The sequence below is a fragment of the Notechis scutatus genome, chromosome 3 (assembly GCF_049901735.1).
Source record: "Notechis scutatus isolate UNSWTSFEM ecotype Mainland chromosome 3, rNotScu1.2, whole genome shotgun sequence".
In the NCBI taxonomy this organism is placed as follows: Eukaryota; Metazoa; Chordata; class Lepidosauria; order Squamata; family Elapidae; genus Notechis; species Notechis scutatus.
The window spans coordinates 28840632-29099448 of NC_142011.1; the positions used below are offsets into that span (position 1 = coordinate 28840632).

At 38.5% G+C, this 258817-nt stretch overlaps 3 protein-coding genes and 1 long non-coding RNA gene across 10 annotated transcripts; 1 reads left to right on the forward strand and 3 right to left on the reverse strand.

Moving 5' to 3' along the window:
- Positions 1-36867: 36867 nt before the first annotated feature.
- DHX35 (DEAH-box helicase 35) lies at positions 36868-70472 on the reverse strand. 6 transcript variants are annotated; one of them, XM_026665063.2, is made up of 23 exons: positions 70376-70472; positions 64902-65035; positions 64281-64373; positions 62274-62351; positions 59324-59428; positions 58303-58364; positions 57065-57134; positions 56087-56146; positions 54290-54402; positions 53894-54121; positions 52862-52958; positions 50301-50459; positions 49258-49468; positions 48195-48319; positions 46463-46517; positions 45523-45618; positions 45165-45259; positions 44734-44811; positions 43856-43985; positions 43370-43451; positions 42692-42763; positions 40035-40173; positions 36868-38892 (listed from the first exon to the last, which is right to left on the reverse strand). In XM_026665063.2, exons 1-23 carry the CDS (start codon positions 70470-70472, stop codon positions 38848-38850), a joined length of 2424 nt encoding a protein of 807 aa, XP_026520848.2. In that variant the 3' UTR covers positions 36868-38847. The 6 variants fall into 6 exon arrangements, with proteins under 6 accessions (XP_026520848.2, XP_087815496.1, XP_026520849.2 ...); XM_087959370.1 differs by having other exon boundaries at positions 43862-43985; positions 70376-70464; XM_026665064.2 differs by having other exon boundaries at positions 40062-40173; positions 70376-70464.
- A 4466-nt stretch (positions 70473-74938) lies between these two features.
- On the reverse strand, positions 74939-112620 carry SACK1D (scaffolding CK1 anchoring protein D). The gene is made up of 4 exons (XM_026665067.2): positions 112064-112620; positions 81077-81244; positions 78369-78493; positions 74939-76496 (listed from the first exon to the last, which is right to left on the reverse strand). The coding sequence occupies exons 1-4, from the start codon at positions 112532-112534 to the stop codon at positions 75497-75499; spliced, it is 1764 nt and encodes a 587-aa protein (XP_026520852.1). The 5' UTR covers positions 112535-112620; the 3' UTR covers positions 74939-75496.
- A 92-nt stretch (positions 112621-112712) lies between these two features.
- LOC148131128 (uncharacterized) lies at positions 112713-154032 on the forward strand. Of its 2 annotated transcripts, none has more exons than XR_015748464.1 (4): positions 112713-112867; positions 125095-125160; positions 133357-133436; positions 152461-154032. It is a non-coding gene; the product is annotated as an uncharacterized LOC148131128 (long non-coding RNA). The 2 variants fall into 2 exon arrangements; XR_015748463.1 differs by lacking the exon at positions 152461-154032 and adding an exon at positions 137354-137550 and having other exon boundaries at positions 112734-112867.
- On the reverse strand, positions 125744-230550 carry PPP1R16B (protein phosphatase 1 regulatory subunit 16B). The gene is made up of 12 exons (XM_026665068.2): positions 230347-230550; positions 226462-226531; positions 188335-188731; positions 148730-148800; positions 145886-146031; positions 137523-137626; positions 134864-134988; positions 132635-132760; positions 131881-131956; positions 130871-131000; positions 128975-129143; positions 125744-128376 (listed from the first exon to the last, which is right to left on the reverse strand). The coding sequence occupies exons 3-12, from the start codon at positions 188579-188581 to the stop codon at positions 127855-127857; spliced, it is 1716 nt and encodes a 571-aa protein (XP_026520853.1). The 5' UTR covers positions 188582-188731; positions 226462-226531; positions 230347-230550; the 3' UTR covers positions 125744-127854.
- Positions 230551-258817: the final 28267 nt, after the last annotated feature.

Sequence of the window (258817 nt, forward strand, 5' to 3'; positions counted from 1 at the left end):
AAGGCTACTTGTGCTGACTGCTGGCTGCCTGCAATTTGGCAGTTCAAATTTCAATAGGCTCAAGGTTGACTCAGCCTTCCATTCTTCCGAGGTGGGTTAAATGAGGACCCAAATTGTTGGGGGCAATATGCTGACTCTGTAAACCGCTTATAAAGGGTTGTAAAGCACTGTAAAATGGTATATACGGTAAGTCTAAGTGCTATTGCTAGGTGCTATTATATTCATGGACCTATTATCCAAATGCCACAATTCTTATTATCAAAGCTGAATTTTGCCAAACTAATAAAATGCATGTAATTATCTAGCTGGCAATAGCACTTAAGACTTATATACCACTTCATAATGCTTTACAGCCTTCTCTAAGCAGTTTACAGAGTCAGCATATTGCCCCCCACAATCTGGCTACTCATTTTACTGACCTTAAAGGATGGAAGGCTGAGTCAACCATAAGCCAGACAGGATCGAACTCCTGGCAGTGAGCTGAATTAGCCTGCAGTACTGGATTCTAACCACTGCGTCACCATGACTCTTGTTTTAACTTATATTCTACGTGTTTGATTTGAATATAAAATCTGTTCACAGCAGTGCTTATAAAGATTTAGAAGGGAAGAATGAACTTATAACAGAAATCTAGAACAGGGGTCACCAACCTTTTGGACCTCAGGGAATACCAAACTCATACTTTTAAATCCCGAGGATCACTAATATGAATTTTTTAAAAAGGATAATATATTTAAATATAAAAATTTTAATTTTTTTATATTAAATATAAATTTAATATTAAAATTGTGTGTGTGTGTGTGTATGTGTGTGAAGGAGGGCTAGGCTGCTTCCATCCCTCCTCCCACTTGCACCTTCCAAAGAGACAGAAGAGCAAGGGGGAGGGGTCTGAGCTGAGGGGCCTCAGGGCAACTGCCGCTGGGAGAAGCGGAGGCAGAAAGGGGGCTTTGCACTCCTTGGGGGGAAGTGCCCCTTGGCCGCCCCTCCAGGGGCTTCTCAGCAGAAGGACTGCCACCCTCAGAGATTAATTGGGGGGAGGGGATGAGGAGAAAATGGGGGCTCCAGGATGGGGATGCCAGGGCTCTTCCAGCTTCACCTGGAGGCAGGCAAAAAAAGGGGGGGAGGTTGACACCTTCACTCCCCCAAGAGGAGAGTTGCTTTCCTCCATCAGCCCTCCATTCACCGCTTCTGCTGGAGGGAAGCTTGGCGCTGTTTCCTCCCCGCCCGATGGCTGCACCCTCAGCAGGAGAGAAACCCACACTGGAGCCCAGCAGTGGCCGATCTGCTCCTCCCAAGTGCCGCTTCCCTGGCACCTGCCTCGCAGAGTCCAGGGGTGGATGAAAGAGGTTTCCCCTCCAGTCAAGCTGTCAAGCGCTCCTTGAAAGAGACAAGACAAGAACCCAGAGTCACTCTTGTCTCTCGAGAGCCCAGCCGCTTCAGTTTCCCACACCGCTTCAGCTACAGAGACAACAGTTTGCAGGGGGCCAATTTAGCATATTCAGAGCTAGAGTTGACTCTGGCTGCTTTTCTCTGCTGCACTATAGATGTGGCAGGACACAAGGGGCTGCTTTGGCTGCCACAAATGTACCGTGGCAAAGAGAGATGCAAATGTGAGTACTGCTTCTTCCAGCCACTGCCGCTTCATCCTGCTTGCATCACACTCCCCCCCCCTCACAACAGCACCATTAACTCATTCCAGCCACCATGGGCCGGTCCCATATTTCAGAGCTGTAGTCATCCCGATTGAGGAACTGCTCCGGGATGACCAAAGGGCCATTTCTGTGACTACTACAGCTCTGGTATATGGGACCAACTTTCCCACCAACATTAGCAAGCCACCCCAGGGTGGATTTCCCTCCCCTGCCATTGGTCTTACCTTCCACTTCCAGCTCACGTGACTCTCTACTCAGTCTTCAAGGTAAGGTTTGTGCTTGGCCAAAGGTTGGGGGTCAGTGGGTGGGTGGGCCATGTGGGCGGAGCAGCCTTGTTTTCCCACCCAGCCTGAATTAATTGCTTTCGGGGGCCATTCCTCTGCCATTTCTCTGCGGACCACCAAAATTTTGCCACGGATCACCAGTGGGCCATGGCCCACCGATTGGCAAACACTGATCTAGAAAATTGTCTGGTTAAGGCACAGATATTGCCTTATCTGTGGACCGTGTGTGTGTGTGTGTGTGTGTGTGTGTGTGTGTATGGGTGTGTGTGTTAACAGTCCAGAGAAGGAGTGACTGGCCAAGGTCATCCAGCTGATATCATTCTAAGGAAGGACTGGAATTCATTTCTAGTCTGATGCTTTAACTGCTATACTAAACTGGCTCTGATTATACCAAATTAAATTAGAGTAAAGCAGTTTTATAAAATGAATTTCAATATAAAAGTGGAACTTTTTTTAAAAAAAAAAAAAAAACCTCCAGTCCTACTTCCTATGAATGCTTGAAGCATTTATGAGGGGTGGGGGAGAGAGAGAGAGAATGAGAATGAATGAATCTAGTTCTGCAACTTATTTTTCCAGAGAGGAATAGTCAGGGAAGAAACAGGAGATTGGAACGGGAGATCTGTACATTCATTCTGGAGTCAGCAGTACTGAGGGCAGCTACCAAGTAAGAGAACTGCATTGAATGAAGATTGCTTGATATTTTTATTTGTGTCTTGGTCAAACTCTTATTAGGCTACCAATTTCCTTTAATAAAACCAGATAAGGTCTAGAACCATATTTAAAAATTATTATTAGATATAGGGAAAGTCCTGCTTCCTCGGGTATTAGCTCTGATTTCATATATATCTTTTTATAGCCTCAAGTAAGCTTGAATATCTCTTCGAGTTCTTGCTACTCTTGAAAAGTAGCATATTTGCATCAGCCTGCCCACTGCTGTTCCTTTTCTGGCTCCTCCTTCTTTCTCCTTCTCTCTCATAAATTAAATCCCCGTTATAGAAAGAGGATAGAGAAATGAGGCTGGAACCCATCTAATAACATGTGGATTTCATGAGCTACCATGCAGCTCTATAGACTTAATCTCTGAGCCCTGGTGGTAACAATAACAGCTAACTGGTTCCTGCCACAACTCTTACCAATTTCAATTTTAAAAAGGATATCTACAGCAAATCATTACCATGGCTTGAATGGCTGGCCCAGGCAGATCAGTAATGCTATTATATCTTTATCAAAAAATATTTTTAACATGCACTACTTTGACTCGAGTATTAATTAACTAAATATACAGAAGGGGAAATTGTACATATTCAAATGACATGCAGACAAGTCCTTGGATTTGGGAGGTTTTTTTAAAAAATATTATTCACTGACATTTCTTTCTGCTGTATGGCATGATTATTAACATCACCAAACATTTCAGACTTCATCATCTTATACTAAAATGCAATGTAATGCACATTATAAACATTGCAATATTCTTGTAACAGCTATTTCATTTACCCAATTGTGGTAAATTATTGCAGCTTTATTCATTATAATTTATATGCTGACAATTCATAATTAGTCTAGGTAGCTTATACCTGACAGATCTTAAAGCAACCAGTAGATGTACAACAAGGACAGCATTAAATTATCATTCTCCCTCCTCCCAACTGCTGCCAGTTTTGTGGCACTCCCTCCTTCAAAGGCACTTTGGGAAATCAGTCTTAAATATCCTCCAAAATGACAACAGGGAATGCAATCATCCTTGGAACAGGGGGCAGGCTATTCCAGAACAAAAACGTTGCAATTTTGAAGGCCTGCTTTGCTCATGATCCCTACTGTTGAGTGGGGAATCCATACCATGATCTCTCAGCCAGCATACCTTTTGAACATCATCCAGTAGCTTCAGTTGGTTCAGAATGCAGTGGCCTTCACAATTTTGTGCAATCTTAGACTTGCACATGTATGATCTCTTTTATGGGAGCTGCACTGATTGTCAATCTGTTTCTGAGTACAATTCGAGGTGCTGGTTATCACCTTTAAAGCCCCATATGGCTTGGGGACAGGCTGTTTGAAGGATCACCTCTCCCGCATTACATCCACTCAGCCCACCAGAATAGGAAGACAGAGAATGTTGCAGGTCCCATGAAATGGATGTATATTAGGAATATACATCTGGTAGAACCACGAAAAAGCCTTCTCCATGTTGGCCTCTTCTCTATTGAACTTTATTACCTTGGCTCTAATTTTGGCTCTACTTTGTTGCTTTTATGAAAAGCCCTAAAGAGGTCCTGGTTTTCTTTTTCTTTTTTTTAAGTTTTATTGTTTTTAAGACAAATATAAACAAACACAACATAAAAACATCAAACCATCTTCCATATATGTGTATACAGAGTGTCAGTTGGTTTACAAATTGTTTTGTGCTTCCACTTCGTAGTCTTCAATTACAATTACATTGTATATGTTCTCATATTGTCAATCAAATATTCCTAAATACATTAATATCATTGTTAATCAATCATTTGACTATACTATTATTCATTCATGTTTTACAAGACAATCCATATTTTACTTAATTTGTTTCATGACAGTTCATATTATCATCTCAAATCTATCCTATAATCATTTTGTAGATATAATAAAAAGAATACATCTTTATATATTTATCATGTTCTAAAAAATCTACATATTTCATTACCATGTTTTATTGTCTAACCATTGATAGAATAGATCCCAAATTTTATAAAATTATTTATCTTCTTGTTCTCTGATTTCAAATGTCAATCTACTCATTTCAGCACATTCCAGTATTTTCTTAATAACTTCCTCCTATGTTGGTATTTTCTCATTTTTCCAGTTTTTAGCAAATACAATCCTAGCCACTGTTAATACATTTACAATCAAATATTTCAATTCTTTACTATATATTTCAGGTAAAATTCCCAATAAAATATCTCTGGTTTCAAGTCTATATGCTTTTTTGTCATTTTTTCCAACCATGTGTGGATTTTAGTCCAATACTTTTTGGCATCCGCACACGTCCACCACATATAATATGAGCCAGGTACCTGATGATATTTCCAACATTTTTCAGATTTGTTCTTGAACATTCTTGCTATTCTTGTTGGGGAGAAATGCCACCTGTAAAACATCTTATACAAATTTTCTTTATATGCTGTTGACATTGTCATTTTATAATTTTGAGACCACAATTTTTGCCATTTCTCTAGATCAATCCCATATCCAAAATTCTTCCCCCAAGCAATCATTGTTTCTTTGACTTGTTCTTCTTCTAGTTTAATTTCTAATAAATACCCATACAATGTTTTAATCACCTTTTCATCAGTACCTGTCAAAATATTATCTAAATCAGTCAATTTATCATAGAAACCTTCTGTTTTAGAATCTTTATCATACCTTGAATGTATTTGTGCATATGAAAACCAATTCATCTTTATACCTTGTTCCTCTAGTTTTTGCATAGTTTTAAGTTCACACTTTTCATTCAATATTTCACCATATCTAACTGTTTGTTCCTTTTTGTATATTATAGGATAAGAAAATGCTTCAATAGTCGATAGCCAGACTGGAATTTTCAGATAACATTGCCTTTAGACTTCTCCCAGTTTAACCACAGAGACTCCCGTATATAATGTCTTCTAAAATACCCCTGTGTTTTAGTTCCTCTATACCATAAAAAAGCATGCCACCCCAACAACAAATCATGTCCTTCTAATGTCAACAATCTAGCATTTCTTAATGTTATCCATTCCTTAACCCACATCAAATTTGTAGCTTGGTAGTACAACTCCCAATTAGGCAAACCAAATCCTCCTCTTATTCTAGCATCTTGCAAAATTTTTAATTTTATTCTCGCTTTCTTACCTTGCCATATATATTTCAACACAATTTTATTTAAATCTTCAAAATAATATTTTCCAAGCCTAATTGGAATTGTTTGGAACAAATATAAAATTCTGGGTAATATATTCATCTTGATTGTTGATATTCTCCCTATTAATGACAGTTGTAAATTTTCCCATTTTGCCAAATCTAGTGCTATCTGCTGCTTAAGTTTAATATAGTTATTGTCTTTTAGTGTACTACATCTTGCTGTCAAATGTATCCCCAAGTACTTCATCTTATTTGTGACCTGGATTTTCAATACATCCGCCAGTTCTTCCTTTTGTCTTGATAACATATTCTTTGTCAAAATCTTTGTTTTGTCTTTGTTTATTTTCAAACCAGCCACCTTCCCATATACCCCTATCTTATCTGTCAATTTTAATGCTGTTTCTAGTGGGTCTTCTAAAATGAAAACCAGATCATCTGCGAATGCTTGCAATTTAAATTCTTCCTTTTTAATTTTCATCCCTTTTATGTCCTTTTCTTCTCTAATATTTCTGTTTAGCACTTCCAAAGTTAACACAAACAGCAAAGGTAACAGTGGGCACCCTTGTCTTGTTCCTTTTCTTCAATAGAGTCCGTTAATTCTCCCTCTATCGTTACCTTTGCCGTTTGCTTATGATATATAGCTTCTATTGCTTGGATGAATTTTTTACCAAAACCCATCTGTTCCAGCTATAATAACATAAATTGCCAATTCACATTGTCAAATGCCTTCTGTGCATCTAAGAATATCAAAGCCATTTGTTTTTCAGGGTGTGCCTCGTAGTATTCCAAAGTGTCCAAGATTACTCTCGTATTGTCTTTAATTTGTCTTTTTGGCAGAAATCCATTTTGATCAGGATGAATAAAATTATTTAGCCATTTTTTGGACTTCCGGTGGTGAGGTCAAGCAGAGCGGAGCAGGAGAGCGAACTCTGCAAACCTGTATCCAAATTTTCATGCTTGGAAGCTCTCAGAGGCATCATGAAGCTTGGAGAGACACACGAGTTAGAAGGGGAAACCTAGGAGCAGAATGGAGGAAAGCAACCTCCCACTGCAACAAGAGGAAGCCCTTTGAATCCAGCGCAAAAGAAACCTGGCATCTTATTGACAGTGATATATGTGTCGAACTAGAAACAAGAAAATTTTTATACCAAACTATACAGAAAATTAATAGAACAGGAATATGAGAACATATGCCTGCTAGGTGATTTTAATGCAATAGCAAATTTAGGAAAATACTACAATAATGAAAATCTAGGGGGGGAAAGGAAAAGGAAAACATTACCAAAAGTATTTTTTCAAATGGCGGAAGAATTAGGATTAAAAGATATATATGGAGAGAAAGAAATCCAGACAAAAAACAGTATACTTACTATTCAGCACCACACACATCATGGTCAGGATTGGATATGTTATGGACAAATGCAGAAATGGAATGTAATATAAAAGAAATAGAAATTGAATCTAACACATGGAAATTGAATCTAACACACATAATCCCATTAAAATAATTTGGAAAGGATTGAAAAAAAACAGAAGATGGATGCTAAACAAGGAGATCCTAAAAGAAAAAGAATGTGTCAAGATGATGGAAAAAGAATTGGAGTACTTTCTGAAGGAAAACAAAAAACAACAAACATCAATTCCAAACCTATGGGACATGACTAAATCATATATTAGGGGCCTAGCAATTTCATATAATACACGTAGATACAAGGGAAAAAAAGGAGAACAATCTAAAGTACTAGATACTCTCAAGGAATTAGAAAAAACACTAGAAAAAACACCACATAATAAGACAGCAAATAGGGAGAGGATAATGATTAGACATAAATCGAACATGTTAGCACAAGATGAATGGTTATAGGACATAAAAAAGATAAAACAAAATTACTTTGAACATGCGAATAAGTCGGGAAGGTGGCTAACTTATAGACTTAAGAAAGAAAAAGAAAAAGGAGCAATCCAACAATTGAAGGACGCTGATGGTACACTACAACATCAAACTGAAAAGAAAAAGCATATTGTTAAAAGTTTTTTTGAGGAACTATATAGTAGGGAAGACATACCAGAGGGAAATATCCAACATTACTTAGAAGGAAAAGGGCTACCTGTGATCCCGTAAGAGGATAAAGAAGAGATAAACAGGGAAATAACATTAAGAGAACTACAAGAGGCAATCCTGAAATGGAAAAACAATAAGACACCAGGACCAGATGGTCTCCCTGAGGAACTGTATAAAACGCTCCAAAGAAAATTATTGTAGAAATGCAATTATTAGAACTCTATAATGTGGTACTGATGACAGCAAAATTACCTAAGTCATGGGGGAAGACATATATAACATTGATCCCAAAAGAAGATTCGGACCCATCAATTAATTCAAAATTACAGGCCCATATCCCTTTTAAATGTTGATTATAAAATATTTATGTCCATAATGGCAGAAAGATTGAAAAAAACCCTTAATCAGATCATTCATAGCGACCAAAACGGATTCTTACTGAATAGACAAATTAAAAATAATACTAGAATGGTATTGAATATAATAGAATATTATGAAGCAAACCCAGGAAAACAATTGGCAATGGTCTTCCTCGATGCACAAAAGGCATTTTACAATGTTAATACAACAATTAAAAAGCATGCAATTTGGCAATAAATTTATTAAATTGATTTAGACAATTTATACGACACAGACGGCCAGTGTAATAATGAATGGTGACAGAACGGAAACATTTAAGATCAACAAGGGAGTAAGGCAGGGATGCCCACTGTCACTCCTTCTCTTTATTCTTACCTTAAAAAACTTATTGGAAAACATTAGGAAAAATGTAGAAATCAAAGGGGCTTTAATTAAAAAGGAGCATTATAAGTTACAGGCATTTGCCGATGATATAGTATTTTTTCTGGAAGATCCAGAGGATACGGGAATAAAATTAATAAAGGAAATAGAGGAATTTGGCAAGGTCACAGGCCTTAAGATTAATAAAAACAAAACAAAATTATTGACTAAAAATTTAAAAGATAAGCAAAAAAAGAATTAGAAGGAAAATTGGGAATGCAAAGTGTGAAAAAGGTAAAATATTTAGGCATTTGGTTAACAGCAAGATGCTCTTCAATTAAAAAAGATAACCATGACAAATTAATAATACAAATAAAAAAAAAATTGGAAACGTGGGGGAAATTACAGCTATCACTACTGGGGAAAATTGCAACAATTAAAATGTCTACCCTACCAAAAATACTATATCTTTTTCAAACTGTACCAATAAGATTGGATAAAACCTTTTTTAGAGAATTAGATCGAATAATAAGTAAATTTGTTTGGGATGGGAAAAAAGCTAGGATAAAAAATGAAATTGTTACAGGACAAAAAGAGAAAGGGGTGGCTTTGGACTCCCTGACTGGGAAATGTAGTATCAGGCTGTGGCTATGGTATGGATTAAAGATTGGATCAACCTGGAAAATAGAAGAGTATTGTCAATAGAGGGTCACGACTTGCAGAGAGGGTGGCATAGTTTCCTATGGGATGGGAAATGTAAAGAGCATGCATATTTTCAGAGACACATGATTAGAGATTCATTAATTCGGACATGGAACAAGATTAAAAAGAATCATTATACTAAAATACTGAACTGGTTGTCAACTATGGAAGCATAAATATACCCAAACGCAATGGATCTGGGAAAAAAGAGGAGTTACAAAGACCTATTAGACCCACAAGGAAGATTAAAAACGAGACAAGAATTACAGCAAAAAAATATAAAGATAGATTGGTGGCCATACGTGCAAATCCAGGTGAGATATCGGAAGGACAAAGAACAATTTGGTTTCTGCAAGGAAAAGCATCAATTAGATAAAATTCTACAAGAAATGGAAAAGAAAATGATTTCAAGAATATATAACTTTCTACTAGATTTTAAAATGGAAGAGGAGGTAGTCAAAGAGACGATGGTGATATGGGTGAAAAATGTTGGCCATAATATAGACCTGGAAAATTGGGAGAGAATGTGGGGATCAAATTACAAACTAATTACATCCACAGCATACAAGGAAAATCAATACAAAATGTTCTACAGATGGCACCTTCCTCCCGCTAGATTGGCAAAAATGTTTAATTCAGACCCAAATTGTTGGAAATGTGGAAAAGAAAAAGGCACTTATTTTCATACCCAGTGGACATGCCAGGAAGTGAAAAAATATTGGAATACAATTACAATGGATAGAAGAATCAGAAAATTTAATTTAATCCAGAATCAGAAAATTTAATTTAATCTGGAATCTTTTTTATTAGGTATAATAACACAAAAATGCAATAAAACAGATAGATATATTATGTTACATATATTAACAGCTGCAAGGATTTCGTACTCACAACTCTGGAAGGAAAAAAGGGTTCCACCAGCAGGCATGGCTATTAAAAATATAATAGATTGTATAGAGATGGACAGGTTAACGATGAAAATAAAAGAAGATTCAATTTATTATAGGGCCTGGGATGCCTGGTCGATAGTTCTTGATTTGTAATGGGTCGGCCTCCTCTTTTGGGACAAGTGTATAAGCTTCTGACCATGATTTGGGTATCTTCTTCTTTAACATAACTTCATTCATAACTTCTAGCAATGGAAGATTCAACAATTCTTGTAGTGTTTTGTAAAATTCCGCTGGAAGATCATCTGTGCCTGGTGCCTTTCCATTGTTTTGCTTCTTAAGTGCTTCAGTTAACTCCATCATCATTATATTGCTTTCTAAGATCATTTCAATCTCTTTAGGTATCTGGGGTAGGTTAGCATTCTGTAAGTACTGTTTAACTCTTTCATCATCAATATTCTCTTGTGTGTATAGTTTCCCATAATAGTCTCATATAATTTCCTTCTTTTCTTTACTTCCATAGCAAACTTGGCCTTGATCAACTATTAATTGCAATATTTTCCTTGATTCTTTAAAGAAAAAAGGCAGTTCTTTCTCCATCCTCTGTATGAAGTCTTTTTCTTTTAGTATAGTATTATTTAACATCCATCTAGTTCTTCTTCTTTGTCCTTTCCATTTAATTGTCATTGGATTATGATCTGCCCAAGTACTTGTTTCAATATTCATTTCTTGGATATTAGCTAACAATTCTGTTGACATCCATATCATATCTATTCTGGACCATGATAAATGTCTGTTTGAATAGAAGGTGTATTGTTTAGTCTTACCATTTCTTTCTTTCCGTGCATCTTTTAAATTTATTTCATCTGTCACTTTAAAAAAGGATTTAGGGAGGGTCTTTCTGTTTTGCTTTGTTGTTTTCTGTGTTGTATAGTTCAATTTATTGTCTACAATTCCATTAAAGTCTCCCATCATAACGATATTAGCATAGTCCAGTTCAATTATTTTCATATGTAATTTTCTATAAAATTCTTCTTGATTGTCATTCGGGGTATAGATTGCGATTAGGAGTGTTTATTGTCCATATTATTGTCCATTATTTCCACCATTAATAATCTTCCATCATCATCCGTATGGATCAATTTCACTGGAATAATATCTTTAATGAATAAAACCACTCCTCATTTCTTGCATTGTGTCAAAGAAGTAAATATTTTCCCTAACTTTAGCTGTATCAACAGTTGTTCATGTTGCTTTTTAATATGTACTTCTTGTAGGCAGATTATATCAAATTTTAATTTCTCTAATTTATGGAAAGTTTTCCTTCTTTTAACAGCTGAGTTAAGTCCATTTATGTTAATTGTAATCAGTTTTTTCTCTTCCATGGTTGTACTTTATAGGTAGGTTTGGCAGCTCTCGTAGATCTTGGTTCACACTGTTCCTTAACTTCCACCTTTCTGCCTACTGCACCTTCTTCTTTTTCGGTCGCTATTTGGCAGTCCTCTTGGAATTCAATTAGTGACATTTCTTTTTCTGTCTCCTCCTCTTTCCCTCCAAAGTATTTAGTATAAAATAATTCATCTTTCTCAATTGAGTCAATTCTGTGTCTCTGTTCTTGCCATGTGAACATTAAACCTTCTGGAATCACCCATCTATAATTCACCTCTTTTTTGAGTAGAATTTTAGTCAGGAATCAGTATTCTCTTCTCATCTCTCTCACTCTTCTGGGTACTTGTTTCAGGACCACAATCTCCTTATCTTTATATTTCAATGTTTTCTCTCTTGCCACCTGCAATATTTGCGTTTTAATGGCTTTCTTTGTAAATCTGATGTGAACTTCTCTTGGTAAGCTATTTCTCATTGCATATCTTGTGAAGACTCGAAAAACCTCGTCTATTCCATCCATCATCTTCTCTTTGGTTATTTCCAGAGCTTCAGCCAAGATTTCTATCATTATCTCAGCTAAGTTTTGTCCCTTTTCTTCCTCTATGTTTTGGAATCTGAGATAAAATTCTGATCTATCCATCTCCCATCTCAGCATCCCACTTTTATCTTGTTCAACCACTGTTAATCTGCCATCAATATCTCCAATCTTCTTATCTTTTTGTTTATCTTCTTCAATTTTTTGGAATCTCTCATCATACTTCATCATCATTTGTTGGATATTCTCCACCTTTTCATCAGTTTTTCTATTCTCTTTTTCAATATTCTCTGTTCTTGCTTGTATGCTTTGAATTCCTTGCATTATCATCTGCAGTGTCACCTTTTCCTGTTCTTTTTCTTGTTGTAACATTGTCTGTATTGAGCGTTGTCCTCCAGATGGTGAAGAGGAAGAAGTAGAAATTGAAGAACCATCTGCTGTTAATTTCCTGCTCATTTCAGACGATTCAAAATCTTCAGGTTCTTCTAGACCTTAATCCACTTGTGAAATAACCAATTATAATTCCAAGTAAAAATAGTGGTTTTCTTAATGGGCCTGGGACCATGAGTGGACCTGGAGCAAATCAAGTTGTTGATTTGATTGTGTTGTTGCTACCATGGTGGTGGTGGTATTTTGTGGATTTTTAAAGTTGTAAGCCACCTAGAACCACCCGTATGTGAGTTGGGTGGACCTTCATTCGATATAGGAATAAAGTCTGTCAATGATAGATGGGCCCAAAGGGAACAAGGATACAAGTTATAAAAGGCTCTAAAAGTAATAATGCCACCTTGAGTTGGACCCAGAAGCCAACTAGCAACCACCAATGGAGTTTCCATGATATCTGTATTACTCTATTACAGCTGCCCTCAATTATTAATCAGTTCTCATTACAACAGTTAGGCTAATCGTTTCATAATATGAATTATATATTCTGGGGTTCTTAAGACACTCTGAGTTTGGTTGTTTATTTCATTACCCAATATGCAGCTAAGCAGGGATCAATACCAGACAAAAATGCAATTGAAAGTAATACTTAAATCAAGAAGGAAACCATATCCCCACCAAAACAGGCAGGGTAAATTACATACATACATACATACATACATACATACATACATACATACATACATATTCTGTGTGTGTGTATGTGTGTGTACATGTGTCTAAAATCTCACTCTCATTCACACTGAAGTGCTACATGCATATACTCTTTTCTATTAGAGTATATATTTCATGTAGTAATAATTATATTCAGCAATATGTATTATTCCCTGTGAACATAGGCTTTCTAAGAAAAAACATTGATTTTAAAAAAAACTTTTCAGAGTGTATTGGAGTCTATGGTCCTTCATTTAATTGTCTTTAATTGTCTATGTAGTTAATCTCTATTTAATTGTCCAGTATAGTAAAACCTTAATTTAACATACCAATTGAAGGAAGGGCCAAATGTTTGTTAAATCCAATTGACATCATTTACATAAAATCCACATCATTTACACAAAATATGTGATTTATAGACAATTACAAGAGACAATAAAAAACCTAAAAAGGAAACAAAAAGACTAGGGCACATTGCCTCCAGCAGCCCACATTCAAATATGTGGACTTGATGTATCCTTTTCTTGGCTATACACACAATTATCCATTAAGATTGCTAGTCCTGTATATTTTAAGTATTAAAAGTCTTAATCAATGTCTGGCTCATATTGCTTTTCACCAATAATTAAGCTCAGTAGAAAGAAAGAATAATCATTATTAATAATGATTTCATTCCTACATCATTCTCTAAATATTTTTATGGATTACATTTTTGCAGCTGTCTTTTAATATATCCCTTTGCATACAATTTGTTAATTAAGCATTCCCTCACAGAAAAATGCATGCAGCTTTAAGGATAATTGTGTTCTTCCAGTCCACATAAGTTGCTTGGAAAATATGCAGTAAGGTCATTTCACCTAAAGAGGAGGATAAAAGTTATCTCCTATCCCTAACTCTGGATTGCCCTAAAGTAAGGCTTTACAATTGGAAATTTTAGCTTTGAGATAACAAAAATGTATTTATTTTTAAGGGGCTAAAAGGCTTTTCCATGTTTTGTAGGTAAGAAAGGAGCTCCTGTTATTTCAGAAACAGTTGTTGATTTTCTCCAAGAAATCTAACATTTCTGTTTTGGTCATCTTGGGTAAACATTCCAGCTTTATCAAAATAAATAAATAAATTATAATCTGAAGAGTATTGTTCCTTCCTAAGCACACCAAAAGAAGAACAAACATTAGATTGCCTTAGAATATTTATACTGTGGAAAATTACATCCCAGAAATCTAAATTATCTCTCTCCTCCTTTTCCTCTCCCACCTGCTGTGGCCCATTTCCTATTATATTTTTTCCCTAACAAACCAATAGATTCTTGAGATCATGGGAAGCCATAAAGAATTGGAATCAAATTAAGTCTACATTCTAACTGTATTAGATGCTGTCAAGCATAGTTTACTCACTTTTCACAGTTCCACCTAGAGGCTAAACAGTTTTGTCCCTTTCTCTCTACTAATCAAAACTGATTACTCCAATAATAGACCCCTGATGCTGAACACTTTATGAAGGTAAATTATGCCAAATTGAACAGGAAAGGGGAATGGAGAACTCTTCCAGCAATAAATAGGTTTAAAGATGCATGTATCGATCTTGTTCCTGTTCTTTATCTCTTTCAGTGCTTTGCCATAGTCATGGGCTCAATCAATATTTGCAGTGCTGTAATGCAATCTTTCATAATAGCATTGTAATTGCTTGTTAGCACATTTTGTCCTACAATGAGCTTGTACTGGGACTTTACAATGAAGTCCTTTGTCCTTATCATTCCTCTACCCCCATCTATGGAAACCAGAGGCAAGGCAGGAGACATCAAATTCAAGGCAACCAGTAGCCTTCTTCATATGTAGCCTTCTTGATCACCAGCTAGTTCAACCAGTAACCTGGCACATTGATTTTGTTGTAAAAAGAAAAATAAATTTAGTGTGCCAAACATGGGCAATATCCTGCCTACACACTTTTATCTTTCTTGGTGACTTCAATCTACCTCACATTAACTGGACCCTAAATGAATGTAAAACTGAACCCATACATGCAACCTTCTACAATGCTGCAACAAACCTGGGACTGGAACAACGAGTAACCAACAATTTTAGACTAAACAATTGCCTCAATCTCATCTTCTGCAATAGTTTAAATTCAATTTACAGAATACAAATTAAAGAACCCTTTTCCAACAGTGACCACAGCATGATTGACTTTTGTCTCAACATACGTCTACACAAAAATCAAAACAATGATGTGATCCCCAATTATAACTTCAAAAAAGGCAACTATGATCTTATAGACAATGATCTCTCATCCCTTGATTGGAAATCTCTATTCACTGGATGCAATACTGTTGAAGACCATTAGACATATGAAGACATATTTTTACTTGAAGTCAAAAGAGTCATCAAACTATATGTACCAACAACAACTCCCAAAACAAAACAAAACAAAAAACAGATTACCCATAACAATAAGGAAGCTTCAATCCAAAAAGAGATCACTTTGGTGGAAAAACAAATCTGGTCACGTTGCCAACTTCAAAAGCCGATACAAAAATTTATGCCACCAGATAAAGACTGAATGCACCAATTATCACATTAAACAAGAGGAAAACCTTCTATGCACCAATTCCACCCGCGCTTTCTACAATTTTGTAAACAACAAACAAAAAGACTCAAGGTCCATCCCACCCCTGAAAGGACCTAATGGTAAAGACTGCGGTAAAGACTATTAAAGCCAACCTCTTTAACACATTCTTTGACTCAGTATTTGTAAACAGCAATGGATCATGCCCAGTATTTCCTAGTCGAACCACAGACAACTACAATGATCTAATACATGTCGATTTTACAGTAGACAATGTTGAAAAAGCACTACACAATCTAAAACCATCTCTACCTATTGAACCGGACAAAATATGTGCCTACTTCTTTAAAAAGCTATCCACTGCCATAGCTGAACCTCTAAGCATAATCTTCAAAAAATCTTTCAGGACCAGCTCCTTGCCAAAATTATGGTCACAAGCCACAGTCATCCCCATCTTCAAAAAGGGAGACCCCGACTAGTTAAAAATTACAGACCAATCTCTTTATGCTGTGTCACGTGTAAAGTCATGGAATCAATTATTAACCAATCCATTATCCTCCACTTAGAGACAAACAACCTACTCTCTAATAAACAATTTGGTTTCAGAAAAAAACTATCCTGCAATCTGCAACTCTTACACTTCAAAAACATATGGACTACACAACTCGATCAGGGCAAAGCAATAGACACAATCTACATAGCCTTTGATTCAGTGGTACATGACAAACTACTCCTAAAATTTAAATCTTATGGTATCTCTGGACACCTGCATAACTGGATAGAAGCATTCCTGTCAAACAGACAACAAATGGTGAAAATTGGGAGCGTCCTATCAAATTCTGTACCTGTCAACAGTGGTGTCCCCCAAGGCAGTGTTCTCTTCATACTCTACATAAATGACCTCTGTGATCATATTAAGAGCAACTGTGTTCTCTTTGCTGACGATGTAAAGCTATTCAATACCACAGACAATACTGCTACTCTTCAAAAAGACCTTGACTATGTATCAGAATGGTCAAACAAATGGCATCTTCAAATCTCAACAAATAAATGCTCTGTCTTACATATTGGCAAAAAAAACCAGAAAATAAAATACAAGCTGAATAGTCAAGACCTTGTTGATGATCCAATCTCTGTAAAGGACCTTGGAATACTCATCTCTAATGATCTAAGTGCTAGAGCCTACTGTAACTACATAGCCAAAAAGGCATTAAGTGTTAACCTAATCCTACGTAGCTTTTTCTCTGGTAATATCACACTACTAACCAGAGCATACAAAACATTTGCTAGACCAATACTCGAATATAGCTCATCAGTCTGGGACCCACATTATGTCTCTGATATTAGCACAGTTGAGAAAGTCCAGAAATATTTCACAAGAAGAGTTCTCCACTCCTCTACTCATTGCAAAATACCTTATGCCACCAGACTTGAAATTCTAGACCTAAAAATCCTTGAATTACGCTGTCTTCAGTCTGATCTAAGTATGGTATATAAAATCATACACTGCAACGGCTTACCTGTCAATGAATACTTCAGCTTCAACCATAACAATACAAGAGCAAACAATAGATACAAACTCAAGGTTAATCGCACCAGACTTGATTGCAGGAAATACAACTTCAGCAAGAGAGTGGTCAATGTCTAGAATACTCTACCTAACTCTGTGGTTTCTTCCCCAAACCCCAAAAACTTTAACCTTAGACTTTCTACTATTGACCTCACCCCTTTCCTAAGAGGTCTGTAGGGGGCATGTATAAGCGCACCAACATGCCTACCATCCTTGTCCTATTGTTTCTTTTATTTTTCTTATATGTATCCATGTATTCATAACTATGTTTTTACTTATACCTATTATCTTGTAAGCAATTGACAAACCAAATAAAATAAAAAAATAAAAATAAATAAAAAATAAAGAAGTTTCTCTGCATAGAAACTGGATGATATAAAGCAAGTTTTCTAATGATAAAAGAAAAAAATATGCTAAACTATATTGTGACTGAGAAATAAGAATCCAGAAGGAAGAGCAGTAAATAGCTCAATTCTCTGTGACCTAACACTCATCAAGGGATTTTAATTTGGACTATATTATTTCAAATTAACATATTGAGGATGAGATGACTAAATATTCCTATTTTGAAACATATTTCCACATAGGAATTAGCCTGGGAGAATAGATAAAATTATATTCTTGATATCTAAGTATAGGTGTGCATAATGATTTCTGACATGAATGAATGTTAAATAATCCTAGTACCATCCTTCAGTCAAGTGATAAAACCCAGGTATGGCTTTTCTGGCTTTTCTATCCACAAGGAGAGCTGTGTCTTTACTCTCTAGGCTACAAACATGTGGATCTATTTATCCATCCATCTTTAATTTACACAGACCTGTCACATGTGAATTACTCACTTCTGAAATTCTACATTCAACATTTTAATCTGAACTGACATTTTTCTTCTAAACAAGATAATTGTTAAGATAAATTTTTGTTAAATGTGACCTTGCAAAATCTAAGCACTTTCCAAATATACTTTTCTGCCAGTTAATTAGCAGAATTCCACAAACAGTAGAACTGCTACTACAGTGCATTAAAACATCAACCTATGAAAGTTTCCTTTTTTTACATCTTGAGATCCAAGAACAAAAAAATTGCACAGTCTTATTCACTGCTATTTTATGTAAGCTTACAATTTATGGTAAAGGTTTTCCATTTGGAACACATTCCTATTCAATATAAATTAATATAATTAAATATTTATTGTACTGAACTTATTTCACCAAGAACAAACTGGTGAAAAAGGATAAATAAACGAAGAAGCCTAATTTTTATTTTGGATTCTCTTACCCTGGCATTTGGATAGGGTTACCAGATATCTGACCAGGGAAAGCAGGACACAAACAATTTGAAATAAAGACCAAGGGGCAGTAAAGAAAACCAGCTGGATTCAGGTCCAGTCCCTGTAACAATCGGCTGCTAAACTGCTAAATCACACTGTCCTTTTGCATGAGCTGTATTCAGCAAATTGGACTCCATATGAACAGGCATATCAGTAGCAGCAAAATGTTTCATCATACATAAAGTACAAACTGACTGTAACATTCAGTGTCCAACACTAGTTTCTAATATTTGGTAGGTTCTGGTTTCTATATGGTGTGATTATAATACTAAAGAACAGAACACCTTAGGAGTAGCCATTCATTTTTTCACATACCCAGTGAATTACTCACTGAATTATTGTGCTATAAAGACAGACATGGTGTTCCAGAATCAATAAGATGCAAAAACATGCTACAATCTATTTCCCTAGGCACATAAGAACAATGTAAGTATAAACTATCTACAGACCATCCATCATTTATGTAATGCAGGATGATATTATCCAGAAAAACTCATACTCTACATCCTGATTTGGAAGCTCGACCAAAGTCAACTCTGAGCAAACTAGAAAATTCTTGCCTATTTTGCTGCCATTCCTTTTCTTAGGGTCAGGGCCCTTACACAATTCACATTGTTGAAATTAAGGCTGCTTGATGCAGCCAGTTCATCTACATTCCTTTCATTCCAAATTTACATTTACTAGAACAGCCTTTAAAACAACCCTGCCCAATCAGCAGCCCAGGAAAAATAACAGAAGTTTGTTATTTACATACATTAACTACATTACTGTATATATTTTATATGTGGACCAAAACAATTCCTCTTCACTCAATGTAGCCCAGGCAAGCCAAAAGGTTGGACAACCATGATTTAAAGTTTGCAGATAGACTAGCAGATAGACTGAAGTGGAATCAATGGCTAGAGTGATTTGAGAAAGCTAATACACATGCAAGCATAAATGAGCAGCTTCCTCTGGTCATTCTAAATGTTGCTAACTTCCACAGAATGAGTCATTCATCTGAACCACTTCAGTTTTGTGCCATTGTATCACCATTGAAATGTGTAATGATGTAGGTGTGATTCAGTTTTATTGCAAAGTATGTTCATCCTGTTTTCTATACTGATTCTTTTTATGTTTCTTATATGTATCCATTCCATGTATTCATAACTAAGTTTATACTTATACCTATTATCTTGTAAACAATTGACAAATCAAATAAATAAATAAATAAAATATTCACAAATGGGAAAAACATAAAGGTTCAATAGACTAGTCCATTCAGAAAATTAAGCAGCATATTAATAAATATATAAAATGTCTGCACACCAGGGAGCTCCAGATAAGTTGCTCAACATCCATCCAATTGTTGGGATTCGTGAGTTTATCCTTGATAGGCAAAGAGCTGCCAATGATGGATCTCCAATGACATACTATAGCCTGTGTCTTTGGCATAGCCAATGGTTTATACTACAGTATGAAGGCAGCTCTACAGCTGGCCAAATATATGTAACTAAGCATTCAAATCTATTAACTGCTATGGTACAATTAGCAACTACGCTTTTGAATAATCATTTGTGTGATTCTCTCTCTCTCTCTCTCTCTCTCTCTCTCTCTCTGTGTGTGTGTGTGTGTATGTGTATGTGAGAATGAATGAATGAATGAATGATGAATGGATGAAGGAAGGAAGGAAGGAAGGAAGGAAGGAAGGAAGGAAGGAAGGAAGGAAGGAAGGAAGGAAGGAAGGAAGGAAGGAAGGAAGGAAGGATGAATGAATGAATGTAGATAGAAGGGGACAAACCGTTTGGTTTATATGAGAAGGGGGGATGCAGATGTGTGAGACATAAAGAAAACATTTCAAAAAGATGCTCTCTAACTTTTATCTGGTCGGAATCTACCCTTAGTTTTCAAGATTCTTTTTTTAACCTGATCATCCTTAAAGATACCTTCCTGAAATCTATACTCTTGTTCCTTACTTTGCCAGCTACATAATTTCTCTTGTCATTTCTCCATTTGTTTATGTCTCCATCTCCTTCTCCACCTGTGTGTGTGTGTGTGTGTGTGTGTGTGTGGCATAGGCATAAATATTTAGCAATCTAAAAAAATGGGCTGAACTCCAATTAAATGTACATCACAATAAACTGAATCTTTAAGAATCTCTCTAAACTAGTTATGTAATAACCCAGAATTCTAAGATATCCCAAGTTTGCAAGTCAATTCAACATTCTTAATATTAGAAATGAATTATAATATAAAAGCATTATACTCATTGTTGGAACTAAGGTTAACTTCTTTTCCAATTAGTTGACACAGACAGGAAGAAATATTTCAGTGAAGCATTAAAGTAATTCTTAATGTCCCCATTTTTATTTATTTTGTTGGAGGGGAGAATTACTCGTAGGATGTCTCAGATTCATTCCTTGATGAATTTGGCATGAGGGGTAGATTCACTGCAGAACATTTATTCTGCTACTTAACAAAGATTTGAAGTGCTGAGAAACTTAATGGGATTTTTATGTCATTCTTCTAACACAGGCTTTTACGCTATGCCCTAGCCTTCTTTTGAAACTTTTGCCAGATGACACAAAGGGTTGTTGAATTAATCACACAATTTTCTGAATCCTGGCTTGTGCATTGAAGGAGAAGAAATCAACGGATGATTGCTAGCCTGTGTCCTTCACATCTAAGACCCATTGGAAAGAACAAGAGCTGCCCAGGAGCATGGCTTGTATTTCACATGAAAAATTAGCCCCTTAACCTTAAACGTGTTAAGTGCAGGCATGCATCTTACATTGCATGTGCATGTAAATATAGGAAAGTCTCTCTTTGCTTCCCTCTGCTTATAGCTGAAGCTCAACAAGATAAATGTCCCCCTCTCAAAGACAAGATACCGATTCTACAAATCACCACTCTCTTCCCTCTGCACCTTCCCTTCCCTCTAACCCTCCTCTATTACTCATCCCCTGGAAGAAAATGCAAAGAGTAATAATAATTAGACAAGTACAAATAGCCAGACAGCGATATGGATGGCATGTCCCACTAAATAAAGGGCCGTTACCATACCAACAGGCAGGCAGAGTGCTGATCTAACAGTGTTTGTTGGCGCTGAGGCAGTGGCACATCATCCGTTATCCAACAACTTGGGCCTGATACACGAAACATTGTTCCATTCCACATGCCCCTTCAGCATAAGGCAAGGGAAACTACAGTTGGAGAGAAAAGGACTGCCAGGATATATAAATAAATACTGCTGATAGCAGATTTGCTTAGAACCATTTAGGCCAGTCAGGCCTGGAAACCTGGCATGCTTAGAATAAGCTGCTTCATGTTAATATGGAAGAACAAAATACCAATATTAAAAAGCAACCAAGTAAAAAAAGATAGCTGATAAACAAAATGATATTTCATTGCCTGATTTGTTTTAAATTGCTTTAAAAAAAAAGGTTTCTGTAAGGTATAAAATACAGAACCAATCTTTTTTTTAAAGAATTCTGCAAATCCATTAAATTCAAAATACAAGCTAACATGTGAATACAACATATCATCGCATCTCAACTTTGTACATTTTCTTTTTTCTTTTCCTTGTTTAACTCACAAAACAGTGTCATAAATAGAAGACATAAAAGGGGTTGAACCTGGGAACAATTATGCAGTATCTGAATTAACTAGGGACTTTTGCTAAACTTATGCAATCAAAATAATTTTTTTCTTTAAAAAAATCTACTCAACTCATGCCCAGGGAGAAAATTTGGGACCTATGCTAAAATATTGATGATTGTGAGCATGCATTATTAGCTTGATTATTATTAACAATTAACTTTTATTGTCGCTGATTATATGAATCTATGATTTGTGTGATTTTCTGATGAAGCTAGACATCTAGAAGGACAAAATAGGCAGGTGAGACTAATATTGCAATCAAACATTTGCTTGCTGTCCAACATATTTCTCATTGCATTCCCCCCTCCCCACCCCAAATAATATTTTCTCCTCTGTTGGTGTCTGATGCCGCACCTGCATCGGTGGTGGGATTCAAAAAATGTTACTACCGGTTCTGTGGGCATGGCTCGGTGGGCGGTGGCAGGGGAAGGATACTGTAAAATCTCCAGTCAGAGGTGGTATTTGCTGGTTTTCCAAACTACTCAAAATTTCCACTACCGGTTCTCCAGAACTGTCAGAACATGCTGAATGCCACCTCTGACTTGCATGGTGTTAATGTCTTGTGTTGGTAGAATTTAGCAACATTCATTTGAGTGGAAAATGATGTGCAGGGAATTCTTGCTATGCAGCGCAACCCTATCTGATTCAAGTCTTGGAAGCAGATAGGATTGCACAATAATAGAAGATTAAGCCTTGGTTTGCAGCTTGTATTTCCACATTTCCTGTCCACTGAGTCAGGGCATCTTAACTGTGATAAAGAAAAAAAATAGGTCTCAAATAAATGGTACCCTTAATAAATAATGACTATGTAAAAGGCCAATTGTAATGCAACCCAGAAAAAGGTGACCAATAAGATGAAGTTGCTTTCAGTTAATGTGCCTAAAAAACAGGTTCTGAAAATTAGACTGGTGTATATTACTTCTGCCTTTCTGGACATAATTGTTAAATGAATCACTGCGGTTGTTAAGTTAGTAACATCATTGCTAAGCAGTGGTGGTATTCAGCCAGTTCACACTGGTAGCAAGAATTTGGCATGGGTTGCCGAACCGGTAGTAAGTTCTGGCTGGCCACGCCCCCCACCCGGTCGCCCTCCTGCCCGATGCTTGCTCACCCCCATGCACACCTGACATTCACCTAAGGCATTTCTTTCTTTTTTTTCCCTCCTGACAATCAGCTGTAGATACATTAGCTGTGCCGGGATTCCCCTTGCTGAGGCCCAGGAAGGCAAAAAATGGAGGGAGGAACTCAGCCCTTCCCTCCATTTTTTGCCTTCCAGAGCCCCAGAGGAGCCTTAGGGGAGCAAAAATGCTCCCCAGAGGCTCTTCTGAGGCTAGGAAGCTCCCAAATTGTAGCTTGGAGGGATGTATGCCCCTCCTGTGCTCTGTTCCTTTTCTTCCAGAGCCCAGAGGAGCCTTAAGGGAGCAAAAATGTCCCCCCCCCCAAGGCTTCTCTGAGGCTAGGAAGCTCCCAAAAATGGGTGGGGGCTGTAAAAAAAAGCCACACCCACCCTGTCACATGGCCAGGCCCACCAAGCTACACCCACAGAACCAGTAGTAAAAGTTTTTGAATCCCACCACTGTGAAGCAACTACAATTTCTGAAGGCAAGCTGTTCCACTGGTTAATTGTTGTCACTGTTAAGAAGTTTCTCTTTAACTCCTGGTTGCTTCTTCCCATCCAGTGTTTCTTGTCTTGCCTTCTGGTACTTTGGAAAATACGTTGACGCCCTCTTCTTTGTGGCAGTCCTTCAAATATTGGAACACTGTTTTCCTAGATTCACTGATGGTTTATTAGGATTCACAATCTGAATAAGATTATGCATATTTTTGTAAAGTTACCACTACTGCGTCCCTGACTTATTTTCCTACACCTTTTCTGAGAGTAAAATCTTCAGGTAATTTCACTACCAGCTGTATGTCTGGATTAGCTCCAAGTAAGCATCAATGAGTAGTTCCTGCCTGTGCCAACAATACAAGAATGAAAAGAAGCAGTGACATGTCAGTTAAAGTTGAAGGTTGATTCCAGTTGAAGTTGATTTCAGTTGAAGGAATCAAGTTGGGATAGTTACAACTCTACCATCATATTTTGAAATAAAGGCCTTAGATTTCAGGTCACTTAAATGACAGTTGCTCCAAGAAGAAGGAAAAACATTGTCTGTCATGCTCAAATAAATCTTCTGTCCACTTGATCTGTCAAGTGGAGGTGGGAGGATAAAGGAACATGACTGTTCCTGTGTAGTAGACAAGCTCACCTAATTGCTAATAAAAGATAGTAAAGTTAAAGGGCATTTTAACTCTATATAAATAACTAACAAGAAACTCAGAATAAGGTTCTCAGAAATATAGATTATGTACCCTCTAAGACACAGATCTCCTTATAAATGCAATGTTGAACGTCATACAGCAGCATACTTAGCATTTTGGCTTTAAAGGTTTAACTGTTGCAGGCATATAACTGTTATCCTTATAAACTGAATATCTAATAATTTCATTAGAAGCTGTTTGGATTCATAAAGAGGTTTGAAGAGTGAAGCTTCTAAGAAGATAATAACTGGAAATAAATGTCAAGGTGTTTGAAAGAAGTTTGATAATTATTGATCTTCTAGGTTAGCATACCATTTTGTGAAAAAGGACTATCCTAGTTTTTGTGTGGCGTGGTTGATTTCTAGCATTTCAAATTGGCAGTAGGATTTTGTTACATATTAATGTACATATGAACTTAAATGCAATTATTGTAAGATCTAAATATGATATGGGTCTTTGCTTCACCTAGCATTGTGCCTAAATTCCATTTTTCAGGACAAGCTCATTCTCTAGGGGGTTGCTTATTCAAAGTTTACTCAGGAATAGGGGAAGACTTCTCTGGACTTTCTTCAGGCCACTTTCTCTAGAACCCAACTTGTAGCAGCATTTTACTATGCCAATATTTTAATAACTAGAGAAAAACAAAGCTGTCTTTAAAGTAGCTGCTAATTTCAGTTGATGTCCTCACTGAATTTTCAAAGAAAATATCATCCTTGGTTTTCCATCTTGACATTGTAATGTGAAACTATCCAGAGATGGGTTATTGTCAGGTAAACAATTAATATTGTGCCATCAGAAAAGGACTTCAATGCAGAATGAGCTCCACTAAATTGATAGGAATATCTCTAAATGCAGAGGGATGGCTTATCCCACTTCAAAAAAAAAAAGTAATATTTCCATAAGAACACCTTCCTCAACCATTGTCCAGCCATTATTTATGTAATTACAGCATTCCGCAGCTATGAAAACACTTTTACACAGGCAATACCTTACTTGTTGCAATGGCTTCCATTTCTCCAAAATGCGAGCCAACTTTGAAAGTTAGGAAACAACACACCATGGCTAGTTCAGCTCCATGTTAGAGGTACTCTTCTATGGGCAATCTACAGCTAGTCCTCAACTTACAATAGTTGATTTAGCGACTGTTCAAAGTTACAACAGAATGAAAAAAAGTGACTTATGATCATATTTCACACTTACGACCATTGCAGTGTCCACAGGATCACATGATCAAAATTCATACACTTGGCAACTGACTCACATATATGATGATTACAGTGTCCCAGGGTCATACGCTCACCTTTTGCGACCTTCTGACCAGCAAAACCAACAGAAGCCGAATTCACTTAGCAACAGTGGTGGGATTCAAATATTGTTGCCACTGGTTCGATGGGTGTGGTTTGGTGGGCACGTTTTGCATGCATGCACATACTTTGCATGCATGCGCATGCCAAATGCGCACTTTACGCAAGCGCAGAGGCATTTGCGCAGGCGCAGAGGCATTCTACCTCGCTTCCTGCAAGCCTGCACAATCTCCCGATCGCTTCAGCAGCTGCCGCGTGGCACTATTCTGTGCCGCGCAAAGCAGCTGCACTTCATATTCAGCGGATAAAGGTGAGTATGGGAGCCCGGGTGGATGGATGGGCCCAACAGCAGAGCCATTAACGCAGCGGAGAGAACCGGTTTGGTCTCTGCTGCTCATCGCTCCTACTGGCTCTCCAGAACCGGGCAAAACCGGTCGAATACCACCACTGCTTAGCAATGATGTTACTAACTTAACAACCGCAGTGATTCATTTAACAATTATGGCCAGAAAGGCAAGAAGTAGGACTTAACAAATTTTAGCAACAGAAAGGTTGAGCTCAATTGTGGTCATATGTCGAGGACTACTTGTACTAGGAAGTGGGCTCCTTCTTACGTTGTTTGCCTGTTTTCTATTTTGATACCCAGAGATTTCTATGCCTGCACAAAGTCCTTTCACAGCTTTGCATTTAACAAGACAAAAGAGACAGGATGGAACTCCCTCCCCGGACTTCGCTACCCCTCCTTTTTTTTTTTTTCCAAAGACCTTCACAAACTAGCTCAATCTCCTCTCACAGACTTCTTGCTGATACGTCTCACTTTATTGGTGAGTTTGGCCTTGGGTGTCTCAGCTGTTTGATCAATATTGCAGAGGGTCAGTGATATTTTCTCCCTTTTAGTGGCTTGCTGTCTTTAACTTTGTCACCTGATGAACAGCACTTCCCCTCCAACGCTTATCTTGTATCGATTTTCTCAGCTCTCCTTCTGCATTTCCAGCTGTCCCGCCATTTCCTTTCCTGTCACCAGATGCCCATTTGATATGAACTTATCTCCTTCTACACAAACTCCTTGCTTTACGGTGACTTTTCCCCTCCCACCACCACCACCACAAACAACCAATTGTCAAAAAAAAAAACAATTTCCTCTTTTGGGAAGGAGGCTGACTCCTTGATATTCTTCACCATTTATTATTAGGATTTTTGCTTTTCTCCTTGTTCTCATCATTATCGCTGCAATTTCAAAAGTGATAGAATGCTGTAAATTGAAGCATTTCTTCTGGAGTTTCATTAACCCATCCTTGGATAAGTCTCTTGCAGGGAACTGAGAGCCTGTATTCCACAGAAGGTAAAATATATGCTAAGGTATACCTGAAATCCTGCTTTAATGACAGTTTCTCTAAGCTTTTACAAAAGGAGAAGCAAAAGTACAATCCTACAACAATAATCATCACTAAGAGATTTTTAATTTCTTGTTTATAAATAAATCAGCCATCAGGGCAGTTGCACATAACAAAAGTGCCAGCAGAAAAGATTTTCAAAGGCCTGTAATCACTTGAGAGAGCCAGCTTGTGTAATGATTAAGGCACCAGGTTAAATATGTGGCGTTCTAGGCTTACTTTAGGTATAAAGCCAGCTGGGTGATCTAAGGCCAGACAAAAATCACTTCCAAAAACACCTTGCCACAGGGACTTGTCCAGGCAATTTTCAAGAGTCAACAGTGACTCAGAGACACACATTTATTAATCCCTTCATCAGATGTATAAACTGCAGTTGACAAAAAGTTCTGCCTTTTAATAAAATTTGTTAATCAGAAAAGGTGCTACCAGACTCCAGAATTTTTGTCAACATAAGGTTAAAATGGCTCTTCTTTTGTAATAACTGCTCCAAGTTCACACCATGAGCTTTTATTCAAAGGGGCAGACTTTTAATGTTGTTTTAAAATAATTAAAAACACATTACACCGATCAATTCAACAGCCAAAAATGTATGTTTTGCTGACCAGGATAAATTTTAAAAAATTATACATGAACCTAAAATAAGTATGTAAAAATGAAATTATGTTTTATTTGAGCAATTTATATAGCTGACAGCTCAGAAATGGGCAACACACAATTAAAATAATAAACAATAACATAATATAAAACAAAATCCACCAAAAGCAACCAAGTGATCAAAACAATTGTCCAGGATGGGTTGAAAAATCATCCTGACCTGGTGCCTGAGAAACAAACAGGCCTTCATGGCTTTATGAAAGGCAGACATGTTGAGACCCTCTGAATCTACCAAGAAGTATGATTATAATTTGATTTCCCCTGACAAAGGTTTCCATAATTTGTTTTATATTTTTATTATAACAGTAAAAGCTAATAAAACTAAGCTTAAAGAAAAGAAAATAGAAAGGAGTTAAAAGTGTAAGAGGAAAGAAAAAAAAAGCAGGGCTGTAATAAAAAGATATACATACAAAACTGATTTCGAACCTTCTTCACAAGCATAAACAAATTTAATGGCTCTTCACCCCCTCTAAAGTTACAAACTTTTATCTTTTCAACCCATATTCTATCTCTTATCTATAAACAAATCTATAAAACTTCAAAAGAAAACCACAAAAAAACATAAACACTAGGAGAACGTCCAGAAAGGCTTGCCAGAAATAACAACATATGAACCAAGTTTATATTTCTGTGTTTTACTTCTAAGAACCGTATTCTTTAGTTCATTAAAATATTGCTATTATTGTTAAATTTATATGCCACTCATCTCAATGTCAGGTGATTGCTCTAGTATATGATTTCTCTACCTTTCTTCTTTGTCCCTTGGCAATGAATTCTTCAAGGCTGTAACAAGCCTCTTTTGTAAATACTTGGGTCACTCTCATGATTTACGATTAGTATTTCCCTTTTAAATTTTAAAACTCAGCCGGTTTATTTTATAGATTTAAGTGAAGCGTCCTATTCTAAGCCATTCTCTTGGTCTGTCATCTGTTAAGTTCAGTTTCAATACCATGTCTATCTTTTCAGATAAAATTTGTTCTACATTTGTCATTTCTTCAATAACCTCTTTTGCATGTAGTCTATTCATAAAAACAGACATCATTACTGACATTGCTGATATTTTCTAATTGCATTCCATATTTTCCTTCAATATTTTATTCTTATAATATTTTTCATCATTTTATAAGCTTATATAGCTTTCCTCTACCTAAAATCTTCAATCTCTACTATTACACTACCACCCAGTTTTTGAAATCACTACATTGGTTATATTTGCTATGCCTTGTAAAAAAAAAAAAAAATCTATTTTCCACAATAAGCTGTTTCTTCTTAATTATTAATAATTAAGAACAAAATAATTTCTTTATTAATTATAAAGAAATTCCAAGATCTTATTGTAACAGTTTTAATATTCCAATTTTATCTGGATCATTAATCTATTTATAACTTTCTAAAATCAAAATGTTACTTAGCTTTTTGCTATTTTATTTCAGATTCTTTAAATTCTTAAGCTCATCATTAAAGTTTCCTTTCATTCAGGATTAAAGGCAGTTGGCATTTTCAAACTTGTTGTTCCAAAGGAAACCAATAGTTTAGATACAGTTAATGAGCAATTTTGAAAGTGATTAGAAAGTGAGTCTGTTCAGTTTTTTGTTGTTCCTTTTCTTTGCTTCAGTCATCAACTCCAATTCGTCATACGTTCTCCAGAAATCAAGAAACGCCATAATTTGTGAGTATGGCTAATGAAAGCGATGATTTATTTTATTTTTATTTATTTATTTGTCAAGCAAGTATTAGATAACAGGTATAAGTATAAACATGGTTATGAATACATGAAATGGATACGCTTATGCACGCCCCCTACGTAGATAATGGATAGATATGGAATACATAGATAATGGATAGATGATGGAAGTTATAGTTTAAAACATCTGGACAACATCTTTTCACCAATTCCTATTATAGGTTAAGATGCATCAGACAATAAGAATGTAGAATCTGCTGTGGGCTTATCTTCTTTCAACCAAGATCTTCATTATGAAATGAACAGCATTGTATTGAATCACCCAAGCTAGTATTTCTCAAGTCTGGCTAGGGAATTCTGGGAGTTGAAGTCCATTCTTCAAGCTGTAGTACTGTACACTGGCCAGCAGTACATTTAGCTTTTTTTTTTTTTCAATTGTAGGAACAATATTTAACCTTTCCTCTATTGCAGATTAGCCAGGTCATTGTCACAAGAATACTCTTCCTTCTTCTGTGATATTCTAGATATCACAACAGGAACTGTGGCTCAATAAAACTGAGTATTTCCCTCTCTCGTTGTATATTCATTTGTTTACATTGTTATCATTTTTATGCTTATTATAGTGGGCTGCCCCAACCAAAATTATGCAAATGTCAAAATTAAACTAACCATCTACTATGTGCTAGAGTGACATTCCTTCGTAGGAATGTTGTAATATCTAACTGAGGTGTGTGGAACAGAATATGCCTATTATTTTGGAGCTGCTTGCCAAATTGACTGAGTAAAGTAATTTAATTATTAAACATCTTATAGGTCTCTGGAGATATCCAAGAGAGCTATTTTTGATTAGATTTTTTTAAATGTGCATTCACGATAGAAAATTTACTATTCATGGATAGCATAAGTAATAAATTGGGCTGTACTCAACTGATAATATTTATATGTATTCAGTATAAATGTGCTTACTGCTATACATTTTATTTTTAACCAGAGGAAATTGGACTTTCTTGTTTTTCTTTGGAAGACGTTTTGCTTTTCACCCAAGAAGCTTCTTCAGCTTTGACAGGATGGTGGGGAGTGGAAGGATTTATATTTTTTGCAGAAATCCTATCATTTCCCACTGTCCTATCAGAGCTAAAGAAGCTTCTTGGATGAGAAGCGAAACGTCTTCCAAAGAAAAAAGTTGGCTCCTGAAAAAGCACCTTTGGGACAACCGTGACCTGGATGACTGAGAATCTCTACAGAACTTTACTTTTAAATATTAAAAATAGTGGTATATTTCAGGCAGTACAATATATTGAGCATCCCACACCCTCCCGTCCTGCTTTTATTTGGGTTTCTATTTTTCCTCCCAAACAGACCTAGAGCTGTGCTGTTAAAAACTATGATTTAACATATGTCTTTTATTCATCTAACAAGTTTATTCCTTTGTCAGGTACTGCCTTATATCAAAGGATTTTACTGAGGTGGGCACACAGGGAATTTATTGCTATAACAGGTTTATTCTCACAGCCTTTAATCATTTATGCAGACATCCGTTTTGCAACTTCTGGTACTCAAATAGGCAAAAGGTGGAAGATCGTGAGGCCGCACTGCCCCCTTGTGGTCCAAAGCAGCACCTGACAGCCAGAACATTAATCATAGCAGCAGGAGTGTAAAATTCAATTTTACCTCTCCATTCATTCTGAGATGAGTTGAAGGCCGGCCTTGTACATATAAACCGCACTTTACTTTATCAGAGTGCGGGTAACAAATGGTGTGTCTTCTTCAGGGAGTTTAACCATCAAAAAACAGTGCACCATTTAATTCCCTTCGCGCCTAGGGTCAGAGCAGGAGCTCTTGGCATCAGCAAATGCTTCAGTCCTCAGCTGTGCAGTAAACTATGTTTTAGAGATTGTTCCTCAATATGAAATGATCAGCCCATTTATCTGCTAAAGGAGCCCATCTCTTTGTTCAGCCTCCCAATATTTTTTTCCGCCAACCCGATCTGGACAATAAACCAGACCCGTCTTAAGATATTCTCTGTTCAATTTGTTATTTGAGTCGCTCCAAGCCCAGCGATCTCTGTTAGCATCCAGATTTCCAATTTTCTTTTTTCGGCCAGTTTGCTAGGTTCTTGCAAGACCGAGATTCTTGCTATGCCCACCCACCCCCCACCCCTTGCTTCCAACCAGGAAGATTAACTGCAAGAACAAGACCTTCAACCCTGATGAACTGAAAACAAATTGGCAATGTTCTCAACTAATGTTCAGGTGAAATTTCTTAAGACAATTTTCAACTCCAAGCAAAAGAGGTGAGAGAAAAGCAGTGGCAGAACTTCCAAAGCCTTTATATTACATATGGGGACAGCTGTAGGTCATTTTACTCTTTCTTTGTAATTTATGTATTAGAACTCTTCCTAAAAGGAGAAGTCTCTAACTGCCTTTTAAAAAAATGTCTGTCTCAAAAATGACTTTGAAATAAAGCCCCCATCATTCTAAAGAGGTTTCTGGAGAGACATAGAAAATAAGAAATCTCCTATGGCTTCTTGAACTGACAACATGCCATTTTTATTAAGTGCTGTGAAGAACACTTGTTAAAATTCTCCCAACTGCCATGCAGAAAAAAAATATGAAGGTTTACAGCAGATTTTTGTGCTCAAGTTCTCTCTCTCTCTCTCTCTCTCTCTCTCTCTCTCTCTCTCCCCTCTTTCTCCCCACCCACCCAATCTTATATCAAAGACTAAAAACCTGGCACCAAAGTTAAACTTCCACTTATTCAATCCTCTCACCTACCTCACCCTGTCCCATCACTTGGGGGAAAAGATAACTCTTAAGTGGCATTTGACTAGGAGGGTAGAGGCCTACCAAACTTCAAGGGGAAGGGTGCTCCATAAGGCAAAGGCTGCGACTGAAAGGGTACTGCTGCTACACTTCCTAAATTCCACAAAGTGGCAATATTTCAGGGAAGATACTAGGAGCATACGCATCCCATCTGATCTGATAGGACAGGTAGATGTCCTTAGGGAGAGGCAGGTCTTCAGCTATCCTGCCCCTGTGCCATATTTTTAAACTCACAGCCAAGTTATTAGTTTGCTGTGTTTCAAAACGTACAATGGATCATATCAACAGCTGGTTAAAAAAGAGAGTTCCTAATTTGATATTGGCATAAATAATTGAAACAAAGGAGGTTAGCAATATGTCACTTTGATCTGCTGATCAATGAGGTTGTAATAGACTGGGCTGTACATTGATTCAGTTTCAAATCTTGAAAACACTAAGTCCCATCAACCTGCATGTCCTTTTATTATTTATTTAGTATATTCACATACCGCTTCCCTTTGCCTTGCCATGCCAAGCAGTTTACAGTCAGTAATTTTAACAATGCTTCATGAATAAGCTGTACATTAAAATACAGTATAAATTTAATTTCAATTTTAAAAGTGAAATAAAACAAACAAACAAAACTACATACCAAATGCTTTTATAGGATACCTGGGTGAAAAGGAGAACATTAACAATTACCTAAAAGATGTAATTGTAAAAAAAAATAGCAGGAGGATGAGCATTCCAAGGATCTCCAGGTAACTAGTGCTGATATAGGATGAAGCTCAAAATGTGAAGGTTTGGATCAATAGGTAAAATATTAAATAGCTTGAATCCACACAGAGGGGGGGGGGGAGGAACTATATAAATCAAGCAGACTATATATGGAAATTCAGCATTCACAATAATAAATCAAGATAGCATCATAAGAATGGTGCACATAAAAAGAGTTCTGCCAATTATAGCCATAAACAGCAATGCTACATCTTCCTGGACCATTGATTTCTGGCACTCTACCCTTACTCATGAATGAGAAAGGATCCATGGATAATACATTTAAATGTAAGCAGATAGTCTGCAATGTGTAAATAGGAATAGAAATCAAGGAAGGCAGAGTCTCCTCTGAAGAGGCTAATCGGAACAAAATACACTGCTCAAAAAAATAAAGAGAACACAAAAATAAGACATCCTAGATCTGAATGAATGAAATATTCTTATTAAAGAGGTAGCAGTCCTGGTGCTGGGTTGTTGTCCTCCTACGGCCTCCTCCATGTCTCCTGATGTACTGGCATGTCTCTTGGTAGCGCCTCCATGCTCTGGGATACTACACTGACAGACACAGCAAACCTTCTTGCCACAGCTCGCATTGATGTGCCATCCTGGATGAGCTGCACTACCTGAGCCACTTGTGTGGGTTGTAGACTCCGTCTCATGCTACCACTAGAGTGAAAGCACCACCAGCATTCAAAAGTGACCAAACCATCAGCCAGAAAGCATAGGTAGTGAGAAGTGGTCTGTAAGCACCACCTGCAGAACCACTCCTTTATTGGGGATGTCTAACTGCCTAAGCTTTCCACCTGTTGTCTACTCGATTTCCACAACAGCATGTGAAATTGATTGTCAATCAGTGTTGCTACCTAAGTGGACAGTTTGATTTCACAGAAATGTGATTGACTTGGAGTTACATTGTGTTGTTTAAGTGTTCTCTTTATTTTTTGAGCAGTGTTTTTTCCTATTGCTTTTTAAAGCACTTGATAGAGGAAGTTGACACATAAATCAATGCAGATATGTATAATTACTGGCTACTTCTCAACTCACAAAATGTCTACGAAAACATTGTGCAAGAATTGCAGGTAGATCTGTGAGCAACTCAATCTGCCTGCCTGCTTTGCCTGGTTTTGGGTAAAAGTTGCTCTTTTTTAATAAAAAAATCAATATTTACATAAATATTTATAATATTTACATACAAGCCATGCCCAGCCAGTCACATGACCAAGCCACACCCACAAATTAGGCCACACCCACAGAACCAGTTGTTAAGACATTTGAATCCCACCCGTTTGTGCTACTTTATTTTCCCAAGAATCAAGGTCAGCTCTTCAGTTCTTGTGACTTCAGATTTAATTCTGAGATCATAATCCATATCAGCACGACAAGCAGACTACAGATTAGGACCAATTCAAGAGTTGTGAGACGTATTTTATCCTTTTCCTAAAGATAATACAGCAGTAATTGACAGATTAATTAAAGTGTTGAACTGGCACTGGGGAGACCCAGGAAACCCACTTGATGAGTTTAGGAGAGTCACTCTTTGTAATCCAATTTACTTTGTTCCTCAGATTTTTGGAGAAGAGTGGGAATGCTATGCACATTAGCCTAAGCCCCTGAATGAAAGGTGGGATATCTAAATTACCTAAAAAAGACAGTTAAATCTGCTTCAGAAGGATTAACTAGCCCTCACTCCACCACCCCACCACAGAATATCTAGATCTGTTGATGTGAAAAAGTAGCACTTCAGAATATTTAAGATTATTATTTTTAGACATGATTCCCAGAACCTTGTCCTGACAAGCAAAATATATTTAGGTGAGATTGTGGTCTCTTGACAACAGATCACAGTACTCAAGGTTTCTAAAGATTATAATTCTTTTAAAAAGAAAAATAATAAATCCCACTGCTGATGCTGTTTTGATATCACTGGAATTGTGCAAAATATGCAAAATAATTCACTTGTTTTGATGGACATAATTTAGAATACCCTCTTATCTCAATCAAATTTACACCAAGTAAACTACAGATTTTATCATGCCCTTTACCTGCTTCTCTAGTCGGCTACCAAATTGCACTTTTTATTCTTTCCAAAGCAACAGAAGGTAAAAAAAGAAATTATGTGAAGTACACTGAGGAAACTCTCCATCAGCAAGATACTTTTCTCAAAAACAAAATGGAATGGGACCAATTTTGGTGTAGCAAAAGAAAGGCTTGAGATTTGAAAACCAGAAGGATTGAAGTAAATGGCCTGGATCAGGCTAAGGGCTACAGAGAATAACACACCAGGAAGAATTTCTCAAGTGCACCTCTATGGGAGTGGCAATTTGAATAAGCATCTCAAAATGCTTCCAGCTGCTCCATTCTCATAATGTGACTAAAGTGCAGCATCTGCAACCAGCCCTGTGCTTTCTAGTACACACCTGCAGAGACAGATACATGCACACCCAATGCAAAGCAATATAAACTGAAAGTAGAAGCAGAAATACATTTGCAGTCAGGAAATGTGTTACCTAGTTGCGCAGGAAAAATAAGATGCCTCCCATGATCATTTCTGGTAAATAGGTTGGAAAGAATTCCAGAAGCCTTGCCCTGCACACTTCCTATTGTGTCACTTGGTTGGTCATTTTCCCCTAAGAAAAATGGTTTTGTTTCATTTTTATTTGAAACATAATAAAAGGCGAATGTGTGGAATCGTCAGTGTGTGTGTGTGTGTGTGTGTGTGTGTGTGTGTGTGTGTGTAACACTGTACAACAGAAAAAAAGGCAAAGAGGCTGTGCGTGTCTGTGCAGCCCTTCATGCAGCACTGGAGGGTGGGAGTAGAAACGTTGAGTTTATCTGCAACTCCTTAAAGCAATGCCAATTCTCTAGACCACAAATACACGCACAAACATGGTAAAGAATCTCATTTTTCTTGATAGAGAATTGGGTTTAAGGAGCAGACTATGCAAGTCTACATCAGCATTCATCTGATATCATGGTAACCAACATCAAATTCATTATTTTATATTTAGCTCTCCATAAACTAACATCAGAATATAGATGTAATACTTATAAATGACTATGTACCATTAAGTCATTATCAATTCTTAGTGACCATAGACCAAGGGTCTTCAAACTTGGCAAGTTTAAGACTTGTGAACTTCAACTCACAGAATTACTGAGCTAACATGACTGGATGAAGAATTCTGAGAGTTGAAGTCCACAAGTCTCAAAGCTGTCAAATTTGAAGACCTCTGACATAGATTTTCTCTATGATGATCTGAGTCTCATCTCATCTTTCAGGTCTTCTGATACTTAGTCCACCGAATTTCCCTCCCCAAAAGTCTTGCTAAGCTGCCTCATTATGGCGGGGAATTTCTGGGATGGATAAACAAGGAATATTCAGAATGTGTGCAAAGTAGGATCACTCAAGATCTAAAGGTTATCCCAGATGCCTAGCTAAAGCATGGAGGTACCTGTATGGAGCAGCAGCGATATAGGAAAATGATGGAGACACACATTTATTTTAGTGACAATAGCAAAGGTATCCCATTTATTCTGCATGGGGGAAGGCAATGATAAGCCACTCCTGCATTGTTATCAAGAAATCCACATACATAGAAAATACAAAATGACAATTCATTACCTTCCATAAATAGACACAACATTTCCAGAGTTATGGAAGATAGCTTTATTTTGTTTTTCTAAACTGCTGCAAGAAGACAAAGCAACATGGAAATTTACACACTTTATGTATCCAGGACTTTGCAAACTCTTTAAAGGAAAAGCTTTTTAGAGTCTCATTTGGAGCAACAGCACTATTCTGGACATTACATAGTACACAAAAAATAAAAGATAAGCCTATGGAACTCACAAACAGGGGAGAAGGAGAGAAACCATAGATTGGAATTAAATTTTGTTAAGTTGCACTTACAGCACAAAGACATTGTATGGATCACACATTGATGGATCAAGCTTCTCTGCAGATTTGTGAAAAGCAGAATGGAAAGAGGAGTTTGAAAAAGTGACTCAGGATGCACATCCGTATTCTGTGTAAAAATGTCACAATTTACATGTATTTTAAAAGAAGAATAAAAAAGAAGACAGCAAGTCATACAATCAACTTATGTTCTAGAAAGAAAGACAAATCCATATTTCCAAAATACATATATCTAAAATAAATATTTCAAAATAAATATCAACATGCCAAGGCAAAGAAGGAAGTTACAAAAGTAAAACAGTCAATGCACACCTTATGCAGTGTACTCTATACAAATCATCCTTCCTCTCTGAGGAAAACAATCTAGCACGACTGCAACGTTCAGAATGTTTTATTTTTTAAAATGTGTGTCAAAAGTTTTTTTTTAAGATTCATGGAAGTAAATTTTATCATTTATTATATTTCGCTATAAACAATATTGTCAAATGGATTTCAAGTTAATTGTAAAATGGGGCCCATACTCTATTTCATTGAGGGAATTTAATATCAAGGAATTTATTCTAATTTGCTGTTTCACTAATATCTTTCCTTTTCCCAAGCTACAGTCATTTCACCAAAACTTCTTATTTACTGTATAAGGAGTGTGCAGCAGAAACTGATGTAGGTAGAGTACTAGCAATTTTATAGCACCCTGTGTCCCATTCCAAGGAATCTTTATATTCAACTGAGCCTCATTAGGGAAAAAGAGAGTATTTCTGGATGTGATCCTCTGGCTCTATCTTAAAGTTGGATTCTTTATCCTCATTGCTATAATCACCACAATCTGAATTTTAGCAGTTTGGCATTGGATATAACCACACGCCAAGAACCACAGATCTCTGTTAACTAATAACATTAAAAATTTGAGAATGTGCAGGTCCTGGCTCCGAGTTCCTTATTTCTTAATTTTGAAATGAAAGGAAACAACAAACAAGATGCCTGCATTAAAGTCCTTTCTCAAGGAGCTTAATTTAGCAAAGTCTTGACATTACGGTTGTAAAATAAGCTAATTTGAAAATCATGACCATTATAAGAGAGAAAATGCAAGAAAGAAGAAATGTATAAACTGGTAAAAGATTAGAAATCTATTGCTTTACAGAAAAAAAGGCAGGGGAAAAAAAATCACAGCAGTTGGGCACAATCACAGTTTCAAGGTTTTCATTTCCACCCATTAAGGTACGTCAAAAGGCTTTGCTTGTGTTCCCAAATCTGCCTACAATTAGCAGGTAGTTCCAGGATGATCAAGTTTCTCACAGTGGTCTGAAGGATCCTGAGCATCTCTCTGAGGGCACTGTATCTGCCTCCTCTCCTTTCTGCTTCAAGGGTACAATGTAGTTATCCATGTACTGCAAATTTCCTTGAAATTGTATCCTCTCTTTTTTTGCACTGATAATTTTTCAACTTTATTTAAAATGAGCATAATGCCCTGATGAACAGAAGTGGTCATCACAACTAGACTGCTGGATAAGATGTCCACAATACAAGCTCTATTTAAGTGTTACAATGTATTGGTCATGCATACATCCCTACAGAATCCTGGCAAGCAGGTATTTCAACATAAATAGTTGATATGAGGTCAGGTTGCTAATCAACTAATTGTTGGAAGACAGTTGTACATTTTCAAAATTGGCGACAATTTCAGCATCACACATGGTGAACTTCAACAGCCAGAGTGAGTCAGTGGTCATCTACTTTAGCTCTTTTGGCTTTCAGGGAAAGATGCTGTAATGAAAAAAAAAAAGACAGTATTTTTTAAAATTTATACTCTCATAAATGCTCTAATGAACCAACTCTTCTTCAAAGAGTTAATCAAAACTAACAGCTTGAATGTTGCTTTTACTGCTCTTCTGAAAGTCCATTTTGCCATCTGGCCAAAAGCATTAAAAAATAAAACCATTTGCCAATTAGAAACACAGGTAGAACTTGACTTATGACCCACAATTGAGCCCAAAATTTCTGTTGCTAAGCAAGACGGTTGTTAAGTAACCTTTATCCCATTTTATGAACTTCTTGCCACAATTGTTAAATGAATCCCTGAAACTGTTAAATTAGTAACATGATTGCTAAGTGCATCTGACTTCCTCATTGACTTTGTCAGAAAGTCACAAACGGTGACCACATGACTCTGGGACACTGCAGCTGTCATAAATATGAGTTAGCTGCCAAGCATCTGAATTTTGGCTATCGACATGTTGCAACGATCGTAAGTCTGAAAAACGGTCATAAGACACTTTTTTTCAGTGCCATTGTAACTTTGAATGGTCATGCGTGCCTAGTAAATAAAATGAGGAAAACACATCTTGCGAAGTTGCAGACTTTGGTAATTCTTTCATCAATAGAATTTATATCATAATGAAGTATTCCACTGTTAATCAGATGGAGTAATATAATCATTCCAAGCAAAGTTGCATAACATACTCATTGCTCTCTTGATGTGACAGGTGGTGGTGAAGAATAATTCACAGGACTAACTGCAATTGTTTTCTTTTTCCTTCTTTCTACTTATCTCCTAAAGAAAATATATGTTTCGCTCATTGAGACTAAGCTGACATAATCTCTCCTTTACATTTAAAAATCTAAGTGATCAACCTATTCATAGAACACCATTTTGTTAACAACGGTCCCTCTCTCTCCCAACGATTTGCTAGTTCCTACTGCTTCCTGAAATAAGACTTCATTGTAATTAATGGGATTTCAAGAATAATGTGGGTTTTCATTTTGTGTTGACTTTTTAGAAACCCAGCCACTCCTTATTTAACACCTATCTCATTTAGCAACCAATTTAAACCTTGAAGTATATTATAATTTTGTATTGTGAAATACAAAACACAAGAAAATAAGAGCTGCCAATACAGCAGTGGTACCGTTTGGAGTCCATGCCGAGCCCGTACCGTTCCTTGCTGATAGAAATGAGGGGCCAGTTCCAATAACCAAGAAGATTTAATAGCTGTAACATCTCGCATGTAGTATTTCGAAGTCTGTATAACTTCATTGTATACTACCCTAAAGATAAAAGATAAAATAAAAATAAACTATATAGTGCATGAGACTTGACATCTGAGCTAAGTAGTAAGTTAGTTATCTTCCAATATTTTACTTATTTATTTATTTGAACTGTCAATTGCTTACAAGATAATAGTTATAAGTATAAATATAGTTATGAATACATGAAATGGATACATATAAGAAAAATAAAAAGAAACAATAGGACAGGGATGGTAGGCACGTTGCTGTGCTTATGCACACCCCCTACAGACCTCTTAGGAATGGGGTGAGGTCAATAGTAGACAGTCTAAGGTTAAAGTTTTTGGGGTTTGGGGAAGAAACCACAGAGTCAGGTAGAGTATTCCAGACATTGACCACTCTGTTGCTGAACTCGTATTTCCTGCAGTCAAGTTTGGTGCGGTTTACCTTGAGTTTGTATCTATTGTTTGCTCTTGTATTGTTATGGTTGAAGCTGAAGTAGTCATTGAAAGGTAGGACACTGCAATGTATGATTTTATATACTATACTTAGATCGGACTGAAGGCGGCGTAGTTCTAGGTTTTCTAGATCTAGAATTTCGAGTCTGGTGGCATAAGATATTCTGCAACGAGTAGAGGAGTGGAGAACTCTTCTTGTGAAATATTTCTGGACTTTCTCAATTGTGTTAATATCAGATATGTAATGTGGGTTCCAGACTGATGAGCTGTATTCGAGTATTGGTCTAGCAAATGTTTTGCATGCTCTAGTTAGTAGTGTGATATTACCAGAGAAAAAGCTATGCAGGATTAGGTTAACCCTTAGTTTTACCCTTAGTATAACTTCTTGGCATGACATGGCGTAAGATTCACAGCCATACTTTGGCCAGATTAGAAGCTTAACTGCAGACAAGCATAAAGCCACATGAACAACAAACAGGTGAATTATCATTTCAATGCCAAGGTTTATGGACTTTTATACATATTCAAAGGTTTAAATTCAAGGCTTTTTTTCTCCCACTCATTCATGCCTCGAAGTCTGGTGGTTGCATTACCCCAAATTTAGGAAAGAGAATAGCAAGTTTGGAAATATTATAAACACACAGTATAAACACATTCTTCCTTGCTCAGACAAAATACAGGCAGTCCTCAACTTACAACCACAACTGAGCCCAGGGACACTGCAACGCTCATTAATATGAGCCAGTTGCCAAGCATCTGAATGTAAATCATATGAACCTGGGGATAGTGCAAAGGTCCTAAGTGTGAAAAATGGTCATAAGCCCCTTTTTTCAGTGCCCTTGTAACTTCGAACAGTCACTAAACGAGCTGTTGTAAGTTGAGGACAACCTATATTAGCCAACTTCTTTCATGAATCAAAGGAAAGCTAGAAAGAGGATCAAGAAAAGTCCATCCTAGCAAATTCTTCAGTAACCTTATCCTTTTTCCCCCTTTCAATAAATCTGGTTAAAGAAAATTCTGAGAGTTCTGCTTTTTGAAAATCTGCTAAGTCTAAAAGATATGTTTATCTTTATATCATATCTAGCCTGGGGACCATTGGCTTCCATCTCATGAGCCCATACCATACATGGCTCATTATAAAGAGCATCTATTAAGAAAACATACAGTATAAATGCTTTCCTATTTCAATAAGAAATTGCATCAGGTAGATAAGCCTCAATATGAACATCTATATGCTATAAATTAATGTGCACAATCCCACTTGAGACTGAAGGGATTTAGAGTATTTGAACTGTTTTGGAAGTCAGCTGTACACTTCAGCATACCTAGAAAGAGTTCAAAGAAAATACATTTCACACAGAAATCTCTCCAAAGAACTATATGATCTAATTATGAACTTGCATGGGAATTAGCAACACTCATTTATACTTGTTAGGATTGATCCAAATTGTTTCTCTCCATCCAGACCTTCAGACATAAAGCTAGGACTTTGATGGCGACATCAAGTTGGTCCTGGATCAAGATATATAACTGGGCATAATTGGCATACTGGTAATATCTGACCCCAATCTCAGCAAATGATTTCATGTAAATGTTAAGCAGAAGAGGAGAAAGCATTGAATTCTGCAAGACCCCACAACTGAGACTCTGTGATCTTTGTCCAGCTATCAGTACTGACTAGAATCAGCCATAGAGAAAGGAGAATCACTGTAAAACAGTAACTGCCACTCCAAACCCTCAAAATCAGACCAAATTCTGTAAGTCAAAAATACTAAAAACTGTTGAGAGATCAAGAATCATTATAGACACACCAAATAATCAGCAAATATGATTAAATATAATGTATGTCTTCCATGAAGGCAAATGTTTAACATCTTCTAGCAGTCAATGCAAACAATTCCAAAATCAGTCACTATGAAGTCTGTAGTCAAAAATCAATGAGCAGTATTGGATAGCATTCACTCAAAATGAAATCATTCCATTTTGCACCTTGTAAACTAATTTACCTTCTAAATTACAATCTTTCAAATCTAATATTGGCTCTCCAAAAATTACAATATCAAAAACCATAGAAATTTAAAAAAAAAAACTTAGCTTACCAACGAGGAGGTTTCTCTGCATATAGCACTGAAGTGGGATGTATGTAGAGTTCATGATCATCACGAATAGTCCTTGAAATAACATTATTTTAGAAATACAATATTTACCAAAGCTACATGTCAATATTTATGTACAGTACAAGCCACTATCAATTTCCTCAAATACTGGCATGATCAGCAATGTTACTAAATCAGCAACATTTCAGCTATCCCAGCCTTCTATTGAGTATTTTGAAATCTCCTGTTCATTTTTCAAATGAAGCAGATTTTTTTCACGAAAAACATCTCTCCTCAACCTAATTGGATTTAGTTCAAGTGAATTCATTATCAGGATGACCAGCTTGCCCAAAGGGAGCAAGCATACTAGAGACCAATTGTTCCAACTGATGGCTATCAAAAAGAATTTTATGAACTCAAATAGTAATAATTTTATATATCATATATGTATTATGATATTGTATCGAGTATAATCCTGAACAAACTTCTTCAGTTCAATCATGGCTAGCCTATGTTAGCTAAATGAAAATAGTAGTATTTCTATTGGTTTTGGAAGAATTTGCTAGAAAGAATACTTTGTGCTTATATTTTTTATGTAACTGGTTACTTTTAATCACTGCACTCTGCGTTTTATATTAACTGTTTGCTGCCAACCAGATGCTGGGTAAAAATAAAATTTACCTGAAACACCCAGTAGAATGAAATCTGGCTGCATTAGCAAAAAATCCAGAAACAATACATCTTAGAACAGGATCCGGATCACCTATAAGAAAGAAATGGATTTGTCATTTTACAGTGAGCATGTATCAGAGATAGGTATCTTGGTATCGTCCAGATATTCTGACCTTCAAATCATAGCAACCAAGCATGGGGCTTACCGGAGCTGCCCCCAAAAACATAAATGGAGAGGCAAAGTTATCTTTTTCAATAGATATTAGATCTGTTCATCAGGTTAAAATGAAAAAAATAATAGCCAATAATTGCACATTAGTGATAGAAAAAAGTTCTTCTCAAAAATACACAAAAATAAGTGTGTTATAAGACACAATGCCAAAAATAAAGAAACGAGTACTATTACATACTAAAACAAAACAGAAAAATTCCATTCTGCAGATTAAACATGAAAAGTACACAGGAAACACTTTGGTAAATTAAGACAGTTCATACCTTCACTTGATTTTTTTGGCACTTTGAATTTGACAAGAAGTTTTTTCAGCTGCTCCCTTACAATTGTGGCTCTAACGAGACCTTTATAATTCAGAAAGTGTTCCTGACACCACTGAGAACTTTTGTTGTGCTACAAATAAAAAGGAAAAGATGAATTACACCAACAAAATTTCTACCACAAAGTGTTAGCACTTCATATGCAGTTTTCTGGTTTCCTAAATGTCATGAGAATGAAAATATACACAAACTTCCCCACTCTATATTACAGGGCAACACTAATCTCAAAACCTTATCTTTTTCAAAAATAAAAGCAGTGCAATTTGCAAAATACATTCTACTATTTTGCCAGTTCAAATAATAAAAGGTTTTAAGCTCACTTGGTATCCTTTTTTTAAATCTCACAACTGAAACTTAATGTTTAATTTATTTGCATCCTAAATCTTAATTTCTACTGAGAAAGCTATTGCACATTGCAGAATTCTGGCAATAAAGACATGAACACTAACATGCACACATACTTGAAAGATAAGTAAATATGCTCCAAGTTACACAACGTAAGTAATTATAAAGATTACGAATCTCAGCTTTAATTTTAAATATTACATGTACTTATCTCTTGCTGTAAGAGAGATAATTGTTAAAGAAGTATGTCTACAAAATACACCACAGGCTGTTAAATTTCTAAAATCACAATACTTTTGGATTTTCAGTTATCTTTGCTGAAATTCTTGCCTTCATTACAACTAAAATTGACTTTATTAGCTTTAGAAAAACCCATCCAATGTTAATTATTGCAGATGATATTTTGGCATATATTGACTCCAGTTGAAATCATGGCTAGAAAAACCCAAAGGTCCTTTTGTACTTTAGCTGCTTACTTTTATAAAAGCTTCATAGACATTAAGCATCGTGAGGTGGTCACCCTCCTCAACAGCAAATTTTCTGTGTTCTCTAATCTGAAAAGGAGAAATCTTTTATATAGCAAACAGAAGCAGGAATAATTTTCTGCTAATTTTCAAGAAAAGTATCATCTAAGTAGAGTAAATCTGCACGTGAACAAAGTTTCAACTAACCCATGAACACAACAGTCTTGTCAGCGTTACACTTCAAATGGTATTTCAATAGGTATTGAGTACTTGGAAGCAAAACCATATCAAAAACTACACAAGTCACACGTAATGTTTTTAATTAAATAGTTTATAAGGAGGCACAAAATATGAATGAAAGCAAGGTACCCAAGTGAACAAGTCAATGCAAGCAGCCTAGGAGTGTTTCAAAGTTAGGTCAGTGGGTATAAGGCAGCACTTACAGCTTGAACTTTTTGGTTTGGAGGAACCGTGAAGATATTTTGGATTTGCATCATGGATGCAATGCTCAGAATCTCTTGAGAGCAGCCAAAATTTCCTGCAAAATGATTTAAGGAAAAGAAAATTCATTGTCACGGAACAGTATTTCTTTTGTTACACCTTTCCAATTAAAACAGCTATCACAGAATTATATCTCCTATACTGCTTTCTCTGTACTCCTACCTCACTTTCATAACCAGTCTATCATGCATCTACATCTAACATACAGAAAAATATTTACCTTAATGATAAATGCACATTAAACGTTTCAATTACAAAGTAAGAGGAATTAACACTCCAAATTATAATAGAACGTATCACCTGATTCTAGGAGCATCTTTGCAAACATAGGATTTAAAGGGAACTCTGCTATTCTAATCCCCAGAGGTTCAGTGAGACGACAATATTTATCCAGTCCTGCAAGAGAAAAACAATCAATGATACAGAATATAAATACTGGCAATTCAGGATGCCTTAAATGTAAAATGTTAAGAATATAGAAAGACATGATTGGCTGTATTGTTTTCCAGAGCTAAATCATATTCCTGGGATCTTTGCATTATGTAAGTTGCTATATCTTCAGCCTAGCATTCATATAACAAAAAATGTAATCAATGATGAATGTTGAAATCTACATATCTTTTTTTCAGAAAAATACAGTATCTCCTATTGTTTTTACAGTCTGCAATCTTAAAAACATTTCTTAACAACAGCCTAGTTGTATAAAATGTATTGCATTTTTATTATAATTTTGATGTTGCCTTTGACTTTGTATGTCTTGTTTCACCAAGACATATTTTACTTCAATTCAATTCCAGGCAAGGGTTCTGTTTTTAGCCATCTTTTATTTTAGTGCTCTGACCCTATTGATTAACAATTAAAATATCTAAAAATGAGATTAATTGACCAACAATGTATTACTCTTATAAATGATAGGTAGCACTCATTTGCAAAGGATATCCGCAATGCAGATTACATTAACTAAAAGACATAAATATTCATTCTCAACATTTGGTCTGGGGAAAAAAACCTTTTTTATAGATCTTATAAAAATTTGGCATGCATTTGACACAGAACAAGCAAATCTTCAGAGTGCTTTGCCTCAAAGGCAAAAACATTTTCGTTCTTATAACCCTGGTACATTAAAAGCAAGACAGTTCTATTTTGGTTAATTGATAAATAGTACCTAGGTGTAAAGGCAATAACATGCACATCTTTCAGCCCCTCTAGAGTTAAAAAATAAACAAATACACCATCTTACCTCCTAAGGCATACAACAGCTCCAGAGCTTGCACCATTGATTGAGCTGGTGGAGGCTAGAGAAAAAGTAATTTGCTGTTTGTTACAGAAGGATATTTTCAACTTAGAAAACCACCTTTCTATGAATTCAAGAAAGAATCGGTAGCCTCCTATTGTAATCTACTTGGCTTCCAAAAGATTGGCACAGATTAAAGAAGAGTCCACTTTGCAACTTATAAGACATTGTTTGGGGGGGAAGAGACATGTCTTGGATCTGTGCTGGGAGACTATTTTAAAGACATAGGACAGCCACTGTGAAGGCCTTCTTCCAACTTCCTATTAAATAATAATATTTAGTCACTTATATAACCTACTAAGACATGGAAATATCTTCAGGAAGAGTTGGTCCCAAAAATAAACTGGCCCTGTGCGCTGTAGGGCTTTAAAAGTGATTCAGAACCTTGAATTGCACCTTGGGAGCCAGTGCGGCTGACATGGCATTAATGTAAGTCGGGTGAACTGTGGTGTACCCAAAACTGTGTGTGCCACTGCATTCTGGATCAGTTGCAGTTTCTGGGTGATCTTCAATGGCAGTCCCCTGTAGAGAGCATTGCAGCAATCCAAACAGGAAGTGATTAAGGCATGAGTGATTATGAGCAAGGCTTCCCAGTCCAGGAATGGCCCATTAGTGTATAAGATAAATTTATGCAAAGCCCCTCCTGACCATGGCTGCCACCATTGCTTCCAATAGGAGTCATGCATTCAGGAAGGTATCTACACTGGATGACTTTATGAAACAAGTGAGACTATCACCAATCATTGATGTCATTTGTTCACTCAAACCTCTTTAATATCTAGAGAACCCAGCTGAAGCTCTGATAGCATTCAGATAAGCAAAAATTTATAAAATCTGAAAAGAAATATTTTTTCATAGAATTCAAAATATGTGTATACTTATTTTCACATAATTTTGAATCCTATTTAATGCAACCAACCATGCAGTTTCTGTTTGTAGAGCACTGCACCAAACATATACCGGTCTACAAACATCAGGCTTCTGTATTGTGTTCGTCTGTGAGTCAGACTTTCACAGCCGTTTCTGTTTTAAATTTGGAGCTAGCCTACTGCTGTGCCAGAATGGTTTTTTCTTCATCCTGATTGGTTGGGAGTCTTGGTCTGTGCTTATTGGTCTTAGAGTTTGCTGTGTTCTGCTTGATTGGTGTTTCTAATATTTTCTGTCTGTTTTGTGGCTTTTTTTATCTTGATTGGCTGGCAACATTGTGTTTCCTGTGTTGGTGGCTTTTAGTGTAGCATGGCTCCGAGTAAATGGACGGCTATCATTTATTAGGAAGCTAGATTTCATCTGGGTGCCTGGTTGGGGTTTGTTTGAGCTGGAGGTATCAGGGGGGATCTGTTTGTGCCCAGGTGTATGCCTGGCTTGTGCAGCTTTTGGGATCTTCCCTATTTTGATTCATACAATAAAACATTGCAAAGTGGCTGATCCAAAGGCCCTCAGTGAACTACACAATCAAACAGGGGTTTGACTGTGGGTCTTTATGGCCCAAGTCTAACATCCCCATCACTTCGCATCATTCATTTTCATATTGTGCTATGGTTAGGTTTTACCATAACCCTTCCCATACTGAAGAATGGTGGGAAATAAGATACTATAAAAGGATAGGAGATCTGAAGAGTTCTTTTTTCTCATGATAGTATAATAAATACGAAAGATTAAACAAGGTTCTCTTACTTACTGAGAGGAAGGGAAACCTAAGCACATTGTCAATTCCTAATGCCTTAAGCTGCAATATAACTGGTGCCAGGTTACTGCGTTGCATTTCAGGAATGGTGGACTGTGGCAACTTCTCAAAGTCTTCCTCTATGGAGAAAGCAAAGTTCTCCGTGGTTAAGTTTCAAACATGAATCCTTCCCCCATTATAAGATTCCACAACTTAATTAATAATGCATATTAAATTTAAGTGTTCCAACTGAAAACAAGGCTGTGCAAATCTTTCAAAAGTGGTGCTTTAGAATGCACAGAAACACATTCAAAGCAGCTATTTTGAATTGTTAAAGCAGCTACATATTTTTCCCTACTTGTGCACTATCTCCACATACTAAATGCAGGTAAAATCTTCATCCGCAATATAATTTTACAGAGCCAGAAGAATATACCAAGGAACATTTGGGGGGGGTGTGGGGAGGCGCTGGTCTTCAAGTCAATGTTAATTTCTGGTGTCTGTCAGGAGAAATCCCTACAGTTTCTTGGCAAGAAGTGGTTTGCCACTGCCTCCGTCCTAGGGCTGAGAGTGAATGGTCCAAGGTCACACAACTGATTTTGTGCTTAAGACAGAATTAGTTTCTCCCAGTTTCTTGCCTGATGCCTTAACTACTATACCAAATTGGCTCTCAAGGAAGATTTATCTGGCTATAAAGAAATGTTTCCCTGAAGCATTCTGTAGTACAAACTCTTGTGCAGCATTATGAAGATATGAAGACCTTCAGAAAAAGGAAATTACAGGACAATCTGCTTGCATAAAGTATTGAGGAACATAATAGGGAAGAGAGATTAAAAATGAACCATGAAATTCTATTTTGAGGTGGGAAGGTGGATTATCAACAAAATTACCTCTTATGTATTTTCTTACAGTATTGTGAAATATTTTTAACCATTTGCATAAAGAACAATTTATTAAGTTTTTTTTAATTACAAAATACAAAGTTGAAGTTGAATTTATTATTATAATTCTAAGTTACAGAACTCAGTTATGAAACTATTGGCAATAAACTAAAACTCCACTAATAAGCACTCTCTACCTGTGTAAAGTCTGTAACATTTTCCCGAGCGATTCCGTCCAGCCCGACCAGCTCTCTGATTAGCCGAGGCCTTTGAGATTGGAACAACCACAAGACATTCAATGGCTGTTTTGGGATTATATGCACGAAGCTTCACAAAGCCACAGTCAACGACAAATGAAATGCCATTGATTGTGATAGAGGTTTCTGCAATGTTAGTAGCCACTATCACCTGAAAGGACCAAGGTAAAAATTAGTCCCTACTTCATAAACAACTAGGTAAGCTTGAGAATATAACAATTGTGACTTGCTTGAAGGGCTGCTTTAAAACATCACAAAACATATAAACAAAACTAGAACTGTAAGAAATGCTTAGTATTCAATCTTGACTAATGACTATGTAACAGCAATAGCCATTTTAAAACACTGCAAATTTTTCAGTAAAGCATTATTTTGTACATGCGAAACAAACTGCAGATTAGGAACAGATTTCTAAAGACAAAATTACAGCCCAGTCAGTAGATAAAATTTTCAGAATAAATAGCCTAACACACTGCTGCTTTCCTTCTTAAAAATATTAAGAACAACTGTTCTTTCATCTGACATTGAAAAGAAAAATTCATAATTAAATAGGTTAAGGTGGGGGACAAGAAAAAAGGACTGATGCAAAAGAAAGGGTCCCATTCTTAACAATATACCACTAGAGTCAACTCTGTCTGGTTTAAATTCGGCATTTCTAACAGCCAAAATATGGTCTGGAATATCCCAGAAGAGGATATGTTTTTGAACATGATATAAAATATAATAATCTCTACATTTTCAAGTGTAATATAAAGCATCTCTATGCATATCCTATCCTAACAAATTAAGTATGAGAAGATGGGTACTACTCACATACAAACACACAGCAACCTTACCCAGCTTGGCACCTTGCAATGTACCAATACTGTAATGTTCTATAATTTCTGCCTAGAATGTTTATGCTGGAAATATTGGGAGTTGCATCCTCAATTCAGACACGAGGCTTGGCAATTATATTTAAGAACAATAAGTATATACTTTACCTTTCTCACATTATGAGACATCCTTTCAAAAACTTTCATTTGCTCAGTAGCAGGCAATCCAGCATACATAGGAAGGACACGCAGGTGTTTCTTCATGCCTGTGCGAGCGATGATTCGAGCTTGTTCTATCAACATAGAAACAACTGTTTCTACTTCTTCCTAGAAAAGTAGTTGAGTGATTGACAAATTAAATTATATTTACTGTACTTTCAAGAGCATATCATGAGCCTGAACTATTTTTAAAAGGAGACATCTATTCTAGCTTCTCATAATTTTTTTTCCCTCTTCATAGTCTTAAAAGGGCCAGTTAATTGTGCTAATAGGACACCAAACATCGAAGTGATTTTCTTCCAATGTGCCACAATACTTTACAGCCCAATACAGAGAGCAGAATGGGAACTTTCATACTATAGCCTTGTATAACCATCAATTATCTGGCTGCTTTTAGAGGACTTCATAAAAAACAGAAAACAGAAAAGGAAGTATAAATTATTGTTTTTCTTTTCATTTTTAGTTTAAATATAATTTCCCTGCAAATTCCATAAGTTGAATGGAAAGTATATATTTGTGGCCTTTGAAATTAGGTACACCTTCTTTTTCAGACTGTTTGCCACCTTTATAATAGATTTGCACAAATGTTTCGGTAGATGGCTGGGGAGTGTCAAGACAAACATTTCAATTACTTGAGTATTATGTCTTCTTTTTTATTCTCATTTGTCAAAAACATAGTTCACAGAGGAAGAATATGCCTTATTTCTTATTTTTCATTTCATTCCAAATTATGATTTCTGATCTTTTGCAAAAAAAAAACAAAAAAAAAAACAATCCTCAGATTTATTTGATACATCATATATACTTCAGGACATTTTAATACTGCTATTCTGTTTCTCAGTGATCAAATATATGCATATCACTAACATGTGAAAACAGCTGGTAGGTCTTATTCCACCTATTAAAAGAGTGAGCAACTTCACAAATAGAAGTTTGTGAAGAGTGCTACCCTTTTGCAACAACAGAAATGGCCTTTTCAAATACTCTGAAATAAGCTGGCATGCAATGTTTACATACCTAATAGTTTAGGAAAGTATTTTCTTCTGAACTAAGAATGTGAGGATTATGTGTTGTCATAACAATGCAAAGGAATATATAAATGCAAAGGAATATATTTCCTCATATAATAGAAACTGCTAGAAGTACAGTTCACCCAATTGATTGTTACAGTATCTTAATGTGTGAAGCAGGCCTACAGTAGTCATAATTATACTTCTAATTATTAAACACATTTTGGCTATCAAGCACATTCCAATTGCTCTCTTCAGACCCAATTCACGTTGTATCATATCCTACAAATTTTTCAGACAGAAAAATATGTGGTAATATTAGCCACATACTTCTGCACCTCAGATCCTGACCTCTATATATGCTGTTGCCTTGATCCATTAAAGCTAGAAGTGAAGAACTTGCCTAAGTTTCAAAAAGCAATAAACACCATGAATAAAGATTAGAAGTATAAATTGATTTTATTTTATTTATTCAATTTCCATATCCTCCCATCTTGGACAAGTGATTCTAGGTAGAAAACAATCATAAAATGTTCATGCACAAACCATTCTGTGCTGCTTTCTGGTATTGAACTGGCACATATGTTTCTTGTGCTTTGTTCCACACACAGATTTAAATAGGGTTGCTTTTGTTCCAGGCGAGATGCTTCCGGAAGAGTTTGGGAAAATGCCAAGGGATTGGCAAATGAGAGTACATGGAAAGAGAAAGACTGTAGAGGGCAGACTAGTGCATGATACTGAGAAGGGAAAACAAACAAACAACACCCATCAACCTTGCTCAACTCAATCTGTTCCATCTAAACCAGTGTCCCTCAATTTCATCAACTTTAAGAAGCCTGGACTTCAACTGGCTGGGGAATTCTAGAACTTGAAATGCATACCTCTTAAAAGTTGCTGAGGTTGAGATACACTTATCTAAAGCAGAACAGCTAAAAATTCTGCTGACCAATGGCCATTTCAAAACAGTTTGGCAAAATCTCTGAAAACGCCTTGGCTTGTTCCAGGTTTAGAAGAAAACATGTTTCCTGTATCATGCACATCTCTTTATTATCTTATACCTACTGGAAACAAAAAAGTTCTGGAGAACTGAAACTTAATTTGCTGCACCATAGGCAGGGAAGAAATATTCATAGACTACTCGCTCTTGTTTATTATTATTCAAAAATAGGCAAATACATTCTATTAAAAGAAAATGCCTAAATATTTACATTTGTTATTTGCACTGCCTCAAGTGCGTGTGCCTCATGTGCATACACATACATACACTTCCTTGTCTCATATCCTCCTGATACAGTATACCTCAACCACAGATTACATTTCAAGCCAATAGAGTCCAATACTATAATTCAGTAGCCTCCTCTCAGAAACTAGATTCTGAAAGTCTAGTATAACCAATGTTTTAAGTTAGATGTGAACAGCAATCTTGCATGAAATAAAGTCAACATATTATCTTACATCAAACCAGTAATTTCAAGAAGACAAAATTTATTTTGCATCTACCTGTCCAGTTAAAAATGCCAGTATATCTCCATCACCTTCTGAATTATGAATTTTCATGACCGTTTCCACTGTTGACTTCACATAATCTGGAACAGGACTGTTAGGGGAAAGGGGAAAAACATAATAAATTTCCCAATAAAGGGTAATACAATTTCTATTTATCACCAGGAACAAAGGAAATACAAATAGATTTGATCCTTTTAACAGGATCAAAAAATTAACTCTAACTACTATTTTCAGTTTTCTTCATAAAACATTTGATACTTCTAAACATTCTATAATTCAATGTATATACATTGGGAATGTATATACACTAGTGGGAAAATAGTTCAACAAACAATAAGTATCCCTCAGCATATTATTAAAAATCTAATCTTTAAACAATGCAAAATCAATATACACTCAAATGTAGCATTTCTGAATTATATCAAATTTTGAAATCTGGTTCTAACTGTCTTCAGTAACTATTTGTCCACAAGCAACTTTTAAATTTTCAACAAGGAAGCGGGAGTTAAAATTGTTATCACACTACAAGGTATCTTACTCAAGCATATCTCTTTATCATAGAATTGGAATGGGCAGGCCCACACAAGGAAATATTTAAAAATATTTTAAGTAGAAGGTGGTGGAAAATCTAGATTCCAGTGCCTAATATGTGTCATTCCACATAGCATTCAAAGTAAAAAAGAACTGACTAAATTATAGTATATTCGTATATGCATATCACTGTACAAAACTAATAAAATAAGCACTAACCAACAGCTCATACAGAAATAATACATTTGCTTCAAAAAGGCTACAGAACATGTTTTATCTATTATGGATTAATATGGCTACTCTTCCAGAATGTTTTATCACAATTAACTTGAACACTTCTCACTTTAGTCAGTTGTAAAAGTAGCGATGTTACAAGAACACAAAGGGACAAGCAAAAGATTATCCACCTATGAACATCCACATTTCTTGCTTAGCACAAGTGCAAAAGCATCTGGATGCATAGGTAAAAGAACAAGCCCACTTCTGCCACCGGACCTTTCCATCTCCTTCTGTGGAGGAGGAGGGAGGGCATGAAGTTGCTGCCAAGCTTGCCCATAGCCCTTCTGTGGAGGGGGAAGGGGAGAATTAAGATTCCAGGGGAGGAAAAGCATGAAGATTCCACCGAGCCCCCGTAGCACTTGTCTGAAGTCTGCTCCAGCTGGCCGGTGCAGAAGGGGACGGGGGAAGGTTCCTGAAGCCCTCCTCCACTCAAGTCTGCGCCTGCTGCTCACAAAATAGGAGAGAGATACAATCAATTGGAAAACAGGATTTAGGTTTATATCCTAAATGTGTTGGTTAAAAAGCCCAAGAATACCTAAAGATCCATTTAATCTTCCTTTCTCAACCAGACTTCTCTTCTAACCACCAGTTAAGCATTAAACAGGAACAGACCTCTGAATGTAGAAGACATCCACTGGAAACGTCCGTCCTTCCACAGTGAGGATCATGCTGGTATCTTTGCTTGGATCACTGCTCTCATTTTGGTTAAAGAAATCCCTAAATTTCTAAAGTAAGGACAGTAAAATCATCACCAACAACACCAGCTAAAGGAAGCAACACTTATTAAATGCTGGGAATCCAAGGAGAAATATTTAAGTTTAAAATAAAAACACGGATTTTTTTTCTGCAGACCAAATCCTTACTTCTAGCAGCATATTTTCAAAATAACATCAAATAGTTACTAACGCATATATATAACTACCATATTTGATCTATCTATATAGCTATGTCTGTCTGTCTCTTTCTCTCTAAGATATGTATGAATATATATGATCTTGTAATCTTAGTAACATTTTTAATTTTGACCATGATTTAATAAGACCAATAAATTATCCATTTTAAAAAAAAGAAGAACATATATCCAACATTTTTGGTAAATTTTAAAATAACAATTTGCTCATAAAAATGTAAAGTTAACAGTAACGATCATAATGAGCTGGAAGCAAATGTATACGTATATATAAATATATGAGATTTCATTTGCATACTTGACACACATTAAATATGCAGTTAAGCTACTTTCTACGTTCTATGTGGACACATAATGTATTATAAAACACAAGCATATAAAATACTAACCATATGAAATACAACTCAAATTTTTCAAATTAGCAGTGTGGCCTGTATTTCTTTTCTAGATTTACTTAGTCGAATAATTAATGTTCTGAAGACATTTACTGTGATTAATAACAGAATTTTATTTACTACTTACATTACTAATGGATAATTATTTTCCATCAATTATCACTGGCAAACAAAAATTGCAGCCTTTTAATTTTTAATGAGTAGGAAAACTAGACAGAACTGAAAGAACATACAAGGAGCCATTTATTCAATAACTCACTCACACACAAAGAATCTAATCTATATTAAAGGAAACTAAGATGCCATTTTGCAGGTTTTCTAACGGCTCCTGAAAAGGAATGTCTGTATGTAGTTTAGGCAAGCAGAGATAACATAACCAAAACTTTTAAGCTTTATACAAGATAACTATTGTCAGTTAAATAGTTCTGAGGTTAATCATGGCTTTCAGGACTCAGCTAGGAGAAAAATAAAGTCATCCAAACTTTTTTTTTTAACTGAGAAACACAAATCTTCATATGATATTCTTCACACACACACCTTATTTTCATTACCTGGACTGGCATGAGTACATTTCCAAGACAAGGACCACCGGGAAATGGATCTTCTTAAGGCAAGCACTTTTTATCAACCATATTTACAGAGCTATGGTGTTGTTTTTTTAATACTAACTATGGAAAGAAGAGTTGGGAGGGCTGGAGGAAGATCTCCAACCCTCTTTTTATTACCAGGAAAGCAGGGAAGTGGGGAGGCAGAGAGGAAGAATTCAGACAGTGATTTGAGATGGGAGTCACCCAAGATAAATGAATTGCCCCCAAATCAAGATAGTGTGTCTTCTTAAATGACTTTATCAACTGTGAACTAACATCCAAATTCAGAACATATTTTTCAAGGGCATGAAAAGGTCCATTTATCTTCCTAGGGCTTAAAACAGTCTCTATTACAAATCTCCTGTAAAATAATCATGTGAACAAAATCACTGCTTTTAAACAATCCACCATTTACTCTGGTGGGATTTACATTCACAGAATAGTTCCCAGAAGACTATGCCTTTGTACCCAAATATATCCTTGTCTTTCTAACATACTCTTCCAGAGCGTCACCTACCTCAGCATCCAGTGTAGCAGATGATATAATCAAGCGAAGATCTCCTCGTTTTTTCTGAACCTATAGGGAAAAATATTAAAGACTGTTCAGTTACGATCAAATACCATAAAAATCTAAAATTAACATTGATAAGAAGTACTGGTATATTTTAGAATTACATGTAAATATTACATGTCTTAATGCAAGGTAATTACAAAATCAACTTTTGTTCTCATTTTCTCATAGAATGATCCATTCACCTAAACTTGACATTAGTTTTTAATGCCATAGATCAGGAGTGTCAAACTCAAGGCCAGTGGGCTGGATCCGGCCTGCGGGGTGCTTAGATCTGACCCTCGGGTTAGGGAAACTTGGAAACAGCGAAGAACTGGCCTGCAGTGCCAGCGAAAACAGAGCTCCATTTTCACTGGCAGAGTCCTCGGGCCACTACAGGCACTCCCAATATGAGTGATGTCGAGCTGGCCACACCCACCCCACCCCCCTGAGGTCAAACACAACCCTGATGCAGCCCTCAATGAAATTGAGTTTGACACCCCTGCTATAGATTCTCCTCTTCTGAATGATCAGTTAGGTATCTTAATTTAACCCTAGAAGTATTCAATTTTTATAATAACCCTCATCCTTGATATATCTTGTATAATTACTAAGCAACATTGCACAGTGAAACAGGATACACTATACTATTTTCTCCATAGCACTCATATTCATGATGCTGCAAAATCACAACAATATTGTTTCCAAATTCAGAACTATATTCCACAGAATCTCCATTGGCCATACTGTGAACAGTAGTTCAGCAACTTCTATCAGGGCCATACATTCCCATTCTTGATGTAGATTGAATTTAAGTGCCTTAAAATCATTGAAATTAAGATATAAGCAAGATCGTAGGCCTACAGCAACAAAATAAGTATTTGCTTTGTTCCCAACTCAATGGTTGCAAAAGGAGGTATGAAAAATAATAGTCAGAATTCTAACCTTTTTTAATAAGCCAATGGCAATATCTGTATATAAAGTTCTTTCATGAGCTTCATCCAACATGATGACACTAAATAAAAGCCAAAATATATTTTTTAAAAAGATCCCAATCATGAAATGTTCATCACAACATTAAACATGCTTAGTTGCACCAAGCCAACAAATATAATTCATGATTTAATAGCCACAGTTAATATATTATGGAAATATTAATTATACACTTGTGACTCCCAAGCTTTAAAACTTCAACAGAATTACAACAAAGCATAATAAATTATACATCAATTCTCAGAAATACAACTCAAAATAATTAATAGAAAGTCAAGAATAACTTTTTATCTAAACCATGTCCTTTGTAGAAAATATAGACAAGAATTACATAACTATAGATGGGCTGAAAAAATTTTCTTGGGCTACATCTAGCTTTATTAGACTTAGATTTTGAATAACTTTATTGTCATTTTAAGTGTACACTAATTGGCATACATTAAAATGAAATTTCATTATATATAGCTCTCAAAAGGTCACCATCTCCAATGTACGCTACATAAATACATACATACATACTTACACAATTATTACACACATATATTACATGATCCAGAGAAACAACACAATCTAGTCTGGATATATGTACATGGTGAGAAAAATTAATCTTGTGAGTTTACCGGAAGGATGGCATAGGAACAAAACTTTGTACTATTCCACTGGCAAAATCTGGTCAATTAACCAAATAGATTCTTATTTCCCATCTGAGCGACTTAATTATATGACCCTTCAAAGCATATTTGGAGCACTCAGAAGAAGAGAAAAATAGAAGTGCTTACCCTGGGAGTTAACATTTACTTATATAACAGAAATGTTAATACAAACGAATAAATAGGTGGTATGTATTATAGCAAAGCTCAGAAAGACAAACAAAACAGGAATGAAAAGAACAATCTGCTTATGTAATGATGGTATTTTAACACCTCCTACGAATTGTGTCTATGTTTGTGTTTATGTGTGTAGATAGATAGATGGTAGGTAAGTATGTGTAGACAGACAGTCAGCCATTATCATTATTGTATTTGATTTATTGAAATAATAAACAAAACTCAGAATACAAGATTAGTCCCCAAATATTTATAGTACATTCAACAAAAATAAGAAAATAAAAAAGTAACAAAGAGAGGTAGAAATAAACACAGACAAAATGAAGTATTACCATTAATAGCTTAACAATAATTAGTGTTTACCTGTATCTGGTTAGTAATGGGTCGGCCATCATTTCCCTGACCAGCATTCCATCTGTCAGAAACTGTAACAAAGAAACAAAAACCCATCTATGTTTGTTCTGAAACAAGATTCATGGCCCCAAATTGCAGCAGTTGATAAGTAATTTCATCTACTTCCATGGGTTCAGAGATTAGTACAGCTCTTTTATATAAAGTAGCAGTATGTCTGCAGAAGACAAGGAATGCCTGGAAGAAACTGAAGGTTTGGAGAAGGACAAACAACATTAAAAAAAAGCAATAGTTGAGAATGCTAAATGGAACAAAATATTGTCTTCGCTGCAGTGGGAAAGAAGGACGATTGTTGAATTTTAAAAAGGTAGTATTTACAGCATGTAATCACTTATTTATTTAAATGAATGGCCATCCATCTCAAATGAACAAATCTGACATTTATTTCTATCATTTAAATGTGCTTTGGAATACTGGAACCACCCTGGACTCACTTAAGTATGTATGAAAGTGGCCCCACAGGCACTCAATTTACAACCAGAATTGGAACCAGACCTGATTTTATGACCATTTTTATGGCAGATCACCATGGTTGTTAAATGAATCACATGGTCATTAAGCAAATAATACAGTTAAGTGAATTCGGCATCCACGGTGGGTTTTTTTAAATCAGAAATTCAGGGAAACTCACATGACTGCAGGGCTCTGCAACCATCCTAAATTCAAGCCAGTTATCAAGAGTCTCAATTGCTATCATGTAACCGTGGGGATGGTGAAGTTATCATAAGTAAAGGTTATAAGACACTTTTTCCGACATGGTTGTAACTTAGAATCATTGTTAAATAAATGGTCTTAAGTCAAGGACTAACTGATTTGACTCTGAAAAACATTAGAACCTATTCAAAGCAGCTAACCAGCATTGTTCCCCAGTGTTCTCATCCCCAGAATGTACTGTTTCACTTGATCTTGACTGACCGGAAATATTCATAAATACTTTGAGGATAAATTACTTTAATTACCTCAAATAGATTACCTTAATTCTTGTAGCTTGTGGGTCAGTACAATCATCAAATCGAATGCAATATCCAACTTCATGGCCTAGTAAGGCACCCCTCTCCTCAGCTACCCGCTCTGCAATCTAGGAGAAAGAATAACATGACTATTACAAATAATAAACACATTTGATTTGTGAATATGTACTGTTTGCTGATCTTGCACAACTAGGAAAAAATAATGAAATAAAATTTGGTTAAATTGAGCTAATTCTGTTGGATCATTATGTAGTAGTTAGTTATAACCAATCTTTATATAGCAAGGCCCAGTTTCATTAATAAATACTGGCAATGCAATTATTCTGCTTCTACGAGGACGAAGAAAATAAAATAAAAGCTACTGTTCTTAAAAATTGCACCAGAACAAGGACTCCAACACAAGAAAGCTGGAAGTTCTCCAAAACTTTCTTTTCACCAGAAAACTGGCAGACTCTTGGCGATTTCCCCTTCATCATCAGAAATGCATTATTTGGTGGCAGCTGTAAAACACTCTCACTACTAAAGAGGTGTACTTTGTGCCAAAAAGATTGTGTAACAGAAGCACCAGACATATTTTTGGATCCAAATGAAGACTATAAAAAGGAAACTTCAATTTAAGAAATGACATTGTCTGCTCCATGTTTCTGTATGAAAAGGCACCAGAGAGAGGAATTATTTGATGGCATTCATTAGCTTTTTAAAGAGATGACATTATGGGAAAGAAATAAAACATCTGCAATGATTTGACACTCAATGAATTAAAAATTTTGACCCATTATTTTAAAGCTTTCTTATGCCTGTTTCTCCTGTCACAGTTTTGTGTCTTCAGGACTATTTTACAATATTCCATCAGTGAACAATTAGTTATAAATCTAAATAAACAAAAGCATAATCTTATCAATTAATATTTGCTGCACCAAAGATAGAAATGTCCAAGTGCATTTCACACTTGTTCTTCAAAATGGGCCACGTGATAAATTTCAGCAACCTTGAAATGAACCATGGCTAAACCCACGCATAAACACAAAGCTGAAATGACACATTTTAATCATATTTATATAATGCTATACTTTAATAAATATAGAAAATCTTTCAAATACAATGCCTATAATTCAAGACAAATATAGCAAACCTTTTACAAAGTTCCAAAATTGTTAAGTAATTTGTGTAGTACATTTCATGCTCTTCAAGTAAATGTGGCTATGCGATCAAAGCAACTATTTAGCACTATTTACTAATTTTCCTAATTTTATAGATTAAACTGGTCTTTATCACTCTGGGGAGTCAACAGAGTAAATGGGTCAAATCTTAGGAGCATCTAATCTTGCATGCATTTGGCATTCTCACAGGGTGGTGACTATTTTTAAATTTTATTTATTTATTTTTTTAGAAATTCATACATGAACTAATTTGCAAATCATGCAGCAGAACCTAGGGGATGAAATTGTAGCTCCAGGCATAGTCTGATCATTCTGCTATTGAGACAGTACACTGAATCCAACCCTTTTCTAAAGGTGAAAATGAAGGAGTAGCATAGAAAACCTTTCCTATAAGTGTTTGTAGTTGTAATCATCCTCTTCTATTATAAGCAGCAGGAGAAAATATAACTAATGGCTGCTTTAAACTTCCTCCCTGGTCAGAAACCAGGAGGACATAGAATGTTTCATCCATAAGACCAACTGATATGCCTCAGATTTAATCACTTATATATCCCCAACACCAAACTTTATTGATATGGAAAGAACTCAGCTTAGGAAGTAGAAAGGGAGTTCCAATGTCAGTCTCCCTCTAAATTTAGAATCAAAATGGATTAATCTTATTAGAAAGAAAGAACCCTCTTGGAGACATAGCCAATGGCAGTGTCCAAAGAAATATAAAACTAAGCAAAATCAATTTATCTTGTATACTATTTAATTCCATTAAATGACAACCCATTACTGAAACCAAGATAACTTTCAAATCAATTTAATAGATTTAATAAAATATCCAATATCTCATTAAACATGTATAAGCACTTTAGCATTCCCAAAATAGCTCTTTGGAACCAAGTTATCCACTACAAGATCCTTTTGTGCCCTTTGTCAAAAAGTTTTAACCCATGCAATGAATTATAATGAAATATACCGATATACCGTCAAAGACATTCCAGATTTTTACCGGTCTGCTGTATAGGTAGAATTATACAAAACAAATAGTTTTAGATAGACCATATCTGATCCCAAAGTGTACTTTTCAGATGTTTGGGTCTGTATATGGAATGAAGCAAAACTGTTTTGTTTCACATGTAAACAGAGAAGTGATTATTCTGGACAGAAATGGTTTGGGCAAGTACAGGAACAGTAGGAAAAAGCAAATGAAAATTTTGTTTATGATGGCATGAATAGATATCAGGATCAGTCACTGAGAGAAGGCAGGGGAAGAAGGAAAGGGAAGAAGGTGCTGAGAAATGGGAAGCAGATCACTATACAGGAAAAGCAGAAGAGATTGTAAGAGAGAACAATGGGCACCAGGTTGGCTCTACCTGTCTTCCTTGAGTAAAATTATTATTTGCAGAGCTGCAACATAATCAAGTCTACTTTCCTCCACATATGAAGGCATGATGTTTTTTTCCAGGACAAGGAAATTGTTACCAAAACCTATGTTCAATTATGAAAAGCATCAGTGTGTTGTGACTATAGACAGGTCCTAACCGCAAATTACTGCCCTCACATCAAATAAAAAAGAAAAGAAAATATACATTCTAAGATACTATTGCAAAAAATTTCAATGAAAACCTGTAGAAAGTATTTATCTATACCTTTATCAGTGTCTCATAGATGTTAACAAATGTCAGGAATGCTTAATGTATTTGCAAATACTTTATGACAAACTTTACAACTTGATTAAAATATCTGACGTTCTGTAAAAATAATATATAGAGAAATCTCAGAACTTGGAATCCAGGCCACTCACTGAAATACAAGCAACTCTCCGAGGTTGTGTTACTCCCACTATCCGGCCTTCAGCAGTCCAACCAGCTTCTGTTAGATACTATCATGGGAAAAATATTTATTAGAATCGATGAATAAATTCTATATTAATCATGGTTTTTAATTATTTTTCATTTCTATCAATTTCTATTTTCTTGCCAGTCATGTGTCTCACTGGGGAAAAAATGTAGATCTAATGTAGAGATAATCTTTGAGTTGCGACAGCTATTGGGAATGGCATAATTAAGCAATGCAGTCATAAAATGTGATGTCATGTGATCACATTACTTAGTGATGACTCTCCTGGCAGTCCTGGCTGCCACTGTAATTTCAAGATCCGTGGGTCATTAAGCATGAAATGGTGGCGGTCCAGGTAAGGAGAGCAAAGGTGCCATGTCCTGGAAAGTTGAAGGTTCTTCTGGAATTTTATGAAAGATGTTACTGGTGGTTACAGATAGAAAGGGAACTAGTAGCAAATCATCATATGGTCCCATTTTCCAGAAAGTTTTGAATAAAGACAGTGCTTTAGTGGCAAGAACAAATTCTAGACATAAATTAGTTATTGTAAGATATAACAGCAAAGAATTAGTGCTAATGTGAACATTGTAAAATACTTTCATTAGATCAATAATTATCCAGAAAAAGTATGAATTAACCATGGAGTTAATGCAATTATTTGCAAATGTTAATTTGAAACTGAAGAATATTTTTGAATATGCTCCTCTGCTACAAATAGCTGGCTTCAATTCAAATAAAAAAGGTAGTTCCATGTTCTAGTTAATCCAGCTGGACCATTTGGCAAATTAGATATGATTATTTAGAATCATTAATTCCAGCAGGCCTACCAATTCAATGACTTCTGATCAGCGTTCATGAATTACAAACTAGCCATGGTTATGAAGGCTATGACATACAAGCAGAAAAAGAAAATTATAAATGATACAAATATGCTTATTATTAAAGGACATTACAAGTAGTCCTTGAATTACGACAGACACTGGGGACAGAATTTCCATCACGAAGCAATGTGATCACAAAACACATTTTCACATGACCATATTGCTTAGTGATGGCAATTTGGTTCGCTAACCAAATCCAACCTGTTGCTAGACAAGGACCCAACACAATACAAGCTTGGTCTCTCCCAGCCTCAAGCCTTGGTAAGATAAAGGATTGTCTCCTCTTCAACTCCCCCCACCAATCCATCCCAGGATCTCTGCCACTTTTAACCACCTTGTACTCCACCATCTAGGACAGAGGTAGGGAAACTTGGCTCCTTTAACACTTATGGACTTCAACTCCCAGAATTCCTGAATGAGCCATAAAAGGTTCCCCATCCCTGGCCTACTGGTTTTTCAGTTGTGGGGGAAATCAATTTTTGACTTGAAGGGGACTGTTTAATATACAAATGTATATGTCCTACAACTGAAAAACCAGTAGGCCAGGGATGGGGAACCTTTTATGGCTCACTCAAAAATTCTGGGAGTTGAAGTCCATAAGTGATAAAAGAGCAAAGTTTCCCTACCCCTGATCTAGGCCAACCTTGCTGTCCCTTGTTCACTGGCCCTGTCATCCTTGCCACCCTGTGCTTGCTGGTCCTATAATGGCAAGGGGGCTTTGCTGGCCCTTGATGACCTCTGCAATCTTATCCCAGCCAAAGCAGATGAAGCATGCTGCATATGCCTTGTCCAAATTGTATGCCCGCTTCTTGTGAAGCGTGGCAGAGCCAGGGCAGAAAGGCCAGCAGGAGCAGCAAGGCCAGTAAGCACCGAATGGTAGGGGCAGCAAGCACAGGGCAAAAAGGCTAAGCCAGCTAGCACAAAGTCACAAAGCTGGCAGGAACAGCCAGCGGGCACAAGCCAACAGTGCTAGAAGAGCATAGGGCAGACAAAAGGACAGAGAGAGTGATACATCCATCCATGGAAAACATTTGAAAATCAGGTCAAGTATTCCATTAACAAACAAATAAATGCAGACTATTAATACTTACTTGGGGAATCTGAGTGCTTTTCCCACATCCTGTTTCTCCAACAATCACTAATGTCTGATAGTTTTCTACCAGATAAAGGATATGATTTCTAAGCTGGAAGAGAAATAAATATTCAGGCATGGATTAAAGTACCTCATAAAAGAAATTTCAATAAAGGGGTAAGGATGCAATCCATTCTATGACAGCACTATGGGAATATTTAGGTAGAATGCTTTATCTCATATATTCTTAAACAAACCATAAAACAGATTTATTTGTACTATAAATTATTTTAAAAGATTATACTAACAATAAAATATATAAAATAATATCACACAATGACACAAGGAGACACATAATCTTTACCAAGCAATCTGCAATCTAGCACAAAATTCTTATAGCCATGCAATTCAACTCATGTTTACATCAACAGTGAAAGTGGCAGGCTTGTATTACTGTCACAATGTTCCCATACATTGATAGGAAAAATTATTCTGTCACAGCATAATGTGACTTACATAGAAGTTAAAAATACATTTATTTTCTATTTTGCAAGATCAGTTTGAAATATGAAAAGCTAGAGCATACCTAAATGGCAATGCTTGCAATTCTGCAGTTCAAAGTAATAAAAGTAATTCATACCTTAAAAACAGGCAGCTTTTGCCTCTGTTGCTCAATAGAAAGGGAAATAAAGGGATTATAGATGACCGAAACACTTGAACTTTCAGCAGCATTCTGTCTTTCCTCTGAGAGGCTGACACCAGGTCCTTCTGTACCTACATACCCAAGCAAACAAACTATTATTAATCTGATGTCAATTCTTACAAAAACATAAAGGTCAAAAAATGTTTTTGTTCACAAACTTACTTGTAATTCGACATACTACATTTAAGAGAGAATTAGTCTTCACAAATCCAGAGCTTTTCAGTTTTGTATTTTAAAAGACTTAAAAAAAAACACAACTTGCTGGCATACCAGTCATGTCCATATCTGATGAGGAGAGACTGTTATTCAGTTATGTATATTTCAATTGTCTCAAAGTTGAATTTTCTAATGCACTGTGTATAGTGCAGGTTTTTTTAAAAAATAATGCTTCAGAGATTAAAACAAGAGCTACCATTACTGGTAGCAGACTGAAATATATGCTTTTCTATGATACTACCGTAGATACCATGATTATGAGGAATTAAAATGCTGGATTTAAAAAATCTAAACAGTTTGGGCTGCTGACAAAGTCCCGATTGTGCTTTTGGGTATCCTCTGCTGTCAGCAGGATTAGACATAGTGCCTCCATACTTGCCCTAATGACCTCTTGCTGACTTTCAATATTGTTGACCAGTTGAATCAGCTCAGAGAGTTGGAGTTTACATGGCATGTTTTTGCACTGGTTCACTTCCTTCATTCAAGGTCATTTCAAGTTGGTCGTGTTTGGAAAGGAGAAATCTCACCAATGGCCCCTACAACGTGGGGTGTCACAGTGCTTGGTGCTTTCTCTTCTCCTTTCCAGAATCTACATGAGGCCACTGTTGAACTCATCCATTGCACGAAGTGAGGTATCACCACTGACCATACTCAATTATATATTTCCCTCCCTGCTAAATGCCTCATCCGAGTTCCTGAAGGTTGTGAGAGTCTGGATGGGGAACAACAGACTTCAGCTGAACCCTGGCAAAACTAAACAGTTTTCATTCTGGGGACCCACTGATTCCAGGATCTTTCATGTTGGATGAGGTTGCACTACCAGAAACTTCAGATGGTACAGAACGTTCTTGCACTGGCACTTACATATGCTTCTAGGGCAGCACGTTACACTTCTGTTTCACAGGCTGGCTTGGTTGCTAGTTTGCTTCTGGGTTCAGTTTTGGTGCTGGTTTTAACCTTTAAAGCTATTCGTGGTATAGGACTGGTTATCTGAGAAGCTGTCTCTGCCCAATTATATTACTCGCCCTATTGCAGAAAAGGCATGTTACGGGTACCATCAGCTAGGGATCTATGTTTGATTAGTCCCAGGAGATGGGCCTCTGCTGTGGCATCCTCCTTACGGAACATTCTTTCCCCTAAAATTAGAATGGCCCTTTTTGACTTTTTGTTAAGGTGCTTCAATACCTGGTTATGTTTCCAAGTCTGGGGCTCCCAGGAAACTGGAGATCTGTTCTGATGGCTCCATTGCTGAGGGAACCATTTTTATCCTCCTTTCACCCAGTGTTAGTTTTATTTTTATGCTATTTATTACTGCAACTTTTTATATTTTTATCAGTTTTTTAAAATGATTTATTGCAATGCTCCTGCTTTGGGAGAAATGGGCAGCTATATAAATTTGATTGATAGATTGATTGAGACAGACAGACAGGTGTCCTGCTGTTTTACCTAGCCCTTCATAGTCAAGCAACCAACAGGATTGGTAGCTAGAGCTTTCAAATAATTTCACACCAACACAGTTAAGTGAGTTTTGCCCCATTTTACAACCTGTCTTGACACAGTTAAGTAAATCAAGTGCAGTTGTTAAGTCAGTAACATGATTGTTAAGTCAATCTGGCTTCCCCATTGATTTTGCTTGTCAGAAAGTCGCACAAGGTGATCATATGAGCCTGAGACACTACAACCATCATAAATATGAGCCGGTTGCCAAAAGTTTGAATTTTGAACACATGATCATGGGGATGGTGCAAAATGGTTGTGTCTGTTTTTTTCAATACCATTATAAATTTTAATGGTCACTAAATGAATGGTTGTAAGTCAAGGATCACATGTATATGTAAGCTGCAGTGGGCTCTTCATTTTGCAGGAGGAAAAAAATCATTCCAACTTGATTACATAATTAATTGCTGTTCTTATGTTTCATCAAATCAACACTGACTCCTGCTGACTCAGGAACAAGTCCATGCACTTTCCTTGGCAATAGTGGTTTGCCTTTGTCTTTTTCCTACAGATGAGAGAGAGTAACTAGTCCAAACTCATCTAGCTGGTTTTGGTGTTTAAGGCAAGCCTAGAACTCCTGGTCTCCCAGTTGCTAGCCTGGTGGCTGTACCTCAAATTGGCTCATGTACCATAAACAGCATATTACTATTTTAAGATATTATCAGCAATATCAAGCAGCATGCATATGCACATCTTCACATGTTGCAATTCAAAAAGTTGCTGTAAATTTACGTTTGCCAAAATTTACCATTAGCTACAATTTATACCACACAAATGCTTTTTTAATTATATAATATGAATGTATTGCTATCAATTCAGTGTAATAGCTTGCCCAGAAACCATATTATTGCTGTCTGAACACATCTCAAAAGTAAGATTTGGAAAAAGTTTCTTTAACATGTCATGGATATTTTCAAAATTATGCAGCACAGAAATTAACTTAATTCATAGATTGCACTATGCGAAAAATGTTAGTTGGTTTTGCTCTATATGTTATATAAACCATATAGCAGTGGTGGCTAACCTTTTTCGGCTCCTGTGCCAAAAATTGTGCACGCGCTCACATGCTAGCATCCAGAAGGAATTGCACGTGCGTCCCCAATTCCCCCTGCACATGCGCGCACAATCCTTCCCTGCTGCCCTTACCTGCACTGCGCCTCCCAGCTGATTGTCGGCCTCTTTGAGGCCTTTTTCAGACTCCCAGAGGCTTGAGGACAGCTTCTGCAGCCTTTCCAGGCTGAAAAATAAGCCCATTTCATCACTTCCTGTAATACCGGAAGAGACAAAATGGGCCTATTTTTCAGCCTGCAAAGGCTGCAGAAGCTGCCCTCAAGCCTCTGGGAGGCCGAAAAAGGCCTCAAACAGGCCGAAAATCAGTTGGAAGGTACGCACATGTGCAGTGAGGTAAGTTTGCTTGCGGCTCACGTGCCAGCACAAATGGCTTTGCGTGGCAAACCTGTGGCACGCGTGCCATAGGTTTGCCATCATGGCCCTATAGTATAGGGTTTACATAATATATAGAGCAAAATCAACTAATTTTTTCTTCAACAATCTTCACTTTATTTTTTGTACTTCAAAAATTTGTACTCTATTTCTAAATTTTGATATTTTTTGTATATGATTTACTATTTACATATGAAGAACAAAGTGCATATAACTATTATGGTCATACTAAATATCAGCACCCATCAAAACTGACCACTAATTGTATATAACAGTCATTTGATAAGTAGTTGTTTAAAAATTGTATATTAAACTTCCTTGCAAGTAAATATTCATAGAATTATTCAAACACATATTTAGCATCAAAAATCATATTACAAATTGGCAGCCATCAGCCGGTTTTTCTTCTTCTACCCTTCAATAACTTAAAAGGATGCAGGATAAAATGGGTTAATAGAAATGTGAGGAAATATTAGGTTGTATGTAGAACAATGTATGCTTATACAGAATTATCAAATTGTTATAGATTTTTCCTAGAACAAAATGTATCAAACTTTGTAATCTATTCAAAATCATTGTAAAAAAGGCTAGAAATACTACTCTTAAAATCTGGATATACAGTAACCACCGAAGAACCACCGTCTCTATGTTCTTTCTAGAAATCAAGAGAGATCAGTTCAAGGGCAAATTATTTTTTCACTGAAATATAAAATATTCATTAATAATCTCAGAAAGAAGTGGTCATTATATTGATAAAATAATGAAAAATACTTAAAAAATAAAAATTTTGACATGCTCATGCTCTACAATCTTCCTTAGAACCCAAAGGTGTGAATGATTACAGCATTAAGAAATGTGTTCGTTGAACGATGGCATTAATAGTTCAACAAAGGTATATTTATACAGAATATTAAAAACTATATCATCAGTTTTTGTGGCATTAAGATGCAGACAAATTCCACATACTCTTTTGTAATTGCAAATAAGATACCAGAAACAATCTGTATTCATATACAGATAATTATACAAGGGAAACTATAGCTGCAAACACTGTGCCTCAGCTGTTAAGGAGGTTAACTCCATGTCTAAAAGTGAGCAGTATTTGAATTTAAATATTAATAGCTCTATAAAATTAAGTTTCTGCATTGGAAAACTGTCTTCCAATTATCCTTCATGCCAGAAAAACCACAAAATGCAAATAGATAAAAGCTACCATGTAAATTGCTTAGGACTGCAGAAGATCCTGTTATCACAGCACTTGACTGCCATTGCATTTACATATAATGAGCTAGCAAGAACAACATCTAATTCTGAGAATTTTTACCTTACTACTTTTTAGTGAAGTTGAAGCTTTTCCTCAATTTCACAATGCCCCTTTAAAATTTAAGATCATATATTTTCAGTTCATATGACAGTTATCTTAAAATCATTTCAAGTTATTACTGCTTTGTACAGAATAAAAGTAGATTTATTTTGCCATTGTGCTAGTTAGCATTCATTGCCTATTAAAATAGGTAAATTCCTTTTTAAAAAAAAATCACGGAAGAGACTAATGCACCCCCCTCAATATATTTTAAATGTAAATATCTTGTGGTTTGCCTCTAAAGAGGTTCACTGGAACAAAAGAAGGTGGTTGTATTTATAGGTGTATTAATTTTGAATACTCTATAACTAGTATTAGACTGGTCATATATTCAGTGATAAACCCCATGACCTAAAAGAGTCTTCACTTAGCGAATGTATGAGTGGAATCTTATGGATTTTTTTTTGTATATCAAGTAGCTTAATCTCGATGCATTTATTTAACGCCACCTAAACGAGGTAAATATGTCCATTACATACCATTTCATAGCATTGGGGGAGTGAGGGGAAGCAGGAGGACCGCCAATAAAGGGAAGCACAATTTTCTCAATTCCAAATTCACAAGCCTCTAAGTCAAATGAACGTCATGTTCAAAGGTTAAATATGAGGATGATTTGAACAGGTGCAGAATAACTTTTCTTTTAGACTTGTTAATTTGTGACCGACTACCTATTTTTATTTTTATTTTACTTATTTAATGAGTCACAAGAATCGCACGTCCGTCCTCCAAAATAGAGCATCGTTGCATTCCCTATCGCCTACCATGCGCGTCCTTTCGCAAACTTGAAATACGTTTCCACCAAAACTAGAGCAAAACAAACCTCACCCTTCCACTCCTTATTCCCTCCCGTGGCATTTATATTCCCGTCCCTTCCAAGAAATTCAAGGCTTACCCGGTTTCCAAAACTTCAACGGACCCACGGGCGCCGCCATCTTCGGGTGAAAGGTCAAAAAGACAAGAACGAAGCCTCTCGCCATTGCAAGGATCATGTGATCGAGAGGCGTTTGGCGATTGGCTGGTGGTTACCATGGCTTCTTTCCCTCGCATTTGCGAAGCGGCTGTCTCTCCTCCAAACTACCACCCAACAGCAGAGCTTCAGCGGGGGGTGGAGGTGTCTTTCGAGGGTTGCGTTAGATTTCAGGCTCTCTGTAGTTTTGCGTTCCCGAGAGGCCAGCCTTTAGGATATTTTAAAGGCTTCGGCAGAACCGCAGAAGCGGTTTGCTATGAACTCCTTTGACAATAGCGTTTTTCAACCTTGGTAACTTTTAAGATGTGTGGATTTCAATTCCCAGAATTCCACATGCTCCTATTTCGAATTAAATCTGAAAGTAATTCTCTCACCAACCTCGCAGGTCCAGTATAACCCTACCTTTTCAAAAATAGCTGGATTTCAAAGTTTTGGAACATAATGTGACATTAACATTCTTAACATTAAAAAAAAATCACCATAGATCTTCTTAAATACATTAAAATATTACAGTCCATTGGGTAAGAGTAACATAGCTGGTAACAGCATCCCCCATTGCAAAATTTTGTTTCAGATCCCATTTATATTCTGTATTTAGATGCATTATACACTGCCTTGCTCAATTTGGCATATTCCAGATCAGCTGGGCCAGAGGATCATGCTTACTGGGAATTCTAGGAATTTCAGTCCCATTACATCTCAAATCTCATTGAGGACATCTGCACTTTGACAACTACACATATACCCATCATTATTCGATGATAAGTAATCCTTCATGAATTATGTTGATAGCATAGAGATGATTATTTCAAGTGGTATTTTTCTGCTGAAGACATAAGGGGTTAATTTGTTTATTGACTGGATTTCTGTCCCTTTCCATTCAGGTATTCAAGGCACCATATGTAGCAATTCCTATTTTTTGCACAAGAACCCTGCGATAGGCTGGATTCAGACAGTGAGTATCTCAAATTCAGCCAGTAAATTTCTGCAATTGAAAGTATTCTTCTGTGATTGAAAATATTTTGAGGAGCACAGTAATTTACAACCCTCAATTACTGAAATTAGAGGAAACACTATCCATTAGGAAAATTTCTTGCCTTAATAAATCTATGGTCACTCTTTTACCATCAATTCATGAATTTTTCATTAGCTTTTCCAACTAATCTGGTTCCTGATGTATAGGAAAAAATTTCCAGTACTGGAATATTTCAGATGCTAAGTAAATAATCCAAAGTGATGGAGAAGGAAATAATAGTTATTAAAATATATCTCGTACTGGTATTAACTAAGAAGATATTTTTCAGATTGAAGTATCTTTATCTTTAATCACTCCCATGGTATTTTATCCTTATTTTGTTTTATCTTTTGTAAACCATTTTGATAGTTTCGAATAAACAGCATATTAAATATATTACATAAATATAAATTTGTAATATAGGTGGAAACAATAAAGGCCTAATGAGAGATGCATTCTTTTCTCCCTATCCAGGTGTAGAGATTCATCATTTTCAGTTTTATATAAATGTACTTTGATCAGGGGAATCATATTTTGATCGAATGTTTTGATCTAATATAAACATATTAGATAAAGGTAGTAAGCAAACCATTTAAAATAATGTATATTTGATTCTATAAGTCTAGTGATAATGCATCAGCGTGCTGGGCAAAAGGCAGACTGTGATGCTACCAATAGTTTTGAAGCTGTTGCTGGGGATGCCTTGGTTATTCAAGGTTGCCATTTTCCATACCTGAATCCCCTAAAGATGTCATCACTTTCACAGAAACCAGAATAGCCTTAAATAATCCCACATGGAGTGGGAGTGGGGAACTCACATAAATGATTTTATGGGAGTCAGTTTTGCTAGAAGATCATCAGTGATCCTGCACCTTTCCTTGGAAATGTAGAAATTTACTAACTTCTTGTCTATATGTAGCATCTAATTTTTGATGATCATTATCATGTGCCTATATAAATTCATCTTTAGATGTTGCTTTCTAGAAACTTGAAGTACAGCTCTTTCATAAAAAGAAATAGATAATAGGTCCTACTCAATTTCAGCACATTATAAATGTATCCATAAATATCAATTCCAATCCAAGTAGAGGATTATTTTAATATGGGATTCCTGGTTTAATTGGTCTGAAAAATTAACTTTTTTCAAGCATTTCTAAGTTAAATTACAATTATAAATACCTCTGAATATTCAAAATTGTAGTTAAAGCTGTCTAATGTGAAGAAAAATGAGTTTTTGTCATCTACATGGATCAGTTAATAAGAGAAAAGCCTTGTCATACTCCAAAACAGCATTCTTTAAAAATCATAGTCAAAACAATCATTCTTACAAATGAGTGCAAGGCAGAGGTATTAAAAAAATAAGACGAAAAAGAAACCTGTGTTACAGCACATTAATAGTCAAAAAAGAACCCAAAGGTGCTCTTTCAAGAGGCAACTGGACTTTCTGGATTTCTTTGAAGACATTTGAAAAGCGGAAGAAGCTTTTTAAATGGAAGCGAAGTCTTCAAAGAAAAACCAGAAAGTCCAGTTGCCTCTTGAAAAAGCACCTTTGGGACAACCACAACCTGGATGACTGAGAATCTCATAGACAATCAAATAACTGAATCTGTTCTCACTGAATATGAAAAAATGTCAGAAGTGGCAAGGAAGCAAAACAAAGCAGGTGGACAAGTATGAGTGAAACAAGAGTATCCAGGAAGAGAAAATAACAGTGAATGACCTTGTGGGAGTATTCTACTCTGTAGTGTTCTGTGGATCCATCCTGATTGTTGACCTTTTCCTCTTTCCAGATCAGTTCCCAGATTTTTAAAAAATGAAATGGAAGAATGGGAACATGAAGGTAGGACTTAGTTAAATCTATGGAGGTAAGAAAATCCCCCTCCCCAATTCCCTCCAGAATAGACCTGAAATTGCGGTTTGGTCAGAATCAAAGCCCTCGTCAGAATAATTTCTATCCATCAGCTGTCAGATGGGTTGGAATGAGTACTCTCAGCAGGAGCATAAGCGGACCCTGAATGAATGGAGAGATCATCCTCATAATAAAACCTTTGTCTCCTGCTATGCTTTGAGGAGGAAAATGAAGCCTCAGAAGGTGATTGGCTGGATTTTTTAAAGATAGCTGATACACCCTGCTTTACTACCTCAGCTAACATTGCCTGCATGTTAAATTGGAATTCAGGCTCTCGTTCCACTGCAGGATGAAGTGGGGGTAAAGGTAGCCTCAGGGGCCACTCTGGTTCTATAGGTAGCTGCAGGCAACTGCCCTGTTGCTGGGCAGACAGAAAAGAAACTTCTAATTTCACAGCCTTCAATGGAATCTTGCATTAGATCCTGCTCTTCAGCTCCCCCAGTGGCCACTTCTGGTAAAACTCTCCTGTCAGATTGAAGAGACTTGGCTCCTCTTTGTAATGGTCTCTCCTCATTTTGGCGGGAATCTGTCATGGAGCTAGCTGTTAGGCGCTATTTGTGAGCTCCTTTGGGCCGCTTCTTGTCCCTTAGCCCACAATCTGTCCACTGCTTTATCCCTGCGACACTTGTCCTGCTCAGCTGCCTTGGAGCTCTTTTGAGCCCCTGCAGCTCTATCCCTTGGCTTGGGGCTTGCAAAGCAGGCTGAAATATTTGGGGCTGCAGGGCTGAGCGTGACGGCCTGCGAGCCATCTCCTCCACTGTCCTGTTCACACAGCTAGAGTGTTGGGTGGAATCCACCATCTTAACGGTCTCCGGTGCTCAAGTTTGCTCAGGAATCATTACCCTGTGGCTCTAAGGACGTGGAGAAAACTCCCCTAGACCAGTTACCCTGAAGAAGATCCTGCCGTTAATCATGATCTTTATCTACAGCTGGTCTTCGGCCCTGCTTAAAGCGCTGCCGCTGTAATTGCAGGCTTCTGAGGTGGCCATTTGAAGCCACCAAAAGCCCTTCCAAGCCAAACACGGGGAACGGTGTGGATGTTTAATCTAACACACCTCCGTGAAATACCTCACAATTGGTGCAGATCAGCCCACAGCCAATCCGTTGTTGGATGGTCTGGGCCGAAGCCCTGACCAATCTTTCGTTCCATTTTGACAGCTGCCTAAGTAGTAGGCCGGTCCGGCTGCCCAGGAAATAGCATACAGGATTGTTTTTTGAGTAATTTAGGCCTAATTTTCTATAGATTTGAGATTTTGTAGGAGCAAAAAAAATACACATCGTCCAGCTAACTGACCGATCAATTTCTGGGGCACCCTTAGCAACCGAGGAGTGTCCTCAAAGATCTGACAGACTCAGTCCAATCAGCAAGCAGCGACTGATAACCCAATCCTGGATGCTATCTCCACCCACAATGGAGAACTGAATATACAATTTTGTAATTCAATAAATTAATGAACAAAGGGCTACCAAAAGTTTTCAGATTGAAATTGTGAACCTCATCAGAGATACAATCACAAGAGACTAGATTTGGATTCTAAAATGTCTTAACACACTTTTGGAAAAGTTCATTTTTAAAAAATATTTTATTTTCAAAATGTACATCCAACCTATTTTGCTAAAATCCATGGTTGAAAATAAATGCTTTTTATTAAATTCATCAACACTATATGTCTAACTATAGTGTAAGATTAGCAAGAGACATGTGGAAAATTTGCCATACTTTTATTAATGGCAAGGGCATATTTAGCTATTATGAGGCTGGAGTACTGGCTTGATTGGATCATACTCTTGGGTAAAAAATAATGAAATTTTTAAAAAACTGCATTGACAAAAACAGTCAATCCCCCTTCTTCCTAAATATTCATAAGGTACCACAAAATAAACAGGCTGAAGTACAAGACCTGGCTACCTCCAACAGCTGTATCTTAAACAAATCTATAGAATAAAATAAAGAGTGCCTTCTTTTGTATTCTTAAAGTTGATCCACCTATTGGCTCTGCTGCACGCAAGGGTTTTTTTTTCTCCATGCCTCAATCAAATCTTGTAATATTACAGAAATGGGCAGTTTAAGAAGAGAAGGATCTCCTTGCTGACAACTATGTATATAACAGTTCCTTCCTTCTCAGAAGCAGTCACTTGAATTATACAGTGCAAAGTCTCTAAGATTTATTAGGCTTGTGCTAATCTGTTGTCTAGGTTTTAAGTTACACCTCATTGGATGGCAACCTCTGTAATTTTCAGCCGCATTTCCCCTCCTAGAGAGCATGGAAACCATATGGTTAAGCTTGGATCGAATAACAGAGTAGTGAAATTCCCTCTCCTTGTTTAGTTTGCGGAAATAATCTCCCCGATGATTGACAGAATAGTCAATAGACCTAAGGGATGTTAGTGAACCAGAACTTGCCCGAGAACATTGAGAGGACAATGAAGAAAGTGATCGTGCACTAGAAGAAGTTGAGGTGGACTTTCTAGAAATAGGAGACCCTTCTTTAGAGGAGATTTTTTGATCAGGAATCCTCTGATCAGGTATTTTCTGAGCCAGGGGTACTTCCACATTATCTCTTTTGTCAGTCTGTGTCATAGAAGTTTTAAATACAACTGTTGTCTGAGTGCCCACCATTCTAGATCGAGTAGTGGTCTGGGTGGTGGCTGAAACCACAGAAGTAGTAGTTTGTGTGGCACAGTTTAAGAATGTTGTTGCTCGCTTCTCGTCTAAAGTTTCAGTCTGAGTGGACTGGCTGTTTGTCTCTTTAGGTTTTGTTAGCATTTCAGAACCACTATGCCATTCCTCTTCACCACTAAGATGTGGCCGTTTAGCACTCATCCGCCCCCCTTGGAGCTCTTTCACCTGTTCTATTTCTCTTTCAAGTTTTTTGGGGGAGCTTGAAAGCCTAGCAAACTCAGCTCTCAGAAGATTACCCACAGTGAAATCTTTGCAAGGTGTTAGTTTATTGACGAGATCTTCATGGCAAACACTAGTTCTGCAGCTTTGAGGCAGCTTTGAATTAAGAGGCTTAGATTGTGCATACAGGATTCGGAACTCCAAATCAAAATGTTCCACTATTTGGCCTGAGAGTAGCAATAAATTACTGCTGTTCAGCTTCCCATCAGTCCAAGTGAAGCTAGAAAGATGGAAAGAGAAAATATTATACAATACATTTATAGTATGAATTAAATTAATTCCCTTCCCTTTAAAGTAGACAATTATCCCCATTTTTATCAGATAGATTGAGGCTGAGATACTAATTCATCGAGGACATATAGGAATCCTGGGTCTGAAACAAATTTATTGAGGGAAAGCATTCTACTTATTCCAAACAATACTGTAACATTTAATTGTTCGCAAAGTAATTTTTAGTTATTCATCCAATTTTCACCAATTATATATAATTGGTTAAAAAAATAAGGACTGGCTACATTTAAGAGTATAAGATAAAATTTATATCTTGTACTTTCCTCTCAATATACTTGGGAGTTCTCCAGGGAAGAATAATAAGTTAACTATGTAACGGTGAAACCAAGAATTTTAATCATTGCTGCTTAATAAGTTAAATGACTATTAGCTAATTGTCAGATGGCTATTAGGACAAGCCTACACTAGAAGAAGAATAACAATTTAAGTATGCATTTTAAAGTGCTTAATGATATATTTTGAGCAAGAGATTATAATCTAGGGAAAAATGGGCACAAAGATGTGTTACATATTTATGCCTGCAATAGATTAAGCTGTGAGAATATCACTTGCTCAAAGTCATTTCAGGGGTAAATTTGAATCTCTGCCTTCCCAGTCTTAACTAAATAAATGAACAACCAAACTACACCTATAGTTATAGGACTTGAAGTGTTTATAAACAAGATTCTTTACAAATGAATAGGAAGTTATTTTGGGTTTTTGTAATAAATGCCCTATGAATTTTATTTGAATATATTAAGAAAGTTAAGTCAGCACTGCACTAATAGTGTAGAACTCCAATGCGACTAGAATCCTCTATGGCTGCAAGTATAATAATAAAGAATGAATTCTAGCCCACAGGCTATGTATAAATACAAGCTTATGGCAGTCCAGGCAGACCTTATTAGACCTACTCCAAGTTAATGGCATTATTAACTTGATGAAATCCAGTCTTTCAATAACAACATTTATAAAGGAAAGGAAGCTTGGGTGAAAGTGCATTTTTCTCTTTCTCAAGATCATTTCTTACCAAAAGCATTCCAGTTTAAATATATGTATGCTTGTCTCCAATCTCTCCACATTTCACATTTTAAAAGCAATCTTAGATTCTTAAAAGCTAACGCTTGTTGGACCATCTATAGTAGTATTTTTTTAAAATCTGGTCCTAAAGGTCCCTGGGTATTCTGCAAAACCCTCACAGTGGTCCACAAACTCAAAATTTGTCAGCTTTTGTTGAAAAAAAATATATTAAAGTCCTTTCAAACATGAGAAATGGCAGCAAATACATCAATTTTAATTATTAATATAATAAGGATTGATAAATAAAATCCATTCAAACAAAAGCCTTTTGGGGTTCTTCATATTTTTTAAAAATGGGAAAGCATCCTGACAGAGAGAAACATTTAATACTGGCTTACAGAGAAAAATTAACCCACTGTATTTTATTTGTAATTCAGGTAAATAGAAGATACAACTAGCTGAAATTTGATGGCAACCCAGTTTAAATAAGAAAACTAAAACCCCAAAAGAAATCATACTTCCATTTAAATGTAAAAATGTATATAAAACAAGAATGTTTTGGAAGAAACACAGCCTTGCTTTTCACACAAAATTCCATGTGGAACCGTTAACCATCCATTCTTGGATCTACTAAGAAAGAACTTAGCTTTCCCTGCATGGATACTTTTGTGCAATATTAAATACTGGAGGATTATGGAAAATTATGTCAAATCAACTGGGTTACTCAGGTGAAGAAAGCTTGTCCACTTATTGAGGCCAAGAGACCAAGCTAGTTTTGCCATAATTTAGAACAGATACTTACCTGTAGGAGCCTGTAGTCACTCTTACACCATCAACAAGCATGAACTTCTCATGGACACTCCCAATTATCTTAGCTCCTGATCTTGCATAATATGTGTTTCCAGTAATAGTTCGGACTCTCATTAACTGTTTTCAAAATGACAAAATTTTAGACAAAATTACCAAGGCAATGTGTTTAGCCACCTACATATAAAAAGGGCATAATGGAAATGCAGAAATATAATATACAGTAGTGAAATATGTTTGGGTCATTGTCAAGTCAACATGTTTATCTACTGAGTGCTAATGGGTTCCATGCATTTCTTTGTTCCAAAATTAAAACTGTTCAAAATTAATCTTAATGGTTGTTTTTCTTCTATGTGATTTAAGATTTCTTTCTGCATCAGTTAAAAGGATGGAACTGTGCCTCATCCATTCAATTCCTTTGATATGGCAAAGGGATAAAATGAGCTTGACAGTGCAGAAACAAAGATTTATGACTATACAGCACAATGCTATTCTTATCTTCAACTGCAGATTTTTCCATTAGAGCTTCTGTACACTATCAAACCAGCAAATCAGTATTCTTATTAGTAACAGGCACAGAAACATAGCATTAAAAAATGTCAAGAAAATCTGCTGCAAGGGATAACTACTGGAAAAAATGATAAGAATGGCAGAAATTGAATCAAATCCTTTATTTATTGTTCTAGCTCAACAAAATACAAATACAAAATTAAGAATACAGGAAAAGAAAAACCTAAGTCTGAAACATTTATTGACAAGATAATATCAACTAGCTTCTGCAACCCTTAGCTGTTCCTAAAAATGTGGCAAACCAAATTAAGTCTTCCAGAAGACTAGAATTTTTTTGATCAAAGAGAATTTCTGAAAACCAGGTTTATGAATGCCAGATGCTATAGGCAGTAAATGAGAAATATAACAATATATGAATTACTGATTCAACATCTGAATCTGAGCAATCCCAGACACAATTGCTATATGGGAGACTAATATATTTTGCTATAGTTGTAATAAAAAGTGCTCCAACTGAAATCAATTTTTTTAAAAAAACATATATTACTACAGATATTCTTTGAGTTATGACCATAATGGTACCTGCCCATCACAACCTAATTTTAGACTATTTTTGACACAGTTGTTAAATGAATGCTGTGGTTGTTAAGTTTACTAAGGAGCACAATTTTGCCAAAAACTGTAAGCAAATGCTGGTTTTTAGCAAAATAGTCATAAAACATGGCGATTTAACTGTGGGACACTGCAAATGGCCGTAAATGTAGCTTGGTTGCTGATTACCCAAAGTGCAGTCGTTTGACTGCAAGAGGGCCCAACTGTTGAAAAACCTTAAATTTGCATAAGGACCTCCCTGGAAGGTCCATCAGAACTTCAAACAGTCGCGAATGGCAGGTCGTAAGATGATAACTGTATATGAAATATGCAGATCGTTACAGAAGTAGCCAGGAACTGACTATGGAGAGTCTACAATTGTGCCATAATGGAATGGATAATTTGATTCCTGACATTTTGTAAATCTAAATCCCAAATCCTCAATTTAGTTTTGATTAAAACTTTATCTAGGCTGGGTAAAGATACTGCCATAATATGCTGGATCAGGATAATTTGCCTCCTTAGTGATGAAGAAAACCTATCCAGGACAGTAAAGTGATTTAACCAAAATTTAAGTTGTCAATTTCTCAGGCAGGCCCCAAGAGAAATGCAGTCAAACCCCAGATGAAAAAGTACATTTCATATTGAGAGAGGGAGGTAAAGTATGCCACTCAGAAACAAACTTAGCAGATTCTAAAGTTGGAGCATCTTTATAAACACAAGGTTGTGCAGAACATAACATTTATAAAGTATAAAGCAGAACATTTACTTTATACAATTATATTGCTATAGGAGCATACTGACTTAGCACATTAAAGAAACTTTAATGTGTTAGAAACTTTTTCTGCTCCAATACGAAATTCACTCAATTGGTTTTTCCAGTGAGTGTAGGGTTAGACATGGATGTAGGTACTTGAAGCCTTAACCTGATCAGTTGATCTTTTGTTCATATTCCATTTAATGGGGACTTAAAGTGCATCCTACAGAAAACTAGAACCTTGGTTTTTTTTAATAATGGATCTCAAAGAATTAGCTAAACTAAACTAAAGTAGCTTGGCACCTGTGAAAGACCACTTAGGTTACAGATAAAATGGCTACATTGTCTCTATACAGAACTGAAATGGGACAATGAGGCTAGCAGAAATTATTTACCAGTAAAAAAAAAATTATGCTGGGTTAAGTGGATAAATATACATATATTAAATGTAAATAGAGGAAAAAAAGATAGCAGATAGAGAACCTTAATCCTCTTTAAGATATCAGACGGATATATACTAAACTAATTGTACAAATCTCTGAGATTATATTACTTGTTTATTTTCTACAGTCGTGGATGCATAATTGACACCCTCTATAGTAGAGATTATAAGATAGCTTGTAAAGCTATTTTATCAGTGTAGATAAAATTCTATCTTCTAGAGAAAGTAATTTTGAAAGACAGAATATTCACTATCTCATCCTGGTTTTTAGTATCATTTATGAAACCAAATCAGTTATTAATGACATTACTAAAGATAGTTTATTACTTTCTCCTCTTTTTCAAATCATGTTCAAATAATCTTATCTATGTATATGTAAAGATAAAAATGTCGCATAACATACATTTTCCTGTTCAGGGGAGAATTCCAAGTTTTTGCACATTTCCAAGAAATGGCACAGAAAATTCTGATCCAGAAGTATATACACAGGAACCAGCCTTTTCTTACAAGCTTCCTGAAGGTCACTGAAGATGTCCATATCTGTGAAGGTGTCCATAACCACAGCAATAACCTTGAAGATAAAATCAAATGAATTCCAACATTACAAACATTTTATCAGAGGCTTTAGCACAAAATGGGCGTTGGTATAATTACCTGACAACGCCCTTTCTATCTACGCTGCAAGAGAGTCCAGGATGGGTATGACTCTTCCCTCTGATGTCATAGAGCTGAGTCTGCCACTATATAAAAACCCCTAGCTGGCTCCCCAGCTTTTAGGCGAAGATGCGTGACAAATGTAAGGTGCCTCTGGAAGATAAATTACAACAATTAATTTACCCCCTCCCCCACCAGGACCAGACGCCTAAAGGTGGGGCTGGACTCCCTTGCAGCGTAGATAGAAAGGGCATTCTCAGGTAATTATACCAACGCCCATTCTCATCCACGCTGCGACGAGAGTCCAGGATGGGACATACCAAAGCCTGCATGTCCACAGGAGGGTCACTGTCTGGTGCATTCACTCCGACTGTGAGAAAACCTTCTGTAGTATCCTTCGTCCAAACGACGCCTCAGCGAAAGCAAAGGAATCCAGGCAATAGTGCCATATGAACAGTGAAGGAGACGCACAGCGGTTTCCAACCAGTGGGCCATGGCCCACTGGTGGGTCACGACAAAATTTTGGTGGGTTGCAGAGAAAATTCACCCCCAGAGCACCCCCCCAAAGCAATTAATCCAGGCTGCACAGAAACACAAGGCTGCACCGCCCACATGGCCCGCGGAAACCCTCCCCACCCACTCACTCCTTACCCAGCAAACTTGCCTGCTAAATTGCTATTTTTCCTTTTTCCAACCATCATCTGTTCTGCTGTGCCAGGAGACTTAAATTAGCTAGGAAGCAGGAAATGGTTGAATTTCTTGCTTTCTACCTAGTCTTTAGATCTTCACCTCTGCTTTTAAGCATAGCCGAACCTCCCTTAGGACTGAAGGGTCTATTATTCAGTGCAGACTCACGGCAAGCAAATTTGAGAGACTGACCTAGCCAATGGCAGATAGATAGATCACTGAATGATTCTGTGAGCAACTCAATCTGCCTGCCTGCTTTGCCTGATTTTGGGTAAAAGTTGCTCTTTTTTTAATAAAAAAATCAATATTTACATACATGGTGTATTGTGAATTAATTTTGTGAGTTTGTTTGCTAGAAAATTTTATGAGTTTGCAAGCAAATTTTATGTGACAGACTGAGCTAGACAATGGCAGAAATTGATTTCTGAATGAATCTGTGATTCTACAAGCAACTCAATCTGCCTGCCTGCTTTGCCTGATTTTGGCTAAAAGTTGCTCTTTTTTATTAAAAAAATTCTATATTTATATATGAAAATGCCCAGCCAGTCATATGACGACCAAGCTACACCCACAAATTAGGCCACGCCCACAGAACCAGTTAGTGGTCCCTGGTATTTAAAATTATGAGTTTGGTGGTCCCTGAGGTCCAAAAGGTTGGCAAACCGTTTTAAAATATACCTGTTGTGGTTCGCCGGCAGCAGGTGTGGATGGCTGAGTCTCGGAGAGCGAGGACTCAGGTGAGGGGCCTAGTATGATGCAGGAATGGGGCCAGGACCATCAGGGAGTGGAATGCTTCCTTCGAAGATTGTGGAGGCTGGCAGCAGTGATGAAGAGGTTCCCGAGGAGCCTGTGCCCAGTGCGCGTGCACACAGGGCTGCTCAAAGGAAAGAGGAGCTGCAGCAGCACGGGTAACTTGGGAGTAAGGCTGCAAGGTAATGGCCCCTCCCTCAAGAGATAAAAGCCAGATGAGAAACCGGAGTTCTTTGCAAGAAGCAAATAAGTTTTTGCACTCAAGCCTTGTGGACGTTCGGAATATCTTGGTTGGTGTTTGGAGACTCTTTGTGTTTGAAATCTTTCTTAGTAACTTTATCTAGTATTCTTGCACTACCTTGGCAAGGCTCATTCTTATCAGAGATAATTAATTTGAAAGAGCCTTTTAACTGTGAAGGAACGGAATTCATAAAGAATCATTAAAAGGTTTTTCTGTTACCTCTGTTTCGTGTTTGTTTTCTTGGAACAAGGTTTGGGTCAGAACAATACCCATCTTCTATATTATACCATCTTTTATTGAATAAATATGATGCAGGAATATGTAATGTGGTTTTTGCTTATTTATTAAAGACTCTGCCTCGGTGTCAAATGCCACAACTGAACAGCTTCACATTCTTTGTCACTGATTCTTATTTTACAAGATTGAGGAGTTAGGAAAAGCTCATCAAGCTTCCTACTAGCAAACCTGTAATTGCAACCTGGGAGGAATCATGGTTTTCGTTCTTTGAGCATAACTAATCCTATGCAGCCTGCTAATTAGCTGATTAAGAAACTACCTGGATAGCTAGCATTGAGGGTGGGGAAACCACTGGTTTCTTATCTTCAATAAAGATTTATTCTTACAGTCTAGAGCAGCCTTTCCCAATCTGCATAAGCAGAAGTATATAAAGTTGTATAGCAATGGCCATACTGACAATTGAATTCTGAGATAAAAATCTTAGATAATGAAGACCAATCCAGAAAATATGCAATGATTGTAATATCTTTTTTTTCATGTCTGTTGAAAATATTACATGTTCCTGCAATTAATCTTACATGTTGGACTTGTATAATTACTTTCATCATGGCCACTAGAAGCTACTGTAACAAAGTCGGCTATCTTTCAACATTTTCTCCACTCCTTTCCTTCAAGGCAGAAATTGAGCCAAGTACCAGCTTGCTGCTGGTGTTGTTGGGAATGTCAGTGCTGTACTTAAGATTTAAAATTGTTAAAAACAAATCTACAAGCTACATATGACTTCTCCTTTTTAGAGCACTAAACATAAATGGGTCAAATACTGGAATAACAAATTATTAGAACTTGGCACTATAGGAATGTCAAGTATTCCTGGATGCTGGAAGTAAACACTAATTGCCTGATATTTTTACAATCTTACATGAGAAAAAAAGAGTTGTCACAAGAAGAATGCTTTTCAAGTCTCTGGATTATCAAATAACTTTTGTATATTAATAATTATGACACATTTATAAACACCATTCCAAAACATCACTATGACTTTATCAGTGATATAGAAGAGTGGTGGCATTCAAAAACTTTTACCAACAGTTTGGTGGGTGTGGCTTGGTGGGCGCGCTTTGCATGCATGCGCACATCAAACATGCACTTTGCACAGACGCAGAGGCAATTGCACAGGTGCAGAGGCATTCCAACTCACCTCCTGCAATCCTGCACTCTCCTGGTCACTTCAGCAGCTGCCACGTGGCACCTTCTGTGCCACGCAAAGCAGTTGCGCTTCAAATTCAAAGGATAAAGGTGAGTATGGGAGCCCGGGTGGATGGGTGGGCCTAACAGCAGAGTAGTGGAGAGAACCGGTTCGGTCTCCGCTGCTCATCGCTGCTATTGGCTCAGCAGAACCGGGCCGAATCGGTAGCATACCACCACTTATATAGACCACCACTGATATAGAAGAATAAGCTATTTACTAAATTCTCATTCTTATGCAGAGATTTGTGTGTTCTTCAAGAAAAGTGATATCTGGCTCTCGCACTTTATGTCTTTCTTCCCCAGGATTTTTTGTTTTTGTTTAACCAGATGTTTGGCAAACAGAAATTTTAAAAGTAATCTTCTAACATGACAAAACAATCCAGATTACCTGTCTAAACATCTCATCATGTAAATCAAGTGGCTGTTTCTTGGTGTTACCTGTACAGCAGCTCAAGGGTTTTTCCTTTCCTTCCTTCACATTCCTTTTTTGTAAAATGGGCGTTGGTAAATTCTCCCTCGAGCCGCTCGGAGCATCCAGAGACTGGGATGTGCTTCTGAGTCCTCTTCTTGCAGGCTGAGCTTTAGATGAGGAAACGCTCCGCCCCCTCACGTGGTATCGCGCAGCGTCTCCCCAGTCTTTTGCTCAGCCTCGAAGAGTCAGGCTGTGTTTTCAGAGAGCTCCTTGGCTGATCATACTTTTCTTGCCTATTTCTTGCCTATTCCAACTTCGTCTTCATAAGGTTTGCCTTTCCTTCCTCCTCCTGCGCAAAGGGTCTGGACTTAAGGGAAAAATTCCCCGTCCTTGGGGGCAAAGCTGCGGGCTCGCAGCGCGATAGTGCGACCCCCCCACCCTTATCAGATCGCTCGCTGCCTCCGCGTTGCCTTGTGGCACGCGTTTTCTTTACAGCTGGATTCCCCCCCACCTTAAACACCGATCGGGAGGGTCATCGCCCCTAGGGCCCTAGGCGCTGAGCTGACCAGCAAAGCCCTCCCTTCCGTCCCGAAGGCGTCCCGACGGTTCAGCTTGCGGCCGCCATTTTGGCTCCGCATCGTGGTCGGGCGCCATTTTGAAATTCTTAGCTGCGGTGAATTGGAGCCCCAGGCCTTGGGTCAAAGCTTAGCTGCCCATTTCTTCCACCTGGCTCGCTCTTTTATTACTTGTTGGCCTCCCGCAGCCCGCTTTTTCGGGCGAAGTTGCAGCCCCCTCCGGTTTTATTTTTCTTGTCTGGAGGCCTGCTGCCAGAGGCTCTTTCTTACCATAGGCCTCAGGTGTTTATTTGACTGATTGGTCTGTACTGAGATATACGAAGTTCTCACTGTTACGGATACTTAAAAAAAAAAAAAAAAAAGAAATCTATATATATATATATATATACTTAATACAAATACAAAAGGAATATATTAAAAAATAATAATAATAATAATAATAATAATAATAATAATAATAATAATAATAATAATAATAATAATAATAATAATTTTTTTGTTTTGTACAATAATATTTTTTCGTAAATATATACGGATAACCTGTATATACATTTGGTACAAAAGCATAATAAAGATAAAAAAGCTATCAAAAGGAAAAGGAAGAATTACAAATTAGAGTATCTATTTTTCTGTACATACTATATTTCTTAGATACCTTACTGTTATCTCTGTACACAAAAAATTCCAAAAGGGGGAGAGGGCCAGCTTCACCTTCACCCGGCCTCATCCAGGCCTGATCTGGGCGAGCCAACCGCCTTTGCTAGTATTTGTATCTAACATGGCAGACGACAATCCTTCTAAACGTCCTTCTTTGAAGGCTAAGGCAAAGTCCCACTACTTGCGCAGGCAGGACAAGGAACCTAAGGGCTCTAGACAGGACAAAGAACCTTCCAAGGCCGCCAACGTGACGCCTTAAGGCGCCACAAAGCGTTGGAAAAAGAGTTTGACCGGCGTTCAAGGGAGTCCCGCTCGGAGCCGTCAATACCTCCTCCTCCAAACCCTTCTACCTCTGCTCAATCTCTCCCCTCAGACCCCTCTTCCCTACCTAGGCGCAGTTCGCTTCAGGGTCTTCCGACCCCGGACCTCCGACCAGACGGACCCCCGAAGCCACCTTTACACCCACAGCCGCGGGTCTGCGCCACGATGAACCCTCTACCTCCGAGGTTCCTCCTCACATCAGGGCTTGGATGGAATCAGCCATCCGCCAGGGCATAGCAGAGGGACTACAACACATGACCAGATCAGGCTTCTCTCCGCGAGCCTCCGAGCACGACTCGATATCAATCAGATCCCTTCCACAACCGGTCCCCCCAGTTGATCAGGTACTCTCTCAGAGGGACAGCCCTCCTCCGATTGGGGCCCAGGTGGAGGAGGAAGGGGACTTTGGGGACTTCAGGGAAGAGGAAGAGGATTCCCGGATGGGATCCTCCCGCTACAGTGAACCCCTCTTAGAGGCTGACATCATGGAGGGGGGAGATGTCGGAGGACGAGGACCCTTCCCCCGACCAACCCTCCTTTGGGGGGGCTGTTCAAACCGCATATGTTCAAGTCCCTCCTCCTTAAGGCCAAGAATGTCTCTGGCCTTCTTCCCCAGTCCACTGCAGAAACCCCCCCTATCCCAGAGGGCCCGGAAGACTCCATTTTCACCCAACCAGTGGTGGAAGCTGAGGTCATCCCATCCCCTCCCATCTTCGTAGATCTGGTAGCGAAGCAACTTACCTCCTCAGGGACCCCTCCCACTCCCTCTAGCCAAGACAAGAGATTCTTTAATCTCGATTCGGCTCTGTCTAACCTTCTGAATATTCCGGAGGTCGATGACCCCATTGTGGGTCTAGCCTCCTCCTCTACCCCTAGTGAGGCCCTAGAGGCCTTGAAACCTGAGGACAGGCGGGCGGAGCAGGCGCTACGCAGGGCTCACCTATCTGACGCCTGGGCCATTAAATCAGCTACGGCCGCCTCTTTTTCACGAGGTCCTCTATCCGCTGGCTACGCCAGCTCAAGGACCACATCCCTGCTTCCAATCTCAGAGCTCACCAGGATATAGCGGTTAGTGGCTGCAGCCGAGTTCTCGGCTGACGCCACTTACCAGTCGGTAAAATTTTCTTCCAGGGCCATCTCGTCGCACGTCACGGCTAGACGCATGCTATGGCTCAAACACTGGCAGGCGGACGTAAAGAATAAGGTCAAGCTGGCCACCGCTCCCATTACGGGAGATAAACTGTTTGGCCCAGCTTTGGAACCACTGCTGGTCGAGGGCCGCAGTAAGAGAAAGTATCTGCCCTCCCTTTTTCGAAGATCGGAGGCCAGGGGCTCTCAGCCCTTTCGGAGGAGCTTTCCACGCCCCTTCTACCAACCCCCCTTCCCGCCCAGATACCCCAGACCCCCTTCCTTCCGATCCCAGGACCGCACGGACCCGGGCGACAGACCCAGACGCGGTGGCGGCTACAAGAGACCCTTTCGGGGATCGGGAGGAAGGCCCTACCGCAGAAGGTAGAGCCCCTTCCTCCCCCCCCATTGGCGGCCGCCTCAGCCACTTCGCCGCCCAATGGGACCTATCCACATCCGATGCATGGGTTAGGGACACAATCAGGTTTGGCCTCGCCCTGGAGTTCAGGTCCGCTCCCCCTGATTGTTTCTTCCCATCCCCCTCCTCAAGGGATCCCTCCAAACGTGCACTAATGGATGCTGCCATCCATCATCTTCTTGACATCCAGGCCATTCAACCTGTCCCTCCGGATCAGAGAGGAAAGGGGTTTTACTCCCATCTCTTTGTGGTGCCCAAACACTCTGGGGGTTGGAGAGCCATCCTGGACTTGAAACGGCTCAACCGTTACCTTATCCAGCGTAGATTCAAAATGCACACTTTGCAATCAATTCTTTTAGGCACCAGGCGGGAGACTGGTTATCTTCCATAGATCTTTCGGAGGCATACCTCCATATTCCAATCAGGCCTTCCCATTACAAATTCCTCAGGTTCTGTCACAATAGCCTTCATTATCAATACGTGGCCCTTCCCTTTGGACTGGCCTCGCCCCCGGACCTTCACCAAGGTCCTGGCGGCCCTGGCGGCTCATCTCAGGAGCGTTCCCGTCCGCCTCCACTGCTACTTGGACGATATCCTTATTCTATCCCCGTCCAAATCCCAGGCAGTCAGGGATACCAGGGTCACCCTCCCTCCTTACAGGCACACGGGTTTCTAGTCAATTGGCAAAAGAGCCAACTTACCCCTTCCACCCGAATCAACCACTTGGGTGCCATAATTGATTCGGTTTCTCAAAGAGTTTTCCTCTCCCAGGAGAGGTTCCTTAGCATTCAAGCCCTGGTCAAACAGATCAGGCGTTCAAGGAGGGTGGCCTTACTGGACCTCTCTAAATTGTTGGGCAAAATGGTGTCATGCATCTCTATTATTCCCTGGGCCCGTCTTCACAGCAGATCCCTCCAGTGGTTCCTGCTCCCGCCCAACGATCCGGAAGAAGCAACTCGAAGGCCAGAGTCAGGGTCCCTCCAAGGGTCCTCACGTCTCTTCTATGGTGGACCAATCCCGCCATCAACAGAGGCCACCTCTTCGCGGAACCTCAACGACTCACCGTCACTACGGACGCAAGCCTGTCCGGTTGGGGCGCTCATCTCGACTCGCTCTCGGCACAGGGCAGATGGTCGCCGTCCGAGCAGAGGTGCAGCATCAATTGGCTAGAGCTTCACGCTGTCCATCTGGCCCCGCGCAGTTTTCCTCAGATCCGCAAACATCACGCCCTCGTTCTCACGGACAACGCCACGGCCAAGGCCCATATCAACAGGCAAGGCGGCACCCAGTCCATCCAGCTAATGAGGGAAGCCGAGCGCCTTTGCCGCTGGGCAGAATCCAACCTCCTATCACTAAAAGCCGAACACATCTCCGGAGTAGACAATACTCAGGCGGACTGGCTGAGCAGGGCCACGGTGGACCAGGCAGAATGGCGTCTCCATCCATCCCTATTCGAGGAAGCGTCCAGAATATTCGGCCTTCCGGTGGTGGATCTCTTCGCCTCCCCATCCAACACTCAGCTTCCACGGTTCTTCTCCCGGTATCCATCTCACCGGTCGGAGAATCACAACGCTCTGCGCTGCCCATGGCCCCCAGGGCTCCTATATGCCTTCCCTCCGCTCCCGTTAGTTCCCAGAGTAATACAGAAACTTCTTCAGGAGAGGGCAGACCTTCTCCTGGTGGCTCCCTATTGGCCCAGGCGACCGTGGTTTGCGGATCTCCGCAATTTATCGGTAGCGCCCCCATGGAGGATCCCCCCGGACAGGGTCTCCCTCTCTCAGGGGCCCCTTCTGCATCCGGAGCCTCAATGGCTCCAGTTAGCCGTCTGGAGGTTGAGCGGATCCGTCTGACTGGTGAGAATCTCTCGAGTCAAGTCATCGACACTATTTTGGCCGCCAGGCGACCTTCCACTACACGAATTTATGATGCCACTTGGAAGGGGTTCTGCAAGTGGTGTAGCGGGTCTCAGGTTGATCCCCTCTCTCCCTCTGTGGCTCAGATCCTAGATTTTCTTCAGGAAGGCCTTCGTAAGGGGCTCGCTCCTAACACCCTGAGACGACAAGTTTCTGCCCTCTCAACCGTGGTCTCCTGTGATAACTACGGTTCCCTTTCTCATCACCCCCGAATTAGATCTTTCCTTAGGGGTGCCACCAACCTGTGCCCTCCCACTGTTCACAGGTTCCCCACATGGGACCTCAACAAGGTCCTCGTTTCTCTCACACGTTCCCGTTCGAACCTTTGAGGGATTCTTCCCTTCAGTTTCTCACCTTTAAGGTAGTTTTTCTAGTAGCTATTACTTCTGCTCGTCGAGTTTCGGAAATAGCAGCTTTGTCAGTTAGGAGCGATCTATGTGTGTTTCACGCTGATCGGGTGGTCCTTCGTCCTGACCCCACATTCCTACCCAAAGTTAACTCTCCCTTCCATAGGTCACAGGAACTGGTTCTACCAAATTTTTGCCCTAGGCCCTCCAGGGGCAGGGAGGTCCTCTGGCACACCCTAGATGTTAGAAGGGCCTTGCGTATATATATTAAGCGCACTCAATCCATGCGAAGGTCGGAATCCCTCTTCCTATCCTTTCAACCCAGGTCTCTGGGGCTTAAGGTTTCTCCTTCCACCATCAGTCGCTGGATCAGGGCTACCATTGCAAGGTGTTACCTTTCCCATTCTCTGCCCGCTCCGGGTGGAATAACCGCCCATTCCACCAGAAGTGCAGCCACCTCGGCGGCCTGGGCCACACAAGCCCCCATCGCTGACATTTGTCGGGCAGCCACCTGGTCCTCTCCGACCCCGTTTATCAGACATTATAAAATAGATACGTACGCCTCAGCGGAGGCTTCTTTTGGCCGACGGGTCTTACAGAGGGTCATCAGTGATCCGGAGGGGCCTTGGGCCAGACGGAGTCCCACCCGTAGGACAGCCCAGCTTTGGTATGTCCCAGTCTCTGGATGCTCCGAGCGGCTCGAGGGAGAATGGGCGTTGGTTCTTACCTGATACGCCCCTTCTCGGCGAGCCGCGAGGAGCATCCAGCCCCACCCTAATTTCTCCGTCTGGTGGGGACTCTTGCTTCAGCCAAGGAGCCAATAGTAGGTTAGAAAGAATTAATAACCTCTCTTCTCGTTATCGCAAAAAACTGGGGAGACGCTGCGCGATACCACGTGAGGGGGCGGAGCGTTTCCTCATCTAAAGCTCAGCCTGCAAGAAGAGGACTCAGAAGCACATCCCAGTCTCTGGATGCTCCTCGCGGCTCGCCGAGAAGGGGCGTATCAGGTAAGAACCAACGCCCATTTACCTGAGAATGCCCTTTCTACCTATGCTGCTAGAGAGCCCAGGATGGGTTAGACTCCTCCTGATGACATCATCAAGCTGAGTCTGTCTTGTATAAAAGTAGCAGCCTGTGGGAGTGACCCCAGCTTTGGCAAAGGTATTTGACAGACTTTAGTGAGTGTTTCTGAAAGCCAAAACAGAATCTTGAACAATAACATATCTTACCATAGTCCAGACGAAACAAGGGAGAGGCTGGGCTCTCTAGCAGCATAGATAGAAAGGGCGTTCTCAAGTAAATTTAACAATGCCCATTCTCCTCCATGCTGCTGCGAGAGCCCAGGATGGGACATACCAAAGCCTGCATGTCCTAAGGAGGGTCCTCGTCCGAAGTTGGCACCCTCACTGAAGCACCCGTCTGCCGAAAGCCACACTCATTGAGGCATAGGAGTCCAGGTGGTAGTGTCTGATGAATGGAGATGGGGATGTCCATGTAGCCGCTCTGCAAATCTCTTCTAGGGGTGCCTGGGTGGCCCAGGCAACTGAAGTCACAGCACTTCTAGTGGAGTGTGCTGTCAGGCCCTGGGGCACCAGCAGAGCTCTGGCTTTGTAGGCCTGTGCAATACATGCCCTGATCTACCTATTTAAGGTGGGAGGTGAAGCCTTGTTTCCCCAGTGGGAAGGAAAAAAAGACACAAACATGGCCTCTGTCTTTCTAAACGTTGAAGTGCGTTTGATGTAAATTCTAAGGGCCCTTCTAACATCTAGGGTGTTCCACTTGCGCTCTAGGATGTGGTGCGGAAGGGGACAGAAATCAGGTACCACTATGTCCTGGGATCTGTGGAACACGGCATTAATCTTAAGTATAAAGGTAGGGTCTAGATGGAGAACAACTCTTGTTGTGAAAGGTGCAGAGGTCCTACTGTATTGAGAGAGCAGCCAACTCCGACACCCTTCTAGCTGATGTGATAGCTATTAAGAAAACCACCTTCAGGGTTAAGAATTGAAGGGACACCTTTCTGAGGGGTTCAAAGGGAGGTTTTATTAGAGCCTGGAGAACCTTGTGAAGGTCCCAGGATGGAAACCTGTGAACCACAGGAGGGCAGAGATTGGAAGCCCCTTTTAGAAATCTCCATACTGAAGAGTGGTGGGACAAGGAAGGAAATGAGTCCCAGGAGAGGACTGAGGAAAGAGCCGCTACCTGACAGTGTAAGGTGTTAGGTGCAAGACCCTTCTCTAGGCCATCTTGAAGGAAACGGAGGACCTCTGCTACCTCAGCTAATGTTGGAGTGAGACCTTCTCTTTGACACCAATGACAAAAAACCCTCCAGGTGGCATCATAGAAGCGCGTCGTAGATGGTTTACGAGACCATCTGTATAGTAATAAGGATGACCCTTTCTGGGAGATTAGCCTCTCTTAACAGTTGCCGCTCAATCGCCACACAGTCAGTTTGAACCACTGGGGATCCAGGTGGAGCAGGGTTCCCTGATGCAGGGAGATCTTGTGGTCTGGGATCCTCCAGGGAGTGGCTACAGAAGGTTCACCAGATCTGCAAACCAGGGTCTCCTGGGCCAATGGGGGGCCAGGAGAATCAGCTCTGCCCATTCCTCCGACATCTTCCAAATGATCGCCAGAATGATGGGAACAGGGGGAAGGGCTTAGAGGAGACCAGTGGGCCATCTGCTCTGAAGTGCATTGGTCCCCTCTGCTCCCTGACAAGGAAACCTGGTGAAGAACCTGTTTACTTGAGCGTTTTGGGGAGAGGCGAAAAGGTCTACCTCCAGGGTCCCAAACCTGAGGGAGAGATCCCTGAATATGGACTGGGGAAGGGACCATTCTGCATGGTCGACTAAGCTCCTGCTCAGCCAATCAGCTTGGGAGTTGTTGACTCCCGAGATGTGGTCTGCTGTGATAGACAGCAGGTGCCTCTTTGCCCACCGCCCCAACCGTTCGGCTTCCTTCATAAGGGCCCTGGATCTTGTACCCCCTTGCCTGATGACATGCGCCTTTGCAGCCATATTGTCCGTCAACACTAGCACATGGAATCCTGCTATCATGTCCCTGAAATGTTTCAGTGCTAGATATATGGTTCTGAGTTCTAGCCAGTTTATAGGGCTGGTCCTGTCCATCCAGGACCAAATCCCTTGAGCTATGTGCTCGTCCATGTGGGCCACCCAACCCAGGAGACTTGCATCGGTGGTGATGAGCCGTCTGTCCAGTTCCTTGAACAGGAGTTCCTTTCAAAGGGCTGGGGAGAGCCACCACTTGACGGGTCTGCGGAGTGAGCTGGACCCTGGCAGACGTGTGGCTGGTTCCTGTTTGTTGAAAGGGGAGCAGGAACCATTGTAGAGCTCGGGAGTGTAGCCGTGCCCACAGAACAATGCTGATGCATGAGATCATTTTCCCTAATAGTTTGGACAAGAGCGACAGGGAGACAGTATGTTGACGTTGAACCTGTCGAATGATCTCGGTAAGGCTCTTCCCTCAATCAGGAGACAGAAAAACTTGGCACAGAGTTGTGTCGATGACCGCTCCCAGGAAGAGCAATCTGGTTGTGGGGAAGAGATGGCTCTTCCTGGAGTTGATAGAAAAGCCGTGGTACTGAAGGCAATGGAGTGTGGTTTGTAGATCTCGATGAGCGGAGTGGGTAGAGGATTGACAGTATCAAAATGTCATCCAAGTAGCATTGGCTCCTCACTGGAACAGACCGGAGCAAAGCGACCAATGCCGCAAGTATCTTTGTGAAGACTCTTGGAGCAGACAAGAGCTCGAAGGGAAGGGCTCGATACTGGTAGTGGGAATTCTGGTAACAGAAATGGAGAAACTGGCAATGATGAGGTCAGATGGGAATGTGGCGGTAAGCCTCTGTGAGATCAATGGAAGAGAGGAGATCACCCTCCCAAATAGAATAGAATGCAGAGTCTGCATTTTAAAGTGCCTGTATGGGATAAACTCATTCAGAAATTTTAGTTCGAGAATGGCTTGCCACCCCCCGAGGCCTTAGGGACCACGAAAAGGCGATAACAAAAGCCACGTCCCTGTTGGAGTTCAGGGACTGGTTGAATGGCTCTTATGTTGACCAGGTGCTGAATGGCCGATTCCATAAGGGCCCTTCGTGAACTGTCCCAGGAAACAGGGCAGAACACAAAATTTTCTGGGGGTGACGATAGAAATTCTAGTTGTATAAGTTTTTGTTCTGGTCCCATTAATATTTTATCTAGTTGGTTCTTTCCTTTGTCAAATTCAAAATCTTTTGAGTCTTTTTATATTTATTTTGAATTTGCAAATATGGCCACCAATCGATTATAATTCCATTTCGTTTCAGTTCTTGGTTTGATTTTAATTTCCCTTATGGGGGGTGGCCGGTATGGGGTCAGGCGGAAGTCTGCCCTCTTCCCTGTCAAGGAAAGAACTTTTCTTTTGTCCTTTGTTTCAATGACGAATGGATCGAGAGCATCACCGAACAGCTTCTCACTGGTGCAGGGGGCCGAAGCCAGCTTCCACGTGTGCCGGGGCTCCGCTGCCATGGACGATGCCATGGCCCTGCAGGAGAATTTGGCGGCATTGAGGGTGGTGTCCGCTGTGAACTCTGATGCTGCTATAATTTTAATGAGAGCTTGATGTGATCTAAAGTCTGATGAGGGTATGCGGCCTTGTAGTTGGTGCAGTCAGCAGATGGAAGACCTTGTAAAAAAAACGATGCAGCAGTTGAAGTCCAGGCGGCCCAAGCAGAGGCTTCAATGTTTGTTCGGAGCGTTTGTCCTCTGCCTTTAGTACGTCCTCGGGCTCAGTTGGAGTGCTCGAGAAGGAAGCCACAACTGCGGCGTCTACCGAGGGGACTGCAATAGTGATAGCTAGGGAAGGGCCCATGTTGTAAAACCGCCTATCATGGGACGATGAGCGGGGGCCTGCAGTGGGGAAGGCAAATTGCTCCTTGACTAAGTCCAGAAAAATGATGAGGGATGGAAGGACCTCCGAGTGAACAATGGGTTTGGAGAAGAGGGAATCCCCATGCCCCGATTGCACCACTTGAGGTTTGGGGGCAGCTTCCTCCAAGGACAACTGGGCTGTGACCAGTGCCTTGTGGAGGAGGGGTTTAAATAAGGTCGGTTTGAATACTGCGGCTGAGAGAGGTTGATCAGGCCTCAGATCCACCTCTTCCTCCGAGAGGTTGGGCTCCCAGATTTCTCCCTATTTCCATTCAGATGCAGGGGAGGGGCTACACTCAGATGGTTCTGCATAGTCTCCCTGCTCGAAATCAACCCATTCTGTGTGGGTAGTGGGGGCCCTGTGTTCCACAAGGTGAGGTAGTCCCCTTTTGGGGATCTGGGCCTGAGAATAGGCTGGAAAAGTGGGCTGGGACCCATCTGAGGGCCTAAAGATGTGTTGAAGCCCTTCTGCTAGGCCCTGTCTGATGGTTATGGAGACTACATTGTGGATGTCAGAGGGTCTGCCACTCAATGGAGGATCTGGGGGCCGAAGGCCTGCCATTGTTGGTGTAAAAGTAGCCTCTGGTCTTGGTCGAGAGCTACTTTGGGCTACAGATGACAGAGAAGAGAAGTCCCAAGGGGCCTGAATGAAGTTGGGGCCTGATCTGCTCAGGTCTTGAGGCCCGACTTGGACTTCAAGCCTCTCTGGGGACCAGGATTGGAGGTGGCTAAGAGGGGCTGGGGTTTCCTCCACCCCCCTGGAAGTACCTGCCTGAACCACCAGAGGATTGGCTGGTTGGGAAGCCTTTTGTAGTTGTCCCCTCATTGGTTCAATAGTTTTATTGAACTGTCTCTCCAAGGCTGCATGTCTTCGTTTCTCTGCTTTTAGTTCAGCCTGGGATGTTTCCTTGGGGTCCAAAGCTTTGGCCCTGATCTTGGCCGCTACTTCCCTTTGAACAGATTGAGAGCGTTGTCTCCTTATTCTTTTGGCAGTCTGGAGGACTTTGGTGTTCAGGCCCGAAAGCTCTGTGTGGATCTTGTCTTGGCATAAGCTGACACAAAAGGTGCTGGGAGCGACCCTCGCTATGTGTTGCCTATGCAGTATCCTGAATTAGGGTCCTTTTTGGGGATAGGAGGCAGCTGTCGGTAGATGAGGCCACCTAAAATGGCCGCTTGCCATGTGCGTTGGAAGAAGCAGCTTTCAAAATGGCCTCTTGCATGTATTACAGGCTACGATGGCTGTTAGTCGCCCCGTAGGCTGGAAACAGCCTCGAGCAATGAAATCGGCTAGAAAGGGAAAAACTGTGGGGGGGTTTTATCAGCTGTGAGGTACACTTATCGCTGATACGATCTTTACGATCGTGACAACTGAAATCACAAAGGGAGAGCTGTAGGGGAGGGCCAAGGGCTTCTCCCTTACTTACAGTCTCCCTCGGTTTGAAAACGTCAAATTCTTGGCATTGCAGGAGAGCAGAGGCCCACTCTCCTGAAGGCAGAGCTACACCAGGTCCCCGGGTGCTGTGCCAATATTCTAAGATCACTGTTGATTTTGCTGCTGACTAAAACTGCTTTCAGAGACACCAGCTCAATTGTCATTGAAAGAAGCTGAGTCAAAGCTGGGGTCACTCCCACAGGCTGCTACTTTTATACAAGACAGACTCAGCTTGATGATGTCATCAGGAGGAGTCTAACCCATCCTGGGCTCTCGCAGCAGCATGGAGGAGAATGCACCTTTTCTTGTCATGTTCTAAATGAATTGCCCTTGAATCAATTTGATATTTGACTTTGAAACTCCAAACTCCAACACGTTAACCAAAATAACCTAAGCCAAGGCTTACCAAATTAAACCATTTGCCTGTCTGCATAACATGATAAACTACACTTTGTTCATATCCCATATTGAGCCGCACATACCCAGCCACTTTTTAACCTATCGCATTGAGTAAATCAAATACTTCGTCTAGAGCACACTGTCTTAAAGATGCCCAATTGATATATTCCAGAGATGCAAGTCCTGATTTTGCCTTGCAGTCCACCTGATGAACTACTTTTACAACATTAGTATTACAATAACATATAGTTATTTATATGAAGTTCCTTTAAAAACACTTGAACACTGGTATACATACCACCTATTCTGATATTCCTAACCCTGTTTCTAACTATCTTTTACTGAAGATGCTTGCATCTGTAGGAAAAGCATTGACACCCCCCCACAAATATTAAATTCTGAGAATTAGTGGCTTCAATAGGACTATCACAAACTTCTTTCTGCCCTCAGTTTTGTAAGAGTTTAACACTCTTGATTTCATCAAGCTTCATGGACTACAGAAGCAGGAAAACTAAATAAGATGACCAAAAGAAAATAAGCTATACAATCGTAAAGTAGCTATACAAGAATTACAGGTACATTGGTCTAGTATTGTGTCAGCCAAATGAATACATACATTGCACAGTACACACCCCAACCTTTGGGCGGGATATCCTATAGAAATGTCAAACTTGAATGATAAGGATTGAAATTTATTGAAACATTCAGAACATAGTTATTTCTGCATATTATTCTTCAAATCCATCAAGCATATCAACATAATAGCAACATATTTGAAAATAAAATGCAGCAATGACTATAGATCTGTGTGTGGAAAGTTCGATGACCATTTTTGCCCTGAAAATATCTAAATTTTCTTTTGTTTGTAATAAAGACAGCCAATGCTGTTAAATTATTCTGAACAACTACAACTACCCTATACTTTTTTTTTCAAGAGCACCTAATTGTACCAATTCACTCCTACATTCTTCTCTCGTAAACCTGTCCGTGCAGCTTCTGCTTTCCTGAAAAAGTCCAAACTGTACTTGAAAAGTAAATTTTACCATCTGTTTTATAAAACTGTTTGCCCTGCAGTAAATGGAGCTTGTCCTACAATAGGCACCATTCCAACATTCCGTTAGGCAGATGAGTAACTGCATTCCACTGCATATTTGTCTGTATGTGTATATTTCAATCTGTCAAGGAAGAATATTGAGAGAAGTAACATTCCCCCAAGTGATTACAGCAATCCAGTTAACAATTACAGTAAGTGCACGCAACAATTTATATTGAAATAATTTGATCTGAATATATAGATAATGCTTTGGTATTGTATATCACTTTAAATTATATTGGAATATAACATGGTTAAGATTTTTTTTAATTCCCTTTCCCAACCAAAGTGGAATATGACTATCCCCATCCCTCAGCTGAAATAGAAGGCTAGGTAAGGAGGATGCTAAGCCAACAATGGGCTCATCTACCTCGAGGGTGTTAAGCAGGTTGCAGAAGCTTGAATCGAGGTTAAAGAACCTCTTGTCCTGGCTGGATGGGGCAGGAGGGGCCCTTGTAAAGTCCAACTGGTTTGAAACTAGGTCGTGAAAGATGGGTGGAGCCGGAATAACCTCCGCTTCCACCACGGGCTGCCTAAAAATGGCGTCCTCTTGTCCCTCCGCCGGGGAAGGGAGAGCAGAGGGAGACTGTACAGACAGGCCAGATGTTCTTGGCCTTAAATAGGAGCGATTTAAACGTGTGGCTTGAACAGACCCACAAAGGTGGGTTGATCGGGAGTGAGACCCTCGTCCTCGGACATGTCCCCTTCCATAGGGTCTATCTCCGATAGGGGCTCCCCGTGGTGCGTAGACCCCCATTCAAATTCCTCCTCCTCCCTGAACTGATCCAGGTCCTCTATGGCCTCCTCCAGTTCCCCTTCTGGGAGAGGGCTGTCCCTCTGTAAAGGTACCTGACCATGAGGAGGGTCCGATCTAGGCAAGGACCTGACTGATAGCGGCTCGTGTTCGGGCGCCATCGAGGGGGGACCGGACCTGGACATCTGTTGGAGACCCTCTGCAATCCCCTGGCGGATAGCCCGTTCCATCCATGCCTGCATTTGTGCAGGGATCTCGACTGTGGCGGGCTCCTCCTGGCGCAGACCAGCAGCCGTGGACATGAATGTAGCTTCGGGCGTCCGTCTGGTCGTTGGTCCGGGGACCTGATGCCCCTGGGATGAGCTGCGCCTGGAGAGGGAAGAGCAATCTGGAGGAGGGGGGGTGTCTGGAGGTAGAGGGAATGGAGGGTGGGAGGGCTGGAGGCACCGGTTGTGACTCTCTGGAACACCTGTCAAATTCTTTCTCCAATGCCTTATGGCGTTTTAGGGCGTCTCTTTGAGAGGCCTTGGAAGTTTCCTTAGAAGTTTCCTTAGCCTGTCTGCGCAAGTAGTTGGACTTAGATCTGGCCTTCAAGGAAGGGCCTTTAGCGGAATTGTCATCTGCCATTTTAGAAGTAAGGACTGTATATAAATTCTAAAGGCAGTTGGCTCGCCAAGGGTTCGACCTACAACAAAGGCCGGGTGTCCTTTCAGCTGGCCCGCGCCTCCTTTTGGAATTTAGATGTATATAATCTATAATATTATTATTGTTATAATTATTAATATACATATACGTATGCGTATAATTAAATATATATAATCCGATTAGTATTGGTAATGTGTTATTGTCATATATCTATATATATATATATCTATATATCTATATCTATATCTATATCTATATCTATTCTATCTATCTATCTATCTATAATATTTATTTATTTGTTTATTATATTATATTATTATTATTATTATTATTATTATTATTATTATTATTATTATTATTATTATTATTATTATTGACAAATATTTAATTAGAGGACTGGTTCAGTGCTCCCAGGAGGGAGTGACCCCAGAGATTGATGTTAATACTCTCCAATTCGCCAAATGAACGCCTGAGGCTGGAATGAGGCCTCTGGCAGCTGGAGCTCCCAGGCAACAACCGGGAGGGATAGGCTGCAATTCCTTGCCCTGAGCGCTGCTGCGGAAAGCCAACAAGTTTGCCAATTTTTATTAATGCACAATACAGCTCTCACAGGCTGGAAGGCCTGTGAATAGAACTAGCCCCTTCGCAGCCGCAATGAGGCCAGTTTAAAATGGTGCCCGAGCACGCGGCGGCGCCCAAAATGGTGGCCGCCCACGACCTCCTTCTTAACGGGCCGCTCAGAGCGAGACTAAGCCTCTCCGGCAAGTTTAGAGGCCGAGAGAGGCAGCCAGGCAAATTTTCGCCCCTTCCTGGGGCGATCGGCGTTCGCGGTGGGGGGGAACACCAGCTACGCTTTTATAGCGCGATCGGATCAGGCTGCTGCGAGGGCGGCATGGAGAAGCAGCAGGAAGAAGCCGAATCAGGGGGGGGGGGTTGGCGCCGGAGCGCGAAAAACCGCCCGCTCTTATCCCCCCTGGGGTCAAAGAACGCGCTCCCCTTGCTGCAGAGACACCCCAAATGCGCAGAGGCTAAGGAAGAAGCAGTAATAAAGCAAACCTGAAAATAATAGGGAAATTCTTGAATTGGCCAAGGAGTGGATATTCACACAGCCTATCCTCACGAAGGCTGAGCATAAACTGGGGAACGCAAGGGAGCCACGTGATGGAGGGCTGAGCGTTCCTCAGTAATTAAGCTCAGCCTTCAACGACGCAGACTGAAGCACCTCCCACTCTCTGGATGATCCTCGCGGCTCTAAGGAGAAAAACTCTCCATGGAACCAGTTCCTGGTGTCAAAAAGGGGAGGCTCTACTCTAGTGCATATTGCCACAACAAATAATGCCCAAAGATATTTCAAAAGATGAAATTTAGGGCTTTAGTTATTTCTACAGAAATAACTGAATAACAGTTACTTAAAACAAGAACATTGAATCATTCAACACCAAGAAAAAAAAGAAAAGAAAGCAGGCTGTTTTTATTATATAGATGTCACTTCATATACTCTATAGTTAAATTGTACTTGATAGTTTGCAAGTTCCACTATTTGGACTGGGAATGATCTTTAGAAATTTAGAAACAAAACCTAAGACAAGGGATAGTAAAGAAAAATGCAACACAAAATGGGCGTTGGTTCTTACCTGACACGCCATTTCTCTGGAGCCATGAGGATCATCCAGAGAGTGGGAGGTGCTCCAGTCTGCGTCGTTGAAGGCTGAGCTTAATTACTGAGGAACGCTCCGCCCTCCATCACGTGGCTCCCTTGCGTTCCCCAGTTTGCGCGAAGACGAGAGTGAAGAGAAGGTCGTGCTCTCATCTTCCTATGCTAAAGAGTTCATTGGCCGAAACAAGATCCCACCAGACGGTAAAATTAAAGGGTGGGGCTGGATGATCCTCACGGCTCCAGAGAAATGGCGTGTCAGGTAAGAACCAACACCCATTCTCCTGAGAGCCGTTCGGATCATCCAGAGAGTGGGACATACCAAAGCTTGGCTGTCCTACGGGAGGGACTCCGTCTGGTCCTGCAATCTCTGAGGTTCCCTGAAGACTCGCTGAAGGACTCGTCTACCAAACGAAGCCTCCGCCGAGGCAAATGTGTCTATCTTATAGTGTCTAATGAAAGGAGATGGGGATGCCCAAGTGGCTGCCCTACAAATATCAGAAATTGGAGCCTGAGTGGCCCAAGCTGCCGAGGTGGCTGCACTTCTGGTGGAGTGCGCTGTGATCCCCCTGGGTACCGGCAGAGCCTGGGACAAATAGGCCTTGGAAATAGTAGCCCTAATCCAGCGGCCGATGGTTGACGGGGACACTTTGTGGCCTAGTGATTTGGGCTGGAAGGAAAGGAATAAAGATTCTGACCTCCGGAAGGGTTGGGTACGTTTAATGTAAACGCGTAGGGCCCGTCTAATGTCCAGGGTGTGCCAAAGCTTCTCCCTTTCCCACGAGGGATTGGGGCAGAAGTTCGGGAGTGTGAGTTCCTGAGCCCTATGGAAGGCCGAGTTGACCTTGGGCAGGAAGGTAGGGTCCGGTCGGAGGACCACCTGATCGGCATGGAAGATGCAAAAGTCCTTCCTTACCGACAAGGCTGCTAGCTCCAATATTCGGCGGGCCGAAGTAATAGCCACCAGGAACACGACTTTGAACATTAGGAACTGGAGGGAGGCTTCCCTGAGGGGCTCAAAGGGGTGTTTAGTAAGGGACACCAGGACCTTATTAAGATCCCAGGTAGGATATCGATGTATGGTTGGGGGACACAAGTTAGTGGCTCCTCTGAGGAATGCCCGAATACAAGGGTGGTGGGAGAGGGAACCCAGATTATCACAGGCAATGACTGTTGAGAGAGCTGCGACCTGACGCCTCAAGGTGTTTGGAGAAAGACCCTTCCTCAAGCCCTCTTGAAAGAACTCCAAAACTTGAGCGATGGAAGGTGAAAGCGGGTTGACTTGAAGACTATGGCACCACTTGCAGAAGCTATTCCAAGTGGCATCGTATATACGGGTTGTTGAAGGCCGCCTGGCAGCTAAAATGGTAGCAATAACCTGGTCAGAGAAGTGTTCGTTTTTTAAGCGTTCCCGCTCAACCTCCAAACGGCTAACTCGAGCCACTGAGGGTCCGGGTGTTGGAGGGGCCCCTGGGAAAGGGATATCCTGTTCGAGGGAATTTTCCAGGGAGGGGCCACCGACAGGTTGCGGAGGTCCGCAAACCAAGGGCGCCTGGGCCAGAAGGGGGCCACTAGAATCAGCTCCGCTCTCTCGGAGATGAGCTTCTGGATGACTCTGGGAACCAGGGCTAGTGGAGGGAATGCATATAGGAGCCCTGTGGGCCAGGGACAACGGAGGGCGTCATGATTCTCGGCCCCGTGGGAGGGGTACCTGGAGAAAAACCTGGGGAGTTGTGTGTTGAGCGGGGAGGCAAAGAAATCCACTAACGGAAGACCGAACATCCTGGTCGCCTCTCTGAACAGTGACGGGTGGATGCGCCACTCGGACTGGTCCACCATGGTCCTGCTTAGCCAATCCGCTTGGGTGTTTGAGTCCCCTGAGATGTGTTCGGCTTTGAGGGAGAGAAGATTGCGCTCCGCCCAATGGCAAAGGCGCTCGGCCTCTCTCATCAAACGGATAGACTGGGTGCCCCCGTCGGTTGACGTGAGCCTTGGCGGTGACGTTGTCCGTGAGTATGAGGACATGCCGCCCGCGTACGTGAGGAAGGAAATTGCGCAGGGCCAAGTGGATAGCGCGGAGTTCCAACCAGTTTATACTGCATTCCCATTCTACCTGTGACCATCTGCCCTGTGTTGAGAGGGAGTGGATGTGGGCGCCCCATCCGGACAGGCTGGTGTCTGTGGTGAGGGTGAGGCGTTGGGGCTCCTTGAAGAAATGGCCCTTGTTGATGGTGGGACTGGTCCACCAGAGGAGAGACGTGAGGACCCTTGAAGGCACCTTGACTGAGGCCTTTGAATTGCTTCTGCCGGTCCGCTGGAACGGGAGCAGGAACCACTGTAGGGATCTAGTGTGTAAACGGGCCCATGGAACAATGGAAATACAAGAGACCATTTTACCCAGTAATTTGGACAATTCTAAAATTGTTACCTTCCTTGATCGCCTGATATGTTTGACGGCTTCCTGGATGCTAAGGAATCTCTCTGAGGAAAGGAAAACTTTGCCCTGAACTGAGTCAATGACGGCCCCCAAGTGGGTGATCCGTGTAGATGGTGACAGTTGGCTCTTTTGCCAATTAACTAGGAAGCCATGGTCTTGGAGGGCCGAGAGAGTAGCTCTGATATCCCTCTCTGCTTGGGTTCTGGAGGGAGAGAGGATGAGGATGTCATCCAGGTAACAATGGAGGCGGACCGGGAGGTTCCTGAGATGGGCCGCCAGGGCCGCGAGGACCTTAGTGAAGGTTCTCAGGGCAGAGACCAGCCCAAAGGGAAGGGCCACATATTGGAAGTGGCGATGGTTGTAGCAGAACTTGAGGAATTTGAAATGGGAGGGCCGGATAGGGATGTGAAGATATGCCTCGGAAAGGTCTATGGAGGATAGCCAGTCCCCCTGCCGGATGCTGAGTAGGATGGACTGTAGGGTGTGCATCTTGAACCTGCGATAAACCAAATAAAGGTTAAGGCGTTTCAGGTCCAGAATGGCCCTCCATCCACCAGCGGATTTAGGGACCACGAAGAGGTGGGAGTAGAACCCCTGTCCCCGCTGGGATGGTGGGACGGGTTGAATGGCCTGTATGCTGAGGAGATGGCGGATTGCTGAATCCATTAAGTTGCGTTTGGAGGGGTCCCTTGAGGGGGGGGATGCCATAAAGAAGTCAGGGGGGGCGCGCTGGAATTCAAGCGTGAGACCAAGTCTGACAGTATCACGCACCCAGGCATCAGAAGTGGAGGAGTCCCATCGGTCGGCGAAGTGCTTGAGGCGTCCGCCGATGGGAAGGGAGGGACGGGATCTATCTGCGCCGGAAGGGCTTCCCTCCTGAACCCCTGAAGGGGCACCTGTAGCTGTTGCCCCTTCTGTTCCTATCGCCCGGATCGGTTCGGTCCTGGGGCTGGAATGGCCAGAAGGAGGGGGGCCTCGGATACCTGGGCGGGAAGGGAGACTGGTAGAAGGGACGGGAGGAACCTCTCCGAAATGGCTGAGGGGCTCTAGATTCTGACCTCCGAAAAAGAGGAGGGAGAAATTTTTCTTGCTTCGGGTTTCAGAAAGCAAAGGGTCCAGAGCAGTACCAAACAGTTTGTCCCCCTTTATGGGGGCAGTGGCCAGCTTAGCCTTGTTTTTCACGTCCGCCTGCCAGTACTTAAGCCAGAGCAGGCGGCGGGCTGTGACGTGGGATGTTATTGCTAGTGCGGAAAACTTAACCGCGTGGTAGGTGGCGTCGGCGGAGAATTCTGCCGCGGCCGTCAATTTTGCGATGTCTTGGTGAGCCCTTGTGTTGGAGGGGGAGACGTGCTGCTTCAGTTGACGAAGCCACCGGATCGAAGATCTGGTGAAGAAGGAAGCGGCAGTGGCCGATCTAATGGCCCAGGTGTCCGCTTGATGAGCCCTACGTAAAGCCTCTTGTCCTCGGGTTTGAGGGCCTCTAGGGGGTCACTGGGGGACGACGAAGAGGCCAGGCCAACGATGGGCTCATCTACCTCGGGGGTGCTAAGTAAGTCGCAGAAGCTTGACTCGAGGTTGAAGAACCTCTTGTCCAAGCTGGATGGGGCGGGAGGGGCCCTTGTGGAATTCAACTGGTTCGAGACTAGGTCGTGAAATAAGGGTGGGGCCGGGATTACCTCCGCCTCCACCACGGGCTGTCTAAAAATGGCATCCTCCTGGCCTTCCGCCGGGGAGGGGAGAGTCAAGGAGGGCTGCACAGACAGGCCAGAAATATTCCTGGCTTTAAATAACAGCAACTTAAACATGTGTGGCTTGAACAGTCCCGCAACTGTGGGTTGGTCCGGGGTGAGGCCCTCGGACATGTCCCCCTCCATAGGGTCTACCTCCGATAGGGGCTCCTCTTGGTGCATAGACCTCCATTCCAATTCCTCCTCCACCCCAAACTGATCTAGGTCCTCCATGGCCTCCTCCAGATCCCTTTCTGGGAGAGGGCTGCCCCCCTGTAAAGGTACCTGACCACGAGTGGGATCCGATCTGGGCGAGGACCTGACAGATGGCGGGTCGTGTTCGGGCGCCAATGAGGGGGGATCGGACCTGGACATCTGCTGAAGGCCCTCTGCTATCCCCTGGCGAATGGCCCGTTCCATCCATGCCTGCACGTGTGCAGGGATCTCGGCTGTGACGGCCTCCTCCTGGCGCAGGCCAGCGGCCGTGGGCGTAAATGTAGCTTCAGGAGTCCGTCTGGTCGATGGACCGGGGACCTGTTGTCCCTGGGATGGGCTGCGCCTGGAGAGGGAAGAACAAACTAGAGGAGGGGGGTGTCTGGAGGTAGAAGGAGCGGAGGGCGGGAGGGTTGGAAGAACCGGTTGTGCCTCTCTAGATCGCCTGTCAAATTCTTTCTCCAGAGCCCTATGACGTCGTAGGGCGTCTCTCTGAGAAGCCTTGGAAGTCTCCTTAGGGGCTTCCTTAGCCTGTTTGCGCAGGTGATAGGATTTAGATTTGGCCTTCAAAGAAGGGCGTTTGGTGGAATTGTCATCTGCCATTATAGAGAAAGGACTGTAATACAATTTTAAGGGCGGTTGGCTCGCCAAGGGTTCGACCTACAACGAAGGCCGGGTGTCCTTTCAGCTGGCCCACGCCCCTTTTTGGAATTTAGATGTATAAATTCTATAATATAGCAGTTGATATAATTATTAAGATCTTTGTGCACAACCAGGATTTGTAATCCAATGGGTGCTGGAATGTTAAGAGTCAATATCGATAAGATGAAAAAATACTAGGTATAAATTCACAATAAGTCTATATATGTGTGTGTGTATGTATGTATGTATATATGTATATGTATATATGTATATATATATATATATATATATATATATATATATATATATATATATATATATATATATGTATCTAGACCTGCAAATATGCAGTTATACAATTGTTAATCAATATTATTATTATTATTATTATTATTATTATTATTATTATTATTATTATTATTATTATTATTATTATTATTCCTGCTAACTAACACCAATTTTTCGAATTAGAACGCCTGAGGCTGGAATGAGGCCTCTGGCAGCTGGAGCTCCCAGGCAACAACCGGGAGGGATAGGCTGCTAAATCCTGCCCTGAGCCTGCTGCGGAAGGCCAATAATATTGCCAAATTCACAGAATATTCAACCGGTCCTACGGGCTTAAAGGCCTATAGGAAAGGGCAGTCACTTCGCAGCACAATGAGGCCTCAAAAAATGGCGCCCGACACGTGGCGGTGCCCAAAATGGCGGCCGCCCACGCTCCTGTAATTACGGGCTGCTCAGGGCAAAGTAGGGGCCTCTCTGGCACCTAGAATACCGAGAGAGGGCAGTTAGATCTGTTCCCCTACCTAGGGTAAGCGGCGTTAGCGGTGGGGGGGGGGAATACCAGCTGCGCTATTCTGGCGCGTTGAATAGAGCCGCTGCGATCGCGGCGAGAAGAACGGCAGGGAAACGACCGAATGGGGGGGGGGATTGGCGCCGAAGCGCGAAAGCCGCCCGTTCTTCAACCCCCCTGGGGGCGGAAAAAACGCGCTCCCCTTGTATCCCTTATCTAATGCGCTAGAGGCTAAGGAAGGAAAAGATTATCCCTTTTAGGATCTAGAAATTCAAACCTGAGAGCTAATTGCTTGAATCGGCCAGGAGTGGTGAACTACACAGCCTAATCTCATGAAGGCTGAGCGCAAAACTGGGGAACGCAAGGGAGCCACGTGATGGAGCGTTCCTCAGTAATTAAGCTCAGCCTTCAACGACGCAGACTGGAGCACCTCCCACTCTCTGGATGATCCGAACGGCTCTCAGGAGAAAATCTCACTCTGAAGAAGTTGTATGCAATGTCACAATATTGATATGAAAGGGCATAGTTTGCACTGTGATATCAAAATGAATATTTTGTCATTATCGTGGCTAGCTATAGGTGCCCCTAGGTGGTTTACTCTTAGTTTTTGGTGATCAGAAATTCACTATATATAATAAAGTACACTTTTCAAGCCCTAACCAGTCAACCAGTCCTGTCCCATAGGATACAACAGTCCAGTCCCTGCCCTAGGTTTTCTATTCCGTTTGTCTCTACCTAATCTGGATACTAAAAAAACAGCAGCCAGAGAACAGGCCTCATTAAGTTTGGATGGTACATAAAGCCTTTTCTAAACCGATATCCATCTAATATTTCAGGATATAATCCCATGATTTTAAACACTATGGATTGGGGATTATAAGAGCTAGAGTATACAAACTTGAGTGTATCAAGTTGGAAACTGTAGAATCAAATCATCATCAGTGCTATGTTTTGATAGAATAATTAATCAAATTAGTCAAGACATTTTCAGAGGAAGCCTTAGATTATTTCATGATGTCTCACTTCCATCAGTATCTCTCTTTACAATGTCGACTAAATTGTACCTTCTAAACAAAACATATTGGAATTGCAATTGCGTCTTTTCTGCTTAGCATAATTACTTGTTTAGAAATGATGGGAATTTTAATTTAGAACTTTAATTACAGGCTATATCACATTTGAAAAATCTAGTATCATCTCACCATATGGAGAACACTCACATGAGCTTGTAAACAGTGCACTTTTTTCTGAATAGAACTACAAATCTCAAAATCTGTAGCTGTATTAGTATCACAAAATGATACTAAGGTGATCAGCCTTTGACGGTGTCATACTACCAACAACCAGAAATACTAGAAAACAGCTGAGTGAAATATTCGCATCCTGGTTATCTCCACCCATTGGCAAGCATAGCAGAAATTACGGCTGCTATGTGAAGTGGACAGACAAGAAATCAAACACAACAAATGGGTTTGTGATAATTTGTACTATAAATCCAGAAACAAGTTTTCTGCTAATTCTTTAATAAATATTGAGGAGGGGGTTTGCTTCTATCAAAACATGCTTCTGGATTCATGCAATTCCTTATTCTTGCCATCATATGCTGCCAAATCACAGGTGATATACAAATTTAAAAAATAAAGTTTTTATTTCCTCTTCCTATCTTGAACCCAACAGCTTTACTCTTATGTCAGTGATGGCCCATGTAGTTTTGTAAGACACTATTTACTATGCTCACCCCATTGACAAAGATAATGGAAAAAACTATGCCCAAAAGCTATAGCTAGGTAATTACAGTAAAGCATCCTGGTTTATTTGAAGCAAAGGTTAAAATTACAAAATATTTCAAGGCTGTTTCATATTTTAGAAAAAATGCTATATATGCATTTTGCATATATTCATTCATATATGCATACATTTAGATACCATTGTTTACTAAATTAACTAATTTTGGCTTTCTGTCTTCTATGAACCTTATCATTGTAGTTCACAAATCAATGCATTATATGACCCCCAAAACACATTATGTCTTAACACAATGTCAAATCAAACTACAGGTAGTCCTTGACTTATAACTGTAATTGAATCTAAGAATTATAATTATAAGTTGTGATAGTTGTAAAACAGGTCATCACATGACTGACCTGATATTATAGTCTTTTTTGTGGTGATCATTAAGTGAATGTGTTAGTCGATAAGCAAACCAGTGTTCATATAGCCTGTTTTGCCAGAAACTGGAAGTAAATGCCATTGTAAATTGTGATCATGACTGTGGGGTGCCACAAAGAGCTGAAAATGAAAGCTGGTTGCTAAGTGCCCAAAATGTGGTTACATGACCACGGAGGGGGTGGGGGGGCAGGGAAGGGCAATATCAGAACTTTGAAATCAGGTGATAAGTAGCTTTTGAGGGAGAGGATTCCATTGAAACAGCACAATTATCCAGTCATCTGTCAAGAATTACCTAACTAGACAAGCTAAATAATCTGGCATGGTACAAAGTAATTTATTGTATTCCTAGAAAGATATAAATTAAAATTATATGGCAATAGGCAAATGGTATTTGATGAAAAAACTGATATAAAGACATTGAGAAATAAAATCAAAACAATATGCTATTAATATTGCCACTGTCAAATATATTTCATTAAATAAATGGCTTTTGAAACACACATCATTTGTCATCTGCTATCTTGAAATTTGGTTTATCAGCCTTGCTTACATCACAGCCAAGAAAGAAAATAGGTACTCATTTAATCAATATGCCTTTCCTATTTCTGTGTCACTGAGGCTGTGTAATGTGAATTTCCTTCTTCCTACTGATTATAACACTATGGTTCACAACACAAGCATGCAGGACAGGAAACGAAACACTCCAGAAACTAATGGTTTCACATGTTTATAGTGTCATTAGTCATGAAAATATACCCATCACAAGAACAGCATTGTTTATTATTGGTTCCAAAGACTATAGGTACCCCTGCTTCAATATTTTTAGCTAGGACTGCCACCCAATATTTTAGAATTAACTCATAAACTCCTCCCATGCCAAATATAGCATTATGATGTGATGGAGGCCATCCTGCTTCTTATTTTAGAAGCATCAACCAGAATCATGTAATGCATTTCAATGAGTAAACAATAACTTTGCCTTCTTTGCAAAGGACACTTTTTAACAGCTGTGATTTTTCAGTTTACTTATTGGTATGGGGTGGTCAGTTATGAAAATCTTAAGTGTAGGCTTTTTTTATACTGACATAATTATCCATAATAGATACAAAGTAGGAATCAATAATTTGGTGACCAAGTAATAATTTCAATTATAGGTAGTTCTCTACTTGTAACAGTTTGATTAGTGACACACTGACTATAACTTATGAAGTTACAACAGCACAAAAAAAGTGACTTATGACGTTTTTCACACTTACAACTGTTGCAGCATCCCCATGGTCATAAAAATTGAGATGCTTGGCAACTGACTCATATTTATGATAATTGCAATGTCTGGGGTCATGTGATCACCTTTTGCAACCTTCTGACAAGCAAAGTCAATAGGAACGGCAGATACACTTAATGACTGTGGCAAGAAAGGTCATAAAATGGGCAAAATTCACTTAACTGTCTCACTTAGCAACAAAAATTTGGGACTCAATTGTGGTCATAAGCTGAAGACTATAAACATTTCTAGTCCCTGCCTTTGGCCATGCTGACTGTGGCTAAGGTGAGTTGAATGGTGCTAGATTACCAGAAAGAAGAAATGCATGAAACAGATCACTAAACTGAAGGATTTTGGAAACAGGTTAACTAAGAGCTTTAGCTGCCAACGGAAACCAGATGAAGGATACAGAAAGCCCACAGAGAGTGTAATGAATGCATCATTTGGTGCAGTAACAAATCAGATCTTTCCAGCTCCTAAATTGTAAACTCCACTGAAATTGGAATTAACTGGATAGCCTTAGACTGAAAAGGCAAGGAATTTATTTTCTTAAGTTAGATAAAAGAGCAACTTCAAGTGACTGGCTGGTTAACAGCTTATTTCCATTCCTCAAGAATTGCCTTTGCTTCCACAATCCATATACCAACTGAAGATTTCTGCTCAATTCCTTGTTTACATTAACAGCAACTGTAATACAAAAAAGAATAAATGCAAGCATAACCACATTTGACAGAGAACCTCTCACCATACCTACTTCCTACTCCCAAAATAAGTCAAACAAATCCCAGTTACACTGGGGAGTCACAGGCATCAAGGATTCCTCTTTAAGAGATAAGAAATCTGTGAGCTTCTGGTGCTACTGAACACAATTCCCTGTACACTGAAACCAGATGAGGCTGTTGGGAAAAAGCTTAGCAACAATAGAGCACTGGTCTCCAAGTGAGTAAGGCAATTTACTGGAATGGAGGAATAAAAAATTAGAACATTGCCATCTATCCATTACATCATTTTTAAAAAAATTGGAATGTTGATTATCTACATATTAATGCATGTATATGACTTATAAACAGACATAGGGACTGTAAGATCTAAGAAAGTGTACCACTGACCTAGCAGTCCCACAGCTGTCCTGCACTGCATTAAACTGACCTTTTATTATGTCATTTGACTTTCGCCTTTCATACGAAGCACAACAATTCTGCACTGCTTCTACAAAGAAGCATCCCCCAACATGCACTTCCTTGAAAAAGCATTACAATATAACCCAACAAATTAGTAGCTCGTGGTGGAAGTAACCTTTTAGTTCTTTTCCCACACCCGACTTCCAAACTTGGGAGGCTTTTTCGACAACCACAAATCATCGACTAATAAAAGGTAACACACACTGCACTTCCAACCACACATTAAGGCGAGTCCTAGGAGACACGCGTCAAACCACGGAGCAGTAATTTGCGGGTGGTTATAGCATAGCAAAGAAGGATGAGAGAACTGTAGATTTGTGGCTGCGGGAACGGACTCTAAAAACGAGAGTTCAGCCTGATCTGCGTGCAACGTTGCCCTACTTGACACCACGGCTGTTCCACCCTGGCCGAATCACCACGAAGCGCAGCTCCTGCCAAGCCAAAGGAACACTCGATCCCTTCACTCACTTCTCTGGCTGACCGGATCTGCTTGCGCACCGCCTCTTTGCAAGCATAGATGATCTCTCCAAAACAGGGTTGGAAATAAGTCTCCACGCGGGTCAGTCCACGGAAAGAGCCGGTAACAAAGGCAGGCCAGCCCAGTTCTAGGACAGGTGGTTCAACATCGGACTGCACCGGGAAGTATGTGAGCGAGGAGCAATCCAAGGAGGTGTTCAGGGCTTGGCCTGTAGCCGAGACACTTTCGTTTGTCCCGAGTGGCTGCACGGCGGAGCGCAAAACAGCCTGGATCTCGGGATCGGAAAGGAAAGAGCCCATTTTTTCCCGGCGTAAGAAAGCCTGGAAAGCCGGCCGGCCTTTGGCGATAAGCTCCTCCAGCGCCAGGCGCTGCGCCTCGTTATAGGTCGAAGGGGGAACGGGCTCCCAGCCGCGTAAACTCCGGAAAGGGGCATCGTCCAGGCACTGGGACTGATTCGCCATCGGCCTTGTTAGCCTCACCTTCCGGAGAACGCGAACCTTAGGGAATACTCGGGCGCGTGGGAGGAGTTGGCACTTTATAGAACATTTGAATCTAAACTGGCGTCCGCGCTTCTCTTATAGGCTGGAACGGCTGTCACCTCGCCTCTCAGGGGGCGGGGGAGGCTAGGTGATTGGCTGCATTTCGGAGCGGCCGTTCCAATCCCGAGAGAAAGAAAGGAGTTTCTCGGAGATTTAAAAAACAACCGTCCTTCCAAGCTCTCGGCTTCAGCAGATACTTGTCGCTCAGGCCCGGGGCTTGGGCGCGGTGGGGCATTTGCTGTGCTCTTCGACCAGGTAGGTAATGATACACGCTGCAAGCCGCCTGAAGTGCAGCCTGTCAAAGTTGCCTTGCCTCCTTTGGGTGTCCAGAATTAAATCAGAATGGTTGTGCACGTTTGTAGACGCGGCACCTGCTAGAATAGGCCAAAGATGACATGATTAAGCCACAAAACAAAAATGAGAGGATCCTCGGGGATCCCGAGATCTTCGCCAGAAAAACAAAATGACTGTTCTTTTCATTAAAATGCTAACTTGTTTTTAATATCAGCATCCGTACTAAGGACTGGGATTTAACCCAGTTAAAAAATTTTTAAAGGGGATTGAGGGGCAGTAAAGGAAACCATAGAGCAGCTGAACATTTTGGGGGAATGGTTGGAAAAATTAGTGAATTCATAACAGCTTCCTACAGAAGTTTGTGCAACAAGCACATTAGTGAACCATTAAATTTACTTAGACTTCAAGAAAATCAAAGATACCAGACCTAACTCATTGGAAATAATTAAAAACCAGGAAAGAGCAATAAATGGACTGTGTGAAAGTACCACTTCCCCCAAGGATCACTAGTGCTTTTTATTTAAATTTTATTTAAAATTTTATTTATTTAAAATTATCTGGAATGAAGGGGTAGTCATGTTTGTGTATGACACAAAACTGGTCAGACAGTAAACTCAAAAAAGATTGAGAATGTTCCATAGTGGGTGAATGTATTTCAAAATGGCAAATGCAATTAATTATAAACATGTATAACATGCATATAAGTATCAAACTTCTGCTTTGGTAGCAATAATGGATCAGAAATGAGATACATAGTTATATGAAAATATTAGAGTGCATTACATCTTAAAACGATATTATAAAGCTTGAAATATGCAAAAGGGCAGTCAAAATTACCACTGTATAGGAGCAATTCCAATACAAAGAAAGATTGCAGTAACAGGAGCTTTTTAGCTTGGAGTGAGGATAAAGGATGAAATGATAGAGGTCATGCAGGATATTCATTTTTTTCTCCTAAATTATGGAATTTGCTGTCAGGAGTTGTGGCCATTGTAGCCAATTTGATGATTCTAAAGGGACCAAATAAGTGCCTGGAGGATCAATTATAAAAACCTACTGTCTCTTTAATTAAGGAATTGTATACTATCTCCTGAGTGGCTTAAAATGAGTTGGTGGGAAGTAGAGTAAAAGGGGACAATCTCCCTTCAATACAGAGAATGTGACACATAGTGCTTCAGTAGATAATCCTTGTTCTATCAGGTCAAAGTCTATCAATTTGAATAGTTCTCTTTCACAGAAGCATAAGAATGGAAACAATGTTTAAACCAGTGTTTTTATCTTTAGCAACTTTAATGTGTCTGGACTTCAATTCCCAGAATTCTCTAGCCAGCAAACCCAATACACTGCTCAGTTCAGAAATTTAATTTGAAACATCTGTGGCTGTCAAGCCTCTACTTGAACATACCTGACAAAAGGAAACATCCCACTTTTTTAAATAATTGGTTCCATTGCCAAACTCTTCCTTAGTTTATTCTATCATTTAATGAGTGTTGTGTGATAATATTTCAGTTTGAAGTGTTATCATATTCCTCTCAGTATTTAGGTTTCAAGCCTGAACATGCTGAGTTCTTTTATTCTTCTTAATGCTTATCTTCTAGATCCTCATTCTTTGCTTTTCTCTGAACCTGTTCCAGGTTTTCTAAATAGCATAGACCCAGAACTGAAATAAACTCAAGGTAAGATCTCACAAATGAAGAATAAAGTGGAATTACTTCTTCCACTGATTTACAATAGAACTACAGATGCATTCCAAAATTCCATTTGCTTTTTTTACAGTCTCATCACACAGCTGAGCCACATTGTTTATAATCAGCTACTATGCTAAGATCTTTTTCATAAGCCTCATTGCCAAGCTGGCTGCACCTTGTTCTATATTTGTATGTTTCATGTTTGTTTCTTTAAAAAATTTGCACTTGACTTGGTTAAATTTCATTATTTTCTCCAAACTATCAAGATAGTGTTGGAAGAAATATCCATCTGGATTCAGTTCCAAGTAGGGAGAAAGACACTGGATTCATAGAAGTTGCTTGGAAAGAAGGTTTATTGATGAACAGGATCACATGGCCTTAGAGATCTTGGGCGAAGAAAAATGTACCACGACGAAGGCGGAATGCTGTTACCGCGCAAGGGCAGGGGCACTTCACTCCCGCACTAAGGGTGACAGGGTGATGGCTCTTTCATCCTTCTGCCGCGACAGAGTGATAGGGAGCCGAAGCAGAGGACCCAAAGAACCGCATGTGACTCAGGAGCCACAGGTTGCCGACCCCCGACCTAGCCAAAGGGAAGACCACCATTATTAGGTAAGAGATCAGAAGCACAGAGGTACATGAATGCTTGGCTGTGTAGGGAACCACATAACACAGGAAAGTCTATGCAACCTGGGACAGAAAATAAGGATTGACCAATGCCAGATGTGCTCAAGCTACTGTTCCTGTATCTAACATCCCATTATGGTTAGCAATAAGGATTTTTCTGAGACAAGCATCTTTAGCACTATATATAGCTTTTAAATATGTTTCTATTATCTAGCCATGAAGTTTGACTTTAAAAAGTAATGTCTTGAGTATTGTTTCCAATGAGAACTATATTCTCTTTTAACTCAATTTATGAAACCTTTAGTGCTGGACATATGAAGTAGTAATTCTCTGTTAACTCCAGTTCCAGGCAAATGGGACTTGCTCTAGAAATAAAAAGCATCATTTTCTATGGAGGAATGTGCAACATAATAGTCCTTGGCAGTTGGTGCTTTGATAGAATCATTAACCACTGCAGACTTCTCAAAAGAACAGTTTGGTTACAGTACTCCTTTTCTATATTACAGCGAGAGAAAATAAATCCAGCAGTATATTGTAGTTTTGCTTCTTATTACAGCCTGAAAGTGGAGTCTCGTCAAGAAACGATGCAGATCTTAGAATTGTTCCTGTCTACACCCCCAAAAAATTCTTAGAAAGTGTGGCTCAGAGTCACCTTGAATCACTAGATGGGCAGCAAATAAATTTGATAAAAATAATGTAAAAAATAATGTAAAGCTGTAGAAATGCTCAGAGATTATATGATGGTATCTTTTCTCTGAAACATTCATGTAAGAAAGTAGCTGATGTCCAGATTATAGGAAGAGCCCAAGAACACTCTTGCATTCAAGGTATTTCACTATAAAATGAAGTAGGAGCAGATCTAAGTATTATCAAAATTGGCTGTTGTTCATATGTATATTGCTATTTCCTGTTGTTCTGGCTGGAGAAGTGATCTACTGTGAGACTCTATAGCACCTTGGATTTGAAGGCAAAAGATGCTTCCAGGTATAAGAACAACAGGCAATCCCAGTCTGAATTTCTCAAAGTGGACATCTCCCCTGTTCTTCTGCAGCTGTACAAGGCAGCTGTGTGATGCTGGGAAAGATAAAGTTGCTGTATGGGATTGCCTTAGAGTCTGAAGCTGTGTACAACCCTCATCCGTTACATACATATTATTTTATTGAGTGATGAAAATTTTTTGCATGTTGCTTCCCGTTAAAACTTGAAGTGAAATATGTTTAAAGTAGGAAATGTCATAAGAAAAACAATTCCCCTCAAGAAATCAGCTTGAGCTTAGTTATTGCAAAGAGGTATTTTCTATTCTTTAAATTGAATCAAATGGCACTGTGCCAAAGGACACAGCTCAGTCAATTTTAATCTGCATTTTTAGAACTTAGCCTTCTGTTAAGTTTATTTAGTTCTCCACATATAGGTCAAGATAAACACCTACTTGCAGCAGCAAATCTAAATATACCACATTATTTTTTTGCTATCTCTTTTGGGATGAACAGTTTTGGATAAACAGATATACTGCATATTGAAATATGCTAGGAGGCCACAGAATTTATCTTCATACTACATGCATTTGGGGGTGTATCTAATTTACCTATGCATGCTTGTTTACATCTGCATAGGCACATCTGTGTGAACAGGACCTGTGCAATTTTTTCCACATTAACCTGAGTTAGTGATATAAAGAACAAAAATTACATTTTTCTACAATGTCTCTATTTGAGGGAGATTTTTTAAAAAAATTTGTATGTGTCAGATACATTATATTTGCATGTACTAATTATATGCATGTGACCATCCCGCCTTTCATTCTATAATCATCTTTTTTTTACCCTGCAGCATCCCTGGCCTTCCATTCATTCATTTACTTTCAAATAAAGACATATTAAAAGAATTCTTCTTATGAATGATTTCAGTTCTAAAAATATGAGCAGCTGGAGAGACTTCAGAAAGAACAAAATATATGTGTCTGTTAGTCTAAGAAGAATAAGTAATACACCATCACCAGCATTATAATCCAACTGCATTAGATTCAAAAACACCAAGACAAACTGGAAAGAGCATTGGTGTACCACAACTTTTTAACCCAGTAGACTAGTGCAACGATATTTTGTTTTAAAAAATGGCAAAAGAAAGATTATGGTTAAAAATTGGCCAGATCAGGCTGGGGATTGTGGTGGAAAATATTCCATAAAGAACTTTCCTCATTCATTCCTATGGAAGAGGCAGTTGGGCAGCCACTCAGAAAGTGGTGACGCCTCCCTTCCAAGCTCTCCCTTCTTAGTATTTTAGTCAGAAAAAAGTAAGAATTAAACTGAGAGCCACTGGTGTAGTAATTACAGTGCTGACCTAGAACCAAGAAATTCTGAGTTTTAGTCCTGCTTTAAGCATAAAAGCTAACTGGGTGACTTTGGGTCATCTCTCTCTCTCCCTCTCTGCTCATCTCACCTCATAGGATTATTATGGAGAAAGTAGGATGAGGGAGTATTACGTACATTTCGCCACCTTGAGTTATGTTCTGAAGTAATAAATATTTTTTGTAAAAAAATCTAAAAATATTAAGAATATTGGAAAGAATTCTAGATGCCATGCTGTGTACACTTTCTCTGGCTTTTAATTTGTTTCAATAGTCTTCCTGGCTTCTTTCTCCAATGTAATTTTAAAAGGTGATTTATCCAAAATATCCCATGAAGAGGCATGCAAAGAATTTGCGTGTCTGTGTTTAGATGATAGATAGATAGATAGATAGATAGATAGATAGATAGATAGAGATAGATAGATAGATAGATAGATAGATAGATAGATAGATAGATAGATAGATAGATAGATAGATACTATAGCTAGAGTTATTCAGACTAGATACAGATACAAATTCAAGAATTGAACTGCCACCAGCCATCTCTACATGGATGATATCAGGCTGTATGCTAGGAATGAACAACACATTGACTCACTGATCCACCTGACACAGATCTAAAGCAAGGACATTGGATATCTTGGTGTGGAGAAGTGTGGGCAAATAGTATATTTGCCTTAATATTCCATGGATACATAGAAATCACAATGAAATAAGGAGGATAGCACCATCCAAGTACCATCCAAAGATAAGATACATTTTGAAGACCCAGCTCAATGAGAAGAACCAGATCTATGCCATCAACCTGTATTTCTTGCCAGAAATTAGATACTCTGCTGGAATAGTGAGCTAGCCAAAGAAGGATATGAAGGTTGCCAATATAAAGGCCTGGAAGCTTATCACAATGGAGCCTTCACCCCAAGTCCAATACCCAGAAACTGCACCAGCTGGAAATGGGGTGAGCAGGGTCTGGTGAATGTCAAAAGCCACTTCCTGGACTGGAGGAAACCCAGGGAATCCAGGAGTACATCAATATTTCTCAATGTATTCAAAGATGAGCTGCTGAGAGAAAGCCTGAAGCAGCAGCAGACATGAGAGGAAGGCAAGAGTGCATGGAATATACCACTGACAGATAGCCAAGGTGGCTGACATTAGAAAATTCTAATAGTGCCTCGAATGGGGTGAAGTAAAAGACAAGCATTTAGGCATTGATCATAGCAACATAAAGAATATGCACTAAGCACCAAATCCATAGAAGCATGGGTCTACCATACAAGACAGGACCCAAGATGCAGACTCTGTAAAGAGGCTTTAAAGACAGTCCAATTCATAATGACAAGGCATAAGATTCAGAGAAAAACAGCATACCCTGAACAGCACAGCCAGGTAGCTGGCATTTTTGCATAGGAACATCTGCACAATGTATGTGCCACGCCCTCCCAAGTCCAGACAGGAAATTCTACAGAAGATTGTGAAGAACAACGGCTACAATTCTATGTGGCTTCCAGATCTAGATACACCAGATAGCCAATCAATCAGACATCATGATAGTAGACAAGGATCAAAAGACTGCAAGTGATGTAGCTGTCCCAAGTGACAGCAACATCAGGTGTATGAAAACCTGAAGAAGTACCTCTGAAGGAGGAACTAGAGATAATGTGGAAAGTAAAGCCAAAGTGCACCCGGTGGTGATAGAAACACTTGAGGCTGTGGCTGTTAACTTGAGGGAATGGCTCCAACAGATCCCAGGAATAATATAGGAACTCTACAGAAGAGTGAAGCTAAGATATTGTATAAAAAAAAACCCAAACTCCCATACCTCTGGTAGAGGTTACCTGGTATTGAGTGAGGAAGACACATACTATCCATGGAGTGTGCAGGGAATTTAACCTTACTTTCTCTTTAACCTTACGTTTTTGTATCATTGAAGCAGCTGTTAAGCTCACCTAGATTGAAACTCAACCCAATCACTGTCCTTAAAAGATTGCATTATACCACTGTAGAAATATTACTTCTATGTTCAGGTTCATAAAAAAAAATCATAAAGAAGCAGAATTATGCATCTGAATCATTGAGTTGTATGCATACCAGGATGGTGCTTCCAAAAATAGGGTGGATCTGATCCATAGCAAAGCGAAGCAAAAAAAAAAAAAAAGGCAGACTGATTTATGGAACTGTTGGATATGATTCCACATCATTTTCAGTAATATATGTAACCTAGAAAGAGGAAGCACAACAAAACTTACACTTGTATTTTGACTGACTGCTTCTAGTTAACAGATAGTATATCTTTTATTTCCACTAGTTAAATAAATATGCATATACAATAAACTGTTGTGGTTTATAAACTATGGTTTATGAGTAAATGTATCATATAAGCACAATCAATTGTAATTTATCCAATTATGGATATACTCTAGCATATATGAACTCAGTTATAAGTTCAAAACCTTCCTTAGGTTTTGATTTTAGGATGTGACACTCCATATTAAATATGCATATGGGTTTGGGATTTATCTTTTATCTATACAACTTATGGAAATGAATCTTATTTTCAACAGCAGAACTAGTGAAAGAATCCATAGCAACAACACTACACAACACACTTGGCTTAACCAAATACAGTAAGATTGAAATATACAGATTCAGAACAATGGACCTCATCAACTTTTGCCTCACAACCTACTTTTAATTTGATGGACAAACATACCAACATTCATGGGATCATCAGTTTCAGGCTCATAGCAAAGATTAGAATACAGTATCTAGAAACTACCAATATAGAATTCTGACACATACAACCAAAAGTATAGACCATTATGTAGATGACACCTTTGTCATAATATATTTACCTTTGAATAGTGACATGGTCAGCATGTAAATTTAATAAATAAATGGGACAACAGAGAAAACATGACAAATTTTCAAATGAATGAACTTCTTGAAGGAAAAAAAAACAGCACACTGCCCTCTATATATCCTCATCAACAGAAGAAATGGCAAATTAGAGAAACAAGACTTGAAAAACAGCTCTTAGAAAACAAATTCTCCAATACCAAAATAATAACCCAACTTCCCACAAGAGGAGCTCTTTTAAGAACATTATTCAGACACATAAACAACTAGCAACCCAGACACCAGAAAAAGAAAACTACCTATGCAGCATCTGCCAACAAAATTGGTACTTATGCAACTTTATCAAAAAGTACCTGACCACTTAAGCCACAATAGTACAACAAATACAAGCCATCAAAAGAATACCACTATCATGCATCAAAATCACCTCAGAAACAAGCAACAAACTTTCAACCACACCATAGTATATAAACTAGCCAAAGCCCTCCAAAACATCTTGTTAATCAAAAGATCCAGTAGTCCAGGAAAAATAGTCATCTACACCATATTGTGTAAGGATTATAACAGCCACTATGTAGGACAGACAAGCAAGAGACTAGCTGAATACATGCATAAACACCAACTAGCACTCAGAAGAAACAATGAAAACTTGCAACATGGATAGTTTCTACTGGGAAACTGAGCATCCTAGCTCAAGCTAAATCCAAAAATACTCAGATTTCCTGGTTGCTTGGCACTCAGACAAATCAGTCATCAACTAGAGATGCATACAATAAAAAACTGAAAAGGAAACAAGACCAAAATACTTCTTTGACTAGCAATTAACATCCAGATAAACGGATTAAAATCAGGATTAACATCAAACAAACAAGCAATAAACAATAGGCTAATAAAGAAACTATCAACTCAGATAACAACCAACAAATAGTAGCCTAATCAAGGAATTACCAAGAAGAAAACACTTCTAAGAAAACACTGACAGGATAGGCTACTATACTGTATATAAATAGAACAAACCCCATTTCCTTCCATCACTGAAGCTGTTGCTTAGTCTAGTAATGAAACATCCTCAAGCAAACATGCCAGCTCAGAGAGCACCAAGGACTCCATGTAATTATTAAAAATTGTATCACTCTGTAGATACTATGTTGCTGATTGTTACTAGAAGTATACCTTCTTCAAAAATAATTACACAGATATGTTTGTCAGTGAAGGAAATGGACCTAGCTTCAACATATTTTTCCTTAAAAAAATATTAAATCCACTAGCAGTTGTTGATGAGATGAGACCTCATGGAAACAGCTACATCTGTTCATATGATGCTTGTTACTGTTCACATGTTTTTCTTACCTGTAATGGACCATCTAAGAAAATCTGACAGTACCTTGGTAACATGTAATGTACATAGACATGTTCAATTAAATTTGATATTCTGATAATATCCAGCAAACAGTGCACTAAGACTTTTGTGATTCAGATGGGAAAGTTGGCCTGCTGAATATAGTAGTTGAAGTTATTTGGCAATTAGTGTTTGCAACGTTTTTTCACAGGGTGTGTCAACCTGGCCCTAAGAATTGGTTCCATATGAATTGTGTAAAAATTTAAGATGTTTCCTAAATCTAAAGCTTTTCCAGCCTTTTATGTCTTACAGTGGTTAAACAGATGCATCTCCCATGTAATTCACTAGGTTACCCTGGGGTTTACCATTGCATAAGAAGAATTTATGTTCCTTTGCTTTTTCCCACCCAATACAAGAGTGTATGTATTTATCCTGTCCATAGAGTCTTATATACAGACTAAAACAATCTAAAATGTGTTTTTTTTTTCCTTTATGGGAATTAGCATCACTGGCATGATTTCGTGTCTTTATACATGAATAGGCCTACAGCTGGATCCAGCTGCCTCTAAGGAAAATACATGATTACATACTCCATCAACATCAATAAGCAGAAGAAAAGATCTTCCTTATGGGATAGATAGATAAATAGCTATTGTTTGGCCACAGACTGCTAGGTAGGATAGAACTGGTTCAACAAAGCTTTTGTTTTTGTAGACAAATCCACAGTCACTTATCATGATTTGTGAATTCCAGGCTATAAATTATATAGAACAAAGAGAAAATAGGTGTTTCAGTGCAGTCTGTGGGTGCATATTTACTAAAGATTATTTTATTCTCAATCTCTAGTTTAAATTTAATCAGGAATGCCACAAAAATTCATAGTCTATGAACAAAGGCTCAATTATTTCCTGAATCCTGACTGTAATTTTTAAGTTTATTGATATCCCACTTTCCCCCCATGGAATTTACAATAGATTACATTGGTTTCTCAGCTGGTACTGACTTGAGCCTAGATCTGCTCAGCTTTAGCAAAGCTGATAGATCAGGAACATTTAAATATATTTATTGTTGGCCAGATTCCCAGAAAAAGCTGGAGTTACAGTTTAACAACATCTGGGGTGTTACAGATTGCTTCCTTCTACATTAGGTCCTATTGCAAGGCAACAAAATAGGTTATTGCTTAAAAAACACTGCTTATACAGTACATAGGACAAAGATATCAAAGTTCTGCAAGCATGGTCCTTTCCCCCCACTTTTGAATATGCACAAAGAATCAACACTCATCTCCTTTCCTGTTAATAAAGGAAATTTAATAGTTTATATTAAAAACTATTCACTTAATCAAAGGCAGAAACTAATACTGATATATCCTATGCCGTCAGTTTTCTGAGGCAGTTTAAGACTTCATATATTGTTTCAGCTAGTTATGGAACAACTATCTTTTCATACATCATAATATTAAGACTTTCATAAAAATAGAAAATAATCCTTTTAAAAATTTTAATATATTCTCACTGTTTATTGGTCTTATTGTCACCAGTTTCCTTCCTTCTTTCCAGACAATGTTGAAAAATGTTGCTGCTAAATTATCATGTAACATTTATGTCATGGCAGAGTAACCATTACAACAATCTATCTTAAAAAGATAGCCCATTTTTAACAAACCCATTAATTAAAAAGCAGTAGTTTTCCAATGACACTACTGGATATTTCTTTCTTTTTATAGTAAAGGTTAGGATTCTACTAGAAATTTGAAATTCAGAACTGACAGATCTTAGAGAGGAATACAGATGGTCAGTTTCTATGCTACAAGAATAGCTCATAGGGATTTTTGTTTTGTTTGTTGTTTCAAAATTACAAAACAAGTTGGAGCTATAGATAATAGAATTCTGTCCAAAAAGATATAGAAGAGCTATTAAAGTTACAAAAGAAAAGTGTGCAAGAGAAAACTTTAGGTAAATTGTGGATGCTTTCTATTGCTAATTTTTGAAATGATAACTTGGGATTTATAGCAACGTATGTGATTTAGTTTTCCCCAAGTGTCTCATGGTTGTTTTATTCCATGCCTCACACAGGGGGGGAAAATGTAAACTGCATTTGGGACTTAGTATATACCAGATGGATATGGTATGAGTGTTATTTTAATTGCATTTACAGATTAGGCAAGTAAAAAGACATTTTTCAGATGGGTAAAAATAAGAAAAACAAATCTGAGCCAGTCATGCTGTAAAAAAGGATTCTCTAAAGTCTATACCAACTGTGAGGAACGTGTCTCCACAGGTCCCATGGAATCTTTGTTAGTTATAAAATCTGGGGATTACAGGAGTTGAAATTCAACAATAGTTGGAGGACTACCACTAGATTATGGCTTCGTAAATTCTTGCATTGTGGTAACTTGAGTCCTGCATCAGACATCTGAAATATATATGGTATAATACTTTTACTCTCCAGCTGGGGGCATGACAGACTTGTATTCAGAATATACTGAATATTAAAGAGCTGATATAAATTCAAGAAGTTAACAAAGACATACATTTAAAGAAACTACATAGAGATATTTTCTATTGTTTTCCCAAATGGTGGTAGTATAGTAAATATCTTAAAATTCTGCATATATACATTTACAACAAAGCTGATTTTTTTTAAAAAAAATAAATAAATCCAGAACTACATGCATTGGAGAGGACTGTATTAGAAAGCAGATTAAATACTGTATAATCACACTTCTACCATCCTGACCTGTAAAAATTACCATCTTTACTATTGTCATCCTCTAAGTAAAATTGAAATGCCCCAGGCAGTTATACTTGATGCCAACCCCAAAACCTTCAATTGAGTCCACAGCTTCCTCTTCACAATTGTGTTTATAATAGTCTATATAGCCTGTTAGTGCAGAGTAAACACCTTGACATTGTAATCAATATATTAACTGATTTAAAACATACACATAAGTAATCAATTCAAAGCAAAAATTGCTTATAATTAACTGAGATTGCAGTCCTCCAATTTATATTAGTGAATAATGCACTGAGGAATTTGCAGACCTATGGCCTGTTATTGAAAGGCCTGAGTTTTCTGTCATGTCTAGATTTTTTGATGAGAAAAATTACTCTAGATGCCTGCTCAAAATTCTTTAGTCTTTAATATTTAGGTTAAATCTTCCTCAGAATATTGAATTCTAAACATCATGCTTTCTGATGTAGGGATATAGGGATAGATACTAGGGATTTTACAACCAGATGTAATTTTCTTGTGTTCATGTAATCATGTTTAGGTAATTGAATTTGTCTGCAGCCCAATTTAAGGGGGATTGCATGTCTTTTTATTATAGCATAACTTGAAGTATCAGAAGAATCTATGGGTGCTCCCCAGATGGAATGCACAAAAATAGCTAAAGGTGAGATGCTATTTTTTTTCTCTTTAACAGAGCTTTGGAGAAAAAAATATAGAAGTGATAAAATTCAAGAAAGTTACAAGCAGAAAGAAACTAGATCAGGACTCAAGACACTTACATTAACATTGTTTTTTCTTCTACATAGTTACTGATCCTAGATTTACTGTCATGGTTCCTATAAATCACAATTTGATATAGATGCTGAGAAGTTTTGTTAAACACCTGTCTCATTGTTACTAACTATAGAACAATTCTTTCAACTGTTGGACAAGAAGGAAGATTGTGCAGAACTGTCCTTAATTCCTAATGTATATTATGATCAACAACACTTCACAATTTTGACATTATTGAAAACAGAACCACAATTACCTGCTTAGATTTACAGCTCTATAAGTAGAAAACTTCAGAGAAAGCATGCGCCTAACAATTTAGTTAAAAGAGAAAAAGTAACAAAATAATTCTGTTTCAGGGTTATCCTCTTTCTCCAATTTGAAGGATCTTTTGAAAAACTGAAACAAAAATAAGTAAAAATAAACAAAGACAATTGTTTTGAAGTTATATTTGCAAGTACAAAACTGACTGAATATTGAATAAGCGAAATTTTCAGCTACTTTATTATCAGCTCTAGCATGACATGTAAGAGATACTTTTCCAACATCATGAATTAAATAAGATGTGAGATTTTCATTGCTGAAACATTCATTTTAATCACATATAATTTACCAACACACAGCTGCTCTTAATTTGCTATCTTGCATTGAAGACTATTTCTCATTATTTTGTGTTAAGTACAAAGTTCAGATCTATAGAATGCTTTTCATAAAACTGCAGTCACTTCTTCAGATGAAACATTCCCCTTCATCATGTGCAAATAGATATATATATAATTTTAAAAGCCCTGTAATTATTCTAAAAATTACACCCTTGGATATATAGTAGGGAAAGACTAAGTTACCTAGTTTGCTTCTTAGATAGCTAGTTTCCTATGTGTTGTACACTGTTTTCCCTGTTAAGGAAAAATTAGCTTGCTTGCTTGCAAAATGGTTGCCAAAGGAATAGAGACTTTAGTTTTTAGCAAGATAATTCCAAATCTAATCTTCAATTGATGGAAGATTACATCAGATGTAGTATAAAGAGTTTTAGAAGTTACATTTTCCTTTCACTCTAACAAAGAAACTTTATGGGGAATTAAGATTAAACCACTACTATTTCATAAATCAGGTACGAGTCAAGAAGGGATTGGGTTAAAAAATAAGATCAACAGTGACCAGTATTCCTTTCAGTGCAGTTAAGCATCTTATGGGTGATAAGAACACATGTTTATCTCTGATTGGCAATCAGGCTTTCACCACATGGCTATGGTGCTGGTCACCTGCAAATTTAAAAAATATTGCTAGATATTGCTAAGTGGCTTTTATTCAATGTGAAAACCTTATGTGTCATATTACAACAAAAGTTATGGCAGGAGCTTCTGTGGAGTGGAGCAACGCACAACACCCTTACAATGTAACATGGGAAACCTGCACCTTCCCCTCCAAGTGCTGGCAGTGAATTCTGAATATTATATTCCTAACACAGTTGAATAGCATCAGATTAAAAAAAGAGTAGATAAATGTGTTACGATGAGGAGAACCGGACTCTGGAATATAGATCTCCTATGAATACAACTACATTCCAGCATATAAATTCTGGCCACCAGTTTCTTGGTCAAACAATATGCAGAAAGTGGTAACTGCACAGATGTAGCTGAAATTTGTAGTGAAGCCTAAAATGATGCCCATCCCCATCCTCAAACCCTAGTATAGTAATGTTTAAAAGCCACTTCAAGGGGTTTAGTTTATGCACAGCAGAACAAGCTAATCAAATAATAGTACAAATTGCAAGGCATAACACTGGGAAGAAAGAAAACTTCTCCCCAAAATATTCAAAATAGAATTTGGTGGTAAATCAAAAATTGTAATTCTCTGACGGAACATGATGAAGTAAAATATGCTACACTACTGCAATGCATATCAAAATATTTTCAAGTGCAAACTAAAAAGGACTATCAATGGAGGAGGCTAGGTAGAAGCATGAACTTTTTAACTGTACTGCTCTGAGGAGCTGAAAATAATCTCTTCCTTAAGGGAGTTGAAAACTTACTTCATTATTTTATAAAATGAATGCCAATAAATGATGGCAAAACAAAATTGGCAGCAAGATAGTTAACATTCCAACAATGCAGTCACATTAGAGGTTATGTTTTTGGGTTGGTTGTTATCATAAAGTGCAAATATCTTCATGTGCAAAATCTTTACACAAAGAAACTGGGTCTTCTCTTATTTACCTAAACTTGTAAAAGAGTGTTTGTCAGTAATGCTGTATCAATGTCAACAGAATTTATTTCTCATGTGCAGATTATGGTCCCAGAAACCCATGAATAGATATTTCAAATCAGATTAGAGTTGTAATCAAATTAACACTCTCTCATCTAGTAAATAAAAGTTATGTGTAGAGTTTCACTTTCACTTCTCTTTCCACTTACACATGCTAAATTTTTAATGAAACTGCAAAAACAAAATATGGAACCCAGGTATGGATAAACATCGAAGAGCCTAATCCCAGATGATTAAACCAGATTCTGTGATCCTGCAATGGTAAAAATGAAGATTCAGTAGTATATGCAACATGCCTACCAACTGGGTAGGAATAAACAGATCAGGAAATCCTACAACAACCATGCACCTTCTCTTCCATTTCTTCCATGGGAGCCTTGAATTTTAAGAGAGGTGGGTCACCACTTGACACGGTGTAATAAACTGAAGTTCCGTTGGATGTATAAGAAGGTGTCCTGGAACTAATCAAATGTTCTTTAGCTTCTCCCCCATTTTCCACTGAGTCTCCTATACTGCTAGCAAAGTGCGTACTGATGAAAGGGTGATTGAGAAGTTTGGCTGCTGCTCGCTGCCGTTTCAGTTCAGAAAGAGTTTGGTGACTCCTTTCTTTGTACTCATCCCAGATGTGATGAGAGTCAGAAATCCCAGGGGTATTGTAGGGTAATACTTGGCTTCCATCATTGTCCAGGACTGAATGCATTATCCAAACATCTCCATTTGGAATAGAATATTGGTAAGGAATGGAGGATAGATTGAGTCCATTCTGAAGGAGATTTTCTGAATCACATTGTGTTCCTTTTGTTACCAGCTCTGGAAGAATTATAGCTGCATCAGTGGTCAAGTTCTGAAACACAAAAATAAATAAAGCCCATAATTTGCCCATGTTTACTGATTTTCTTGCATTATAAAATCAAGCCCTTGTGCTCTACTACATAGCTATCCAACCGAAGGCTCAGGATCACGTGATATCCCAAAACCTTTGGTGTGGCTCCCAGAGATCCCTCCCCCAAAGTTCTTACCAAATTAAATTTCTTAAAGAGAAGAAAAATAATACATTATTTGACTGGATGGTAATCAGATTAAGTGAAAAATAGTTTTCTTTTTCCTTGCCCCATCTATTATGCCCCCAACACACAACTCGGAGGCTAAATACTATTAAGAAAATGTGCAGTCTTGCTGTATGTTAAACCAATACATGGCTTTTTTCCACTGAAAGGAATTTATAAAGAATATGTTTTCCTTTAAAAAATGTAAGGGGCCAGCAATAATATCAACATAAGATGGGAAGGGAAATAAAGAAGATTACATAATAGGTATATTTGCTTTGGTTATCGTGAGTTTTATTTAAGCAACTGGTACTTCCATTAAGATTCACATAGTTTCTTGATTGGAAATGCTTTAATAGGAACAAGAGAATGCATTAATTATTAGATTTTCCTTACTGGATCTGTGTTCTCTTGGTTAGAGGAAACCTCCCGAATGTCAATATTGTAATCAGAAGTTCTTTGATCCTCAGAAGATTCTATCTGTTGCCAGATGATAGCCTCCTTCTCATATTCCTTTCTATAAAGGTTTGTTCGATCTGAAAGGCTTGCCCTCCGCACCACTTTTCTAGGACAAGATGTAAAGAGAAGAGATTTACTAAAATGGTGATTTGTAGAAATAGAATAGAAATTTTTCTATAGCTGCACGTTTCTGAAGAAGGAAAGACGGTCTACCTGAGCAGAATTGGACTGGTTTTCTAACACCAGGTGGTACTAATGAGTCATTATTTTTATTTATTCAAAAGTAGATTGTCAACCATCACAAAATTGAAATTCATGGATGAATCCTCATTCATCCGTAACACATACTGAATCACTCCCTCACTTTAAATTAAATTCATTTCTGTTACAAGTTCATGGTTTAGAATTTTTCAGACAGCTATTTAATCATGTAAATATGTCAACCTGTAAATTGTTCCTCTGTTAATTATAAATCTTACTGTTGCTTTTATCACAAGTTGCTGGACAAATACTAAGTACATGACATACATATCCAAACACAAAGAAATTTTTGGATTCTAAATTAATGTTAATCACAATTTGTATGGAATAATATTTCTTGATCATTTAAATACTGCATATTTAAATTCAAGAATACAAAGCTACTTCTTGATGCCTTCAAGTCAATCTTGATTCCTGGTGACTGTCCAGATAAATGTCTGTAGTTTTCATGGCAGTTTTTTGAATGGCAGCCGTTTGCCATTGCCCGTTTCTTAGGACTGAGAGAGAATGACTCGCCCAAAGTCATCCACTGGCTTTGTATCTAAGGTGAGCCTAGAAGTCAGGGTCTCCTGGTTCCTAGCCTGATGCTTTAACCACTACACTAAACTGGCACTCTTACATATCATACACCAGGATATTAATTAGACTAAGTTCATATCTATATTCTAATTATGGTGGGGAATCTCTTGGTGTTTCATTTCATGAACTATTTTTATGACTTTCCAAGTTTTTAATCTGATACTCCAGATGTAGTTGCAACTTGCAGTATATTCCTTTCTGTTGTCCATACTGGCTTGAGCAGTACTCGCAGTTTAAAATATCATCACATGTTTCACTAGCTAATAGAAAGGAAAGTACCCTATTGCTATCCATGGTACACTGCATGAAACTCCAGATTACTCAAAGTATAAAGCAATTGGCTTAAATCAAGGATAGGTAACATAGAACCTATAACTAATCTGGATTGCTCATCTTGAAAAACAGTATGATTGGGTATGTTAATGATAATGGCTATTTTGTGAGGTATCTACAGCATATTTCCAAATATGTCCATCATTTGAAAGATTTGTTGATCCCTGACTTATGAATAAGCCAAATATAATAACCTATTTAAACTTGGTAATCTTTTGTCAATATTATTTATTAAAACGTATTTTGAATGCCATCAAAGATGACAGCACACGTTGAACTGCTGTGTGGTTTTTTTCCCTTCAACTTTACCAAATGAGTGCACAATTTTCTAATGTGAGGTCAAGCCACCAATTAACAGAGAAAAGATTTATCAATAGAGTGAAATACTAATTTTAAAATCTATCTAAAATATGACCCTATTTGCTTCAGATAAAACATATGGAAAAATAGTAGTGGTTTTGGAGGACTGGTTTTGGAGGACTGTATCTTAATACAAATATTTTGGTCAGCATTTCTGCACCTCGGAATTAGATGGTCATGGGGAAAATCAACTTCAACAAGTTCCAACCTGTAGTTTGGAAAAAAAACTTAAGACAGTCCAGACTGATTGACTGACTGACTGAGAATAGATTTTTAACACATTTTTCCCTATTCACTCACCCTCTGCTTCCAGTACTTGATGTTCTCCTGTTCAAGGAGGACTTATGCCTCATCTGAGACTTCATGATGACATCATGTTTATGCTTCAGCTCTAAGAGCAGAACCTTAAACTCGTCTTCTTCACACAGGTCTAAAGGAACGCAAATAAATTCATTTAACTGAATTATTCAGTGATGATAAAACAGACATAAGCATGAACTATTGCATTCAGTAGAAATTCTACATGATAGTCCATGGTACAGGATAGTGAAAAATATAAGTCTTGCATAACTTAAAGAACCATAGAGTTGATTACAGATTTGCCTACTGTTATTTGAAGATGGATTAATATCTGAGCTATATAAATCTGGATAATTGCACCCAAAAGTTAAAGAGGTTCTGTACCTCTTTGCTTTTACCTAATGGTCACCCAGATATTTGCAGCCCTGTGAAACTACTTTTTTTACGTACTGCAGATGCAGTAAATATCTAGTCACTTCTGACATGCCTTCTTCTGACTAAGGAAGGAAAAATGTCTTTTTTTCTATTTAAAAATCTACTTGAAATCCAATTTAAATGCGTATGTATGTACGTATGTATGTATGTACAGTACATATGGGATATTAGTACAACATACAGCTTGCATTTTAATTACTAATATCAGGATTTGAAGATTTAGAGGAGTATTTTTCCATACTTTCCATAATAGCATCTGAGAAATGAAACCAACATTTCATGTTTAGCAAATTTCAAAAAAGATTCTGAAGGAATCCCGCAGTATCTCATCATCACCACCTGCATGCTTTGCATGCTATTCATGAACATTTTACAAACTGACAACTTGTATTCCCAAATTCATTAAAAATGTATGGTCTTTATATATTTTAAAAAAAACCTTGAAATAGCAACATTCCAGATTTCTTGTAAAAAGAAATCTGACTATCTGAGCAATTCCTAAAAGAGAAAAAAGATATTCGAATGTTGTTATGCTGTGAAAACTTTGACTAAGAATAGAAATGGCAGAAATTCACCTATGGGCATCTCATCCATAGCTGTTCGGGCATTCAGGTTTGCTCCATGGGACACTAAGAGCTCTGCCATTTGCATCTGGAACAAAGAAAATGGTGTTAAAATGTAATACCTTCCCACAAGCTAGGCTACCTATATGAAGGTAGACCCTCTAAGGCAAAATTTGTTTTCAATAACTACCTTAAAATTAAAATGAAGTAGAGAGTGCTTGAAGTTTTTGAATAGGACTTCCCCCCCCACCTTTGAACACATCTACTATACTAATTCTGCACATGTGCAACATCTAACATGCAGTATATCATGAGACAGCAATGAAGCCCTCAATGTAAACAAGTTATATACTAATAAATCAAATCTAATAAATATTTCAGTTCAATTTTTCCCAAGCCGTGCCTTTCAGAAATCCTGGGATTTAAATTTTCATAAACTCTACTCAGCTTGGTCAATGGGTGACTTGGAATTCTGGAAGACATAATCTAATACTTCTGGAATATACTAGACTGGGCAAGGCTGAGCTAAACTAGGAACATGGTTATTCTGATATTTTAAGGACAATTCACAAGTAGGTAGTGCAGGAAATTACTATCCTACTCTCTTGCTTGCCCCTTCTCACAAGAACAGCCCCAAGCTGATGATCAGTGATACACAGTTCTGGACAGGTTCCATATAGCTGTATCATAAATATCTCTTGATAATCCATTTTTTTCTTGAATTGCTCTAGTTATATTTGAACTGGTCTGTTAATGAAGCACATACATGTCCCCAGAAAGCAGCAGCATGGAGGGGTTCCCAGCCATCACAGTCCTTGAGGTCCAGTCTTGTTCCCTGGTCTAGAAGCAGCTCTGCTGCATGTAGATAACCATTGGCGGCAGATATGTGTAGCTATAGCCAGGAAGGAATAAGAATGTTTTAAATGTCTGCAATTTTCTGTAATACATGCACATGTATCTATGTATACCCTCATTTTTTTCATTTGCTTTTCTTTGCATATTCTTTTTATCACTGGTTTTTGTCTTGTTTTGATTTGACTTACAGCTATCCTGGTATTTATTCTATAGGATCGCCATTATGTGACTTAATTAACAGTGGCTTGCTATAGTAGTCAGCCTAGATTCAGACTAGGGGAAGCTAGTGTTTAATATGACTTCTGTTCTTACCTAACCAAATAAATGTACATTATTTAATATATAATCATTCAATATTAACTAATCAATGGTAAGATTTCTTGAGCAAATGGAAACAGGTAATACCTGAATTAAAAATCTACATTGGCAGCCCAAAGTTGGAATCTGGCATCAAGCACCATGTCTTGCTATTGTGAGCCATTCAGATAGGGAGCCTTATAAATCTTTTAAATAAATAAGTCAAATAAAATGTCTTAGGGCTCAATTAAAAGTGGACATTTTTAATGGTTTTTTGCTTCCATTTGTACAGTGGAAAAAAAAACTGTTAACTTTGCTTCTTCTTTCACCTAAAAGGCTCCCCTGAAGCTGATATTATGAGAAGGTTCAAAACAGATGCCATTCTAGTTCTTTCTTCTTGCCACATCATGCTACAGGTAATAACAATTTTGGAGAAGAGAAAAGCAATTTAAGTGTGTCAACTGGCTCTGAAGGAAAAGACTGGACTGATTTTTCCTCCCTAAATCCCTAGTGAGATGGCCTCACTCTCCTAATTACACAACTGTACCATGATTTCAGCAGAGCAAAAACTATGACCATAAAACCCCTGGAGAAATAGGCAAAAAAAGTCCTCTCTCTAGTTCAACATTATTCAAGCAGCCATTCAAAAAGCAAGCAGAAGTTTAAAGGCAATAGCTACCTTCCATATTATTCCAGAGCAGTATTTATTTAAAGATGCCACCTTTGATTCTGAAGATAATCTACACTTGTCAAGCCCAGCAGTCTAATCTCTAGGAATTTCTCTTTCAAGCTGCCTAGAATGGTGGGCACCATTCACTATTAGCAGGGAATTCTACAGTTTATGAATGAAACAAGATTTTTTATTTTATTTTATTCTAGAATCCCACCCCTTATTTAGATTCAGTGGAGAATATGAGGGAAATCCTTTTTTCCATGGCATGGGATAATGTCTATTATGTATTACTAAGACCCTAGTAATATTATACAATGTGTATTTCATGAGAACTTCAGTCATGTTATTAAAAAATCATCCATTGTCAAAATCAGCATCCACATTTATGATGAATACATGGGACCATTCTTATTAAGTCATTTCATTGTTTTATGCATACATTTCACATCATTAGTTGAATGTATTTTCTGGGTCACTTAATGCAGAATTTACCATTAACAAATTAAACTTAATGAAAATATAAGAAAAATACGATTATTTATTTCCCTTGCTCTGTTATTACATTGAGTTTGTAATCCCACTTCAATATCTAACATATACAGTACCACATAGTAGTGTAATATAGCAGAAGCTTTTACAGGGTGAAACATTTAACCTCATCCAGAGCGGCCATGATAATCTCTAGTGTTCAATGCAAATCTGATGAATAGACAGATAAAATCATATGACTAGTTTATTCAAATCTCTAGTTCCAAACTTAGACTAAATTAATGATTTATTAATGAATAAGATCAATGTAGTATGTTAAGAGATTTCTATTATTATTATAAATGTCAACTGTATAGAAATATTGTATTTAACTCTGTCTTTAGTGTACATGCAACTTGAACACTGGACTGGGGATAGATAGATAGATAGATAGATAGATAGATAGATAGATAGATAGATAGATAGATCAAAAATAATGAGACCCAAATCAAGCAAACTAATAAATAAGCAAAATTTCTTCCTTTTTCTTGGAGGAAAATAACCCGCCCTGATTTGAATATTGGCCATTCTAGGACCAAGTTCTTTAAGAAAACCCTACAGGGTATTTTGAATATGTATAAGTCCAACTATATTCAAAGCTGGTCAGATGGCATGCCATCTCTAAATGTGGCTATGGCTCACCAGCGAAGCACCTTGAGCATCTATTATATTCAGATCCTCTCCTCTTGCAATCATGTCTGAAATATCATCAACCATTGCCTGTTCAGGAGCAGCTCGCATCTCATTGATTTTTTCTTGTGTGATTCCTACAATGAATACAAGAGGAAATTTGCAATGTAACAATTTCAGGAACTGTTAAAGCAAATGAATAGGAAAAAATAATAATTTTTAAAAGTGCCTTTCACATTTATTTAAATGCAAAAATGCTGCTGCCAATACCCATTCCATCCCGTGTCTCAGTATAATTCTCTTGGCTGTTCCCAACATTCAATATAACCCATATTCCTCAAAGATGATCAGATTCCATGAAAAGTACCCCAGATATTAAAGATTGAAGAAATTTTTGAAAAGGTATTTTTGACTCTTCAAAAACAGTGATGCAATTAAGTATCTCTTTGGCCTCGATTTTATCTTATTTTACAAGACTGAACAATTTTTATTCAGGCCCAGGAACAAAAACCTTTTTTGTCCTGGAACCCACTCCCTTTCCCTCAGAAATCAGATTTGTCCTGACCCTCTCAACCTTATGCAAGGCCTAAAAGACATGCTTCTGTCTGTGCCAATTTTTATTGTGTGTGGTTTTTTTAACTTCAGCTAAGTTTTTATTATTTTTAAATTAATTTAGTAAGTTAATTTTTAGGCTTGTTTTTGTTTGTTCCATTTGTTTACTTTCTTTTCTTTGCCTTGCTATTGTAACTCAATAGCTAATTAATTTGTTGGTCAGGTGCATATTTCTTTCTTTTATTTTTGCACATTGTTTTATCTGTATTTCTTTTTTTAAATGGCAATAAAATTACAGATATAACATAACATAACACAATGTGTCATCCTAGTCTCAGTCCTTTAAGGCATACTGGAGATCAGAAAAATTCTACTGAACTATATATCTAAAGTTAGAAAGAGGAAATAGACTCATGAGTTTTTAAAAATGTACCAAGTCCTTCTTTTCCTTATGAAATATCTCAGTACCAACTGGAAGAATTGCATTCTTGACCTTGACTTCAGAGTTCTATTGTATAATGTGTCCTTTGTCTAAATGAACTGTAATAATTTGATACTCTAAATAGTCTCCCTATTATATAAGTTTTAGAAATAACTTTGGAGAGTAAACATTGCATTGCAATATATGAACACATTTCTTAATTTTTAATGCATCATTTTAAAAAGAAATATTTAAAAAAATTCAAGGTTTTTTTTTCATTTTCTTATGGGGAAAGTTGTAAAAGAAATATATTGATAATGCACCTACTATTTGCTTTTTATATTTGGGTTACTTTTTACATCATTATATTGATACATAATATCTGAACAACATTGTTGCTATCTTTTCAGTAAGAAAAAACATTTAAAAGTTATTTAAAAATCAGGATTCTTATGAGTTACTTTTTCATTCTCATTTGATGTTTTCCAAACCTAATAATAATAAATAAAATGTTATTTTGTGCATAACAATTTTGTGCATCAGCGTGCCTACCGTCCCTGTCTTAGTCCCCATTTATCTGTATTTATTTCCTTTGTTCATGTTTATGTTCATACCTACAATTGTTATTTTGTACATATTTAACAAACAAACAAATAAATTGCACATATTATGTAGCCATGAATCTAAGCAGAAAATATCACTGATAGTTGATAAAATGAACAAATGGATGGAAATGCTGTTTCTGCTTGACTTAACACCACAACTGATCCTAACATTTCTGTTGTTAAGTGAGACATTTGATAAGTGACTTTTGCCCCATTTTATAACTTTTCTTGCCACAGTTAAATGAATCACTGCAGTTGATAAATTAGTAAGCTGGTTGTTAAGTAAATCTGGCTTCCCCATTGACTGCTTGTCAGAAAGTTGTAAAAGGTGATCGCAATGATCCTGGGACACAGCAAAGGTCATAAATATGAATCAGTTGCCAAGCATCTGAATTTTGATCACATGGCCATGGGTATGCTGCAATGGTCATAACTATGAAAAACAGTCATAAGCAGAGGTGGTGTTCAGCAGGTTCTGACCAGTTCTGGAGAACCGGCAGTAGAAATTTTGAGTAGTTCTGAGAACCAGCAAATACCACCTCTGATTGGCCCCGCCCCCATCTATTCTCTGCCTCCCGAGTCCCAGCTGATCGGCTGGGTCTTCTTTTGTTGCCCTACATAGGAGAACGGAACGGGAAAGCAAGTTAGTGGGGTAGGGAGGAAATGGGGTTTTGCAGTATCCTTCCCCTGCCACGCCACCAAGCCACACCACGCCCACCAAACCACACTCACAGAAACGGTACCACCACTGGTCATAAGTCCCTTTTTTCAGTGTCATCGTAACTTTGAACAGTCACTAAATGAACTATTGTAAGTCAAGGACTACCTGTAGTAGAATCTAGTGCCAAATAAGTGCTTAGAAAATGGCAGAACAGTGTTTTCCAATCTGATGGAACTGTACCTATATTTGTCTATAACTCCCAGAATTCTAGCTGTGATCAAAAGCAAGAATAAATGAGCATTTCACACCAATGCACCTGAAAGGGAAGAGGTTGGAAGAAGCTGTCTTAGCCTCCAAACAGAAAATTATACTGTGGGGCAAAAAAATCGACAGAATCTCATCTGATGCTCGATGTTCTCATATTCTGCTTACCTTGGTATGCCATGCAGGTCTCAATAACATCCAGAGTTGGTTCATCTTCACAGAGATCGTATGGCATGTTGCCATCTGCATTGACTGCCAGTAGGTCTGCCCCACTGCAAGAAGAAAAAAGCAAGACATGAGAGATATTTGAACAGTTGGACAGAAAATCCTCAGGCAATTTGAAGGATGTATAATACAGACCAGGTACAGCCTGCCAACATCCTCACCATTCCCAGAGCCCCACAGAGTAAGTAGAGAAACAAAGATGATCCCATTTTTTCCCCCACTGGATAAGTTTACAGCTGTCATTTCACCCATGGAAACTTTCTACCATTTTGGGACACAGTTTTGAAATGTAGTTCTTGACATTCCAGTAAAATATCCATTGAAAACTAGATGATTTCTAGTTTTACATAGCATGCAGCAAGGTCACATTTTTAATTTTCTAATAATATATTAAATGAATTTACTTATTGAGTGGTATTTAGAAGATGACTGGTCATTGAGGTCACTTTTATTTTACTGAGCTCTCAATCCTAGCTAAGTGTTACTTATGCTATTGTGGGGGAGTGCTAATCTATTATTGTTATAGTTCTTTATAATTTTAATGTGCTGTAAGCACCATATTGGTCTTTTGATTTTGACAAACTACAAACAAATAAATAAATATGGTGGGTTTCAAAGGAAATGTAGTTCATGGGAAAATGGATAATTTATGGGAATTTATGTTTCTCCTGCATGTTTCGCAGAGCTGGTCTCCTTTGTCTCATAGTTCCTATATGAGATTAAACAGATCAAAAAACAAACGATGTCATTGCCATATCAATCTGCAACCCAGTGGCTTTTTTTTTTACTGATTACTAAAGAAATTGCCACTAATCTAATAAGCAAACACACTTCCCAAGAGTCTCGCTAAATTTTAAGATGAAGGAGAATTTTTAAAATAAGTAAACAGTACTGACTATTGTAAATGTTTACATTCTTGGAGAACATTTCCTTATTTATTACAGTAGAAGGTGCTGAGAGGTATGTGTGCCCTAAACTAGCAGCCACTCCTTCATGATTTACCTCCTATATTATCTACATTTTTGGCAGCCAAGCAAACATGGCAGATTTTATTAAACAGATCAAGTTTTTCCCATTTGTTCAATACACATACCTTTCATAATTCTCAGCAATGGCTGGGGATTTCTGGGAATTAAAATCCACATATTAGAGGAATACACAGAGTGGGAAAGACTGCTATAGGCTCTAATATAATGATGGACAACAAGAATTGGGATAACATCACACTAAGTCAAAATGTGGTTTGTTGTGTCTGGCTTAATACTGTACAAATCTAACTATCATAATTTATGTCTTAGGTTTAACATATTAATACTTGTTGAACAAACCATCTTAGTGCAAGGTATGAACCAATCCATGCTACATATTACAAGTACAGGAAGCCCTTCTATCCACCCAAGTTATTCTGTTAGAAACAGAATAAACCACCAGTGGCCTTCCCTGGATTTTGATGTTTGACAGAATTTCACTACTAATAGCATTTAAGAATATTAATCACGTAAAAGAATATTAATCATGTAAAAGCAATTCAGCATAAAACATAATGAGACTAATCAAAGGTTGTGTTGAGCAAAAACATGTTACTATTTTTCTATAGTTTTCACTCAATGTAATATAACAGAATTGGCATAAGAGAATTTTTCAAAGAAAAGGAGAATTTTGGAAAATTCTAACATATAAGATTATGGAAGTCTTGCATTTAAGTTAATCATAAGTTAGCCACTTTTCATTACACAATCATCTCTTCCTGATTCTTCCCCTGACTTTTTCAGTAAGGATGAACTATTCCTGCCAGGGAAAGTTCCCATCCTTGAGAAACTGATCAGAGAATTTCCAATTTCCTGGAGAAAATTGGAGGAATGGCCACCAAATGTCTCTTCCTACAAATATAATGGAAAGTTCAAAAAACTACTGACAGTAAAACTATACTTAAGTTGCTTAAAACCATTGCTTAAGTTGTTTAAGCAAACAACTTAAAACCAAGCGTCTATCTGAATTAAAATATTTTTCCTGTTAGTTCGGGTTTTCTATTGTGATTGGATATTAAGGAGGATATAAACATGGCCTCATACACAGCAATAACCCCATACACACATTTCCCAAAAAATATCCTTCCATTCTATTTTACCAGCTACTTTGGATGGGTATCTAAATTGAGAAACGCACTATTCTGCTGCAATAGGTGATCCATACCCCTGGATAAACTGCCAAAAAGGTTCCAAGTATTCTGAATTACTTGAACTTCAACATGAAAATGTTCAGTGCAGATTAAGCTTGACCTGCCTTGACACTGAAAGCCTTTGAAGAGGACCAACCAACCACTTTTATGGGTATTTATGCTCATTTTTCTACCCCATGAGAACAGGAAATTAAAATGTACAATGCACCTGCAAGCTTTTTCTCTGTCTATATCAGCAAACAAAGCATAGGATCAGACTTCCTTTGTGTTGCTGCTACTTTTACAAGTCTCTCTGGGTTCTATGCTCTGACACTGAAGCCTTTTGATTCTGTGCTTAAATAAGCTCTTTGATCCAAAAGACTTCTGACAGAATCCTGCTTTGATTAGAACAAACATACGTTGCTTTGTATTTAGCAAATAAACAAATAAAAATGAATCCAGTCCATTGCCTCTTTTGATACCAAAAGCTCAACTGCTGCAGTGAAACAAGTATTATATTCTTATTACTGAATGCTATGGCCAAAACATCCTTTTCTTCCAAGTTCAATGTAACACATGTAAAGTTTTCGCCACTGTATTTTATTTTATTTCTGTAGCAATCTTCTGTGATCAACTCAAAAATAGGCTACAGTCAGTAAACTTATGACTTGCTCATTCAAATTTATGATGGTTGACTTGCTCATTCATTCATTCATTCATTCATTCAAATATTTAAATGGTGGTCTATTTTTCTTCCAAGACCATGAATAGTTAATCATAATTAAACCATAATCAAATCTGAAAATTCAAATAAAAATAACTGCAACAATAATGTTAATATAATGATTTCAAGAACTGTACAATCTACAACCATACATCTGGGTTTATCTAACATGCTGGCCCACTGTTTGGGGAAACAGACACCTTTTTAGAGCTTTTCAGAAAATGGAGGTGGGGCCATCTAAATCCCATGGTAGAATGATATTCTACAGGGAAGCATTGGGACAGAGAAAGTATATCTCCATGGTCTCACTTCGTGACACTGCTTCAAAGATGCAATCTGGGGTATGTCCAACTTGTCTGAGTATGCAGAAACAATTGGAGACACCTGATACTGAAATAACCTGGCCCTATGTCAGGTTATTTATATAAATCTCCATGTATCCATGTGTTGGGGGCAGGGACACACAGATACTTTATCTTGCCAGAACTGAACTACAGCCTATTGTTTCCCATTCCTCCCAGCCACCAGACATTGGCAAAGAGCTTTGGCAAGTTCATAGGGCAAAGTACTATCAACACACTGATAATATGGTATTTCATCAAATCATCTCATCTGGCACTTCATATCACTACTGAAAAGGAGTAGAGGGAAAAGAGTATTGCACTATCACTGAATGGACAATCCAACTTCCTTTGAAACTCAACAGGAACAATCCCAACTTTCTTGGAATCTCAATGGGATTCCTTAAGTATCTGGAGTGGACCAAATGCACACTGTTGGTCCTTCTTCTCTGTAGCAAAGTACAACCGAGAGAATGGCAAAGATAACTGGGAGTTTTCAGATCATTTTAAGATCCCACTATCATTGAGGCAAAAAAAAACCCAACAGATCTAACATGACCCTCAAAAATCTGGGTCAGGTCTATAGTTGCCATGGATAGATAGTATTCTTTATTGGTAAGTGTGATTGAACACACAAGGAATTTGTCTTGGTGCAAATGCTTTCAGTGTACATAAAACAAAAGATACATTCGTCAAGAGTCAAGAATCATCAGGTACAACATTTAAACGGTGGCCTTGAACTCCAAAGCTGTCTCAATCTAATTGACAAAATATGTCAAGATGAAGGGTCATCCTCCTCCCCTCCATTATCTTACATTTGAGAGACTCAGCTGTGGCAAAGGAAAATAGAGGTGACCTTGGTAAAAGAAAGGGTGAACTATTAAAAGAGGACAAATTATAACAAATTTCTGGGAAAATGGAAAGTGTGAGAAAGAAACTCAAAATAACGCCACCTTAATTCTGTTTAGCATAAAATGGGTCAGAGAGAAACTCTGACAGGCGTTCAGGAGTTTGTTACTATACCCTACAATAATACACTAATATTCCTAGAAAAGTTGTGGAATCTGACCTGATCCACATCAAAAAAGCTGGCAACTGCCAAACCAGCACTGGTCAGTTCATATAAGGAAGCTGCCATGTAGCAGGAGGACGATTCACTAGCAAAAGTTCCATTTAATCCCTATAGTCTGACGTTATGAACAGCGCCCCTGAAACTCACCAGAATCTCTCAGATGACAATTTCCAGTTCACTGCCACTACTTTGGAGCCACACCTGATGCCACCCACAGATAGGCACATTTATCTCCTTTCCCATGCACAATAGCGTTATAATGCATTCAAAATTGGTCCTCTTATATATTAAATCATTAGTGACACCAACCATGGATTGAGCAGCCAGAAAACAGGGTTACTGAGATTCTGATGACCACCATTAGAGCAAAATGCAGGGAGTGAAAAGTCAGCACTGACTCTAAACCCTGAAACTGTCTTTCCACAGAATGGCCCAGTCCCTTTCTCCACCTCTGAATTAGAATGTTCATGTTCCATTAACAAAGCAAGGATGCATGCTACAATTTCTTTTTAGACCCAATTCATACTGCCAGTTTTTCAGTTTAAACTTTGGCTAGTTTGAAAGCAAGACATCTGCAGAATCATCACTTTAATTATTTGCTTCACAACCTTTATATTTGCTCCCAAAGATTTGGATTAGTGCCATAATAGGTTCCTTTTGGCAGAATGCCAAGCTGTTTAATTAAGGTGTGCCTTTTGTGTGTTTCAGTAAGGAGATCTGACTGCTATTTTATTTTAACTGCTGAGATGCTTTTATTGTTTTCAGCCAGTTTCAAAGACGGCTAGAAAAATTGCTTTAACCCAGGTGAGACTACAGTATTAGTTCATCTAGTCTGCTATTATCTATTCTGATCAAGTCAAGCTATCTTTGCTTTTTAATTAGAGATGCAAAGATTCATCTTGGAACCTTAAGTATAAAACACCCTATGACTAAGAAATTATTTCTTAAAATGAGATACATTCCTATATACACATATGCACACACATGCACTCAAATACACAAGTTTACCAAGGAACTTACTTTTGCTTATGTACTAAAAAATAAAGCGGTGCAACACATCACATCAATGTAAAGTCCAAATTATTTTCATGTACTACACTAGAATAGAATAGAATAGAATAGAATAGAATAGAATAGAATAACAGAGTTGGAAGGGACCTTGGAGATTGTTTAGTCCAACCCCATGCTCAGGCAGGAAACCCTATACAATTTCAGTCAAATAGTTGTCCAATCTCTTCTTAAAAACTTCCAGTGTTGGAGAATTCACAACTTCTGGAGGCAAGTTGTTCCACTGATTAATTGTTCTAACTGTCAGGAAATTTATCCTTAGTTCTAAGTTGCTTCTCTCCTCGATTAGTTTCCACCCATTGCTTCTTGTCCTACCCTCAGGTGCTTTGGAGAATAGCTTGACTCCCTCTTCTTTGTGGCAACCCCTGAGATATTGTAACACTGCTATCATGTCACCCTTAGTCCTTTTTTTCATTAAACTAGACATACCCAATTCTAGCAACCATTCTTTATATGTTTTATCCTCCAGTTTGCATATCATTTAAATTTATACCATGGATAACTTCAAACAGGAAGATGAAAAAAAATAAATAAAGCATAATTACAAATATTTACTCCTCTCAAAATAAATTAGATGTAGACAAAGAACATTAACAACTAATTAGATTAAATTAAATTAATTAAATTAATACAAATGGTCAAAATTGGGAGCGTCCTATCAAATTCTGTACCTGTCAACTGTGGTGTCCCCCAAGGCAGTGTTCTAGGACCAACTCTTTTCATACTCTACATAAATGACCTCTGTGATCATATGAAGAGCAACTGCGTTCTCTTCGCTGATGATGTAAAGCTATTCAACACCACAGACAATACTGCTACCCTTCAAAAAGACCTCGACTATGTATCAGAATGGTCAAACAAATGGCAACTTCAAATCTCAACAAATAAATGCTCTGTCCTACATATTGGCAAAAAAAATCAGAAAATAAAATACAGGCTGAATAGTCAAGACCTTGTTGATGATCCAAACTGTCAAGGATCTTGGAGTACTCATCTCAAATGACCTAAGTGCTAGAGCCCACTGTAACTACATAGCCAAAAAGGCATCAAGAGTTGTTAACCTAATTTTACATAGCTTTTTCTCTGGTAATATTACACTAATAACTAGAGCATACAAAACATTTGCTAGACCAATACTTGAATACAGCTCATTAGTCTGGAACCCACATTACATATCTGATATTAACACAGTTGAGAAAGTCCAGAAATATTTCACAAGAAGAGTTCTCCACTCCTCTACTCATTGCAGAATACCTTATGCCACCAGACTTGAAATTCTAGACCTAGAAAACCTAGAACTACGCCACCTTCAGTCCGTTCTAAGTATAGTATATAAAATCATACATTGCAATGTCCTACCTGTCAATGACTACTTCAGCTTCAACCATAAAAACACAAGAGCAAACAATAGATACAAGCTCAAGGTTAATCACACCAAACTTGATTGCAGGAAATACGACTTCAGCAACAGAGTGGTCAATGTCTGGAATACTCTACCTGAGTCTGTGGTTTCTTCCCCAAACCCCAAAATCTTTAACCTTAGACTTTCTACTATTGACTTCACCCCTTTTCCTAAGAGGGGGCATGCATAAGCGCACCAACGTGCCTACCATCCCTGTCTATTGTTTCTTTTATTTTTCTTATATGTATCCATGTATTCATAACTATGTTTTTACTTATACCTATTATCTTTTAAGCAATTGACAAATAAAAATAAATAATAAATAAATAAAATAAAAAAATAAAATTAAGAACTCTTATCTACTGAAACAGACATGTGAGGGTTTGAAAAAGCAGATCTATCCATTCTACACAACCATCATCTCCATCCCCCAAATGCTCAGAAGTATCTTACAAGATTTATCATTGCCATCTTGGTAAAAGCCACCTCGCTCCAGCTTCTTAAATGACACCTTGTGAAGTGGTAGCAACACATTTGACTTTAACAGGAAGTGAGAAAAAGCTGAGCAGCTGTCCACCAGGACAGCTCTAGCATTTCTGCTGAATAAGTGTCTTTACTGCTTTAGTGCTGGCATTAAACTGCAGCCAATATTTGTAGAAAAATCTATCAATAGCAACAGTATGGTATTGATCCCAAATCAGCACATATGCCCCATATGGAAGAATCCTACCAGACCATCGTATCACTAGATACTGAAACTATTCATCCATCTTGTCTCTATCTCATTATGATGTTGTCTTGATGTCATAACTATACTGTACTTCATTTTCTGTCCTATCTTTCCACTAAAAAAATTGCTTCACTGTTGCTCTGATAGAATGAAGACATATGCTGCAATTACAATCTACCCAAAGAAAATAGATCTATAACATATCTGGAAGATGAGGAAGACATTTCTTTATTGAGAGACCTCTTTGAATGAGAATTTCCCCTTTAAAATACTAGCATACAGTACTTCCATTACAATCTGCTCCTCAAGAGAACACTTTTGCTGTTCAAGGGTTTATATTTTGAAGCCAAAGACAAGATATCTTTCTGTTGCATTTTCTAAAATGTCTGCACCCAAAAGATGGAAGGCATTCTATTCAAGCATTTGCCTGAATCTATAAGGGTTCAGAATAGATAGATGATGAAACAATGTACACTGACCACATTCATGCTTTCTCTGATCTATTCATATTGAGGAAAAAAGTCTAAAGGAAAATTGCATTCTGTTATTTGAATGAGAGTATCGCTTTCTGCATAAATTGGAAGGCAGAATCACAGGAAAATCTCATTAATGAAATGTAAACATAGCTCCTGCATGGAGACCTGTAATACTAAGTGGATAAGTATAGGGACACTGGTGGGGCCAGCCAGCCCATACAACTCCAATGCTTTACTCAATTTGTCTTCACATATGTTTTAAGATGGGTTCTATGTGGACTAGATTTAGCACAAAACTGGGCCAACAAAAATACCAAGTATCACAGGTCACCTACTGCTGAATCAGGATCTTCACTAAATTGATGTGTCCACATGTTGCTGCTGCGTGCAGAGGAGTCCACAATTCATTGTCCTTTGCATTGGCATTGGCCCCATGGCTCAGAAGGAGTGTAACTATTTCTTCATAGTTGTCTATGCAGCACTGTTGAGAAATCAAACCAGAATGTTAAGCTTTAATTTATATAGATGATTTCTTCCCCCTGAAGCAATGGAGTGACTTGCACTTTACTGCCATCTGACAGAGCATTGATGCCTTGATAACATACAAATGGTTGAAAGAGATATGTCAAGATGATGAAGACAAGCTTTGTGTTTGCAATGGGGAGACTCATGTTGCAATATGAGATGTAATCACCTAATCTTGTAATTGCATTTATTCTTCCATTCCATACTTCAAACCTAAATAGAAAGATTACCAACAGCTTTTGGCTAAGTTGTTTTCTTTGCCCAGCATCTAGTAGTAGATACTGAAACATACTTCATAAAAAAGTTCCAAGCACAGGCTCAGAATCTGGCGTCAGTGAAAAGTATGCATTACTTCTCATAGGCAATATCCAATAGCCACCTGCCAACAGATCCATCAAAACATAATTTTTATTTCACTAATACAGACATTATCTTTTTATAATCCAGTATTCATGAGAAAGTGTGAAATCAAAAGTAGAAAAATCAATCTGACACATAAAAATGAAAATGTGCACCTCAGGCAACGATATTCTGCAATACTCTCTCCAAAACTACAAAAAAGTTTTAATTTATAAGAACTTCAAGTATCAGTGGTCTTCTTTTATATAGATAATACAAATGATACAATCTTGGAACCATCTCACTTAAGATTTTAGCTCACAGTGGTGTGAAATGTATTAGCTGAGGGCTAAACAATTTAAATGAAAATTCAGTAAGCTGTTAAAGAAGTCCATAGCACTGAGATTTTATTTGTATATTGTACATGGCTCTGGAGCATCGTCTTCCATTTTAGTATTTCTAGCCTGTGCACCTGATCAGTTCTCGGTGGTAAAGAAGAAGCCCTCTTTTTATTTATCTTTATAACAAGCTTTCAAGTTGTACCCATGAATGAATGTGTCGTTCATTTAGATGCTTCACGCTTCCTAATACAACACACAGCAGCTGATAACTCAGCACTTTTCTTAGGAATTCCTGAGGAATTTTCATTTAAACATACAAGTGATTTATGACACCTTTGGTAAATTTAATGTCAAATGCTAGGAGCAAAAAAAGCCAAATCTGATCTTTTAAAATCCAATACTCTTCCTTCCATTTGCATAGTTGAAATAAAGCAGAGTTTTTCAAAGTGTGTTCTGTGGAATCTAGGCAATTGTGACAACTTAATGGGGGCTCCATGAGAAACTAAGAGCAAAAGGGAATATCATTCAAAAACAGCTGTTTTTCTATCACTAGAGGTCTTGATCAGAAGTTCTAGGAATTCTGATTTTTTTTAATTGACAACTTTCATGGCCTGAAAAATTTGAAACCCCTAGTATAAAGCAATATCTCAGATTAACATTATTCAGCAACACTTATATTTATCATTTTAAAATCTATGAATGAATTCAAGTTATATGAATGTCAAGGCATTCCAAAGAACTTATATAATTCCAACCTTAAAGAGAAATCTCAAAATGATGCTTCCTGTCCCAAAAGTCCACTGATTTCAGGACAGTGGGGGGGAATGGAAAAAGAGACAGAATTCAGCCTATCTAAACAACCAGCCTTCTAATGTGCAATGTTTTCTTTGATTACTTTTGTTGCTTTATTTAATTATTACATTTCAAAATCATCCTCTGCTCTGGATGATATGCTAATTAAAGCAAGAGAATGTAGCAACAGGAAAAAAGAATCAAAAAGCAAATAGCTGAATAAGCTATGTTGCCAATATGACTAGATTCTGAAATATGTATTAGGCAATATCTTTATTAGTCCAATGTGCAAATTCTTGAGCTCTCTTAATTTTCGGTAAGTGAAACATTAAAACAAAAGCATGGTGACTAGAGAAAGGAAAATAAGGAGATGACTTAATACTGAACTCATAAAATCAAAATGGAACACAGAAGGAGACTGGGGACTGGTGTACTGATAATTTTGGCTTGTATTCAAGACTTCATTTAATTTTGTGAGGATGTGAGAACAATGGCAGGGCACTTGTTTTTAAAAATATAAAATCCAAGAATTACTCTCACCCATTTTCATTCTTAAGCAAATACAGAGCCTTTGATAAATCGGAAAAAAATCAGTAAATTATAACTTGTACTATAATTACTACATTTGATCTGTTATGTTTACTTCTTACTTTGCAAGATCCCTAACATGCATGCTGACTTCCAGGGATCTCTTGCTGCTTATCTTTTAACCCACTTGCACTTTTGTCTGCTGATGGGACACTTATTCCATCTAAATTAAAGAAATATGCAATACTGTCTAGAGTGACTAGAAGAGCTGTTGCAGCCAACAGCTTTTTATCTGAATAAATGCAAGTATGGTGGGTGCAGGAATTTAGAACTGAAGGAGGATAATTAATTCCTACAACTATAAGAACTATCATTCTTAACTTTAATCAGGCATCAAAATCAATTAACAGAATTGGAAATAAAAATGCAACTTCTGTTTCAGACAGGTTTTGCACAACAGAAAATAGTAGTTACTTACTACCAGCTTTTCCATTTGGTAGCAAGGAAAGATAGTAACTACTTTCATGTATTGCAGTCAACTATTTCCTACTGTCCCTAGACCCCTACACTAGCAACCCAGAAATCCTGATATACAACTATTTTTCTTCCTTTCTCCCTGAGTGATGTCACATTTCTGCTTTTCAAAATGCTTACTTGATGCAGTGCAGTTAATCCATCTTCATTGCACAGATCGGGACTGAAGTCGTTGTTCAATAAATAACAGACTGAAAGAGACAAGGCAAAGATTTATCTTCAGGAAGGTTTATTACACTTTATACTTAAATGGTACAAACAATTGGCCCCAAAGGGAACCACTGTGTCTAAAATGCACAATTAAATTAGCTGAATGTGCTTTACTTTATCAAATACAATAGAACAAGCACCATCTAAAATCAAAAAACTTTCACTCAACAATTGTTTTACAATCTATCTACTATTCAGACATCCCCAGATGCATTGTTATAGCATGCTATTGCTCTAGCATTTAATTAACATCAGAACATTTGAGAGATGAATCCTGTTCAGCAGTCACAATTACCAGAATTTCATTGCTTCAAATCAAGAACTAGCAATGTGATGTCCTTCAAAGTTACTAAACTTCAGTTTTGGTGAGTTTAAACCAGTATGGTCAATGGTGATGCAGACTTGCACTTCAACAATATTTGAAAGTATATATTTTTAAAGAGTACCTCAAATGTCTCTTAGTCCCTAAAGATGAATCCTGAATTAGATAGTTAGAAACCCATAGAAAAATGAGAATTTTGGAAGTGAATCTTAATTGCTCATCAGGAAGCCAGTATAAAGATGCAAAGCACTGATTCTTCACCATGAGACATCAGGTTTAAAGGATGCAAGGAAACTAGAAGCAGAATAATGAAAGAGTTGTATTTTTAACAGGGAAAGTGCAATGGACAATGGGAAGCTATTGAACATATAAATATTTGTACTTCCTTAGGGGGCGTGCATAAGCGCACCAACGTGCCTACCGTCCCTGTCCTATTGTTTCTCTTATTCTTCTTTTATTTTTCTTATATGTACCCATTTCATGTATTCACAACTATGTATACACTTATACTTATTATCTTGTAAACAATTGGCAAATCAAATAAATAAATAAATAAATAAATAAATAAATAAATAAATAAATAAATAAATAAATAAAATGGTAAAAAACAAACAAGAGGATGAATTTATTTACTTCAGTAGAGTATTTATTAAAGAGATGAAAATGGGTGGAGAAATTTTAAGATGTGCAAGTGTCATAGAAAGATAGTGGATAATATGTGGTTTGTTGCCAAAGATGAATGCTTGTCAAGACAAATGAAAATGTCTTTGTACAAGGGAATACTTCTGCCCACTGTCATATGGAACTGATGGTTAGGTATCTCATAAAAATATAAAATAAATGGTAGGTGGTAGAAATTGGACCCCTTAAAAAGAATGCATGACAAAGCAAGAATTAACATGTGATGAATGACAGTGACCATATACAATATTAGTGACCAATATGAATGAAATATGGGCTGTTTTATGACAATTAATTAAGATTAGTTCCCTATAGGATAAAAACCTTTTCATTGAAAGTTATAGACTTTAATTGATTATGCTATTTCAGTGTGGTGTAGAAAGATACTTATCAATTTTCAAGACTAAGACTGACCCAAAATGACCTAGCTAGCTTTCACAGGATTAGCAACTAGATATCCCCACTCCTAGTCCATCATCCCTAACCACTAATATAAATATATACAGCAGTGTGGTATGGTGGTTAAGTGAGTCCAAAGAGAGAAGAAGATGGAGAGATATTAAAAATCTAAAGAAAAAAAAGCAATGTATGTGTAAGCATATGGAAATGGTGGAGCCAAGGATGGTTTACAATAACAGGAAGGTAGAAAGATATAGTATTATTTCTCTGCCTACTACTTCAACATTGCTACATATTGTTTATCCAGAAAGTAAATAGCATGATTGCTATGTACCATTATTATTGTACATGTAGAGGTGGTTCATGCTTAATGATTTCTCAAGCAACTGTTCGAACTTACAAGCTTAATGATTTCTCAAGCAACTGTTCGAACTTACAACAGTACTGAACAAGTGGTTATGACCAGTCTTCGTATTTATGTTGGATACAGCATCCCATGATGGGATGCTTGCTTCCTACAGGAAAAGTTAATGGGAAAGCTAGCAGCAGAGGTTGCAAAAGGCAAACACATGTCCTTGTGTATGCGTAACGTGTCATGTGTCAGATTTACAATCTGCACAGCCTATGTGCCTATCACACAGACAGACACCAATACATAGTCTGTATCTATATCTCTATATACTATGATATGTTTAGATTAATCTTTCCTATTTTGGTGCCTTCCACATGCATTGGTCTATATCTGACAACGTGACCATCTAACTGGGGATGAAAAAAAACAGTAGTTCATCATCTGCACATCTGAAAGGTGTCAGACAGAAGAAATCTAGGTCAGGCATTCTTCTTTCTTGAGTGTGCATGAAAAATGGTCAGCTTTTGTTAATTCTATTTAAAACACCATCATAAGAGAGAGAGGAGAGAATTAAGATTTGGGAAATACTTTTGTAAATTATTTTCAGGGAAAACTTTAAATCTTCCCTTAATAACCATTTGCAAACATATACTACCATAGACTTTCACCAGGGGTGGGCTTCAAAAATTTTAGCAACAGGTTCTCTGCCCAGTTGCTGGGTGGGGCGTGGGCATGGCCTAGTCGGCCTCCTGCACCATGGCATTTGCCCTCACCGGACTCAGGAGGCTTTCCTTGAGCCTCCAGAAGGGCAAAAACGGGCCTGTTTCCAGCCTTCCCAAACTTCCAGGAGGCCCATTTTTCACCCTCCCCTGCACTTACATGCATTCAAAATGGGCTACGTGAGGATTCCTGTAAGGGGCAGAGCGGGGTGGGCGGGGCCAGCCAGGAGTGGGATTTGGGGGGTTCTCCAAACTGTGCAGAATCTTAGCTAGAGGACCACATGAACCTCTGCAAACTCCCAGCAGCCCACCCCTGACTTTCACTTTTCCTTAGGATGATCCCCTCTCCTTTCCTTTCTCATCTGAACATTGCATTTTATATATTTTTCAGCTCATCCAAAGAGGTAATTTGTGTGACCCAGAAAGTATATATGCTTCTCCTGCCCTTCTCGGAGGAACTGACTAATAAATGTGTCATCCCCCAGTGACTCTGGCTTTTCTGATTTACTCTGAATACAACTTCCATTAGGATTCTTAATTCAATCTGGCTCATTTAAAAGCCATTGTGGACTAATGACATGAGTATCTGTAATCACATTGGGTCTGCTTCCAGTGATATAGCCATGTTGCTACATGAAAATTAAATTTTATCAGTTCTTTTTGCTTCCCTTCTATTTTACAATATATTTCAGAAAATAAAAATAAACTTGCCTGTTCTGTTCTTTCCCCTACCTCACATTCTTTAGCCCTTGGGTATACACTTGCCTCCACAAATTTTAAGTAATGTTATACCCAATTTGCTGAGCAGGCGACAATGCAAACTGGTTTTATCCAGAAGAAAACACATGGATAGAGGCAAAGACTTTGGTTTCTTATTCTTAATATTTGTATTTTGTTCTTGATTGAGGTGTCCAAGCCATTTATTAGAGCAATTTAGTGGCTGGATTAATGTGCCTAATCCAATCAAATAGCCATATATGCTAGCGATCATCCCCACATATTCTGGAAGTGAATTTGGCATTGACTGCATATTTATGAAAGGATTTTTTTTTATATATATATAATCTCTACTTAATTATATTGGATGGTATTGTGTTGGCCAAGATGCATAGAAGCTATAAGGAGGAAAGCTCGATTTATTCACACCTCTTTTTTCTTCTTCATACAGACAGTTCATTTATTACAATAAAGCTGCTGACGATGACCATACAACATCCTTTGTCTGCACTACAAAAATGGAAATAGGTGCAGCAAAGATTAGATATGACAGCTCATTAAACTCCCTCTACTGTACTTCCCAGAAATCTTCGTCCTACTATTGTGCTACAAGAGGTTGCCAAAAAAAAGAGGGGATATACTTATTTTCCAAAGCATCTGAAGGAAGGACAAGAAGCTATGGATGGAAACTAATCAAGAAGAGAACCAAGCTATAACTAAGGAGAATTTTCCTGACAGAACAATCAGTGGAACAACTTGCTTCCAAAAGTTGTGGGTGCTCTAACACTGGAGGATTTTAAGAACAGATTGGATAACTGTTTGTCTGAAATGGTATTGGGTTTCCTGCTTGAGCAAGGGGCTGGACTAGAAGACCTCCAATGTCCCTTCTAATTCTGTTATTCTGCTTTTCTGTTACTATATGTCTTCCTTCCAAGAATATACAGGTAGTCTTTGAATTATGACCACAATTGAGCCCTGGAGTTATGATCATAAATCATAATAGTTATAAAATGGGTCACCTCGTGATTGGACCTAACTTTACAATAACTTTTTGCTAAGTGAATGGGATGGTCATAAAGTGAATGCAACAGTTGTTAAGCAAACACTGCAGTTGTTCAGTGAACCCATTGCTGACTACAGGGTGATTTTTGGCGGAAACCTGAAGTAAACACTGGTTTCCAGAAAAAATGACATAAATCACAGTCAAATGACCAGAAGTCATTGCAAATAGCCATAAATGTGGGCTGGTTACCGAGTGCTCAAAAATGGTCAGGCTATTATGGGAGAAATTGATATCGGACCTTTGAAACCAGGTTTAAAATCTCTTTTTCAGGGTCTATCATAACTTTGAATGGTCACAAGTTGAGGGCTACCTGTTTTAGACAATTACTTAGGAAGAAAAAAACAAAGTTCTGTTTTCATACTGAGCTATGATTTCCTCAATAAATAGTGGCTGACTCCATATAACGTTTCATGCCAAAACCAAACAAAGCCCATTTTGATTCAATGCACTGTTTGAAGTCTACGTACATATATTGGGAATGTTATTCATAATCCCCAGGAGTAAATATGGCTCTGGGCAATGGTAGAGAAAGGAATATCTGAACAAGTCACCAGAAAATAGCAATATCCCTTAAAAACTGTTTCAAAACATTTTCACACTTGATCTTGTCCAAACAGGCTAAGAAGCTTTTCTGAAATATACATTGCTAATCATGATGAGGTTGTTTATTCATTGAATTCCATTTATATTTTATTTTACTGCATTCTTACAAAACATATGAGGGCACAGAGAGCCTGTACATTTCAGAGCCAATTTAGGATAGTTTCCAGTGGATGGAGCTGTGCAGGTAAGGTGTAAATGGGTTTGTGTTCTTGCTGGCTTGGCTATGATAGTGCTTTGCTTTCCTATATATATGCATTTCAAGACCATTTGTCAAGATTTTGCGACAAGGTGACAGCAGTATAGCAAAAGGGACTTAAAGTGTGTAAATAAAGACAAATTAAATGCCAGATGGACATTATTTGGCTACTTGTTCTTCTCATTCCCCAAGAAAATACTGGGAACTTTAGTTGCATAATATGTTTTTAAAATGAAAGTACAATTTTGCAATAAGGTGACTGCAGTACAGCAAAAGGGACTTCAAGAATGCAAAGACAAATTCAGTGCCCGATGGAAGAAAATCATGGGAACTTTAGTTGGATAATTTAAAAAAAAATGGATTTACAATTTCCTAGTGTGAAGACTAACTGCCAAGAATACTAACTTAAGAAAAGTGACCATGCAAGATATCTAAAAGCTAGTCCATTTCAGGGTTTCCCTCTTTTTTTAGGTAGACCAACCTATTTTAAAAAGGGGGAAATAGTGGCTGCTGAATCAAGTTTCCTTCAAGAAAACTGAGGGGTGTGAGAAAAGGTTAGAAGCCGAATGAAAGTGGCACCACACAAAGGAAATTAGCACTGGAAACCAGCAGAAGTAATTGGAGCTACAGGTTTACCAATACAGAACACATAATTCCAAGTTGACCATATTGTGTATCAATGAGATTAACACTGCCTACATACCACATTGGGAGGTGAAAGCAGAGCACCTAAGGCCATCCTTAGACTGACTCAATGGCAATTAAATAATAAAATGCAGGTAGTAGGAAGCAGATGTTTCTCTGGAAATTGTTAGCAGGCCAGCACACACAGATTGTGGATAGGGTTTTTTCCTGGGATTTGGAGAAAATCCAGTGGGATTCTCTGCTCTAGAAACCAGGTCTAAACTATTTTAAAGCTTATGTTATCTATTTTGGATTTTTTTAATGAGGGAAAGGAAAAACCGTACTGATTTTCAATGTCAGTATCAGACAGAGTTCTGAGAATTACCCATTCCTGCTTTAAATTCTTCAAAAGAAAGAAAGAGAGTAGGCAAACTCAGGGGTTGCAAAGGTTTTTGTTTCACTAAAAGATTCTACTTTTAAATTCAGTGGCCTAGTTTTGCATATTAAATTGTTTCAAGAGCAGTGCATCAATAAAGCTGAAGACTTTATTATTCATAATATAAATGGTTACCCTTGGACAAAGCTTGTTTATCAGAATTGCAAGACACGTGATCAGTCTTACCCGTTAAACTAGGAATTAAGACTTTACTGAACAGTTCTCAATGCCCTTAAATCTCTGGACTACTTCCTGCCTACCTTATACTGCTTGTCTCTAAAATGCCTACTATCACAATATTGGACCGCTGTATATGGATTTTAGCCCCAGGGCAGACTCTGTTAGTTGCCAATAACATGTATGAGGCGTAATTTGACACAGTTAAGATAAACTGCTAGACAGTTCATTTCTCTCTCTCCCCCGGCTTTCAAATTCATGAATGTTTCTACTTCTCAATTACTTCTTTATCCTGAGAGCTGTTCCTAGAATATGGTCACTTGACCTTTCACTGACATTACAGGACTTCATGTGTGTTCAGGCTTTAGCTTGCAAATTTTGCAAAAGGTTATTATTATTTAACAAACAAAACCGAAGCAGTCAGCAGGAAACCATTCAGTATAGCAACTTATCATCTCCTAGAAACATCATTTCTCAAGGTGTTCCATAAACACAACAGTCTTAAGTTCATGGTGTCGCTGGAGGCTACACTTCACTGATCTTCAATTGGTGGTCAATTACTTGATCCTGATCTGGAAGCAAGCCAAGCAAAGTTGAACAGCACTCATATGGTCTTATTATTTTTATTATGGTTTTGTTTTACTGTTAAAAAATGTAGAGAAAACAGCCAACACAACACATGAAAGGGGAAACAAAAAACTGATAAGGAGGAAACACATGGTCAAGAGAAGTTATCTGTTTCCTCCTCTAAATGCAAAGATTCAATTTCATATATTTATCAGAATTATATAGATACCCATCTCACCAGAAGTGATTCTGGATGGTGTACAACAAACAAAAACACGACATAAAAACAATATTAAAAATATATAGACAATAATTGGTAATTTTTAAAAATCTTTAAAAATTAGAGTATACATATAAGGATTGCAAGTTTTATATATATATATATATATGGCATTCAGCTTTGTTCGGGTATTTTCCCACGTCATTGTAGTTGTGCTTTTAAAGTTGTAGCAACGTTTCGGCAGAATCTCATCTGCCATCATCAGGCTTCTATACAGAAGCTTGATGATGGCAGATGAGATTCTGCCGAAACGTTGCTACAACTTTAAAAGCACAACTACAATGACGTGGGAAAATACCCGAACAAAGCTGAATGCCATACATGTAAGTACCCGCGAAAACTTGAGAATATGAATATATATATACATATATGAATATATATAATACATACATACATACACAATGTAGGTGAGCCATGAAAGAATGGCAAAGTTCACATATCAAACTGAACGCTTAGTTTTCGATTAATATGATACATGAACCCAACCATTGTGGATTGCTTAAAATTGTATGTGAACATAGACAGTGTAGCTTACTCAATCACCAAAAATTTAAAAAGCCATGGTTGTCCTTAATATGAGATTCTAATCTTAGAAATGCCCATCTTTCTGAGTGAGAAAAATGATAATTTTTAGGAGCATTAATCTCTACCCCAGTTGCAATATACACAGATTATTTCAAATCAAAGAATTTGCTAGTACCGACCCTTCTGAGCCACATAAACTATTTTTGTTGAGGAACTCTGTATGTATGTATGTGCTTTTGTGTCATCATTGACTCCTGGTGACTGCCTGGACTAGTTGCTGCAGTTTCACCCAGCTGTCTTCCTGCCAAAGATGGCCCAGAATTCAATGACTTTTGCTTTCTAGCTGGAGCCTTAATGGCTGTCATTGAGGGTAATTGATTGGAAGGCAATGAAGAGTAATTACATGAAGGCAATTTATTAGATGTTACACACTAACTCCAAGCATGGCCAAAGTTAAAAATGGATGCCTCTTCTTTTCTACTCTATACTTTTCTCTTTTCATCTGCAACATGAGGGCCATGGAAGTCTTATCAGACAGTTGAATTTGTTAAATAGATCTTTTGAAATTAGGTATAAATACATATTAAATTAGGCTGAGAGCTAGTCCTGATGTAACTCCTTGAACTCTCATATATCTTATTAGGCTATTTTTGTTGAATCACATATTGTTAAATACTATATGGTTTATTGAAAAAAAATGATTATGCTAAAACGTAAGTTCACAGAGTATGCTAATTCAAAAAACAAACAAACTATATTATGGCTTAAAACAGAGGTGGGGAACCATGACCCTTTTATGACTTGTGGACTTCAACTCCCAGAGTTCTGAGCCAATTGAAGTCACAAGCCCTAATAGGGCCATGGTTCCCCACCCCTGGGTTAGAACAAAGTGTAACCTGAATTATCTCCTTGACAGGTAAGAAATCTCTAGGATTTTCAGAAAAAAGTCCTTCAGGTCTACCTGTAAATGCCAAGATGCAGCCTAGAGCATGGCAGGTGTTTGAAGACCAGGTTACAACTGTTTTCCTTAGATTGTCTTTTGTTTGTTTGTCTAGTCTTAGCCCAATTAAAATGATTGAAATGTGTATTATTAAACAGCTAGATTCCTTTATTGGACTAGCAATTCCAATTATTTTATAATTGCCATGGATTATGTAACTTTTGAAGGGGTTAGAAAGAATCACAAATTGTTCTTCATTGCATCAGTAGTGCTGGTTATAATCTAAAACTTTGGGCGCCACCAATGAATTTAACTCTCTTTAACCTCATCAACGCCTTCTTCTTACAGCACTTTGTTTTAAAAAATTTCAGCCTCCTTTGAATGTTCTTTTATCACCCTGTTGTTAAGGCTGCCTACACACACAAGAAACTATTTTCTAGACTGTTCCCCCAAGCTTAAAGTCATGCAGTGACAAACTGCAATCTGCTCCACTGTTATTAAGTAAAATATATGCCCACACCTCCTGCATTAGGCTTTTTCTGTTTGCAGTTTTCTGTCTGTTAAAAAGGTCTTTTATAACCGAACAAAAAACAAATCACACAAACAACGGAAACTGACTCATTGGTTCAGTGCAGGAAGAACAATGAGGCTGATTGCAGAATAAACAAATTATATTCTGCCCTGCATGGCATACGCTCCTTCGTGAATATAAGAAAGACACTTTTGCTTGTAAATCCAGATTCATTCTGCTCGGTCATGTTCATGTGAATGATAACAGCGGTACCTACACACTTACGGAAAATTAGCCTGGAGCTTCTTAAGGAAAGACAGGCTATAAATATAATTAATTAATTAAATCAAGCCCACCCATGCCACTCTTCAAAACCCTTTTAGGACTGAATACAGATGAAAAAAATTCAGTACAAGAGTAAACACAATTCTTTCCTATGTATATATTATACATATCCTTGAGAATTATGGCATTGAATATACAGTTGTGTTCATACTCCATAAATGCCCAAATGCCTTGCTGCATATTAGAATTTGTTAGAAAATGAAAAACATAATGTGTGCAAGACAATATTTTAATTTAATGTGGGCCCCAACTGATGCCTCCAAGCTCCTGGATTCCAGAATCCATTCAAATGTGCTTCGGTAATATGGATTCCCACTAGTTTGTGGTATGAAATAGGAAAGAACTATAATGCAATCTACATGGAGGAAAAAGCACATGATAATCTGCATGCATACACCAAGAGCCAGTTTGGTCTAATGTTTAAGGCATAAGTTCTAGCCCAGGGCTCTCAAACTTATGGCCCATGGGCCAGATGCATCACATGCTGACCACACCCATGCCCGGTTTAGTCCCGATATGTCACATGACACATCTGTGACAATGCGAGTTTGAGTTTGTTCTAGCCCACCTTAGGCACAAAGGATGACCTTGGACCTTGGACCAGTTACTCACTCTCTTCTAGTCCTAGGAAGGAGGCAATGGCAAAACACATGGAACCAAAACAAACAGCCTCCACCCCATAAAACGAAGCCTACTCCTTTCTCCTTAGAGAAGCCCCTGACCATCTCCTCAAAAGTGATTTTTTTTTCCTTCCTTCCAGCCCTAATATAACCATTCAAGTCGCTTTTAGAATCAAACTACATCTTATGCTGGATAATATTCCATGACTAATAAAACTTTCAAGGGCTACATAATTTATTGGAGAAGTAGCATGGATCTTGTTTATTTAACCCTTCCTACAATTTTCTAAATCTTTTCCTTCTCCACATCTACTGTTTGCATCAGGAGGGAGGAAAGAGCTGAAATGTAGGTAGGACTCAAGGAAGTGGGATACTTGGCGCTTCTATCGGTAACACAAGGAAGTACCTGCATTTCCCCCACATTGCTGGAGAGCAACCATCCCACTTGGGAGGAGAGCTCAAGTGAGGAGTTAGTCTGGAATTGTTACATAAGCACAACAGTGCAATCTCCTCCCCCCCCACACACACACCTCCAAATACCTTTAAGATTTATCTAGTCTTCCCAGGTGAAAGATGCCAGTCTGGGGTTATTCCTGTCGACTGGGCATAGAACAATAAAGTAATCAGACTGCACTCTACACATGTGAGTTTGGTTGTTTGTTCCTGACATCTATAGACCAATAACTACTGAAGAGATGATTTAGAATAGTAAAATTAGGAAAGGAAAAACAGATTAATAGGCCCAACTCTATACCCATACCTAGAACAAGATATCAAGAACTCAGAAGTGCCTTCATATTAAGCATATATTTTGATGTAAAAAGGTCTGTCTCATATTTCCTAGAATAAGAACCTTTTTTTGTTTTGCTTTCATATGTTAAAAGAAAGCTGATGTTTTAATGGGTTACTTCAATCGATTTTCATTCAAATGTGTCTTATAAGGGTTTCATTTTTTAAAAAAAGACTTAATCCTGCTCTCGTTCTTTCTCTAAATCCAACATTTTATCTCTGCCGAAAGGCCACTTCCCTTTGAAACCATAATAATCTATATACAATGGAATTGCAATATAATTATTTCCAAGACTATCCCAAGCAGTTCCTTTACCTGGAGGCTGACCTGTGAAACCATATATCCTGATGAGCCCCAAAAGCTGTTTATCTCAGCAATACAGTCAAATCCATATAAACAAAAGCTCTTTCAAAACATCTTCTAACTTTGGACCTAAAACCTATCTGGAAACAGAATAAAGACATTTAAATAAATTCCAAGCTACAAAGGCACTGTGAATAATCAGACAAATATATGAAAAATTGAAGTTACCAAAACTGGAAAACTCAAGAAAAAAAACTACAAAACATACCAAAATAGAAGATTTTACTAGTAAAAATGTGTCAGAATACTAAACAAGTTGACATTATTTTGTATTTTTATGATAATTGGCCAAAAATGTTATTGTGAGGAAAATAGGAGAAAGGAGTATTATGTATGTTTGCCATCTGAAGCTACTTATAAAGTAATAAAAGTGGGATTTTGAAAAAATCTAATAAATAAATGAAAATTGACTATACAACATTATAATTAATTAATAGAGGCAAAACATTTAAGCTTTTTCAGGTAAGTTTCCCATAATCACTGAATACATCAAGCTGGGCTTGGAACCATATCAAGCACAAAGCTTGAGGTCCACACATTAAGTGAACCCAGAAGTGCCTTCATATTAAGCATATATTAAGCATGCATGTCTCTCTGTGTGTAGCCTCTGCATGAACAGAAACCTTAATTCTTCAAGGTTCCTGAATAGAGAGAACCCTCTTAAAACAAAAAATGGCACAAAAGTAGTGTATAGGGAAAATGCATATTCCATTTCTTCCAAAGATTTGTAACTCATGAACATTCAGTTGTTGGCTCAAAAAATCTTGTTCATAGATGAAGCAAATAACACTCCCTACATTTATAAATAAATAGAGAGGAACTATCATAACCTGGGTATACACAAGTCCTCTGTAGCACATTCCTCATCAAGTATGTCATAGTGTCATCTTAATTATTAGAATAAGAAAAACAAAATCTGCTAGACCTTAGAGTCTAGCAACCTTGGGATTATGGAAGCTAGGAGAGTATCTGCTATCATTGCTACAATCCCAAGAACCTAAAAATAGTTGAATGACAAGAAAAAGTGCATTTTATTATGTCTCAGAGACTATTCCCAGGTATGTTGACCAACATGCTGATTGATACAATTCCAACTATAGGAGATGAAATCTACGCAGAAGAAATAGCTGCTCTAAGTTAATACAGAACTTTTCTTCTTCCAACAATTTATATCTAAGCCTCCAATATGCAAAGTCTGGACAATAGTTTCAAACTTACAAAAATCACATGATTTATTGCATCTCAAAATGACACCCCCTGAAAACAAATGTCAATAAAACATCTAGACTTAGATCTTAAATGGATGCTTCAGTCAGTATGTGAGACATATAATACTGAAGAGAAACAGGAACTCATATGGTAGCAGACACTAATTTTAAGTAGACTGCATATGGCAAATTTCTCTTACTGGAAGAGTTGAAGCCTCCTTCCTGGGTACCCTCTGTAAAGTCTGATTCTTCTAGGTCTGGTATGTTTTATAGAGTTGTGAAGAGGTAAGGAAAATTCTCACATTCTAAAGAAGACATTGGGCTCTGAAGGCTCACTTGTTACATACACACAAAATAAAATGAAATAAACTCTACTAACAGGTACTATCAAAATCAGAAGAAGACAAATACATTAGGGAAATATTGTTTTAGGAAGGCAAATTCTACTCATTTTGATGATAAATCAAGAAGATTGAAATCACAAACTAGTGCATTATTTTTGAATGACCTCATTGCAGAAGTGATCAATGTTCAAGCTCACTCTTAAAAGAAGAGATTCTGATCCATTTGTATAAATCATTTAACCTGTGAAATTACAAGAGGCAGCAGCTAGTGTAAAAGGGTTAATTCCACTGATCCTCCTAGAAGCTAGAGCAGATGGGTTGCTATATGCATTGGCATGCAATGTCTTCTTAAAACCAGAAGTATCTAACTGTTCAATATCAAATAGCATGAAAACAGTTCAAAAATTCATGATTGTCTCTTTAACAGCATCAGATTAAGAAAGCAGTACAAAGATTCCCTTTTCATACATGGTTTTAGGAAAACTTTAAAAATAAAATCTCTTAATCTCTTCTCATCATTCAAGACCACCTGTAGTAAGTGTTTTCTTTGATCTGGAGGTTAAGAAAGACAGAAGAGATCATAACTGGCAAAGCAACCAATGAATTCCCATCTCATTGTCTGCAACATGATCACCCATGCAGCTTGATACTATGTCAACAGTTCATCTATCCTTACAACAGCTGCTGCTGCAGAGCTACAGGAAAGAGCAGCCTTCTGAAACCAACAGCAAAGAACCAGCCCATTGTTTCTAATCCAAAATAAAGTTGCTTTTTGAAAACAGCCTTGTATGATACTTACCTTAAGAGTACAGTCAACCCACAAATGATTTTCAGATTCAGTATATTGAAACGAGCACTGTATTTTACATGAAAAAGGGATGGGGGGGGGTTAATTGTTTTTTTCAAGCAGAATCTAGTACTACACACGACAGCTGATCAACATGCAATAAAAGGGAAATGCAGAACTCTTGAATATTCTTAAAAGCAAATATCAGTCAGTGGAGCTGAGGTGGAAGAACTGCCTATGATACAGGTGACAGACTCTGACTCCCCCCAGGCCACCATAGGTGCCCCTCACGTGAGTTACATTGAGCTGGCCATGCTCACCTGGCCATGCCCGCTGCCCCCCAAGTCAAACAAAACCCTGATGTGGCCCACAATGAAATCAAGTTTGACACCCCTGCTCTACAGGTAGGGAGGTGTGCATTATAAGAAGCCATTGTTTGTTTAATCAAGTTTTATTGAATAAGTCACAGTTAGCTCAGTTTCTACAAAACCAATAATTAATTTTGGTTTAACACTACAGTTGCATAGCATGTTAATGTCAAAGTTTATAATATATGTGAAGATTTCCTTTACATCAGCACATGAGTAGAGGTCATTCTCAATTTACAACAGTTCATGTAATGGCCATTTGAAGTTACAATAGCGTTGAAAAAAGTGACTTGTGATTTTCACATTTACGACCATTGCAGTATCCTAATTGTCACATGATCAAAATTCAGACTCTTGGCAATTGACTCACACTGATGGTGGTTGCAGTGTCCTGATGTCATGTGGTCACCTTTTGCGCATTTCTGACAAATAAAGTCCATAAGGGAGCCAGATACATCATTACCATATTACTAATTTAACAAGCTCAGTGATTCACTTAACCACTGCAGCAAGAAAGGTAGCAAATTGGAGCAAAAATCACTTAGCAACCAGCTCACTTGCCAACAGAAATTTTAGGCTCAATTGTCGTTATAAGTTAAGAACTACCTACATATAGAATACCAGTCAGAGGAAGCACCTGAATCAAATTTCACTTCATCCATGGATTCAATAGGTAGCTGTAGAAAGCCCTATTTTACCATCTAATTTCAAGCATAATTATTATTGGAACAATGACAATCAAAAGATTTTGAGCTCTCCCAATTGCCAAGTATTAGAATCATGATTAAATACTGACATCAGGATGCTGACAACACCAAGTTGTGATTTCCCCTTGGAGGCTTGTCAAAATCTAGAAATGTTCTCATGTCTTACAAAAAAAAAAGCATCCGGAATCTGTGAGTATTGTTAATGAAAGGCAGAAAGTATAAACAAAACAAAATCCAAGTGTACATTTCACTGAAAGTATTGAAGCAATATTAACTGCACAGAATGTGTGAAAAAGAACATTTAAAATATTTCTTGCATACATTCAAATGCTTTTAAAATTATAACTAGCATTTTAAGGAACCAGGCTCTCATTTCTTCTACAAGCACAGATTTTTTAAAAATTTGTAGAAGGGGAGTGGGTTAGACAAATCAGGTTGTGTGACTCACACACACACTGGCTAGACCTGGCTTCATGTGATTTGGTTAAGCTCCAAGCCATGATATTGAAAACTATTAGGGCCAAGCCAAGTCAAAAATCATTAGTGTATTTTCAAAAAATGCTTGATCTGGTTACTGAATTAATCATATTCTGGATTTACCCAATACATTTAATGACAAATGTAACCAAACATGCTGGATTTAGCACAGCATGCCAAGCCATCAGAAGTGTAATCAAAATTTAGACCACCCAAATTTAGCATATTAAACAAATACAGTCCCTTTGACCTGTAAAAGGTCTTGAGTAAACACAACCCATGTTTCCCCGGGTGGTCTCTGAACCAGGACACTAGGGTTTACTGGTATTTATCACAACTACTGTAGGTGGATTATTAATCATATTTTATAATTTAACATATAATGCAAATACAACCTTGACCTTCCTTGATACAAAGTCAAGATTTCTATCAACTGCAATTTCTCATCTGAAACTTAAACCAATGTTCATTTTTATTGTGATTTGTGACATGGTAGTTCTGTTTGCTTATTCATTCAGAAGTAAGTCAAACCAAGATAAAAACCTACAACCTGGATACATTTGTTAATTCAACTAATTTGTTTTGCTGCAGATGCCATTATTAGAAAGCATAGGAGTCACTTCATCAGATTTAGCAACTGCACCATATTCATTAACCTCCAATTAGGTTGTCAAGATTAATAACACAGAGAAGAAGATTTAAACCATGTATTTTGTGCTTGCTAATAAGTCAGTGCTCACTATGGAAACTAACTTTCAAAAGTTACTGCAAAAAAAAACCAACAAAACCAAACAAGGGTACAGCAGCCACTTTTAGAGTAATACTTAGATTCCGAGCACACTGTTTTGTCTTCACAATTTATAGCATCAAATAAACTGTTTTAGAAGCCAAAGGTGATCTCAGTAAATTCATTAAAGTAATTAATGCTGAAGGGGCTGCCTATGCTGCACGAGAGAAAAGAGAGATAATTGCATACTACGGACATAGATCATAGTAATGTTCCAGGGAAGCAATGAGTCACTTCTAATTAGAAGGCAAGAGCTTGGCTTTTTATGTGGTAAAGTTGTGAGGACAAGTTTTTTTTTTAATCATTACAGTTCAGAAAGTGCCAACACTTCCAGTTTTGAAGTCTTCGGAATCTCAATTTTCCTACACTGTAATAACCACATAGATGAACTGAGCATTTATTTTTAATTCTAAGAAAGAACTCTGATTGGTTGCTTGTGGATTCAGCAAAAGAAAATATATCACTCCTTTATTGTACAATTACACACTGGCCAACCACCTCACACAAGATGACTCTGAGCAGTGTACACCAATAAAATCAAGTAATATATGTATAACAACAATTGTTTGTTTAGAAAATATAATACTATCATTCTTGAAAATACAAACTGTCATATACAAGGGAGAGTAAATTACTGGAACTAAGAATATCCCCTAAGAATATCCCCGGTGCTGTGACAAGTCTTGAGATACTTATACAACTTTATCAGGGATGGAGCCACCATCATTTCAAGGAGGAGGAAGAATGTTCCATAATGTGGGTGCCAGGATGGTGACCTCCTAAGTCTCTAGTAGACAGGAATTAAAGCATGCCCTGTTTGCCAGATCTAATGGGACAGGCAGACATAATTGGGGTGGTTCAGTCCCTCGGGAATATAATATTAATACTAACTGACCCATTTTTAATTAATACAGTGAAAAAAAAAGATTCTTAAAATCATGATGTGGCATAAGATAGGGTAAAGTTTTAAAATACTCTTATCACAGTTGATTTCCTTTGTCTCAATATGTATGTTACAAGCTAGGAGATCCAATTCCACGATTGTGTTGACTTCCCATGTAATTAGCCTTTCCTAGTTGGGGAATTCTATCCAAAATAACTGGGGCTGAATAATCTGTATGCCCATTGATGTTTGAACATGTTAAATCCAAATCCAAATGCCCTTCTCCCTTCACTGAAGGCAGAGATGGCAAACAGTCAGATTAGTCATAGCATAATGCCTTCCTAAAGAAGGACCAACTATCTCTATTTCAGCAAGTCTTTCATATTGGAATGGCTCTTTGGTAACATGCTATGGGATGATAGTTCATGGTTAGTTGCATTTTGATGATCTCTGCTAGTCCTGGAGTTATCTGCATTACTGCTGCTTCTGTTCCCACCCCCATTTAAGTTTTAAAGCAAGCAAAGGAAATTTAAATTTAAAGAATTCACAATGCCATAGGAAAATATTAATTGTTGACAGAGTAATGTCTTTTGAATGTTTTGAACTTCAATAACCATCATCCACAAACAGTATGGCCAACAGCAAACCAACATAACAGGATATGTATTACAAACCCACATGGAGTGTCTCTTCCTCAAATATGAGAAAACATCAGAACCATAAATAGTTTATCACTATAAGAAGGGCCAATTTGACCAAGAGAGTTGGGATATTTTTTTTGTTTTGTTTTGTTTTGTTTTCCCAAATTTTGTTCTATTGTACTTTACTAATTTATTTGATTCTTTTTGTTAGTTCTTATTTTTTGTTTTAAATATGATTTTACATTGTGTAAGCCGCCTTAAGTCGCCATGGGCGAATAGGCGGCAATATAAATCAATCAAACAAACAAACAAATAATCCTACTCAAAGAATATTTTCCAGCTGCCTCCTCCAAAGCATGGTTTGTACAACTGGACTGTATGGAACATTTGGGTTCCACAAAAACTTGATTGGGTTGCATGAGAGATGGGGGGGGGGGGGAGTTCCCTCAAACATAGTCAGTTTTCTATCACCAGAACTTTACCTCTTGATCAAGAATTTCAGGATTTGGTGGGAGGAACTAGTGGGTTCTACAGCCTGATAACACCATGCTCTAAGACTCAGTAGCCATTCCCTGAGGGCTGAAACTACCAAGGCTGGTAGTAAAGAGATTGCAACCAGAGAAAATAATTATTAAAACATGATTCAGATGCCCTATACACCCAAGGCCAAGAAATGAACAACATGAGCGGTAGTGGCACAGTGGTTAGAGTGCAGTACTGCAGGCTACTTCTGCTGATTGCCGGCTGACTGCAATCTGGCAGTTGAAATCTCACCAAACTCAAGGTTGACTCAACCTTCCATCCTTCCAAGGTGGGTAAAAATGAGGACCTAAATTGTTGGGGGCAATATGCTGACTATATAAACCACTTAGAGAGGGCTATAAAGCACTGTAATGTGGTATATAAGTCTAAGTGCTATTGCCATTTACTCTATACAACAGGGGAAAGCAAATACAATTTAAACCACAGACCTATTATACATAGTGGGATGAATTACTATATTGTGTAGTGGCTGACTTCCTTCATTTCTTAGCCATCTTGTATGAGGAATAAAACCAACTTCTCTATCCAAGTGTAGTCCTACTACTAGCTCCTGAGTACAGGCTACAGGCAGTGATTGCTGGGATCCAGATAAAACTCTGACACAATGTGTCTTGGGTAAATTGAGATCTACAAGAATATGCAGCCTGATTATTCTGTGACTAGCAGTTTTACTATGACTAGTACACATCCATGTTTACTTCCACACCAGAGTAAAAGTGTGATCCACGTACTAGACAGAGCCATATGGCCCTCATAACATCATACAAGCCTCTGTTGTAGAAAAAGCTCTATAAAAGACCAGAACCTTGACAAAAGAAATAAAAGCATCTGGCAAAGTATCCATGATATGCTGATTTATCAATAGATTGTGGGTTGGATGAGTGAATAACTAAACAGGTAGCTCAAAAATATATTCAGAGTATTTATCAATAGTTTTTCATCAAACTGAAGAGAAGGAACAAGTGGGAGCCACAAGCATCAGTCATGGATCTTCTATTATTTAATGTTTTTTATAAATTATTTAGACAATGAGATAAGAGTGGATGCTTATCAGCTTTGCAGATAAAACAAAATTGGGTGGGATAAGTCATTTCCCAAAAGACAAAAATAATGTTCAAAATGAATGATAAAAAACTAAAAGTAACACAATGAAATTTCACTGTGAAAAGTGAAATATCCTTATCTAAGAAAACAAAAAGCAAAAGCACAGATGGAGAATGGGAGTGATCTGGCTAATTAATAGCATTTGTGAAAAAACATTGGAATAATATTTTGAGTAAAGATTGAATATGAGCCAGTAGCATGAAATGGATGCTAAAAAGATAAGTGCATTTTAGATTGCATCAGCAGAATTATAATATTCAAATGAAATAAAATGACGGAAATCAAATGAAGTTCCAACTTCCAACTCTGTTATTTTGTTATTCCTCCATATTCTACTCTAGTCTCAAGTGCTATGACCACTTCAGAGTAGCAGAGTTTATGAATAAGTCAGAGAAACTGGAACAAGGTGAGAGAAAGACAATGAAGATGATCTGGGGACGAGCAGCTAAAACCTATGAAGACCAGTTAAATAAACTAGGTGGTTTACCTTGGATAAAAGATGACTAAGTAAGATATAATTGTACTCTTCCAATACTTGAAAGAATGCTAAATCAAAGATTAGAAACTGTTCTCTCTCAATCCAATCTTATGAAATAAACAGATTTAAATTACAGGAAGGAAAATTTATTTGAATGTCACGTAAGAGTAATTTGACAGTGAAACAAATTATCCAGAAATGTAGTAGAATCTTATACCCTTTACTGCCCTCAATATGGGGTTGGATTAAATGATCTGAATGTCTCCTTCTAGTCAGTTGGAGCTAGACAATAAAAAATATCAGTAATAAGTAAATAAATATATTACTTCAGGCAATGAATATGGTGATCAAAGAGACTTTGCAGCTATTTCTCTTGAATGCTCTGCAAATTCCCAACATAGCCATGTCTTAAGCTAGGGGCAATGCAAGATTTCTTAGGATTATTCTTCTTAAATGAAATGCTTTCATATATCTTTTAGTCTTTGGTTCCACATTGAGTGATCTAATTGCTACATCTAAAACTCTGCTGGTAGGGATATCCTGAAAAGAAAAGACTTAACACTGGGAGATTAAGTGTTGGGCTTTGCCAAGAGAATAAGCCAGACTGACACAGACCTGTTGTATTAAACAAGATCAGGATGAGATTTATTATAATTTCTTCTTCAGAATACTTTACCTAATTTCACAGATGATACTTGTCTTTCACAGGAAAAAAAATGGATCCAATGGAACTTGCTGAACTAGAATTTTGTTTCATTATCGAAAGAGAAAAACGATTGCACAGAAATTTGCATTCAGAAAGGGACTTCCTCTCACTTAACTTTTCAGGAGAACTCTTTGGTCCTTTTTCCTATACACTGAGACAAGGTATATTCTTAGTCTTGCACTGTTATCCAGTCCAGAAACGCAAAGTATGAAAACTCAGGTGTCATGCTGAACCCTAATGTGATTTATTGAGTCATGTTTGCTGGAGGCTGCACTATATTTACATAACACTTTAAGTTCCTGCAACCCCTTTAGTGTTCTGACCCAGGCTTCATCAAATGTAATTAATATCAAACTTATTTTAAAAGCAAAACCTATTTTATTGCAACGCTAAGAAATGCTTTCACACACTTTTCAGTGCTGTGGACTGCTGCCAAAAACAAAAGTATCCAATTAATTATATCAGAAACCAACCGAAGTACCAGAAAAAACCAATCAGAGTACACAGAACTTCACGGAGGACTCGGAATCTATCGAACTACTTTGCTTCCTGCAAAGGTTTCATCATTGTGGTCTGACTTTTATCCCTAATGGGAGGGGCAATCACCTCCCAGCCTTACTCCTGAGTCGCCCCTTTTGTTTCAGCTGCTCTCACCTTCTAGCAGCTCTGTGCACACACACACTGGGAACAGGCTCCCCTGGATCCTCTGCTTCGCTGCTGCCAGACTCCAAAGGCAGCACCCCACTCCCAGATGGTCCTGGTCCTCTCCCTGCATCAGACACAGTAACCTCGCCCAAGTCATCTCCAGACTCCCTGACTGGTCCCCTTTCTTCCTTACTGTCCAATTCCGCTGCCAGCTGCACCAGCTGCCAGTGAACCACAACATTTAGAATCTGTAGCAAATGAAGCTCAACAATACATTGTGCTAAATTATGTGAACAAGACATTATGCCTTAATTATCATATCATCAGCTTAATTATGAGCTGATGTACAATGGGAATTCTGTTAGCTTCTTGGCATAACAATACACCGGACTTTGAACTCTGACATTGTTAAAGAAAGTCACTAAAATTGAAAAAACAGTTTTTGTGTGATAATCTCTAGCCAAAATAGATAAATTGCTAATATTTACAATCATGCTCAAAACATTTCTGTACAAGATTGAATTCAAATCACGTTTAAAACAAGCAGGAGTTTCCAGTTTGTTTATTTATTCAATTTGTACAGTCTCCCATCTCAACAACTAACTTTGTGCGGCGAATAAAATTAAAGTTCCATTAAGAGTTTCGTTTGTAGAGAAATCAAGAGTTTTCTAGCAAACTAAATAGAATAGAATATAATTCTTTATTGGCCAAGTGTAATTGGACACACAAGGGATTTGTCATGGTGCAAATATCCACCCTACACTCATGTTTCTAGAACTCCAAAAAAGATTAGAATGCATTTATTAGACTATTTCCAAGACTATGTACTGTATTTTTCTACTGAAACGACATTCGCCCTCTAGAAACTGTAACAACCTCTACTCCAGAGAGAAACTTTTCCCTTCTCTCTGAAAAGCTGGCACACTGTAGAACAACAGAAGTCCATATAATCCTTTTAAGCTACAGTTTACAAATTGTCTGCACTTCACACAATATGATAAACCCGCATTAGAAAAACATTATGATTTAATTTGAAAAGTAAATCAAAACCATTATTTCCAGACTGATTGAGCAAATGGATATCTAATAAAGTTTTGTTTGCAACCTGTACAGCTCCTACTAAGAGCTATTTCTGCATCAACCTTGACCGATCTCAAAGCCTAATAAAGATTTGCCCTGCTTATTACATGGATAGATGGCTATAAGAAGTACTAGTATGATGTGCTAGATTTGGGGAATTAAAAAAATAATCACAAAGGAAGATCCTGCAGGGACCCATCCAAGAAGTTGAAATCAACTTTATCTAGTGCAAATGTGTATGAACAATGAAAGATGCCACTCAGATCTTAGGGCTAGAAGGGCTCAAGAATGTCCCATCTATATACTGTATACTGGTAGGATAAGGAAAACTAACCATGCCTTTGCTATTGATTAGACAAATATATAAAGAACAGAACAATTAATGACTTTTGTGGCTTTTCTCAAGCCAATCCCCATACATAGGCTATCAAATCATTGTAATTAATTATGTATATCTCTTGCTTACTGTGTATATCATCTTGAAAACACTTGAGAAGGAAGTGAGACTATTCAAGGTTGGCAGAAATAACCAGTAACTAATTTATACTACATAGGATCACCAGTTACTCAGAACACAAATGAGGGATGGTGTTATTTATTTAAATTGCTGAATCACTCCTTTTTTCTTACCTACTTCTGAGGAGCTAATTTTGAGTGGCAATTTTTTTTTAGTTCTGCCCCCCCCTCTTGTCCCCATAGATACATCTCGCCCATCCTGCCACCACCATACACATATACCATTTCTCTCTTTAATGTCACACTTTCCAATGATTACTTTGAATGAAAACCAACAGTTGTGAAAAGTACATGCAAGCAAAACATCCTTGGGAAGCTATATGTTTAAGGGTAGAAGTAGCAAATGTGGTAGAGCTTTCCAGCTTGGAATATTTTTCATTCCAAGCCCTTCCTTACAAATCCTAAATCCCAAGCTACATTTTGCTTCTCAGAGGAAAAGATAAAAAGTCTACAGGAAGCCAGATATTGGTATGCTTCCAAGATTTTTTGAAAAAGCAGCAGAAAAAAGTAATCGGGATCTTAAGGCAAGTGAAAGATCTTTATACACACAAAAACCCCTAGAAATTACTATTACAAAAATAATTGAAAACCTGGTATTGACATAATGAAGATATCTGAAAAACATGCAACTAAACATGCAAACACACATAGTCTCCAGATTTTATTGCCAATATTTTCTGATTAGTCTCTGCTGTCAATTCTTGGAAGAATCCTCATCCTCATCATCTTAAAGCTAACCAAATCAAATGTTTAGCCTTTTTCAGCTACTCAGGGGGTTCTTTTGTTTTGTTTTTTTCAGTTTGGTCTTATTATTTAGATAGTTTTCTAGTCATTTGAATTTCTTTACTCCCATTAGACAAGCAGAATAATTGTATTTCCGGCGGAAATTACAGTTCCAAAATGTAGAATAGTATGTACTTTCCTTGGAATCAAGGAACCAGAAGGAATTTTTTAAAAGGCCAGATAAAATTTCTTGTCATTTAGCTGCCAGCCCTGAACCGAAACTGTCTGAATTAAACCCACCTAGATTGCTTTAATTCCATAGATTTAGAAGGAAGAGAAGGAAGGTGCAAGAATAACATAATAATAGAATTGGAAGGGATCTTGGAGGTCTTCTAATCCAATCCCCTGCTCAAGCAGGAAACATCATAATATTTCAGACAAATTGTCTTCTGAAACAGAAGTAGAGAACTATGATCAAGTATTGACCTAACTAAGAGCATTTTTACTACTAGCTAGATTGGGTTGGACACCTGAACATTGTAGTACAGTGTCTTCTGGAGAACTACTCTTGTCATGAAGTAATAGGTAATCCCTCTGTGAGGGAGATAAACAGTTCCAAAATGTGACTATTAACAACCAAATTAAGCATTAAGAAATCTTTTCTGAGATTAAGTCAGTGCTTCCCAAACCTTGATAAATTACCGAAAATTGAGTAAAACTGGTTTTTCTTTGGATAACAACACATAAAATCATTAATGGTTTTGTAGAGCAAATGATTAAACTTAGACTAAGCAGTCAGTGCAAAATGCTATTTGGAGAACAAAATAATCGTTTGGAATCTTTGTGGTTAACACTTCACAATGAATATCCTGTGAGAAGGCCATAATGCAATTGTTGTCATTTCCAAGCACCTACATGTGTGAAGTAGGATTTTTTCACTTTTGTCATAATGAACACAAACAAAACTGTTTACTGAACCCTGAACATGATTTTGGGTAATGAAAAAAATATTGGGAAGCACTGGATTAATTCATTACTACCCAAAGCAACCAACTCTATTTAATAAAATCTATGCAGATATGACAGTTGTAAATATTGTTTCTTTCAGTGTTTCTTTCAGTGTTTATAGCTACATAACCAACACACTTAAAGTAAATCCAATACAATGAAGCGACATATTGCATACACCAGATCCAGCATTGTACTTGTGATGAAAACTGTTAGCAAGATGGATAACAGGAACAAAAAAAAGGAAATATTTCAAGACTGAAAAGTCACTTCTCAACTGAAGTTGTGGTGTATTTGTACATTGGCAACAGTAGTTAATAATTCATAATAGAACTGTTTGACAAATGATGTCTCTACTATGAAGTGCCACATAAACTGAAATAGTAATAGTAATCATCATTTGAGTGGGTGACATCCCATACAAAACAAACACATATTTGAGTGGGTGATATCCCATATCTGCCATTCATAGAGGAATATAGATGCTGCATTTTTAAAAATCATCTGCTATGCTGAATTCCAATTACAGGGCAAAATCTAAGTTAGTAATTAGCAAAGGAGTGTAGTATCATTTCACATGTGTTAGCCATATATTTTTAGGCCTCGTTTATTGTGTGAGTTTTCTTCTCTCTTGTCAATTTAACAAGAAGATCTCTTTTTTAAGTTAAAAACATCTGCAAGAGAAACAAATGGTACTCTCATTACAATGGCCCCTATATATCTCTTCTCCATAGATGGTGTTGAAATATCTTAATAGCAATAAGTCTATAATAAGTATATAAAGTATAATAAGTATATAAGAAGTCTGACTACAGATCCCCAACATCTTAGCCAGCTTGACCACTAGCAAACAAAATGAGCGTTTATTTTATTATTCAAATACCTGGACTTATTTCATAAAAATACTTTTTGAAGTATTATGTCATTTTGCCCTATGCCAAAAGTCTCATCAATATTATTTTCAAATGGCCTGTTGAAACACCTAACTCAAGAGCAGATATTCCAATGTAAGATAACCTTTTTAATGAATACGTGTCTGGTAAAATAGAGGCATACTCATGCTCACATTTCACTATTATAATTGCATGTGTGTGTGTTTTTCTTAATTGATAATAAAGAAACAGCAATAGCACTTAAGACTTGTATACTGTTCCAAGTGCTTTTCACCTCTTTCTAAGCATTTACAGAGTCAGCATACTGCCCCCAACAATCTGGGTCCTCATTTTACTGACCTTGAAGGATGGAAAGTAAAGTCAACCTTGAGCTGGTAAGGATTGAACTCTTGGCAATCAGCAGAATTAATCTGCAATACTGCATTCTAACCACTGTGCCACCATGGTTCTCTGGTGCCTGATTTATTTGGTTTTGCATCTTTTCCCCTCTATACTAAATAAGGACTACCCTAATCTTTTTAGGCAGTTCTAAAGCATCCCTCAGTTCAAGATCTTCAAAGCCAGATATGTGTCAAATAATAATCACTCAATATTGTATGTTAAAATATCAATTGTTCTCAGTAACTACTGCAACTGAGTATCCTCTGTCCTGATATTAACAACTAGAATATTGATTCTGCTTTTTCTGTAAGAAATGACAGAAGCCAGCAGTACCGAGTCAGATGGGAAGGATATAATTAAATATGCATATACGTAGGTGAGACAGAGGTATGCAACTTAATATTAATCTTTTACTGTTAATGTACTTTTTTCTCAACCCTGATTTTTACAAAATAGAAAGTGACCCACTTGGAATGTTTTCCAGCACCTTCAAAAATGCCTATTTTGAAGGTGCAGAAAAGAAGTGAGAGAAAACAAAGTGCATCCCACACACTTTCCCACTCTTCTGAGAAATGACACTTCTTAAAATATTGTACACAGCAATGTCTAATTAACTGCTTCCATTTGAAATCCATTTTGTTACTATTTTTTCCTTCTTTCTTTAGTCTAAATAATAAACATCTAACCAATTGTCCTCAGTCAGTAAGTGCAATCTGTTGGCAATAACTAAATGCGCTGTCTGCATTATTGAGATCAAGAAAGAATATCAATGTCAATTTGAGATGTGAAGGCACTGATCATCAGTGTCTTTTGACTACATGAATCTACTTTATTTGGATAAAAACTACTATCCATCTGTCTTTACACTATGTACACTGCCTAGAAGCAACACCCCTTCTCTCAGACAGGGATCTCTCTGTTTCCTGAAATCCTAGGTGAAGACCCTAGGATTTGGGATGTTGTGCATACGTGCGCCACCAATCATGTACTCTATCCATAAGCAAAGAAATTTCAGGAAAATCCAGATTGAATATAAAAACACATAATAGCATGGACATGCCCTTTGATAAACAGTCAAAATAATGTTCCCTCTAAAGAAATCCATAAATGCCTTTTGCTAGAAGCATCATGTTCTGTACTAGTTTCATGACAATTTTAGGACACACATGTCTTTCAGGTTGGATTGATGCCCTTATCTGTCTGCTCTTAAAGAAGTAGATTAATTTGCAATAATATTTGGTTATATTGTGGTTTTATCAATGGAAAGGACAGCTTTGTGGGCTAAAGTAGGATGGAAATCAAAGGCAGTGAAATCACAAAGGGTTTCATTCTGTTCTTGTCAATATATAGAGTTGCTGATTTAGTAATAATCAAGCTAAAGCTAGATAACCCAATATAACATCCATGCAAGGCAGCAGAGCAAGTTCTTATTCATTTATATTGCATCCTCTAATGCTCAGACCATATTGGCAGCTTATAATATTTATTTAAATATTTTATATAAATATTTAAACTAAGGAGCTTCAAAAATTGTATAAAACACAAAAATCCAGAACAATAAATTGTAACACGTTATTCAAAAAAATGTTTCTAACAAATATAAATCTGGATAGAAACAAATTTGTAACCTCAACATAAACAAGGGGAAAATTCTTATAACAGAACAGATAAACTGAATAAAAGCATTTGAACTAAGCATCGTGTGTGTGTGTGTGTGTGCGCGCGCGCGCGTGTATGTGTGTGTGTGTGTGTGTGTGTGTGTGTGTGTGTGTGTGTGTGTGTACACATGTGCACCTTCTGGGAAGGGAATGTTTTTATGTTCTAAAAATGTTCCATTAAGTGTCAGCATCAGTTGCACCTATTTCCACTGGAAGAAACTGAAGATCACAACACATATTGTGATCTCATTGACAGATATATATGCTTGCCTTTCATTCAAGAAACGTTATTTAAGACAGTAAGCTAAAGATATGCAGAGTAACATCCCCTCAAAGCAATAGCATACAAAATGATGCAAGGTTTTTAAAACTAAGGAACATTCACCAGCAGCTCAGCTCATCAACTTAAATTAGTGTAAGATCCCAAATTGAAAATCATATCTGTATCTCTAAAGCCTTCCAAACAGGACATCCTCAGTCATTTGGTTAAAAACCATCAATATTCTAACCATTTGTGAAAACTAGGCCAAAGGGGATATACTTGATGTTAGTGTCAGCAACTCTGGATAGGATTGACAATAGCCAAGAATAATTATATGAAAAAGTAGGTGTGAAAAAACATTGCAATAAGAGTCTTTGTAAAGTATGATTTAGCATCCTTCACATCCTACACATGTCTAGTTGCTTCCCTGTTTTGCTGTTCTCTTTTTATATATAAGCAACAAAAAAACTCTTCTATTTTAATGTGAGAAACAAATCTACTTTGCAATCACTGAAAAGGGTGTCATAATGAAAGAGCAGCCATGTGTGCTATGGAAAACCTCGCCTACCGCTTCCTGTGCCATGAGTGGAAAGCACAGAGGCACTTCCTGTGAAACAGGAGAGGGAAAAGGGTGTGTACTAGATAGTACATTCCTAAACTGGGTAACTGCTGCCAAGTGGAAAAACATTTCAAATTCAGCTATTGGATCATCAGCCAAATCAAATAGTTTTGCTGCTGGATTCAATGACAACAGCAATGATGATAACAACAATGATGACAATGATGAGGATGAATCTGCTAATCCAATTCATAATTATTGAAGTGTTGCTTCAGAAAATAGGATGCAATTTACTTTTGTTCTTCTGTTCTTAAAAGCAGATGAGATGAACTAGTATTTCATATTTCCAATGGAGAATTCTGTAGTGACATTGTCATTACATGGGCACATCCATTAAATGTTTTTGACAACTGCATGGAATTGGCTATCTCTGCCTGCTTCTGTATTTTTTCCTATTTCCCAATCTAGCCAATAAATCTGAGATTACCTGATGATTTACAAAACAAATAACATCCTTAGTTAACTGTTTTGAATCAATCAAGTTCAACTACATATTGTATACTGCTTAGAGACAACTATGTTGTAAACATACATATAAAAATATTTTCTGACTTCTAAATACTCAAGAGAGTGCCACATTTTAATTCATATCTATGAAATGGAAGTTATTATTCTTGCCAGAATATATAGCACATATTAAATGCTTCTGATTGGTTATGAAGGTACTACCAATTTTCCCAAGGCCAGTCCAATGTTTTGACTTTAACCAAGAAAGCCTCAATGCCTTAGATAAGGAAACATCAAAAACTGCCTCTTCTTGGACCAAGATGTATTTTGCATAAAAATGGTGAACATTAGATGGCAGTAAAGAATTAGAATTCCTTAGTGTCTTTTTGCTGTCATCTAGTGATCTTCTGGATTTTTGCATCATCACATCTGGTTTTTCTTTAGATTAAAGAAGTTTGATTTCTTACTTTAGTTTCAGATAAAACCTCTATTGTACACGATACTGACATGATAGCAGTGTTCCAATATTTAAGGGGTTGCCAAAAGAATAGGCAGTCAACTATTCTGAAAAGCACCTGAAGATTGGACAAGAAGCAATGGGTGGAAATTAATCAAAGAGAGAAGCAATCTATAGAACTAAGGAGAAATTTCCCCACAGTTAGAACAGTTAATCAGTAGAACAACTTGCCTTCTGAAGTTCTGTATGTTTATTTTATTTATTTATTTATTTGATTTGCCAATTGTTTACAAGATAATAAGTATAAGTGTATACATAGTTATGAATACATGAAATGGGTACATATAAGAAAAATAAAAGAATAAGAGAAACAATAGGACAGGGACGGTAGGCACGCTGGTGCGCTTATGCACGCCCCCTACAGACCTCTTAGGAAAGGGGTGAGGTCAATAGTAGACAGTCTAAGGTTAAAGTTTTTGGGGTTTGGGAAAGAAACTACAGAGTCGGGTAGAGTATTCCAGACATTGACCACTCTATTGCTGAAGTCGTATTTCCTGCAATCAAGTTTGGTGCGGTTTACTTTGAGTTTGTATCTATTGTGTGCTCTTGTGTTGTTATGGTTGAAGCTGAAGTATTCACTGACAGGTAGGACATTGCAATGTATGATTTTATATACCATGCTTAAGTCAGACCGAAGACGGCGTAATTCAAGGTTTTCTAGTTCTAGATTTTCAAGTCTGGTGGCATAAGGTATTCTACAACGAGTAGAGGAGTGGAGAACTCTTCTTGTGAAATATTTCTGGACTTTCTCAATTGTGCTAATATCAGATACGTAATGTGGGTTCCAGACTGATGAACTGTATTCGAGTATTGGTCTAGCAAATGTTTTGTATGCTCTGGTTAGTAGTGTGATATTACCAGAGAAAAAGCTACGTAGGATTAGGTTAACAACTCTTAATGCCTTTTTGGCTATGTAGTTGCAGTGGGCTCTAGCACTTAGATCATTAGAGGTGAGTATTCCAAGGTCCTTTACAGAGCTTGGGTCATCAACAAGTTCTTGACTATTCAGCTTGTATTTTATTTTCTGATTTTTTTTGCCAATATGTAAGACAGAGCATTTATTTGTTGAGATTTGAAGTTGCCATTTGTTTGACCATTCTGATACATAGTCAAGATCTTTTTGTAGGGTAGCAGTATTGTCTGTGGTATTGAACAGCTTTACATCATCAGCGAAGAGAACGCAATTGCTCTTAATATGATCACAGAGGTCGTTTATGTAGAGTATGAAGAGAGTTGGTCCTAGAACACTGCCTTGGGGAACACCACTATTGACAGGTACTGGATTTGATAGGACGCTTCCGATTTTGACCATTTGTTGTCTGTTTGACAGGAATGCTTCTATCCAGTTATTCAGTTGTCCAGAGATCATAGGATTTTATTTTTAGGAGTAGTTTGTCGTGTACCACTGAATCAAAGGCTTTACAGAAGTCTATGTAGATTGCGTCTATTGCTTTGCCCTGGTCGAGTTGTGTCGTCCATATGTTTTTGCAGTGTAAGAGTTGTAGATTACAGGATAGTTTTTTTCTGAAACCAAATTGTTTATTGGAGAGTAGGTTATTTGTCTCTAAGTGGAGGATGATGGATTGGTTAATAATTGATTCCATGACTTTACAGGTGACGCAGCATAAGGAGATTGGCCTGTAATTTTCAACTAGGCTTGGGTCTCCCTTTTTGAAGATGGGGATGACTGTGGCTTGTGACCATAGGTTAGGCAAGGAGCTGGTCCTGAAAGATTTTTCAAAGATTATGCTTAGAGGTTTGGCTATGGCAGTGGATAGCTTTCTTAAGAAGTAGGCACATGTTCCAACACTAGATGTTTTTAGGAAAGGATTGGACAACCATTTGTCTGAAATAGTACAGGGTTTCATGCTTGAGCATGAGGTTGGACTAGAAGACCTCCAAGATCCCTTGCAACTCTGTTATTCTGTACTAACTTGGTATCACAGTGTTATTAAGTATATAAGCTTGCAAATCTATAAGCCTTTAATCAATCAGTAAAGTAAACCTTGACTACAGGTTGAAATGTTGATCAAATGTTGTTAAGCTGAGTTTGAAAGATGCATAGCTATCCGGATGTGATATCAACTCGTCACCTACCAAACTACTGAAAAGACAACCAGATGGCTTTTCCCCCTTAATTATTTTAAAACTAGTCAAAGCTTTGATTTCAGGTTAAAATATACTTAAAATATCTACTGTCATCACTGGGAATTGAAAACAATCTCAATACATGTCTTATTTATTTTTAATATGGAATTGCCACGAATCTGATCAAATTCATATTCAATCATTTCTAAAATCTACTTTGGCTCGAATATAGTAACAAATATCCTTCATTCCAATTTCCCAACTGATTTACTCTGTCAGTACAATATTGAAAATCCTATGAATGCTGTGCAGCTTTTGCTTAATAGACTGCAATCACCCTATACTTAAGAAAATATGCCTTCCCTTAAGAGCCTTGTACAATCAGTTAAAATGATCAGAAGATTGATTAAATATTATTTAGCCAGTTCAAAGTTCTTACCATCTGCTTTCAGCTGCCAAAATCAATGACAGAATAATGTGTCCTCAGATTTCCCTGTTGAGACCTGGCAACACAGAGTTTGCAAAACAGATGGCTACTTTAAAATACCTGCCATCCAATGCACTTCATTGAGATAAACTGATTAATACAAGTGCTGCAACAAATATTTGCCACCTTTAAGGCAAAGCTAGACAACCTGTGACCTTAGTGATGTTGAAAGGTTGGTAGTTGTTACTTGATATCTGTACACCTATTTATGCCATTTTATGTACTTACGTATTTTATGTATTGTTGAGCTGTGAATTATTATAGTGATTTATTGTATTATCTTTTTTGTTTTAATGTATCATTGGTGTACTGCCCTCCTTGTGGACTACATAAATGAAGTAAATAAACATTACTCTTACAGTATAGATGGACATACTGTAAAGCTAAATGCACATCTAAAACATTTTGCAGGATCCTTTGTCACTTCAAATTATATAACTGACATTTGATAATGCAATTTGCAGCTAATTTTCAATGGGATTGTTAGCCAGCAGAAAGTGGCAGTTCAAGTTCCATTAACACATGTAAAGAAACAAGATAAATAAAAAAAAACAAATAGTCCACCCACAAAAATTGTACCAGGAAGGGAAGAAAAAAAATTCCACAGTATGTGACATACTTCTGCTGTTATAAACTTCTCTGTCCACCTAGTCCTCAGCCATCCAAATTTGTGGTATTTTGATTGGCTTGTTTAAACAAATCTTCCCAAATCTATATGTGCCCTGATGTGAGGGGTTTTGAATCCTGTTTTTTTTAAATGTTGGTTAGTAATGTTGTGATTTAAAGTCCAACATATGTGACAGAATCAGGGACAGTCTGGTGAAGACTTACACATCAAAGTTTCATGCAAATATTAGAAATCTTAATATGGCATTCTTTTTCTGCCACGGTTTGGGTTTGGATTCTATGAAATCATAGCAAGGAAGAGACTCCATACAACAGATGTTTAATTTTCTACTCTGAAGAAGAATCCACTAAAACCTCTCTGACTGGTAAAATGTACCATCGTTACTCCCCCCATTTGAAAGTTTTCACTGAGGAAGAATCCATCACTGTTCTGGGTATTCTGTTCAACTATCAGGAAATTCTCCCAAATATTCAGCCAGAATATTCTTTCATTTCAACATATTCATACTTGTTCTGCTCTTGACATCAGTGAAGAGCAGTTACATCCACTCTTGCACGTGACAGATTATACACAGATATCTGTATACGCTTAACACATCTCCTGTTAAGTTTTGCCTTGTCAAGTTAAACATGTCCAGCTTCTACACAGATCTTGGTTGCCAGACCTCATATGATCCTGATAATTCTCCTCTAAACTCCCTTAAAATATTCCATGTTTTTTTAAATTATAATGCTTAGAACTTCACCTCCAAAAGAAGCACAGGATACAGTGGAACTATTATCCACTGATGCAATTTGGACACATTTGTTATTTGATGATGTTACCTAGTTTGATAATGAAAAGTCTGCAAGAGAACAACCAAGTTCAGAGAGCACCAGGGACTCTTCATTTCAACCTTGAGCTATAAATATTCTCCTTTATTAATTCTTATTATCATTGTAACCCAAGACTGCATTGGCTCTTATAGCTTCTTATCTCATCACTTGCTAATATTCTGCTGGTGCTCCATTTGTACTCCTAGCTTCTTTCCACATATACTCTGCCAAACCAGATCTACACGAATTCATATTTGTGGATTGGATTTTTTTATGAACTTGTCATAGGTGAATACCACTATGTTTGATTAGTCTAATGTTCAAGCTTTTCAAACTAATTTAGAATGGTGACTTTTGTTCACTAGTGTATAAGCCAGCCTCCTAGTTTGGTGTAAACCATAGCTCAGTGATCTACTTCTCCAAAAGGATTCACATCCTAACATGTTTGTTAAATATTCAAAAGGACCTTAATAAACTTAAACAGTCAGCCCTATCCAAATGTTGTCCAGTGGCAAGAAATGCAAGGATCTGCACTTAGGAAAAACCAGATGTGCAAGGATATGCAATACTGGCTAAGCATGGGGGGAGAGGCATGAACAGGAAGGAGATAAAAGGACAGAGGACTGAACTTAATAACAAGAATCTATAATGCCTAGTATCAAAAAGCAAATAACATTCCAGACAAGCCTTGCTTATTCTGCTTATGGTACCATCTTGATTTTTGGACAACACCCTGTGGCCACTCCTATTATTTATTTAGAGTATTTACACTACATGGTGCTTATAGTCCTGCATTTATATTAAATACAAATGGACTGTAGATATTTTTTTTTTTGCTTCCATCTAGTTAGTCATGCTGAGACTTATATCTCTAAGCAAGACAAAAGTAATCAGATTTTACTTTACTTTAATTTCATCCAAGTTGTATTGTTATTTATAAATATAAAGCTTTTTGGGGCAGCTCTCCAGAGTTAGCTCCATGAAAATAATTACACCGTGGATATATTGCCTGACAAGATCATTCAAATTCTTTATTATTCCCTGGATTTTTCTTCCTTTCCTCATGCCTACCGATCAATCCTAGGTATAGACTGACAGATTTTAAAGTAGGAATTATTTTTTGTTTTGTTTTCCCTTCAGAGCCTAATATGTGAAAGCTAACCCTATAGCTAATATGAGACAAACAAGCAGCAACAATATATGTTAAATAAGACTCTGGTAGGTTTTCTTTTCCCTTGCTTTCTTTGTTAAATTGAAGTGAGAAGATAAATAGCAAATATCACGCATCTTTTCTTCTTTGCCTTGAGAAAAAAAATCTTGTACAAAACACTTCAAAGTTAATATTCTTACATATTTATGCAGTTTTAGATGCAGTTTACAATAACCTTTTTCCCTCCAGGGATATCCATATAGCATGGAGAAAAAGACCAAGATTTATTTTTTATTTATTTATTTATTTGATTTGCCAATTGTTTACAAGATAAGTATAAGTGTATACATAGTTGTGAATACATGAAATGGGTACATATAAGAAAAATAAAAGAAGAATAAGAGAAACAATAGGACAGGGACGGTAGGCACGTTGGTGCGCTTATGCACGCCCCCTACAGACCTCTTAGGAAAGGGGTGAGGTCAATAGTAGACAGTCTAAGGTTAAAGTTTTTGGGGTTTGGGGAAGAAACTACAGAGTCGGGTAGAGTATTCCAGACATTGACCACTCTATTGCTGAAGTCGTATTTCCTGCAATCAAGTTTGGTGCGGTTAACACTGAGTTTGTATCTATTGTGTGCTCTTGTGTTGTTATGGTTGAAGCTGAAGTATTCATTGACAGGTAGGACATTGCAATGTATGATTTTATATACCATGCTTAAATCAGACCGAAGACGGCGTAGTTCAAGGTTTTCTAGTTCTAGAATTTCAAGTCTGGTGGCATAAGGTATTCTACAACGAGTAGAGAAGTGGAGAACTCTTCTTGTGAAATATTTCTGGACTTTCTCAATTGTGCTAATATCAGACACGTAATGTGGGTTCCAGACTGATGAACTGTATTCGAGTATTGGTCTAGCAAATGTTTTGTATGCTCTGGTTAGTAGTGTGATATTACCAGAGAAAAAGCTACGTAGAATTAGGTTAACAACTCTTAATGCCTTTTTGGCTATGTAGTTGCAGTGGGCTCTAGCACTTAGATCATTAGAGGTGAGTATTCCAAGGTCCTTTACAGAGCTTGGGTCATCAACAAGATCTTGACTATTCAGCTTGTATTTTATTTTCTGATTTTTTTGCCAATATGTAAGACAGAGCATTTATTTGTTGAGATTTGAAGTTGCCATTTGTTTGACCATTCTGATACATAGTCAAGATCTTTTTGTAGGGTAGCAGTATTGTCTGTGGTATTGAACAGCTTTACATCATCAGCGAAGAGAACGCAATTGCTCTTAATATGATCACAGAGGTCATTTATGTAGAGTATGAAGAGAGTTGGTCCTAGAACACTGCCTTGGGGGACACCACTATTGACAGGTACTGAATTTGATAGGACGCTCCCAATTTTAACCATTTGTTGTCTGTTTGACAGGAATGCTTCTATCCAGTTATTCAGTTGTCCAGAGATACCATAGGATTTTATTTTTAGGAGTAGTTTGTCATGTACCACTGAATCAAAGGCTTTACAGAAGTCTATGTAGATTGCGTCTATTGCTTTGCCCTGGTCGAGTTGTGTCGTCCATATGTTTTTGCAGTGTAAGAGTTGCAGATTACAGGATAGTTTTTTTCTGAAACCAAATTGTTTATTGGAGAGTAGGTTATTTGTCTCTAAGTGGAGGATGATGGATTGGTTAATAATTGATTCCATGACTTTACAGGTGACGCAGCATAAGGAGATTGGCCTGTAATTTTCAACTAGGCTTGGGTCTCCCTTTTTGAAGATGGGGATGACTGTGGCTTGTGACCATAGGTTAGGCAAGCAGCTGGTCCTGAAAGATTTTTCAAAGATTATGCTTAGAGGTTTGGCTATGGCAGTGGATAGCTTTTTAAGAAGTAGGCACATATTCCATCCGGTCCAATAGATAGAGATGGTTTTAGATTGCGTAGTGCTTTTTCAACATTGTCTTCTGTGAAATCGATATGTATTAGATCATTGTTGTTATCTGTGGTACGGCTAGGAAATACTGGGCATGATCCATTGCTGTTTACAAATACTGAGCCGAAGAATGTGTTAAAGATGTTGGCTTTAATGGTGTCGTCGTTGCAGACTTTACCATCAGGTCCTATCAAGGGAGGGATGGACCTTGAGTCTTTTAGTTTGTTGTTTACAAAATTGTAAAAAGCACGGGTGGAATTGGTGCTTAGAAGGTTTTCCTCTTGTTTAATGTGATAATTGGTGCATTCAGTCTTTATCTGGTGGCATAAATTTTTGTAACGGCTTTTGAAATTGGCAACGTGACCAGATTTGTTTTTCCGCCAGAGTGATCTCTTTTTGGATTGAAGTTTCCTTATTGTTATGGGTAATCTGCTTTTTTGTTTTGTTTTGGGAGTTGTTGTTGGTACATATAGTTTGATGACTCTTTTGACTTCAAGTAAAAATATGTTGTAATGGTCTTCAACAGTATTGCATCCAGTGAATAGAGATTGCCAATCAAGGGATGAGAGATCGTTGTCTATAAGATCATAGTTGCCTTTTTTGAAGTTACAATTGGGGATTACATCATTGTGGTGATTTTTGTGTGGACGTATGTTGAGACAAAAGTCAATCATATTGTGGTCACTGCTGGAAAAGGGTTCTTTAGTTTGTAATCCGTAAATTAAATTCAAACTATTGCAGAAGATGAGATCGAGGCAGTTGTTTAGTCTAGTGTTTTTGGTTACTAGTTGTTCCAGTCCCAGATTTGTAATAGTATTGTAGAAGGTTGTGTGTATGATTTCAGTTGTACAATCATTTAGGGTCCAGTCAATATGAGGTAGATTGAAATCACCAAGAAAGATAAAAGGGTATGGGCAGGATGCAGCCCATGTTAGTAATGTATTTAGCTTGTTTACATGTTCGATGTCATAATCAGGTGCTCTGTAACATAGTAAGAATCGAATTGTGATATTTAAGGATAGTTCACAGATGATGGTCTCAGGAAGAGCAAGCTCCTGGGTAACTTGGATATTTTTTAGATGTAAGGATTTTTTATAGAAGATAGCAACACCACCTCCTCGACGATTTTCACGATCTGATCGGTAAACATGATAGTCTCTTACTGTGGTAATGGAGTCGGGGAGAGATGCATTGAGCCATGTTTCACAGACAAATATAATGTCGAAGTTAGCCATATTTAGTAGGATGAGAAATTCACGTATTTTATTCACGAGGCTTCGAAGATGTCTCTGCCTTTTTGTCTATATCACAGACAGAGGTTCAATTGCACCAACATGGCCACCAAGATATATTCTGGGAATTCCGAGTCCCACAATTCCCAACTAGCATCCTGTCTAAGAACTCTGGGATTGTAGTAAAACACATCTGGAAGTCAACACATTGAGGAAGACCACCTACAGGGAATTTTAGTTCCTCTTGCCCCCTCACTATCTAGCCTATAATAAGATCCACACATTGTATCAAAGCCAAAATGTGGTTTCTTTGATTTTGATTTAAGAATTCTGTTTTGGGGGGAGGTAGTTTATTCACTAATTAAACTCTTATTATAAGCCCTATCTATGCACACTTAAATGAGAGGAACTAAATTCAGTTGCGCCTTTTCTGGATACATACTGAAAAAATATAGAAAACCAGTAGAATTAAAATTGTATAGATAGCAATAGGACTTGTGTATATCACCTTTTTATGGAAGTTTATATACTAAAGAATATACATTCAAGGTCAGCCCTACTAGAGCCCATGGGAAGTGCCTATCTTGGAAGAAAAGTGGCAGTAGAGGCCAAATTCTCATCTACTTTACATATCATCAGGTCAATGAAATCTAGCTAAGCAAGGAATGGATCATGCTAGGTAGAGAAGAGATAAACAGCCTCTTCGTATGCACTGCATTGCAATAAAAATGTCACCAGCTTTGCTTTAAAGAAGAGCAAGGCAAGATATATAACTGAAAGACCAATCTTCAAAGGAATGTCAAGTTAGGCCTTGAGGCAACTGTTTTACACTGCACCCTATATATCAAGTTCCAAAACTGTAGCAGATGACATCAATAATTTCATAATGTAATGGTATAAATTAATCTCTTTCAAATCCTTCAAATATATCGTAGCATTCTTAAATGTATTCTGGGTAAAATACAACAACACATATTTCCCCCCCTTAATATTTTTGTTACTCGATATTTTACAAATCATTCTGAATAAAATCCCAAATATACCTCAACATTTTTACTTCCTTATTGTATTTGCTATATCATTGTATTTACTACTATATATCACTGACATATACCATTTTTGTTGTTATTTATTTGTTAAATCATGTCCAACTCTTCACAATCCCATAACATGGCAGTCTCCTCTGCCATGTTATGGGCTCCTCCTCCACTTTTTTCTCCCTCGGTCTTCCCAGTCTCATGTCCCTCCATCAATGACACCACTGACATATACCAAATCTTCTTCCAAACCCACAATCTTTATTATCTAGTTCAGATTATCCTTGACATTATCCTAATTCAATGATTTATGTCTAACGTTGGAAGCAGGAATAGGAAGTGTCTGGAATAATGCACCTTGACAGTGTATTATGTAATTCAGAAACTAGTATATGGCATTTTCTTTTAAGTCACTTTACAATGCTTCTAATGGACCCAGACTAATTTCTGTTCTACATTTGGACTAATATCAAAATCAATATAAGAAAATAATTTCATCAAACTATTTTGCATGTTAGGCAAAAAATATCTATCACAGCTAAAAACTTTTGGAGGCCAAATTAAACAATTCTATCGTTGCTCACACAATATCATTTACCATGGCCGGGTTTTCAGATATTAACTAACTGACCTCCTACACTGTGTGAACACAGCCACATTAAATGCTTATGCAAAGTATCAGGAAGGAAGACAATTTGCCCTTTATTAAGGTGTGATAAATATAAAGAAGATTATACAGGAAAAAATATGCTGCTTTCATTAGCTAATCTAATATGACCTAACTAAAGTATGTCTTTAGGGAAAAGTCTACAAAACAGTTCAAGATCAAATGGTGCCAACCTTGAAACAGACTGCTCCAAACTTACTGGAAGTAATCTGGGCTAGAAACAAAACAGTCTAGACCAGGTACATAAGTAATAATTAGGAAAAGATAAAATGTGGGCAACACAATTTCTAAATATAGAAGATCAAAGGATTCCCTCTCATGCAGCTAGCCGTTCACCTGGCTTGTGTGTAGACAACCACAATTTACTTCAATATCTTACTTGGTGGAACACCATTTGGTGCTTAAAATGTTTTCAGACAAACCTTCAGATTTACAAAATGCATGTGATTTTCACTTTTAGGATTTCTTACCTTCCTCAATATCGTTCCTTAACGAAGCTTCCAGCAGTGCAATACTGGCCTCAAAAGACACCTTCTTGGAGCAGACAACATTCCTCTTTTTCTCATGCTTCCGTTTCTTGTGCTGCATCTCCTTCTCATACTGAGCCCATTTCTTCAGCTGCTGAGTCCTGCGTTTCTGAGAAGCTCGGAGTCGCTCTAGGGTAGGTACTTTATCCAGAAGGTGGAGCTCTGTCAGCAAGTCCATATGGGTGTCCATTTCTTCCACAAATTGGATGATGGGTTCAGCCACACAGCTGCTGAACCTGTAGCCCTGTCTAGGCGACTATGGGACAACTATCTGGCATTAAGAGAACATCCTGAATCATGAGCGGCATTTCTCAGAGTTTGAGGAACACATGGTGGAATCCTGGAAAAAAAAAGAGAAAGAGGGCCAAAAGTGACGATATATCTTGTCCTATATATATATATATATATTTAAAAAAGAACAGGACAAGAGAAAAAGATTCAAAATAATATTTTGCCAAACAGTATACAGATAGTCCTTGATTTACAACCATCCATTTAGTCCCCATTCAGAGTTTTACAATGGCACTGAAACAAGTGACTTATGACCATTTTTCACAGTTATGACCATGGCAGCATCTCCATGGTCGTGTGATCAAAATGAGGACACTTGGCAACTGGCATATATTTATGATGGTTGCAGTGTCCCGAGGTCATGCGGTCACTTTTTGTGACCTTCTGACAAGCAAAGTCAATGAGGAAGCCAGGTTCACTTAACAACCATGTTACTGACTTAACAATTGCACTGGTTCACTTAACTGTGTCAAGAAAAATAGTAAAATGAGGCAAAACTCACTTAACATCTGTCTTGCTTAGCAATAGAAATATTGGGTTGTAAGTTGAGTACTACCTGTACTACTACATTATAGAAAGCAATGAATTTATAGTTCTTATGAAACAAATTAAAATCAAGAAGAACCTTTTTCCAAAAAAGTTGTCCAATATAGTCAGACATCTGGTCAGTCTTTAAATTCTAGCTGGATAAAAGCTAAGGAAAGCTTAATTTTAAAAGACCTTTATGTGCTGTGTTACCTTATGCTAAGAATAATTTTGAATGTTTACTTTATTATATTCATAGCCTATCATGCCAAAATCATAGTCCATAATGAATGTAAACATAAAACCCATGAATATTATTTTAGTCACTAAAATCTAGATCAGAGATCACTGCAAACAGGCTTATCAACATCACTGTGAGAGGCAGAATAATATACTGCTCAAAAAAATAAAGGGAACATTTAACCAACACAATGTAACTCCAAGTCAATTACACTTCTGTGAAATCAAACTGTCCACTTAGGTAGCAACACTGATTGACAATCGATTTCACATGCTCTTGTGCAAATGGAATGGACAAAAGCATAGGCAGTTAGCAAGACATCCCCAATAAAGGAGTGGTTCTGCAGGTGGTGAACACAGACCACTTCTCACTTCCTATGCTTTCTGGCTGATGGTTTGGTCACTTTTGAATGCTGGTGGTGCTTTCACTCTAGTGGTAGCATGAGACAGAGTCTACAACCCACACAAGTGGCTCAGGTAGTTCAGCTCATCCAGGATGGCACATCAATGCAAGCTGTGGCAAGAAGGTTTGCTATGTCTGTCAGCGTAGTGTCCAGAGCATGGAGGCACTACCAGGAGACAGGTCAGTAAATCAGGAGACGTGGAGGAGGCCGTAGGAGGGCAACAACCCAGCATCAGGACCGTTACCTCCACCTTTGTGCAAGGAGGGACAGGAGGAACACTGCCAGAGCCCTGAAAAATGACCTCCAGCGGGCCACAAATGTGCATGTGGCTGCTGAAACAGTCAGAAACAGACTCCATGAGGGTGGTATGAGGGCCCAATGTCCACAGGTGGGGGTTGTGCTTACAGCCCAACACCGTGCAGGTTTGGCATTTGCCAGAGAACACCAGGATTGGCAAATTCGCCACTGGCGCCCTGTGCTCTTCACAGATGAAAGCAGGTTCCCACTGAGCACATGTGACAGACACGACAGGGTCTGGAGACGCTGTGGAGAATGTTCTGCTGCCTGCAACATCCTCCAGCATGACCGGTTTGGCAGTAGGTCAGTAATGGTGTGGGGTGGCATTTCTTTAGGGGGCCACACAGCCCTCCATGTGCTTACCAGAGGTAGCCTGACTGCCATTAGATACCAAGATGAGATCCTCAGACCCCTTGTGAGACCATATGCTGGTGTGGTTGGCCCTGGGTTCCTCCTAATGCACAACAATGCTAGACCTCATGTGGCTGGAGTGTGTCAACAGTTCCTGCAAGTTGAAGGCATTGATGCTATAGACTGGCCCACCCGTTCCCCAGACCTGAATCCAATTGAGCACATCTGGGACATCATGTCTTGCTCCATCCACCAACGCCACATTGCACCACAGACTGTCCAGGAGTTGGGGGATGCTTTAGTCCAGGTGTGGGAGGAGATCCCTCAGGAGACCATCCGCCACTTCATCAGGAGCATGCCCAGGCATTGTAGGGAGGTCATACAGGCACGTGGAGACCACATACACTACTGAGGCTCATTTTGACTTGTTTTAAGGACATAACATCGAAGTTGGATCAGCACCACAGTGTTTTTTTCCACTTTAATTTTGAGTGTAACTCCAAATCCAGACCTCCGTGGGTTGCTAAATTTGATTTCCATTGATAATTTTTGTGTAATTTTGTTGTCAGCACATTCAACTATGTAATGAACAAAGTATTTAATAAGAATATTTCATTCATTCAGATCTAGGATGTCTTATTTTTGTGTTCCCTTTATTTTTTTTTGAGCAGTGTATAAAAATGCAGTAGTTCTGAATGGGGACACTGATAAGATTATAAACATTCATTATTACTATGTATATTGTAAAATATATAGGCAATTGATTTATTCCTGGAATACTTTAAGCTGTTTTAACTTGTGGATAAAAGTTCTGATATAATTATTTTTACTCCCCAAGGAGTCTTCATTGTAAAAACAACTATTAATAGCTAATCTGCAGTCCAAGTGACAAAGAAAATATTTCCTGAAACTGTTGGTCATTGATGCAGCTCTCCAGTTTGAATGAATGACCTTATGTAAATTAATTCAAGACAGGGATGCACGGAGGCTGAAAACAGGGTCCACAGAGGCCTAAAATGAGGCACGCGGAGGTGGTGATAGGTGGCGGCGATGGACAGTGGCAATCCCCGTAGTCTCAAACAGCTGATAAGTGGTGTTTCAGGAGGCCGATTCAACCGCCAATCAGCTGCTTGTGCTAAATCAGGCTGTGCTGAAGCTGAACAGGCTGTTTGCTGTTTGCTGCAAGGAGGCAAATTGCTGGGAAGCAGAGGTAGACTTTTTTTTCTTGTTTTCCTCCCCCAAAGCTAGGTGCGTCTTATAGTCTAAAGCGTCTTATACTGCAAAAAATATGGTACTTCCTTCTTTCCCTACATCAGACAAAATAACAAAGGAGCGTTAGTGCATTTCTTCATATAAAATCAAGGACTAGAGTACTAGCTCTGCAAAGCACCTTGGTTTGTCCTTAGATTGGCCAGGATCCTGTTACTCTGGTCAGCATACACTACTATGGTACCCAGGGGGGGGGGACTCAGTTACTGCAGCATCTCTTTCCAAAATGCCTCATCCTTTGGAAAAGATGTCAAATGGACAATTTTGGAAAAGAAGAGAACAATGCTGCCATAGAGAGACTTACATGATAAAATGAGTCAGGGAAGAAAACAAGGCTGAAAGAAAGCCTTAGGATAGATGGATAGATATTCCTGAAAGCAAAAGCAGAGATGGAATTCTGAAGAATTCAACTGCTACTCAGCAACCCTGGGGGAGAAAACCGACAAGGAGAGTTGATGAAAACCATATATGCAAGAACTGTATCTCTCCCCAAACTATTGTGTTGCTGGGATGATTTATGTAAAGCATGCAGGAAGTTCTTTTTGTTTTTTGCTTTCTGATAGTTATAAAGTACATTTTCATGTGAACTGTTAGAGAGGGGGAGAGGGAGGGGCAGGGAGAGAGAGGGAGGGAGGGAGAAAGAGAGGGGGGAGGGAGGGAGAGAGGGAGAGATCACAAACCTGATTAGAGCAGACTATGGACCTCCAGTTCAGTATTTGGTTTTCATAGAGGCTAAACAGATTTGTTTAGGAAGCCAGCATGCTGGACTTGAAGATGATAAAAAACTTATATTCCTTAAGTACAACATTGCCTCTCATTTCAGGAAGGATAACATTTTATTTATTTGCTTGTTTGTCAAGTGATTATAAGATAACAGGTATAAATATAAACATAGTTATGAATACATGAAATGGATACATATAAGAAAAATAAAAAGAAACATTAGGACAGGGACAGTAGGCACGATTGGTATGCTTATGCACACCCCCTACAGGCCTCTTAGGAAATGGGTGAGGTCAATAGTAGACAGTCTAAGGTTAAAATTTTTGGGGTTTGGGGAAGAAACCACAGAGTCACGTAGAGCAGGGATCCCCAACCTTTTCGACGCCGCGGCCCGGTTCCGGTGTCAGCTGGGCGCCGCGGCCCGGTTCCGGCGTCAGCTGGGCGCCGCCATCTTTTTTGACGAAAAATCACTTCCGGTGGCGTCACGAAGTGATTTTGTCAAATAGGCGCGCAGCGCTTTCGTGAGCTTTTCGGGTAGAAATGGCTTTCTACCGGAAAAGCTCACCAAGCTAGCGCCGCCATCTTTTGAAAAAATTGCTTTTTTACCAAAAAAGATGGCGGCACCCAGCAACCAGCGGCCCGGTAAGGCTTGTTCCGCGGCCCGGTACCGGTCCGCGGACCGGCGGTTGGGGACCCCTGAGGTAGAGTATTCCAGACATTGACTACTCTGTTGCTGAAGTCGTATTTCCTGCAATCAAGTTTGGTGCAATTAACCTTGTCTTTGTATCTATTGTGTGCTCTTGTATTGTTATGGTTGAAGCTGAAGTATTCATTGATAGGTAGGACACTGCAATGTATGATTTTATATACTATACTTAGATCGGACCGAAGGCGGCATAGTTCTAGGTTTTCTAGGTCTAGAATTTCAAGTCTGGTGGCATAAGGTATTCTGCAACGAGTAGAGGAGTGGAGAACTCTTGTAAAATATCTCTGGACTTTCTCAACTGTGTTAATATCAGATACGTAATGTGGGTTCCAGACTGATGAGCTGTATTCAAGTATTGCTCTAGCAAATGTTTTGTATGCTCTAGTTAGTAGTGTGATATTACCAGAGAAAAAACTATGTAGGATTAGGTTAATAACACTTAATGCCTTTTTGGCTATGTAGTTACAGTGGGCTCTAGCACTTAGATGATTAGAGATGAGTATTCCAAGGTCCTTGACAGAGTTTGGATCATCAGCAAGGTCTTGACTATTCAGCTTGTATTTTATTTTCTGATTTTTTTGCCAATATGTAAGACAGAGCATTTAACATACACCTATAATAGATAATAGTTATTGATAGTCTTATTTTTCCTAAATTTATCTGACCTCCTCCCCTTCCATAACTTTTAGAGACTTCTAAAATGGTGATTATCATATGTCCTGGAGTAATAAATTCCACTATGGGAAGAAACACCTTTTTATTTTTTTGCTATGTCCTAAATTACCCATAATTTCATTCTTTTTATGAATGGATAGAGAAGTAGCAGTAAAGAGAGGCAAGGATGCAAAGCTCATTTTACTACTATCAGTTGATATAGTTCAGCACTTTTAAATGCCATTTTAAAAGAACTGAACACAGAAGATCATTTTCACAAGCAAACATCTTGTTCAGTCTGCAATTAATAAAACTAGAAGCAGAATTTCCCACTCTAGACAGACAGACACACACACACACACACACACACACACACACACACGGATCAACCTGTACAAATTATAGTACAATTTGGACTGGACATATAACAAAGCCTGGAATGGTTCTATTTGACTATCCTGAAATCAGATATAATATGCAGACCAACAAAGTAATTATTTCTTTTTGATGAATTTTGTTTTTTTTCAGTTTTATAGAAAAGGTAAAAGAACATAAATAGAAATGTCCTGCTATCACCACAGGAATAGAGTTAAAAACTGCAGAGTTGGAAAGGATATCATTGTTTGACTTGATCAAACCACAACCCCATTTTCACAGCATTCTCCTTATGATAATATTCAGGCCATTAGATTATTTGATAGCAACTATTTCTAGGTAGACTAATAATATAGGCTTATTTTGCTCATGATACTATGCCAGGTTTGTTTCAGCTATGGTTAAATAGCAATAGCATTTGATTTATATACCGTTTCACAGTGCTTTACAGCCCTCTCTGAGCAGTTCTGATAACAATCTGGGTCCTCATTTTACCCACCTCGGAAGGATGGAAGGCTGAGTCAACCTTGAGCCTGGTGAGATTTGAATTGCCAAATTGCAGGCAGCCAGCAGTCAGCAGAAGTAGCCTGCAGTACTGCACTCTAACAACTGTACCAAGGTGGTTCATCCTTGGTGAATCACCTGACCTCTTCAATTGTTACTGCACATAATTTGGTTCCTTATTCAACCGCATGGCATTGTGTCACTTTCCAAATTTGGCTCAATCTCACATCTTATATTCTTTCAATCAGAATTTTGCCAAACAGTTTCTCAAACCCAGCTAACAAGGTCATCCCCCTGTAGTTTTTGTATGCATTCTTGCTATCTTTGTGTAGAGGAACATTAACAACATTCTTCCAACCTTCAGGCCCAAATACAGCCTTCACTCACATGGTAACAAGTCACATATTAAATCAATTAAGCAAGCCATATCCATATTTTAATATTTATCCAGTTGTATTATTAATAACTATTTTCTCACCAATTTTGAACATTCCTACCGTATTTATTACAATATTTTACTGATGATGATCAGAATATTTACAGCATTCATTTAAATTTCACTCTTCAACACAACACAAGCATTCCCATACAAAAGACAAACACTCTAAAACCATTTTTCATTTTGGATTGGCAACAACAGATAAGCATGTCCATGGACAGAAACTGTTTTGGGATTATTATTTTTTTAGATCTTTGTGATCATGCTCAGAACCCAACAATTATTTTGTCTGACACTTCAATTCTATCAAATTATGAATGCTTTGAGTTAATATTTTAATAATAATAATCTTCCAATATCTAAGAGGCTGCCACAAAGAAGGGGGGGGGGGAAATCAGCCTATTTTCTAAAGCACCAAATAAACAATGGATGGAAACTAATCAAGGAGAGAAGCAACCTAGAATTAAGAAGTAATTTCCTGAAAGTTAGAACAATTAATCACTGAAACCACTTGCCTCCAGAAGCTGTGAATGCTCCAACACTGGAAGTTTTTAAAAAGAGATTGGATAACCACTGGTCTGAGCAGGTTTCCTGCCTGAGCAGGGATTGGATTAGAAGACCTCAAAGGTCCCTTCTAACTCTGTTATTTTGTTATTTCTATGACAAAAAGATTTCACTCTTTCCTAAGTGGAAGTCACCAATTGGTACAAAAGAAGGACAAAGTGTTTATTGGTGAAGATATTTCCAGGAATCAGCAAGAAAGGATGTGGGCTCTCAACCAAAACATGCAGCTTTTACTTTTAGCAAATCAGCAATTGCCATCAAGAAGAAATCTCTTTAACCACAAAACGAAGCACTAGCAGCATTGTTCAGAGATAGGCTTGTAACTGCATAGAAATCAATGCAACAGTTGCTTTGAGCAGCAATTGGGAATAGACGGACATGCTGATCCATTAAGAACCTAAACCCTTGAGGGAAAAGCAACTGGCTGGTTTTTTTTCCTCCCCTCAACTTCAGTGCAACAATTCATTAATTAGCACATGACACAGTTCAGAAACTCCATGTGGATATCCACTCTGCTCACTTTTCAAAATGACCTAGTTTCCTTCCTGGAGTAGAAAAAAAAAAGAACAGAAGCAGAATAAAGACATTGCACTTACGTTTTTTGCTTTTTGTACACACTAGCCAGACCTAATTACAGCAGCACTGCAACGTATGCACACCTGTGAAGCAGTGGAAGCCAATGGATTGGTCAGCACTTTCTCCCCCTACCCACCCACAGCTCTTCTCTACCCACCAGATCTGTTTCCATGAAGCAGCAGCCAATCACTTTTGAGTTATGCTGAGAACATCCTGCAAGCTACAAAGCACTTACTACAAACACAGAAAGGAGAACATCAACTACCTAGGTGGCCAGTTACAGAGGAAGAAAATTGGCAAGATCAGGCCATTCTATTGTGACAGGGTTCACAATTTTCAGGGGCACAATAATCTGGAAAGGACTCCAGAGGCAAAAATGGAAACGTCAGGCATTTTCCAGCTCCCTTTAATTAACAGGAAACCAAACCAATTCTAGCTAACCTTTATGTGAAAAAATATCACTTATGTCCCCCAGTACTGATTTGCATGCTGAAATTGTACATTTGCCTTTTCACTTATTTCCCTCATGGTTAAATATACTATCTATTTTAATAGAATCGAAGTATACTTGGTATTGTTTATTGGTACAATTAAAATTTGTTTTTCCAATTTATCTCTTTTTTACAGAGTTATCATTTATACTTTACTTACTATCAATGTTATTTTTATTACACTAAAATGTAAGCTGTGATTAATTCTATTCTGTATTTTGCTGCTATTGTCATTCTCATCTTCTTTTGCTTTTTGTATCAGTTTCATATGCAGACTATTCTTCACATGATCTAAGTAGTGGCTCTCAACCTTTTCTTCATCGAGCACCCCCTTTAAATAACTTGTGTGGCCATGGACCACTAAGATTTAAGATTCAAATTGCAACATTTCTTCAAGTTTTTGCAGACACTCTGTGATGACATTACACCTATCCCCTGGGGTCCATGGACCATAGGTTGAGAAACACTGTTCTTTCCTGATTTATATAATTCCTCTGGGATTTCTTTTCTAATTTTGCTATATCAAACAATTGCACACTTTGTAGAACAGGTTGAAACTAAATATTCTTTGATCAAATACTGAAGTTTCTACCCTGTTTCACTTGCTTGATCCAATGGACATTTTTCTCCCTAAGCATTCTAGGATAAGAGGAATGAGGTGCACAAATCAGATTAGAAACTGTAAAGCAAATTATATATACAACATGCCTCTCTTGCTGATATGGGATGCTTACTATGATAGCCACTGACAAGAGCCACGTACAACTAATTTTGTTTCCTTTATTCCTTAAAAAATATTTATTCCTTTATTCCAAAATTATTCCTTAATTTTGTGATGCAATATGGAGATGGAGATTCAGAGCAAAAGAGTAACATTCCATTTCATCTGCTTTTTCTCCCCAGTCTATCACTGTCTCTCATTCTTGTACCAGAGAGGCAATCTGGTGTAGCAATTAAGGCATCAGACCAGGTCAAGGAAGACCCAGGGCCTAACTCCCACCTGATTGGGAACTTTATTTATTTATTTATTTTTTTAAACAAGTTTTATTAATTTTCAAAACACACAAGTCATCATTATCCATTACATGTTTAGACCTTTTTCCATTATAAATTTAACAAGTCAGATAAACTATAATTCTGTTTTAAACCATTTCCATATAAATATACAAAAACCTCTTATCCAATTTCTCTTTATTTCTCTTTACTCTTATTCAATTTTATTATTATTATTTCATCTATTTCTTTCTGACTTAGTTACCATTATTCTCATTCTATATTTCTACAAGGTTTTATTAATTCTCCCCCCCCAAAAAAAACATATACACACACACACAAAACATAAAAAAAATCTTTTTGGAAAGTAACTTGGACCCAGGTGTCTCTCTCTTCATGGACTTCAATTATATTCGTGCTCATCTTACATATCATTACTTATTTTATTTACCATTCTAAGTCTTCTATATTAACTTCTCCACATATTTCACTCTTCTTAATTCTATCTTAATTAATCATCTTAATTTGAGTCATTATATTTGTATCTTTTGTCCATTCTTTATTGTCCCTTTGTCTCGTTCCTTATAAAAAAAAAAAGAAATTTCTCCTGAAATCACTAATCAGAGTATGATGCCTTTCTATCTCCCCACTAAATTAATCAAATTAACCTTTAAAATAACGCCCAATACCCAATCCGATTTTGCTTGGTACATTCTATCTGAATAGTACATCCAGAATAATTAAATACATAGTTAAACAATAGATCTAAATATTAAAAACAAATACTATAATAGAAATTTTATAATAACATCAATACCATAATCTTATTAAACTCTTTAATTAAAACTCAATATTCTAAACCTCCCCTCATATTATTAAATTTTAAAACCAATCATTATTAAACATTTCAACATTTTAATCTCTTATCAACTCATAAACCATTTAAGTTTTCTATTTCTAATACAATACTACAATATCATCTTCTGTACCTTGCAAAATCTCTTTGAAGAAATTATACTTTATCCTTTATCCCTAAAAAAGATTCCTTTTTTCCCATTTAATTTCAAAACTTTGTAGCTTTTCTCCACCTTTTCCCTTTCTTTCTTCTCCCAACAAACCTTTCTACCCCCCCTTCTTCTAGCCTCTGCCTTACTGGCTTCCCTTCTCTGTCGTATTCCTTTTCCCTTTTGTTTACTATCATTATATTGATTTTGCACCTTATTTTTCCCTTTCTTAAGTGTTTTTTTAAATCTTAAGTCCTTTATTTCTCTTCCTTTCCCTCTTCCTTCTTTCTTGGTCAAGTTCTGAAATTTATTAAAAATGGCTTCCTCTCCTTCTTCTTCTTCTGCTGTCTTCATCTGTTGTAATGTTTGTTGATAGTTAATAAGCGCCATTTCTTAAAAAAGGAAGGCTTCTTTCAAACCAGCTTTACCATTTTTTTTTTTTTGCTTGTTCATAATCTTTTCTCAGTTCCTCAATAGAAAGAGCCATTATAAATCTTTTCTTTTCTTTTCCCCTTCTTTCTTCTTACAACAACCAGAATATTCCAAAGAAAAAATAAAACAGTCCCAAAGTTATCAATCAGTCCAAACCAAGGCAGAGTTCTCACTCTCTCCTCCTAGGGTAGTATCAATCAGAGAAAAAGAAAGTCCAAATCTGTTTCTTAAAATCTTATTGCAATATATTTTAGTCTTCAAATCCTTAAGGCATCTCCTCCAACAAAGTCTTAGCATACAAATATTTTTTTTTTAGTCCTCTCTCTTCCCACTCATCGCTTAAAGCCAGTTTTCACCTAAAAAAAATAGGTTTCTTAATATTCACTTATTTATTCCGTAGGAAAAGAGGGTAAGCTTTCCTTTCAGCACCATCAAACTGCCGCTTTTTCCTCTTCTAGAAGGTATCATTCAGAAAGTCATACTTTTCAGGAATTTTGTTAAATATGTCTTAGAGTCCTAGGAACCAAGAAAAACTTTCTCCTTTCGAAAACTTTCTCCACTTCCTCCTGCGCATTCTTACCCGGCTGCCAGCTTCTTTGTGGCGAGCCATTACGGACCGCCGCTGCAACGTCTTGGGAAAAGGGGTTCTGCCGACCGGGAGGGGGTCTGCAACACCCCAAACCCCTCTCCGGATCCCCTACCTTCAGCTGCCCCTGCAGGGCAGCCTAGCTCCGCACCCGTCCGGATCGGAGCCCCAAAAGCGGCTAGCGCAGCAGGGATCGCGCAGTTTCGCGTATCCCTGCCGCTCGCGAAGTCGACAAACCGGAAGTTTTCTGATTGGGAACTTTATTAATGACTTGGTGTAGGGGGTAAGGACAGAGATATGCAGAAAATATTGCTAAGGCAAGAGGAGCTAAAGAATTTTTTTTAAATTCCAGGACCACGTGATAACATTGAAGCAGCTCAACTGAACACACCCCTGATTCACTGGCCTATGAGAAGGAAGAGAGAAGGTACAGCACAATCAGTCTTGCACTTAGTGGTGGAGCTGACAGAGTATCAAAAAGTTCTGATTTTGGTCCATCACTGTAGAGAGTAAGGAAAATGACCTTAATGGACTTATGCAAACTCCACTGCCAAGGCAACAAGGGGTGAAACCAGTGTGGAGTGTCCTGGTAACATTCGGAAGTGGCTCTGACAGACACTTCCCTAATTCATTGAATTATAAGGAGAAAGAAGTGGCACTATACAACCAGCCTTGCAAGATTCTGTGATTAAAACCAACCTTAACCAAAGTAGTTTTATCCTTTTTGTAGAGTTGATTTCCTGGTCTGATCTACTTAATGGGGCAAACACTTGGATCAAATATTTTCCCTCACTCTAACCTACTTCACAAGCAAAAAAAAGGTCAAGATTGTGAACTTCAGCTATGCATTCAAAACCTTGCTTTCTTTTTATGTGTACATGCAAAACAAAGGGTAGGGTTTTGGTTGCATAGTGGTAGCCATCCTGAGAGGTTTGTTTTTACTCCCCTATGAATATTTCTGCTCACAGAATTGTTATTTTAAACCTGCCTTGGATGTCAGTCTAACATCCTTAAAGGAAAAGTGAGATAACAAGTAATGGAATATATTTCAATGTACTCAATGGAATATATTTCTACATACTGTCTTTCTTTTCTTTTTTTAAATAAAGTTTTATTTGGGTTTTCACACATACAAAATACAAGTAAAACATCTTTTTTGAAAATAGCATGGTCCCGGGTTGAACTTCTTTATACAGACACAAAACTCAATTTCATGCTCCTTTTTGTATTCTATTCCATATCTTATACTATTTTACGTTTTCTATATAGTTTTTCCCCTCTTTTAATTTTCTTGATTTTAATTTGATTATCTCATCTCAATTCAAATCATTATATTTATACTTTTGTCTGTTCAGTTTCAATTTCATATTATCTTTTCTCATTAAACAAGTTTTCTTCTGTAGTTACTAATTGGAGTATGACACCTTTATATCTTTTAATTACATCCATTCAACTCTTATTTAAACTTCAATATATACCTTAAGGTTATGACCTTCAATATAATACATAATACATAACTTCCAATCAAATTCTGCTTGGTACATTCTTATAATACACACTATATTCTTTAAAAAAAAAGATTGTAAATATATGTAATTATAAACCCTCATTCCGTTCCAGTTCAGTTCTATCATTAATAATCATTAAAATCTTAACATCTTTAACACTTCTTTTCAATTAAATATCATACTTCCTTAAAAACACATATAATCTCCATAATTAATTTTTCCCTTATTTCTCTTCACGTTTTATAAATCATTAAATATACCTTTTATTACATTTACGATAGCTATTTTAGCAGACATTTTAATCATACATTGTTTCATATTTTCTAAAATTATTTCTATTTCTAATATAACCATACTATCTTATGTACCTTTGCAGAATCCCTTTTTCCATTAAATTTTCACCCATTATCTCTAAATAGGCCCTGTTTCTCTGTATTTTGTTTCTGTCCTTTATGACTTCTTTTCCTTTCTTTCTTCCCTCTCATCTTCTCCCTCCCCTTTTTACCCCCTTGTCTCTCTACTTCTAATTCTCTCTTCTGCTCCCTTCTGATTTTATACTTATTTTTCACTCTATTTTTTTTTTTTTTTTGGAGTTGTTTTTCCCAATCTTAAACTTTCCATTCTCTTTCCCCCCCTTTCCTCCCCCCCCCATCTAAGATTACTTGTTCATTAAAGATGGCTTCTTCTTTGTCGCAATCTTCTTATTCTGCAGGCATTTCTTGTTGTTTCTCATAATTCCAAATCTCCATTTCTAAAAACTGAAATACGAAGCCAAAAGAACCTATCCCTTCTTGTTTATCTTCTTTGTACTTTTTAAGTTCCATTTTCAGTTCTTCTAAAAGTGGAGCCATTTTAAACAGTTTTAAACAACCACCTGATTGATTTTAGTCATTCAAAACAATAACCAAGAATCCGGAAATCATCAAGTAATCCAGATAGTCCCGAGTTATATCTTCTTATTTCTTTTTCGACTTTCTCTTCCTGGGGTTTTTGTTGCGATATTTCAGTTAGAATGTATCTTTTGGAAGTCTTGTTGAGATTTTGCTATGTTCTTTTTTAATTCCAGGCAGTCTCCACCCTTCCAGATCCTGCCCTTTTATTCTTCCTCTCTCCTTTCCTGTTTTCAAAAGCTTTTAATTATCCAGAAATCTTTATTATCCCTTTGACTTTTTATTTTCAGCATTAAATGCCTATTGATGTCAAATTAGGTTTTTTTCCAATTTCTTACTTAAGTCTCTTAGCTGTCAGTATAGGAAAAGGAGAAAAAAAACCAAATCTTTTCCCTTTTCTCTCTCCTTCGCAGCTTAAAAAACCTTCTTAGGGAACAATGTTATTGTTTTTTAATAGTTTCAATTCCAGGGTACCTTATTTGTTGCTTTTTGCTGTTTGATCCGGTCAACCAAAACTTTCTCCTCTTATCTTCCTCCTGCACATTCTTTTCTGGTCGAGTTCTTCTTTGTGGTGGCCATTTCTGACCACCGCTGCAACCGCCTTCGGGAAAGGGAGTAATGGCCAGCTGGGGAGGAGAGATGCGGCTCTCCTCAACCCTGCAGGCAGTCTCCCCCCTCTTCACCACCTCTACGGGGTGGCTTAGCCCCGAAACCAGCCGGCTCGGGGCGCTCCAGCGGTGAGCACGGATCAAAGCCTCGCAGAGATGAGGTTTCGGTCTGTCGCTGAAGAAGCTCAAACCGGAAGTCCCCATACTGTCTCTTAATGCTATTAATCTAAGTCCATTTCTACAGCAATTACTGTCACTGAAATGTATAAAATTTATTTCTAATTAATTGTAGAATAATCCAGTAGATTATACACTTTAGATGACTGGTAACATGAACCCAGTGAAATAACGTTTATAATACAGCCACTTGGCTCTACTATTCAATTTCCTTTTCCCTGCCTTTCTCATTATATAATTATCACTATTAACAAATTATGGCTCTGACTATATATGAACCTGAATTAGTTATCCATTACTAAAAAGAACCTGTTTTATAGAAAATCTTGGAGGAAGAACAGTACAAGCACAGATGAAAAGCAGACAACTTGTTTTCTATTTAACAATTTTTCTCAGCCACCATCATTAATCAGACATTGTAGCTTCTATACAAAGTGGCATTTATATCCACTTGAATGCACATGATCACTGATTAATGAATAATTTGTTGTTCAGAAAATCACATTTTTAAACTGTTAATTTCCAAAAGGACTCAGTGACTGCTTCAGGCAATGCCCTCAGTACTAAGCACCTTTTTCAGAAGGAACAATTCTGATTTTAATAGCCTAGCTGAACTCCATGTTTCTAATATTCCACTAAGTAATTATCTGACTATCCACAAGCCTGGCTGGTGAAATCCATTCAAACCTAACATGAACTCCCAGATATGACTTTAAAGAGAAGGAGGAAAGAAAGATAATTCTGAAAGAAAAGGTCTGGTGTCAGCTTGGGAAAAAAGCTATTATCAGAGAAGGCAGCAGCAACTAGTATTTGATCAACTTAATTAAATATACCTTCAATTATTGTGAGTACTTCTCTCTGCCCCAAGAATTCTATAAAATGAAAATTGGCAAGATGCTATAACATTTCTTGTACAGGGAGCCCTTAATGGCAGTCTGGAATTAAAACAATTCTGGAATGGGTGGTTTATAAAGCACTACTGGACATTTCAAATTTTTTGCAGCAGTACCCTTGCCATGACCCGTGACATGAGCGCGATCTGGGTTCTTGGCAACCGTTTGCACTTACAACCAGTTAGCAAGTGCCTTGTGATCATGTGGTTGCCATTTGCAATATTCTCTACTGGCTTTCAACAAAAACTCAGTGGGGAAACCAATAGGGAAGGTAGCAAGCTTTTGCCTCCTGCCGAGAAGACTCTCATCTCTGAAGGCTGAAAGGTTTTGCTTCTATTCTTGCTGAAATCATTCGACAGGTAACTCTATCAGCCAATGCTAAGATTAATGGGAACCAACATTCAAGCAGAGTAGAGAGCCAGCTTGCTTTCTGTTTGTTGTTCTGAAAAAGGTCCACGGGAGGAATTCCCTCTAAAGGTTTTCTGCAATAGACAGAAATGGGAAGCCAAACACTGTGTCACCTAAGAAGCTTGAAACTAATTAGTTGTCAAATCCATAACCACTGTACCATATTTATAAAACCACAATCCATTTTCTGTTCAGGGGATCAATTTCCAGAAAATTACCCTCAGAGTGCCCAGATAACATAATCTAAGAGGGCAGCAAATCATATTTTGCACATCCTTGCCTAATGCATGTATAATAAAATTCCAAAGAACAAGAAAACTTTTGAAAAAATGCAAGATAGATTTCAGTAGAGTATTACATTCAATGAAGGACAGTTTATTACAGTAGTTAAGGCACGAGGCTTGAAATAGTGAAAATGTGAGTTCTCTAGTCCTGTGTTAGGCCCAAACCTAGCTGGATGATTGTGAGCCAGTCACTCTCTCTTAGCTCTAGAAACGAGGCAATGGCAAACCAACTCTGAAATCTTGCCAAGAAAACTGCAGGCATTTGTCCAAACAATCATCAGGAATCAAAGACTGACTCGTTTTAAGATATAAAACACTTGTATCATAACTGGTCAAGAAGCACAGGTCAAATTAGCTGAGTGGAAGAACCTGAGTAGAACCTATGGAGTGATAAAATCTGACAGATCCTGGGATGGTCTTGGGGGGTTGGCACACCTTGCTGATTTCCTCCCTTAGTATTGCCAATTTATGTCAGGGTGCACTGATTGTAAGGTTGACAAATGTACAGGGCACCCTTTCAACCATGCCAAAATCTTTTTTTAAAAAAAAGTAGCATGCAATACCTACAGGCAGGTGCTTTGGAACCAGTCTATCCTGCTTTAGGAAATGGAAACTGTAGTCCCTACCATAATCTTTTACCTCAATAACTGGTATGCTCTTAACACTCATGCCAAATATTAAAGGACAAATCGCCAAACGCTGGAAACACCTGTTTCCTTGTAGCTGTCAACTAACTAAATAAATAAAACTTGGAGGACCCTTGTAATCATCATGGGAACAGGTTTATGTAACAGTCTTTCCACTGTTGCAAAAAACCACAAATAAACTGAATGGAAGATTCATTATTTTCCACATTCGTAAGAGAAACCAGGTTGCTAAGTAGCTTCTGGTCTTCATTTCTAAATATATATATATATTGCCAGAATGACATGGCTTTCTTCTCTGTGGCTAAATCTTGTCCCCAGGAATGTGTGAGTAAAATAATCACATTAAGACAGTATGATCATACAGTGTACTTCCCATAGTAATCTGTAGCTTGTAAGTTTAATACACTAATTTGATTGCTTTCTATGCAATATCACTTCACCATCTATACCTATGATGGTGAACCTATGACACAATTGTCATAGGTGACACACCACAACATTTTGGGTGACATACCAACATTCATCAATGCCCAATGCACATGATCTGCAAAGGCTGTGGAGAGCATGTGAGAATGGGGTGTGTTCTCGCATGGCCCCTGGACCTTCAACAGTCATGCGAGAGGGCTGTGCTCTCAAGCAGTCTCCAGAAACCCTGAAAATCACACAAGATTGAGGAGTTTCTCAGAAAGTGCAGAGGCCATGGAAGAGCCTTCTCCAAAGCTATTTCAAGAACAAGGGCCTCATGTGACCCAGAGCTGCCTCAGGTACACCACATGGGCCTGTCAACAGAAAGAGAACATTGCCTGAAGGTGAGTGGATTGCGACATATCCTGGGGATCACACGCATGATTGGACTGTGATTTTTTTTTAAATAAATGAATATCTAAAAAAAACTTTTTTGTTTTGGGTGGGGGGCAAACTAGCAGAATCAAGTAAGGTATTTTCCAAAATTTTAACATGGCAAGTCCAAAATAATTCACCATCACTGACCTATATTTTAAGAGAATAGTTTTAATTTTATACAACTGAGCATTTTTAATGCAAGAAAATAACTGTGCTGTTTTAGTAAAAATAAAGTATATATGGAAACTCTATCAAAAAAAGCAAGAAGCTGGAAAATGTGACTGGAACTTATTCTTTTTGAAAATATACATCATGCTGTATAAATTCAGGCACTGTGGTTTGCAGACCATAATTTATACATTTATTTTAATTTTGTCTCAAATTGTATTTACCGGTTTCTTAAGGCAGATTTATATATGCTTAGAGATCACTCTTGGGCACATTTCTTATATTGATCTAAGATTGCAACAAAGTAACTGACCGAATTACCATGTTATGCTAAATAAAACAATATTTGAAGAGTGTTTTACTACGGAATGTGAACCCAGCTTCTTCTGATGCATCTTTGTAAAAAATTCTGAAGACATCTGAACTAACATCCATTTATGGCCTTTAAACATATGGGGCAGCATATGCAAAGTAAGAGGAAAGGCTGTAAGTCACTGACAGAGCATAGAGTTTGCATGCAGAAGCTCTCTAGTTATAGCTCATGTTTCAAGCCAGTTCTCATTGACAATGCTTAGTTAAACAGACCAGTTTCTTAAACTCCTTTGGAGCACTTGGTCTGCTACCAAGATGCCTCATGTAATCAAGTCAAGTTATTGTATTCTAAAAGGTGTGTACAGAAATGCTGCCAATTGCCAAATCAAATCCACAAATCATTATAATTATTGTTTTAAAAACAACTGGATAGCTTGGGAACACTGACAGTACAGAACAGCGTGCAGCAGAACTCTTCAATTTCAATTTAGAGCTGGAAATGTCTCTGTGATGATCTATCATCAGTCAACCTGAACTGTACTGGCAAAGAATAGTTGATGTTCTGCATTAGACAGAAAGCTTACATTTTCTTAAATTTGTCTTGTTATAGCCAAATTGGTGGCTCCAGTTCATCTCCTTTTTGTAAAAGTATCATGAAGCAAAAGAGATGACCATTATTTCAAGGAGATCCAGCAACACGGTATAGGGAAAGTCCTCTAGAAGTATAAGATTATGGCACACATAAGAAGGAAGATTGTGGCACATATCTTAACAGTGTCATATCAGATCTTCCAACCTTGAAACAGAGCCAATTATCTGGAAGCAAAATCTTTAGGTCTATTACCAATAGGAAATTCCATTAATTAATAACATGTCTTTCATCCAGATTTCTCAATACTGTTTTGGCATAAGTAATTTATAATTAAGAAGAAAGCTACATATTGCAGAGCTGCGGAATCAAGCAAATTGATCAAAGCCAAGTACTGATCTATAAAATGTGACCTGAGACAAGATGAAAACCAAGCATTCACAAGCATACTCCCTTAACCCAAGGAGAAAAACACTGTTCCAGTTTTCCCAAGATAAAAGCTTTTGCGAAGGAAGTTTGTTTTTCTCTCTTATCATTAGGAATTCAGTGTTTTGGGACAATAACTCCAGTTTGTCAACCTCTAATCAGAAATGCCCAAGAAACTTGTTTTTGAACAATAGCTGTTAGTGGAAAACAATGTGCAAAGCTGCTTTCCCCCCATCACCCCCACCCCAAGTTGAGCACTCTTGAGATAGATTAGATGGAAAGTGATGGAAACTTAGGAAAGTGTTTCTTGTAAACTGATTGTCATACAGAATGTTAAGCTTCGTACATATCACATTATGCTCTTTGTTTAAAGATCAGTTTGTCAATGAATTAAAATTATGTCTGAAGCATGACACTATACCATAGTTTATTCAAAACTACCACCCAATGGCCTGGTTCAGACATAACCTTATTTCATGGGCAAATTGATCACATTATGGCTTAAAGCAATACAGAAATCCAGCAACAACTTATACAGGACTTCTTACAACAGTAAAGTCATTCCCACATAATAGAGGTTCCTCAACAACTTACATGAGTTTTGGGAAAGCTTCCAAGAACAATTATTCTAGCACTGAAGCTGTTGTAAAATAAGATTAATAAAACTGCAGTACACTGACTTTTTCCCCTGCAGCAGCACTCACAGAAAAATTTGCAAAGAATATCTTATCCCGGCTTGACCTAAAATGCAATTCTAAATCTGAAAACTAACCAACATGAAGAATGCAAGGCCTAAACATAAACACCATTGTTCTCTGCAAAATAGATCTGTCTTTGTATATACTATACTGTTTTAATAAATTCAGAATCTAAAGTCTTTTTTTTTTTTTTTTTTGATACCTATGAAAATCTCAAAAGCAGCCCTTTGGGATACAGAATACACATTTACCTTCCTTGCCTTTTTGAAAATATTACACAATGTTTTGATACATACTAATCAATATTTACCTAATTATATTTTGTTTATATTAAAGCTAGAGTTGAAGATATTCTCCTTTGTGTTACATTTCTCAAATAAAAAACTGCTTCTTTTTCAAGCCAGAGTAATTTTATTACCTATCCCCAAAGCAGTAAATTAATTTTTCAATGCTATCCGAAGTTGCCTTGTCAACAACTGGCACCTATCCAAGGAATAATTTTCTAAACCATAAGAATTTTCAGCCAAAGTGTCTCTAGTTACTATTCTATTGTGATTACTAAAACATTTCTAACCTACCTAGCACCTTCTAGTGTGCTATGCAACATTTTCTATCATCCCCAATAATCAAGGGTCAGTTTCCCAAAATGTATTTATTCACTTTTTTTATTAGGAGGCTTTACAATCCAGAACAATACCCAGCAATAAAAAGCAACATTAGAAAAAAAAACAATACAAATTTACAAGTTAATCATTGCTACAGGCAGAGTATAGCCTATAGCAACAGGGAAGTTGAAACAACACAGCTTTTACCGTAGTTGCTAGTGGAAGTCTAACAGAACTGTGCCACATCTGGAGGAAGTGTGTTCCAAAGAGTTGGGGGCTAAGATGGAAAAAAAATCTTCTGCCTGAACGGTTGTGGATGTATTTCTTGCAGACACTTTCCAGATGACCGAACCAGGCAGGCAAATTCATTTCTGACAATCAATGTTCAATATATCCCACTGTTAGGTCAAAAAAGGGCTCTAAAGTTAATTACCAGCACTTTGGCTATTAAAGATATTCTGTTCCAATGACACCTGCATGCCAAGGGATCTATCTGTCCAGTTCATGGTTAGACTAAAGATATCAGAATGTGAATAATTTTCTGGAAACTTTAGAGTCATAAAAAGCAAAACAAAAATATGAGTGCAGCTTTATATGCAGAGCCTCCCATAGAAATATCCAGGGTTAAAAGGTCCAACAGAAGGTAATTTTTTTAGCTCGAAATCTGGGAATCTCTGATTTTTTTTCAACAAGTCCTACATTGAAGAATCAAAATAGGTGATAGCAGTGTATTAGTATCATAAATACAAATAGGAGTGTATTGGTGGACAAATCTAGCGTTAAAGTTTTCTAGCCAAGGCAGCTTCTTTAATCTACGCTTCTATCCTAGAGCTGAGTAATTGAGCTGCACACTGAAATGACACTTAAGCCCCAGGAAAAGGAATCCTGAAGCTACTGCAGCTGTTGCAGTTCAAGTTCACCAGATGCAATAGATCTGGGGAGGCAATCGTCCTTGTTGCTAGGCCCTGCTTTTTTTTGGCTCCTCACTTCCACTCCTGCATTGAAGAGCATAGAGCAGGGGTCTCCAAACTTGGCAACCTTAGGACTTGTGGACTTCAATTCCCAGAATTCTCCAGCCAGCTTTGCTGGCATGTTTTAAAGTTGTCACGGTTGGAGACCCCTGGCATAGAGCACTAAGCTTTATTTTAATTGAGTCTACAAACCGAAACATTGCCTATAAATTTATAATACCAACTCCTCTCAATTGGCTCTAGGTAGATATAAATAGGTAAAAATTAAAAAAGAAAAAGCACCATAAAACACCATACACTGTAAATTTGTATGCATGTTTCTTATCTCAAAATGAAAAGCAGTTTGAAGTAACGTGGGAATCTGAAAGGTGAATGGTGACAGAAAAGCTTTTTGCCTATTCTCAGGGGCAACTGTAGGCTAGAAACCAGGAGACAGTGAATTCTAGTTCTGCCTTAGGAATGAAACCAGCTGGGTGACCTTGGACTAATCATTCGGTCTCCACTTTAGGATCAAAAATGTTTACCAAGAGCAAGGTAGATAGACTCAAGTATAGTAGCAACGTATGCATCATTAGAAGTCCAGAAGAACCAGGTTGGAGATCCTACTATTGACTTAACAGCACATAATCATAATCAATTAAGTTTAGTCTATACATTTACATATAGATTACATGTATATATGGGCAGGTAGTAATTTTTTGGTGCACGTTTGAGTGACACTTGTACTTTTTGATAATGCTTAAATAACCATTATACAACTACTTAAGCACTTATTTATTTAGAAACAGCAATCTATGATCAACTGTTAGTTTTTTCGTGTTTTGAATACTTAGAAACAGCCTTCATTCATTAATTTTAAAAAGTGCTATGAACAGGCAACCCCTGGATACCATTAATTTAAGCCAAGTATCTAGACAACGTTCACATTATTTGCAGATATTGGATATCTTCTGTTATCTAGTCAGACAGTAGCTACAATATACAATGAATGACTAACAAAGGATGACACTGTTCCGGACTAGCAGGCTTGAAAGCCTGCATTCGGATTGGTCCACTAACAGCGGGTCGTGATTGGTCGCTCCAGACTGATCCGATTGGCTAGTTAACGGGCTGCCGCGATTGGGCAAACCAAGCGTGGCAAGCTCAAATCAATGTCATTGGCCGCTTAGCCGCAGCCAGCTCTATAAAAGGGGCCGCTGCGGCTAGGATATTTCGCTCAGATCTGAAGTCACTAATAAAGAGCTGTTGTTGCTATCTGAGTCTCGTCTCCGTTCTTGGACCCATCCTTCCAGACCTAACACTGGTGACGAGGATGGGATGCAGAGACAGCACAGCTGACTGAGCACTCGCAGAAGATTGACAGAGCACGTGGCTGACAGCGCGCAGACGTCGGCAGAATGGCCAGCAGCACTATACCACCCGCCCCGTTCGATCCAGCCAGCGAGGACTGGGACTCATATATGGACAAGTTTCAAATGTTCCTAGAGTCCAACAATCTGAAGGATGCCACTCCCAGCAAAAAACGAGTTTTCCTGACGCATTGCGGACCCGCCGTCTTTAAGATGGCCAAAGCACTTGCACGAATGCGCCGGGCAAATGGGGCCAGCCGCCAACCCACCGATATGGCGACGCCATCAGAGAAATACACGTCAGCCACCCATCATGAAGACATCGAATCCTCATCGGATAGTGAAGAGGAAGAAGTCCACAGACTCCGGTCAGAACGCGAGCAACGAGACCGGCGGGGTCGTAAATCGAACTTCCAATGCGCCGGGTGCGGTGGGAACCACCCACGATCCGAATGCAGATTCCTAGACGCCATCTGTCATTTTTGTGAAAAATGAGGGCATATTGCTAAAGTATGCCGGAACAAAAGAGGTTCCAGCCCCAGATGGAGAGAAAACAGTCCCAGAAAAACCGATGGCACCCCCCACCACAAATCGGGACCGCCCAAACAACCAGTGGAACCAGTACAACAGACCCCGGAAGTTTACTGGCGCACCCAGACGGGAAGAAGCACATCAGACTATCACCATCGGCCATGCTTCATCCTTGGACACCAAAAAAATCCGTGTAGAGGTCACCATCGAAAATCAACTGTGCATCATGGAAGTGGACTCCGGGTCTTCCCTATCCATGGTCTCCTGGAAAACCCTAAAGCAGCTAATTCCCAACATCCGCCGCCGAGACCTCAGCAACCAGAGACTCATATTAAAGGACTACCAGGGCAACCGGATTCCGGTCGCTGGCACCAGTCATTTCCAGGTCTCCTTCAAGGACCACACTGCAATACTACCACTCACCATCGTTGATAGAGACCGACCCAGCCTACTGGGTCTACAGTGGTTCACGCCATTAGGAATCAGAATGGCAGGCATCAACCATACTGAAGATGAAGACTGGGAAGCGGCCCTCGTCCAGGACTTCCAAGAAGTCTTCAGTGAAAATCTAGGCAAGTACAAGGGGGCCCCTATCTCCTTTAACCTCCGCCCTGACATCGCGCCCATTCACCTAAAACCACACCGAGTCCCTTTTGCTCTCAAACCCAAAATTGACAAGCAACTGGACAAACTAATTGCACAAGGAGTGTTAGAACCCATTGATCATGCCCGATGGGAGACCCCAATTGTAACTCCCATAAAACCTGACGGGTCTTTGAGAATCTGTGGGGATTACAAGGCCACCCTCAACCACGCGTTACAGCAGAGCGCCTATCCGGTACCAGTGGTCCAGCATCTCCTACACTCACTTGGGGGTGGCAGAATATTCGCAAAGCTTGACCTGGCCCAAGCTTATCAACAGTTGCCAGTAGATGCCGAAACTACCAAAGCCCAAACCATAGTTACACACAGAGGCGCGTTCAAATGTAACAGGCTCCAGTTTGGAGTAAGCGTAGCACCAGGCATCTTCCAAAGTCTGATGGAGAGGTTGTTGCAAGGCATTAAAGGGGTCATGCCCTACTTCGACGACATGTTAATAGCCGCCCCAACAAGGAGTCAGTTAGAGAAACGGCTAAGGACAGTCCTACAAAAGTTCCAAGACGCTGGCCTCAAGGTAAAAAAGGAAAAGTGCCAATTATGCACTGAAAGGGTTGAATTTCTTGGTTACCTCCTTGACAAACAAGGAATTCACCCTACAGAAAAGAAATTGGCAGCCATCAAAAATGCCCCGAGACCAAAAAACAAAACAGACCTTCAAGCCTTCCTGGGACTCATTAACTTTTATAAAATTTTCCTACCCCAGAAGGCAACCGTCGCTGAACCCCTTCATAGACTCCTCGATAAAAAGGCTTCCTGGATTTGGGGACGACGGGAGGAACATGCCTTTCAACAAGTAAAGGACCTTTTAACTTCGGATTCAGTGCTCATCCAATATAATGAAACACTTCCATTAACTGTGACTTGTGACGCCTCACCTTTTGGGGTAGGAGCCATCCTGAGCCACGTCCTACCAAACGGTACAGAGGCGCCTATTGCATTTTTTTTCAAGAACTTTGTCAAAAACAGAAAGGAACTATAGTCACCTAGACAAGGAAGCCCTCGCCATTGTATCTGCAATCAAAAGGTTCCACGAGTATGTGTATGGGAGATCATTTTCCATCGTCACAGATCATAAACCATTACTGGGCATCCTGGCGGGCGACAAACCTACTCCACATATTCTATCCCCTAGAATGACATGATGGTCGAAGTTCCTAGCCGCCTACGATTATCAATTGAGACATCGCCCGGGGAAAACCATCCCCCACGCAGACGCTTTGAGCCGCTCTCCACTACCGGAACTGCAAGATGACCCGGCTCCCACACTACCAATACTACAAATTGAGACAATTCCCTCACCTCCACTAACAGCACAAGACATCGCATTAGAAACCAAAAAAGACTTATGCTTGGCACGAGTTCTTGGCTGGGTGGAGAGGGGATGGCCAGAAATCGAACCCAACGGAACCTTTAAACCCTTCAAGAACAGACAAACAGAACTCTTCTCACAAAGAGGGTGCGTTTTGTGGGGAGACCGAGTGGTCATACCAGCAAAACTACAAAAAAAGGTCTATAATTACTGCACGACGGGCACCCGGGCATCGTACGTATGAAAGCGCTGGCAAGGAGCTACGCCTGGTGGCCAGGTATGGACAAACAAATTGAAACCTGGGTCGCTACCTGTAGCAGATGCCAAGAGACACGCTCGGCCCCACCAAAAGCTCCACCAGCCGAATGGGAAACGCCCAGAGGCCCCTGGTCGCGCATCCATATCGATTTCACAGGACTTACAAAAGGGCATACCTTCCTAATAACAGTAGACGCATACTCTAACTGGCTCGAGGTTAACAAAATGAAGACTACCACCACAGATGCAGTCATCAAAAAATTGAACAGACTTTTTGCAACGCACGGCCTACCAGATGTCCTGGTATCCGACAATGGCCCTCAATTTACTGCTTTAGCCTTCGAACAATACTTAGCAGACCGTGGCATACGACACGCATCGACATCACCGGCTTACCCGGCAGCGAATGGTAGATCTGAACGAATGGTTCAGTTCACAAAAAGAACTCTACAAAAAATGGAACAAGGCAACACCCACGATAAAGTCACCAGGATGCGCCTTCTCCAGCACATCACACCAAACAGTACGACCAACAAAAGCCCAGCTGAACTTCTGATGGCCAGAAAACTCAGATTGCCCCTAGACCGCCTACACCCTGCGTACACTCCGGAAAAGCCCCTGGGCTCCAGCAGTAAACACCGCGCCTTTAAGGTAGGAGACCCTGTATTTGCAAAAAACTTTCAGGATCCCTTGTGGATCCCTGCCAAAATAACTCAGATTACAGGCCCCCACTCCTACCGCCTAGAAACCACAGATGGGAGATTGTGGAAATACCACATCGACCAGCTACGGTCCAGGCTGACCACATCTCCCATCAGTGACCCCTACCACGAAACCAGAGGGGGAGGGGAAACCGCGGGTTCTGGAATAGAACCAACATCTGGCCTAGAAGAACAAACCCCACGATCACCACATCAAAGCGTACAATACTCACCAGCTGAAGTAGAGCCTTGGCAATCGGGCGTTTCACCTAGAAGCAGCAGCCGAGCAGGTTCAGCGAGCCCTGGGAGCCCAAGTGGTAGCGATGAAGGAGGTGACTCAATCATGCCGAGGTCACCAGAAGGGAGTCACAACTATGGAAACGGCTCACCGTTCCAGGCAATTCCAGCAAGCAGCCCGTTGGAACCCGAGACCGGACACAGACATTTTGAACCGCGCAAATCAGGTAGACAGGTGCGAAGACCTGCCTATCTGCGAGACTACATAACCCCACCCCTTAGACGGAACCTAGAGGGGAGGGGTGTTCCGGACTAGCAGGCTTGAAAGCCTGCATTCGGATTGGTCCGCTAACAGCGGGTCGTGATTGGTCGCTCCAGACTGATCCGATTGGCTAGTTAACGGGCTGCCGCGATTGGGCAAACCAAGCGCGGCAAGCTCAAATCGATGTCATTGGCCGCTTAGCCGCAGCCAGCTCTATAAAAGGGGCCGCTGCAGCTAGGATATTTCGCTCAGATCTGAAGTCACTAATAAAGAGCTGTTGTTGCTATCTGAGTCTCGTCTCCGTTCTTGGACCCATCCTTCCAGACCTAACAGACACCAACTGTTCTACACTTCTTACCATGTTTCAAATAAGTTGGGTTTACCAACCAAGCAATTGTTTAAATATGGCTTACTTAAAACACTACACCAGGTCAACAATTCTAACCATGGGCAATTCAAATTTAACCACCATTAGATGTGTTTTATAATAAAACAACCAAGCAAATAGTATACAAATCAGACAATGTTGCTACTAAAGGAAACAATATTCTCTAAGTTATAATGGCATTGAAAAAAGCAATTTATAATCCTCACACTTACAATCACAGAAGCAGACATATCAAAATTGGCAACTGGCATGAATTTACAATGGCTGTAGCATTCTGCGGTCATGTGATCAATATTTGCAATCTTCTCAGCTTCTGACAAGCAAAATCAATGGGGGAAGCTGGATTTGCTTAACAACTACATGATTCACTTAACAACTGCAGTCATTTGCTTAACAACTATGTCAAAAAGGTCATAAAATTGGGTGCGAGTCACTCAAACACCTTGCTTAGCAACAGAAATTCTGGTCCCAACTGTGTAAGTCAAGGGCTATCACTGTATCTTAATACCTATTAGAATTATAATCCAAGGTTTTTTACAATGTCTCAGAACAGAATAAAATCTAAGCATCTTGCCATTTGCTAAAATCCTGTTGTCCTCTAAAACATTTCTACTGAAATCATCAGTCCAATTGCTAACCTAGCTATAAAAGCCACCTGTAGTTCATGACAGTCTGTTCTCACCATGAGCCAATGTTTCAAGCTTTCTGAGAATCAACAGAAGGAAGCAGTGACTGGTTTATATACCATGCTAAGCCATAGTTTGCTTAATACAGTATGATTAAATGAATAAACTTTAGTTGGTTGTGTTAACATCATATGTTGATAAAACCAAACAAATCACATCTTGACTTAGCATGTGTATAAACCAAGTCAGTGTTTTTTCCAGACACAAAGCATTTGGGGGAGTAATTATTCTTTTATCTTGATAGGGAGAAGATACAGAACATATAATCTCCATTAACATTTGCATTGTTCAAAGAGTCAATAGAAAAAAGCAGTATTTCTGATTATGGGAGCAGTGTGTGTGTGTAAGATAGATAGATAGATAGATAGATAGATAGATAGATAGATAGATAGATAGATAGATAGATAGATAGATAGATAGAGATATAAACTCATGTACAACAATTTTTTCAGCACATAAAACATGTTCTCATTTTAGATTCACCTGTTTAGCAATCAATACCCAAATACTTGCCTCCTCCAGTATGAAATATTAGAGATTGATTTATGCAAATGATTAGATATTAAGATATCAGGTGCGTCAGTCACCTTTCAAGTTCCAAATGAATGAAAAATGAGTATTTGTCCTCAAATAAAACTAGTCAAAACTAGATAGTTTTACTGGCCAGTTGTTAGACAATGTATATTGAACTGTCAAGGATTTCTTATTCTTAATTATGTGTCAGGCACAAACAGATCCACACACGTAGAGTTCAAGCTAACTACTCTATTGTATTATGCCTACAATACAGATATCTTCTCAGACTACTTGCCTTCTCTTGGGAACAGATAGATAAGGTTCCATGAAGCTTAGGGATGGATCTCTTGCAGCTGTGCAATGATTCATGGCTATTCTCCCTGCTTGAGTCCTCATCCCTGCCTGGCTGGGCGTTTCCCAACACTATGTAACAGAATCATTTTATTTTTCTAATTACACAGTTGCACTGAAATAAAGGAAACACAGGAAAAGATTGGGAATGGACTTTTATGTCAAAGATACATGATGCAGTTCTTCTCTTGAAATAAACCATGAAATCAGATTATCTTGTTTCTTTATAGTGAACATATGTACACTATTGTCCTGTGCTTTCTTCTTCTAGTGACTCTTATGGGGAGGAGCATCTTTTTGTGATGTACCACAGAACACAATTTAGAATGCCATTTTAAAAACTTTGTACAGCTTTATGTAGCATAAATCTACAGAAATGTACATATCTATGAGTGAACAAGAAAAAGAATGGAAAGAAGATGGAATGGGAAACAGCCTAATTGAGGAAGACGGGTTTCACATAAGATAGCAGGGAGCCTCTTTACATTTGTCTAACAGTTGATAAAGCAGAAAACATGGTCTCATAAAGTACAGCTCAGCAAAACTGTGTTGTTGTTAGATACGACAAGTCAACTTCTTGATTCCAAAATTCTTCTTTCCTTTATTTTTCTTCTGGGGTGAACTAGCATTAAATGTTTGATTTAAACCATCCCAGATTAATGTGGAAATCAGACTGTGCATACCTAATATACATTCATATACATAGTGTGAATAGTGCTTCAATAAGAAGAGCACAGCCTCTGACCTCAAAAACTTACAACATGTACTTTGATCCAAGAGAAGATTTAGGAGATTATATGAGATGAGCATAAGGATAAGGAGGAAATTAATTTATTATGGACACATAAACACATAAACACATTTTGGATATAAACTAAGTACAACTCTCATCCTTCAAAGGTTAAACTGGCATTAAATGTAGAGAGAGGGGGGATAAAATATAAATGATTTACTGTATAACCACTGCAAAAATGATTTAAAGTCACTTCTTTATAACTTTGTCTTGTTTTCTTTTACTTATTCACTGTCTTTTATCTTTCTTTTCTAATATTCCAATTGCTTTTATTTTGTTAAAAGTTCCTTTGATAAAAAAAAATAAAAGTTTAAAAAGTTTAAATTGGGAAATCTCACACCACCAAATCTAGACTAGATCATTATTTTATCACAACATTGCACATTTGCTTATACATAAATAGCTATTCAGAGTAAGCCCAAGAAGCCATTTAGCTGGGAATAGAGGTGCAGGATTGTTTAGTCTTCCAACTGTCGTTTCAGCAAAAGAAAAGACTCTGCAAATGTCCTTTTGGATTCAAGGAAAACTCCCTTCAGGAACTGGGTTTTCCTTAACCACAACAGCAACTTTGGTTAAACAATTCTTCTCCTGACCTTGACAGGAGAGGAATAGATCAAACTTCACCTCCCCACTTCCAAAGAACAAAACATTTAGTTTTACATTCACATGCAAAAGCTTTCATTATCACTGAACTATCTCATGTTTTGTTTATTATTATTTTCCCTAGTGACAGCCAGGCAAGTATTTGTAGTTTTATAGATGCTGACTTTATTTTATTTTTTTTAAAAAATACTATAAAATAAAGTAAAAGTTGTTTTCTAATCTAAACTAGAGTTAATAAATATGTTAAGCATAAGGGCAGCAAATGAAATTTCCTTTTCATTGCAAAGTCAGATTGGCAATGAAATTGGATTGAATGGTAAATATAAGACTTCATTTATTCAGACTGGAATTTTTAGAAAGCTAAGCTAGCAGAATGTTTTGTATGGGGAAGAAGTTATTTAGTTTATGTTTTGCATATCTGAAATGTTATAGCAATTGTGAAATATGGCAGAGCAAAGAATAAAGATGGGAAAGATAAACACTATGGAATTTTACTAGTGCAGTGGCCCCAAACCTTTTTGGTACCATGGAAGAAAAATTTTCCAGAGACCAGGGAGGGGGTGGAGATACGATTTAATTTTTGCTCACTTTTCTGCCACTTAAGTCCAACTAAGTTTCTAACATGACCCAGAATTTTGGGACCACTGTGCTAATGGAAAGAACACATTGACTTTTAAGTACGCACAGAAAGGGACTTTGATTTCCTCCTTCTAAGATTTGTCTATAGGTATTCTCAATCATCCAGGTCATGGTTGGCCCAAAGGTGCTTTTATCAAAAGGCAAGTGGACTTTCTTGGGTTTTTTCTTGGAAAATGTTTCACTTCTTGTCCAAGAAGCTTCTTCAGAATCAAAGAAATCAAAGAAAAAAAACAAAGTCATGTTGCCTTTTGCAAAAACTGTTAGGTCAAAGAAACTGTAGAGTGAAAGAAGTAGAATGGGAATACAATTAATCAATGAAAAACATTAATTACCCTGTTAAATAGGGAATGATCAACAACATTTTTGTGAATAAATAAAAGCATCTGAGAAGCCTTTAAAGTAAAAAAAAGTAGACCTACCTAAAGCTATTTGAATATATGTACCTATAGTAAATAGTAACTGATACTGTCTATACATTTAGGCAAACACTTTTCCTCAGCATATACCTAAGTGGTTTTTAAAAAACAAATAAATAAAAGACAAGCAGCCTATTACTCAAGTTATTCTGGTATTTTTCATGACAGCAAACCTGGAAGAAAATGCAGTAGAGAGATAAGAGAGTTGTAGTTCAATTTTTCAAGAGGAGATAAGTTGGTCTGCCAAATCTGAAGTAAATCATGTTACCACAACTTAGGCTTTGGCTTGACATTAAAGCTTTACAGAGCAATATTTTCCCAGAGATATCTGCTGAGGGATGGGGGGGTCAGAAAAGGTGTTAAAATCTGTTTGATGTGGATGCAGCATTACAATTATGGCCTTGGGCAGGACCTTGATTGCAATGCCACACCCATCATCTTGCAGATAGTTAACTCTCTGCTAATGCTTCTGTTAACCCCTGTCCCTCCATTGAAAACAAGAATGCTGGAGAAAAAATACCTACCTGCAAGCCAGCTTCGCAGTCATTTTTATTTTTGAAAGTTGGGTTGGGCTAGTGAAGACTTTGCCTCTACCCAGTTTATAGTCCTCTCATGGAGGTTATTTTCATAACACAGCCCTTAAGTCTATCCTTGATTTCATTAGGAAAGAAGAGCAGAAAATAGCTGTGAGCAATAAATCAGAAAGAAGCTACATTCCCTGATTTTTTTTTCTTTCTATCCCAGGTACTTAAGTCTGTTCTGCCAGCCTTTGTTCTTAGGATCTCCTGAGTCTTCTGGATAGAAATTTATTTTTATTTTATTTATTTTATTTATTTATTTATTTGATTTGTCAATTGTTTACAAGATAATAAGTACAAGTGTATACATAGTTGTTAATATATGAAATGGGTACATATAAGAAAAATAAAAGAATAAGAGAAACAATAGGACAGGGACGGTAGGCACGATGGTGCGCTTATGCACGCCCCCTACATCAAGAAGTTTCTATCCCAATACATCTGAAAAATGGTAGGCTGGTGTAGGCTGCTTCGATATACTCTATTATTCTTCCTGTTATTCTGGAAGCATAAAGACAGGTTTTCACAAACATGACACCCTCCGGGTATGCTAGGACTGCCAAGTTCCTATATTTCTAGCCAGCCTGGCCTCTAGTAACCCCAACTTCTGGAGTACTGGGTTGGGTACAGACTAAGTTAAGGCCAAATCTATAAGCAGAGTTGAGATTTGGTCGGTGGTCTTTCACTTCCATGGCCTGCATTCTTCTGGAAGCATGAATGTTACTATGAATTGTGTTAAATTATACTCCAAACATGGTTTATGAGTGACAATGACTTCACAAGACAGGATAAGTCCTATCCAAAACTGTCTATTCCAACATTGACAAAGTATACAGAATGTCAGCCTTCAATATCTTCTTCCTTTGCTTTGCTTCTTTCTGGCTGTCATGAGTAAGGGGGGGGCGAAGGGGGAAAAGTATGGGAAGAGAGCTGGAGGTGTTAATAACTAATGTTGTATAAACTGAGGAGGGTTTCTATTTTTTGCTTAGCTTTCTCTTCTCTGCGCAACTGCAAACCTTTATCTGAGTAAGCCAAGGTCAACTAATCATAACCACCTGAAGATGTCCACATGATGAAGTTCACAACTTTTCATTGGAAGAACCGTTTGAACTATTGGGGGTGGGAACATTTCAATCCCTTGATATATGTGATGTACGTGCCTATTTCCTCAGATTCAGAATTCTCTTGTTGCTACCACTTGACTTCTAGTAAAAGATATATTTTCTCTAACTACAAGAGTCTAAGTATTTCTTTCTTGGATTTTGAACGGAGCACCAGCTGACACAGAACTTCCAAAGGAAATCCAAATATTTTGGCTGCCCTCTTTCTGTGTTCATTAGTTCCGCAAACAACCCTAATTCTGAAAACATCAAACTCTGAAGTGCTTTATGACTATATTGTTTGGAAAGCATCTCCTGTAGGCAAAAAATGTGTTTTATACTAAATAGCCTAGATAAGAAAGAATAGTTCATGCTTAAGTAAGCCAATATGTGGGGTTATTATTAATCAAGAATGGACAGTTGTGCCCAATATTCAGTCATTTATTCATTTCAATTATTTTACAGTGTCTGGTCCAGAGATTTCAGTGCAAAATATATTTGGCTAACAATTTCAACTCTTAGGGGAAAAGTTACCATCATCCAGTAAGGTTATACATGACGTGAGCCAGTATCCTTCGTCACCATAGTAAATCATCACAGCATTTGATTTGCAAGATATTTATTAAAGTGCAAAATTGTTTGTTAAATTGTTTCTACTAATAGCTTGTCTGCAATTACTGGTGAGCCTGAAGGGCATGGGGTAAAAACTGATGGAGAAATCATCAGCAGTTAGAACCAAAGCACAACAGTAAGTTCATAGAAATTCACCCTTCATGTTTTTCGAAATGAGATGTTAGAAAAAAGGCTACTATCTGTCTTAATTTAGATTAAGAATAGGCAACTAGTTCTCACCAGGTGGTTCTCATTAGCCCCAATTACCATGATTGGGCTGCTTAACTCTCTCTCTCTGTGTGTGTGTATGCCCACGTGTCCCTTCAAGTCAGTTTTTGACTTTTTGGACAAGTCCTTGCAGTTTTCTTGGCAAGGCTTTTCAGAAGTGGCCTGCCATTTCTTTCTTCGTAGGACAGAGAAAGAACGACTGACACAGTGTTGCCCAGCAGGCTTTATGGCAAATGTGAGTCTAGAAGTCACATTCTTTCGGCTTCTAGCCTTATGTCTTAACCTTTACACTAAGCTGAACTCTCATACATTCATACATAAAAGAACCCTCCTTTTTTACAACTCTGTAATCCCTTGAATTGGTGTAAAGTCAAGGCAATTGGATGGAACTGAGCATTTACTGACCTGATGCTCTTCCTGACTCCATGTGGAGTTCATAGCAGATTTTTTTTTTCTTTGCACCCTAAGAAAGAGAAACCTCTGCTGCTACTAGATTGAACTCTCAACCTGTTGTGGTTCGCCAGCAGCCGATGTAGACGGCAGAGGTATCGGACAGTGAGAATGAAAGGGAACCAGTCAGGGAGTCTGGTGAGGACTTGGATGAGGGTCCTGCATCTGATGCAGGGATGGGGCCAGGATTATCTGAGAGTGGGGTGCTGCCTTCAGAGTCTTTGGAGTCTGGCAGCAGCAAAGCAGAGGACCCCAGGGAGCCTGTTCCCAGTGCGCATGTGCGCAGGACTGTTAGAAGGAGAGCCCGTTCCCAGTGTGTGTGTGTGCAGGGCTGCTAGAAGGAGAGAGCAGCTGAAGCAAAAGGGGCGACTCAGGAGTAAGGCTGGGAGGCGATTGCCCCTCCCATAAGGGATAAAAGCCAGCCCTCGGTGATGTGCTCTTTGCAGGAAGCAAAGAAGTTCATTAGATTCTGATTCCTCATCGAAGCCCTGCGGGACTCTGGTTTGTCTTTGCTGAAACTTCTGTCAGTTTATCTTCTAATTAAGTGGACGCCTGTTTCTTGGCAGCCTTTTACAACCCTGAAAGACATGCTCTTATCTCAGACAATTGTGTGTAATGAGTTTTGGCTGGGAATGCAAATAATTCCCAGTGTCGCAATGAAAAAGGTTTGCTTTTACACACAGCGTGTGTTTTCTTAATTTGAACAAAGCCTGGGTCAGAACACGACCTTCCAAGTGGGAAGTGAGCATCTTCACCATTAGACCACTAGGCCACTCTTTTCATACATGCATGCATGCATGCATGCATACATACATACATACATACATACGAAGATAAAATTGCAAGATAAAAATAGATGAAGCATATATTACAGTGACTCGTAATGGAAAGTGCAAAACACTTTCATTTCACTAAAAAGAGTTTCACAATGAAGTAATTAACTTTTCTATATAATTAACTTCTCACATTTTCTATAATCAAAAGAGACTCACACTTGAAAACTTAATATACATCACTTTTATATGTGAAAAAAAATTAAAAATGGGCAAAGCTATTGGGCTACTTAAAAATGCAAATCTAATCTTAAAATCATATCAAGTTGTTTGAGAATGTTCAGATCTATCAGGGAATTAAAACAAAACTAAAAAAGGTCTCCAGGCACTTACTTTCTGACACATTTGGGAATCTACAATATCTAAGAGAAATTCTTCATCCTGAACTCATAATTCAAAGCCTTGGATAGTTGTTCCTGCATTTGTTTTGACCATCAGACTCTGAACAGATGACATTGCTCTGACAGGTCTCTGATGAGAAGGCAGGAACATTAAAGGAAGCAAAATGGGGCAAAGACAACACATCTTGAATCATTCTCATAAAGACACGTTCCTTAGATCAGAGGTCTGCAAACCTGGCCCCTTTAAGACTTGTGGACTTCAACTCCCAGAATTCTCCAGCAAAGCTGGCTGGAGAATTCTGGGAGTTGAAGTCCACAAGTCTTAAAGGGGCCAGGTTTGGGGACCCCTGCCTTAGATGACTTATCAGGGGAAAAGGAATTCAGACATTAGATTAAAATTAGACTTTATAGGTGTTCAGCTATACATTTATATATTAAGTAACTTCTTGTGAAAGCTTTCACTTTCTAGTAAATCTGCATGTACACATAAGGAGCCATAAAGGCATTCAAGGTATTTTTGAAAAAATAACATCTTATAGAACCATAAAGCGGAGTCAACTGACAGCAGTAAAGAAAATCAGGTCACTCATCAAAAACCATTAACAGACCCAAAATTGCTTCTAAGTGAAAATGTGATTCAATCAAGTTACGATGGCACAAAGTGACTTTACAGACAGACATTAGGTTTCAGTTCAGACAAGGCACAAAGAATCATTCAGCAAAGCTTTTATTTGCTGAAATGGAGCCAGGAAAACTGATCACAATATAATAGTATAATTATCATGCAAATATAAAGTGCAGAAGTAACATGATCAGCCCCAGAGCCAAGTACAAACATAAACATCCTGTATCACTAAGATTCAATAAAGCAGAGTATGAAACAGTTTTGGTGTAGTTGGCAAATATTAAATAAAGACATAGGGCTATTTCTTTTATATGTGGAACAACCATTCATACATTGCAGACAATAGGTCAGAGGAATAAATATAACTGGTACCATAAGCAAAGAATCTATAGTACCAAAGAATCCAAAGAAAAATAAGTTTTCTAATAAAGAAACCTTGTTAAAAATGAGCCAGCTGGATCAACAACTTGAACATGGGAAAACTGTTCATCATATAGTGTGACTTCAGCAACAGACTCTATATATGGCTAATTATCTTTGTTTAACACTCTCAATCACACGAGTGTCTTTTTCTAATGCCAATCAGATGCAACATTTACTCTTCACAAAAGATGTCACAAGGTAGGAAGGGACCTTAAGATCATTCAATCCCTCCCCATGTTGAAAGAGAGCCTTTGTGCAGAATCTCATTAACCCACCTCAACAACAGTTTTAAATATTTTATCAAGCTGCTACAAAACAGAGCATCAGGCCGAGAAGGTATTCCTTTGTTCCTATGACTCTGATGAACTTATGAATATTGACACTTACACAACCAAAAGGGTGTTTGTTGCCTGTATCTGAGGAAGAGGTGGCATGGGAGAATCTCAAGGTTTGTAGAGTTGTAGGGAAAAGGTCTGTGGGGAAAAATAACCTACAGGCACAGATAAAATAGAAATAACCCATCAGGGCTGAGCAAGTTTCTAAAGGATGTATACCCAGTAACAGGGATGAAATGGAGATCCTGGATATCTAAACAAGGAATGTTCCACATACATTATGTGCAGAGGTGGTATTCAGTCAGTTCTGACAGGTTCGGTAGAACCAATAATGGAAATTTTGAGTAATTCAGAGAACCAGCAAATACCACCTCTGACTGGCCCCGCCCCCATCTATTCTCTGCCTCCCGAGTCCCAGCTGACCGGCTGGGTCTTCTTTTGTTGCCCTGCACAGGAGAACGGATCTGGAAAGCAGGTTAGTGGGCTGGTAAGGGAATGGGGATTTTACAGCATCCTTCCCCAGCCATGCCCACCAAGCCACACCATGCCCACCAAGCCACACCCACAGAACCTGTAGCAAAAATATGTGAATACCATCACTGATTATGTGGTAGATTTAATTTCCATTTGTGTGGTTTCTGTAGGGCAAAGTTCATACTCTTCTGCTTTACCTCAGATATTCAGAATAGATTTTAAAAATCCAAGTCTATGGATTGGTTATTGCCCTTTATTTCACAATACAGGTAATCCTCGACTTACAACAGTTCATTTAGTAACTTTGAAAAAAGTGAGTTATAACCATTTTTCACACTTACGACCATGGCAACATCTCCATAGTCATGTGATCAAAATTCAGATGCTTGGCAATTGGTTCATATTTATGACGGTGGCAGCATCCCGGGGTCATGTGATCCCCTTTTGCGACCTTCTATCAAGCAAAGTCAATGGGGAAGCCAGGTTCACGTAACAACCATGTTACTAACTTAACTGCAATGATTCACTTAATTGTGGCAAGAAAGGTTGTAAAACAGGACATAATTCACTTAACCAATGTCTCACTTAGAAACAGAAAGTTTGGGCTCAGTTGTGGTCTTGGTTGGGCGATTACCTATAAGTTAAAATTATTATATGGCAAAATTCTTCTGACAATTCAATAGGATAATTTTGATGATTACTATTTACCTCCTGCATTAAAGAAATAATCTCAAGGTAGCTAGGATTTCTATATAGGGTGATGGGAATTTCAAAACAGAGTAACATAAACATAGTAAACAAATAAAAATAAAAATACCAGACTGGTTCATATGTGGAGCCTGGCTTCAGAAAACTACGGGATGCACATGCAACACAGAGTAGTTACAAAAGATAAAAGTCATAATCATAGCTGGGACTCACCACCTCAGGTCTCTTAGGAAATATCCACAGCATTCAGATGCTTCTAAATCCAGCACTGCACACCTAAAACCTGGGCAAGAAGGAAGAATTGTTAAGAAACTTTTCTTACTATATGTTCAGGTCACTAACAAGCTAAAGCATTCTGATTAATAAAACCCTAATCTAAAAGCTACTCGGACATTACTGCTGAAATGCTGAAAAGGAGCTCTGGGAAAGATTTATGCTTTCATGTTCTGCTAATCCATGAAGAAGGTTGGAACATGGGAGAGTTCAGGTGCTATATGAATGGGGGATGGGGATGTTATGGTCCTACAGATGTTATTGGACCATCACTTTTTTGTATGCCCATCTTTAGCCATGATGCAAGCATGGCTATAAACCTATATTGAACTGCATCATATAAAAATATGAGATCACCATATGTGGAATGTTTAGCTCTTTAAACTAATTCAGTTGGTTTTGGTTTTTTTAAAGAATCATTTGCACAAAGCAGACAGTACTACTCCACAAAAGACACAACCCACATCTCTGAAGTTCTGCACTTTTAGTATGATTTCACTTTTGTATGCAACAATGAGCAGATGCACATAAGTCTTAAACACCTGAAGCAACTGAGTATGCAAATATATTTTTCATTGGATTGTTCTTGAAAAATGTCATAGTTGGAGGCTGTTAGTTGCTCTTTAAAATGTATAGTTTTGGAAATGGTTTCATGAATGATAGTGCTTAGTTGCAGTTGAACCTGAGCTAAATTCAAAATAAAATTGAAAGGTACAAAGCAGGAAGTTCAGCCAGAAAGCAATCTAAGCTTTTGCTGTGACTTTCTGATAATGGAAACTATGCAAAGCAATATAATACCAAAAATAGGTATGAAAGAAAGACACTGCTCTCATATACTAAATGAGTGCAACATAATAGCTTATAGCTCTAGCCTACTTGATATAGAAGAACTGAACTACCTACAGTTGCAAAAAACTCTTTGGGTTATCACCAAATTCTCTCCACATCACCCAGCCAAAATGAATGGAGTATTTCTGGTTGACCAAATCTAGAATAATAGTTTCACTAAATACCTCTCACCTGCTGTAAATATGCAATGACATTAAGGGAATTATTGCTGTACAAAGAAATTTAAATCAATCAATTTCATATTCAAAAGTGGAAGTTACACTGAATATTATGAGATTAATGCAGATTATGGAGATTGATATTAAAAAAATATTCTATCATAAGGCTCAGGGCAGTACTGCTGCTCTTCGTATTGATCTTTAAAAATAGATGGCAGTATAAAATTGGGAACAGGAGCAAACATATGTTCTATGCTTCTCACAGTTAATGGGAAATGAGTTTGTCTGAAATGGTATAGGGTTCCTTGCCTGAGCATGGGGTTAGATTAGAAGACCACCAAGGTCCTTTCCAACTCTGTTATTCTATTAATTGCATAGAGGAGTTACAAATAAATAAATAAAATTCAGTTTATAGTAAGTATTATTGTCCCTCTCCAATAATTTCCCACGTTGATCAATAATTGTTTTTAACCTTCTGGATTTTTCACTCAAACATCCAATTCTGAAGGTGACATAGAGATATTGAAGAAGGAAATTATTTCCAATAATTTTTATTATTTTTACATTTAGTAACATATTTAATATGGTGAGTGGAAAAGCTTGTATGGATTTGCATTATAATATTGTAACAAAATTAGCCAAATGGTCTAGATTCACACAACATGATAAGTCAATAACCTAGATTGATACATCTGTAATCACCTTTAATGCATTGTATGAATGTATCCACAGCTTACAATCACCAACTGGTGACATATTCACATATTACATCAAATTATGATGTTATGTAACATGATTTGCTAAATAAGCAACAACAACCTGGAACCATAACAACCATAATCATTTGCTAAGTTCATTTCACATAGTATAGTATAGCAATATTTTAACTGTAATTTGAAGAATCCTAATTTTTTGCTTTGGTTCACAGATAATGTTAATCCATAATGAGTAAATTTACACATGTTAAACCAGAAGAAACTAAACTAAGTTGTAGATAATTATGCACAAAACAGTTCAATTACTGTAACAGAGTCAAAATTTATCTTGACCATACTTGCATTGTGTATTCACGCTAACCACAATGCTGTTTCTAAAAGGGCTTATATTGGCCTAGATACAAAGAGAAACTCTTGAATAATCATCTATGATCATTCAATTTCCCATATTATCTTACACCTTATTCTCCCTACTATCATTTTACACTTGGTGGAGAAAGTAATTCTTTTTGAGCAATTGCAAATAAATTGAACACGTTACCACAAAAAAACTTTACTTCTCATCTTATTTTAAAAGGCAGTAGCATTATATAAAGCCAGTAGTTCATCCCAAATTCTTAAATATTAAAATTTTAAAGATCCATTTGAAACAGTCTTCTATGCATTTAAAATGAAATGGGAGGGGGGAATTACAAATTTTAATTTACATTCCTTTTTCATTTCTCCAGCCTACCTCATTTACTTCCCAGCCTATCTTTTACACCAGTATTTTCCTCTGCAACTTTTATGGTTAGCATGGGGAAATCTGGGAGTTGAAGTCCATATATCTTAAAGTTGATCAGGTTGAGAAGCAGTTTAAACAGAGATACTACCCCTTTTGCTTGTTAAGGGGTGAGGGGGAAAGGAAAACACTGTCAGCCTAACAAACCTCCAGAGTTTCTAACCTGTCAGCTTAACAAATCTCCACACTATCTGATTTCCATCCTGTCATGGTTAAGAACGTGGAACACTAATAGCAGAAGAGCATCAGGAAATAACTGATATATATTCAGCCAGAGGAGTCAGAAAAGCAGAAGTGAGTAATAATGTATGTGATAGGATCAGAATTATGCACATGTGGGTGCATTTACAGTTTACTTTCCCACATCTTTAAGAGGTAAGCCATCCATTGCATGGTGACTCCCACAAGCTGCCAGGGGAAAATGCATGTATGGAAAAGCAAAATGTTGATGTAGGTTTACATAAAAAGATCTGGGAACATCGTAGTGATTATGCATCTGTGTTTAAGGCAAAGCTTGTTTCAGATATAGGTTACTCTTTAATTTCTGAAACAGTGAAACGAATCCTTTGCACTTCGGTTGTCAGAACTTGTATCCTTCTTCTTCCTCTTATTTACAAGCTGGGCTTCGTTTAAACCACCTTTAAACCCGAGCCCCATTGAACAAGCTAACGCCCCTAACGTCCAAAGCCAAAAATAAAAGGCAGAGATAGCTCTAACCCTGTTCATTATAGCCCCCTCTCCTCCTCGCTTGACAGTGGTCGGTGAAAGGAGTGGTCGGACATCTTTCCCTCCGTCCACTCCTTCACGAACACCTGAACGGAGCTCAAATCAGCACAATCACGCCCAAATTTTCTGGGTAACTTAGCTGCGAGAGAGTGGGGGGGACGGGGGGGACAACTCCGCGCCCTAATGTTTCTTGCTTCGCCTTTGCTTAAACTTCATGAATAAAGCCTGGAAGGGTGTGTGTGTGTGTTTTTTTTAATTCATTCTGGAGGGACAGCAGCAAGCACACCTAAAAGAACATCTATACACAAGAGGCAAAATATACGGGAGGTGATGGTAGAATTTGTTCTAGATCTTCCACCGAGTAAAAACCAAAACGGTCTTGCAGCTCATCCACTTGTCTTAATTCCCTTCCTCCGCTCGTCCACCCACCCTCAGCTCCCTGGAGATTTCCGCCCTGGCGAAGCACCGCACCTCCAAATGCCGCCGCGAGTTTAGATGGAAGAGACTCCCGCACGCGCCACCGGCTCCGTTCGCCTCCCGGGACCCACCGCACAGCTCGGTCCCTCTCACTCCCACCCCATCCCAAGCAACTCACCGGGACCAGCAGCTTCCCCCAAGCTCAGCAACCCGCCCGGCGTCGGAGCCAAACGAAAGCGGTCGGGGACTACTGGGCTATTCCCCGCACTCGGGACCAGCCGCGACAGACGACAGGCAGTTGCCCACTATCGCTACCATCCCCATCCGTTGCCTCGAGAGCCTCGAGAAGCGGCTTGCGCGGCGATGAAGCTCGGTTGAAGTGAGGGGAGGAGCTGTCGGCGCGGACTAGCCAGCCTGGGAATCTAGGCCGCGCCCACCTCCTCCTCCGAGGCGGAGCTTTGCGAGTTGAGGAGGGGAAGCGGGGCGCCGAGGTCAGGAAAGGTCATGGGGGGCTGGCTCGAAATGGAGAAAAGCGGTGGGAGGATAAATGCCGATGTAGGCAGACTCGTGCTGCGATAGAGAAGACAGTAAGATGCATAGGAATTACATGCAGCTGACAGATGTGCTGGCAAAAACCACTCCGTGGCGACTCTTCCCCAAGGAAACGCATGTAAACCTATCTACTGTATTTCTGAAATTTTCATCCTGCCTTTTGTTAAGGAATTCAAGGCATGTTACTCCAACCCTCCCTCCCTCCCTCCCAAGCAACCACCCTTTGAAGTATGTCTACAGATTCTCAATCATCCTGGTCATGGTTGTCCCAAAGGTGCTTTTTTCAAGGGGCAAAGCTGGACTTTCTGGTTTTTCTTTGAAGACATTTCGCTTCTTCATCCAAGAAGCTTCTTCCCCAAGAGCTGAAGAAACTTCTTGGATAGAAGCAAAATGTCTTCAAAGAAAAGCCAGAAAGTCCTGTTGCCTCTTGAAAAAAGCACCCTTTGGGACACCCTTCGAAGTTCATTGGGCCAAGAGAAAGTAATGGCTCAAAGTCCCCCAATAGGTTTCCAGGGCTAAGGATGGAACTCAGTCTGGATCTCGTTGGAGTGCTGCAGCCAAGTTTTGAGTCTGCTTAATGTGGCTTGTTGAATGATTTTACAGCTGCTACAGTGTGAAACATCAAGCATGGTTTATAATTCATAATAGCTGGTTTCATAGAATGCAGAAGCAATCAACCAAACAAGACATTCTATGGTTAGGACAATATATCTTCAATAACTCAATCATAGCTTCGTGATTTTCTTGCAGATGTTTCATCACCAAACTAGGTATCATCAGGGCACTGATGTTTGATAATGAAATGTCTGCAAGACAGTTCCACAGTTCAAGCCTGAGCTACAGATAACACTATTGTATGGAAAAATTCAGTCATAGCTTACACCCTCCAGCCTTATATTTCTGACTCAAATAATTGCATAAGTGATATGGAGTGGAGAGGAGGGAGATAAATATATCTTTCAAAAAGAAGCTCACCCTCCATCCTTCCCACACACCTTTTTTGTAGGTATCTGCAGTATACCACAAGGATGACATATGCATCAAGAGATCAGGCAAATGGCATAATTATGCACTTGTGTCATGCCATCTGGGTTAAATGTATAAATTGCCTCATGATTCATATTATTTGCCCATTACAGACATTTGTGTCCTTTTTCAACAGTTTCTTGAAGAAAAGTCACAGTTTCCATACGCATCATAGAAAGTGTTCACATTACACAGGTATCCATGGTTATCTAAACCATTCTAAAAAAGTCTAATGAGTTTATACAGAACATTAAAGTATACTTATCTACAAACTGGCTTATATATTACCTGTTAGGCTAAAATGTGACTGTCTTAACATGTAGCTGATATATCAGGCAAACTTAATTTCTACAATTAAAAATTGAGCTCCAAAAAGGAAAAAAAAAATTGTGGCCTTGATCAGGATACTGAGAACAAAACTCATCCTGACACAAAGTCATTCTAATAAAGTAAACTTGATCAAAGCAGAGAACATATAGGGGCCTTTAGTAAGTTTGTTTTTCCCCTGCAGTAGTCTCTGTTATTTCTTAGTATTATTTTGCAAACCTACAATTTTGGAAGTCACTGAATCCAAACTGCTCATTCTGTGAAAGATGGGAAGCTGGTGAGATTTTTACTAACATACATCATAGCAGTAATATCGTTCTGAATCTCATTTGTATTATTTTAATCAGCCAAGATGAAATTGTAAAAATTTCAGAAGTCCTACTGTTCACATTTTAATCAATCTTTATTACTAAATTGTAATAAAAACAACATTGTCAACAAAAACTTAAGGGCTAAACTGCATGTTCTTGAGAACTGATAACCGCTTTCAACTAAATGTTCAAATCATTTAAAGGAAGGATGTTCAAGTTATCATTCTATCTTGGAACTGTAGTTCTATGCTTACTGTAATAATTCTGGCACTTGAGTAAATCTTACATTGTTCGTATGTATTACAAAATAACGAAATAACTTTATTTTGAAAATACCTACTAACTATGGAAACTAAATTTTGTTGATCATATAGGGCAGGGGTGTTAAATTCATGGGCTGCAGACTGGATGCGTCATGCACTGGCCACACCCACCCCCACTTTAGTGAAGGTGGGGGAAGTCACAATACATCACATAATGACAATGTGATGCTGCAAGTTTGACACCCCTGAGATAGGGAAGTATATTGAAACAAATGCATCTATATAATCTTCTTGAAGACTGGGAAAAAGCAGCCAAATCAGCTTTTCTTGTACAAAGAATGTTTGATAACCAGACATTATTTGCCCTTACATGCATACAACTATTGGTTGTATGCAAGATTAAGGCTATATTCACCCTATATATTACACTGCTGAACATAACTGAAACATACTAAATTAACCCACTTGCCTGAATTTGTGCAATATAATGAACCATATACTAACTACATTCACTGCGTTTTGCAAAACTCACTGAGGCACAACACAGTCAATCAGTAAAACTCAAGTTGCTGGTTCATTAACACTATTTCATACTTCTAGTTTGTTGAACAATTTCATTGCCTTTACATGAATTAATGACTCAAAAAAGCAACAAAGTCATTTTGAGACACTGATTAATCAAAACCAAAAGGTCTTTGCTAAAAAGTACTCTATTTTAACCAGGAGATTCTGTTGCCACTGTTTTAATCAAAGCCTGTCCATGCTGTGAAAAGCCATATCACTTCTGCCTGTAATGCCTTTGAGATTTCATTAACATAATTAGGGGGCATAGCTTTAAGCACAATTGACAAATATATGGATTAAAGCAGCAGGACTATTGTTCAAGTCCACTAGTTGTTTATTAGATTCCTTATTCCAGCGATGGTGAACCTTTTTGTTGTGGTATACCGAAAGCACGCGCACACGTGCCGGCACCCACAATACATTGCGCCCCCCTCCGCATGCATGCACAACACCCCTGCCCTCTTACCTGCACTGTGCATATGTGCGCCTCCCAGCTGATTTTCAGCCCATTTGAGGCCGTTTTCACCCTCCCAGAGTCTCGAGGGAAGCCTCTGCAGCCTTGGGAGGCTGAAAAACAGGCCTTCCAGAAATGCCAGAAGTGCCCATTTTCAGCCTCTGGGGGGCCTCTGGAGCCTGAGGGAGGCCATTTTCACCCTCCCGGAGGCTTGAGGGAAGCCTCTGAAGCCTCGGGAGGCTGAAAATGGTCCATTTCAGCATATTCGTTTTGATTCTAGTAAATCTGTTTGAGTATTATAGTTCTTAAAACTAGCTATGAAACCAATATTTCTGAGGAGGGAAAAGTATTAACCTAAATTGATATACTTTAAAAATCTATTTTTGTTGGACATGAGCACAAAAAGTATAAATCTCAGGAGAAGGAAAAATCTGGCACAGAATTGTGACCTAGATGAAGAAAGATATAGCTACAAAGCCAAAATAGTGTTTTAGAGTATGTAGATGAAAATTCAAATAAACTGCTTGACAAAAAATATTGACACTATTCAGGAGAAACTACCAATGAAGTCAATGAAACAATTTTGAATAATTCCAATAATTGCACTGATATTTGCATAAAGGTATGGATTGTTTAACTCTGATTTTCTGAATTTCTATGGTCTGATTCAATGAGGACTCCACATGCTTTTTTTTAATGCTTCACTCATGCCCCTCATGACTTCTTGTCTGGACTACTTCAAGGCATTCTTCATAGGGCTGCTCCTGAAGAGCATTCAGAAGCTACAACTGGTGAAGAATGTGACTGCACAGATAGTAAATGGTGTTGGGTATTCAATACGAGTAACATCACTGCTTTGTGAGCTGCACTGGTTTCCAGTGTACTTCCGAGTGCAATTCAAGGAGCTGGTTATCACTTTTAGAGTCTTTTGTGGCTTGAGTCTGAATTACCTAAGGGACCATTTTCTCCAATTTGTCTCTGCCCGTCCAATTTGGTCAGGCAGGTTGAGCAAGTTGCAGGCTCTGCCAGACATGGAATGTTGGACACGGAAACAAGGAGACGTGTCTTTTCTGCCATGGTCCCTGCCCTTTGTAATATTCTCCCTTCAGGTATGAGGATGATTCCTAAACTGTTGACTTTTTGCAAGACAGTGGAGACTTGATTGGCCTGGGGCCTTGCGTGTGTGAAACACCCTGTTTCTTCCCTGTATTAACATTAACAGTCATAGCAACAGGTTTACTTAGTGCCATATACTATATGTGTACTGTTCTTAATTGTTTCTGTGTTTTATGATTTATGCTGTCCAAAGTCTTGTTGAGATGGGCAGCTAGAGAAATTAAACTAATAAATAAAATTGGTTTTTAATGGTTTAAAGGAGGTAGTTATGCCTTTTTTTTAAAAGGTCCTCCATTGAGTAAAATATCTATTTTAACTATAGGACAGTTTCAAATATACTATTCTTGAGAAAGTGATAGGCTCACAGCTCCAAATGTATTTTGATGAAATGCATTATTTGGGCATATTTCAAACTGAATTTTGTCTGGGGTATGCTACTGAAGCTGGTTTAGTTCCTTGCAGGATGATTCTGTGACCCTACTAAATGTCCTGGCCCTCCCAACAGTTTTCAATAGCATCAACCATGCTCTTGCTTTTCAATGATTCTAATCCTTCCAATTGGTCCATGTTCAGATGCTGTGTTGCAGAATTGTTGTTTGCTATCTAGCTGATTAACCTATAATGTTCCATAGGGCTGTGTTTTGTCTCCTGTACATTTAACACCTATATGAAATCACTATGGAAAACCTGAGATGTGATCATTATGTTAAGAATATCAAATTCTACTGCCCTTAGTCCTCTAACTCTAAAGGAAGAATGAGTACCTTGACATTGCCTTATCTTTGTAATGGATTGAATGCAAGAGAAGAGAATAAAATTAAACCCAGATGGAGATACTGTTGGCAAGGAGAAAATTGGACTTTAGATGAAGTCTAGTTTGGATACAGTTTGCAGTTTGGGAATGCTTTTTTTAATCCTAGCTCTAACTAGTTTTTCAAATAGGTGGGTATGACAAAGAATGCATTTACACAACTTACAGGTCATAACCAATTGCAACTTTTTGGGACAGAGTTCTCCATGTATTGCAGAGGTGGTATTCAGCAGGTTCTGACCAGTTTTGGAGAACCGGTAGCGGAAAGTTTGGGTAGTTCGGAGAACTGGCAAATACCATCTCTGACTGGAGATTTTACTGTATCCGTCCCCTGCAATGCCCACCAAGCCACACCCACAGAACCAGTAGTAAAAAAAAATCGAATCCCACCACTGATGTATTGGTTGCAATCTGTCTTGATTGTCCCAATGCTAATTGGTGCAAAGAATGGGAATCACATGATTTAAAAAGTTCTGCACTTACTGCCAATTGCCTACCAGCCACAATTTACAGTATTGGTGTTGATCTTTGAAATGATAAAGAGATAAGATCTAAGATCTTAAATGTTTATATAAGCAGAAAAGCAAAATATAAATTTAATTAAATACCATTTTACTTATAAAAGCTGCCAAGTTCCCCCCCCCCCCCAAAAAAAAAATAAAATGAATAAATACATGGAAGCATCTCCCATTTCTTGGTATTGTTTCTTCCTAGTTTCTCATCTTCCATATCCTTTTGAAGGAACAGTTTTTGTGTATTATCTTCATGCATGCTTTGAAATGAACTACTACTTACTGTGGCACTTACTTTTGAGTAAAAGTGCACAATGTCAGGTTTACTGCTTCTCATTTAACCTCAGGTGACTTAAGACTTGATGTAATTGCTGTAATAAGGCTATCCCTCTGAAATTTGCAAAGATGAAAAAAGAAAAGAAGATACTCGTGTTCTGTTTTAAAGTCATTTGAGTCAAAAGTTGATTGTTCTAAAAAGAAACCTATACACATTATATTGTCAGATTAGATTACCTGTGATATATGTTTAATCAAAAACCTATATATATATATATATATATGGATCTTTGGTTATTCGGGTTTTCTCCCGCGTAAGATTCAAAGTATCTAGGCAGCGTTTCGGCGAGTCCCACTCGCCATCTTCAGACTGGTGCTTTCGACTTAGTGCCAGTGCAAGCAGTGTGTGACCGGAGCTGCCATCTCTCTATATATACAAGTGGTGGGGGATGGTGTGCTGGGCTGGTTGGCTGTGCTGCAGCCTCTTGATTGGTTGATGGAGTTGATGTTGGTATAATGGGCTGTGTAATGGCCTTTTGTTGTAGAGATATCCTGGATCTTGTGCTGTCATCTCCTGGGTCGTTAGCCTCTTGTGTTTTAACGGCTTGGGTAATGGGTTGTGTGATGGGCTTGTGAGTTCTTTTGTTGTGGTATCCTGGGTCTTGCGTTGTAATCTCCTGGGTCGTTTGTGTTTTGATCTCTTTTCCATTAGCCTCCTGTGTAGTAACAGCTTGGGTAATGGGTTGTGTGATGACCTTGTGAGATTTATTGCTGTGGTATCCTTGGTCTTGTGCTGTGATATCCTGGGTCATTTGCTGTGTTGTGACTTCTTGAGTTCTTGAGGTGTAATTTCTTGAGTTTTCTGATGTGATGTCCTGAGCGGTGGCTGTGATGTAGCATTTTGGGTTTTTAATATGGCTTTGAGTTTGGGGTCTGGGTCTGTGTTCGTTTGGCTTGAGTTCGTGGTCGTGCCACATCTTCATGGTGGGGGTAAGTTTGCTTCATGTATGGTTCAGAGGAGTTTGAAGTGGGTAGTGATGCAGCTGCAGTGCGGCTTCTGGTCTGTGGTGAACCTCTCATCTTCTGTGTGGGTGTGAGTCTGATTTTTACGTGGAAGTGTGGTGGTGGCATCTTGTGGCCCTCATGGGTGTGGGTCTGGTGTCATTTATCATGTTGGGTACTGTCTGTTCATGAGGGCGGGTTTCCAAATGGCTGGTAAGCGGGAGGTGTCATCTCTTTTATTCATGCTGTGTGGGCGCTTTTCTATCTCTCATGGCTTCTCTGATTATTGAATAATCAGAGAAGCCATAGAGATAGAAAAACGCCCACACAGCATGAATAAAAGAGATGACACCTCCCGCTTACCAGCCATTTGGAAACCCGCCTCATGAACAGACGAGTACCCAACATGATAAATGACACCAGACCCACACCCATGAGGGCCACACAAGATGCCACCACCACACTTCCACGTAAAAATCAGACTCACACCCACACAGAAGATGAGACACGACCACAGACCAGAAGCCGCACTGCAGCTGCATCACTACCCACTTCAAACTCCTCTGAACCATACATGAAGCAAACTTACCCCACCATGAAGATGTGGCACCACCACGAACTCAAGCCAAACGAACACAGACCCAGACCCCAAACTCAAAGCCATATTAAAAACCCAAAATGCTACATCACAGCCACCCGCTCAGGACATCACATCAGAAAACTCAAGAAATTACACCTCAAGAACTCAAGAAGTCACAACACAGCAAATGACCCAGGATATCACAGCACAAGACCAAGGATACCACAGCAATAAATCTCACAAGGTCATCACACAACCCATTACCCAAGCTGTTACTACACAGGAGGCTAATGGAAAAGAGATCAAAACACAAACGACCCAGGAGATTACAACGCAAGACCCAGGATACCACAACAAAAGAACTCACAAGCCCATCACACAACCCATTACCCAAGCCGTTAAAACACAAGAGGCTAACGACCCAGGAGATGACAGCACAAGATCCAGGATATCTCTACAACAAAAGGCCATTACACAGCCCATTATACCAACATCAACTCCATCAACCAATCAAGAGGCTGCAGCACAGCCAACCAGCCCAGCACACCATCCCCCACCACTTGTATATATAGAGAGATGGCAGCTCCGGTCACACACTGCTTGCACTGGCACTAAGCCGAAAGCACCAGTTTGAAGATGGCGAGTGGGACCTCGCCGAAACGTTGCCTAGATACTTTGAATCTTACGCGGGAGAAAACCCGAATAACCAAAGATCCACATATATATATATATATATATATATCAGTAATTTCATTCTGGATAGAATTTATTATTACATATGCATTAGTGTATATGTGTGTATAGTCATCTGTTTTTTAATATGGCTCCATCTTATAATTGATTAAATGCCAACATGACAAAACATTTTCATGTTTTGTAAAAAAACATACTTAAGATAATAGAGATTACTTATTTTCAGCTTCAACTGACAGCTTTATCATGGCCAAGATGCATTGTTTTTACTACAAATGTCATTTTAATTAACTTTCTTCAGTTTTGTACAACTTAAAATCCTCCCAGATGGGAGAGTTATCTCATATATTTGGAAAATAAGATTAAAAATAATCAAGTGGCATAAGGCCATATTGGTTAGAATACCTCAAGTTGTATACCTCCATAGAGGTGAAGTCACTAGAGACAGACTATTGTGTTTGTATATTAGAAACATTGATTAGAGTTATGGTTTGATCTAAGCTTTCAGCAAGAATGATTAAGATTGCTTAGTGAATAACTTACAGAAATTGGAAAGGAAAAATTTAGCCTGAATTGTGCTGGACTTCTTCACAATAATCAGTGCTATTAAAATTGGCATATGTCTGGAGCAAATATTAAGACTGGGTCTTGGGGCAACAGGTTCTTTGCATTTTTCCTGTTGAGTCATGCCTAGAAAGTAATGAAGAACTGTAAGCCTGTCCAGAATTTTATCTTATCCCTTATGCTGCTCAACATCTGCAGGAAACTGGTAGAGGATGTTATCTAGATTGAGATGCTATCAATATGTTGATAGCACCGTACTGCTTCCTAGTATCTAATTCCAAGAAAGCAATGCGTATTCCGGAAGAACGAGAAGAAGCTGAACTTGAATCCAGGCAACACAGGCTATTGGTCAGTAGAAAGTTGAAATTTTGGTTCAGCCTGTTCAAAATGGAGTTGGATCCTCCTCAGTTGGTAAGACTAGTTTAGGAAGGATTGTTCACCCTCAGCTAAATTCCAGTTGTTCTACTGTTAATAATTTAGCATTTCTTTAATACCATATTTGGTCACTACTGGCTTCATGGTATGCCTGAATGGAAAGGCGGATATAAATAAAATGTACTGTTAAAATAATAGTTTGCTGACTAAATCACAACGGCTGAATTCACAAAGCTTGCTAAGTTCAAAGTAAACAAACCAGTTATGTTAGCAAAGCTATACATCCATGGGTTAAAATATTGATTCTGGGATATTGTATTTGTTTTTTTCCTTTCATAAGATCCGTCTTTCAAGCAGCAGGTTCTTGAAAAGGTACTCTTACCAGATCTCTTCTAGGCAGCTTTATAAATTGAATCAAAGCATATTTTCCTGCTGGCACAAATTGGTTATCTGTGTTTATTTTGGGGGAGGCATAATATATGCCACCCATTTTCTTGCTTTGGTAAAGGCTATCAATTGGTTGGAAAAAAGAGGTAGTCCTTGACTTTCAGCCACAATTGAGCCCAAAATTTCTGTTGCTAAGAGAGACAGTTGTTAAAGAGAACTTGACCCCTTATTACAGCTTTTCTTACATTGTTGTTAAGTGAAACCCTGCAGTTATTAAGTTAGTGACATAGTTGTTAAGTGAATCTGGCTTCCTCCATTGACTTTGCTTGTCAGAAGGTTGTAAAAGGTGATGACATGACCCCTGCATACTGCAACCATCATAAATTATGAGCCAGTTACCAAGCGTTAGAATTTTGATCACAAAAATCGTAAGTGGGAAAAATGATCCTATAATTTTTTTCAGTGCCGTTGCCACTGAACAGTCACTAAATGAAACATAAATTGAGCAATATATATGTAAACATCAGCAACTGATGTTTTTCATATTCTGTTGAACGCTATCCTTCCCTAATAATTTAAAAATTTCAGAGCCTGCTTTGACCAATCATATTTGAGGATTGAAGAATGGACAAGTATGACACTAGCTTCTTCACTTGAGAATCCTGTGTTTATAGAATGGCTTTAAGGATTGAAAGCAATAATGCAGGTAGTCCTCCACTTAGGAACCCAATATTTCTGTTGCTAAGTGAAACATTTGTTAAGTGATTGTTGCCTCATTTTATGACCTTTCCTGCCATGCAGGGGTGGGATTCAAATTTTTTAACAACTAGTTCTGTGGGCGTGGTTTAGTTGGTGGGCATGGCTTGGTGGTCATGTGAGTGGCTGGGCATGGCCAACTCAACATCATTCACATCTAGGCACGTATCTCCTCATCTGGCCTCTCATGACTGTGGGGATGCTGCAAACAGCCGTAAGTGTGAAAAATGGTCATAAGTCACTTTTTTCAGTGCCATTGTAACTTTGAAGCAAAGTAGTACACAAGCAAAGTACCAGCAAAGGAGGAAAAAAAACTCCAGAGAAGTTCCAGAGACAGGAAGTCTAGTCCTGCCAAGAATGTAATAAGGGTTAACGGAGAGGCAGTTTCTGTAAGCAACACCAGAATGTTTCCTTCCTGCCTTCCTTACAGGATTAGGCCAGTAATTTCTTCTAACAACCGGTTCTCCGAACTGCTTAGAATGTTAACAACCTGTTCTAGTGAATAGGTGTGAACCTGTAGAATCCCACCCCTGACTATACTGAACCATAACCCAATCACATGAGCTGCATTTATTCAACATGTTTGTTTAAAATGTGGCTGGTTTTTTTGTAGTTTGGTGTATTGTGCTAACCCAGATTTTATTTTATTTTTTGTCTTTAATAGCATGGAGATGCCAATGAAGACTGAATATTATATAAACACTGCAGTTTCATTTTATCATAATAAAAACTACCAATTCTGGGCTGGAAAAAAGACAACTAGGTGGCAGAATGATACACAGAAAGCCTGCCATCTATTACTCATTTAGATTTTTGGAAACCAGATCTAGTACACATAACCATTCCCCAAAGAACATGAATAATAGCAACAAAATAAAACATTTAGGAAATAAATTATTTATTTAGCCAGGGATGATAATTTGCATGCAAAAATGTACTGAGTGATATTCAGCCAGAAGTTAATCACTTAAATTCACTGATTTTCAGAAGAAAAGAATTTAAATCTGTTGCATTTAAATTATAGGGATTTTAAAGCATTTATTTGATTGGCTGATGGCCAATAGATTTTAAAATATTTAAAATATTTCTGCAATCCTTCTTAATTTTCCTGGCTCTATTTTGGAATTTAATTGTGTATTGTAAAGTCTGGGCAAATGCATTTGAATATGATCTTAGTTTATACATCTCTTAATTGTTTAGGATTAGAAACTAGTTTCTGCCGTTTTGTTTCTACCAAACTTAAAGAACTAAGCCCTGTTATATTTAGCCATTTTTTATTAGACTTACACTTAGAATAACTTTATTGTCACTTTGAATGTACAGTAATTGGCATACATTAAAATGAAATTTCATTGTAAACATATAAACAGGGGTGGGATTCTACCAGTTCGCACCTATTCGCTAGAACCAGTTGTTAACATACTAAGCAGTTCAGAGAACCGTTGTTAGAAGAAATTACTGGCCTAATCCTGTAAGGAAGGCAGGAAGGAAACATTCTGGTGTTGCTTACAGAAACTGCTTCTCCGTTAACCCTTATTACATTCTTGGCAGGACTAGACTTCCTGTCTCTGGAACTTCTCTGGAGTTTTTTTCCCCTCCTTTGCTGGTACTTTGCTTGTGTGGAGTGACCATTCAAAGTTACAATGGCACTGAAAAAATGACTTATGACCATTTTTCACACTTATGACTGTTGCAGCATCCCCAGTCATGAGAGGCCAGGCAAGGAGATGCGTGCCTCGATGTGAGTGATATTGAGTTGGCCATGCCCAGCCAAAAACATGACTACCAAGCCATGTCCACCCAAAAACATGACTACAAAGCCATATCCACCCAGTCACATGACCACCAAGCCACGCCTACCAACTAAGTCATGCCCACAGAACCGGTTGTTAAAAAAATTTGAATCCCACCCCTGAGTATAGTATATTGTAGAAACTAAGAAAATTGGGGGTTTTGTAATTTACAATTGAACTGTGTTGATGATGTTGACATTTCAAACTAATAGAAGTATTTTGATACTAATGTTGGTACATTCACTAGACTAGGAACTGTGAGAGTTGTAGTTTAAGATAGAGGGACTTAGAAGAATTTCTTTATGAAAAAATTGGATACTTATGTTTAAGATACTTGAATCATGAAAAGAGTAACAGTCCTCTCCCTTGTAGAGCAATCTCAGTCAACTTACTGGCTAGAGATTTTTTATATGTGGTATAATCAGCCTCAGTTGGGGTTCATATATTTATTTGTTTAATGTAATATATAGGCAGATGGATTCCCATATGACTGTGGGCACTTACAACTAGGAATCTATATATGTGTCTGTTGTGTCTTTTAGATCTGTGTGTGTGTGTGTGTGTGTGTGTGTGTACACCTACACATACATTTAAGAGACAAACAGACTGAAGGATCAAAGTAAACAAAATGAGCAAAAGAACAAAGAAGGGCCTTCAGTTACCCTATCCCAAGGCCAAAGACAGCAACCACATCTTCAATAGTTTCCTGAATAATGTAAAGATGGGAGTAACAAAAATCTCTGGAGAAAAATCATTCTAGAAGACAGGATGTACAAGAGTAGGTACACTATATGTTGGGGAAATGACACTGTTTTCCCGTACAAAGAGAAAGGTAGTAAATGAATTACATTTTGCTTTTCAAATTGTCTTTTCATTATAAAATATACCAAGCAATGTAAGTATAACATACATTTGGCTTTGGTAAACATTTATAAACACATAATTTCTTTAGAAATTTCCTGTTTAGCTTGGTCAGATGTTCTTTTTTATGTAATAGTGTGACAAAAAAGGGACAGTTCTGAATTATGTCAAGTTATATATTATTTGGGGAATTGACATATATTTCTGTTTCCAGGCCACATTAGGATATTGGAGGTTGCTTTTGTTGAAGAACAATGTCATATATCTTAAAAGAATTTTAGAGGAGGTCAAGGGCTCCATCAAATGTGGAATGTGGCAGGCTTTCCTCATTATCAGTTACAAGGAGGAAGGAAAGCTCCCCTCTCAGTTTTCCTGATTAATGTTATGCTGGTTTAGTTTTAAAAACAAACCTCTGGCCAAATATTCTACATATTTAGTGTTATTTCTTGTACAATAAAAGGACCCTATGTGTATTAATTGCAGATGTGAAACACCAAATCTTGTCACCACCATAAAAGAGCTGAAAATTAATATAAATTAAGATAAAAGGCTGGGGTGTGAAAATGATTGAAACTGTGTAAAATGATTCTGATATGTATTTAGCAATGGTCTTTCTCAAAATTCTTTAAAAATTCGAAGTTCTGAGGTCTGTTTTTTTTTCTTAAAGTGCAGCAATGTACATTTTCTGATATTTTCCAGATGCTTTCTTACATCTGTTTTTAAATGCAAAACAGGAAATTTCTCCCATGAGCTGTTCAGAGCATCCAGAAGTATGTTTGGGGGGGTGGTGCTTCAGTCTCTTCTGGAAAGGCTGGGCTTAAAACTCCGGGACGCTCCTCCTCCTCCACGGGACACCTGCCCAGCGTCCCCCAGTTTTAGCTCAGCCTTCATGGTAAGAGGTTGTGCACTCCCTGACTGGAATAGTTTCTGATTCAGCTAGTCAAAATTCAGGTTTGCTCTTGGGTTAATTCGGCTTGTAAATTTTTCCCCAATTAATTTGGCAATTTCAAGGCTTGTGGCTCTATTAGGTCATCCCCCTGATCAGTTTGAGAGCAGTTCTTTGTGGCTGGCGGAGCCTGCCACTCTGCAGGCAGCCTGAGATGGCCGCTTCAGGCAATTAGCTTATCTAATCGCCCGATCGTCTTATCTCTGCGATCTTGGCGGAGCGCTCGCAGCCATGGCTCACTTCTGCTTGCCGTTTCGACTGACAGGATCATTTATCTGACAATTTAGAGAATCAGCAGCAGCGGCTCATTAAACTGCTCAGGCAATTAACATCGGAGAGTCTGCCTTCCCGCCATTTTCAACGGCTGGCTTCAAATTCGTGCCTAAATATCACAGGCGCCATTCCCCACTGGTTTCCCTTCTTGGGGACCGGGGCAAGTACCTTCCCCCTCCACTTCCCTGGCATTATTTCTCTTTCATCTTGCTGGCGTTGGATAAGCAGGCTAGTCCTTAAACAGGAATTTTTTTTTTCCTTTTTGCAATTGCTTTTGGATCATTACATTGGAGTGAAGCCGCAAGTGCCATTTCAAACAGCGGGACGTTTTTGACAGGAAAGGATCCATCCAGGCCCTGTATAGCTGGTTTCCCTTGTTGGGGACCAGGCATCCAGAATATTTCTTGCTTGGAGCGCTTGGGAGTTTCCCTTGTTGGGGACCCTTAGATACTGTTTCCCATATACACAGTTTTACATGTAGCTATAGGCACGTATATGTATATGTGTGTGTGTGTGTGTGTGTGTGTGTGTGTGTGTGTGTCAACTCCTGGAGAAGCATTCTACTTTCAACCATATAATAATAATAATAATTTTTTAAAAAAATTAAAGTTAGAGGCACGAGAATCAGTCCTCCACAATGGAAGGTGACAACCTCTTCCGCTCCAAGACAAATAAGTCCCGAGATAAGTCAGTGGGCCCCAAAAAGGCCTCTAAGGTGGCGGATAAGGATGCCCATAGATGGCACCAAGCCTTGGAAAGGCAGTTGCAGAAACGGGCCAGGGAGACGGACAAGATGGCTATGACACAACAATCGGATCAGGGCCCAAGTACATTGTTTGGGCCCTTGGACTTATCCACCCAGCCCAGACAGGCTATTTCTGGACAGCCTCCCATAGGCATATCTCCTCCAATGAGCACTGCCCAGTGAATCCCAGAGGCAACCTTCACCCCTACGGCTGCCGGTTTAAGACAGGAGGAGGGATTACCTGAGACTATTCCCATCGAAATAAGGCAATGGATGGAGATGGCCATACAAAAGGGCATTGCGGCTGGAGTTCAACAATGCATCCGGACCAGACATTTTTCAGCTACTTCGGAAGTGGGATCCCTGTCTGCTCGATCCTTTGCACATATGGGACATCATCAAACTCAGGTATTCCCCAATATTCCTGACATACCAGTCCAAGGTCTTCGGGAGGAGGTGGAATTAGATGACCAGGATGTTCCCATGGAGGTGGGGACAATCCATCAGATGGACTTGGGGTTGTCAGAGGCTGACCCACTAGAATGAGGAATGTCGAATGACGAAGGCCTCATTCCAGACCAACCTACCTTTTCTGGCCTTTTTCATCCACACCTCTTTAAATCTTTACTGTTCAAAGCAAAGAACACCGCTAAACTAGGCACATCAAGCCCTCATCCATTGTCAACAGGGTCTCAGGACGAATCTGAGGATCTGATATTCTCACAACCGGCTAATGAGGCAGAAACTATTTCTGTCCCTCGTATGTTTGCTGAATTAGTACAAAATCAATGGGCATCAGCAGCATCCTTCCCAGCCCCAACAGGGTACGATAAACGATATTATAATTTGGCACCAGAGTTTTCAAATTTTCTCAAAACGCCGGAGGTGGATGAGCCCATTGTGGCACTGGCCTCTTCTTCAACCTTTCCCAACGAGGCCAAGGAAGCCCTGAGACCGGAGGAAAAGAGAACAGAGTTGGCACTCCGTAGGGCGCATGTTTCTGATGCCTGGACCATTAGGGCAGCTACAGCTGCATCCTTTTTTACACGGTCCTCCCTACGATGGCTCTTCCACTTGAGGGATATATTGCCGGTGTCAAATGTCAGAGCCCAGCAGGACATTGTTAAGATTATTGCAGCGACAGAATTCTCTGATGCCACATTTAATGCAGTCAAATTCTCGTCTAGAGCCATAGCATCTCACGTATCAGCATGGAGACTGCTATGGCTCAGACATTGGCAGGCGGATACCAAGCATAAATGCAAGCTGGCATCAGCCCCAATATCAGGGGATAAATTATTTGGAAGTGTCTTGGAGCCCCTGCTTATTGAGAATGGAAACAAGAAAAAAGTGCTTCCCCCTCTTTTTTGGAGGTCTGAAAATAGAATGCCCCAGTCGTTTTGAAGGGGTTCCTTTCGGCCCCACTATCAAGGCCCATACGTTCCCAGATCGCAGAGAACACCAGGCTATAGGCCCAGTTTTAGACAGGATATGTCGGAATGTTCCGATAGAGGTCAGTGGGGAGGCCAAAACAGAAGAAACCCCAGAGGTACCGGGGGCTGATTTTTTCATCGCACCAAGTGAGTCCTTGACAGCATCTCCCATTGGAGGGCGGCTAAAATTGTTTGCTGATCAATGGGACAGCTCCACCTCTGATGCATGGGTCAGGGACTCTATTAGGTTTGGTTTGGCGCTAGAGTTTCAATCCTCCCCCCCCAAAACTTTTTCATTAGGAGCCCTAGGTCCATGGACCCCATTAAGAGAGCGTTGATGCAGGAGGCTATCAATCATCTTCTGCATATTCGGGCCATTAGAGAGGTCCCATCTGAACAACGGGGTCAAGGCTGTTACTCTCTATTGTTTGTGGTCCCAAAGAGTTCGGGGGGCTGGAGGGCAATTCTGGACCTCAAACATCTGAGCAGATCATTGGTTTATCGAAAATTCAAGATGACTACTCTCCAGTCCATTCTGCTCAGCATCAGAGAGAATGTCCTGACCTCTATAGATCTGACAGAGGCTTATCTACATATACCAATTAGACCTGCTCACTACAAATATCTTAGATTTTGCTATTGTGATCGGCACTACGAATATATCGCCCTACCATTCGGTCTGGCTTCGGCCTCTAGGACTTTTACCAAGGTCCTAGCGGCTTTGGCTGCCTCCCTCAGGATCAAATCTATTCGTTTACTGGATGATATTTTAATTTTGTCATTGTTAGGTATAACATTGATACCCAACAAGGTTTGGGTGGATAAATATATAAACTAAGGTATCATAGTTTAAGTGTTTGTAACTTTAAGCACCACACTGCATGTAATTAGTCAATTAAGGGTGCGGTTAGAAACTGCAATAAGAGGAAGCAGGAGAAAGCTTACTGCTGACTATTGAACTGCTGCATATTGCCTACTGTCTACTGTTTTACTGTTTACCGTTTGCTGTTTACTGCTGGATACAACTATTTACTACTGTTTTACTGCGACTGTCTACTGTTTGATCATTCTACTGAATATCCAGCGTTATCCTCTGGAGAAAGGCATCGGAGGAGGAGAAGATATCTTTATCGGCTGATAAAGATATAGTAAGGACTATTATCTGGACTGAGTTAGTGAGTCTTACTGAATGGATATATTGTGAAAGACATACGGACTGATTGACAATGCTTAAACTCTAACTGGATTAAAAACTATTTAAACTACAAACAGTGTTTGTGTTCAGTGTGTGTATACTCTAAAACACTTCCTCTCTCATTTGGCTGCCTGGCTTGACTGCTGCTGCATACTCTGCTAGGGGTTTATCCCCAAACACTAACAGTCATCTTCCAGACATCAAGCAAATTTGGATACCAAGATTACTCTGGAGACCCTTCAAGGTCACGGCTTTTCCATAAATTGGGATAAAAGCCATTTGATCCCTTCAACTAGGTTAGTTCATTTACGGGCAGTGGAGGGCAAGGTTTTTCTCTCTCAGGACAAGTTGAATAGTATCCAGTCTTTGGCCAGAGAGATCAGAGCCTTAAAGAGAGTTTCCCTGGCAGTTCTATCTCAACTGTTACAGAAAGCGATTTCTTGTATTTCCATTGTGCCTTGGCTCGATTCCATTCTAGAGATCTGCAATGGTTCCTGCTACCTTTCCAGCGATCCGGAAGAGCCACTTCCAACGTCCAGATAAAGGTACTGCACAATGTTCTCCGATCGCTCCACTGGTGGTCGGAAAACACGATAAACAAGGGGTGTCCTTTCAAGGAACACTGCAGGGCAACGATCACAACTGATGCCAGCCTGGTAGGATGGGGAGCTCACTTCCAATCCCACACTGCACAGGGAAGTTGGACTATTTCCAATCATAAAGCATCAACCTGTTGGAGCTGCGGAGAGTTCATCTGGCGTTACGCAGTTTTCTACCCCTTTTCCAATCATGCCATGTTCTGGTCTTGACAGACAATATCACAACCAAGGCCCACGTAAACAGACAGGGGGGTACCCACTCCAAACTACTGATGCTGGAGACGGCAAGGTTGTTCAAGTGGGCCGAGGCCAATCTGTTTTCGCTCAAGGCAGAGCACATAGCAGGGGCCTTAAACACACAAGCGGACTGGCTCAGCAGGGCCATGATAGATCAGACAGAGTGGCGCCTACACCCGTCTTTCTTCCAGGAAGCAGTGCGGAGGTTTGGGCAACCGGTGATCAATCTATTTGCCTCTCCCCTCAACGCCCAATTGCCCCGGTATATTTCACAGTACCCGACTCAGGGGGCGCCCTGCAATGTCAGTGGGCTCCCGGACTTCTATATGCGTTTCCTCCACTCCCTGTAATACCCAGGTTGATCCAGAAGTTATTGGAGGAACGAGCAGAGTTGATATTGGTCGCCTCTTACTGGCCCAGGCGAACGTGATTCGCAGACTTACAGGACCTGTCGAGAGAACAACCTTGGAAAATTCCACCGTCGAGGGTTTCCCTCTCGCAAGGGCCGGTACTTCACCCAGACCCACAATGGCTCAGTCTAGCCGTATGGAGGTTGAGCGGAGCCGTTTAAAGACCCAACAGATTTCAGAGGATGCCATTGCCACCATACAAGCATCCAGATGGTCCTCAACAAATTGTATATATGAGGCCACGTGGTCCGCTTTCTGTCGCTGGTGCCGGGGGTCTAAGATCGACCCAACTGCCCCATCAATAGGACAATTATTGGACTTTTTACAGGAGGGGTTGACCAAGGACCTATCTCCAAATATTTTACGCAGACAGGTGGTGGCCTTAGCCTCGATGATATCCTGGGATGACCTTTGTTCCATAGCGCACCATCCACATGTCCGCAGCTTTCTTAAGGGTGCTGCAAACTTATGACCTCCTGTAATTCACCGCTATCCCACTTGGGAGCTCAACAAGGTGTTAACCGCACTTACAACTGGCCCATTCGAGCCTTTAAGAACCACTAGTCTCAAATTCCTGACATATAAGGTGGTCTTCTTAATTGCGATCACATCAGCGAGGATTTCCGAATTGGCAGCATTGTCAATGAGAAAGGACTTGTGCGTGTTTCATGCGGACAGAGTGGTTCTCAGATTGGATCCATCGTTCACCCCTAAAGTAAATTCAGTCTTCCACAGAGTGCAGGAGTTGGTGCTTCCAAATTTTTGTCCGAAACCATCTCATAGACTGGAGCATCAATGGCATCGACTTGATGTTCGAAGGGCATTAAGCATCTATCTAGACCGCACGGCGGCATTTCAAAAATCTGAGGCTCTATTCCTATCCTTCAATCCATCCACTTTAGGACACAAGGTGTCATCGACAACCATTGGTAGATGGTTGAGAGCCACCATAGCTAAAAGTTACGAATGCCAGTCCATCTCAGTTCCTAAGGGCATTACAGCCACTCAACAAGGAGTGCGGCAACATCAGCAGCATGGGCCACACGGGCTTCCATAGACGAAATTTGCAGAGCGGCAACTTGGGCTTCACCATCGCCCTTTGTCAGAAATTATAAAATTGATGTCTATGCCTCAGCGGACGCTTCATTTGGCAGAAGAGTCCTGCAGAGGGTCCACAGAGTTTAGGAGTGGATTTTGATCCAGACGGAGTCCCACCCTAAGGACAGGCCAAGCTTTGGTATGTCCCACTTCTGGATGCTCTGAACAGCTCATGGGAGAAAGGGCGTTGGTACTTACCTGATACGCCCGTTCTCTGTGAGCTGTGAAGAGCATCCAGCCCCACCCATTTCTTTCTGTCTGGTGGGGTTCCGTTTCGGTCAGGGATCTAGATTAGGTGATGAGTTCCGGACTTTGGCACTCAGTCTTCGCAAAACTGGGTGACGCTGGGGAGGTGTCCCGTGGAGGAGGAGGAGCGTCCCAGAGTTTTAAGCCCAGCCTTTCCAGAAGAGACTGAAGCACCCACCCACATTTCTGGATGCTCTTCACAGCTCACAGAGAACGGGCGTATCAGGTAAGTACCAACGCCCTTTCTAGACTTAACCTTCAGAAAAGATCACAGTAGGGTTTCTTTGGGGAGCAATAGTGGTCCCTTCTCAAGCAATATGTTGGTTCCACCTATTATCTGCATAACAGTGAATCAGATCTCTACCTGTGTAACTTCCGACATGGAAAGGAGTCTTGAGGACCAACTTGTAAATCTACAATACTGCTCATGATCTTTATCCCATATGTCTGTAGAGATTCTTAGTCATCCAGGTCATGGTTGTCCCAAAGGTGCTTTTTTCAGGAGGCACCTGGACTTTCTTGCTTTATCTTTTGAAGACATTTTGCTGCTCATCCAAGAAGCTTCTTCAGCTGTGGCAGGATAGTGGGGACTGGAAGGATTTATATTCCTTGCGGACAGCTTGTCATTTGCATCATTTTAGAGGGTAACTGAAGCACTCGGAGGTTTATTTGTGTCCTCAGGATCACCTAAGTAGTGCTTCTGGTCCCTGTAGTCTGCATTTTCCCCCCTCTGGAAATCCATTCCTATTCCCACACCATTCAAAGAGTGTTCATCCCTTTGGGACAACCATGCCTGGATGACTGAGAACCTCTACAGACTTTTAGCTATACAATTTGAGATGAACACTCTTCCATTCCTCGCTATCTTGTCAGAGCTGAAGAAGCTTCATGGATGAGAAGCAAAATGTCTTCAAAAGAAAAGAAAAAACAAGAAAGTCCAGATGCCTCCTGAAAAAAGCACCTTTGTGACTTTATCCCCTATCTTTTATCAGCAATGGTGCCTTATTGAAATCTTGGAGATAATTACCATGTAATGGTTGGTAGCATAGCAGTGAGTTGTTGATTACCACTAATAATGGAAAGTTGACACTTTGGCAGTCAGGGACATTTATATTCTAAGTGCTAATTATTTTTAGTAGCTTTTCAAACTGTTCAGTTGCAATTTTCCAGCTTTTACATTTCTTTCATTTAATAGCTGGGCAGGATTTGTCAGCTCTCATCTGTAGTTCATTCCATACTTAAGGGTATAATTCCATAATGGCTCCCCATGATTCCCATAAGGTTTATTCCTGCTTCAAGCCAGTAATCAATATACAGAACTGAAATAGACCTGGCAGTTATGTTTGCTAGCAGGTCAGTTTCCCCAGCAGCTTCAAATTAAAAAAAGAAAGTTTAGAGCCAAGTGTTGAGACTTGCTTGTTTACAGAGCAGTCACACAATAGATACAGATAAAATCTTTCTGTCAATATTTATATTGCATTTCTACGTCTTTTCCCTGAGTAGCAGAGCTGTCTAGAAGCTGTGAATTTATAGTTGGTCATAAAAACTACAAATGAATCTCTGCATGAATCTCCCAGACATCTTTTCAACTTGTTTTATGTGTACTAGTTGCACAAATCTATCTTTGGAAAAGGTCTTTTGTTGCTGTTTTTGTTTGGATTGGTTGCATGCAGTTTTTGCTTTTTTTTAAGCCACATGAAGACTATATATACAAGTTCCTGAAAAATTATATAATACTCATGAGAGCATGACGTAGAGATCTGTACCAATTACATTTACATAACTAGCAACCACTCTGGTTTATTTAATCATGGTTTATTGATGAACTGTGCACTCATTTGGCTGGATTCATGTTATACTAAAATATAAATAAACCACATTAGGATGGGATGTGAACTTAGCAGCTGCATCTGATTCTACTATACTAGGCTGATTCTAGACTATTCCAAAGTTTACAGCTTAACTCAGTAATAATATCTAGTGTATAAGACAGGCCTGTCACTCCTAGCCCACGGGCCAGATGCGTCATGTGCTGGCCACACCCACACTCAGTTTAGTGAAGGGGGAAAAAGTCCCATACGTCATGTGATGCTGACATGATGTCGTGAGCTTGACACTGCTGGTATAAGATATCATCCAATGCCTCCAATGGATTTCTTGAAATGTAGAAGTTGGAATTACCTTTTGTAAACAAGGAATGCTTAAATTATATAAAGTATATGTTTCAAAGCATATACTTTGCTATGATATCACACATTATATAGCTCACATATCAGCTAACAGCTGCTTTTATCTTGTTTCAAGAATATGTCATGCCAACAACTGTGATTTGAGGATATTTTTTTAAGGAGCCACTCATGGATGATAGTGCGGCATGATGTGCAAGCAAGAAATTCGTAACAGTAGTAGCAAACAGTTTCATGATTAATACCTACAGCTGCTAAACAAACAACTCATTTAGTTCCCTTTGTGAAACATTTTAGTAGATAATATACCATTTGAAATTTACAGACTCCTTAAATTATAGAAAAAAATAACTAAGCTGTGAGCTTGAAATAAGCAAATGTTGGTTAAAAATATGCAAATCTAGGCCATTATAACAGATTATTGCACAGGTTAGTTTCCATGGAAAGTGTATATATTATTTGAAAATTCCACTGCTACAATATTATGAGTTGCCATTTGTGAATAGGTATAATATAAATATAAATTTCCTAAAATAAATAGAGGTTTCAAACATTTGCGCATAGTTTTTTTGGGGGGGTGGTGGTCTTGGCTTAGCCTGTGACATTGGCTTGATATAGATTTTGGCTTTTTTTTTGTCCAACCCAAATGCTTTTGCTTTTTCTATATCAAAAAGAATTCTAGGAAAATGAGAAAGGTAAAAAGTTATTGAGATTTTTGTTTAATTATTTTTTGAAAGTTTTTAAACACAATAGCTTGATTCTTACACAAGATCAATATTCAGTCTGGGACAAAGGATGTTGCCTATTCTGTAGTCCCAGTGGAACACTCTGGAGCAGGGTCTCCAACTTTGGTAACTTTAAGCCTGAAGGACCAACTCCCAAAATTCCCCAGCCAGCAAAAGCTTGCTTGGCTTAAAGTTGCCAGGATTCGAGACCCCTGCTCTGGAGGGTAGTGCTACTCACAAACCTCAAGGCAGCTGAGAGCTTTCTATTGTATCATATTCTACCATATCATAAAAGAGCTGCATAGTTTATGGCTTACCCTGATGACCTTGTGGTACGGTGCCATAAGAGGCTTCTTCACCAAAATCACAAAAAAGCTGTGTAGAGTCAAGAAGTCATTGTAAACCAAGTGACACAATTTAGATGATTTCTCCCATTACCAGCCATATTTTGAAGAAGGTATTTGCAATGAGGAAACTTCGTAAAACTATGCAACGGAGCTGACTTTCTGCTTGTTTTGCAACATCTGCCAAAATTAAGCAAGGAGGAGGAGACTGTACCCTATGAAGATGACATCTACGGGAGGAAAAATCAAGAAATGCTCACAAGGAGGAAAAACATAAGATATGGAACTTGACGCCATCATCCCTGAATTCCTTCAAATCATGTAATTCACAATACAGTAGTTATTCATAGTTGTTGGCTGGAGCAAAACCTCCATAAATAAGGAGGGGAACTAATAATACACATTGTCAACCAAAAATATTGAAATCCTAATTAACTAGTTGGTTGAAACGTATGTTTTGAAATTGTAAGTATACTTATTAGGACAAACACTTGTGCTGACAGAATGGGAAAAAATGCTTCTTTTCTTGACACTAGAATAGGCACATTCTTGTCTTATATATTTTTAAAACATCTGTTCCTTGGCAAAATAATATTTTACTGTTTTTTGTGTGATTTTAATAATTTACTGTGCATACCTGCTTAAAGATAAGACTTGTTGAGTTCAGTGGTGCTTAAAACATGTGTAGGGGTATATAGGATTAGCATTTTTAAATTGATCAATTATTAATTTAAAACTTTGCAGGCCTAATTATCATTTATCTCATCATTTTAGTCTTATACTAAATATCTGAATAAATGGGATTTAGCTGCCCTGATATCCCAGCAGTTATAAATAAATGCCCTTAAGCTCTTGCCTGTAATGTGATTTTTGACACCTTTTGCTGTGAAGGCAAGTTATGCTTTGCTATAGAAGACATTAAAAATAAATGATAAGTTGGTTTCTCTGACTCCAGCATGATGTATAAAATGTTCTATACATTTTATTTGTTTGTTTTACTGTATTTCTAAACTGCCTGAATCCTTGGCATCAATAAGAAAACAAAAAATAGAATACTATAAATAGGTAAATCCGAATCAAAACCCAAAACATAATCACAAAAGCAAAAATAAACCCCAAATGAAATCCGGTATCAGATTCTACAGTCCCTCAGCTGGATCTGAATATGGATTCAAAACAAATACTGTTTTTAGACCTACTACAACACATCAAACAATTATTTTCAGATTTGCAACAAACCAGAAGGCGAGGGGGGACTGCATGCACTTGTAGAGGTAGATTATTCCATGAGGTGGGAGTTGTTGCAGCCAAGGTCTGCTGTGTCACTCATGTTGCATGAGCCTCATAAGAGCAAGAGATTTTCACTATGTCCTCTCAATGACTGGACTGAATGGGCAAATTCCATTTATTATATCATGTTGCCTGATGCTATCTAGAACTTTATAGGTAATGATGACAACCTTGAATTGGGCCCAGAAGCCTCCTGGCAAGCAATCCAGTGACTATAATAGAGGTATAATTCTATATTGGCAGGGCTTGATCTTGCTGCTGTATTTGTACCACCTATAACTTTTGTGTTACTTTAAAGGCAAACTGGTGTAAAACAAATTGAAGTAGTGATCAAACCATGATTATTATAGTGATCAAACCAAGGTTATGACCTTGGTCCAGCAATGGCCCCAGTTACAGTACAGCCCAAGCTACATCTCCCTCTGTTTGTCTATACATTTACACAAACAGAGTAAACCCTACTGAATTCGTTGAGATTTATTTATGGGTAAATGTTCACAGAGCTAAAATGTTCTGTGTAGAAGTGCATATTTAAATGTGATTCTGAGGGATCCTTGGTGATCTCTGAGCTTCCGTGTTTTCTTGCAAGGCTCCAAGCTAACAGGAGACTATCAGTTCTGGTTCCACCATAGACATGAAACCTGGCTTGGTCACCTTGGTCCAGTCACTGTCTCTCAAGCCAACTTCACATGTTTCTTGTAGAGAAACTAGGAGGAGGAAGTAATATTATATATGTGGACTGTTTCAAGTTATTTATAAAAATATTAAAGGTGAGGTAAAAATATTCTAAAAATCATGTCTTGCAACTGATTCCATATCACTTATTACTTTCCTGCCCAGTTTTGTCTAATATATGCATCGGGCCAACTGTACACTGCCTAGAGTCTTGACAACTGTAATAAATACAATAAATAAATATTTAACATTTTCTTGATCCACTTTTCTATCGTTAGTAAATATTCTATAAAAATACACAAATTCATCTACTTGCTCTATTTGCCATTTATATACAATTTACCATTGTTGATTTTCTTTCTCAAGCACATTTACTTTCATATCAAAATTCCTTAATTTTCAGATCCCATCCAATCCAACTGCTACTGAAAATTATTCTAATTCTCAGCCAAATAACATGGCATCATCTGTATATAAAAGTGCACATACACATAGCTCTTGCTTAATGGGCCCTAATTGGGAGTGGAATTTTGTTGCTAAACAAAGCGGTTGTTAATGCAAAACATCATGTGAATGTAGGCCTTTTTAAATATATATATATTTAAGTATATTTCTTAAGTATGTTTTTTCACAAAATAAAAACAATTCAAATTTATGATGTCATTAATGATGATAATGATAATGATGAACCTGCTGCTGGAAAGATTATCTGAACTACAAGCTCCAAATTGACTGATAAAGTCCATTTATTTAGAGTTTGATTTGAGATTTATTATTTAAAAAAACCTCATTTCAGTTCAACGGGAACATTTACTTGCAAAATGTAAATACAAATTGCATTTCTAATTTCTACCATATTGTGCCCTTTGTAAGACTTCATAAACTTAGAAAATATTTATTTAACTCTGCTGCTTTTGATTTTCACCATACCTCTTGGCAAACATTGTTTTTTATTTGGGAGGAGCTGAATCCAACAATTTTCTTGTTATTTCCTCATTTCTTTCTGGAAGACTTAATTGATCATTATAACTAGTTACTCTTAGAATACTGGGAATGGTGCTTGAGAACTATTAAAAACCTTGCCAAGGTACAGGGCAAAATAAAAATAATCAAAACTGATTATTCCTGGCTTGTTTTTGCAAGATACAATCCTGTTCCATTAGATTCTATGAGACTTTTGTTTCAGGATTCCATGGGAGATTAGGAGGGCGATACTATTCTATGGAAGATAGCTACCACATGCCAAAAATTGCTGGGACTAGTTTTTCCACCCTTTTGGAACTGTCAGAGCTCTTGTAATATATCTTATTTATAACTGCATTTCATAAGAATAAAATGATTCTCTGATTATAAAAACTCTCTCTAATGCATATGTATTGTGCACCCTGTGATTTATTCCCTAAATTCTTCCTCTTTAGGCCACCCCGAAAATGAATGTAGCAAAAATCATTATTTTTAAGATAACTACTTTAATGGCTAAATTTGGAGTACAAAAACATGTGAAATCAGTTGCATTTTTAAAATTGACAGTTCTCACTTTTCTTCAATGTGCCTACGCAAATATTAAGGAAGGATATTTTTAAATTGATTTTCTAGGTGGCACCAGTGACAAGAATGAACTAATGCAAGCCAAATCTACAGAAACATCTAATATAGAATGTAAGAACTTACTATACTTAACATTATGAATCTTCCACAACTATGTGGACATGCAGAACCTGAATAAGCCCCTGAATTATGGAATGTCTACTTTGGAAAGCAGTGAAAATACAAATGGTGTTTTGTCAGAGACAGGTATAACAGAAATAAGCTGCCACGGGGCATTTTATTAATAGAAGCATTGCTAACTCAGGAACTTAGTCTAGTAGTTAAGACACCAGGCTAGAAACCAGGAGACTGTAAATTCTAATCCTACCTTAGGCATGAAAGTCTGTAGAGTGACAATCACTCTCTCAATCCAATTTACCTCACAGGGTTCTTGTTGTGGGGAAAATAGGAAGAATGGGGAATATTAGGTATGTTTATAAAAGATAAAAATAAATCAACAAATACATAAAACTTAAAAGCCATTATCTCTCCTCCCAGCACTGAATTCACTTTTAGTGAACTCAATATTCAAAATTAACATTGAAAGTTCAAATTATATTATATATTCCAGTAGGGCATAGATCCCTTGAAAACAAATCTGACAGCTGCCTTCAAGACCAGCTTCAATAGTTTCAGGTGTACCGTACAATTGTCCCAAGATATAGAATGGAGCAAAATATTTTAACATTCAACATATTAAGAGTTATGGGAGAGGAACATGTTTTAACAGAGACGACTGAGACTGACCTGAAAGTCGATTTTAAAATGTCAAGCTACAAGAATAATGCTACACTGGGCCTACAAAAGAAACAAGCTGATGTCTTTATAATTAAATGGGATATGCAAAGAACTAACCGGAGAGTGACCTGGATAATATTCCTATATTGGATTTATAGGACAAGCTGTAAAGCTTTGATGAATTTTAGGAGAAGAGACAAGAAAAAATGAAAAGAAATGAAGTTCTGGGACATTATTTGAAGGGACTAAAAATGAAGCTTGTTAAAAGTAAAAAGAAGGAATATAAAGTGGGTTTACTTATTCAGGGTTAAAATATATATTTTACTTATTTATTTGTATCCCTCCTTTATTGTGTTTACAAATAACTCAAGGCAGTGAACATACCCAACACACCTTCTTCCTCCTATTTTCCCCACAATAATACTGAGAGGTGAATTGGGCTCCGAGAGAATGACTGGTCCTAGGTCATCCAGCTAGACTTGAATTCACAATCTCCCACTTTCTAGCCTGGTGCCTTAACCACTAGACCAAACTTTCTCTCATATTGTTATCACCTACCTTAATCCTTTACTGTAACCTTTAATGGGATTTTGCTGCTCAGGATTGAAATGATGAGATTTTTTTAAGGATTAGTGTAAGGAAAATTTGTTGATCCAATGAGGACAGTAAATAGAGATTAAGAAGGGGGGAAAAACTCCC

Coding starts and splice junctions, on each gene's coding strand:
- PPP1R16B (XM_026665068.2), bottom strand. CDS start 188,581: ATGGACACCCATATGGACTTGCTGACAGAGCTCCACCTTCTGGATAAA. Junction 137,627..145,885: donor GTGAAGATCCTGATTCAGCA/GTAGGTGACCTG, acceptor TTCTTCTTGCAG/TGGGGCAGACCTACTGGCAG. Junction 134,989..137,522: donor GACCTGCATGGCATACCAAG/GTAAGCAGAATA, acceptor TATTCATTGTAG/GAATCACACAAGAAAAAATC.
- DHX35 (XM_026665063.2), bottom strand. CDS start 70,472: ATGATCCTTGCAATGGCGAGAGGCTTCGTTCTTGTCTTTTTGACCTTT. Junction 45,619..46,462: donor GCTGTTGTATGCCTTAGGAG/GTAAGATGGTGT, acceptor TTTCTCTTGCAG/GACTGGATAAATATTGTCGT. Junction 43,986..44,733: donor TCTATGAAGCTTTTATAAAA/GTAAGCAGCTAA, acceptor TTTTATTTGTAG/CACAACAAAAGTTCTCAGTG.
- SACK1D (XM_026665067.2), bottom strand. CDS start 112,534: ATGGCGAATCAGTCCCAGTGCCTGGACGATGCCCCTTTCCGGAGTTTA. Junction 81,245..112,063: donor AGATCCGGTCAGCCAGAGAA/GTGAGTGAAGGG, acceptor TTTATCTTCAAG/GTTATTGCTGTGGTTATGGA. Junction 78,494..81,076: donor TCTCCCCTGAACAGGAAAAT/GTATGTTATGCG, acceptor TTTTGAAAACAG/TTAATGAGAGTCCGAACTAT.